Source organism: Leptodactylus fuscus, chromosome 4 (assembly GCF_031893055.1).
Source record: "Leptodactylus fuscus isolate aLepFus1 chromosome 4, aLepFus1.hap2, whole genome shotgun sequence".
NCBI classification, from domain to species: Eukaryota; Metazoa; Chordata; class Amphibia; order Anura; family Leptodactylidae; genus Leptodactylus; species Leptodactylus fuscus.
This window is the reverse complement of record NC_134268.1, coordinates 87,180,254-87,468,611: the sequence shown is the minus strand read 5'-3', so window position 1 is coordinate 87,468,611 and position 288,358 is coordinate 87,180,254. Positions and strand designations below refer to the sequence as shown.

The 288,358-nt window shown below is 41.7% G+C and overlaps 2 protein-coding genes across 2 annotated transcripts; one reads left to right on the top strand and one right to left on the bottom strand.

Moving 5' to 3' along the window:
* Nucleotides 1-48,707: 48,707 nt before the first annotated feature.
* Nucleotides 48,708-67,669, top strand: IRF4 (interferon regulatory factor 4). The gene is made up of 8 exons (XM_075272176.1): nt 48,708-48,925; nt 56,903-57,089; nt 57,775-57,869; nt 58,889-59,024; nt 62,946-63,053; nt 64,522-64,875; nt 65,853-65,965; nt 67,526-67,669. Exons 1-8 carry the CDS (start codon nt 48,725-48,727, stop codon nt 67,667-67,669), a joined length of 1,338 nt encoding a protein of 445 aa, XP_075128277.1. The 5' UTR covers nt 48,708-48,724.
* A 33,125-nt stretch (nt 67,670-100,794) lies between these two features.
* On the bottom strand, nt 100,795-259,650 carry EXOC2 (exocyst complex component 2). The gene is made up of 27 exons (XM_075270745.1): nt 259,433-259,650; nt 241,474-241,650; nt 235,056-235,182; nt 223,130-223,243; nt 211,341-211,465; nt 197,122-197,202; nt 193,923-194,068; nt 189,973-190,054; nt 188,713-188,815; nt 187,221-187,339; nt 171,478-171,603; nt 167,489-167,613; nt 164,654-164,722; nt 163,102-163,259; nt 162,716-162,837; nt 160,680-160,741; nt 158,145-158,225; nt 143,063-143,122; nt 142,619-142,680; nt 141,172-141,238; nt 139,113-139,229; nt 132,154-132,295; nt 115,768-115,823; nt 113,594-113,716; nt 106,777-106,838; nt 105,387-105,446; nt 100,795-101,057 (listed from the first exon to the last, which is right to left on the bottom strand). Exons 1-27 carry the CDS (start codon nt 259,548-259,550, stop codon nt 100,964-100,966), a joined length of 2,778 nt encoding a protein of 925 aa, XP_075126846.1. The 5' UTR covers nt 259,551-259,650; the 3' UTR covers nt 100,795-100,963.
* Nucleotides 259,651-288,358: the final 28,708 nt, after the last annotated feature.

Below are 288,358 nucleotides of genomic sequence, written 5' to 3'. Positions count from 1 at the left end.
GTCTCCCTCAGAAGTCCACTATGACACCTCAGCAAATGATGCCAACACCTCTGGAATGCAACTGGGAAAGAAAGGGAAGCATGCCTGGGGGCATCTAACAAGTCCAAGTCACAGTTTTACCCCAACATCAAAGCCTATCAACTACACACTTTCCACACTCAAAAACTCCTGGCCCTTAACGAGAGCCCTTCCAAATTAAGTTAGAGGCCGATAAGCTGAGTTACCAGCAGAGATTTAGGCCCTTTAGGTGACTTCAGCCTCTTACCAGCAGAGATTGAGGCTCTTTAGGTGACTTCAGCCTCTTACCAGCAGAGATTGAGGCCCTTTAGGTGACTTCAGCCTCTTACCAGCAGAGTTTCAGGCCCTTTAACTTAGTTGAGCCTTGCACCAGCAGTGTTTTTGGCCCTTGGAGTGAGTTGAGTCTCTAACCAGCAGAGTTTTGTGAAATCAGGGTGGATTCAGCCTCTAACCAGCAGAATTTGGAGAAATCAGGGTGGATTCAGCCTCTAACCAGCAGAATTTGGAGAAATCAGGGTGGATTCAGCCTCTAACCAGCAGAGTTTGGGGAAATCAGGGTGGATTCAGCCTATAACCAGCAGAGTTTGCGGAAAACAGGGTGGATTCAGCCTCTAACCAGCAGAGTTTGGGGAAATCAGGGTGGATTCAGCCTCTAACCAGCAGAGTTTGGGGAAATCAGGGTGGATTGAGCCTAGAAGGATCAGAATTGTGCAACGCAGATGGTGGAGGAATATGAGGAGGAGTTGTAGAGGTTGAGCGAAGACATGACAATTCATGTTGGGGTGCTTGACACTGGTGGGCACGAAAATGATGGGTCTATCCAGTGGCTGTTCATTTTGATAAAAGTCATCCGGTCGGCACTCTCAGCTGACAGCCGGCTGTGCTTATCCGTGATGATACCACCGGCTGCGCTGAAAACCCTTTCAGATAGCACGCTGGCGGCAGAATAACACCTCCAAGGCGTATAGGGCATGTTCAAGCTCAACCACTCTGCTCAACATATGATATGTTGAGTTCCAGCGTGTGGGGACATCACACAACAGCCGGTGGTCGGGCAGATGTAGGCATTGTTGGAGTTTTTTGAGGCTAGCAGCGGCTACTGTAGACTTGCGAAAGTGGGTGCACAAGTGTCGCACTTTCACCAGTAGCTCGTGCACATTTGGGTATGTCTTTAAAAAACGTTGCACCACTAGGTCAAAGACATGGGCCAGGCATGGAACATGTTGGAGGCTGGCAAGCTCCAGAGCTGCTACCAGGTTCCTGCTGTTATCAGACACGACCATGCCTGGGCCCAGGTGCAGCGGCTCAAACCATATTGCTGTCTCATTGAGGAGGGCATCCCTCACCTCGGAGGCAGTGTGCTGTTTGTCCCCCAAGCTGATAAGCTTCAGCACGGTCTGCTGACGTCTACCCACGCCAGTGCTGCAACGTTTCCAGCTCGTAGCTGGAGTCAATTTAACGGCGGCGGAGGAGGAGGAGGAGGGTGTTGTTTCAGACCCCCTGCCAGGAATGATAGGCGGGGAGACAAGGTACACTGGCTCAGTTTGTGACCCAGTCCCAGCCTCAACTACATTCACCCAGTGTGCCATCAGTGAAATGTAGTATCTCTGTCCGCATGCACTTGTCCACGCGTCGGTGGTCAAGTGGACCTTTGTGCACAGCGCAGAACTTAGGGCCCGCCTGATGTTGAGTGACACATGCTGGTGCAAGGCGGGGACGGCTCACTGGGAGAAGTAGTGACGGCTAGGGATGACATAGCAAGGTGCCGCACTTGCCATCAGGTCCCGGAAGGCCGGAGTTTCCACAAGCTGGAACGGCAACATCTCGTGGGCCAGGAGTTTGGAGATGTGCGCGTTCAAGGCTTGCACATGTGGGTGGTTAGCGTTGTATTTTTGCCTGCGCTCAAATGTCTGAGAGATGGTGGGTTGCTGGGAGGAGGTGCATGATGGTGCAGGAGAAGGAGCTGAGACAGGAACAGGGGAGGATGAGGGAGAAGTCCTCAAAGTGGCGGAGCCAGATGTTGTGGTGTCCTGGCTGGTGCTCTAGACTGCATCGCCAGCACTGGCAACAATGGGAGAGGCAGTGGCGGCAATGCCGGATGACAATTGTCCAGTGTTTGCTCTCTCCCACTGAGTCCAGTGCTTGGATTCCAAATGACGGCGCAAGGAAGTGGTCGAAACATTGCTTTTTTCAGAGCCCCTACTCAGTTTCGAGTGGCAAATTGTGTAAACCACACTATATTTGTCCAGACCAGAGAACAGCTCCTGGGAGCAGGGAAAGTTGGGATTACTCTGCTGGGATGATTGGGCATTTTGGGAGGAAGGCTGACCAGAATGTTGTGTAGGAGGAGGAGTTGAGGTAGAGGCTTACTGGCTGGTGGATAACGTGGTGGAAGCTTTATCCGCCAGCCATTGTAACACATGTTCCTGGTGCTCGGGCCTACTTCGGTTTGTGCCCTGCACCCTACTTAATGTGGCCAGCAAGCCGGGGACTATGGAGAAGCGCAATGCTTGCTGCCCCTGAGGAATAGGCACGGAATGTGCTGTGGCTTCACCGCGACCTTGCTCCCCAGCAGCATTCCTACACCCCCGGCCTCGCCCATGGCATCATCCACATCCCTTACCGGTAGCCTTGCGCATTTTTAGATGGTTTGGTGGTGAAGCGTATATAACCTGATAATTAGAATGTATATCCCACTGATTTTTTTGTGGGTACACATTATGACAACCTGGATGAAGTGTATATAGCCTGAAAATTAGAATGTATATCCCACTGCTTTTTTGTGGGTACACACCGTGACAACCTGGATGAAGCGTATATAGCCTGAAAATTAGAATGTATATCCCACTGCTTTTTTGTGGGTACACACCGTGACAACCTGGATGAAGGGTATATAGCCTTAGAATTAGAATGTATATCCCACTGATTTTTTGTGGGCACACACCGTGACAACCTGGATGAAGGGTATATAGCCTTAGAATTAGAATGTATATCCCACTGATTTTTTGTGGGTACACACCGTGACAACCTGGATGAAATGTATATAGTGTATATGGGCTGAGAATTTCAGTGTATACCCCTTAGTTTCAGGTGTGTGTGTGTGTGGGGGGAACACGCTGTTGAACCCTGGATTGAGTGTATATAGGGTATATGGGCATACAATTTCAGTGTATCCCACTTAGCTTAATCCCCACCGCAGAAAGCTGGGTTTCGCAGATACAGTCTGGCTTAATTGCTGTGAATCCCACTTTAGTGTTTGTGGGTAGACACTGTGCCAAGCTTGTTTGAGCTTCTCCCTTTAGTGTAGCTCTTAAAAGAGCTGTTGTGGTTCTTCTTCTTTGATATTCCTGCCTAGCAGAATCTAAAACTTAACTAGCCCTCAGCAGATGTCTCTCTCTAACTAAGTGCAAGCCGCAAATAAATCGGAGATGATGCCGACTGTTCATTTGAATCTGAGGTCACATGTCCTTGGCAGCCAATGGCTTTTTCCTAGTTTTTTCAATGCCTCCGTTGTCATAGTTCCTGTCCCACCTCCCCTCCGCTATTATTGGTGCAGAAAAAGCGCCAGGGAAGGTGGGAGGGGAATCGAACTGTAAGGGCATTTTCAACACGGTGTTCGTATGGAATCAAACAGTGCAAACAGCGTGATGTCCGATCGAACATGTACTCGATCGAACGCTGTTCGCTGATCTCTAAACATAGGGCTATAGCCTTAGGCTATGGTCACTTGTTGTGAACAGGGGTGAACCTAGGGTTTGTACTGCCTGAGGCGGAAGTCAGAAAGCCGCCCCCCCCCCGGGAGGAGGGGGCGGAGAGGAGGGGGTGGGGCTGAGCAGGGGGCAGGGCCGAGCAGAGCGAAGGGGGTGGTGTTAGCAGGCAGAGAGCAGGCAGGGAGAGGGCCGCCCCAATCCACCGCTTGCTTCCCATGCCGGGCTGCCGAGACGGTGATGCTAAGCCAGTCCAGGACAGCTTGTTCTGGACTGGCTTAGGTCAGCAAAAATGCCGCCCTCCCCCGGGGCCCCAGCATAGCGCTGCCTGAAGCAGTCGCTTCAGGTCGCCTCATGGCGCTGGTTGTGAAAGGACACTTTTTCCATAGACTTATGTAGAGCGGGGAAAGGTGCATTTTTCATAGTTTTTCTGCTGTGTTTCTGCTGATCTTTTTTCCTGCACCGTTTTTTTAGCTGCATTTCCATAACATGTGGCGTTAGACTTTACTTGTTCATTGCCGATATCACATTCTAATTTTATGTAAAGCAATTCAGTTGAATTGCATTTTTGTAAAGACAAAACCAGACAAAAAGCACCACAAGTTCCCCCTCGGTATTCAGCCAAGTTTGAATTTTTGTTACCAGAAAAAATAATTGAGAGATAAGTACTTAATGATTATTTTGGTAAATGCACATGCTACAATGAACTAAGAATAACCACTTGTGCAAGACGTAAGGCATATTTAAATACTAACATGTCATCTGTAGCCTAAAGCAGACTTTTTCCTCAATGTGTGGGTGGTCTCTCGTGATGCCTGACTGTAGAAGACAACTGAAAAGTGGGTCATGAGCACCAATAAAGAGTGGAGAAATTGCTTAAAGACGGATTAGTTCTTCTTTATACTGCCAGATGGAGGGGAAAATGTGTAGAAATTACCCAACCAACTTCTAGTGTGTAACTGAAAAAATTCACCCAAAAATCATCTGCTGGCATTGAAACAAGTGAAAAAATGACATTGAACAAGTCAGAGCTCCAGCCATCTTGTCAGTGTATAAATGTATGCCACATAGTGAGAAGGGCTTGATATGTGCCAAGAAAGTACTCAACCAATTCACCAACTCATGAAACCCCAGTATGTCTATGTGTACAGTGCAATAGATTTGCTGTTACTGTGTCAGCTTGTACCAGTTTAGAAATGTTCCTCTTATCTAAGTAACAACTAATTTTTAGCCATAAAACTGGTGCTCACTGGATCTAGTACTGATCCCCAAAACAGAGGTCCCCTATATAGAGATGACTCTCCATTTAATCTGTGGGACTGAAGGATACAGGTAAAAAGCTGACCAGGGTGCAGAAAATAAAACTTGATAAAAGGCTCTGTGCTAGAGCCTGAAACATTGCATTTTGATCCTATAAAATGCAAAAACACAAATACTTCTTCTAAACATTTGTATCAGATTGCTTCTTTGAGATATGTGCATCTTAGGCCCCATTCAAACGGGGCAAGAGGGGGCGGATTTTGGCGCAGAATCCACGTCATAATCCGGCCCCTCACAATGGTGTTCTATGTAGCATGTTGCCGCTAGCAGGAAAAAGAAACGAGCTGCCCTTTCTTCAGGCGGATTCCGCGGTTGAAACAGCCGTGGTGTCCGCCTCGCGACAGCACCCTCCATGCTAGGCCCATTCATTTGGGCCTAATCTGGAGCGGAAAGCCACGATGGAATATGCACATGCGTAATCACGTGTGAACTAAGCCTTAAGAGTCCTTTTCCTCAGATAAAATTGTTATATGTTTTGCTCTACTATTTCTGTATGGTTTTCTGTCATTCACCTGGTTATTTTCATCTGGCAGCAATATGTCCATATAATCTCCATGGAGCTGGCCTTTGTGTATTGGGCATTTTTAATGTCATTCTTGGGTCTATTTAGGACTTCATGTTCTATGGGTACGAGCCCCCAGAAGATGCCTAGCTACTATGCAGGCAAAATATATGCAGGGTTATCAGGAAAAAACATCCTAGTTTAGCTTAGAATTGTCACCATATGCTTTAATGTAAAGAGCCTCGGAGCTTCTGATTTACCATCAGTGCTCCTATTTAGGTCAACATGGATACTGCGTGTCGGGTTTATTTAGCTTTGACGGCATACTATGGGGTTTTTCACTCCGATGCAGGCTGCAGCCAGTGCTGACAATGTGCGTGGGCTTCATCCAGACATGCTGGTACACTCTGGTTGAGATCACAGCAGAGTATTGCCTTTGTGCAGTTTTTTTGTATTTCTGAGACCTGTAGCGCTAAGATATTTAGGATTTACACAGTTTTGTGTACTGTTACAATTAATAGTAGACACAGAGATAATCTCTATATATTCTTTGGCTGTGAATGTCTGCATACAACCATTAAGACAGTTGATTGTGTGTCTGGACAGGTAATGATTTATATGCAGACATACAGTGCCTACATAAAGTACATAACCCTTGAACTTTTTCACATTTTGTCACCTTACAACCACAAGCTTAAATGTATTTTATTGAGATTTTAAGTGATAGAAAAACACAACGTAACACATAATTATGAAGTGGAGTGAAAACGATACATGGTTTACAAAATTTTAATCAAATAGAAATCTGAAAATTGTGATGTACAAAAGTCTTCAGACCCCTGTACTCTGATACCCCTAAATAGAATCCAGTGAGCACAATTGCCTTCAGAAGTCACTTAATTAGTTAATAGAGTCCAGCTGAACAAACAGCATTATGAAGACCAAGGAACTCACCAGATAGGTTAGAGATAAAGTTGTGGAGAAGTTTAAAGCAGGGTTAGGTTATAAAAACATATCCCAAGCTTTGAGCATCCCAAGGAGCACTGTTCAATCCATAAATCAAAAATGGAAAAGGTATTCTACAACTGCAAATCTACTAAGACATGGTCACCCACCTAAACTGACAGATCAAGCAAGAAGAGCACTGGTCAGAGAATCTGCCAAGAGGCCCATGGTCACTCTGGAGGAGCTGTAGAAATCCACAGCTCAGATGAGAGAATCTGTCCAAAGGACCACTATAAGTCGTGCACTCCACAAATCTGACCTTTATGGAAAAGTGGCAAGAAGAAAACCATTGTTGAAAGATAAGAAGTGCAGTTTGCAGTTTGCCACAAGCCATATAGGGGACACAGCAAACACGTGGAAGAAGGTGCTCTGGTCAAATGAGACCAAAGTTGAACTTTTTGGTATAAATGCAAAGCCCTATGTGTGGAGGAAAAGGAACACTACTCATCACCCTGAACACACCATCAGCATGGACAGGGAGTCTGGTCACAGATGATGGGAAGATGGATGGAGCTAAATACAGGGCAATACTGGAAGAAAACCTGCTGGAGGCCGCAAAACACTTGAGACTTAGAAGGAGATTCACCTTCCAGCAAGACAATGACCCTAAACATACAGCCGGAGATACAGTGGAATGGTTTAGATCAAAGAATATTCATGTGTTAGAATGGCCCAGTCAAAGACCAGACCTAAATCACATTGAGCATCTGTGGCAAGACATGAGAATTGTTGTTCACAGACAGTTGCCATCCAATCTGCCTGAGCGTGAGCTATTTTACAAAGAAGAATGGGCAAACATCTCATTCTGTAGATTCACAAAGCTGCTACTTACTCCAAAAGATGTCAAACTCTTCAGATTTTTATTTGATGAAAGTTTTGAGAACCATGTATCATTTTCCTTCCATCATAATTATCTGCTACATTGTGTCGGTCTATCACTTACATACTCAATAAAATACATTTAAGTTTGTGGTTGTAAGGTGACAAAATGTGAAAAAGTTCAAGGCACTGTAGACATGTCAGTGTGCAGAGACCTATGGCTACCAGTTGCTGTGACAGGTATTTTTCTGATGACTTACGTGTTATGGCTTTTGACCATTTCACATATTAGTTTGGCTGGAATCTACATTTAGATATCTGCAATAGAATTACATACTGGGTATTACTTTAGCATTATAGCCTCCACTCATGTGGATATTTCAAGCTAAACACTATATTTGACATTTCCTTCAGCTGTTCCAGAGTAGGGGCGGCTCATTTTGGGGATTAGCTTCCATACACTTTTCTTCCCCTGATTTTTAGTTCCATTTTATTTGACCCATTTTTTCACTCAATAAAATAAAAGTTACTTTTTCATTTCTGATATACGATCGCTCTTTTCCGCTTTCCTATGTTTTTAATTTATGCTGCAGCATCTATTACCAGGGGATTGCATTATGGGGAATACCATATTCTATTAACTATGAGACTGAGACATGTTCATAACCTGAAATCGGAACTTTCATTAAGACACATATAATGACAAAGGTAACAAGAGTAATGCCTGCATTATAATGTTTTCTAAATGACTTCACATTAAATCTACTTTGTGAAAGTATCTCCTCATATGAAACAAACACAAGAAATCTATCACATTCTCAGTTTTTGTTTGGTTTTTGAAAAACTCTCATCAGGGCTATGTGTATAAGGCAAGTGAAGAGAAGCATGCGAGAGGAGATATCATTTTCATCAGTAGGGGCAGGACAAGGGATAGGCACAGTAGGCTCATACCTAGGGCACCATTTACTAGGGCTTTCTGTCTGAGGTCTGGTTCACATCTGCTTTGGTAACCCATTCGGAGAGCCCGCATGGGGACCCCCCGAACGGACTACCGAATGCATTGGCAAGCGATGTGCAGTGAAAGCACATGGACTCCATAGACTGTAATGGGGTCCGTGTGCTTTCCGCACAGTCTCCGCATGAGTCATGCGGACAGGAAAGTAAATCATGAACTACTTTTCTGTCTGCATGTTCCATGCGGAGACCATGTGGAAAGCACACGGACCCCATTATAGTCTATGGGGTCCATGTGCTTTCACCGCACACCACTTGTGCAGGAGGCGTGTGTAGTTTAGTTCCTTGCATAGAGTTTTTGGTTGCACTGTGTGAACACGGCTCTAGTTCTTTAATTGAATTTGCACCACACCTGTCTTCTGCCCTTGTCTGCCTTTGTCCATGAAGTAGTTAAATTTTGTCTTGCCTGTGATTGACAGCCTGCCTTCCTGTCAGGTCCAGGGTGGGTCCATCCTCCCCTATTTAGTCTAGGCTCACATTCACACTGGTGCCTGTTATTGCCTTGTGCTTGCTGGCGTTTTCTCTTGCTGTTTATTTATTTGTATTCTTAATCCTGACCATGGCTTTTCCTACTGAGTATTCTTTTGGACTTCGATTTGGCACTGCATTGCTCGAACCTGAGGCGGAGGCCCTCTCAGGTTCCGGTCTGAAAGCCGGGTAGTCGGTTTTGGAAATCGCAGAATGTCCACTGTGCGTATTTTTTTCGCACTGTGTGAATTTGCTAGAATCCATACCACGCAATTTACACCATGTGGGGTTTTAGCCTTAAAGAGGACCTTTCATGTCCTCAGGAACATGTGGTTTTATATACTGCTAGAAAGCCGACAGTGTACCGAATTCAGTTCATTGTCGGCTTTCCCATGATGTGCCCCGGGGGAAGAGCTATTGGTGCTGTTACCGATACCTCTTTACTGTCAGAAGGGCATTCCTGACAGTCTAACTGTGAGCGCCCCTCCCGACTGTACTGTATCTAGCGCTAGGGGTATAACTCTTCCCGTGGGGCACATAAGGGGAAAGCGACAGTGTGCTGAATTCGGCTTTCTAGCAGTATATAAAACTGCATGTGCCCAAGGACCTGAAAGGTCCTTTTTAAGGAGTTTTCCACCTCATTTATATTGATGATCTATCCCTCAGAATAGATCATCAATAATAGATAAGTGAATCCCCGCTGAGACGCCTAATTATATCTCATGCTGTCTGATTATAGTGACCGTGTAATGTAACTCCAGTCTTGTCACATAGATGTGTATAGGTTGTAGTTACATTAAGATATTCCTTTAAGATATTCCTTTAATAGTCCCACAATGGGGAAATTTCAGTGATACAGTTTCATAGATGGTACAGTAGTATATAACAAGAGAGAAACACATAGAAGCTCATGGCAGATAGAGAAATCCTATGAATCATAGCAACTAAAACGAAAGAAACACAGACACACTGCAGGATCATTGAGATCTCTGTGCGAAGTGATGTTAATAATACAGCCCGACCGTGGTTGGAGGACACGGGGAGGGGGTCACAGCATGTAGATATAACAGGCAGAAAAACATTTTTGCAGAGGTGGGGGACATATGCAGCTATCATGATAACATGTGGTAGTTCTTTGGTACGTAGTGAGATCTCCTGCTCACTGCTGATAGTTTGGTATCTTGCATCAGCACTATTGTCCATTAACCACAAAAAAAATGCCCCAAATGTCCTTCATCACAAGCCCTCCTCCTCCTTACCACTGTGTTCTACTTCCCCAAAGAAGTCTGAAGCCATCCAGGTATACATGGTGCTGTTCTCTTGCCAAGCTTCCATAACTCCTGGGGTAGGTGGGTGATGGTAGGTTTCCAGGCTGTAGCAGAGTCCCACGTGTACACAGTAATAGAAAGAAATACCAGTCAGCTGTAGCATCTTCACACATCAGCAATAGACGCCAAAAATCATCTCCTTGAAGAAGAAGAAGTCCACACTTCCATGTAGGTTTTCCTCCATGCCACATGGTGTCCTGGGGGGATGGTAATAGGCACATGTGTAGACACAGGAAACCAGCTAAACCAGGTCTTGAGTCCATGCTTTACAATAGAAACAAAAGGAACAAAAAACTCCACAGGGTCTTCCATTCGATTTATAGTTGCTAATTCATAGTGCTAGTTTTCTTGGTTACAGGATTTTTGAAGATACAGAGAAAAAGAGTGAGAAAGGAAAGATAAGGTTGCTCCCAGCTTGGAGCCCTGTATCGAGGCAGCCACTAAGGGCGCCATTACATGGCCACTATGAGATGAATGACACTATATAAACTGAGAATTGGTCACGGAGCTTACACAGATACCATGTTTCATTCAAACAGCTGATCCTGGGGGTCCCGGGTACTGGAACCCCACTATTTATTTTTTTTAACTTTTTAATAAGGAAATGCCTGGGGCAATAATAGTAAGGGGCATTATTGAAAGGGGATACACAGGGAAGTTATTAATCTAAAGTTACATTTGGGAGCATTATTCATTATGGTGGGTTATATTATATATTTTATAATTGGGGGTATCATTAGAATGGGTGTGCAGGTGAGGACAATGTGATCAAGTGCCTGGAAAAGATGTCTGTGATGCAAACTTTACAGAGACTGGAAAAAGTGGTCATGGCCGACCAGATGGAAGAGAAATGTAATTGGATTCACTTTTTGTTTCTCAAGGAAGCTATAGGAACGTATTCAGATATTTTTTCAAGGAATCCAGAGAGAGTTGTCAGTGATTTGCTCTGCTATAAAACATAACAGTTGATACGAAGATATACGAGGCCTTTAGTCACAAGAACAATGTTGTAATCTTCTCTTCAGTTGGATGAAAAGTTTCAAAATGTCTAAGAAGTTTCATGAGAAACTTAGCTATTGAAATGCTTCACCACTTTCATGGTTTATGCCAAAACGTGTTTTTTTTTTAAAAAACTTTAGGTACAAATGAGGTATATTGTTTAGTGTGAATAGCAAAGAGTAGAGTGCATTGATCTCCTGGCTGTAGGTGAACAATGATGACAATGGCATTTTACTTTTAATATCATCTTTTGTTAGAAATGAGACCGTAGCAAATAACTGAGCATTATAAGTAATGTCTAATAGACAGAAGAGAGTGGATGTACCTTTCTTCCCCTTATGCTTTTCTTTCTTTTTGACTCCACTCTTAGGTTTGGTTCAAGAAAGAAATACATGTATGAAGGCAGACTTAGGTTGCATGCACGCAACAGTGTGCATGTATTGGTCCATGAGGAAACAGAATGGGCAACACACAGATGGCATTTGCATTTCAAAGGAAAGAAAGAGGAACAGAATGTGCCGCGCACACAGCGTGCCATGGCAGATTTAGCTCCACTCACTTCTATGTTAACTCCACCCATTCCCATACATTTCTCTTTCTGACCCCTCACAGTATAATGCTCCTATAGTCACCCTAATATTATATGCCCTCACATTATAATGTTCTCCTCCAAAAATAAAGACCCTCTCCTATTGCACCCACAATTTAATGTCCCCCTCCAACTGCCCCCAGTTTAATATCACCCTCCAGGTTCTCCATAGTTTAATGTCCCCTTCCAGCTGCCTCAGTTTAAACTGGGGACAACTAGAGGGGGACATTAAACTGAGGCAGCTGGAGAGTTACATTAAACTGTGGGAGTAACTGGTGGGGGACATTAAACTGGGGCAGCCAGAGGGTGACATTAAAGGGATTCTACCATAAAAAAAATTTTTTCTGGTTGACACGTAAGAATAGCTTTAAGAAAGGCTATTCTTCTCCTACCTTTAGATGTCTTCTCCGCACCGCCATTCCATAGAAATCCCGGTTTTTGTTGGTATGCAAATGAGTTCTCTCACAGCACTGGGGGCGGGCCCCAGCACTCAAACAGCACTGGGGGCATCCTCAATGCTGCATAAGAACTCTCCAGCGATGCCTCCATCTTCTTCAAGAACGTCCTCTTCTTCCAGCACAGGCACTCAAATTTGTAGGCCTCGGGCAGAACCAACTGCGCATGCCTGTAGCCACAAGAAAAATCATGGGGGTAGCTGGAATAGAACCTTAAACTGGGGGCAACTAGAGGGGAAAATTAAGGTCCCCCTCCAGCTGCCCCCAGTTTTATATGTCACTCTATCTGCCCGCAAAGTTTAATGTCCCCCATCTGCTTCCCCAGTTTAATGCCCTCTACATCAGCCCCCAAGCTTAATGCCCCCATCTGCCCCCAGTTTAATGTCCCCCTTCTATCTGCCACCAAAGTTTACTGTCCCTATAACTGAACCAAATTGTAATGTTCCCCTGCATCATCCCCCCAGTTTAATACCCTACTCTATCTGCCCCCAAAGTTTAATGTCATCCTCCATCCACCCCCCAGTTTAATGTCACTCTTTTTCCCCCCATTTTATTTTCAAAGTTTAGCATAAAAAAACACTGATACTCACCTCTTCTTGCTCCCCTGTAGCTGTCTGAGGCCTCTGTTCGCAGAAGCTTCAGGGAGCTGCCGTTGCAATGTGAGTGATGTCATCACATCTCACCTACAGCTCCAAGGGCTGCAACATACAGACACAGATGAGTTGAAGCCACGAAATACTTCCTGCCGACTGGGACAGTGGGACAGGGCCCGGTTGAGAGGTACGCATTTGTAGGCCACCTGTGCTTTTCAAGTACCCATACATTTCAATGAATGAGTCTAAATCACTAAACAGATGGGAATAGAACTTGTCCTATTTTTTTCATCCAGGCCCACAACCCCCCACAAGGACCCATGAAAAAACGCAGTTGTGTGTATGGAACCATAGAAAAGATTAGGTCAGTGTGTTATTTGTGAGAAACCCCCCCCAGCATATTGACAAAAATAAGAGCGCTAGGAAGAGACTCAAGATGCTGCATGAGTTCAGTTATGCTTACTACATAAGTTCATGCTCTACCATTGTAAAGAGTGATATAATAAATCACTTACTATCCCGAAGAAGCATTATGTATGTGTACATGTGCGTGTGTGCCCCTTCCTCTCTCCCTACAGCAACCTCCTCCTCCTCTTCCCTCTACATAAACTATGTCAGCTGTAACTTGACCTGTGCAAGAGGTTGACAGTTCATCTCCTGTCTGGATGTGGGTTTTTATTAGTGATATCAGACAACTGAAGGGGGGAAGGGGAAGCAGCTTCATAAATGGAGATGGAGAACCATTTAATATTAAGATACATTACAAAGTTTATATTCACATACTATTCATTTATGAAAGTTGTGCACTCTTTGATGTGAAGAATCATGCCATATTGCAGTCCAATTGCAGTGGATATGGTTCTTAGAGTCGTGCGATTGTCCATCAATTCTAGTCCACAGTGAAAGGTCACAGGGCTCAGAATTTCCACCATAACATCTTCTCATATATAAGATAATCCTTTAATAGTCCCACCATGGGGAAATTCAGTGTGATACAGCATCATGTATAGTACAGTAGTATATAGCAATAGAGAACACATAAAAGCTCATGGCAGATAGAGAGATACTAGGAGTCATAGCAACTAAAAAGAAAGAAGAAAACCTCAAGATCATTTAGTTCTGTGTCCAAAGTGATGTTGATAATATATCCTGACTGCTGTTGGAGGACACGATGAGGGGGCACAGCATGTAGTCATAACAGGCAGAAACAGCTTTTTACAGAAGTGGGAACATATGCAGCTATCATGATAACATGTGGTAGTTCCTTTGGTAGGTAGTAGAATCTCATGCTCACATTTGTTCAATATCTTGCATCAGCGCTTTTGTTCCTTAACCACAAAAATGCCCCCCAAAAGGTACATCATCTTTCACCGCAAGCCCTCCTCCTATCTTGTTACCGCTGTCACGTGTTCTATCTGTCCAAAGAAGTCTGAAGCCATCCAGAGTGTTGATTATTCCTCCATACTATCTGCTCTTTCGCTTAACTCATGAGGGGGGGATGGTAACAAAGGCTTAACAAAGTTTCTACGTGTCCCCCGGAAAAAAAAAATTCAGTCAGCCGACTGCAGGCATCTTCCAAGCATAAACAATAGACGCCAAAACATTTCCTTGAAAGAAGTATGTAATTTCATGCAAGTTTCTCCTCCATGAATACATAGAAATTATTTATCCAGCTCACCACAATCTTGATGTACATTGTCGGTCCCAACGAGCACGGACACCTTTAGGATCTCCAGGTGAAAGATGTATTCCATATATAAGTAAAAGTCCAGCTTCTGATGAAATCCGACACTTTCAAACGTACGTGATGAAGTAAAATTTAACTTTTATTCAGGATACAGCATAAAACCGTCACATCAGTGACTAGGAGTCCATGTTACAAAGACTGGGCTACGCGTTTCGGGATGTCTCCCTTCCTCACGGCCGGAAAGATAAGATTGCTCTCAGCTTCGAGAGTCTGTATCAGGCTGCCACTCACACGGCGCCAGTAATACCAGTAATCGTGACTGCTGTATTTTCCCAAGTGCCTTTAATAGGACAAGAAATATTTGCCATGTGATATTGCAAGTAATGTTTGAGAATGTTATTTACATTACTGGATGCAATGTAATGGGACCAAGGCAAAAAAGTAAAAAAGAAATATGTCGGATTTTTGGTAGCAAATTGCAGCTACTTTTCCAGCATAGAGTCCAATATATGACTCAGACTCATTTGGGACAAATCAATGTTTGGGTATCTATTAACAGAAAAGCAAAATTTCATATGACTTGTGACAATATCACTCCATAACATAGTTGTGCATATTCAGACTAGCTACAATTTTGTGTTGAGCTACTCAAGTTGGTCTGTATCCATAGCCTTAAACAGGTTGAAAAACTATTAGAAACTGATGTCAAGTTTAAGTTTTTCAATACATTTATAATAACATGAAGCAAAAACCAGAACCTTAAAATTTGGCTTATCTCTTCAGTAGTAAATAGCATTTAGTAGTAGCATGTTATTATTACAGTCACTCAGACGTACTGTACTATAAGAGATATATTACTCATAGTGAGAATGACACAATGTCATACCATGTCTATCTTTAAAGTTTCTTATCACTTACCAACAGAATTTATGACCATTTGTCTCACATAAATCATATTTTTTTCTGCAATCATATTTTTGCAAAATCAAATATTAGACAATCTTTTCTCTGATGACTTGTTATGGATGTATAGCTAAAGAAGGTGTGTGTGTGTGTGTGTGTGTGTGTGTGTGTGTGTGTGTGTGTGTGTGTGTGTGTGTGTGTGTGGCTGTGTGTGTGTGTGTGTGTGGGGGGGGTGTATGATCCGTCAACTGACACCTACATCTTTTACCAAGAGCTGCGAATGGCTCTGTCATATACCATAGGTATCTATTGAAATCAACCAATCTTGTGTGACTTTAGTGCATGCTCTATACTGCTCTATACTACTCCACCTGCTGCATTGTGTTATGTAAAGGTACTGTCCAAATAAGGCTTAAAGGGGTATTCTGCTAATTGCTGGGGTCCCTCCGATCACATGAACTGTGATATTTTGCACTCCAGTTTGAATAGAATGGCAGTTTAGAGATTCCTGTCCATTTATTTCATTGGAGATTACTGGAGATAGCTGAGCGCTGTACTTGTGATCTGTGGAAGTTCCAGCAGTTGAAGCCTCATGACCTGGCTCCATGCAAACTGGAATGCAAAACACCCTAGTTCTTTTGATCAGTTACTGTTAATGCTGTGGATAGGGTGTAAACTTGATGTGACTGGAATACCCCTTAAGGGGAGTCTGTCAGCAAGCATATTAAATCAGCAAACAGATAGGTTAGGCTCACCTGCATGTAATACCTTTTTCCCCATTGAAATGTGTGCCCCCGTTGCTGAGATATTAACTTATTTAACAATATGCAAATGAGCAGTCCAGAACGCAGAAGCCAGGTCCATTGCTCCAAACTGCTATGCCCACAGTGCCTTAATGTGTCCTCTCTTCCTTCCTTGAGTGACAGGGCCAGGCTCTGTATTCTTGTGTTTGCATCAATGTATTAGAGCAGTATAGGACATAACAGTTTGGTGCAATGGACCCACCCTCAATGCTTCACACTGCACATTCACCTATTGGGCGATAAATTGATGACATGAATTTTCATGGGGAAAAAGGCATTACATTCAGGTGAGTCTGGCATACCTAACTGTGTTGCTGGTTTAATATCCTTCACTCTGGTGACACTCCCTTTAAAGTGCCATATTGATCTCTGACCACTCCACCCCAATAATATACACTCACCGGCCACTTTATTAGGTACACCTGTCCAACTGCTCGTTAACACTTAATTTCTAATCAGCCAATCACATGGCGGCAACTCAGTGCATTTAGGCATGTAGACATGGTCAAGACAATCTCCTGCAGTTCAAACCGAGCATCAGTATGGGGAAGAAAGGTGATTTGAGTGCCTTTGAACGTGGCATGGTTGTTGGTGCCAGAAGGGCTGGTCTGATCTACTGGGATTTTCACGCACAACCATCTCTAGGGTTTACAGAGAATGGTCCGAAAAAGAAAAAACATCCAGTGAGCAGCAGTTCTGTGGGCGGAAATGCGTTGTTGATGCCAGAGGTCAGAGGAGAATGGCCAGACTGGTTCGAGCTGATAGGAAGGCAACAGTGACTCAAATAGCCACCCGTTACAACCAAGGTAGCCAGAAGAGCATCTCTGAACGCACAGTACGTCCAACTTTGAGGCAGATGGGCTACAGCAGCAGAAGACCACACCGGGTGCCACTCCTTTCAGCTAAGAACAGGAAACTGAGGCTACAATTTGCACAAGCTCATCGAAATTGGACAATTGAAGATTGGAAAAACGTTGCCTGGTCTGATGAGTCTCGATTTCTGCTGCGACATTCGGATGGTAGGGTCAGAATTTGGCGTCAACAACATGAAAGCATGGATCCATCCTGCCTTGTATCAACGGTTCAGGCTGGTGGTGGTGGTGTCATGGTGTGGGGAATATTTTCTTGGCACTCTTTGGGCCCCTTGGTACCAATTGAGCATCGTGGCAACGCCAAAGCCTACCTGAGTATTGTTGCTGACCATGTCCATCCCTTTATGACCACAATGTACCCAACATCTGATGGCTACTTTCAGCAGGATAATGCGCCATGTCATAAAGCTGGAATCATCTCAGACTGGTTTCTTGAACATGACAATGAGTTCACTGTACTCCAATGGCCTCCACAGTCACCAGATCTCAATCCAATAGAGCATCTTTGGGATGTGGTGGAACGGGAGATTCGCATCATGGATGTGCAGCCGACAAATCTGCGGCAACTGTGTGATGCCATCATGTCAATATGGACCAAAATCTCTGAGGAATGCTTCCAGCACCTTGTTGAATCTATGCCACGAAGAATTGAGGCAGTTCTGAAGGCAAAAGGGGGTCCAACCCGTTACTAGCATGGTGTACCTAATAAAGTGGCCGGTGAGTGTATATGATTCATATTATACAGTAGGTCGAATCCAGAATCCCTCCTTTCCTGTGACACCTCCAGCTTCATATTGGGGAAAGATGACTGCTGTTTTTGAGTAGGGATGGATAGCAATATGGACATAACAAAATTAGGTAATGCAGAGAATACAATGTATGACTTTAACCAATTTCACGTAACTAGGGTCACCCTCCAACGTACAAACCTTCCTGTGTATATTGTGAGCGCTTCCTGTTCATCTCCTAAAATCACTATATGACTAATAAATCACTCACCTCATATGAGAAATATGATAGTCGCAACTATGAGCAATGCAGTACCAATGATTTATTCATCATAGACTACAATTATGGAACTAGCCACACAATTCTTTATATTATAATTTCATTATTAGTTGACCATAAAGTGGAGGCATTTATCGTCAGTGCTATGCGGCTGGGTACAGCGCTTTTTTTTTTTTTTTTTAATTAAGAACTGCAATCGCTTAAGGTGCAATGCATGACAAACTGTGCTGAGATTGGAAAAAAGTTATGCAGTGTACTTATGTAAAAGAAAATGTGTGTAAATCTAAGATTAAAGTATAAATTAGTATAATATAATGGATAGAGATGAGCGAACAGCGTTCTATCGAACACATGTTCGATCGGATATCAGGCTGTTCGATGTGTTCGATTCGAATCGAACATCACGTGGCAAACTCCAAAAAAATTTGATTCCCCTCCCACCTTCCCTGGCGCTTTTTTTGCACCAATAACAATGCAGGGGAGGTGGGACAGGAACTACGACACCGGAGGCATCGAAAAAAATCGGAAAAAGTCATTGGCTGCCGAAATCAGGTGACCTCCATTTTAGACGAATAGTGGATTTCAAATCCGGGTCATATGAGAATGTGAACTTTGTGACTATGAGACAGGGATAGCTGTACAGGCAGGGATAGCTAGGGATAACGAAGGATTATGTAGATAATCTTGTTTCCCTTAGTCCTAACAGCGGCACAATGTGGGGTATTTCGTGCCCCTGTGTGCTGGTAGGACAGGCGGAGTTTTAATTAGCCATGTATTAATTTCACATGGCTCGTTCCCTTTAAGAGGGCACAGATACCTCCCCCCTGTGTGTAAATAACAAGTAATAATACATACATTTCAAATAAACAACAATAGGGGGGGGAATCCTTGTGCCGCTGTTAGGACTAAGGGAAACAAGATTATCTACATAATCCTTCGTTCCCTGTCGTCCTTACCAGCGGCACAATGTGGGGAAATAGCAAGTAATCCCCATAAGGGTGGGACATTAAACACAAGCAGAATGTAATACAGTGCGCCCGAAGGCAGTAGCTTCTGAGCTATACCGATCAAGTCGGTAGTGCTTCACAAAAGTCGATTCTGAAGACCAGGATGCTGCTGCACAAATCTGATCCAAGGCAAGAGCCTTGATTTCCGCCCAAGAGGTCGACACTGCCCGTGTCGAGTGGGCCCTTAGGACAGTGGGCGGATGTAAGTTCTGTTTCACAAACGCCAACTTGATTGCTTCCTTCACCCAGCGGGAGATGGTTGCTTTAGAAGCCTTGCGGCCTTTATGGCCACCTACATAATTTATTAATAAGTTTTCAGATCTCCTGAAAGCGTGCATGCGCTGAAGATAAATCTGCAGGTTCCGGACTAAATCCAGGGTATGCCACCTCTCCTCCTCACGGGAAGTGGGTACTGGAAAAAAAGGTTGGCAGGCAAATGAGCTGACACACATTTGCCCTAGAAGAAACCTTAGGCCTGAACCCTGGCAGAAATCTTAACTGAACACGGTCTTCAATGAAGGCAATGTAAGGAGCTTCCGATGAGAGTGCTTGAAGCTCCCCTACTCTTTTTGCCGAGGTGACAGCGAGGAGAAAAGATACCTTATAGGTTAGCCACTTTAGATCCACCTCCTCCAGGGGTTCGAATGGAGCAACACAAAGTGCCTTTAGGACCATGTTGAGGTCCCATTGGTGGACAGGAGCAGATACTGCTGGTCTCAGCCTAGTTGCCCCTTTGATAAAGGTGCTCACTAAAGGATCTTGAGACAACCGCCTCCCCAGATAGGCGGACAGAGCGGCCACATGTACCTTCAGGGTAGAAGCTGCAAGCCCTCTGTCTAGGCCGTCCTGAAGGAAATCCAGGATCGCCCTCACAGGGGGATCGGAGGAGTCCACTTCGTGATCCGTGCACCAGGCCTGGAAAATATTACCGACCCTACGGTAATTCTTATTGGTAGAGTTGGTCCTGGCGCTGGCTAAAGTCCTTAGGACGCCTTGAGACAGTTCTCTATTCCTTAATAGGGACTGGTCAACCTCCAGGCTGTCAGATTGAATCTCCTCAGATCGTGGTGTCTCAGCTCTCCTTGTGTCACCAGATCTGGGATGGGGGAAGCCTCCAATACCTGCCTTGACTCATCCACATGAGCTGGGCAAACCAAGTCCTTTTCGGCCAGAATGGGATTATGGCAATTCCCGAGACTTGGTCCTGTCTGATTTTCATCAATACCTTGGGTATGATGGAAACTGGAGGGAAAATGTATATCAGCCTGAACCTCCATGGGATGGACAGGGCATCCACTGCCAAGGCATTGTCCTCCTGGTACAGAGAACAGAAGGTTTCCACCTTGGCGTTGAGTCGGGTTGCCATGAGGTCGACATCTGGAAGGCCCCATGCTTGGACAATCTGTTGGAATCTGTCTTGATTGAGAGACCATTTTCCTGATACAGGGATACCCCGACTCAACTGATCCGCTACTATGTTCAGGGAGCCCTTGATGTGAACAGCGGATAGGTGGGACAGATTCTTCTCTGCCCACGTGAAAATCAAGTTCGCCTCTCTCAGTAGGGCTGGAACCCTGGTGCCATCTTGCTTGTTCAAGTATACTACCGTCGTCATGTTGTCTGACCGGACCTTGACTGCCTTCCCTTCGAGAAAAGGGGCAAGGTACTTCAGCGCCAGATAGACTGCTTTTAGCTCCTTCAGGTTGGAGGTTCCTACCTCTGAATTCCTCCACAGACCCTGGACGGTCCCGCCGTCTAGGTGGGCTCCCCATCCCGTATGGGACGCATCTGTTGTCAACAGGGTCCAACGAGGTTGGACCGAGGACCTTCCGTCTTTCAGGTGTCTCCACCATCTGAGGGAAAGACGGGTACCGGGAGAAAGGCAGATCTTCCTGTGCAGTCCCCGTGGAGATCCGTTCCAGGCTCTCAACACCTCCATCTGAAGGGGACGCAAATGCCATGAAGCCCAAGGGACTGCCTTGGCTGAAGACGACATTAGGCCTAGGACCCGCATGGCGGTGCGGATGGTGACCCGCCGGGTCCTGAAAAGGCCCTGCACTGAAGCTTCTATTTTTGCTTGCCTTGGACGGGATAGGAAAATCTGCATGCTCTGGGAATCCAGAATAAACCCTAGGAATTTCTTCCGGGTGGATGGCACTATTTCTGACTTCTCCCAATTGATCAGCCAACCCAACTCCTGGAGGAAGGAGATGGCTATCCGGAGGTGGTGATGGAGAATTGAAGTAGACTGAGTTTTTATAAGCCAGTCGTCGAGGTAGGGAACCACGAAGAGGCCTTGCAGTCTGAGGGTGGCGGTAACTGGTGCAACCATCTTGGTGAATACGTACGGGGCTGACGATATGCCGAATGGCAGAGCAGTGAACTGTAGGTGCTCTCTGTGACTAGCCATAAGAACGGCTATGCATAGATACTTCTTGTGTGGCGGGAAGGTGGGGATATGGAAGTAGGCATCCTTCAGGTCCAGGGTGACCATGACCTCGTCGCGCAATAGAAAGTTGGTTACTGAGTCTATGGACTCCATCTAGAATGGCTTTCCCTTTATGAAAAGGTTGAGGAACCGAAGATCTATAATCATCCGCCACCCTCCTGTGGACTTTGGAACCAGGAATACGGGTGAATAAACTCCTTATCCCACTTCTGAGGGAGGGACCCTTTCCAGTTCCCCCTTTGCGAAATATTCTGCCACGGAAGCCTCCAGGCAGACCTGTTGTAGAGCTGGTAAAACCCGTGTAGTGATGAACCGGTCCACAGGAGGGTGTGAGAACTCTATTGCGTACCCCCGCTGAACGACTTGAAGGACCCATGGATCCAAAATGTGAAGATGCCACGCCACGGAAAAATTTGGAAAGGCGCCCTCCTACGGGAGAGCTGGACACAGAGAGAGCGAAGCCTCCTCAAAACCCCTTCTTCTTAGGGTCTTCCTTGGGGACCCCTCGCCCCGCCCCTTTGGGCGGTATCTGGGGCGTCTCTGGTTACCTTGCTGAGGCCTGTATTGGGATGTAGAGTCTCGACCCCTAGAAGGGGAAAGCCTTCTTCCTCTGGTCGCTTGTGGTAGCGACCTGCCTTTACCTTCAGCCAGCCCCTCCATCAGGTCGTCCAGCCCCTGGCCAAAAACCTTCCCTGGTTGAAAGGGGAGGGAGCATAAAGAAAATTTGGAGGTGACATCAGCCCGCCAAGGATTGAGCCACAAGGGCCTCCTGGCAGCGGTATTCAGAGCCATGGCCTTGGAAGCCAGTTTCACCTGCTGTCTTGCCGACTCTCTCAGGAAATCTGTAGCGAGACGGAATTCCCCCATGGACGCCAGGATGACGTCCCTGTTGGCCCCGGAGTCGATGTCCCGCTCCAGACGGTCCAATCAGGCTTGAAGCTTATCAGCTACTTCTGTGGAGGCGATGCCCACTGCCATCTGGGCTGAAGCAGACGAATATGCCTTCTTGAGTGTTGAATCCACTCTCCTATCGAGCAAATCTTGGAGGTTTGACCCGTCATCGATAGGCACGACAGTGCGACGGGAGAGCTTTGAGATGGCCAAATCCACCTTGGGCGGAGGACCCCAGCGATCCAGCTGGGAGGAATCAATTGGATATACTGCTTTGAAAGCCCTGGTGGTGACATAAGCTTCCTCCGGCTGCTTCCACTCTTGTTCCATTAAACTGGCCATGGAGGCGTCCACTTGAAAAACCCTCCGCTTTTCAGAGGTGGACGCAGAGGCTTCCCCCTCGCCAATCTGGTCCCACGACCAGATGGCCTTCAGCAGCTTGTTAGTCTTCTCACAATGAAAAAATGGGTCTGCTGGAACAGGAGGACTGGTCGTCCAATGATATGGACTCATCCTCCACCTGGAGGCACTCCAGGGAGGGCAGCGAAACAGAATGCCTCTCATGCACTGTTTCTTGGTGAGCTGAGCCAGTGATGTACGGATATCCTTTAAGGAATCATCCTGCAAAAACAAGGATACTTAGAAGCCAGAGGGGACCCTACCCCTTTTAGCGGCTAACGTACTCACCATGTACTCCTTGACCCATGCTACCATATCACTGGTAACGGGTTCCTCCCGCAGAGGTCCCCTGCATTGCTGGCAGCGTGACCAGTCATAGCCTAGAGGCAAAAAATGACATTCAGGATACTCCCACCATTGGGAGAATTAGCAGACGAAAGAGACTGCACTTACTATCAGGTAGTAGAACGTCACATTCAATACAAGCCAGATGTCTCCTTTTGAAGACTTCTTCCGTCTCACTTGATCCCCGGGAGGGGTGGAAGACGAAGACATGACAAAGAACTAGCTTTCAGTGATACCTAAGCATAGGATACGGAACATAAAGGAGTACATTCAAGGAACCATATAGGGAGACTCACCCAGCTTCAGTCAGACAACTTACCAAACTTCTGTCGAGTTTGCACTAGAACAAGTGTAGTTGAAGCAGTAACACGAGCCACAACACGGAACCGGCTAGCGGATTAAACTAGCAGGCAATGAGGGAAGCAGCCATGCCCCTGTTTACAGCCCTGTATCCAGAAAGGGGCGTGGCTTAACAAAAAAATATGTGAGCTCTGTTCCTTGCCCTCCTGAGAGCACTCTCAGGCCTTATGAGTTGCTCCCTCCCTAGCCAACAGACCCTTGGCACATACCTTGCCTCTATAGCCGCACTGCACCGCTGTCTGCGTGGTCCCGGAGCGGCGAATGCCGAAACCAGAAGTGCCGGTGTCACCTCTATGAGCGCCCGGCCGGGAACCTCCTAGACAGAGAAGGTTCCACGAAAACGGAAGTTCCCCTTCCTGGAGCCGTGCGTACACGCCAGCGGTGCGCGGCTCCACAAAGCCCAAACAAGACTGAACTGCCGGGGATACATGAGGCAAACATTGTGGGAGGGAGGCAGGGATATATGAAGAGATAAAGGAGCCTTTAAACTTACCCCTCTTCTCCCTGCAGGACTGACACAGAAGTCCAGCAGGCCAGAGTGCTTCACTGAAGATGATTTGAACAGGTGAGAACCTGCAACTTACAACTTCTTCCTTCTTTCTCTTTAGGAGGACACAGAGTCCTCTCCACCTGTCCGATCCTTTACACAGGACAGAAAAAAACACACAGGGGGGAGGTATCTGTGCCCTCTTAAAGGGAACGAGCCATGTGAAATTAATACATGGCTAATTAAAACTCCGCCTGTCCTACCAGCACACAGGGGCACGAAATACCCCACATTGTGCCGCTGGTAAGGACGACAGGGAACCTTTATTTAGGTAGGAATGTTATTAAAAATAACTTTTTGGGGCTCTATCGGGGGTGTAATTGTGATTTTTGTGACATAAACTTTTTCCTATAGGAAAGCATTGGACAGCGCTGATTGGCCAGAGTACGGAATTCGACCAATCAGCGCTGGCTCTGCTGGAGGAGGCGGAGCCTAAGATCGCTCCACACCAGTCTCCATTCAGGTCCGACCTTAGACTCCGCCTCCTCCGGCAGAGCCAGCGCTGATTGGCCGAAGGCTGGCCAATGCATTCCTATGGGTATGCAGAGACTTAGCAGTGCTGAGCCAGTTCTGCTCAACTACACCGTGTGCCGGTCAGCCCATCTGATATAGCAGAGCTGAGTGTGCACACTCGGCTCTGCTACATCAGATGTAGCAGAGTCGAGGGTGCACTAGAACCCTTATGCACACTCGGCTCTGCTACATCAGATGTAGCAGAGCCGAGGGTGCACTGGAACCCTTATGCACACTCGGCTCTGCTACATCAGATGTAGCAGAGCCGAGGGTGCACTAGAACCCTTATGCACACTCGGCTCTGCTACATCAGATGTAGCAGAGCCGAAGGTGCACTAGAACTCTTATGCACACTCGGCTCTGCTACATCTGATGGGCTGACCGGCACACGGTGTAGTTGAGCAGAACTGGCTCAACACTGCTAAGTCTCTGCATTCCCATAGGAATGCATTGGCCAGTGCTGATTGGCCAGAGTACGGAATTCGACCAATCAGCGCTGGCTCTGATGGAGGAGGCGGAGTCTAATATTGCTCCACACCAGTCTCCATTCAGGTCCGACCTTAGACTCCACCTCCTCCAGCAGAGCCAGCGCTGATTGGCCGAAGGCTGACCAATGCATTCCTATGGGAATGCAGAGACTTAGCAGTGCTGAGCCAGTTCTGCTCAACTACACCGTGTTCCGGTCAGCCCATCAGATGTAGCAGAGCCGAGGGTGCACTAGAACCCTTATGCACACTCGGCTCTGCTACATCAGATGTAGCAGAGCCGAGGGTGCACTAGAACCCTTATGCACTCTCGGCTCTGCTACATCTGATGGGCTGACCGGCACACGGTGTAGTTGAGCAGAACTGGCTCAACACTGCTAAGTCTCTGCATTCCCATAGGAATGCATTGGCCAGCCTTCGGCCAATCAGCGCTGGCTCTGCCGGAGGAGGCGGAGTCTAAGGTCGGACCTGAATGGAGACTGGTGTGGAGCGATCTTAGACTCCGCCTCCTCCAGCAGAGCCAGCGCTGATTGGTCGAATTCCGTACTCTGGCCAATCAGCGCTGTCCAATGCATTCCTATGGGGAAAAGTTAGCTTGCGAAAATCGCAAGCTAACAGGGATTTCCATGAAATAAAGTGACTTTTATGCCCCCAGACATGCTTCCCCTGCTGTCCCAGTGTCATTCCAGGGTGTTGGTATCATTTCCTGGGGTGTCATAGTGGACTTGGTGACCCTCCAGACACAGATTTGGGTTTCCCCCTTAACGAGTATATGTTCCCCATAGACTATAACTATAACTATAACTCGAACAGTGAGCGGCTGTTCGAATCGAATTTCGAACCTCGAACATTTTAGTGTTCGCTCATCTCTAATAATGGATGATAAATATTCTAACTAATATTTGTTGATAGATATTAATATGACCACATCAGCAGCAGAGAACTGTGCAAGGATCATGGGTACTACAATCACAATAATCTGCACAAGACACCCAAAGATTTAATCCCTTTAGGGACGCACGGATCCACATTCCAAAATTCATGACTTTAATATATTTTTTTCTTTTTTTAGTTTTTTGCTATGTTAGGGCTCTTTCTTTGCAAGATGAGTTGTAGTTTTGATTGGTACCAAATTTTGGTATGTATGAATTTTTGATCACTTTATATGGCTATTTTTGGGGGAGGCCAGGTGACCGGCCAAAATACTGTACATTAATATGTAAACTGCTGTATTTTTTTTTTTGTTATTGCGTGCACAGTATGTGATAAATAATGCTACTTTTGGATAGTGCGAGCTTACATGCACATGGGGATACCAAATATAATTGTTCATGTTTTTTTGTTATATTATGCGGTTTTTACCTGTTTAAATGCTTCAAATTTTTATTATTTATTTATTTTTTATGCTTTCTTTTACACTTTAGCTTTTTTTCTTGTTTGTTTGTTGATTCCCATGGCAATGTACTAGAATACATTGGGGGTTGCAGTTCAATGTACTCAAGATTGGCGTTAGGTTGGATAGTGCCCTATGTGCCCTATTTATTTAGACATCCATTTCTTGGGTCCACGAAAAAGAATGGAACAACATGTTATTAAAAAAGTTCACACAATGAAAGAGAGAAGAAGGATATCGCCAATGAGCACACATGAAAAACTACAAAAATAAGTCATTATTGTATAGAAACACAAAACAACAAAAACATAATAATATGTCCTTTTTGGTGTTTTGCGTTTCTGCACTTTTTGATATGCATCTGTTCGTAATCTCTAGAGATGAGCGAACAGTGTTCTATCGAACACATGTTCGATCGGATATCAGGGTGTTCGCCATGTTCGAATCGAATCGAACACCGCGTGGTAAAGTGCGCCAAAATTCGATTCCCCTCCCACCTTCCCTGGCGCCTTTTTTGCACCAATAACAGCGCAGGGGAGGTGGGACAGGAACTACGACACCGGGGGCATTGAAAAAAATTGGAAAAAGTCATTGGCTGCCGAAATCAGGTGACCTCCATTTTAGACGAATAGTGGATTTCAAATCCGGGTCATATGAGAATGTGAACTTTGTGACTATGAGACAGGGATAGCTGTACAGGCAGGGATAGCTAGGGATAACCTTTATTTAGGGGGGAATGTTATTAAAAATAACTTTTTGGGGCTCTATCGGGTGTGTAATTATGATTTTTGTGAGATAAACTTTTTCCCATAGGGATGCATTGGCCAGCGCTGATTGGCCGAATTCCGTACTCTGGCCAATCAGTGCTGGCCAATGCATTCTATTAGCTTGATGAAGCAGAGTGTGCACAAGGGTTCAAGCGCACCCTCGGCTCTGATGTAGCAGAGCCGAGGCTGCACAAGGGTTCAAGCGCACCCTCGGCTCTGATGTAGGAGAGCCGAGGGTGCACTTGAACCCTTGTGCACCCTCGGCTCTGCTACATCAGAGCCGAGGGTGCGCTTGAACCCTTGTGCACACTCTGCTTCATCAAGCTAATAGAATGCATTGGCCAGCGCTGATTGGCCAATGCATTCTATTAGCCTGATGAAGTACAGCTGAATGTGTGTGCTAAGCACACACATTCAGCTCTACTTCATCGGGCTAATAGAATGCATTGGCCAGCGCTGATTGGCCAGAGTACGGAATTCGGCCAATCAGCGCTGGCTCTGCTGGAGGAGGCGGAGTCTAAGATCGCTCCACACCAGTCTCCATTCAGGTCCGACCTTCGACTCCGACCGTCGACACATTCAGCTCTACTTCATCGGGCTAATAGAATGCATTGGCCAATCAGCGCTGGCCAATGCATTCTATTAGCGTGAACTGAGATTGCACAGGGGTTCTAGTGCACCCTCGGCTCTGCTACATCAGATTGCTACATCTGATGTAGCAGTGCCGAGTGTGCATCAGATGTGTAGTTGAGCAAAACTGACTCAGCACTGCTAAGTCTCTGCATTCGCATAGGAATGCATAGGCCAGCCTTCGGCCAATCAGCGCTGGCTCTGCGGGAGGAGGCGGAGTCTAAGGTCGGACCTGAATGGAGACTGGTGTGGAGCGATCTTAGACTCCGCCTCCTCCAGCAGAGCCAGCGCTGATTGGTCGAGTTCCGTACTCTGGCCAATCAGCACTGGCCAATGCATTTCTATGGGGAAAAGTTAGCTTGCGAAAATCGCAAACTGACAGGGATTTCCATGAAATAAAGTGACTTTTATGCCCCCAGACATGCTTCCCCTGCTGTCCCAGTGTCATTCCAGGGTGTTGGTATCATTTCCTGGGGTGTCATAGTGGACTTGGTGACCCTCCAGACACGAATTTGGGTTTCCCCCTTAACGAGTTTATGTTCCCCATAGACTATAATGGGGTTCGAAACCCATTCGAACACTCGAACAGTGAGCGGCTGTTCGAATCGAATTTCGAACCTCGAACATTTTAGTGTTCGCTCATCTCTAGTAATCTCCTTTTTCTTTCATTCTTTTTGTTCACTGTATTGGTTAGGCCTTCTGAGAAGGCACTCATTTTTTCTTAGTGGCTGCCCATAAAAAAAAATTGGTCTGTTTTTAATGGATATGAAAAACAGTGAACCACGGGCAGAACATGAATAGCAATTAAGCAGGGTGTAGTACTGAAAAAATTCCAAAAACTAGCCGCTACATCTGACTATGTATGTCCAACAATTGCAACGGACGACCCCAGACTGTGGGGGTCAACAGCAATAATTCAAAAAGGATTTTGTCCGGCAATCAGATTATTTAAAATGTAACTTTTACTTCATTAAATATAATGAAGTAAAATATTTAATGAAGTAAAAGTTACATTTTAAATAATCTGATTGCCGGACGAAATCCTTTTTGAATTATTAGGGTGTAGTACTCTCTATGATTATTACAGATATCACACATTAACAAAATGTGGAAGAGTAAATGTGACCTAAACACATACAGTACCAAAGAAAAACAACCTCTGCATATACATGCAGCACATTACCAAACACATGAAAGGGATTCTATCATTAGAATCCCATTTTCCAAAAACACCACGTCAGAATAGCCTTTAGAAAGGCTATTTTTCTCCTACCTTTAGAAGTCTTCACCACGCCACCGTTCGGTAGATGTCCCGGTTTTCGTCGTTATGCTAATGAGTTTTCAGACAACACTGCGGGCATTCCCCTGTGCTTAAATGAGTATGTAAGCGGACACAAGAAAATGGCCGCACAGACATGCGCAGTCGGCTCTGCCCGAAGCCCGATGTCAGAGCCAACTGCACATGTTTGGGATGTAGATCCCGAAGACACCAAGAAGAACACATTGCAGAGGACGCGGTGGAGAGGCATGCCAGTAGAAGATGGAGGCGGCGCTGGAGAGTTTTCAGGCAGCACAGGGGACGCCCCCAGTGCTGTCTGAAAACTCATTAGCATAACGATGAAGACCAGGACATCTACCGACTAGCAGTGCAGAGAAGGATTCTAAAGGTAGGAGAATAATAGCCTTTCTAAAGGCCCTTCCGACGTGGTGTTTGTGGAAAATGGGATTCTAATGATAGAATCCCTTTAAACAAATACAGTATTACATAAACCAAGCTCAACAAACAAATATGGTATTATGTACCCAAACTGTTTGCCCTGATTAAATAAATGCCCTTATTGTGTCTCTAGAGAAAATTGTCCCCATTTTATCCTTGATCTAACAATGCCCCAACTGTGTTTTCTCATTTGAGAATGTTAGCTCTGTGCTCCATGTGAAAAAGTGTATCTAAGTCTTCAAGGAACACTCCAGGCAAAGTTGATTCACTGTGTTATACTTGGTGTAGGCTCTGAAGGTGCAGTGTATGACTCAAAAAAACCTGTTTAGTTCTCTTTGAATCTCTCTGCCATATTCCTCCTTCTAAAGCCAGTTGCACATGACCGTGCGTGTGCTAACCAGCAGCCGTGAATGAACGGCACAGGCAGCGCAAAGGCTACACATGGATGTTATCCATGTACCGCCCGTGTACTGGCTGTGCTTTCATGGCCCCTTTCTTTCAATGAATACGAGCCACGGAAGCAAGGCTGCAAAACTGGACAGGAATAGGACCTGTTCCATATTTTGCAACCTGGACTGTCAGCCCGCACATGGGACTGTGTAATTCATGGTCATGTGTACGGGCCCTAGAAATGAATGGGTCAGTGTGCTATCCGGGAAAAAACCCAGATAGCACACTGACCATTCATATGGTCGTCTGCAAGGGGTTTTAGGCCATGCACCAGTTATAACAGTGAATTAGCTTTGCCTGGAGTATTCTTTAAAGAGAATTGCTGCTATCACGGGACCACATACAATTAGAAAGAACACCAGGGGGTATATAACAAGTATATATGTCAATATAATATACTTGGTGGATTATTTAAGAAACTACCCAGTTTATTTTATATACTGTAGACACGCTGGGCAGCTTAGACGACATCTAGATGCAGAGTCAGGCAAAACTAAAATGACCCTACTTTAACCCTTAAGTACTATCATGGTATTTATCATACACCACTGTCATACACATATCATTACGATAGACACCATGATAGTACTTAAGGGTTAAGTACCACAAACCACAGGCTACTGACAGGACAGCAGGATGCAAACAGCCAGGGGCAAGGGCTAGGCAGCAAGCTACTACTGGAAGATACATTTTTTGCTGGTAATATTTTTGGAATTCAGTAGTCTCAGGTCATATTTGCATGTAGCTGTATAGTGTGCTCCCAGAAGGAATTTTACTAGTGGGCCCTTGGTGTACCAGTCCGACAATGAACATACAGCAGTGCTTTTGCTTACTAGCAAAACAGTATCAGAGGTAATACTGACTAGTGTACCGTGTATACTCGAGTATAAGCCGACCCGAATATGAGCCAAGGCCCCTAATTTTACCACAAAAAACTGGGAAAACTTATTGACTCGACTCGAGTATAAGCCTGGGGGGGGGGGGGGCAGCAGCTACTGGAAAATTTCAAAAATGTAAATAGATATCAATAAAATTACATTAATTGAGACATAGTCATGTGCATAACGGCTTAGTAATTCCACGTGCTTCATAGTAATAGCAGTTAATCCCATCATGCCCCTCACATTAACCCTCTGTGTGTCTCACATAAGAGTTACTGATATGTGGGACATATGGAGGTAATAATTAGGTATCTTAATAATTAAGGTCCTTTATTAGTACTCCCATATGTCTCCCTTATATGGGGCACACAAGGGTTAATATGAGGGACACGATGGGGTTAACTGCTATTAATGTGAAGCACATGGAGTTACTGAAACTAAATTAATAACCCCAAATGCCTGACATTACTAGGAATAGTAACTCCAGCAGGTACCTGTGTGTTTTACTTTCACTTTATTCTAGCTTCCTCTCCTCAATGCAGGGCAGCAGCAGGGGGCTCCCGGGCTTTCATCTCTCTTGCTAGAGCAGGGGGAGTGTCCTACATAATTACTGTAGCACTAAAGGACCTCCCCCTTCATTTAATTTATACAGGTCCTTGCCAGTCCGACCCTGAGTTGGACCCTGACTCGCGTATAAGCCGAGGCGGGCTTTTTCAGCATAAAAACTGTGCTAAAAAAGTCACTTATACACAAGTATTTACGGTAGATGATAAAAAGGAGGAGTGTATAAGAGAATAAGAGACAAGTGGATCATTAAATGTATAATATTGAGAAGGGAAAAACATGATAAGCAGAGCATAGACCATGCTCACAATAATCCTTACATGTCTTGAACTTATTTGCTCCCAGTACTGGTCTACAGATTTGGATATAAGTCCATATGAGCACTTATTGCATCTTTGGTTTTTCCTTGAGCAACATTAACATGTGAGCAATGAAAGAGACGGATATCTTCTGGAAGATAATATATTGATCTACTGCTTGACTGGAAAACATTTTCAAAGACTGATAGTTATACCCGGCAGAACATACTTGCTTTCAATATGAATGAACTTATCGCAGAATCTCCAGCTGCAGACAAAATTAAATCTTCACAGATGTGATTTATAAAATGAAAACAAAAAAGACATCAGCTGCAAAAAATCTCCGACACAGACTTCCCCAATGTCCCACAGACAGCTGCAGGTCATGAGTTGTCTATATTATGATCATTGAACCTGAGTTTTCATTTCAAACCTTATAACAGTAAGATAGTCTCAGAATATTATTCAATGCACTGATGGGAAGCCTAAACGTATTGGCCTAGCCAGAAGAATAGGCAAATACATCAAACTCTTCCGGCTAAGAGTTGGTTCACACTAGCGTATGTATTCCGTCCGAGGAGAGTCCACATGGAGACCCCGTGGACGGAATACAATCGCAATTGCAAGCGCTGTGCTGTCAAAGTGCACGGAGCCCATAGACTATAATGGGGTCCATGTGCTTGCCGCGCATTGCCTGCACGAATCATGAAAGTAACTACTCAGATGCTGTGGTTGCATTCGACCATGGCATCTGAGTGGTTAAATGCCTGTGATCAGAGTCATATCTCTGATCATGGACGGTGCTGCCGGGTCCCTGCTGTATGGAGCATGACAGACCCAGCAGCTAGTGCAGCCGCTCTGTTTCAGAGCGGCCGCCATGTTTTTTCAGCGCACCAGGACGTCACTCTACGTCCTGGTGTGCCTAAGAGTTAAAGTCTAACATGGGAGAAGCAGAAAAATTGGTTTGAAATTAATTAATTAGTTTGGATCATGCAACAATGAATAACACATCTGACCTGTAGCTTGAGAGTCACAAAATAGCTCCTTCTTGCAAAGAGTGTAATACTCTATATGTGACATCTGCACTGTAAAATCTCTACCGATTGCTCAGTATTGGCTGAGAGGCTGTCAGGTGATGTCACTGTATTTTTTTAATAATATTTATTGAAAACTTTTCACAATAACAAAAAAGAGGTCAAATGAACAAAGCATTACACGGTAAATACAATTCACAGAGCAATCATCAGAGAATAACATATAGTGAGGAAACTAGTATTTAGTCAGCCACCAATTGTGCTCAAAAGTTCTCCCACTTAAAAAGATGAGGTCGGCCTGTAATTGACATCATAGGTAGACCTCAACTATGAGAGACAAAATGAGAAAACAAATCCAGAAAATCACATTGTCTGATTTGAAAAGAATTTATTTGCAAATTATGGAAGATTGACAGAGGTAAAACGTTTTCTGTAAGTCTTCACAAGGTTGGCACACACTGTTACTGGTATGTTGGCCCATTCCTCCATGCAGATCTCCTCTAGAGTAGTGATGTTTTGGGGCTGTCGCTGGTCGACTTTCAACTCCCTCCAAAGGTCTTCTACAGGGTTGAGATCTGGAGACTGGCTAGGCCACTCCAGGATGTTGAAATGCTTCTTACAAAGCCACTCCTTCGTTGCCTTAGTGGAGTGCTTGGGATCATTGTCATGCTTATACTCAAATACAAAAAACACCCAGCTAAGGTAATAAAACCATGATTTTATTAATATAATAAAATAAAAACAACAATAAACATACAAAGTACACAGAGTAAAAAAGGGGAAAAGAACAAACAATACCCAAACCCAATGGAAAGGGGAGTATAGGATGATAAGCATTTATATACCAAAGGTTCCAATAAATGTTTGTGTATAAGGGCAATATTGGTGTGTAAATACAACCACATAAATCAGTATCACTATGAAATCATGAAAAGTATAAACATATATATTTGCAAATAAATTCTTTCTAAATCAGACAGTGTAATTTGTCTTTCATAGTTGAGGTATACCTATGATGTCAATTACAGGCCTCTCTCATCTTTTTAAAGGGATCAGATCATTTAATCACTTTTTTTCTAAGACGTTGGAATAGCCTTAAGGAAGGCTATTCGTCTCCTACCTTTCATTGTCTTCTCCACGCCGTCGTTCACCTAAAATCCCGTTTTTTTTCAGTATGTAAATGAGTTCTCTCTCAGCACTGGGGGCGAGCATGCCCGCCGGCCACGAGAAAATTGCCGCTTCCAATACTATGTAAGCGGCCATTTTTCTTGTGGCTGCGAGCATGCGCAGTCGACTTGCCCTAGGCCTGAGTCCTAGAAGTTACAAGCCGCCACTGGAAGAAGACTTGGTTTTACAAGTGTAATTATTATTATTGTATCTTAGCTAATTTGAAAGTATGTATACCAAGTCAGATGGGATTTGTATTATATTACATATGTATTTAATGTTGTTTTATAAGGTTTAATACTGTTGTCCTTGAAAAAGGGGATTCCTGTCCCCGAAATGCCCTGTGTCTACATCCTAACAATAAAGAGGCTTGATTTCATCGCGAGTGACCTGGGAATCCATCATTCCTAAAAGCGCAGATCTTTCATTTTTTGGGTCTCTTTGCCCTGCTTTCCTGTATCTCATAAATGTCTTGGTTTTCACTGGCATTGGACACATCTGCTGCCACTCCCACCTATTACAAGCATATACAGTTATTGTGATCTTCCACAACATACCAAAGTGAGGGGCCATCTTGGTCACTACTGTTCTGTTTATTATAGTCACTATTCTTTGCCGCTTGGTGTCTCCCTGTTTTGTATTTGTGAGCATTCTTCCATGGTTCCTCCTTCATCTAGAGCTGGCCTATTCTGGTTAGCTGACACAGTTGACTTGTGGACGCTGGAGCTCAGACCCTTTGACTACCTCTAAGCAGAATTGAACATCTCCTGGACCATTACCGCCAAATTACACACTTTACATCCAAATTGTTTGGTTCCCTGAGGGTTTTGAGAGAATATGCAAGGTGACACCTCCACAAAGGGTTTAATCACCACTATTTACCAACTTATTTTCGGTCGAAGGGGTCATCCTCCCCAATAGACAGATATATGATTAGATGGGAAGAAGCACTGGGCTATCCAGTTTCCCTGTCCAATGGCAAATTATTTGGTCGCGTGCTGCAAAATCTAAGACTTGTGTGACATTCCAGGAGACACTTACCTGGCTTTTGCCATTATGGCCTCCTTAAGTGCAAAGTCAAGGACACAACATATGATGTCTCTAGAGTTAGCTTCAACTCCTTTAGGGTGAAGGGCTCTATGCATTCTATACAGCTTAATTTTGTGAGTTGGTTGTTTATTGAGTAGTAGATTACATATAGCTTCCTAACCTCTGAGATTTCTGCGCAGCAAGTCTCTGTGATTTCTACAACAAGTAACTGGATGTCAGTTCTCGTCGGGAGTTCAGCAAAAATGGCCATCCAGGGAGGAGGATTTCTGTGGGTGAGTATGCACAGGGATAAGGGTAGCAGGTCCCTCAGCAACAGAGTCATGGGCCACATCAGCAAGGAGCAAACTGGGGGGCAGGCAAGGGGATGCTCCATGGTCATCTTCAGCAACCCAATTGCCAGGAGGAGTTGCAGGAGTGGACTCCCTCCAGGAGGATCCCATGGCAGCAGACAGAGGAGCCATAGTGATATTGGATTGCAAAGCAGGGCTAAAGGATGCAGGAGAGGGCTCACCCCTGACTTGAGGGACTGCAGAGCATTCAGGAGAGGAGGCTAGAGCAGGAACTGGAGAAAAAGATGGCGGTGCATGGTCAGATGAGGCCGCATGGAGTTGAGCTGGTCAGATGGTTTTCTTGAGGGCTGATAGAGTCTCCAAGCTCAGGAGAGGAGGTTGAGGAGGTGGTGTGAACCAGGGTCGCATCTGTGAATGGAGGAGAGATGCAGTGTGCAGGCAGGGAAAGTGGCTGGGCTGACTCGGGATCAAGCTAAGACGGCTGCCACCATCTGTGACCCACTGAAGAAGATGCTGGCGGGTCCAGAAAGCAGTCCAGGGATGACTGTAGGACCCATGTCCATGGGACCAGGGTCCCTGGGGGATGGCGCCTGGGCAGGCTCTTGTTCATTTTAGCATGTAACAGCAGGTTGCAGTCGCTGTAGAGAAGTGCAGGGCCGTATCACCGAAAATACACATCCTAGCCCATGAATGTGCAGGCCACGCCCCAATGCCACTGTATTTTCACTATACAATTCATGTCATAGTGGCCATATTAGTTAAAAAAAAGTTAAATTCATATGAAATTGATTTGCCCACCGTTAGTCCCGATCTGCTCATTCCAGCATTCAAGAATATAGTTAACTATCCCATGCAGAGTGGGATAATCTAATGAATTCCTCCATGGACCCCCATGCCTTGAATAGTTACAGACCTGTCTCTAACCTAGACTTCCTAGAGAAAGTTATAGAAAAGGCTGTCTAGTTGGTATCTAGACAACTAGATACCAGACTATCTGTAGATGACATCTATGACCCTTTTCAGCACTGACATGTGTACTAAATGACCTGCTCATGGCTAGAGACAGAGGTGAATGCACCATCCTAATTCTCTTAGACCTCTCAGTAGAATTTGACACAGTTGACCATAACATTCAAATACAAACTCAAGGAGTTTTGTAAAATCGATGGAACAGTTCTTCAGTGGTTTAGATCCTTCCTGGCTGAGATACCAGAAGGAGTATCATTTGGTTAATCATCATTATCACCAGGCCTCTCAAAATATGGAGTTCCACAGGGCTCGGTTCTAAACTCAATGCTGTTTGTAGTTTATTTGCTCCTTATTAGGCAAATTAATGCAGAGTCATGGCCTGACCTATCACTGCTATGCCAATGCTACCAAACTATACATATCCTTCTAACCAATGACCCATCTCTAGCCATAAATTCATGCCTAGCTGAACTACGAGAATGGATGAATGCCAGCTGGCTAAAGCTGAACCCAGAAAAAACTCTATTTCTCATGGTTGAATCTCAGCGATTGATAGCAAAATGGTGAGTTGTACATTCACCCCCTTTATCCGTAGTTAGCAGTGTTGCCTTGTATCATTGGTGTCATGGGTTATAACCTGACCACGGACAACATCTGTATGTATTTTGTATGCTCTCCCCATCTTTGTGTGGTTTCCTCTGAGAACTAAGTTTGCATGGTTTCCTTCCACACTCCAAAAACATACAGTACTGACAGTTTAATTGGCTTCCTATGATATTAGCTAAAGCATACGTGGGATAGGAAAATAAGATGGTTAGCTCCTCTGGGGACAGAGAATGATGTACTGTAAGTGAAGAGAGAATAATCTTTGTACTGTGTTGTGGAATATGGCGTCATTTAAGAAATATTAATGTATACATAGTATAATGAATTTGAGGGTCCATTTTTAACAGTTGTGTACAGTACAGACCAAAAGTTTGGACACACCTTCTCATTCAAAGAGTTTTCTGTATTTTCATGACTATGAAAATTGCAGATTCACACTGAAGACATCAAAACTATGAATTAGCACATGTGGAATTATATACTTAACAAAAAAAAGTGTGAAACAACTGAGAATATGTCTTATCTTCTAGGTTCTTCAAAGTAGCTACCTTTTGCTTTGATTGCTGCTTTGCACACTCTTGATGAGCTTCAAGAGGTAGTCACCAGAAATGGTCTTCCAACAGTCTTGAAGGATTTCCCAGAGATGCTTAGCACTTGTTGGCCCTTTTGCCTTCACTCTGCGGTTCATCTCACCCCAAACCATCTCAATTAGGTTCAGGTCTGATGACTGTGGAGGCCAGGTCATCTGGCGTAGCACCCCACCACTCTCCTTCTTGGTCAAATAGCCCTTACACAGGCTGGAGGTTTGTTTGGGGTTATTGTCCTGTTGAAAAAGGTCCAACTAAACGCAAACCTGATGGAATAGCATGCCGCTGCAAGATGCTGTGGTAGCCATGCTGGTTCAGTATGCCTTCAATTTTGAATAAATCCCCAACAGAGTCACCAGCAGAGCACCCCCACCCCATCACACTTCCTCCTCCATGCTTCACAGTGGGAACCAGGCATGTAGAATCCATCCGTTCACCTTTTTTGCATCGCACAAAGACACAGTGGTTGGAACCAAAGATCTCAATTTTAGACTCATCAGACCAAAGCACAGATTTCCACAAAGTTAGACTAAACAGTCTTAAAATGTACCAGATTTGTCACAGTGTCTGATGCTGAATGATAAATCTGTTGTATTCTTAGATTATATAGTTTAACTTTACACCTCATATCAGGTAGATTAGATTATTTCCAAAAAAAAAGTTAAGCAAAATTTGAGTTATGTTTGGGACACGTAAGTCACACTGATTCTCGATATTCTTAATCATAAAGCCACCCCCTTTTAATATATAAGTTGCAAAAGTATCCAAAATACTTGGTAAATGTGGAAGAAGTCATGTTAGACAGTTTATTGGCACAAATTACACCAGAATTCTGGTACATTTTGCTTAGTAAAATTAGATTTACATCTAATTAACAAAGCTAACACTAAAGGGATTGTCCAGAGCTAAAACTTTCACGGCCTATCCTCAGGATTCCTGCGGATCAGGTATTTATGGCTTATCCTGAGGATAGACCATAAAAACCAAAACCACATAAACCCCTTTAAACAAGTATCTTGTTTTTATCTCTTTTCACAGTAATCCCTAGTGTTTCCCCCCTTTTCTTGGTATTGAACCTAAATTCCCCTGCTGGTGTACAATGACCACCTCATATATGCACTGTTATTTCAACATTTGCATAAATCATTAGTATGAGTGAAAAGAGAGTTAACAGAGAAAGACAGAACACAAAAAGAAACCATATCAGAGGCTTAGTCCTATGATGGAGTTGTATAATAACTTTCTATCAATTGTTAGTAACTTTCTATATCTGCCCTTCATGGACTATAAGACGCACCTACAACTGTATTGCCATCTATGGGACATTCTGTATATTACTATTACGGCTGGTCATAGACTAGCCGCAATGGTAATATAGCAATGACAGGCCTGGGAGCCTTCACTAGGCTCTCGGCTGTCACCTGAACAGGTCGGCTCCTGCGACATCGGCCTGCAACTTTACAGGTATGGGGACCGGCCCGGGGGGGGGGGGGGGGGGGAGAGAAGGGGCCGCCAATACAGACCCGGCATCCACTGTAATAGGCGGATGCTGGGGAGGGTTAGACCTCGCTATTGCGATGCTGCTATTGCGGGGAGGGACAGAGGAGCGGAATAGCAGCATCACTCCTGCCGCTGCTGGCTTCATGCAGGACAGGAGTGTAGCGATGTCTAAGGCCCTGGCACATGTGCCGGCGTCTAACCCTCCCCGGCATCCGCCTTCCTATTACAGCGGATGCCGGGTCTGTATTGCGGCCACATTCGGACTATAAGACTCACCCTTCTTTTCCCCCCAAATTTGGGGGAAAAAAGTGCGTCTTATAGTCTGAAAAATGCGGTAAGTTGTATAGTTAAACATGAATTTGTACATATAGTACTGAAAAGGCAAAAGCATTGTGAGTCTAGATAGAAATTGAGAGACATTTTGGCCATTCAGACACATGAAGGTATGTACTTCTAGGGCAGAGGCCCTCTTACATGTGAGCTCCATAGACCCTAATTCAGAACCTCAGACATAAACCTTAATGTTTCCATTATCATACAATACTTTACTATTGGAATCAAGTTCTGTTCATAAATACTTTAGGTTTAAGGCAAAGGTGTTTTGGTATTAAAAAAACTTTGTATCAGATGTCCTTGCTTTTTTGTATTCTTCTATTTCTGGATGTATAGAGAGACAGAAGCAGAACACTAAAGCGTACACTGAGTCATAGAGAAAGCAGACTGTTCCAGAATTTGTTAAGCTACAGCAGCATCACGTGGTGGAATTAGTGCATTACTTTCAGTGTGTGTCACATTGAAGATATGAACACTAAATATGATAGATAATAGATATGAAACTAAAATCTTCATTGTGTAGAACTAAAACATTAGCTTTAGCTATACTGAGCACAGATGTGCTTGAGCTGTGGAGTAATCCTTAGCATGCATACACGCATAGACTGATGGAGCTTGCAGTCTGATATTGTATAACAAAGCAATAGTACTTTAAGTTCCCAATGTTCTACATACACTCACCGGCCACTTTATTAGGTACACCATGCTAGTAACGGGTTGGACCCACTTTTGCCTTCAGAACTGCCTCAATTCTTCGTGGCATAGATTCAACAAGGTGCTGGAAGCATTCCTCAGAGATTTTGGTCCATATTGACATGATGGCATCACACAGTTGCCGCAGATTTGTCGGCTGCACATCCATGATGCGAATCTCCCGTTCCACCACATCCCAAAGATGCTCTATTGGATTGAGTTCTGGTGACTGTGGAGGCCATTGGAGTACAGTGAACTCATTGTCATGTTCAAGAAACCAGTCTGAGATGATTCCAGCTTTATGACATGGCGCATTATCCTGCTGAAAGTAGCCATCAGATGTTGGGTACATTGTGGTCATAAAGGGATGGACATGGTCAGCAACAATACTCAGGTAGGCTTTGGCATTGCAACGATGCTCAATTGGTACCAAGGGACCCAAAGAGTGCCAAGAAAATATTCCCCACACCATGACACCACCACCACCAGCCTGAACCGTTGATACAAGGCAGGATGGATCCATGCTTTCATGTTGTTGACGCCAAATTCTGACCCTACCATCCGAATGTCGCAGCAGAAATCGAGACTCATCAGACCAGGCAACGTTTTTCCAATCTTCAATTGTCCAATTTCGATGAGCTTGTGCAAATTGTAGCCTCAGTTTCCTGTTCTTAGCTGAAAGGAGTGGCACCCGGTGTGGTCTTCTGCTGCTGTAGCCCATCTGCCTCAAAGTTCGACGTACTGTGCGTTCAGAGATGCTCTTCTGGCTACCTTGGTTGTAACGGGTGGCTATTTGAGTCACTGTTGCCTTTCTATCAGCTCGAACCAGTCTGGCCATTCTTCTCTGACCTCTGGCATCAACAACGCATTTCCGCCCACAGAACTGCCGCTCACTGGATGTTTTTTCTTTTTCGGACCATTCTCTGTAAACCCTAGAGATGGTTGTGCGTGAAAATCCCAGTAGATCAGCAGTTTCTGAAATACTCAGACCAGCCCTTCTGGCACCAACAACCATGCCACGTTCAAAGGCACTCAAATCACCTTTCTTCCCCATACTGATGCTCAGTTTGAACTGCAGGAGATTGTCTTGACCATGTCTACATGCCTAAATGCACTGAGTTGCCGCCATGTGATTGGCTGATTAGAAATTAAGTGTTAACGAGCAGTTGGACAGGTGTACCTAATAAAGTGGCCGGTGAGTGTATAATGTTATTGAGTGACATTGAATATTGATTAAATATCTGAAACCCCTAAGTTATTTTATATTTTACATATTCAGTAATTTTGGTTTGTTGTTTCCTACTTGTATATGCACATCTCAGCAAATATATCATTTAGGACTATAATATTTTCTAGCAAATCTATCTGAGAGCTCCGTCTCCGACCCTTCTGTTTCCTTTCTCTAACAATCTGCCAAGTTGGTTTGTTGCCAAAGCAAAATTGTAATTTGACTTGATTGTAAATCGGTGGAGAAGATTGTTCGGGAGAGGAGAGAGGAGCAAGTCTGATAGATTTCATAGTGACTGACATTCGGCAGCTATGCACTGTAATACAAGCTGTGCAACACTTAGAAATAAAACCCAATTACTAAAATGATTTTAAGGCCCCTTGTACTTGACCATGTGCCGGCCGTGACAGGAATAGCTCCTATCCTGAGTTTTACGACCCAGACTATTGGCCCACACACTGATCCATGTAATACACAATCATGTGCATCGGTTGACAGACATGAATGGCTCAGTGTGCTATCCAGGAAAAACCTATATTGCACCACTAACCTAACACATGGTCATGTGCAATGGGCCTTAGGCTAATGCCCCACATTGCGGAAAAGCTGCTTTTTCTGTTGCAGATTTTGCTTTAGTTTTTTCCGCCAGAGCCAGGAATGGGTTGAGCAGAGGGGAGAACTTTAGGTGCTTCCTTTATATTTCCAATACTTTCTGTAGCCACTCTTGGCTCTGGCTCCAAAAAAAACACAGCAAAATCTGCAACAAATAAAGCTGCTTTTCCGCAACTTGGGGCCTCAGCCAAAGGTGAACATTCATGCATTTCCTTTAAAAAGCCCCCAAAGGTATCAATAGCTTTTAAAATGTGGTATATTTATTGAAGAGTCAAAAGGAACCATGGCAATACAAGGCTCGCCACCTTTTGGGGATGTGGAAGCTTCGAGAATCAATTCTATTTATGTGAATGCTACATTTTCATTGGCTATTTTAACAGCAATTTTACGTATACAGTTGTGTGAATATAGAATGTGAATGTATTTACTGTAATACCCCTCTAAAGTCTTGGCTCCGAGTTTTTACACAAATTATCACTTACGGTAAACCATCACATTGTGACATTTACTCACTGAATTATTTTGTGTATTTTTATTGTGGGTGTCGTACTAGACATTGTCCCTTTAAGTAGATTTTGATGATTGAGAAAACTTTCCTGAAACAACTTTTACAGTAAATAGTATCTTATAGTAGAGGGAGCCTGGGGTTTCCCACCTTTGTATTTCTTACATGTCTTTATACTATAGATGCACTGGAGGGCTCCAGACAGCACTATAGAAGAGCGTACATACGCGTCTGTTAAGCTGTTCTCCCTCCTACAGGTCACACCCATCTCTTAATTTATTCCCCACAAAAAGGAAGTTCCCTTTTTTACATAGTAGTAGTAATATCTTAGTTTTCTAAAGAAAGAGCTCTTACACTCGAATCTCTTGAAGGAGAGGTAAGATATGCACCCACACTGTCCTTAGTAACATCACGCTGCCTCTGTACGTAGCCTCTTCCTACTTGTACTTTTTTCTCGTCTTCATTCTTTTTTTCTGTATAGCACATTTATATCTACAAACACATATATATATATTTCATGTAAAATTGACTTTATAAAAGATTTCTATTATTTATAGATGTTTACTGGTGCTGGGTTGTTCTTGAATTTCTAGTGTTATTTTCTAGTAGACACGTGCATACACACTGTAGGAGGGTATGGTAAACATGTAAGTCAATATAATGTAATTTTTATTTTTTATTTCATCTATTTGAAACGTAGCCACTTATTTTGCTTATGAACTTGAATCCATAAGTACCACCATACCTCTTGCTTGACCTGAGGCAGGATCGTACATGCTGTCAGTCCGAAACAGAGTACAGTTTAGATAAGATGCCCCTTTTGCTACTTACAAAAAAAAAAAAAAAACAATAGATGGTTTGAGCCACACTAAGATTTGAGAGATACAGATTTTACTCTGGGCTTAACTATCTGTGATATAGTGTAGACCTTGGTACCAAGTTCTAGTAATGCAATGACATACCTGGTGGTACGAGTATCTTCAGCTGTTGGCTGCACAAGAGCCATGTGCACTTCCATGAATCCATAAAATATCTACCTAATGACCCAATATATAACACTGGAAGCAGATGCAATATCTAAGAAGCAGCAGAATATGGACAATATGTACAGTAAGAACAGAGTATAGAATCTGCTATCAGAAGATGCTGTGCCGGTAGCTGCACACTACAACTTTGCTCATTGCCTGCTGATGCTTGGTAATGTGTGACGGCTTATTTCAGGTTACTGTGAAGTGCTATAGGATACTTCAGTCAGGTAAATTTGTATTGTATAACATACCATATGTGTTTCAGTAAGGTTAAGAACTGGTCATTTTATTACCTTTTCTTTCTTAGTTATAGTTTTATGTTACTTGGTCTTATTTCAAAAGTCATTTGTCACAACTAAAGTAATGGTGGAAGGATTTCAATATAGGCTTGTTAGAGGTATTTAGGGGACATGCCTAGATTATTGCCAATTATAGTGCAGACGTGTAGTGTAGTATACTGTGCTCTACAACTAGTATACGGTGCTCTACAACTAATAAAAATGACACATTTTTAAAATTGGCATTAAAAGTAGGAAGTATTATATATTAAGTATATACAGTTTATCTTATTTGTTACAAAGCATTACCAAATTACGACAACATGGCGCGTAATGAAGATTATGGTTTGGATTTACAATCCTTTATACTATTATGAAATTACTAAATTGCATTTTATTGTGCAGGTAGTTTCTTTGTATATTCTGGATGGAAAGAGAAGCTTAATAACTTGAAATAATATGGCATCTAGTGCTACCAATAAAGTGGTTTTATGGGGCTAGATATGCCTTCCTTATCAATAGCAGGGCAAATGTATAAGGAATGCAACCTATACACCTATAGTCTATACGATCATCATATGGGGACCAGGCGCTGTACAAAGATCCTATGCTCTGTACAATAAGCCGTATTTACTGACTCCCAGGAGAGGTCTTTGAACTGGTTTTTTTTTTTATTTACCTCTACATACAAATCAAACCAATAATACTAAGACATCTGTTTAAAAGCCACCTTTAGCAGCATCTGGGGTGGATAGAAAGTCCTTTACATATCTCAGTCTGGAAAGGGGAGTGGACAAATTATGATATTTGCATAAGGCGGAGTCACTTGAGTGACAGATTTTATTCTGTTTTGCATTTTTCAGGGAGATTTTTTGACACGGGGCACACTAGGTGTGAATGGAAAATTATTATAAATATAAAAAAGTTTTTCCATTTTCTTTATGGAAATAAATTACAACCGTGTTATTAATAAATAATTTATTACCTTCCTTTATACTATCCAAACTTAATCCATTGTGTTGCCTTATCTGACTTCTATAGACTATACAAAGAACATCAGTACCTATTCGTCTGTTTTTTGGAATGTTTTGGCGTCTGTTTTTTGTTCTGTACCTAGTATATATTCTGTATGCATCATTAATCCCATTGCAGCACCAGTGATGTGTGAAGCATTTCTATACAGAAAAACAAAAGTCGTGTAAATCTCTAGAGAGAAGTCTAACGTCGCTTTCCATCAACCTTGTTATACATGTAATGCACTTGCTGTACTTAACATCTGTTTAGGATGATATTTAGCAAGAGTGCTGTATTTTTGCTGTTAGCCATATGTTTTGTTTTTTTAGACTTCTGTCTTAATAATGATCATTGTAGTAAGAAATAAATGTTATGTGATAAAACTGCAATGGAATGAATGAAAGTAAGAATTAGTCATGTCATCAATATTGTTACATAAAGTAGTATAATGTGAGACACTGTCAGAACACATTGCCATAAATGTCTGACTACTCAGTTGAATCCGAGCCACTGAGTTTTATGTGCCATTCATCTGTTTCTCCTGGAAGTGAAGGAACGCATTGGTATCTAGATGTCGCCTTTCTCCTTGTCAAGAGGCTATGTTCCAACACAATCTGACAGTGTCCCATCATGCTCACAATATTAGACTGTATAGGAACACATGAATGGTAACACTCAGGTTTTAACTAGGCCTAGGCTACATGTAGACTTTCTATAGCACTATCAAATAATATTAGCATTTGAGAAATAGGGTCAGTACTCAATGTATTGGTTTATACACTAATGCAAAAAGTCTGTGCACACAATGCCTTATTTATAAATTCTACGTAAGAATAACAGGCGTGAGGAGTACAAGGATTCACTGTAACAGACAAGGGGATGACAGGTGCCCTTTAAATCTGATTCAGACTGCCATGATGACTTTGATCAACCATTGCTGAACCATCTCAGACCCCTTGCTTCTGCAGCCTCTAACATAACACAAATAAAGACCCCAGACCAAATCTCTTATTTGTTTCAGACTCCTAAATAAAATGATTCAGTCCCTAGATCAGAATCTAAAATTAATTTAGACATTCTGACCAAGACCCTAAACTAATTCATACATAGACCCTGGTCTGTCACCAGAACAGGCCCTATTTAACTATATGCAGAGTCAGATAGTTAATGAGGTTCATGTGAATACAACTCTTTATTCTGCTTCTCAATCGGTGTCTCCATTGCTGACATATTAGCTTTTTACCTCATAAGTTAAAGAGCTGTTTGGCATAAGGGCATCGCTGTTGTTTGCATCAAACCAAAGATATGGAAGAATTGGGCCCTAAAAAGCATAGTTCTTTGGTGTCATGAAAGCAATGGTGACTTCCTTGTTGCCGTAAACAGTTCATTAGCTTATCAGGGAAAAAATAATATGTCAGAAACTGAGGCATCCATAAGCAGAAAAAACTATTTATTCACATGAACCTTGGCTATCTGACTTTCCTTATAGTACAATAGGCCCCTTGCCAATTGCCTAACTAAATTACACTGTGGTCCTTATTCCGAATTCTAGACTAAGCCCCTCTATGCACTCACAGTCTTTGCTTCACTATTACCTTTCAGTTCCAGGCACTGTTGTACATAAGGCGCTATCTATAAGAGGTGCAGAAGTAGCAATCTCCACCAGGCCCTGGAGCCTGAGGGGGTCCAAAGGTCTATCTACAACATAAGGGCCCCTTCACACGGCGTAAGTGCTCGGCTCATTTTGAGCCGTACACGCGAGCGCTTCTAAACACTTCCCATTCACTTCAATGGGAGCGCGCGTAAAGCCGGCTCGGAATGAGCCGAGCGCTTACGCCATGTGAAAGGGCCCTAGGAAGATACCAGTATTATAGATAGCACATGGTAATTTGGGATCCCATTAAAAATTTTGCACTGAGGCTGAACAGCAAATTACACCATTGGTTGCACACATTGTCCTAAGAATTGCACTGCCTGTACACTGTGTGTACTACTGCAAACATGGTGTAAATAATAGCAACTTCTAAACATTGTGTCCACTGCCACATGCTATGTTTTGTAGTCAATGCAATCTGGCACCATGGAAGGTAAGTATTACAGCATATCAGTTATGTATTGGATAAATCCACTGGCTATTGGATGATTACACAAGCATTCACCCCTGCATTACATACCTGGAGAGCTATATAGATTTTATTTTAAGAAACTTGAAGGAGCAATCCAGGATTCTGTTTCTTGTGTTGTGCCTAGTGAAAGCCATGTGTGCCTGTATTAACCATAAGAGTATAAATGCAATAGCTGCAGCCAGATTGCTCCATTAAATTGGTATTGCTATAGGAGACATTTAAGGAATATCCACAGTATATACATGGATCTCTACATTGTAGTTTATGGGAGTTTAGAAACTTGTGTTTAGAACTTACAGAAACTATGGCTGAAATAGCCACATGCATGTTCAGTTGCCTCATCTTCCCTTCTCTGGAGTGGGGGCCTCGGACTGTAATCCTTCCAATAGGTGGACGCCCAAAAGCATAGTTTCCAGCCATAAGTCACAGATGACATTTAGTATTGATATGCCATAGATATTTCAGATTACAATACCATTTTTAAGTTTTATTGAGGTCCCTGTGAGTGGGACAATATGACTATCATGGCCTTCATATAAGAGCCCATGCATCCCTGGTGTAGAGAACCAGTGAAGTCTTCACAACACAATAAAACTCTGTTCCTATTCATACATGCTACCAAGCCATCAGGTCTGGCTCTGTAGTTGGTTAGTAGTAGTTGCTATTTGTCAGACATATCTTGAGTTAGTTCCTAGCACCTGCAATAAATTCCCTGCCAGCTCATACAGTTTTTTTACACCCTCATTGTGACTTTGGTTCCAGTCACCAATAGAGTGACAAAAGAACAGGAGACCCTTAGTCATTTCTCTTGGGGGCTGGATGCCTTGAGGTCTTAATGTCTACCCATAACAGCATCTTCATATTTAAGTGACTTGACTGATTCTTAAAATGGCTTAAAATTGGTTAAATGCGGAAAAGAAAATAAGGAACCTGCCAGACAAAGCGTAATAAGCTTTGTAATACACATCAGGAATATAGTATTATATCAGGAATATAGTATTCAAATAAACAAAGCTTACTGAATTATTGGCCCATTGTAACTAATGTGAATTGGCCGGGTGAAATCACATTCCATGTGGTTAGATGTAGCTAAAGTGGCTTATTTCAGGAGATTTATTATGTATTAATAGTCTAAGAATTTAAAATATGTATAGTAACATATGTAAGTCTACAAAAGAAAATATTTTATCCAAAAATTCCCTTATATTCCTAACTCCAGTATATTGCACTGTGCTGTACATATTATCCAAAAAGTACTGTTCCTCCAGTTAGGGTTTCTGCAGATGGGCCTATTGTACCCATATTTTAACTTATTTCACAAAAAGGTTCTATTTGTATCTACTGTAAGTTCCATTCAATAGGACTGGGTGTTGCAGGTATAATATGGATCCTAATATGTGGTCATATAATGGTCAAATAGTAAATGCTACTAAATACTCTGACAGAATACAATCAGATTTGGTAAACTTTCAACTACATTATGGACGTGTATATTATATTTATTTTAGATATTTAGCTTACTTGTATAGCGCCAACATATTCCGCAGCACTTTTACAGACATTGCCAGGCACTGTCCCATATAGGGCTCACAATCTACATTTCTCTATCAGTATGTCTTCGGAGTGTGGGAAGAAACCCACACAAACATGGGGAGAACATGCAAACTACTTGCAGATTTTGTCCTTGGTCGGATTCGAACCCAGGACTCAAGCACTGCTAACCACTGAGATATTATGTCGCCCTTGAAAACGTTCATTGCTCAACGGATAACACAATTTGACTAACATGGTATTCTAACAACACAGTTAATAAGATGATAAATGGAATATTCATTGTAATATTTTTACTTATTAATAATATTCATTTGATCATTCTTTAATTTATCACAGCGCAAGAACAAGGCGGGTATATTTGGTATGAACCACAACGGAGAGAGTGTAATGACACCAATAAGTTGTGGCAATGGCAAGCTAAGACAGTGGCTGATCGACCAGATTGACAGCCACAAGTATCCTGGTTTAGTATGGGAAAATGAAGATCGGACCATCTTCCGCATTCCATGGAAACATGCAGGCAAACAGGATTATAATAGAGATGAAGATGCAGCCCTTTTTAAGGTACAATTTACCAAAATGAAAAATGTCTATGTGTGAGCCACAGGGAATGACTAAGTTGTGACAAATAATGTGTGATGATCATGACATGATCGCCACGTCTAGAGTTTTCCAGTGAAACCATTTGCATACAGGTAAATTCCCTTCTTAAAGTTGTTTTTCATTGCATTTCCTCACATATAATTTACAATATGGACTATAAGAGAATCTCTCTAATGTTAACCTACCAAACGGTGTGAAAAATGCTAAAACCATACAATGAGTCATATTGTATGTCTTTCTAAATAAAGGAGCGTTAGCTTTTATATTTCACAATTTCATATAGAGAGTAACCATTTTAATCATGTAAAATGCAAAATACAGTAAAAGGTTCACAAGGCGGTATATAAGATTCTCTGGTGCAAGCCTGAGGCTATACAGTAAATGAACCTAGCATCGGTTCTGTCCAAGGATTTCCTGCTATAGATGGTCCAGTCCAATGATGAGGGCAAATAGTGGTTTGGTGTTGCTACTAAAGTTGAGTTTTTTGGCCTATAACATAAGATGGAAACACCTGTCATGCAACTGGATATTCTGTTTGATTTGCAAATGTAGCTGGATATAAGGCCCTTATAGGTGTATATTCAATCATTTGAATGGGAGCCAAGCTATTGTATCCAGGAATGGGCACTGAACATTGAGTGCATGGACCTGTCTACGGCTGGCTCTGTACACTCTGCTAGTTCTAGAAGTGAATGTGCACTGTAGATCCAGAGCCTGAGTTAGCTTCTATGGGTCTCCTCACCATGCTACAGTACCATATTCTGCTTTTGGAAGTACCATATTCTGCTTTTGGAAGTAAAGCTGGATCTCACTTAAAATCGTTGACAATCTAAGCAAATCGCTGATCCTGAACAAAGGAGTCGGATATATTTTTTCAAACAAGTATGGCTATCTGGTTATGTGTATGCCCAGGATAGAAGCTTAAACTTTCCTTTGGACTTATCATATACATACATGTATCAGTTCCCTGCTTGATTTAGCAGAGGTGAAAGTCATGTGTTTAGAGGCTTACCTGTATGAAGTATATCAGTAGCAGACACACTTGGGTCCTTTAGCCAGAGGGGGTCCCATCATCCACATAATAGGACACAAGTATTACAAATGAGTCACTGAGTGAGCATTTTTTTAACGTTATAACATCAGTGGCACACAAGTCCAAAACTTGCCACAATTATTTTATTAGTGATCTTGGGACTATTCCATAACCAGAAGCATTTTCTCAAAGCTATGATGATGACTATTCTAGGACACTGAAAATCCCTTAAACCCTGACTATTTTAACCTTCAGAGTATGGATAACCTAATGGAAAAAGATGCATGCAGTATATAAACCATGCAGGCTTATATATTCCTGATGAGGTGTCCAGAACTGTAACTAATGTTGCCTTAAGCCTCATGCAAATGACAGAGTGTGCAGGCATCCAAGTGAAATTGGGTGCTCTCCATCCTCTATTCATTTCAAAGGGGAGTTTACATTCAAATGTCATAGAGCTGGATGGGACCTAGTCTATAATCATCAGAACAGAGCATTGGAGGCCCCTTGGTGTGCATGGGGCCTTACTGCTGCTTCATCGGATTTTGTCAGTTTATACAGTTTGGAGCTTAGTGGTTGATTATTATTATTATTGTGTTGCCAATGTATAATATTTTGCTAATCAATTAAAATCAATATTTTTCCAATACTTAGAACACCTTTTATAACTATGCTCACATATGGGCATTCAATTCAGAGTTCTGTTTACAGTTCCAACATTTTTGATAGAAAATAAATAGTGTAGCATGCAACTCTTTGCAAAACTCAATGGCATAGTTGTTAACTATACAGAATTTTCCAAAACAGTTCCAGCATTTTGGAAGTACAATGAAGGCTTCCATCAGTGGGACTCCTTGTGGGAGGACTGGGGCTTTATTACTCAAGGCTCTTCTCCCTGTTCCTTCTCTGATCTGAGCTCAGCTGTGTTGTATTCTGGTGTCTGTTGAACACATGACAGTACATGTCTGGAGTAAAATCAGCCACCCCCCCCAACACCCCCTCCTCCCATACTCTCCCCCTCGACTCCAACACCCCCCCCCCCCCACACACACACACACACACACTTTACTAGCTTTGGCAATGCCAAATATCCATTCGGCCGTGCCAATAAAGCCTATTTGATTTGATTTGATTTGATTTGATAAGAGTTTTCAGGGAGGCATTGTACTGTGAGGACACTAAGGGGGCATTATATGGCTTGTTTGCCAAAATGTTGCAAAGCCAGAATGCTTTCAAAAATAGAAACTTTAATAGGTTATTTTTGTCAGTTATTGAAGATTTTCTTGTTATCATCTTTAAAATGATACCAAAATCATCATGACAGTCTTTACAGATTCAAAATCTCAGTTTCCTACAGCATTTTTATCTGCAAATTGCTAAGAATCTGTAAGGACGATCATGATGATCTTGGTATCATTTTATAGAAGAGATTCTCATCTTTAAAATGAATCATTATACCCTTAGTGGATCCTGAGATATGGGGCTCCAAATTGTCCTCTTCCCTCCTGCCTCAGGTAGCATGGTAGAGCAGCGGAAGGAGGAGGAGCCTTGCAGACTACATACAGATGATAAATCATCATCTGCACATACCATGTATGTGACCCCAGGGGGAGTAGCATGGATTTGTGTCCATGTTATCCCCTCTGCTATCAATCAGAAAGCATACAATACTTTTGCACTCTGATTGTTATCTATCTATCTATCTATATGTATATATCTATATGTATATATATATATATATATATATATATATATATATATATATATATAGTAATATCCCACTGAGCCAGATGCAATACCCCTCCAAACATAACCAAAAAGTTTTTGGCATTGTGACCCAGATGTAAAACATTTCTGACAGGCGGAAAAGTTCCATAAGTCAGGTGTTACATTGTCACCCATTGAATGCCACCATATAAAATCCCAGTTTTTGGTAGGTTTCAGATGGATATAATAGCGAGTGGTATTGAAAAGGGGGGCCCACTCATGAAACCTTTGCACTGGGCCCACCAATGTGTTAAAACAGCCAGTAATGAGAAATATCTTGGAAGTAATCAGTGTGTCACTTACTTAGTGACAGCAGTTGTGGGAACTGTATACAGCTCCTTTTTCCCTGTAAACACTCCTGAGCTAATAAAAAAATCTCTAACGTGATTCCTCTCAAGGCGGTCACCATCTCAGGAAACAGACCTTTCTGTATGATTCAAACAACATGAATTGTACCACACAGGCTGTCCACGGAGATTCTAAATCTGATATCACTAGATACTGCTAATATAGGGCGGCTTGTGTCATACACCTATAATGGAGGAGATCATAGCGCAGTCTCCCTGACTGTATATTTTTGATCTCTTTTCAATTCACTCCACTCACTCAGTCTTGCACTCACCCTTCACTCAGGCCTCAAATAGAGGGTAAATCGCATCACGCCCCAACACAGTCTACACACCTCAAATCATGTTGCCACCACCACCGACTTGACAGGCTAAGCAGAAACCTCACTCACATATACATGCATCTCTCCAACAGTCAAACACAAACACACTTCAAAACAGGCCATGCGGTTATAAAGCAAATGTTCGAAGTATCAAATTTATGCTCGGCCACCATCAAACGTAACTGAACTTGTATTGTTTTGTAAAGAGGAATGGTCCAAAATCCCTTCATCCAGGATCCAGGAACTGATTAAAAGCTACAGGAAGCGACTAGAGGCTGTTATCTTTGCAAAAGGAGGATCTACTAAATATTAATGTCACTTTTCTGTTGAGGTGCCCATACTTTTGCACCGGTCAAATTGTGGTTTAATGCATATTGCACATTTTCTGTTAGTACAATAAACCTCATTTCAATCCTGAAATATTACTGTGTCCATCAGTTATTAGATATTTAAAACTGAAATGGCTGCTGCAAACACCAAAATATTTAGAACTAAAAATGATTAAGATTAATACGGGTGCCCAAACTTTTTCATAGGACTGTAATACCCAAAGGGTTCAGTGCTATATATGAAAGAGACAAAGGGAACTAAATGACAAAACAAGCACAAAAATAATGGGAAAAAAAACTGAATGAAACTAATACTCAGAGTCTCTTTGGTTTCATGGAGCTTGGAGGATCTCTTCTGATGGAAAATGGGCACACCATGCTTCCTTGCTGGCTCCAGCAGATGTGACAAAATTGTATGGTAAACACAGTCTCTTGTGGTTTGTGCTTAAGCATCCCCCAGCCAGAGTGACCCATCCTCCATGTCCTCTTGAGGGTCTGAAGAATAGCTGGTTTCATCTGGAAAGAATCTTGGAAAGAAGAATACTCCACAAATGGCCATGAGGTCACTAGCCAGTTATATTCTCTTATTTATGCCTGACTGAGTTGGTTAGCCATAAGTCGACTAGTCATAAAACAATAAAACTTGCCTTGTAGTATATGGTCTTTATGGCAGGAAGAAACATTTCACCTGATCCCTCCACCACCTATGCACTACTGACAGACTCCCTTCACATTTTAGTCATAGTTGATCATTCCTGTCCAGTTTGTATTATATATTTACTAATAAACTGATAGTTGCAACAAAAAGTCTATGAAGTGCATATATATATATATATATATATATATATATATATATATATATATGAGAAAACTCCAGAAGGAATGTTTGTTCTCAGCAGACAACTTTCGTCTGCTGAGCATTTTGGTAAATGCTCAGTATTGGGCTGGATTTTTAGGGATTCCACCCTCCTCCAGTCCACACTTTGGGGATGTTCCGGCAGCGACTCAGCTGCAGAGAGTCTGCTCATCAAAGGAGGCTTAAGAAGTCAGCTCCAGCAGCAGTCTTTGGGCAGAGTTTGGCTGGAGAGCCAAAGAAAGAGGTCATATTTTTGGAGCTGTGTCCTGAATGATTCTACTGGCTTCTGATTTCTGTTATTCTAGGTGAGGTAACTTATTCTATGTTTAGTTAGAGCCTAGCCGGGCAGGTATTTATTTTTGTATTGTTTCCTTTTGTTGCTGCACTGCCTTTTTCAGTGAAAATAAAACTCTACCTTTGTCTTGGACTAAAGAAACTGGACTTGTGTGTTGTGTGTCTATGCCACCCCACCTAGCAACCGCAGACCTGACTATATATATATATATATATATATATATATATATATATATTTGAACATACAGAACTGCAATTATTCCATGTACTTGTACAAGATTTCCAATATTCGTGTTATGCTATGGCATTTTACCAATGCTGTTAGTGATCTGTGCACCCTCTCATTGCAGTAATATATGAGCCATAAGGTCATTTTAAGGCTAAGGCTCCACGTAGCAGGCCACAGCAAAAATGCACTTGGCAGCAACGCAACACAGTTTTTCTCACAGCACATTTCACAGAAAGTCTGTTCCTATTATATCTATAGTGAGACCGCCAGGGTTTCCGTAGGTATAATAGATATACTGCGAGTTGTATGTTGCGTTTTTTTTACGCAATGTGTGATGGGGATTGGTGGCGTTTGTGCCACATGGGGCCCCAACATACAGTAGAAGTTAAGATTTGATGTCATTCATTTATAGATGATCATTATGACTCAGAGCTGTTTCTAGTACTCTGCCAGCTCTATACTAACTCCATTATCTCCTGATTCTGACCACACAAACCCTAATAAACCAAGTTCTAATAATTAATCTTTATTATAACAGAGCTGCTTTTCTTTCCACCTCCCACACTTCTGATCTGTCACTGTCATACTAAAGTAAATTCTGGTGACTCATTTACCAGCAGAGGGCTGTCTCATTTTCTAAGTACTAAAGACTTGAAGTTTTACCCTAGAATGTGTAACACACTTATCAGATGCAGGAGAGACTGCGGAGAGTGCGGTGTTTCTTCCTGTATGCTCTACATTTCTTCCAGTTTAAACCTATCTTTACTGACAAACTGTGACAGAATTATTAAGAAATATAATATTTAACAGGAAAATAGATTTCATTGTTATTTTTGGAACAGCTCAGAAGAGTGAATAAAGTGTCATTTGTAGGCAGGAAGAAAGGGGGGAGTATTTTTTTTTAATAATGTTGAAGAATAGAGCTCTGCACTTGACCATGAAAAAAAGTTCATTATTATGACCGAGGGTACACCGAAGGGTATTCTGATATCATGGACCCTCATAGACACAAGAGAACTTGGCCTGAGAAATGACAAAATAAATAACATATGTCAGCTCACCCACAGATCTTCTGATTTAAAAAGAAAAAAATGTCCATTACCTTATGGAGAAAGGAAGGTGCTCGGAAAATTCGGCCTCTCAGCCCAAGGTGTAAGTACAAGCGTCCATGAATTGAAAAAATCCAGCCTATGGTTAATCAGGCTATGATTAAGGGGCTACAATAACGCCCCGAAACGCGTCAGTCAGACGTCATTTCATCTCTGCCATCATGCATACTTGTATTTGATTTTATGGAGCGGCTTATGCTCCGGAAAACTTTTTCATAATAAAAGTTACGTTTTATATAAAGGAATAGATGCTGTATTTTTTCAATTCATGGACGCTTGAGAAATGACAGGTTCTATTTTTCCTCAGATCTTTATTATTTATTATGCTTACTTATATAGCGCCATCATATTCCGCAGCACTTTACAGATATTGCTAGTCACTGTACCATGTAGGGCTCACAATCTACATTGCCTATCAGTATGTCTTGGGAGTGTAGGAGGAAACCGGAGTACCCAGAGGAAACCCTCGCAAACAAACCCCTTGCAGATGTTGTCCTTGGCAGGATTTTAACCCAGGACTCCAGCACTGCAAGGCTGTAGTGCTAACTAGAGATGAGCGAATATACTCGTTCAAATACCTCCGCCGCATGGCTCCCGGTGCCTAAACACTTCTGGGGCATCGAATTTTTACTGCCCCTCCCACCTTCCCTGGCGCCGGGAGCTATGTGTCGGAGGTATTTGATCGAGTATATTCGCTCATCTCTAGTGCTAACCACTGAGCCTTGGACCGCTAAAAAAACCCAGTTGTGTAAATAGCTACATTAACGTCTATGGGGCTCTGTGTTTGCCATTAATACAATGCCTAGCACTCCGCCAATGAACCCTGCTGTGTGAATGAGCCCTTACTGTATCCCTTTATAGCAAAAATTGTATGCCTTCCAGGAGTCCCGGTGCTCTAGTATTAGCCATGCTCTATTGTTAGAATGCATAAAAGGAAGAAACAGAGTAACAGGTGAATGCAATTGTTAAGAACTTGACTGAAGAAATGATTCTGATACTTGTATCTATTAGTTTTTTTTATTTATTTAAGATTATTTTTAAAATGCCTGGTAAAAAAGATATTTTGAGATTATGTGGAGAAAGAATACTAACCTTCCTCTGCACGTCTGCTCCTTTAAGTATCGCTATCTACCTGTATTATAAGGCTAAGGCCCCATGTTACCGAACCGCAGCTTCTTTTGTTGCAGATTTGGCAGCGTTTTTTTGAGCCAAAGCCAGGAGTGGATTGATATAAGTGTTTCCTATATATTTTCCATTCCTTTTGTAGCCACTCTTGGCTTTAGCTAAAAAAAAAAAAAAAGCATCAAAATCTGCAACAAAAAAAGCTGCGTTTCCGCAATGTGGGGCCTTAGCCTAACTGGTCATTCAAGCATGTGCGTCATAAAGGGACTTTGAAGGTTGAGGTTTCTAGTACTTGATGTAATATCCTGCCAACAACTCGTTTTTATGATTTTTTTTTCACTAAAATGATGTATTTTTGGTCTTTCTGATAAGAATTGCATTTCAATGTACTAGAAACCATTATTAACTGGTGTGTCTAGTAGTACGTCTATCATTAAGCTCTTCTGCTATTATGTTCATACAGATGATGATGCCTTCTTGTTTCATCTTTTATTGTATTCTGATCAGCATTGTATTATCACATTTACAGGCATGGGCTCTTTTTAAAGGCAAATACAGAGAAGGCCTTGACAAACCAGATCCTCCTACATGGAAGACAAGGTTACGTTGTGCCTTAAACAAAAGCAATGACTTTGAAGAGTTAGTAGAGAGAAGTCAACTGGATATATCAGACCCATATAAGGTTTACAAAATTGTTCCAGAAGGATCAAAGAAAGGTAAGATATTCTCTCCTCCATATGTTCCCCTTTCATACATGGCTATGAGAAACCCTTCCAAACATGGTGGTTTCATTAGAAAAGGTCTCAACAAACCAAGGGAGAAGTAGGAACTGTTTTGAAGGCTAACCACTGAATATGTTCGGTCAATAAGACACGCCAAGCTCCTAGCACAGCAAATTCTCTTCACTGCCCCTAGGCTGTGTAATGTATACCATGTACAAACTCATTGATCCCATAAAACCTATGGTTTTCCTTTGAACTGTATTCATGTGAAGCTGTAGGAGTAAAGTGCTCTTCAGATGGTTTCTGAGCAGACGGAGAGACATGTAAGCATGTATGAATAACCAGTATATACTGGATGGGGATTACTGCACCTGTTCTACTGTATATACTATATTTCAACTCTGCGTAGGCATGAGCTTTCCTATATATCCACCTTGTGGCCCATGGAAACGCTGTTCCTGAAAATGAATGTAATGTATGGCAAGGATTGCCCACAGGGTTCACAAAAATAGATGTTACGTTGTAATCTCTAATTCCAACTCCAATCTCCAATATTACAGGCTTCCAGATTGAGGGTGGCTACAGTACATTTTCTTTAGGGATAAAGTTCTGGCATTAATGTAATATGTACAATATTTCCCTCTTTATTGAAAAACATCAACCATTTATATCACTACAGGAATAAAACAGCTTGGCACAGAAGAGAATCAGGTAATAGTGAACCATCCGTACGGTGTACCCCAAGCCTATACTTCTCTACAACCACATGCTCAGGTTAGTAGCAGTACGAGGCTCCAAAGGCTGTAGCTCCTTCCCCTGACCCAATGTTAAACATCAAAAAGCTATTTTAGGCCGGGCCCATGTTGTGAAAATGTAACTAATGGTGCTAAAGCTGCTATTTCAAAAACAGACATGTGTTTGAACATCGCAACATGTCACTTATACCTACGGAAATGCTGACGTTTTCCATATAGGTATAATAGGGGAAGATAGTCCGCAGAGGAAAACTCTGTGGACTTTCTCTGAAAAACGCTATGGAAAAAAATGTGTTTCCGCCGTGGTCTTTTCAGCAGAGTTTTTTTTGGCTGCGGCTCACTACAATCCTTTGCTTTAAAAGGGTTCAATCATTAAAATGCAATTTTTTTCTCCCTAAACATGTACAAATAGCCTTAAGAAAGGCTATTCTTCTCCTACCTTTAGATGTTTCGAGAGAACTCTCCAGCGCCGCTTCTATCTTCATCTGGAACGGCCTCTCCCTGCGTCCTCTTCTGGCGCTGGCTTCAAACTTCTAGGCATGTGCAGTCGGCAGAGTTGCCTGCGCATGCCCGTGGCAATTTTCCTGTGACTGCTTACACAGTAAGCTAGGGTAAGCGGCCACAAGAAAAAGGCCACGGGCATGCGCAATCGGCTCTGCCCAAGGCCCGACGGGAGAGTCGACTGCACATGCCTAGAAGTTTGAAGCCAGAAGAAGACGCAGGGAGATCCCATTCCAGGCGAAGATAGAGCCGGCGCTGGATGTGGAGGGAATACCAATGCAGAGGTGAACGAGGCCTTAGCCAATGACAGGTTTTTGGTTTCTGATTATAAACAAAAATAATTAGATTTACTGACAAAAAGCCAAAATCTTCAAAATGCAGAATGGGTTAAAGCATAAAGTATATCAGAAACGTGTTAAACTTTTCATTATAGAAACATTGTGGGTGAAACTTAATGCAGACATTGTGGCATATGCCTTGTAAATTATGAGAAAGCTTTTGATATGCAGTTAAAAAGATTAATCATATTTTTAATAGGTGCCACACTTCATGATGCCCCATGAACGTAGCTGGAGAGACTATGAACAACCCCATCCTGATCTCCCTTACCAGTGTGCAAGTGTCCCCTTCGCAGCACGTAGTCACCTGTGGCAAAACACATCCTGCGATAACAGTAAGAATAGTTCTATATAGCTGCTACTCAATATTTCATCATATTGATCAGAATATGGTGGGGGAATGAGATCTGTCTGTCAATCTGTTATGAACTTGAGCTTCTCAGTCCTATCAGTGCACTTGATAATACTGGAATCAATTGTAGCTGCGCTCTCAATATTTTGGTGTGTCAAATTCTAAACTTATCAGACAAATATAGTATTTGATATATAAACTTTGGTGAATATGTATATATATATATATATACATATATATATATAAATAAATATATATATATATATATATATATATATATATATATATATATATAATGAATTTCTGTTGTCCGTTCTTTATGCATGGCCAAACTACTGATCCACCTGCAGCATATTTGGCATATAGATAACTTAGGCACTTCCAAAGGCTTTCTGCTCTCTAGGACCTAAAATTCCCAACATATTAACAAAAGCAAATATAGCATATTACCAGTGGCGTAACTAAAGTCTTGTGGGCCCCGATGCAATCTTTTGTCCGAGGCCCCCTATCTCATCCCTACAGTGAATTCTTGATAGTGATGGCTACATGAGCTAAGGAGTTTAATTAACCTTAGGGCTCGTTCACACGTGAGCCCAGGGGAGGTTTTTGACAGCGAATTCCGCGTCAAAAACCTCCCCTTACAATGGTGGTCTATGCAGACCGCCAGGCTTCTTTTTTCCGCTAGCGGTGGGCTGCTGCTAGCGGAGAAAAGAAGCAACCTGCACTATCTTCAGGCGAAAGCTGCGCGGGTTGAGCCGTGCGGCTTCTGCCCCCGGCAGCACCCTCCTATGTCGGCTCATTCATTTGAGCTGACAGCGGAGGGGAAAGCCGCAACCGCGATGGTCGCGGCAGGCAGGCTTTGACCAGAGAGAGACGCGGCTCGCCGCGTCTCTCTCGGTGTCAAAACCCGTGCAGGCAGTTCACGTGTGAACTAGCCCTTAGTGTGGTTAGGTTAATCTGTGGGTCTCCTTGGCTTATGGGCCACATGGAAGCTGCAATCTCAATACTTAAGCCAACGCTTATAGACGTCCTAAGGCTTCTGTGCCCCGGTATGATTACACGCTCTGCACCCCTTCAAGTTACACCCCTGCATTTCACGAACCTTCCTACATATAACATTATATGACCCATATTAGCCAATAGAAACTCGCAGATCCTTCATTCTTAGGGTATGTTCACATAGTGGAAAATGAAGAACCACCACTTTAGATAGATCATCCCCATTTCATCCTATGCTTTATGAGCACATATTAAGGTCCTCTGTTAAAGCTTTTGAGCAGGGGCAACACTTGCCAGGTGATCTTCCTGACTTTGATGGGATCCTTTGCACCCATACTTTATACCTGGTCAACACTTGGTAATTATATATATATATATATATATATATATATATATATATATATATGTATATATATATATATATATATATATATATATATATATATATATATATGGGAAATGAATGACCTGTCTAGAGTTCATATTAGAATTATGTGGTTGAAAAGAGAAACTTTACCAGGAAATCTCTTCTTGTGGTTTCATGAAGATTTCTTGGCAGATACTTCTCTGTGACATGGACTGTCAAAATGATTACAATATTTTGGCTAAAAAAAAAAAAAAAAAAGTATTTACCAAATGTATTTGCCTGTCTTTGGGTTTAAGTCTATTTTAGACTTGCCCAGTGTTGGCCTTTGCTTGCTGGAACCTACAGGTATGTCATGTCCACACGCTGTGAAAACACCACAGCGTAAAACCACAACACATGTTAGTGCATATGACTTTGGTGCATTATTATGCATTTAATGGACATAACATATTTCTATATAGGCATTTTGAGTTAAGGGACATCTGCCAATCTGCCAATAAAACAAATATATAAAAATAATAATTAAACAAAAATAAAAATAACAGGTATCTCTGCATCTAAAAATGCCTGAACTGTAAAAATCTAAAAATATTTATTTAATATTTAAAGAAAATCAAAATAGCCAAGTCAACTTTTTTTTTCACCGTCTCGCCTCTCAAAAAAAATTAAATAAGACGCTATCAAACTTCATATTGAGCCTCAAAAAATATGCCTTACTCAGCTCCACACATGGAAACAAGAAAAGATATGGCGCTAGAGAATAGGGACTTTTTCAGAGTTTTAGATTTTTGTAACAAAAACTATGAAAAAAATGAAACCCATAAGAAAATTCCACAAATACAGTTTTCTTCCTAATTTCACCCAATTCGGAATTTTTTTTCCAACGTCCCAGCACATTTCACACACGTGAACCACATCCAACATGTTCCACAAAAAATAAGCCCTTATAAAGCTCTCTGGATAGAAAAATAAAAATATTAAGGCGGCTTTTGGAAGTGAAAGTGAAAAACAATGCAAAAATGAAAAATGGCTGCAAGGGGAAGGTTAAACCAGGGATCGGAATATATTAACAAATAGTAATAATAATAATAATAATTAAAATATTAATAATTATAATAATAATATAATTAAAATGTGCATACATACACAGACTGGGTCACCATTATTAGTGAGTTACTCCAGAGGTCAGTGACACTGACACACATATGGAAAGGGAAAATATACCTTACCAATACTTACTAAATAGTAAAACAATGGGTAAACTGTCTTAGTTAATAGTAGGGGTTATACAGCACCAAAAATGAAATATTTAGGGAAGGTCACTAATCATTTGCCCCTGTGATATAGCGTATGTTATCCCGCATCTTCTCAGATACTAACAACAATGGCGCTGACGTTATTGTTAATGACAATAGTCTTGTCGCAGACGAATAGGAAGAAGCCAGATCTATGATGTCTGCTTCCAGTTCTCCAGTCCTAATGCAGCTTCCTGGTTTCAATATAATATAGAAGCCCCTGTAGTGAAGCAATAGAAATAGCCTAGTTACAACTCATTTTACATTTTATTTTTTGTCACTTTTTAATACCAGACAATATAAACATATACAGAATAGATATTGTTCATATTCATTACATAGGGGGAATAGGTAATAGCTTGTATCTGCCTCCGTAAGATTGAGTCACCTTTGGGAGTCTTAGTATTGGTCAGTTTGCTTGTGATATTCTGTGTTTGTCTATAACTATTTTATAGTTCATAAATGTTTTTTGGACAAGCTCCACATTTATCCGATGGTTGTTCTGTTCTATACTTCCATTTATTGTATTCCAGCAAGAGTTCTGGGTTAAGGATGTTCCTCTTTGACATATATCAAAGTTAAATGGGTTAGCCATCTTTTCAAAATTGGTGTTGTATCCTTAAGATAGAGCCTCAAGTTTAGATCAGCAGGGATCCATCTGTCAGGACCCCTGCAGATCAGCTGTTTTCTGGGGCCAGCAGCTGCATGCGTTGCTTACATGCAAGGTGCTTAGCTTTTCACTGGCTGTATTCTCGATAGCAACAACTATGGGTACTGCAGTGTTGTTCCTTTCGAGTCTATGGGACACTGTTGGGGTTTCGGCAACTGACACTATTAAGAATACTGAAAGTGAGCGGTGCAGCACAAGCATGGAAATCAAGATGTGATACATTTAACATATTCGTATACGTACCATGTAATCCCAGCTCTCCTTTCCCTAGATTAGAATATAAACCTGGTAATCTGTCTGGTAAATGTAACTACTCTCTTTTCTGAAAGGCCAGACATGAATATGATTCATACACCATGAGTACATCCCAGGAATCAGTGCTAGAGAATTGTACATGTAATCTGGGTAAACCACAATACATCAGTTCTATAGAAACCAGTGTGAGAAACTTGTGCTCTTTAGGCAGAGTGCTATCTACAATCCTTTTTCTCCTTCCAGTGAGTAAACGTAAAGTTATTTAGAATCATACACACAGATGCAAGAAATAAGAAATGTCTTTGTCTTTTTTAATAGGTTATCAGGTAACTGGCTCTTTCTATGCTTGTCCACCATCGGAGTCGCAAACGGCTGGACTACCACTAGAACCAAGCTTACGATCTGGGGAAGCCATTGCTTTATCAGGTAATCTGCACAAATCGCCAAATGTAGACTGTAATGTATAATGTAAGGGCACTGGACTCAATGTATAATGTAAGGGCACTGGACTCAATGTATAATGTAAGGGCACTGGACTCAATGTATAATGTAAGGGCACTGGACTCAATGTATAATGTAAGGGCACTGGACTCAATGTATAATGTAAGGGCACTGGACTTTATGTATAATGTAAGGGCACTGGACTCAATGTATAATGTAAGGGCACTGGACTCAATGTATAATGTAAGGGCACTGGACTCAATGTATAATGTAAGGGCACTGGACTCAATGTATAATGTAAGGGCACTGGACTCAATGTATAATGTAAGGGCATTGGACTCAATGTATAATGTAAGGGCACTGGACTCAATGTATAATGTAAGGGCACTGGACTCAATGTATAATGTAAGGGCACTGGACTCAATGTATAATGTAAGGGCACTGGACTCAATGTATAATGTAAGGGCATTGGACTCAATGTATAATGTAAGGGCACTGGACTCAATGTATAATGTAAGGGCACTGGACTCAATGTATAATGTAAGGGCACTGGGCTCAATGTATAATGTAAGGGCACTGGACTCAATGTATAATGTAAGGGCACTGGACTCAATGTATAATGTAAGGGCACTGGACTCAATGTATAATGTAAGGGCACTGGACTCAATGTATAATGTAAGGGCACTGGGCTCAATGTATAATGTAAGGGCACTGGACTTAATGTATAATGTAAGGGCACTGGACTCAATGTATAATGTAAGGGCACTGGGCTCAATGTATAATGTAAGGGCACTGGACTTAATGTATAATGTAAGGGCACTGGACTCAATGTATAATGTAAGGGCACTGGACTCAATGTATAATGTAAGGGCACTGGGCTCAATGTATAATGTAAGGGCACTGGACTCAATGTATAATGTAAGGGCACTGGGCTCAATGTATAATGTAAGGGCACTGGACTCAATGTATAATGTAAGGGCACTGGGCTCAATGTATAATGTAAGGGCACTGGACTCAATGTATAATGTAAGGGCACTGGGCTCAATGTATAATGTAAGGGCACTGGACTCAATGTATAATGTAAGGGCACTGGACTCTATCACATAGGTCAATTCTTATCTAGTATTCATATGTTAAGTAGGTTCATTTTTCCATGTTTTTATGCCTTTTGGGATCAGCCATCACCTGATGTGTATGTTATCTGGAAGGCTTGTGTCTAACTTCCCTTATTCAAAGGCGACTTAATATAGCAGAAGGAAAAACTAATATAATGGTCTGTGGGCTATGAAGGTAGTACATGGCAAAGATTCAGTTGTGCCATCCAACTTCTCTACACATTGCACAAGACTCGCACATCTTCAACCTATTCTATTACTCATACCTAGATTACCTGACAGATATACCAGCTCTGATACAACTGATTTATTCTAAATGACTTTCCTTTACTTCATAGACTGCCGGCTTCATATCAGTTTATATTACCGAGATACTCTGGTTGGTGAGAGAACAACATCCAGTCCAGAAGGATGTAGGATTTCACATGGACAGTGCTTGGAAATCGGTCGCATCGACCAAATCTTGTTTCCTTACCCTGAGGATAACAGTCTGCGGAAAAATATTGAAAAGCTGCTGAGCCACTTGGAGCGAGGTGTAATTCTGTGGATGGCCCATGATGGAATATATGCCAAGAGACTGTGCCAGAGCAGAATTTACTGGGAAGGACCTTTATCAGTGTACAGCGATCGCCCCAATAAGCTAGAACGAGATGTGCCCTGCAAATTATTTGATACTCAACAATTTTTAACAGGTAAATTTCTTGTATTACATATTGAATGATTTACTCAGGGACAAAAAAATCATAAAGTAGATTAATATAACATGTTTCCATTTTGACCTTTCAACTTTCATGTCTCACATATTATACTTCCACACATGTGGTAAATAAACAAGAAGGAGGGTAACAACTGAGTAGATTCACATGGTAGATACAGAGAGTTTGTTTCCTGTTATAATAGAGAAAAATAGATGTGCCTAGTGGCCATAGACATTCAGATGTCTCTGCAGATATCCTTGCTTTTATATATTAGGTGCATTAGCATAATAAAAATGAAGTGAAGTTGAACATAGCCATTACAATATAGAGTAAGTCTCAGGCCCCACGTTGCAGAAACGCAGCTTTTTTTGTTGCAGATTTTGTTGCGTTTTTTGAGCCAAAGCCAAGAATGGCTACAGAAGGAATGGGGAATATATAAGAAGTTCTTATACTGTACTTCTCTCTTCTGCTCAACCCACTCTTGGCTTTGGATCAAAAAACCTCAGCAAAAACTGCAGTAAAAAAAGCTGCGTTTCCGCAACGTGGGGCTTTAGTCTAAGAAGGGTTTATGTACAGTGTGTTTGTGATATTTTTCCAGATCTTATAAAAAGTCAAGACTAAATGTTTTACTTCACTATACTTTACAATGTAGTGAATTGTATATTATGTTATATAGAATTCCTAATAGTAGTAGATAGGTATGACTCTAATAGCTATTGCATTATAATTGGAATTCTTCTATGACATACAAAACAGGAAAAGGTAGGGAAGGAGTACACACAAAATGAACGAGATATGAGGATTTTTCTCGAAGTTATCTTAAAGATCTTAAACATTTTTGGCTATTTATGACTGGTGAGACAGATGTTACAGATTAAGACATTTTTAATTGGAAACTGTAATCCTATATTAGTAGTGTATTTCATGCGTTGGTTCAATTTTGACATTTGACATATATTTCCATTCATCAGAATTGCAGGCCTTTGCTCACCATGGACGACCAATTCCAAGATTTCAGACTGTTTTGTGTTTTGGGGAAGAATTTCCAGACCCTCAGAGAGGAAGGAAACTAATCACAGCTCATGTAGGTGTTCTTTTCCTTCCAGTACTATGACTTTTTGGTAATAAATCATGTAAGGTGTAACGTCTCATTGCGGACTCCACACAGTATAGCGTTCACATGGTATAATGTCCCATAGTGGCCTCCATACAGGATAATGTCCCATAGTTCACCACTCATGAACTATTAATATACTTTGGTGTCTCTTCAAACCTTAGAGTATAATGATCGTAGACACCAAGAAGAAGTGATCAAACATAAAAACCAGTTTTACTCACCTCCCTGGGGCTTTAGTGCTGGTCTTCAGGTCTCTTCAATAATGTCACAGACCGCTGAGGCCTGTAGTTGGGGCTGGAGCCTTGGGGTGTGAGTAACACTGTTTTTTTTTATGTTTGATCCCCTCTCCTGGGCCTCCACTAATTATACTGTAGGGTCTCTTCAGACCCCAGAGTATAATAATAGCTGCTTCATTTTGAACGTGTTTGCTCAAACAAAACTGCTAAATGAACCTGCTTCACCCAACAAATACTCTTGCCATGGCCCTACTTAAAATCCTTGCTCCTGCCCACATCCCACTTCCCCTTTAGCCCTCCAGGGAGCCCCGTGCATCCCATATCATGTTGCTATTCAGTGTCAGCGACTTGATATGAGATGCACAGAGCACCCTGGTTGGTTGAAGGGGCTGTAGAGACGGTTGTGGGCAGGAGTGGGGATCAGTAAGTAAATAGGGGTTGTAAGTAAGGGGCCCATCAGGTCCCCCAAGGCCGATACAGCTTCTGTGGCAGTAGTTCCGCCACTGGGTCAACATTTTCTATCCTGAGATTTCATAGGCAATTTTTATTCTTCATAGAATTTGGGTTATTAGTCAACATAGTTAGGCTTCATGTAACATGCTGGTATTACATATCTGTGTTGTACAAACTCCTTTTAAATAGACCATTATTTCCCTCATGTGAAAACCATATAGGAGTGCCTATAATATAGATCTAAAGACACTATGTATTAATGTTGTTGTCAGGTACAAGTACAGGTCATCAAGATCACTGGGGTTAGATACCTGGGACCCCCATTGATCAGCTGTTCTGAATAGCTGAAATACTTTTTCAATTCTTTTCTCTACATACTGACCAATCCAGGTTACTACAGATCAGATTTTCTGGAATGGGAGCTAAGCTGGAGTAACCTGGTTTGGTCACTACACTGAACAGCCCTATCTGCTTCCTGCTCCATTCTCTGTGTATTAGCTGCTCAAAACAATTGATCGGTGGGGATGGCTGGTGTCAGACTTCCACTACTCTGAAGTTGATGACCTATGCTTAGATTATCAAAAAGTTTTCCCTGGAAACCCCCTTTAATATGTGCCATCCAAATGCAATGGGTCTCTGGTTAAACAAAAGGAAAAGGGGAAAGTTTTCCTTTTATTTATGTCCCAATTTGAAAGGTAAATGAAGCCAAACCAAGTAATATGTGACATTTTTCAGCATTATAATTTTTGAGACGTATTGACAGTAAATGTTGCATTAACCTCTTCTTGCTTCTCACTTTACCCCTGAACATGGTGTCATTGTGTGATTTGTCTTCCAGGTTGAGCCTGTATTTGCAAGACAGCTAATTGGCTTTGCAGAACAGAATAGCGGACATTTTATGAGAGGATATGAATATTCAGATCTCCTTAGCAGCTCAGAAGATTATCATCGACCGATTCGTCATGTTCCACTTCAGGAATAAATTTTTAAGCTAGAACACGAAGGTGACTTTCCATGTAACGCATCAGATGATAGAAGTGCTGGCACAGATGCCTACTGATACTAAACTATGTACAATCACTGAATCATGACAGTCCATGACTGACAAAGGACAGAAGGAAAGACCCTTTGTATGGTGTTTAATGGTCTTACGTTTCAATCTAAAATATATATCTTAGTCTTAATAACAAAATGTGTATATTTTGCGGTTTATATTTTATAGATTTGAATCTGTAATGTGGTTTGTGAAGTATACTGTATTTTAACAATGGTTTCTTATAGTGGTGTTCCTATTCTATATGAGTATTGTGGGATTTCAAGTTTTCAAAATTTATTATACGAAGTAAATGATATTTTTTATATTCTAACTCCTACAGGGGCATCTGAGGGGGGGGGGGGGGGGGATAGGTGTCATTTTAAAATGTAATGGGTTTAAGTAGATATAAAGATTCATTTCCAAGTACACTCAGTGGTCAAAAGTCATGGGAATGTACCCGAGGCTCCCTTAATAGCCGGTCTTCGAGCTCTGTGTTGCAGCATCAGCAGAGGGACATGGGTCGGGCGTTGACTCTTGAAGCCTATTCGGTGCAGTTCTCGGCATACAGTCCTGGTGGAAATGGGGTCCTGGCGCGCCACATTCAAATCAGTGGCGATTTCACCCACAGTAGACCATTGAGAGCCCCGTACAACTCTGTGCAGGTGACGTGATGTCCGTTCATCAAACACTCGTGGTCAACTGGTGCGCTGGTTTATGTGGCTGCCAATGTTGTCTGCGATATTGCAGGTCCACCCGACCTCAGAAACCCAAATTGCTATATTCCAAAATCCTATGCCCCATGCGTCTTGCACCGATTATCATCCCATGTTCAAAGTCACTTAACTCGCGATGTGCTGCAATGTTCATGAGACACCTGTCTGCATCAGACTGCTCAGATATCCTGGCAACCTTAGCGCCATATGCAACATTGCGTCACACTGTTTATGTGTCATATCCGACAAAACCGGTACCGGGGCATGCCTCCCCATGACTTTTGGCCACTGAGTGTAGTAGACTAAAGAACCAATAGAAATATTAATGAACTCCTTTGATCAGGTTTAGTTTTATACAGATGGAATACATGTGATCAATCTACAGAACATCATATTACAAGACATAAAAAACTAGTTCTTAAAGTTTTAGATCATCTTTTCTAATCTTGATTTGAAATATTTTAAGTTGTAAAAGACCTGAGAAAACTATGTATTTGTTGACAATGGAAGTCCAGGGTTCAGCTCTGCACATGTTGATGGGAATGTTAATACCTGTCTTAAAAAAGAGAAATTATTTTGCTAGATTTAGGATACACATCTCACAGATGTACAGTTTTGGGATATAATATCTCACACATATCATGCATTTTGTGCGCTTGTAATAACAATGATGTAAATGCTTTAGCACATTTTGTTCATATTTTCTACTAGGAAACATGTTGCCAATGCTTGCATTTTGCTTTAGTTTATATGAAGTCTATAGAGATATTAACAGTACTAGAACCTCTCAGCACTGCCCGTGTCTCTGATAAAATACTAGTCACTGACTGATTAACAATCATACTTATGGTAAATGATGTAGGTTATGGGCCATGACTCTTCTCAACCATGTCCAATATCGATGGCGTCCATTTAGCAAGGACCTACTCCTTAGATCACTGGAATGTAGGTGTAACTGCCTTTAGAGTAGCAGGAATATAGGATACAGAGCCTATAAGATAACAATGTTGTTCCTGCTGGTAAAGGAGCCTCACAGTTTGCTGTTGTTAGTGAAGATTGTGGGAAGAAAGAAATGTGCAGAAAAAGTAAAGCAGGAGGGAGAGTCTATTGGGCTGAGTAGGAACCAAAATAGCCATAATCCAAACCTATTTGCAGTTCAGTACACTCATGGTGGAGGTCTTCTTTTTAGTCTTGTTCTGGGGTACCATGGTTACTTGCAGTGGCGTAAGTGCTGCTGTAGTGGCTGCCATGGGGTCCACAACCTTAGGGGGTGAGCAGGCCCCTGTTTTGTTTTTTATTTAATAGGCCATCACATACTGGTGACTCAGCAGGTTACGGGCCCAATTTACTTACCAAACCCGCTTCTGCTCAGGGCCGTGAGTGGGGATCTGTAAGTAATGCCATGGGTCAGCGGCTAGAGTATTTGTGTAACGAACCCCAGAACTGCTATTATTACACTTTGGGATCTTTTCAGAGGTATAATGATTGGAGATCCAGGGGAGGTGAGCAAACATAAAAAACAGTGTTACTTACCACTCCTGGCTCCAGTGTGACTCACTGCTTTCAGGCCTCTGTAGTGATGTCACAAACGTCATTTGGATCAGGCCAGCATTACAACACATAATGACACAGGCATAACCCACAAATAATAAGTTTGTTGGTGGTGTAAACCCAAAATTTCGGGTTCTGCTGAACTCAAAATTTTTGCAACAAACACCATTGGGTCCATGAATCTCCATAAAACTGTATGGAAGTGACTATGGAACATATTATACTGTGTGCAGGGGCCACTATGGGACACTGTAATGTGTGGAAGAGCCACTATGGGACATTTTACTGTGTGGAGGGTCTGATATATAACATTATACTGTGTGGCAGGCAAGCATTTGACATTATACTATTATACTGTGTGCAGGGGCCACTATGGGACATTATGCTGTGTGCAGGGCCCCTAAGGGACATTATACTGTGTAGAGGGGCAGTTATGGGACATTATACTGTGTGGAGGGACAGTTATGGGGTATTATACTGTGTGGAGGGGCCACTATAGGACATTATACTGTGTGCAGGGATCACTATGGGACATTATACTGTGTGCAGTGGCCACTATGGGCCATTATACTGTGTAGAGGGGCAGTTATGGGACATTATACTTTGTGGAGGGACAGTTATGGGACATTATACTTTGTGCAGGGGCTACTATGGGACATTATACTGTGTAGAGGGGCAGTTATGGGATATTATACTGTGTAGAGGGGCAGTTATGGGATATTATACTGTGTGGAGGAGCCACTATCGGACATTATACTTTGTGCAGGTTACGCTATAGAACATAATACTGTGAAGAGGGGTCACTATGGCATGTTATAATGTCTGGAGGCCACTTAGGGACATTATTTTATGTGTAAATGGGGAGTTATACTGTGTGGGGGCCAGGAAAGGGGTGCTATGCCATGTGTGTGCGTGTAAGGGTACCAAAGTCAAAAGTGGGGTCCAGTCTTTGCTAGTTACAACTCTGATTACTTGTGAAATCTTTACATTGGAAACATGATACAGGAGATTTCAACATCTTTAAATGAAAAAAAAAGAACATTGTGTGTTTTCCAAATTAACTCTTATAGCTTAAAGATAGTCTTCATAAAGTCTCATCCCTTTAAATGGTCACTGTTGTTTCAACAAAACTTACAGAAATAAATAGTACAGGCAAATATAGGAAACTGCATATAGAGCCTATATTTAAAAATATTAACAATTAAAAATACTCTCTCTCTCTCTCTCTCTCTCTCTCTCTCTCTCTCTCTCTCTCTCTATATATATATATATATATATATATATCTTGTATGTTTCATTGTTAATGTTTTTAATAAAATTGCAGTTTTCCCCTTTATATATATAGTGAACAGAAATAGTATTAATCTTCATGTACCGAGATATAAACAAGTCTATTACTTATGATTCCCAACTGCACTTGACAGTTACAGAATAACATTGGTCATTCATTCATTGTAATGCATTTTGACTGATCACGGTGGTGCTGTGCAGGCAGCATGTGATAAATCAGGAGGAGCTGAGTAAATCAATGCTATGCTTTATGGGCAAAGGTTCAGTCATTTATATTTTTGCTCTTTCTATGGCTGATCCTTTGAGTGATTAACAGTCTTTATGCATGACATGCTTATAGAGATTGCTGTATAGGACTGATAGGACTGTCTTTATGACTAGATTACTGCTTCATGTATACAATGAGCAAACAAATGTGTAACAGACAAGTTCTACTGAATCTTTGCATAGAAAACTATATACACTGTATTGATCTGCTCATTCCCTGCTGGGTTCAGATGGTGTTTTTTTGGACCAGATTTTGATGCACAATCTGGCTCAAAAAAACGCCTCCGATTCACTTTAATGGGAGCCGGTCATTTCCTTTTTCCGTAAGTATTTTTTTCCACTCCTGGAAAAAAAAGTAGAATGCCCTTTCTTGAGGAAGATTCCACTGCTGATTCAACCACGGACATCCGCCTTCGCAATACTCCCTCCCGACTTTGGGCCTAATCTGGAGTGGAAGGTCGTGACTGGATGCCGGTGCAGTGTTTTTTCTGCAGCTAGCATATTAGCCCGGGTTCACACGGGAGTTGTTTGGACCGGATTCTGAGGCGGCCTCTGCCTCAAAATCTGGTCCAAACAACTCCCGTGTGAACCTGGGCTAATATGCTATCTGCAGAAAAATCTGTATTTTCTATGTGACAGGTTACGTTAAACAATTATTTAGTTTACTTATAGTGTGCAAAATGGCTGTCTATGCATTTATTATAATGTCATGTCAAAGTCCAAAATGTATGCAGTGGGAATATTAAAGGATTATTTTATTTTATCTTAATCCAGGGATGTATGTGATTAGAAAGCAGAGCAAAATAGACTTGACTGGCCTAATGTCAAGTTACAGTTGAATATGTTATGATATAGACAGTAACCAGGAATTTCCATTTCACAGTCCATTTAATAGATGTGTGTGGGGTGCGGACCAGGATATGTAGCCATAACATCTACAGTGTGACCATATTATGACAGTGTGAAACTGGTGCATTTACTACCCAGTCCTGGGCTTGCCAAAAACTTTGGTGTGTAGCATGAATTGAGTTCAATAATAAATGCAGAAATGAATGACATTCATATTTTGAGAGTAATACTATTTGTATTTTTGTTGAGTAAATACACAATGCTTAAAGAGAGGTTTTATTTTTAGGTTAAATACTATGTATACGAAAACTTTCTAGGATGTTTTCTGTTTTAATGTCTCACCATTCCAAGATATTTGTGAATACAACTGTATGTAGCCTAGGCAGTGGTCCTTCAGCTACAAAGCCTGGATTCCAGGCATTGAGATATGTGCTGCTGCTGTTTCATACTCACAGAGCGTTGCCTAGACTGGATACAATTGTATTTACTTCTTGGCGAAGAACAAGACAATGTATTTGTGAATGTAAACAAGAGTGTTCTCATTGACTGACAGCAAACATATAAATATGCTGACATTGAAAATGAAATGAATGAGTACATATGTAACCCTATCACTTCTTTGCTTATAAAAATGCTGCTATACTGGTGGTCAGATTATGCCCAATGATTTAAAACATTGCTGAAATGAAAAGAATTGTTCCAAGCCTCCAGCCTTCTTCTGTTACTGACCCCATGTGTTCTATATCTCTGGGAATCACAGTTTATATCTTAATGTTTTGTAGAATGTTTTTATGTTATACACTCAGGTATAGAGCTGACATCAAGTTTACACATAATGAATGTATATGATAACTCGCGCCTCACTCTACAGAACCTCTCAATTATCCTGAGAACAACCTTTTATTTTTATGTCAAACCAACGTGTTTTTGTAAAATTTGAAATGTGTATTTTAATGGGTATAAAAATGAATAAAACTGTAAACATATGATGTATTTGTTGTGTACCTACTGAATATAATAAAAGGCTGTACAGTGCCTCGCAGAGATGGTATATTGCAGTATACAGAATGCTGTCTGTAATAGAGGCCCACAGAGACAATGAGCCATACTAGACTCTGTGACTGTTTTGTGACTGTTGAGGTCCTAGCTGTTGGACCTATGGTGAGGCAATAAGTGTTTATAGGAAAGACCATGAAAGCGTAACTGAAATTTTTATTGTTAATAAATCCATAGTTCAGGTCAAGATATCAAATATTACAATATAATTCATATTAAAAAATGCCTGTTTCTTCACTTATTTGCCTCGGTCATTGATCAAATCTGTACAGTAGAATTTTAGAGAGAAAGGAGAGAAAGAATAGGAGCGCTCCTTCAACATAGACATAGAGACAGTTCTTTTACACAACACAGCTGGGTTATCAAGAATTAGTATCAAGCCTTCTCCCCCGCCCCTCTCCATAGAGCCCATTGTAAACCAAGACTCACTGTGTACCCAGAAGGGACAGAATGAATCAGATAAGAAGTAAAAACTGGAGAAATACTTAAAAGCACAGGCACTTTTCTTTAGTTAAGTATACTACTATAGCACTGCTGATTTATGAATAAATAAGTTTATATTGGGCTTTAAGGTACATGGTATAGTACAGCAAGCCATCATGTGAGAGTATGGTAATCTGATTCACTCCTGTGATTCATTCCACGAATTTGCCAAACCACAAGGCTGGCTGCAGGTACTTATTGTCTCACTTTGCCCCCATTATAGGTATTTAAATGAACATACATAGTAATCTTAAAACCTATATATGTACAAAGTGGTATAGGTAAATATAAGATCACCCTATGTCTTTCATTTTCACATTTTGCAACCAGGGCACTTGCTATGGGTAAAACTACTGATTTCAGTTACACTATATTCATACATATGAGATGAGTCCACATGTTATAATATTCATCCATTCTTAAGTGTGGTTAGCCACATGACCTATCAGAATGACTCCTGGAAGAACATCTAGTGTACATATAGTATGACAATGGTGCATGCAAGTCAATCAGTCCTGGACTGCCTGTTGACTTTATACATGCAAGTGGTTCACTCTGAATCCTGCAAGGATATATGGCAGCAAAACTGAGGAACCAGCTGTTACTACAACCCGAGCTTCCCTAGAGAAGGCAGGGAGGGTTTATTACTATATTGGAAGCCATTATGATGAGGCCCCTCCTCTGACCCCGTGGTTGTGTGATCCACCATGCAGACCAAGAACTGTAAGAGCTGCTGAGTCATAGAGGACCCAGATTAGCTCTACAGTTCATGTAGGAAGGCTGTATTCATCCAGCAATGAGGCTAATCGTATCAGCACCAGTTACAGGGGAAATCAGCCAAAAAAACAGACTGTTACGTTCACACAGAGTTTTTTGCAGGCTGATTTTAAGGCGGAATCTGCCTAAAAAAACTGCATCCATTCATTTCAATGGAAGTCATTAGTAGAGATGAGCGAACACTGTTCGGATCAGCCGATCCGAACAGCACGCACCCATAGAAACAAATGGAAGCACCTGTGACGCTGACTTTGCCGGCGGCCGGCCGGCATCACAGGTGCTTCCATTCATTTCTATGCGTGCGTGCTGTTCGGATCGGCTGATCTGAACAGTGTTCGCTCATCTCTAGTCATTAGCTGTCACTGGACAACTGAGTATGTTTTTTTATGATATACTACCTGCCCTGGCTCCTCAAGAGTTTTTCCAATTCCTGCACAACCTCTTTAAGAATAATGACCCATAGTGCACACAGTATAATGCCCCACAGTAGCCTCCATGCAGTATAATGTCCCATAGTGGCATTTCACACAGTATAATGTCCCAAAGTGAACGAAACCACTTAGCGAAAGTCATGCAACAAGTCTCACAAGGTTCATCCAACAAATCCTCTAAAGGTATAGAGAAACGGCCTCCAGGTTGCACTCTTCAACAATAATTAGGGTAAGGGATCTCAGGATAGGTAGCTTGCTGGTCCAGCAGACTATATTCCAGTTGGCCCACCAGGAATTTTCCCAGTGACATATTAATCACCCCCGCCCTGCGTACAAGCTGGAAAAATTCAGAATGGGCAGCCAAACCTGCTTTTGTGCAACATTCTAATAGGTTTTGTTTTTATGGCCTTTGTTATGTAGCCAAAATGACACGTCATCTGTATTGTACAAAGTATAAAGTTATCACCCTCATCCACAAGGCTCTCCATAATGCCACACCTCCCTACATTTCCTCCCTCATCTCTGTCTACCGCCCAACCCATGTTCTCCGTTCACTCAATGACCTAACACTTACATCCTCTATTATCAGAACCTCCCACGCTCGTATACAAGACTTCTCCCGAGCTGCACCACTTCTCTGGAATGCTCTACCCTGGACAATCAGATTAACTCCCAATTTCTACAGTTTCAAACGCAAACTAAAGACGCATTTTTTCAGACAGGCCTATCACAATTCCTAATGCAAACCCTTCTTGATGCCTTTTCAGCCTAACATATTTGTCCATGCTCTATCCACATGTTAAAGGACACTACTAGTGACGGCCCATAAAGCTTTGTTTGTGTAATGGCTGCAACCTCTATTACAAAATTGTCTGAACACTGTATAAGCAATGCCGCCCCTGCTACCTCTTGTGTCACCCCCTCTACCTCATAGATTGTAAGCTCTTGTGAGCAGGGCCCTCAGTCCCATTGTGTGAAATGACGTTCTTTGTTTTGTATCTGTCTGTATCTGAACCCTACAAATTGTACAGCGCTGTGGAATATGTTGGCGCTATATAAATAAAATTTATTATTATTATTATTATTATTGTACAGGTCTGTAGAATTACGGGGATACCAATTTTCTATAGATTGTTTTTTAGATTTTTACCCCTCATAAAATCCAAAACTTTGAAAAAAAGAAAAATTCTTGGAGTCACCATATTCTGACACCCGTAACTTATTTATATTTCCATGAATGAAACTGCATAAGGCAACAGTTATTTTGTAAGGCCAGATGTATGGGAAAATGTTTTTCTAATTTTTTAGTTTGTAGACTGGGTGTTTCCAGATTCAGCGATACCAAATGTGTATGTGTTTTACACTGTGTATTTATTTTGATATTTGATCTATGGAAAGTGGGGGTGATCTATAGTTTAATATATATTCTTTACAAAAATGTTTTACTTTTAAATCCGAGGGGGTCGGATCACTAATAAAATTCCTAGCCTTCTATTACAGCCTGTGTTTGGCAGCATGTAATAAAAATCTGTTCATGAGAAGCTTGGGAGCCTTCAGTAGGCTCTTACATTTCATGTTAATGGACTGCACCAAAATGGTGGCACCCAGACCCTTCCAGGTAAATGGTCAAAGCTGATCCAAGGCATAATTTTGGAAACTAATGTATTCAAAAAAAGAAAAAGACATGGACTGCACATTCCAATCTTATACATTGATCTAATTCTTCTCAGCAAATTCTACCATACTGAACATGAGGTTCTTAGTATACATATTGATCAAGGTGCATAAGCCCACTAGCCACTTCACAGCAACCTATTATTAGTGGGTCCCTACTCTACTGGATGCGGCGCTGCACAGCGACTGCTGCAATCACAACACGGTGCCCACAGGGGGAGTGACCCATTGGTCCGGCAACACCCCTGCCACCAGACCAAGCCCCCAGGCTCTCTGTCACACCATCCCATGGGCACAGCACCACAGGAGCAGCAGACACCATGCAGCACCGCACCATGTGAACAGATCTCAAATATTCACCTAAGGGTTGGTTCACATCTGCTTTTATATTCCATCCGGGGGAGTCCACATGGGGACCCCCCCAATGTAATACAGAGACAATTGCAAGCACTGTGCTGTAAAAGCATACAGACCCTATGGTCTATAATGGAGTCCGTGTGCTTGCTGTGCGCTGCCCGCATGAATCATGCAGACAGGAAAGTAGATGGTGAACTACTTTCCTTTCCACACAATCCCTGCGGAGATCTGGCGGTAAGCACATGGACCCCATTAGAGTCTATGGGGTCTGTGTGCTTTTACTGCACCAGCGCTTGCACTGGTCCCCATGCGGACTCCCCGGACGGCATCCAAACACTGATGTAAACGAGGGCTTACCATATTCACCTAGTTAGAGGACTGAGATCTAGTAGGTGGGTGCCGTTTTGCAGTCTCCTGCTAATTAAAAACACCTCGGTCAAATGGGGGGACTACTGGTACCAAGGAAAAAAAAAAAGCACCACGTATACGATCCACGCTCCCATTGAAATCAATGGGAGTGTATACGGCCCGCAAAAGCTCACACGGCGTTTACATGCCACATTACGTGCCAAAAGACATTGTGTGAACCGGCCTTAGACTTTAGGAGGGCAGAATCATTTTTCAGGAGCCTTGACACAATTGCCCCTAAGGTGCCAATGCAGTGGGGAGTACCAAGAAGAGACTTAATTCTGGAAACTGCACTCCTCAAAGGCTGACAGTTTCCATTATGAAAAAAGAAAAAAGGTTTTATGTGTCAGCTCACTCACGTGTCCAAAGCAAGATATATATGCTCGTCCTCTGTGTGATTAATCAAAGGAGGGTGGGAGATGCATGGATGTAGAAGCTTCCCGGCCTGAGGTAGAAATCCAATGAGTCCAAAAAATGTGTCCAGCAATCAATCCTGTCCATAAAACTTAGCTTTTATTGTAAAATTCTTGGAACATAGTACAGTCCATATGAAATTCAATTCAGATTGCTCATGGTGGCAGAAAAAGGAAAAAGTGTTCGGCTTTCTCCTTTTTTCTGCCACCATGAGCAATCTGAATTGAATTTTATATGGACTGTACTATGTTCCAAGAATTTTACAATAAAAGCTAAGTTTTATGGACGGGATTGATTGCTGGACACATTTTTTGGACTCATTAGTTTCCATTATGGGCAGAATCAACCAGGTATGCGGGACAGACTTTGAGTCACTGATCAGACTGCCGAACAGAAACACTGGTACCCCCAGAACACACCCCAGGGGAGCCAGTCATGATCAACTTTGAATTAAGGCATGAAGGCGTCTGGTTTCTGCTTGCAGAAAATATATAAGGCACACTTATACTTTGTTGTATTTTAAAATAACAACTCAAAACTAGATTTTTTTTCTCTCCAGTTTGTGAAAAAAGAGTGTTTTGGTGTTGCATAAGCTGCGTAAGTATGGATTCTGCATATTTGAAACTTTTAGGTATAGGAGGTGTTAAGTATCTAGTGCTATATTTTGACCCAACTTGTAGTTAAAAAAATTAATCTTTATGCACTTTCTACGTGTCAGAAGTGGTAAAATTACTGTAGCACTACTTGCAGAAGACACCAAAAACGGTCACAACAACAGTAGTTTAACTATGCAAATAACAATAACGCAACCAAGTATTGGAAATGGATAACTTTCTTTACTTTAGCAGCCTTAAGCCCCTTGCTTTCACTTTGTCAGTGTGCTGTGTACTTCACGGATAGGACACTGAACCATTTTTTTCTATGGGCCTGTACACACGTGAATTTCACGTTTCACGTTTCATGTTTCTTGTGTCTTGTGTGCGTGGCAGCAGTCCGGGTTGCAAAATATAGAACAGGTCCTATTCTTGTCCTATTTTACAGCCCTTGTTTCCTTGAATCCTATTCATTTAATGAAAGGCGCTGCAGAAGCATGGCCCATGCACAGGTGGAACAGGCCACTCTGAGTCCCTGATGTGCCGCCTGTGCTTCTAATTCAGGGCCGGCTGGTTGCAGTATGGTCATCTGCAACTGGCCATACTGTAGATTATAAAAGGGAAGAAAAGGCTTAAAGAGTTGGAGCAACAGCAAGCATATGTGGTGCAGAACATGTGGCAGAGCGAGACAGTACGACCCTTTATTATTTTGCATTGTAATAAATTCTGTATTTTTTTTTAATGAAAAGTGCTAATGAAAAATCACAGCTTACACTATATACACTATATAAATATTAATGTTGGGATCATAATACTGATAAGCTTAATATTTACTGCTTGAATGATGGTTCTGTACTGGCTGCAAACATACAGAAGAAAAACATTTTGCAATATTTAACAGGGATAACATCCTCTTCATACTATTCTGAGTTCACACTACAATCCAAAACCCCAAAAGGTAAAAAAAAATCTGCACCAGGGGCACATTAGGCCTTAGGGTACATTCACATAACTTCTTTGATGGCATCTGTTTAGCAGGTCTGTTTAATGGATGCCAATGGAAAAAAAAAATCCATGGCCACATTTTTACCTAAAAGGAAAGAGAGCAACGAATTTGGTATTTTAACTTGTAATGGACGCCCTCCGCTGGCTTCTGTTTTATCAGATCCATTGTACAAACTGACTATTTTGTGGCACAAGATGCCTATCCTGTATGTTTCTATATGTGGCCATCCAGTGATCAGAATGTGAAAAGCAACCCGTCAGGAGTTTTTCTAGCAAGCTACAATGTGTGTAAATGTGTGGCCCCGTTTTAAACAAAGAAGCCCCAATTACAAGAACAGCAAACTGTGTAGGGAATGTACAGTTGTGTGTTTGTAGTCAGTGTAATATCTCAGTGCTGATTTCCAGGAACCTTGTCACCATTTTCTATGTCCACCTGACTTGTATATTCTCCATGTGTCATTTCTTAGAAATTCTCATTGTCCTATTGCTCACTAAACCTCTGGTGTCTCCTTTACATTTCTGGTAACTTGTTTTGTTTTCTCATTTTAATTTCACACTTCCTACACATTTACTCTGAATTTAGGAAATCACCAAATTGTACAATCTAATCAAGTATCACCATAAGCGATCATTAATCAGACTTAATGGCTTATTACAGACAAACGATAAGAAGGGTAAGATGGAAAGATCTAATGGTTATATTTAGCATATTACAGCTAGATCTTACATGATGACATAACCGAGACAGTGTAAGAGATATTTGTCATGTTTGTAGCCCCAGAGGTCCATGTGGTCATGAAACTGATGAATTTCATAAGACTAAGATTATATTATTATTGAATGTCTATAAAGTATTTAGGCAATCAATACTGATTTATTTATAATCCTATCCTTATTTTTAGACCTTCTAGATTGCAATTTCTTTACAGAAGTGAAAGAACAGTCTGAGTCTGAATTGTTACATTACTTGTCTTTATGTTTCAATTTTCATAATATTTTTTAGTATACATGTGCCTGCTGCATTATTTGGTTGTTATATATTATAATATTCTATTCTATGTGTATATATACAGATTTATAATCTTCAATGCTACTTATTAGACCATCTACAGAGACCATGGCTGAGGGAAGGAGTAGCCTGAGACTGTTAAGGGTTTAAGTATGAGACTTCTCTCAGAACAATACAAAGGTGTCATTCAAGCCATCAGATCAGGGCTGGTTTTGTAGATACGACTAGAATCTTCTGTAGTGGAGATAGAGCTGAGCATGGATTGGCATGTTTCTATGGGTCTGTAATGTAGGAACTTTCTTTATATCAGAGGGAAAAGTAGTGGCAGGCTCCCTAACATTAGTTTGTGGTGTATTAGGTAAAGCACCATGTTTGTGCGTATGGGCCTCTTTAATCTTCGCATGAACTAAAGTTTTCATGGGGAACTGTCTTCTAGAATTTGTGGTGCCCAAGATCAGGGCATAACCTCTATGTTTTAACAATGTTTTCAGGATAATGTAAGAGTATCTCTCAGAAGACTAAAGCTCAGATGCAAGTGAAGCTGGCAACATGACAATGACTCTAAAAACAGCAGTAAATCTGCCAAGGAATGAGGGTTGAATTGCAAAGTCTAATAGTAAAGGGGTTGTCCAGGAAAAAATGGACATTTTTAATAGAGATGAGCGAGTACTGTTCGGATCAGCCGATCCGAACAGCACGCACGCATTGAAATGAATGGACGTAGCCGGCACGCGAGGGGTTAAGCGGCCGGCCGGCGTCAAAGCGGAAGTACCAGGTGCTTCCATTCATTTCAATGCGTGCGTGCTGTTCGGATCGGCTGATCCGAACAGTACTCGCTCATCTCTAATTTTTAACATTTAAATAAGCAGGTGGCAGTGAAAAAAAAAAAGTATACTCACCTGTCCCCATTGCTCCTATGTTTTCCTGTGCTCCCTCGGTTCATCTGCTCTCTGGGGCCTCTTCTGGAGATGTGCTGAAACCACTGATTGGCCTCTGCGGTCATGTGACCACTAAGGCCAATCAATTACCTCAGCAAGCCTCAGGAAGAGGACCCATGATGTCAGAGGTAGTGACATTCAAGCCCTTTGCTGAATGGCCTTAGCGGCCACGTGACCAATCAGCGGCTTCAGCACAACTCCAGAAGAGACCCACTGCAGAAGATGCACCAGGAAGTGCCGGAGAACATCAGAGCATGGATGGAGTTTGACCATAAAATAAATCAAATAAACAATGCCAAATTTAAACAGGATATATATTAGGAAGTGCTTTGTATTGATGCGTCCTGTAATTTGTCCCAAATTTTTTTAAACACTGGATAACCTGTAATGAATTGCTGAAAATAAATACTTCATGAAGAAGTTGTCAAATACTCCTTGTCAGAATGCTTGCAGGAGGTTTCTGCCATAATGGGCAATATCACATCTTCAATATAGGGAAGAAATAAATGAAATATCTGTGACTGTATAGTTTTATAAAAGATTTCAAAGTAAATTTGCTATTGTTTATGTCATTATATACTGTCTATATTTACATCAATAATGATAGTTCTGCAAAAGAAACAAAACCCTTCCATGTGATATTGTTACATTTTCAGAAGACTTAAGCCTGACAAAATCAAGATCAGTTTTTGACATAAAACAAATATATTTATGGAACAAGGACTATGAACTGCATTCAGTATAGTAAAAGCCGTTATACAGCAGAATACTCATCACAGAACTGCTCATACTGTTCTCGATGCTCCCTCTCTCTTACTGTAAATTGAAAAAAAGTTTCACACTTAGATATATTGCCACTGAAAATTGTGGAAAGGGCGCAAGTCATAAAAACACGAACATAAACCCTTTGTACCTGCAGGTAAAGTCATTGTTATTACACTGCCAATCTGACAAGTTTATTATCCATTTATTCCGCATTATTTGTTTTAATATGCAATTGTTGGTTTACCCAGAATTAATAGTAATTGATTGAAAATTTCAGGATATTGACAATTTTGCTAATAAACCGCGTCGGAAATTCATTGCGGTTTTTCCTGCAGTGTTTTTCACAAAAAGTCCACAGAGATTTCCTTTGCAGACTTTCTGCTTCAATTATACCTATATGGAAAACGCTAATGTTTCCGTAGATATGTTTGACATCCCACAATTTACAAAAAAAAAAATGCAACGATTTTGAAATCGCAGCATGCCCACTGCAAATACTTTTCTGCAATGTGTGAATGGGATTAGCCAGAATCCACCCACTTTACCAGGTACTGTAAAACGTCATGGTGTTTGTCACAGCATTTACACTACATTGGACCTCCGTCCTGAATGTTCAGATCTGGAACATTTTGTAATTCAACTAAAACAGCGGGACAGACTTATGAAGACTGAAGTTATTAAGGGGTATACATTTCCTTATCATTTATACCAGATTTCTTGTGTAAATGATGATAAATCTGGTGCAGCGAATCATACCGCCCCCTTGCGCATCTTCACCATACTACCTTTACATGAAATTGGCAAAGGCAGTGCAAAAATGAAAAGGTCTCTCTTTTTTATTTGCACAAAACCCTAATTTGCGCAAAAAAATTGTGATTTTTTTTTTTTTGGTCTTGTACCATAACAAACCTGTTCCACTAAGTCTAAAATGCAGCACATACACAAATGACAGCAAAATATCTGAATCACTAACTGATGGATAAAGGTTTCATGATAACATGCCTAAAATAGAGACCTTCTACTAGATGATCGGGTTTTCCTGTATGCAAAATATAACCCTGAAATATAGAGCGGAACTTATATTTCATATAGCAAACATCCTTCATTTCTTCAGTTTTACATGTACAAAGCGCAGGCTTGATTCATCATCTCGGGTGCCTTTCCTGCTTCATTTTTCCATATCTGAAAGAAGTTGAATCTCTTTTGCACAAAAACAACGACTCTGTTTCATACTTATCTTGCTTTATGTAAAAAGGAAAAAAAAAAAAAAAACGTGTAAGTGAATTAAACATCTTTCATAAAAACTATTCAACCAGAATAAAGCTCCAACGTCTTCCAACCGCAGCCATTTTTTAGTTTTTTACTCCGCACCTTTCAAAAACTTTTTTTTGTGTTCCAGAAAAACTGTGTAAGGCTGATGCCCAACGTTGCGGAAACACAGCTTTTTTTGTTGCAGATTTTGTTGCGTTTTTTTTGAGCCAAAGACAGGAGTGGATTGAACAGAAGGGAGAAATATCGGAACTTCCTATATATTTCCCATTCCTTTTTTAGCCACTCCTAGTTTTGGCTGAAAAAAAACGCTGCAAAATCTGCAACAAAAAAAGCTGTGATTCCGCAACGTGAGGCTTTAGCCTAAGGCTTTGGCGTTTTTTTTGAGCCAAAGCTAGGAGTGAATTGAACAGAAGGGAGAAGTATAAGAATTTCCTATATATCTCCCATTCCTTTTGTAGCCATTCTTGGCTTTGGCTCAAAAAAACCACAGAAAAATCTGCAATAAAAAAAGCTGTGTTTCCACAAAGTGGGGTCTTAGCCTTATTAGTCTGTGACAGTGTTGATGATATTTCTGTAAAGCGGTGCAGAATATGATGGTGCTATATAAGTAAACTAACTAAATAAATAATATTTTCCTGCAATGAGTGATTGGGATTCGGTAGAATCCCATCCATTTTGTCGGAACTATAAAACACCACGGTTTGCCCTAGGTGGGGCCCGGCCTTAGAATTCGTTATTCATGGAAAGCCGCAGACCTCATAGACTATAATGGGGTCCGCCAGGTTTCCGCAGATTTTATACTATCATTAGTAGAGAGAAAAATCCCCCTTGCAGGACTTTTCTCTCCACCGATTTAATCAGAATCTTGGAGGCCAGATGTACTTTTATTTATACCATTTTGGGGATTGTTTCATGTTTTGATCGCTTTTCATTCAAATTTTTATGGGAAGTCAAACAACGAACAGGTTTGGCTCTTTTGATGTCTTTTCAAGCTACAGTGTTCGCCATTTGGGACAAATATTTGTTATATATACCGTATTTTTCGGACTATAAGAAGCACTGGACTATAAGACGCACCTAGGTTTCAGAGGAGGAAAATAGGGGAAAAAAAATTGGAAGCAAAAAATGGTAAAATATTTAATATATGGGAGTTGTAGTTTTGCAACAGCTGCAAGGCCACATTGACAGGTGACCCTGTAGCTGTACGGGGACGCATATAGTGTTTTTTTTTGCGGGGCCAGAAGTACTTTTTAGTTATACCATTTTGGGGACTATATATTGCTTAGATCACCTTGTATTGAAAAAAAACCCGGTGGTTTATGATATATGATTTTCTACTTTTATATATATTCTAGGGACAGGAGGTGATTCAGAACTTTTATTTTTTTCATATTTTTATTATATATTTTTAAAGGTTTTTTTTTTTTTTTTTTACTATTTTATTCCCCCCCGGGGGCTTGAACCTGCGGTCACTTGATTGCAAGTCCCATAGACGGCAATACAACTGTATTGCCGTCTATGGGACATTCTGTCTATTAGTATTACAGCTGGTCATAGACCCAGCCGCAATACTAATATAGCAGTGACAGGCCTGGGAGCCTCTGTAGGCTCCCGGCTGTCACCCGAACAGGTCGGCTCTTGCGATATCGCCGCGCAGGAGCCGGCCTGCAACTTCACAGGTACGGGGCCGGTAGGGACCGGCCCCGGGGGAGAAGGGGCCGCTGATACTGACCCGGCATCCGCTGTACTAGAGAGGCGGACGCCGGCGAGGGATAGACGCTGGCACAGGTGCCGGGGCCTGAGACATCGCTGCGCTCCTCTGCCCTGCATGAAGCCAGCGGCAGGGGGGACGGAGGAGCGGAATAGCATCGCCGCTGCCGCTGCTGGCTTCATGCAGGGCAGAGGAGCGCAGCGATGTCTCAGGCCCCGGCGTCTATCCCTTGTCGACATCCGCCTCTCTATTACGGCGGGTGCCAGGTGCCACATTCAGACTATAAGACGCGCCCTTCTTTTCCCCCCAAATTTGGGGAAAAAAAGTGCGTCTTATAGTCCGAAAAATATGGTATATATATATATATATATATATATATATATATATACAGTCCTATGAAAAAGTTTGGGCACCCCTATTAATCTTAATCATTTTTAGTTCTAAATATTTTGGTGTTTGCAACAGCCATTTCAGTTTGATATATCTAATAACTGATGGACACAGTAATATTTCAGGATTGAAATGAGGTTTATTGTACTAACAGAAAATGCGCAATATGCATTAAACCAAAATTTGACCGGTGCAAAAGTATGGGCACCCTTATCATTTTATTGATTTGAATACTCCTAACTACTTTTTACTGACTTACTGAAGCACAAAATTGGTTTTGTAACCTCAGTGAGCTTTGAACTTCATAGCCAGGGGTATCCAATCATGAGAAAAGGTATTTAAGGTGGCCAATTGCAAGTTGTTCTACTATTTGAATCTCCTCTGAAGAGTGGCATCATGGGCTACTCAAAACAACTCTCAAATGATCTGAAAACAAAGATTGTTCAACATAGTTGTTCAGCGGAAGGATACAAAAAGCTGTCTCAGAGATTTAACCTGTCAGTTTCCACTGTGAGGAACATAGTAAGGAAATGGAAGACCACAGGGACAGTTCTTGTTAAGCCCAGAAGTGGCAGGCCAAGAAAAATATCAGAAAGGCAGAGAAGAAGAATGGTGAGAACAGTCAAGGACAATCCACAGACCACCTCCAAAGAGCTGCAGCATCATCTTGCTGCAGATGGTGTCACTGTGCATCGGTCAACTATACAGCGCACTTTGCACAAATAGAAGCTGTATGGGAGAGTGATGAGAAAGAAGCCGTTTCTGCACGTACGCCACAAATAGAGTTGCCTGAGGTATGAAAAAGCACATTTGGACAAGGCAGCTTCATTTTGGAAACAAAAATTGAGTTGTTTGGTTATAAAAAAAAGGCGTTATGCATGGCGTCCAAAAAGAAACAGCATTCCAAGAAAAACACATGCTACCCACTGTAAAATTTGGTGGAGGTTCCATCATGCTTTGGGGCTGTGTGGCCAATGCCGGCATCGGGAATCTTGTTAAAGTTGAGGGTCGCATGGATTCCACTCAGTATCAGCAGATTCTTGAGAATAATGTTCAAGAATCAGTGACGAAGTTGAAGTTACGCCGGGGATGGATATTTCAGCAAGACAATGATCCAAAACACCGCTCCAAATCCTCAGGCATTCATGCAGAGGAACAATTACAATGTTCTGGAATGGCCATCCCAGTCCCCAGACCTGAATATCATTGAACATCTGTGGGATGATTTGAAGCGGGCTGTCCATGCTCGGCGACCATCTAACTTAACTGAACTTGAATTGTTTGTCCAAAATACCTTTATCCAGGATCCAGGAACTGATTAAAAGCTACAGGAAGCGACTAGAGGCTGTTATCTTTGCAAAAGGAGGATGTACAATAGCTATAAATCTATGACAGTCCTATGTCATAGTAACAGGATGGCTTCTGTGATCTTGCCATGTGAGAGGCGGTTTTCATCGAAACCAGGTAAGGGGGTGGTTGAGACTCATACAGAGGGCCATAAAAAAAACAATGCCCGTGATCAGAGTGCATTCTGATCAAGGGCATTAGCGCCGGGCCTCTTCTGTGTAAAGACCCAGCATTCGCTTTACTATTATGGCAGATGTTGGTAAGGAGTAGAGATGAGCGAGTAGTATTCGATCGAGTAGCACTCGCTATTCGAATGTAAAAGTTCGATGCAGAACCAGCATTGATTGGCCGAATGCTATACAGTCAGCCAATCAACGCTGGTTCTTCTCCTACCTTTAGAAGTCTTCTCCGTGCAGCTTCCCCGCGGCGTCTTCCGGTTCTTCATTCACTCTGCCAGGCATTGGGCCTGGGCAGAGCCGACTGCGCATGTCCGCTTGTAGTGCGGACATGCGCAGAGTGAATGAAGAGTGAATGGCAGAGTGAATGAAGAGCAGGAAGATGCCGCGGGGACGCTGCATGGAGAAGATTGCTCGGAGGATCCAGCCCGACCCTCACTCATGGACTTGGTAAGTATAATTTGATCGAACGTTGCCTACCCCTGAAACGAGCATTTTCCCCCCATAGACTATAATAGGGTTCGATATTCGATTCGAGTAGTCGAATATTGAGCGGCTACTCGAAACGAATATCGAACCTTTAACATTTTACTGTTCAACCTTTCAACAAATTTTGTATAAATCAGTGTTTTCATGATTAACACTATTTCTAGTCATTATGTAAGTTAAAGGGATTCTACCACTAAAACACATTTTTTTCTAGTTAACACGTCGGAATAGCCTTTAGAAAGGAGCCTTTAGAAAACCGACCGCAGCGCCGCCTCTATGGCCCCCATCGCTGCGAGAGAACTAATTAGCATACCGGTACAAACCGGTATTTTGAACGAACGGAGCGGCGGAGAGCACTTCCAAAGGTAGGAGACGAATAGCCTTTTTAAAGGCTATTCCGACGTGTTAACTAGAAAAAAATGTGTTTTAGTGGTAGAATCCCTTTAAATTTAGCAATTTTGTAGCAGTTTTACCCTCTGCAAACTGTATCTGTAGTCTGCATTCATTTCTGAACTGGTGGGTGGAGACTAGCAGCCAGAGAAATGCTGACTTGTACTGATGTAAAGTACTTTGGTTGTGATATAAAGCTCCTATTTATCTCCAGCATCAGGCTAAGTATATTTCATTTATTGCCGGCACTGTTCACACCTCCCCACCACATCTCCATAGGCTTTTATAGATACCAGAAATCTGAGTGATGTGACATGCATCTCAAGACTGTAGCACAAATTTTCAGTGAATGTCATTTTTTCAGAGGATGGAAGAACAGATAAATACCCTTATAAGAGCAGAAAGAGGCCCTTTCCTCTGAATAGATATACAGAGAAACCTCTCCAGAACACCATTTCTTTTGAAAAGGGCTCCCATCTTCAAGGGGACTTTTCACTACCACCACCAACTCCAGTTCTTTGCATCTTCAAATAGGTGTCACTTCAAAGATTCTGACAAAGTTGGAATTTTTTTCTCTAGCGTCCATTCCTGAGCAATCGATGCTGTTCTGCATGCAATATGCTAATTGTGTACAGTACCATGGCTGGTTTAATAGGTCTAGTTCTGTGTAATATGTTGAAGCATAAAATACATTATTTTTCTCTCTTTCATCATTATTTGGTCATCTCTATGAAGTTTCATTGTATTTCTTATAACTGCTTGTGATATTTATTGATGTAAAGTTCATTGACAAGTTAGTGACCATTTCGGCAAAGAAAACATTCATTTTATATATATATATTATATATATAGTATATAGTATATTTCTGTATCAATCCTCAAGGTTGATAAATTATCTACATTAGTCATTCAAATGAAACCTTAATTGCTTAATTACAGTAGATACAAATCATATGTTTATACTCAACATCACAAACATACCATTAGTCAACATCACATATAGTCAGACAGACCAGATACCATTCATTGTGACAAATATGCAATAATGAAACAAATGGAAAGATGCCAATGTTGTTTTCCCTATCACTATAGTATCTGGTCTGTAGAGGCTGATAATTTAATTATTTAGAAGCTATCTAAATTTATAAATCATTTGTCAGAAGGGGTACTACCCCCCCCCCCTAAAAAAATAAATAAATACTGAAAAACCACCATTAACCCTTCCCCACTCTGCACTGCACTATTACATTGCACTGAGCATACAGTTAACACTCTTGTGAAACAGCTGAGAACTGGGACTAGCCGCCAGAGTCAGAAAATACTCAGACGCTAGGGGATTAACCCTCTGAGATGCCATTATCCATAAAGTTCCAGGGTGTTGGGGGTCAAAATTGACCCCCCCCCCCGCTATCGCTCAGATCCCCTGTGATAAGATTGTGGGGTCCAAAGGGTTGCCATGACAGCCAGGAGGCGCCGCTATCTTTTACCGATTCCTGGCCTATGGAACATCATTGGCGGTGGTGCTGCTGCACTTCAGATGCTACGGTTGCATTTAACAATGGCATCTAAAGTGTTAATAGCTGTAATCAGTGTCTGCACCGATTGTGGCTGTTAGTGGCAGGCGCTAACTATATGATATAGCCATCATCCCTCGTGTGTGAAGAAGGCTCAGCTTCTGAGCCCTTTCCATACAGAGCCTTGCGACCAATGACATACAGGAATGTGGTTAATTACAGGATCAAATGCCTTTAAAACTGTTTCATAAGGACCTATGGGCGGTTCAGTGTCCCAATTGACCTAATAGGTTCTCTGTAAGCGACTACTACTTTTAACCGCTTCCCGACCGGCCCCTGTAGATTAACGTCGGCGCGGCTTGGGCTCTGTGCCGCGCAGACGTTAATTAACGACCCCTTTTAAAATGGGGATCGGGTCTCCCCGAGGGTCGGGAGCTCCGTGGACCCAGCGCTAATGGCTGCTGGGGTCCACGGAGACATGATCAGGACCTGATAGATTCAGGTCCCGATCATGTAGCGGCCATGTCAGGGAAAGTTTGTTGCAGTAACAAACTTTCCCTGACATGCGATGCCGCCGCGGGTTAGATGATCCTGCGGGCGGGATCGGAAGCAAGTGTTAGCTATATCTTATAGCTAGCACTGTGCTCTATATACTCCGCTCGGAGCTGGTCTCCGAGCGGAGGTTTTAACCCCTTAGATGCCGGCGGTGAAACATCACCGCCGTATCCAAGGGGCTTAGCAAAGATAAAGTGCCCCCTGGGCACCCCCGCGGCGAGATCGGGGGGTGCCCATAAGTATCTTCTGCAGCCTGGGGTCTGACCAGTGAACCCAGGCTGCTAAGAGCCCCCAGTACCTGGTTGATCCTACCAGGTATAGAGGAAGCCAGCCGATGCGTCTGTATCAGCTGGCTTCCTCCATAGACTGCAATACACTGTATTGCAGTCTATAGCATAGAGCCAGCGATCCTCTCTGATCGCTGGTTCTAGTGTCCTTATAGAACAAATAAAAAATTAAATAAAAAGTTAAAAAATAAAGAAAGTGTGTAAATTTTTTTTATATAGTTATAAACCCCCCCAAATTCCCTTTTCTTATATAAAATTAATGATATAAAAAAACCCCAAAATATTAATAAAAACAATACATATTTGGTATCAACGCGTCCGTCACAATCTGTACAATAAAACAAACAATATTTAACCTACGCAGTGAATACCGGAAAAAAAAACGCAAAAAAACCCGGCAAAAGTAATGTTTTTTCGCCATCAAGTCACATGTACCCCAAAACAGTACCAATACAAATCACAGGTTGTCCCGCAAAAAATAAGCCATAAACCAATTCTGTCAACCGAAAAATAAAAATGTTATACCTCTCAGAAGTTGGTGATGTAAAAGTAATTGATTTACATCCCCAAATGGATTTTTTGTTCTGCAAAAGTAGTAACACATAAAAAACAATATAAATGAGGTATCGCCGTAATCGTACCGACCCGCAGAATAAAGGTCACATGTTTACTTATGCTATATGCCTTGCAGAAATTTTTTTTTAAAGGCAAAACACAATACCAGAATTGATAGGGATTTTTTTTTAATTCACCAAGAAAGAGTTAATAAAAGTAAGTCAATATGTTAAACACCCAAAAATGTTATAACAAAATACATCTCATACCGCAAACATCAAGCCCTCATGCGGCCACATCACCAGAAAAATAAAAAAAAATTATAGCCTGTACAGTGTGAAGACAAAAAAACAAACAAATCACCAAATCATAAGAACACAACTGGCTACGGCAGGAAGGGAATGTATAAGCTGTGCGAGCGAATACTGGGGTACAAACCAGATGTAGAGCTTACGACGGAAAATAAACCGGAACTGCCCCCCTTAGTGACCCCCCCAACATAGTAGCTACTGGAGATATAGTAGGAAATTTATAGTAGGTTCCTTATCCGGGGTACACCAGTGTCATACCTGTGGGCATAAACTGCTGCTTGGGTACACAGCAGGGCGCAGAAGGGAAGGAGCGATATGTGCTTTTGGACAGCTGATTTAGATTGTTGGTGTTTGGACACCATGTCACATTTGTAGAGACTCTAAAATCTCCCCTACAAAATGGGGTCACTTGTTGGGGAATTCCAAATTACTGTCACCTCCAGGGCTCTGCAAAAACAACATGGCGTCAGGAAACCCCTCCAAATCTGTACACCAAAAGCTGAAAAGCCCACTGCTCCTTCCCTTCTGAGCCCTGCTGTGTGCCCAAGCAGCAGTGTACACCCACATATATAATTTCTTTCTACCCGGGATGGCCCCTTAATAGTTTTAGGAGTGCACAAAGTGGGTGCAACTCATTGGGCACCGAAAAGGCATATTTCTTTCAAAATTTAAATTTTCATTTTGTGCATTAATTTTTGGGAAGCATTTTTAGGCTCAGAATGATAATACCCCTTGATACATTCCTTGATGGGTGTAGTTTTTAAAATGGGGTCACTTTTGAGGGGTTTCCATTGTATTGATACTTTAGGGGCTCAGCAGATGCAACATGGCACCTCAAAACTATTCCAGCAATATCTGCCCACCAAAAGCAAAATAGCGCTCTTTCCATTCTGAGCCCCGCCATGTTCCCATACAGCAGATTATGGCCACATATGGGGTATTGCCGTGTTCAAGAGAAATTGTGTAACAAACTGTGGGGGGGCTTTTTCTCCTTTAACCCCTTGTGAAAATGAAAACTTTGGAGATAAAGGGACATTTTAGTAATTTTTCACCTACACATCCCAAGGTTATTAAAATCTGTGAAATGGCTATAGGGTCAAAATGCTCACTATACCCCCCAATGAATACCTTAAGGGGTCTAGTTTATAAAATAGGGTCATTTATGGGGGTTTTCAATTGTTTTGGTAACTCAAATCTTGTTTGAATGCGCAATGGGTCTGAAACATTTAGAAGCAAATATTATGTCTTGAAACCCAGTTGGTGCTCCCTTCTTTTTGGGCCCTACTGTGCGTCCGTACATAGGATTAAGGCCACAAAGTGTACATTTTTGAACACAGGAGAAATGGGGCCATCTATTTTGGGGTGTTTTTATTTATTTTCATGTGTTATGGGGAAAAAAGCTGCCTTTAAAATGACACTTTTGTGTAAAAAATATGAAAAATTTTAGTTTGACACAAATTTTTTCAAAACTTATGGGGTCAAAATACTCACTATACCCCTCAATGAATAACTCACAGGGTCTAGTTTCCAAAATGGGGTCACAATTTGGAGGTTTCTACTGTTTGGACACCTTGAGGGCTCTGCAAATGGGACATGGTGCTTGATCATGATTCCAGCAAAATCTGGCCTCCAAAACCCAATTAGCGCTCTTTCCGTTCTGAGAGCTGCCATGTGTCCGTATATCAATATACCAGAACATATGGGGTATTGTTGCATTCAATAGAAAGTGTGTAGCAATATGTGGGTTGCAATTTCTCCTTTAACCCCTTTTGAAGATAAAAAATTGGGGGCTAAAGTGACATTATATTAGGGAAAAGTTTTTTTTAAAATTTTCATGTCTCAATGGTAAAAAAAATCTGTGAAACACCTGTAGGGTCAAAGTGCTCACTATACCCCTGGATACATTCCTTGAGGGGTCTAGTTTCCAAAATGGTGTTATTTTGAGGGGGTTTCCACTGTTATGGCACTTCAGGGGCTCTGCAAATGCGACATGGTGCCTGAAACAGATTCCAGCAAAATCTGCCCTCCAAAATCCCAATAGCGCTCCTTCTGTTCTGGACCCTACAGTGTGCCCATACATCTTTTAACATTCTCACATGGAATAGTTTCATGCTTGGGGGAAATTGCTTAATAGAATTTAGAATGTGTTTTCTCCTTTAACACGTTGTGAATGTGTAAGATCTAGGGCTAAATGAAAATATTAGTGAAAAAAAATTGAAATTGTAAATTTGACCTCTATTTTGTTTTAATTGCCATGAAATGCTGAAAGGGTTAAGAAACTTCCTAAATGCAGTTATGAATTCTTACAGGAGTGAAGTTTTTAGAATGGGGTGATTTATGGGGGGTTCTATTAGAGAGGCCTTTTAAGACCCCTTCAGAACTGAACTGGTCCCTTGAAAAATGTGTGTTGGAAATATTCTTAAAAATTTGGAAAATTACTGCTTGACTTGTAAGCCTTATAACATCTGAAAAAAATGAAAGGGTGATTAAAGTTTGATGCCAATATAAAGAAGAGATATGGTAAATTAAATGTATGAAGTAATTTGGGTAGTATGACATTCTACATGAAAGGCATGCAATTTCAAAGTTTGAAAATTGCATTTTTTTCAAAATTTTAACCAAATTTCCTATTTTTTCATAATTAAAGACAAAACATATTGGCCAAAATGTACCACTGACACGATGTACAATGTGTCATGAGAAAACAGTCTCAGAATCACCATGATAAGTTAATGCATCTCAAAGTTATTACCACTTAAAGTGACACATGTCAGATTTGAAAAATGAGGCCCGGTCATCTAGGTACTTTTAGGCTCGGTCTTGAAGAGGTTAATCATTAGCTCAGGTGATGTTCAAAATGGATGTGGCATATTTATTCAGGATTGCCAGTGTAAATTATATAAACTTGTCAGACATTGAAGCCTCCAATTTCTTTGAAATTTTAGGTGGTTGCACACTTTATTTTTAGCACTTTTAATACTTTGATGGCTGAATAATGCAGCAATATAATTAAAGAAAATTCTTTCACACATTGCATTTTTTGTTTTGCTGAAATACAAGAACACCAGAAAAAAACCCCACAACTTCTGAAAAACTATATGTGCACAAATCATAAAACATAAAAAAAGCATAAAAAAGGCCAAAAACTCCTGCAGGCAATATTGGTTAAAGAAAAAGTAAAAAACCTAAAAAAGTGGTAAAAAAAAAATAAAATGTAAAAGGGCAAAAATTTGCAAATTTTTGAGCAATAAGGGTATGTTCACAGAGTTTTTTGCCAGCGGAATTTGACACGCATTCCGCTTCAAAATCTGCAAACAAAAATAGCTCCCATTGACTTCAATGGGAGCAACTAGCTTTTTTTGCTGCTTGCTAGTAGCAGAAAAAAGAAGAGAGATGTCCTATCTTGCCGCAACACTTTGTTTTTATTTCTTTCCTCATCCAAGACAAATTCACCTAAAACTGTCAAAGAGACTGTTAATAAACATTTCTAGAATCCTGAAGGGCAATATAGTAGATTTGCAAAGCTGGTATTAGGATTGTGAATCCTGCTGTGGCTCCTTTAAAACTGGTGGGTCCGCAGGGAGAAATGCCCCTTTAAGATATTATACGTCAATCAATGTGCCTGGTCAGGGTCTTTACACTGTGTTCCAAATTATTATGCAAATAATATTTTCTCATGTTTTCAAAAATTACATATATGAATTGCAGTCATTGTAATTTTCCAGTCATCAACTATTAGAGTACAATTGAAAGGTTTTTAACCCCTTCCCAACATGCGCCGTAATAGTACGGCGCATGTCGGGTCTGTAACTATGGCGACCGCCCGGGAGCCGAGTGGCCGCCATAGCCGCCGGGTGTCTACTGCTTTAAGCAGTAGACAACTGGCTCTAATGCCTCCGATCGGTCCGGGGACGTTAACCCCTCCGGCGCCACGGTCAAAGGCGTCGGAGGCGCCGCCATTTTGCCGGTGATCGCCAGCTCCTGGAGCATGCTCCAGGGCCGACGTCACGTTGGCATGGTTGGCATGACAGCCGGGAGTCTTTACAAGGCTCCCAGCCTTGTCTGCAAATTCTCTCTTTTGCAGGCTGGTCTATGCAGCCTGCAAAAGAAAGGATGATTTTTTGCAATGCATTAGCATTGTAATGCATTGCATTAGTGATAAAAATAAAAAAAAATTCTGATAAAAATTTGAATAAAAAGTGATCAAAGCATTTCCTGAAAATGGTAGAACTAAAAAGTACACCCGGCCCCGCAAAAAAAGACGCCCTATGCATCCCCGTACACTGACGTATAAAAAAGTTACGGCTGTCAGAATATGGCGACTTTTAGAAAAAAAAAATAAAAATTTTAACACAGTGTTGGATTTTTTTTTAAGGGGTCAAAATGTAAATAAAACCATATAAATTTGGTATCCCTGGAACCGTACCGAAACACAGAATACAGGGGACATGTCATTTTGGCTGCACAGTGAACGCCGTAAAACCAAAGCCCGTAAGAAAGTCGCAGAAATGCATTTTTTCTTCAAATCCACCCCATTCTGAATTTTTTTCCTGCTTTCCAGTACATTATATAGAATAATTAATGATGGCATCATGAAGAAAAATTTGTCCCGCAAAAATTAAGACCTCATATGGCTCTGGAAGCGGAGAAATAAAAAAAGTTATGGGGTTTAGAAGGAGGGGAGTCAAAAACGAAAATCAAAAAATGCCATTGGCGGGAAAGGGTTAAACAAACTGCCTATGATAACAGTATATTTTAATAAAAAAAACAAAAAACACAAAATGCACTCAAAATGCATGTTCTAAATTATTATGCACAGCAGAATTTTCAACCTTTTTAATTTTTATAAAGAACAAAAAAATGGTCATTTGTGAAATTATAAGCATTAGCAGGTTATAACAAACTGAAGTCAGTTTTCAAGTCAAAACTTTATTCTAGGTGATGTTACATTTGCACATAGGACCCCTTGTTCGAAAGGAGCTTCTGAACTGTCTTGTCCATTGAATTTGTCAGGTTTTGGATGGTTTCTGCTTCAATTGTTTTGTATGAGGACTGAATACCCTCCCAGAGCTGTTGCTTAGATGTGAACTGCCTCCTGCCATCATAGACACTCTTTTTGATGATGCTCCAGAGGTTCTCAATGGGGTTGAGGTCAGGGGAGCATAGGTGCTCTTTCCCCATGATTCCAGCCCAAAACATTACTCCACCTCCTCCTTGTTGGCGCTGTAGCCGTATTTGCATGGGGTGTCCATCAACCAGCCATCCTCCACTCCATCCATCTGGACCATCGAGTGTTGCACGGTACTCATCGGTGAACAAAACCATTTTGAAGTCAGTCTTCATGTATTGTTTGGCCCACTGGAGCCGTTTCTGCTTGTGTGCAGTGGATAGAGGAGGTCGACAGGATGGCTTACACACAGCTAGAAACCTCTGAAGGACCCTGCAGCTTGTTGTTCGGGGGACATTGGAGGCACCAGCAGCTTCAAAAACGTGTCTGCATTTTTGCAGTTGCTCTTTTAACCTGATGTAATTGTCTGTTGGAAAGAGTCCTCAGTTTTCCCTTATCAGCACACACGTGTGTGCTGGGAATCAGCTACACACTTCTTAATTGAGCGATGATCACGATGAAGTGTATTGGCAATGTTGATTGTATTCATTCCTTGACCTAAATACTCCACAATTTGTTGCTTCTCAGCAGCTGACACATCCTTTTTCTTTCCCATTTTGGCAGAAAATGTAGGCTGCTTAATAATGTGGGACAGCCTTCTTAAGTAGTCTTGCCTTTAATTGGACACACCTACCAAACTAATTAGCACAGGCATCTGCAATTGTTTTCAGTGACATAAAGAGCCCTGACACACATCACCATCAATGAGTTTAACTGACACACAAAAAAAATTCTTACCTTATCACTTCTAAACACTTTTTGCATAATAATGTGGAACACAGTGTATAATCCTGTCCATTTCTTTACTCTCTGCCGGCTATTGGACTTTTCCTTAGTTTAGGCTCCTGTTCCTGCTTTATTATTGACTACTGACTTTAGACTTTTGGCTTGTTTCCTGGACCTCCTGCTTGGATTGTGATTCTGATACCACGCTCCCATTCGGCTTCTGACCTCTGGCTTTGTTCATTGGATTCGTCTCTGTCTCCTGTTATTGTACCTTGCTGCTGGCTCCGTTGCGGACCTGCTTGTCTACTATTCTCCCCGGTGAGTTGTGAATAGATCTGGTGTCTGACTTATGCTAGTGCTGTGCTAATTTGCAGTACATTTCTCTGTGGTGTTAATTCCAGTCAAAGGATTCTGCAAAATCCAACTCCACCACTAGGAGCTCTAGTGAAGGCATCTGGAGGCCGTTCAGACTGATCACATACTGATTGCAAATTGACGCTGGGTTCACACCAGCGTTTGGTCTCCGTACTCAGGTTACCGTCTTCTGCTGGCAGAAGACTGAGACCTGCCAGACCGGGTCTGGCCAGTTTCGGGCAGGAAACGGAAACCTGTATAAACGGAGACCAGGTGTGTCCGGCCATGAGCGCCAGTGAGCGTTTTGTGCTCTCCGTGGCGAAACCGTTTTTTTAACCGGACACAAAGTCGGACATGCAGGACTTTGTGTCTGGTTAAAAAAAAGGGTTTTGCCACGGAAAGCACAAAATGCTCACCGGCGCTCATGGCCGGACACGGTCTGACAGAAACCTGAAAATGGAGACCAAGGCGCAGGTGTGAACCCAGCGTCAGCATGTGTGAACCAAGCCTTACCTGCACTGCATCTGAATCAAAACAGCTAATGACAACCACTTTGGGAGCAGTAATAGGGGTCACACTGGTTGTCACCAGTAACTAAGAAATGGCAGAGGAGACTCTTCACTTGACTGAAATACTGTACTTTTATTGTAAGTAGAAATGCACAGCAAGTTTGATTCTTATAGCTCATGTGCAGAGACACATAGCTGATCTGGATTTTACATATCTCTACCGTTGTCTGCCAAATCTGGAGTTGCTACATCAATGTGACTCATAGACAGTGACACATTTGTTTCCAATAGCAATGAATAAGGCACTATGGGCATACTTCAAATACAGTCAGATCTTTCCAAATGATGACCTTTTTGGGGAAAACTACCACCTTCATCCTGAACTCCTGTGCCAGATTTTCAGTTCTGCAATATTGATGGTCTAAAAGTGGATTCCCTGAACCTATTTCCCTAAATTTTGTTGCCTCTACAAAATCCATTTCTCCATGGTCAGACAGCATGCTCCAATTTTCAATGAATGTGTGAAAGCATTTACCCATTTTGTTCACATCATGCCTTTACCTCTATAAGTTAAATAGTGGAGCAGGAAGAGACCCAACCAAAAGTTATCCTGTGCACACAGAGGAAGGAAATCGGCTGCAGAGGGAGGTTTACCACACCAATCAGTGGGGTGGGTTTCGAAAAATCAAAAGTGATAAAAGAATGAATCTATATCTCAGTGTAAAATTTACGTGACTACTTGTTCCTCTTAACTGCACTGACATTAATTAGAAAAAGAAAATAATTTGTATTATTTGTTGACTTCGTGAGAGTGAAAAACGATAACAAGGGAAAATACCTTGTGTAAAACTGAGCTAAAAATTACTGAGGACATGTGAGTAATAACTCTTTTGGGTTTTATGATTTCTGATGAAATGTGGTTTTATGTTACAAGTGAATTGTAAAGTTCTCAACCCTAACCTGCTAATAGACAGCACTAACCAAGTTCATGCTGTAAACTGATGAGCCAAGATGAAACGGTTGCATCTCACGTCTCATAGCAGGAGTCAAAGATCAGAGGAGCACATATCTACAGAAAAATTCTCACTGCTATTGTAAAATACAGATGATACCAAATGCAAAACTTCAGCAAACCTGCAGAAAACTGTTTCATGTATATAGCTCCCTTGGACACCCATGTGACTCCATGGTTACGAACAGGCCCGGTGACGAATCTATTGTGCTACTCTTTTTATTTTGCTGGATTTTCTATAGGTTATTATAAAAGAAGAAGCAGGTGAAATGCAGTAAAGCATATATGTAGCATCAGACATGACCTGTAACCATGCAGACACATAAGATTGGCCTCTATCACAGGGGTGGGCAATTAATTTTCCCTTGGGGCCACATGAGAAATAGTAACGGTTCTAGAGGGCCATGCGCATCGTGGCAAATTTAGCTCCACCCACTTCTCCGCTGACTCCGCCCATTCTCAATCATTTTTCCGTGTGCCCCACAAAGTAAAATCCTCCTACAGTCACCCTAACATTATACACCCCCATATTATAATGTTTCCCTCCAAATGTCCCACAGTATTAAGTCCTGGTGCCCCAGTATAAACCAGCAGAAACTAGAGAGGACATTAAACTGGGGCAGCTGGAGGGAGACATTAAACTGGGGGCAACTAGAGGAAGACATGTCCCCCTCCAGCTACCCCCCATGGTTTAATATCCTCCTCCAGCTGCCCCAGTTTAATGTCACCCTCCATCTGCCCCCTAGTTTAATGTCTTCCCTCCATGTGCATTCAGTTTATCTGCCCCCCTACATCTGCCCCTAGTTCCCCCCTCTTGCTCACACATGCTGTCTCTTCTCTCTTTATCATCCAGCAGCCTCCAATGCCGGCAGTTTGCAGCAAGCTCACAGTCCTGTGTGGCTCCACCTACTAACGAGTCACAGCCTATCCTGGTGATAGGCTGTGATGACATCATCACAGGTCCTTAAAAAAACCTTCCACTAGCTATGCGGGCTGGATAGAAGCAGTCAGAGGGCCGGATGTGGCCCGCGAGCCGTACATTGCCCAGGTCTGCTCTATCAGCTATACCCCTCTGTTCCCATAACTGTACTTCATGTCTAGTGAATTTGGAACCCTATAACAAGGCCAAAGCAAAACCACATAAATATATACATCCTCACTTTGTGTATTATTATTGTTTTGTAAGGTCATTAGAATAGGTTATCTGGTCGGTGAGGGGCTGGCACCCCCCCCACCACCACCATTAGCACTAATCAGCTGTTTGGGTTTGCTGCCAGGCATTGTACTATATATTGTACAGTGCCAGAAGCAGGTGGCTCCTTTACAAAATTAGGAGGGAAATGCTTTAAATAAAAAACTAACCACAAGAACAAGGGGGCGCAATCTGAAATCATTTGGGAGGGAGATCAGAGCCAATGTCAGAAAATATTATTCCACTGCAAGACTAGTTGAGGTTTGGGACAAGAGAAGATGTGGTTGTGTAAGCATACATGGGATAAACACCTATTGTAAAATAAAACTAATACGATAAAGGCAAACTAGTCAATCATCTATGCGCACCTTAATTCTATAGCGCCTGAGCCACGTTATTAAGCTCAGCTTACTTTCCATGTATAGCACTATGAATTGCTGTGGACTTTTGACATGTGTGAGTCTGGTTTAAACCAGATGCAAATTCTTTCTCATGAGCTCCACACACCCTGGAAGTTCCACTATAAATATGAGACTTATATGACAGAGACGACTTTTATTCAATGCTGCTAAATAACGTAGCATATTAGTAGTACATTGTAAGAAGTAGTGCATGTCTTCTGAACAACAGTTAGTAATAGCAAGTAAAGTAAAAGTGCACGGGGTATGAGAAGACACATGCTTTCTCCGGATATGCTGGTTTCTCAAGTCTTCTTTTCATAGTTGGAAGAAGACTGGAAGCACACAAGCTGTAAGTGCATACTGCTCTTAAATTCATTCAGCAGTTGCTCCAGTAACCTGCAGAGAAAGTCACAAATTCATCATCATACAATACATATAGCAAATCATAAATACACAAGGAGCACGACATGGGTTACTTAGTATCTATAGCCAGGGGACTTCTGCCACATGGTTTAAACAGACTGTTTCCCCTGGGGAAAAGACATGTGAAGGGAAAAGGAAAATCCCTTTAATTTAAATGTTGCTGATGCATATCTAACAGGAGATCTGTCCCCTTTAGTCAGTGGTTGTAATGTATGATTTACAATATACTGCAGCATCTCTATAATTCTAGGTGATAACCTTATCAGAATAGAGATTAATCTTTAGCATATATGAAATACATTATATATTGCTTTATGCAAAACTATGCTATACATACTTTAATATTTCTGCATACATACTTTAATATTTTTACATACTCCCTTGTTGTACAATGCATAAGTTGTCACTTGTAAGACTGAGCCCCTACGTTGTGGAAAAGCTGCTTTTTTGTTGCATATTTAGTTGCAAAACTAATGGGAAATATATAGGAAGCTACTATAGGATTCCCTTCTGCTCAATCTACTCCTCTCCAAAAAAAGCCTCCCAGTAGAACTCTATTGGGAGGCTTTTTTGGAGGCTGATTTTGAGGCAGATGCAGTGTCAAAATCCTCGCCAAAAAACTCAGTGTGTATTAACAGTGTGTATTAAGAACAGCTATGACTGAAGTGAGCTGATCACCTGCGGAAATGTGCACAGAGTTTACAAAGTGATGGCTTATTCTCTAAGGGTGCATGCACACTACGTAACGCCGGGCGTGTATGAGAGCCGTACACGCCGGCGTTACAGCAGGGCTGCCGAACACTTCCCATTCACTTCAATGGGAGCGCTCGTAAACGCCGCTGTTACGAGCGCTCCCATTGAAGTGAATGGGAAGTGTTCGGCAGTCTGCCGTAATGCCGGCGTGTACGGCTCTCATACACGCCCGGCGTTACGTAGTGTGCATGCACCCTAAATGTTACACATACTGCGGCAGATAAACTAACACTGTCTACATTTTGGGTAGTACTAGTCCACACTTAGTCTATACAGATTATATAAAGTGTCTGATGGCTTTTAGACTGTCGAGTCTTACTTTACACCACTTACTAGTTGGCGCAATTTCCGATAAAAATTGTGCCAAAATTTTGGCACACGTGTCTGATATTAACCCCTTCCCGACATGCGCCGTAATAGTACGGCACGTGTCGGGTCTGTAACTATGGTGACCGCCCGGGAGCCGGGCGGCCGTCATAGCCGCCAGGTGTCTACTGCTTTAAGCAGTAGACAACCGGCTCTGATGCCTCCGATCGGTCCCCGGACCGATCGGAGGCATTAACCCCTCGGGCGCTGCTGTCAAAGGCGCCATTTTCCCGGCGGCGCATGGGCGCCGCCATTTTGGCAGGGATCGCCGGCTCCTGGAGCATGCTCCAGGGCCGACCCCCCATTGCCATGACAGCCGGGAGCCTTGTTAAAGGCTCCCAGCCGGTCTGCAAATTCTCTCTTTTACAGGCTGGTGTATACAGCCTGCAAAAGAGATGATTTTTTGCAATGCATTGCAATACATTAGCATTGTAATGCATTGCATTAGTGATCAGACCTCCTGGGGTTCAACACCCCTAGGGGGTCTAATAAATGCAAAAAAAAAAATAAAAAAAAAAAGTTAAAAAAAATATTAAAAAATATAAAAAGAATTAAAAGTTAAAATCACCCCCCTTTCCCTAGAACACATATAAAAGTAGTTAAAAACTGTGAAACACATACATGTTAGGTATCCCCGCGTCCGAAATCGCCCGCTCTACAAATCTATAAAAATATTTTTCCTGTTCGGTAAACGCCGTAGCAGGAAAAATAGTCAAAAGTGCCAAACCGCCGTTTTTTCACTGTTTTAATTCTGATAAAAATTTGAATAAAAAGTGATCAAAGCAATAACATTTCCCGAAAATGGTAGAACTAAAAAGTACACCTGGCCCCGCAAAAAAAGACGCCCTATACATCCCTGTACACGCACGTATAAAAAAGTTACGGCTGTCGGAATATGGCGACTTTTAGAAAAATTTTTTTTTAACACCGTTTTGGAATTTTTTTTAGGGGTCAAAATGTAAATAAAACCATATAAATTTGGTATCCCTGGAACCGTACCGAAACACAGAATATAGGGGACATGTCATTTTGGCTGCACAGTGAACGCTGTGAAACCAAAGCCCGTAAGAAAGTCGCAGAAATGCATTTTTTCTTCAAATCCACCCCATTCTGAATTTTTTTCCTGCTTCCCAGTACATTATATAGAATAATTAATGGTGGCATCATGAAGAAAAAATTGTCCCGCAAAAATTAAGACCTCATATGACTCTGGGAGCGGAGAAATAAAAAAGTTATGGGGTTTAGAAGGAGGGGAGTCAAAAACGAAAAACGAAAATCAAAAAATGCCATCGGCGGGAAGGGGTTAAACCCTGCCCATTGCCCGAATAAGCTCTCCCACTTGCTGAACAAGGTGCAGAAGCTGTTAATATTAGTGTTGAGCGACTCGTATTCGATCGAATGCCTCGCCGCCATAGGAATGCGTGTAAGAGACCGAACACCAAGGAGTTAAGCGCATCGAATATTCGATGTGTTTAACCCCTTGGTGTTCGGCCGCTTACACGCATTCCTATGGTGGTGAGGTATTCGAATACTAGTCGCTCAACACTAGTCAATATGTGTCTACAGCAAGCATCTGGCACATTTTCATTGGATTATCTGCCACATTGTATTTGAGGTCATCCGTCATTATAGGGGTTGTTCGCTTTATTGTACTGTACAGCAACAAATCTAATGAGACCAATATGCCACTTATTAATACATTCTTATTTGTTATCTAAGCCATTCCCCCTCCCTCCACAGCCTGCCTTCTCATATTGATCATAAGTACAATCAATTCCCAATGTTGAGGACCTGCACAGCACATATGGATAGTGGATTCTGTATCAATAGCCGAAGCATATGTTTAGATACATAACTTTCCACCTGAAGCCATCTTGTAGACGAGAATATTTTCTGGGTAGATGGGAGGAAGCGTGCGAAACAAGGGTGACTTCACTAACTCAGGAAGCAGGATGCATAAGAAATCTCACATAAGCAGCATCCAAATGTATTGCCATACCATATCAATAAAGAATCCAACTCTTACAACCACCTAATCGATTATAATACGGCAAGTGGATACTGTTATTGAATATAAAATGTGCGTCTATTACACCATCCATCTGTCTATACACAAGAAGAAATACATTTAAAGAAGACCTTTCACCACCAGTGCCAAGTCCAGCTCTTTGCATTATTTAATAGGGGCTGTTCCACTGATTCTGGCACACCTTTCCTGAACAATAAGTGCAATTAGTTTTGGTGTCTGATATGCTGTAATGTCAGGAGGATGGAGTCAAGCAGGAGCAGACAAGGAATGTAATTCTGAGCTGTGACATGGACTGTCTCGGATTGTAACTCTGAATCATATACCTTTTCTACTCCTGCTTGACACCATCCTACTGACATTACAGCATATCAGACACCAAAACTAATTGCACTCATTTTTTATGTCAATGAGGTGACAACCAATAGAGCTGCAGCTTTTGTTGTCACTGAGCAAAAGTGACCATTGCAACTCAATGGTAAAAGAACGTAACTACCAAACATGCCACCTGTAGAAATTCTGCTTTACACATGTGTGACCATTTCTAAAAGTATGGGTGGAAATTTTTTTTAAGCATAATTTCAATATTTCCCACTGCATGTCATTTACAATCCCACTCCTTAGAAATGTCAGTTCTAATGTAATACATGATACATAGTAGTTTGTTATCTCTAACTATGGAGCAACTGACAGAATATTAAAGAGGCACTCCAGCAAAAAAAAGTTTTTTTTTGTAAATGAGCCTGTATGGATTATAATATTAGTGAATAACTTACTGACAGCTTTATTATCAAGACATGAGTCTAACCCTCTTGTTCATGCATGGAGCACTGCATGAAGGTTAAAGTTTCAGTGCCACTGAGGTGAGCACATAACTTCACAATTCATTCAGTACCATTACACTATCAGTACCAACTCTTTTTTTTTGCCAGTCTGCTTTATGTATCATGTTGTAAATCTTAGTGAGATTGTAAAAATGATTTATAAGAGAATTAATGCTTACGAACAGGAAGCATGCCTGTATAAAGACAGATGTACTTTTTCATGCAGCCTGCTATCAAAGACTACATCATAGATCTCTCAGCAATTGCTTGCTATAGTTAATATTTGATGACTGAAAGCATTCTGTCAAAACCAAAATGATGGCATTTACTTACTTTTTGTCACCTCCATTTGAAAGCTGGGGAATGGCTTCCAGTGCTTGGTCGAATGTACACCTGTGATATAAGCAGAATGGATTTAAATCTAGAAACAGAACTGTGGTATTAAAAGGGATTCTGGTGCCAGTAGCCTAGGGTGACTGCATTCTCTGTACCACCTATAGTCAATGCTGTTACATGACAACTACATATGATGTTAGCTGCCAGCAGGTATACACAAAAAAAGATACAAACGGGACAGTAATTTATACAGCATCTAAACAAGCTACAAGTGACCCATATACTTCCTAAGCACAATAAACCAGTATTTTTTAGTCACATTTCACATATACAGTACATGTTCTATTTGCTGTATATTAAAGCATACCTATTGTTAGGACTGTGGTGTTGTTTTTTTTTTACACAAAAACCATAGTCAGGTAAATATTTGAAACTTTTTTGTTCATATCTTATAAGGTAAATTGGAATTTTCCTCTCTTTTCGGAAGACCGTCCTTTTCTCTTCAAGTTCTATGTAAATGTTCACAAACATTCTTATTTAAAAATGCCAAGCACCGATCAACAGAATAACCAGTTTGTTTGCATATTTTGGGGGCCAATGTAAAGTGAATGGAGTAATACTGTATGATGCTTGGACTGGCTCACCAGTGAATTCCCTGGTGGACTTCTGAGCCAGGTAGGTCCCCAGCTCACCCTGGCATGGTACAGTATACTTCTTGTACTTTATACAGCATTTCAACCAGGCTCTGCATCAGTACAATATACTTGGTAGATTATTTAAGAAACTACCCAAATTATTTTTATTTACTGAAGACAGACTGGGCAGTTGATATGACACTTGCAGAGTCAGCCCAACTGCTATCCTTCCTCCCTGGGCCCCACCTTCACATTGCAGGGGACCAAGTCACCAATAATAATAAAAGGACCCTAGTTCAAGTCAAAAGCCAGGAAGCAGACTACTAACAGGACCCCAAGAAAGAAAGAATCGGGGGCAAGGGATAGGCAGCAAGCTACGAATGAAAAATAAAATTTAGGAAATCGCAAATGAGCGTCAGATAATATTTGCATGTAACTGTATATTTGGCTCCCACAATGAATTTTGCTTATCAGCCCTAGGCACCCTAGTCCGTCACTGTTGTTAGGCGATTACCAGCATATTTTTTTTCTGGCCTCGCAGTCATGTGGCACTTGTGAATAGGTCAGAGCTGAGTTCAGGGACTGGCTATAGTTGTCACCTGACCAGAAATGAAATACCATCAGAAGACATCATCGAGGATCGGTAACAGCAGGAAACAGGCTGTAACTGTGGGGCCATGTTTTGTGTACACTATTTCCACCGTGTAACTGAATTGTGCAACTCCTATAAATGTGAAGACTGTCAAACTCACCTGATCTCATCAGTTAAATAGATAGATACTGCATCTTTCAGTGCACAGATCTCAAGCCGCGCCTGCAAAAAGAAGACAAACGTTTGCATAGATTTCAAGACATGAATATTTTAGAATGCCAAAACATAACAAAAAAAATATTGCTGAAATACTATTAATATTGCATAAAAGACTCCCAGAGACCTAGTCAAAAAAACCTTAAATGGTTTTCTGGGAAAAAGCCAACAAAAAAAAGTAAAAAAAAAAAAAAAAGAAAATGCAAGGGTACCAGCCCTGATACTTACATGCATCCTCATAGTAAGATGCAGGAGCTCATATTCTAGGGTTATGATTGTGAAATAAAAGGCTGTCACTGCTCTCCTCTAAGTAAAAACCATCCTGAATGAGTTCATTGAAAACACCTCAATAATTTTGGCTTCCCGGATCCCTTCGACTGACCGCTGATTGGCTTCGGGGGTCATGTGACTGCTGAGGCTTATCAACGGCCTCAGGAAGAGACCCCGAGACATCACAGGTAGTGACATCATGACAAATTTTTCAAAATTTCCTATTCATTTATTTATTTTATAAACAAATGCAAAAAATATTGCTCAATGTTTACCACTAACATGTACGGTAGTTCAATATGTCATCAAAAAACAATCTCAAAAACACTAGGGTAAGTTAAAGCCTCCAAAAGTCATTGCCACATAAAGTGATAACTCCCTAATTCCTTTCCCTATGCCTGTTAGTTTTGAAAAATGGGACCAGGTCCTTAACCGGTTAAGGACCAGGCCCAAAAGTATGTTAAAGACCAGGCCTCTTTTTTCAAAACTGACATGTGTCACTTTAAATGGCAATAACTTTGAGACGCTTTAACTTACACAAATGAATTTGAGATTGTTTTCTTGTAACACATTATACTTCATGTTAGTGGTAAACACTAATCAATATTTTTGCATTTATTTATAAAAAAACTAGGAAATTTGATGGAAATTTGAAAAAAATTGCAATTTTCAAAATGTGAAATTATCTGCTTTTCAGGCAGATAGTCATACCATCCAAATACATGAATAAATATTATCTCCCATATCTCTGCTTTATATTGGCATCATATTTTGATTGTCTTTTAATTTATTTTGGACGTCACAAGGCTTACAAGTGTAACAGCAATTTTCCAGATTTACAAGAAAATTCTCCAAACCAATTTTTTAGGGACCACTTCAGTTCTGAAAGTAATTATAAAGGCCTGTATAATAGAAACCCCCATAAATTACCCCATTTTCAAAACTGCACCCCTCAAATTATTCAAAACAGCATTTGGGATGTTTGTTAACCCTTTAAGCATTTCATAAGAATAAAAATAATATGGCAGTGAAATTTAGACATTTCATTTTTTTTCACTAATACATTCATTTAGACCCAAAATTAACACATTCACAAAGGGTTGAAGGAGAAAATGCATCTGACAGTTTATTGTGCAATTTCTCCCGTGCACAGAAATACCCCACATGTGGGTGTAAACTGATTTTTGGGCACACGGCAGTGCATGGAAGGGAAGGAGCGACACTGGGTGTTTGAACAGCAGATTTTGCTGGAATAATTTTCAGCACCATGCCTTATTTGCAGAGACCCTAGAGTACCAAAACAATGGAAACCCCCCAAAAGTGACCCCATTTTAGAATCCACACCCCTCACAGAATTCATCAAGAGGTATAGTCAGCATTTAGACCCTACAGTTGTTTCACAGATTTTACTAATATTGGGATGTGTAAATGAAAAATTACTAAAATGTCACTTTATCTCCAAAGTTTTCATTTTCACAAGGGGATAAAGGAGTAAAAGCCCCCCACAGTTTGTTAAACAATTTCTCCTGAACACGGCAATACCCCATATGTGGCTATAATCTGCTGTATGGGAACATGGCGGGGCTCAGAATGGAAGGAGCGCTATTTGGCTTTTGGATGGCAGATTTTGCTGGAATAATTTTAGGTGCCATGTCGCATTAGCAGAGCCCCTAGAGTACCAATACAGTGGAAACCCCCTAAAAGTGACCCCATTTGGGAAACTATACCCCCCACAGAACATATTAAAGGGTAGAGTGAGCATTTTGACCCTACAGCTGTTTCACAGATTTTATTAACATTGGGCCATGAAAATGAAAAATTACCTTTTTTCCAACAAACTGTCAATTTAGCCCCAAATTTTTAATTTTCACAAGAGGATAAAGGAGAAAAAGCTCCCTAAAGTTCGTTACACAAATTCTGCTGAACACAGAAATGCCCCATATGTGGTCATAATCTGCTGTATGGGAACATGGCGGGGCTCAGAATGGAAAGAGGGCTATTTGGCTTTTGGAGGGCAGATTTTGCTGGAATATTTTTCAGGTCCCATGTCGCATTTGCAGAGCCCCTAAAGTACCAATACAGTGGAAACCCCCTATAAGTGACCCCATTTTGGAAACTACACCCCTCATAGAATTTGTCTAGGGGTAGAGTGAGTATTTTGGCCTCACAGGTGTTTCACAGATTTTATTAACATTGGGACGTGAAAATGAAAAATTACTTTTTTTCCCAATAAATCGTCCATTTAGCGCCATAGTTTTAATTTTGCAAATAGTTTAAGAATTAAAAGCCCCCCACAGTTTGTTACACAATTTCTTCTGAACACGGCAATACCCCATATGTGGCCAAAATCTGCTGTATGGGTACATGCTGGGGCTCAGAATGGAAAGAGCGCTATTTGGATTTTGGAGGGCATATATTGCTGGAATAGTTTTGAGGTGCCATGTCGCATTTGCAGAGCCCCTAAAGTATCAATACAATGGAAACCCCTCAAAAGTGACCCCATTTTAGAAACTACACCTGTCAAGGAATGTATCAAGGGGTATTATCATTTTGAGCCTAAAATGCTTCCCAAAAATTAATGTACAAAATGAAAATTGAAATTTTTAAAAATATGCCATTTCGGTGCCCAATACGTTGCACCCACTTTGTGTTGTCAGAGACCTGCACTCCTAAAACTATTAAGTGGGCCATCCCGGGGGTCAAAAAATTATATATGTGGGTGTAAACTGCTGCTTGGGCACACAGCAGGGCTCAGAAGGGAAGGACCACTGTGCGTTTTAGCTTTTGGGGTACAGATTTAGAGGGACCCTCTGGCGCCATGATGTTTTTGCAGAGCCCTGGAGGTTCCAGTAAACTGGAATTCACCAAGAAGTGACCCCATTTTGTAGGGGCAATTTTAGGGTCTCTGCAAATGTGACGTGGTGTCCAAAAACGAAGAATCTAAATCTTCACTCCAAAAGCACATATTGCTCCTTCACATCTGCACCCTGCTGGGTACCCAAATAGCAGTGTATGCCCACATGTATGACACTGGTGTACCCCGGATAACGTACTTAATGCCATATGTGGGTAGAAATGGCTGTTTGGGCACAGCCGGGGACAGAAGGAAAGGAGCGCTATATTGGTTTTTGGAGCACACCATGCCACTTTTGCAAAGCCCCTGAATTGCCAATAAAGTGGAATCCGCAGACATGTCACCCTATTTTGGACACTACCCCACTGATGGGATTTATCAAGTGGTGTAGCGAGAATTTTTAACCCTTGAGTGTTGCATTTATTTAGTTTCCAGAAATGAAATAGCAACTGATAGAGAAGTTAAAAATGAAAATTTTACAGATTTGCCATTTCAGTGTGCAACATGTTGTGCCCGACTTATGTCAGCAGAGACACTCCAAAAACTGTTAAACGGGTATCCCAGGCACAACAGCTTTTAGAGCGTTCATCTCTGATACAAGGTGGGCACAACATATTACGCACTGAAAGGACGTATTCCTGGAAAAATGGTCATTTTCACCTCTCACAATCCACTACAGTTATAGTTATATATATAAAGTTATAGCAACACTTGGGGGTTAAAAATGCTGTCTGTACCCCTGGATAAATCCTTCAGGGGTGTAGTTTCCAAAATAAGGTAATTTATCAGGGGATTCCAAATTACTGGCGTTTCAGCTCTACAAAAGTGTCATGGCATCCAAAAACCAAACCGTCTGTGCTCCAAAAACCAAATGACCCTTCTTCCCTTCTGTGTCCGGCTGTGCCCTAGTATCAGTTTATACCCACATATGACATTATGTCCGTTATCCGGGGGTACACCAGTGTCATACATGTGTCATACATGTGTCATAAACTGCAGTTTGGACGTACAGCAGGGTGCAGAAGGGAAGGAGCGCTATGCGGCTTTTGGAGTACAGATTCAGATGTTTGGTATCTGGACGCCATGTCATGTTTGTAGAGCCTGTAAGGTACCAGAAAAGTGGATTCCATGGGGTACCAGGAGTGACCCCATTTTGAAAACTGCACCCCTCAAAGAATTTATCAGGGGGTGTAGTGAGTATTAGTATCCCGGACGTGACTGCACAGCGGATGGCGAAGAGGGAATGTATAAGCTGTGCGGAGGACATTGCAAACACCAAATTCCCTACTATGTCCCAGTAGCTCCTATGATTGGGGGAGTCACTCTGGGGGTCACTTTAGGGGTCACTTCTGGTGTCTGTTCCCTCATAAGCTGTAAATCTGGGGTGTCCCCTGATATCCGCTCACACAGCTTATATATTCCCTACATGACGCACCCAGTTGTGTTCTAATAATTTGGCGATTTTTGAGGGTTTTTGTCTTCACATTGTGAGATGCTATATTTTCTTTATGTTTCTGGTGACATGGCCATATAAGGGCTTATTCTTTGCGGGATGAGATGCATTTCGTAATGACACCATTTTTGGGTGTCTACATCTTATTGAATACATTTTATTAACCCTTTTTTGCTGGATTTAAAAAAAAAAAATCAATCCTGGCATTGAGTTTTACTTTTTTAATTTTGCGCCATGCAGCGTACAGTATAAGTAACATGTTCCCTTTATTCTGCGGGTCGGTACGGTTACGGCGATACCTCATTTATAGTATTTTTTTATGTGTTACTAGTTCTGCAGAGGAAAAACACATTTGGGGACATAAATCAATGTTTTTTGCATCGCATCTTCTAAGAGGCGTAACATTTTTATTTTTCGGTTGACAGAGTTGGTTGAGGGCTTATTTTTTGCGGGACAACCTGCGCTTTTTATTGGTACTGTTGTCGGATGCATATGACTTTTTGATCACTTTTTATAGCATATTTTGTATGGTGAGATGGCGAAAAATCATTACTTCCGGCGAGTTTTTTCCGTTTTTTTTTTCCGGCGTTCGCCGTGTACATTAAATATTATTTCAGTTTTATTGTACAGATTGTTACGGACGCGACAATACCAAATATGCATTGTTTTTATTACTTTTGAGTTCTTTTTTTATATAATTCATTTTCTATTGAGAAAAAGGGATTTTTGGGCTTTATAACTTTATTAATTTTTTTCATACACTTCATTTTATTTTTTTTACATTTTTTTTACTTTTTCATGTGTCCATTTAGGACACTTCAATCAGCAATACTTTGCTGATATAGAATGCCATGTGAGACACAGCCTGCAGGTGTCCCACATGGCATTCCGTAGCAGGATGTCAGGCTGTGTAGACGCACAGCCTGACATCAGAAGGTCCTGGCAGGATCACCAGGTATGTGGGGGCTTCGGGCAGTCTGGGGTCACTGGCCAGACCCCAGACTACCTTTTACTGCTATCGGCACCCTCCGATCTCGCCGCGGGGGGTGCCGATCTGATTTAATTGTCGGCGGATGCCTTTCGATCGCGCCGTGATGTTTCACGGCGCGATCGAAAGGGTTAAAACTTCCAGTCGGACTCAGTTCCGACTGGACGTTATGGAGGAAGGGGTTAGGTGTTAGTAACACCTAACCCCTGTCCCCCCCGCACCCCTCCCCCCGCCAGAAAGGTACCTAAAGGCCGGACGTATTTCGGCAATAGTCCGGTCTTTAGGTACCAGCACATGAGGCCGTAAATTTACGTACGGCGGTCCTCATGTGGTTAAGGTGGTTTTTGGCTTTGTACTTAAAGGGGTTTTCCAGGCAAAATTTTAACTTTTTAAATAGGCCGGGGGAGGAGAAAGGAAATTGTAACCAAATCATACTCCCCTTTCCCTGGTGCCTCCCAGCACGGTCTGGTCCTGCCAGTCCATTGTTATCCTCTGGCAGAAGTCCCCGCCACACCGTGACTGCTGAGGCAAATCAGTGGCCTCAGTGAAGGCATTACATAGTAAACTACTTCCAGGCTTCCATTCTCGAAGACATCACATGCTTAGAGAAGAATTGAAATTGTGATTCTGGTAAAACAGAACAATTAACTTCCAGTGGCCATGCTACTCCTGTACAGTATCCTCAGCTAGACTCCGCAGGAACTTTGGGTTCCTCTGAAAACTCAGGTACACTTTAAGAAAAAACCTTAGTAACTGTACATACTCAATATACTTCATCACCTTTCAACAGCTTATATGGGCAGCACAGAAACCACAGCCTTTTTGAAATGCAGTATTTCTGAGGTTTTCTCATAACAATCCTTTTCTACCTATTCAAAGAAAAACATATTAAATGTATGGCTGATGAGTATCTGATGGCTGGGAGTCCTGGGGCAACCGATGGACATAGCCAAGTACAGTGCTTCATAAGTTCAACTAAAGTGGATGGAGAGATGGTCCCACATACAAACTACTCCTACATTCACAATGGCGACTCGCTGAGCTCCATGGTCCCAGTGGACAGACCCCCAGAAATAAAACATTTATTACTTATTTTGTAGATTGTTATGAGAGAACCCATTTATGTCTACTTCCAGAGCAAAAACATTTTTAGGGTGCATCTTCAAGAGGCAGAGGACATGATCTCAGAAACATACCTGTAAAGCACCATTCCTACTGAAGGATGACACACATTGCATGAGACGACAAAGCTCTTCTCCTACAGCTTCTACAATCCTTGACATTACTCGTGGGACCAGTTGTTTAGAAATTGAGAATACCTGAGGAACATTGATGAGAAAAAATGCTAAAAGCTTTCACTTACACTCATCATTGAGACACTTCATCCAATAATACCATATAAAGAAGAAATGGTTACTGTTAAAGGACATATCCCAGAGGAGGCACCAAAGATAAAGGACTATTAATACTACTATTAATATCTAGTTACTCTATTAATAACTCATGGTAATGAATCTTTTTATATCTCCCTTAGTCTTATACCAACATTTCTATCTGGAATCTTCAATAATATGACGTGTCTCCAGATATTCACAGCACTCAGTTTAGGATAATAGAATGTATTTATTACCTAACACTAAGACACTAAATGCTATGTCTTAGGTGATTAGACGTATCATAGTATAGAATCTATAATATCACAATACCCAGAATGTCCCTGCCCTCTTGTTTATCTCCGCACGTACATGTACAACAGCCCTCCTCCATCTAACTGTCCCTATTCCTTAGGGTCAAAAAGTATAAGAGTAAGGGTATGAGATTAGTGTGAGTAAGAGTGAGAGAGAAGGGTAGTTGCAGGAGATATATACTTCTCAGTTAAGTATGTTTAGTTCCAGATGGGATTTTCCTGTTGTATGGCTATACTGGTGATGGTGAGCTGAGCTGGCGTTGCGTGCTGATGCATGATTTTTATTGTGACTGCTCAGCTTAGCAGTCCAGAACTTGGCTACTCATAGGGATTTTCTGGCCCCAAATTGATTTTCCATATAGATGAACTACCGACAGGAGCGGTCATCAGTATGTGAACTGTGGGGTTCTCATACCTGGATCCTACACAGTTCAGCTGTTCCAGAGGTGTCTGGGTAGCAGAGGGTATAGCAATGGACAGGGAGCACATGCTCTCTTCATGTAATAAGAGTGCTACACTTCTCCAGAACCACAGCTATACAGTGGATGGTGCTGTTACCTGGTTCCTATAAACTGAATAGGATAGCCTGCATGCACTCCCTTTCTATTGCTATAGTTTCTGGTGCCCAGGTGCCTTCTGAGCAGCTGATCTGTGTGTGGTTTGGGTGTAATCCTGTGGATAGATCAGAATCTTAAAGCATGGTTCCCTACTCCTCGTTCCCATGGGTCAGTGTTGGGATTGAACATTACCAGACCGACCCATGGGGGTATATTCAGACAGGTGCCCAGTGATCAATAGATTGTGAAAACACAACACAGGGCAGTATTTCTTGCACCTTACTGAGGAAGACATGGATAATAAAACAGGTTTTCTGCACCTTCAGCTGGGAACACAGAATGATACAATTGTTTTATTGCCATTTTTGTATGTCATGCTACTGTATGACACAGTTTGTTTATACACATGACTGGGATCATTTACATTTCATCATATGGGCCAGGGATTGACAGGCCGTGAATAGTCCAGGGGCATACTAAGGGTGGGTTCACACTATCATTGGATATCCTAGCAGTCTGTGTCGCTTTGGCTCTGGCTGATCAATAGGGCTACAGTACAGCAATGAGAATACATATATATCTATACATTGCTGGATTCTTGCTCATTAATTCTAAATAATGGAAATGCAAGAGTCTGTGTGAGATAAAGGGTCCAGACCCTTACCAAAAAAGGGACCCCTGAACACACTGCATTATAGTAATACCAATCCTTGGAAGCCTAGAGTCTAATGATGAAATATGAAGGCTGGCCAGACATGACCAGGGTTGAACCTGGGCTTTCTGCCGCCTGAAGCAGTCGCAAGAAAGGGGCGGGCCGAGCGGAAAGGGGGCGGGGCCGCACGGAGCGAGCGGCGTTCGCAGGCAGAGAGAGGACCTGCTCTCTGCCTGAGTGTGAGGGGCGGCCGCTGGAGCAGCGCTGCGTCCAGCAGGGCCGCCCAATACACTGCTCACTTCCCGTGTCGGGCTGCAGACACGGTGATGCTAAGCCAGTCCAGGACAGCTTGTCCTGGACTGGCTTAGGTCAGCAAAAATGCCGCCCTCCCGAAGCCCTGGCATAGTGCCGCCTGAAGCGGTCGCTTCAGGTCGCCTCATGGGAGGTGCGGCGCTGGACATGACACAATCTTACCTCTGCGTGTACAGCAATCATGCTCACTAATGCTTCCTTCAGGTAATTTCTGACACCTAGGCACATAAAGAAAACAAGAAGTCACTTGAGTCACTATTACAAACTACTTTTTTATGGACATTCACTGTAAAGTACATTACTTTCTGGTTTATCTCCTGGATCTTGCAACTTAAAAATGAATATCCACACTGGACCAAAATTGATTCTCTTCTGTCTATGGGGGAAGGGGGAGTCATCGGGTTCTCCCCAGGTGGCAGATATTTGAGCAAAAATATTGATAGGCATGTTGGTTTGCACACACTCAGATTACATAGGAGATAAGTTGCTGTCAGTGGGCCCCTTTTCTCATTGCTTAGCCAGGAAGGCCACTCTTCCCATTGAGGAAGCTGGGAAGAACTGCTGTGGACATTAATAATAGCAGGGACTAAAGGGATTGGACTAGAAATATGGCTGCTCTCATCTTCTCAGGAAGTGACCTCATGCTCGTTGGTGACCTGGAAAAGCTACAGTTCAGGCCCTTTGAAATAACATGGCCATGTGACCTATAGACATGATGTCACTTCCTGAGAAGAAAGCGGCCATATTTTCTAGTCCTGCACAATCTCTTTAATAATATGCGGTATATTTGTCACTGCCTGCTTATTGTGCCCCCATTAGAAATTTCTAATCAGAATGATAGGGACATCTTAATGTCTTAACATAAAGCGATTTCATTTTCATTACTCTAAAACTAAGTAATTTCATTGGTTAGTAAAGGCAACACTTGTGCTTTTTATGCATTATAGGGAATTGTACATTATATATGACATATTCATTATATGCAATCACAAAGCAAGATTTAATGCAGCAAGTGGGTCATTTCCCTACAGTACCCAAACATGGGAAATAAAGCATTACACGTTTCTATTCATATCAATGGGCTGCATGGACATGCAAAGCCCCAAAATAAGAGACATTTTATGTAATTGCAATACAGTTTAAACCATTCAACCCCTTTTAGTGTTAAATAAAATACATATTTTTTAGTATAGTATTTCTTGTTCATAGTAGTCATGCAGTTCAGCAGTTAATAAGTAACACTGTAATGCACCTCTACTTCATGCTTGGGGTTACCTCTGAGACATTTCTGTAGTACAATGGGTTTCAAAGCAAGACTGTGTGAGTAGACTTGTGGGTAGGTTTTAAAGAAGTTCATTAACACAAACACTTTCACATTAACACATTACTTAACAGTGGATACATATTCGGTGAAACAGCATAAGGTCTAAAAACATCAAGTGAAATAAAACATTCAACATTCATGTATCTATTAAGAGCAATTTCATATGCAAACACATATCATGTACCGAGGCGTTCAACCTGCCTTCACCTGAAATAGTTAAAGGAGTTTTCCAAGCCTATTAGTCAATCACCTATCCTTAAACACCTGATACCCCTGCCGATCAGCTGTTTGATGAAAGCAGTATTCAGGAGGGCAACATGGCTTCTTCAGAGCAAAGCAAGCACAGCATACTTGTATATTCATATTTGTATAGTCACTTAAATGGGCCAAGCTGTGATCAGCCCAAGTGACTGATTAATGTGACATCACATGCCACTTTTAGCATTAGATCTCTGGGTGTATTGGATGCTGGACCATTACCTGCAAAGTGGATGGGATTCTGGCTAAGCCCATCCACACACCGCAGAAAAAAATCACAGTATGTCAATTATACGCATGGAAACGCTGGCAGTTTCCATACAGATATAAAAGGGGCAGGGGCTGCAGACTTTCTGTGAAAAATGCTGCAGAAATGTACCATGTTTTTTCGCTGCATAAGGCCTTAACCTTAGAGATTGAAACCAATTAGTTATCATTATCGCATCATGTAGTAAGACCAATTACAGGTTGCAACAGACAACATAGTGTGAGTAGCCACACATAAAATATAAAGATCTCATGATAAACATAATACCATGCTGTCTTGAAAAGCCAAGATTTATGTTACTACTTTTGCTGCGGGTCTACAAGCTGGACTTCTTGTCACACACACTACCTGGTTATGTCCAGTCAAGAGGAAAGGTTTCTTTTTAATTCTAGATCTATATAAAGTATATTAGCCTCTGCCCACGACTTCATCTGCATGTTGTTTGCGTTGATGATCCGTCTATATTCAGCAAATTGCTGCCGTCGATGGTTCACCTGCTCTGGCATTTCAGCAGCTCTCAAGCTGTCCTGCTGCTGAACTTGTTCCTCGTGCCATGCCTGTGAATGTTTCGGCATCTCAGCATCTGGCTGGGACGCCATATAATGAGCTTGTTGTTGGCGTCGATGATCCACCTGCTTCGGCGTTTCGGCAGCTGTCAAGCTGGCATGCTGCTGAACTTGTTCCTCGCACTGTGCCTGTGTTTGTTTCGGCATCTCAGCAGCTCACTAGGACGCAATCTATTGAGTGTGTTGTTGGCATCAATGATCCCCCTGAGCTCCGCTTGAGGAGAAGTCTGTTGACTTCTGGCTACCTTCATAGCTTTCATTGTTTTAGAATTTTGAGACAACTTAGATTTTTTTTTTTCCCGGCATGTTTAAAATTGGCAAACAATTTGAATTAAAGGGGGTTTCCATCTCAGTGCGTCAGCACACTGCCTGGAGCAGATCAGATAATACGCAGATGCTTGTACACAATGGACTCAGTATTATATATGTGTTTACATAGAAAGATAACAGACTTGGCTTTATCCGTACACTTCAATTAGCTAATAGTCCTGCTGGCAAGAGCAGTTTAATATAGTATCTGAACATAAAGTCGTAACAGTTGTGAAGCCATGTCATTTACCGGGATAATAAGTAGCCTATGTGTTAATTGAGGTTACAAACTATCTATGTACCAAATTTCATCCAAATCCGTTCTGCCATTTTTGCGTGATCAAGTAACAAACACACAAACATCCAAACATTCACATTTATAATATTAGTAGGATAATCTTCATACATACAGGAAAAATTAATAACTGGTAGTGCCAGAAGACTATTAGAGTTCACGATATAAAGAAGGGCTCCTTTAAGAGTGCATAGCATGTGGGACTCAACCCTCACTCTATTTCATATAGTCACCACTGTTCATATACTAGGTGCACTGCCACTATGTTTCAATCAGGCAACCCTAATAATGTCTCCTGACGTTCCAGATTCTGTGTTTCTACATAGCAATATAGAAGAAATATATGTGAGTTAAAGTTTAGCGAGTTAGGTCCTCTGCCAGTGGCTGTTACACCCCTGTCCCGTCAATCACCAAGGACTAGGCTGCCAAACAATGGACCCTCACTTAGTATTTCCCACTAGAATAGTTTGATAATCTTCTGCTTAAGATAAGATAAGGTAATCCTATAATAGTCTCACCATTGGGAAATTCAGTGTGATACAGCATCATGGATAGTACAGTAGTACATAGCAAGAGAGAACACATACAAGCTCATAGCAGATAGAGAGAAATCTCTATCTATATAATGCAATCCCAAATCATCAGAGATTCTGGCATTTGTTTGTACGGTAATTGTTTTTAAAGAAAAGTTTTGTGTGTAAAAAACAACAAGGTCGGGTAGGCCACGAATACAAAAACAAAACGGCTAACATGGCCAGTCGTCTCAAACATACATAAGATAGGATGTGGTACAGATAGAACACATGACACTATATACAGGACATATATACTGAACATTTGGAAATGAAGGGTATATTCACATTGGTAACTGAAAGTAGTGCTGAACAATAATCTTAGAAACTTGTGTCAGAGTGGGAATGTTCCAGGGGCTAGACACTCAGACTCGATTGAGAGAGAGAGAGAGAAAGAGAGAAAGAAGAGTAACCTATACATAAAGGGAAATTGCATGGGGGCAAAAGGAAGTTGGGAGGATCGGCAGAGTGAAGCACCAACTCAACTGAGGCTGCTGGAGTGAGAAATGCTTCCATGGTCCTCATATCTTCTCAAATTAATCTAATGAGTGACAGATGCCTGCCACCATATGGGACAAATGGGCGTTTGTTATAATCCATTAAATCTTTGTGATCCTCAATGCTACTGATAAAATATTTGGAATCAATTTGCAATTATGTTTTTGGACCAGACCTCCTATCAAGAAAGCATGGGTGGTTTAATACTTCCCCTGCCTTCCTGATCGTTGTGTACACAGGAAACCCCCATGATGCCGCTCCCCATCCAACCCAGTGGTCACATGACCAGCCGGTTCTAGAAACTATATGAGCTGCTAACCCAGATCAGAATTCAGGAAGCAGCACTGCCATGTCACAAGTTGTAGCCCTGCCCCCAGTGACACAATACGTTTCACCTATAAAAAAATTATTGTAAGGGAGAGAGAAAACTACTTTTAAATGTTTTGTAGTAGCACTTTGCTATAACATATGGAGACCACTATTGGAGTTTTTGTATGCCTTAACTGTTAGATAACCCCTATTATCCTCCCTAAAATACCAGTTAGTGACATTGTCCCCTCCCACAGGCTGACCACCAGGGAAAGCTAAATTAATATGAAATATTGTTTTACTAATCTTTCCTGTCCAAATCTGGGGGGCAGCTTATGGTCAGATGAAACTTGTCCAGAAAATATGGTATACACCCACTTTAATAACTTCGATTTCAACCAAATATTTTAATAAACTATTTAGCAATAAAAAAACAAAGCAGATCAGAAAAAAACACAGCTTACAGGTTCTAAGTAACCACATTTTTTTCTAGTTAGAGCAAGCTGGAAAATAAGAGAACATAAATGAAGCAAATGTGGAAAAACCGTGAGGCAGATGCATTGAAAGAAGCTAGACTGTACATGGTGAAAGTTTACATTAAAATCCAACTGAAAAAAATGAAAATTTTGATCACTCAGTCAAAACCCCCCCGAATTTTACCAACTATGACCAAGCACTATTTACACGATTTACCCTTAAAGAGATTGTATCATTAAAAAGCACATTTTAAACTAAAATCAAGTAAGAATAGCCCTTAGAAAATCTATTCATCTAGTATCTTTATTTCGAAGGTCCACGCCGCTGTTTTTGAATTTTCCCCGTGCTCAGAAAGGACAGGGGGCATTCCCCTTGTGCTTAGAGCACAGCGTTGTTATCCATTCCAGCGCCGCCTCTGTCTTCTGTGTCTCCTCCTCTTTTTAAATGAAACCACCGCAAAATGGCCGACGGAACAGTCGATGTCCTGTCTCCATTTTGTGGTAGTCTCATGTAAGAAGAAGAGTGAAGAGGAGGAGATGCAGAAGATAGAGGCGGCACTGGAATGGATAACAACACCGTACTTTGAGCATGGAGGCAATGTACCATATGCTTTCTGAGCACAGGGGGGGATGCCCCCTGTGCTTTCTGAACACAATTACCATAATGAAGAAAAAAATTAAAATTCAAAAACGGCGGTGTGGACTTTCAAAATAAAGGTAAGAGATGAATAGCCTATAATAAAAGCTATTCCTACGTCATTTTAGTTTAAAAGGGGTTGTTTAATGGTAGAATCCATTTAATTTAATATGACCTAAAATATGGCTTTTTGGAGACCTTACCCATATTTTTGGTCATTAAATTTAACGAGCATTTAATGACCTGCAAATTTGCTGAATGTTGCAATACAAATTCAAAAAAGTTGCACTTATCAAACTGTTTTGTATATTACATGCAATAAGAGTTCAGTAGGAAAAATATTCAAATTGCATGTAGAAGGGGGCTTCTGGTAGGTAAATGCAAGAAAGCAGAGGGGAACACATTTTGTTATTACATCTGTAAATTAAATTTCCGAGTGCATTTCATCAGAGTTATACACACTTGTACTATGGCGGGCTGTTTAGCAGGTAGACTGGACCACTGACTCCGATTTCAGCTCATTAACAAATGGTTGACTGTTTCTGATAAATTCTTGTTGATAGCAAAGCGAAAACCCTGACAGCTGAGCTTACACACAAATATAATTTCTGATCAATCAGAATGATTACAAATTAATGGCTTTACACATGGATCTTAGGGCCATATTAGACTTTAAGGTTTTTCTAATCTAACACAGATCAATGACAAACAAGCTGATTGGCCCTTAGGCTTTACTGTCTTTACTACACAGGCCGATCCAGAGCACATGCAGGAGGAATGATTGCTAAAGAGATTGCTCCCCCAGCAATTACTTTCATTATTTGCCTGCGACGCCGAAATCAAGCAATCACCTGATTGGTGGCGCTATTAGGCTGATTGTCAGAACTGAGCGTCACGATGAAGCTTTCTGTTCAATCACATCGATCTCAAGATAAATTGTTGTAAGGAAATGTAGAGTTAATCTGTTGTGCATAAAAAGGTTTATGCCAATCACAACAATTGTGCCATGAAAACACTACCTAAAAGTTATCTGAAAGCTCCATTGTAGAGAGTAGAAACGTTTTATTTTAGGACAATCATAAAATAAGAAATCTCTGGAAGAAATAATTGTGTAAGTTTCATACAGGGGCCTTAGATTGATAGAATCTAACTTATTTATATGATAACATTTCTATACTGTATGCAATTCCTATAGAGGTGAATAACATATATATTTAAATACTATATTAATAATTGCATGACATAATATTTCAAACTAGTATAATTTTATATTAACTTTTACGTGGCTTAAAGAGGACCTTTCATGTCCTCAGAAATGCGTGGTATTACATACCTGTAGAAAGCCAACAGTGTGCTGGATTTAGTGTCAGCTATGCTGGTATGCGCCCCTGTGCTGGAGACATCAGTGTTGTTATAGATATCGGCGCGGTTAGTACTGCCCCCCCTGACAGTACTCTTTCATACCCTTGTACTGTTGGGGCGGGTGTTCCTCACAGCAAAGCCTGACAGTAGAGAGATATCAGTGCCGAAACTAACGGCACAGATATCTCCAGCACTCAGGCACAAACTGGGAAAGCTGACAGTGTGCTGAATTCAGCACTGTCAGCTTTCTACAAGTATGTAATAACGTACATATCTGAAGACATAAAGGTCTTCTTTAAGTTAGGCCCACAGTAGTATGACCTCTCCGTCGTCCTGGTCTGTCAGAGGATCAGAATAATGGCGAAGCAGACAGCTAAAATAGCATTAACACACGAGAGTCCGACAAACCATTTTTTTCCTCTGATGGTTTTCAGACACAGATGTGAATTTAGCCTTACTTTGATCCAGAATTTTACAAGATAATTTTGATGCATATTTAAGCCATACTTTCTATTTTCTGAGAATCCACTTCAACGGGTCTATCAAGTTGAAATATTTTGACTTCATCTAGATCTGCCAAAATGCGCCAGCAACCACAATAGCAAATCTGGGCTGGTGTTTTTTTTTTTTTTTTTTTTTTTTTTTTACAACAGAAGTTAGGCTAAGTTCACATCTGAGTACGGGTTTCTGTTCGGGTGGTCTGTTTGGGTTCCCCCACAAACAGAATCCTAATCTGAATAAAAAAGCAGTTAGCTTATGAAACAGGCGGACCCCATAGACTATAAAGGGTTTCGTGTGGTTTCTGCCTGAAAAGGGCGAAAAAATGCAGAAGGAAAAGTGCTACTTGCACCACTTTTCTCTCTGCATATTTCAGGTGGAGAGAGGAACAGAACCCCAATACAGAGTACATGCGCATTTGTGAACCGAGCCTAAGTATGCAACAGTATAGCATACAGTTGCCTTCATTGTGGCCATATGTCTATTATATCAATGTATAAGGTGTACCATGCTCATATGTTGGCTTCGAATACACTCCGCAAAAGCAGTTTGAATAGGACCGTATGCAATTTTTTTTTCATGATTATAAAATTGTAAACAACAACATAAAAAGTCCACACTATGCTAATCCACATATAAATTTAAGACAAAAAGGGCACAATAAGTTACATAAACACCATGCACAGTTTTGTAGTCCCAATACCTGGTCACAGTATGCTTCTATGCAATAATTCCTATTACACAATTTCTCATCTCTTAAGATGAATATTTAGCCAAAAAAGCAAATAAAACAAAATGAGTTTAATGAAATGATTTTTTTTTTTAATTTCGCACATCTACATACGTAGTTATGATTTACAAGTCCGCACAGCATAGTAAAAACTGCAAGTAGAAAACTAGCGAGCATCCTCTGAGCCCTCATAAGCAGCTAGAATTCCCTAACCTTTAGAAGCAATGTATTCACCAGGTGGTCAGCGCCGCTACCTGTTTATCATGATGTCATGTCTGAGTGAAGTGTCCCCACCCACACATCCCAGTATCAGCACTTCGCCTACTTGTCTGTGTCAGTACTGGGATTTCCCCAGGTCTGAAATAATAAGAATAACAACTTTGTTACTTGCTCCATTTCTCTGTTCCAGTAAATTGTTACCAATAGTCAATCCAATAAGCAGAAAGGGAGGATGTATAATGGAGAGAAAATAGACCAAACACGGCGTGCGAGTCCTTCCTCTCTATAATAGCAAAGGAAACAACATCACTGTGGCTAGGAAGTGGCGTGTTTTAGCTGCAAAACATAGATTCACCGTATGCCATTCTCGACTAGAATACAAGACTGGTTTATAGTATTACGGGACATAATATCATAGCATGCTTTCAGTAAATCAATGTCGCATAGTAATAAGGTTAGGCTAGGAAAGCCAATGATTGTCATTTCTAAACATAATGTAAAAGCCCAGGCCTACAGAGTACTGTTCCTTAGACTGCTATTACTACTAGTAGAAGACAGTACTGAATTCAGACAGACCCTGAAGTTGAAGTCCCTTTTAAAAGTCATAAAACTCATGTCTATATAGCGCATAGATGAACTAAGTGTAGGAATAACCTGTAGCTGTAAACTGGAAGTAGTTCATCTTTGTCTTTATAAATTCTAGGGATCATTTCTAAAAGCATTATAATTAGAGATGAGCGAGTAGTACTCGAGCGAATACTACGGTATTCGAAATACTCGTACTCGATCGAGTACCACTCGCTGTTCGAATGTAAAAGTTCGATGCAGAACCAGCATTGATTGGCCGAATGCTATACAGTCGGCCAATCAACGCTGGTTCTTCTCCTACCTTTAGAAGTCTTCTCCGTGCAGCTTCCCCGCAGCGTCTTCCGGCTCTTCATCCACTCTGCCAGGCATCGGGCCTGGGCAAAGCCGACTGCGCATGACTGCTTGTAGTGCGGGCATGCGCAGTCGGCTCTGCCCAGGCCCGATGCCTGGCAGAGTGAATTCAGAGCTGGAAGATGCCGCGGGGATGCTGCGCAGGGAGAAGGCTTCTTGGAGGATCCAGCCCGACCCTCACTCGTGGACTTGGTAAGTATAATTTGATCGAACGTTGCCTACCCCTGAAACGAGCATTTTCCACCAATAGACTATAATAGGGTTCGATATTCAAATATTGAGGGGCTACTCGAAATGAGTATTGAACCTCGAACATTTTACTGTTCGTTCATCTCTAATTATAATGTTTAAGTAGTAAGGAGTAATCTGAGGGTCCCGTTACATACGGAGAGGGTGGGGGTGCTATACCAAGGCATGATTCTATAGTATTTGTTGGCTTATTTTAGCATAATCCTATGAACACACATTTATTCACAGCTTCCCATGTATGAGACTGAGTGGCCCCTGCATCTATCCTAGGCTGCTCTCAGAAAGGGCACGATATGTCAGCATTAACGGCCGGTCCGCAAGAGGGAAGCACATCAATTATTCCATATTTCTCATGGTGCCTACATAAATAATACTTATCAAAGCTTATGGCTATGTGCATGAAATTGCAGCTTTCAGCCTATGAAAATTTGACCTGTCATTCAAAGATATTGGACTTTTTTGCATTTCTACTTAAAGGAGTTTTATGGGCTTTGAAAAAAAAATTGAGATTATATATTTATTTATTTATTTAAGGAAAATGGGAAAACAAAAGTGATATCCAATGAATCCTGCCCAGCCTGTTTTATTTCTTACTGAGTCCCGTCTGGACTCTACTTCTTGTCGCATTCTTGACAGACCGAAATCGCCAAGAAATGTCTATCCTTCTGGTGACCAGCCAGTGACTGGATGACTAAACATTTCCTGTGTGAAGATTATTACTTTTCTTCCATTTTTTTTTTTTTTTTTTTTTTCTTTGCTAGCGTCCTGGGGAAAAAAACCTGGACCCTAGCAAAATGAAAAGCAATAAAATAATAATAAAAAAAACGCCATAAAGTCACCAATTTATAAATCTCCACCATTTTAATGCTGCTTCCGGTTTTTGTTGTTCATCGACAAGATTGCTGCAGCCACTCACCTCACCATCTCTTGTAGTTCATGCTGGTGATGGCTGCCGCAGTCACGTAGATGTATAGCATATCACCCTGCAGCAAAATACACCAAAACTGGTGAGGGAGCTGAAGCAGTGGAGGTTTTACCACTGTTGTTTTTTATTTTATTGCATTTCCAACTGTTAGGTTAGTTTCTTCAAATCTAAAACTATCCCTTTAGTCTTACTGGTTAATAACTAAGATCATGTCAGCAATTTCAGACAAAAATTTCCAATCAAATAGCAAATCTTACTTTTCTAAGCTGTGAGCTGAAGGATCATTACAAACGACACTTCCTTTTCTACATTCTAGGCTGCTAGGTATACAGTGGCTGTAAAATGGCTCAGAAATCCCTTTACAACACACTTCAGAAAGCACACGCACACTTTGAGAATCTGCAGAAGTTTCATTCACGTTTCATTCATATTTAATTCTCAATTTTGGAAACATTTTTGGAACGTGCCCACATATTTAACCACACTTCCTGTTTTTTAGCAGTAGCTTTACGAATTGCCTATTGGTGTTTGCACTAAAATTAGAATCAAAGGGTGATATAAATAAAGTAGGTACTTTTTGACGTGAAGAGCAAATAGGTAAAGTCACTTTCTTTCCAAAACATTATGATGTGCACCTTTTCATATTCCTCCATTTATTGTAAAAGCTATCATTTTTTAGAAAAAGAAGCAAACAACTGAATGTACAAGAATGACATTTACACATTTTGCTGCAGATGTGTCTAGTGGTAAATGCTGGTAAGTTATCAAAAATTCTCTTCTATGATGAAACGTTAAATCTCTTCTGTGCCATTACAATGTATTGTATAGTGTCTATTCTACCTACCTAAAGGGACTGTCCACCTTGGACAATTCTTCCATCATTAATGTTGCCATGATAACGCAAAGAAAATGAAGGATTAAGTAAGATCCATTAGGTATAAACAATACAAGTAAATAATCAAAATCCTTTTGTGACCCCATTTTAGAAACTACACCCCTCAAAGTATTCCTCAGAAGGCACACTGATCATTCTTAGCCCAGGAGTGCTTCCTAGAACTCAATGTGTTTGGGTACACTTTAATCATTTCCCAAAATCTGCCATACTATTATGGCCAATGTATGGCCTAAAAACATGGCAGCTGCTGAGGAGTTGGGCCACTAATTGTGGTCACTAAACCTGACTGAAGCACCATGTTACCAGCAGTGCATGGTGCCCATTTACCTGTAATCAATTTTCCCCCAGAATGAGATCCAGGAGCGGCAATCCATTACTGACATCCAAGGGCATATTGAAGGCACCCAGGCTTGTCTTCAATGAGCTTCTATAATAGGCTGTGCTAGACAGCCTGTACTAGAAATCTATGTATTTTACAATATATTGCAATGCATCAGCATTGTAGTGTATTTTGTAAGTGATTGATTCCCTGGGACCCAACATTCCCCCTTCCCTGGGATGGGGTCTAAAAATAAAAGTAAAAGTTTTCTGCTATCGTCTACCAAACTTAATACTATGATAAGATACTTTCCCGTGGAGTTTTTGGAGAGTTATGTATAACTTTTGATACTTCAGGATAAAGTATATCACCTTGTTTCTTTTTGTGGTCTCCCTTTTCTTATGTATCTCCAGCAACATCTGTGAAAAAGAACTATGTCCACACAGATGAGACTCCTCAACTAGATATGTGCTCCACGATTGGTAAAGCCCGGTTCACATCCGCATTTGGTATTCCGTTCGGGAAGTCCGCTTGGGAACTCCCCGAACAGAATACCGAATGCAATAAAAAGCGGTGAGCAGTGAAAGCACACAGATCCCATAGACTATAATGGGGTTCGTGGGTTTTCCGTTTGGTGTCCGCACGAGTCATCCGGACAGGAAAGTAGTTCTTGAAGTACTTTTCTCTCCACATGACTTGTGTGGACACCATGCGGGAAACCCACGAACCCCATTATAGTCTATGGGATCTGTGTGCTTTCACTGCTCACCGCTTTTTTAATGCGTTTGGTAGTCCGTTCAGAGGGTCCTCAAGCAGGCTCCCCAAACAGAATACCGAACGCAGATTGGAACCAGGCCTAACTGTTGTTATAGACACCACAAGTTGATAATTACTTCTATACCTGTATTTTAGATTGTTTTGTGTTTTCCTTTTTGTATGTTTATTACTTTAAAAAAACAATAAAAACTTATTGAAATGAAAATTTTTTTTTCCGCTTACAATGACTGAGGTAGCAGGAAAAAAAAAAAAAAAAATCTAAGCAGCCAAACCACTGTTTCTTTGTCATTTTGTCTCCCAAAAATATTTTAATAAAAACGGATCAAAACATCAGACATTCGCCAAAATGGTATAAATAAAAACTACATTTCGCCCTGCAAAAAATATTTGAATAACCGGAAAGAAAAAATATTAACCCCGAAAGAGTGTCCAGTCCTGATGTGATTAAAATTGTTCTCTCTGCCTGAACTATGTGCAAAGAATTTAGTTAATTTATTCTACTTTTTATTTGATTTGATTGATTTAATATGTAGGTTTCCATTCCAACACAATTAACACAAGGTTAAGTAATATTACACATTGCATTATTTATGATGTACTAATGCCCAGGTACAGCACATCCTGTACTGAAGCCCAGAGCTGTATACAGAATTCTGCAAGTCTCAGAGGTGCCATTGTTCTTTGAAGAGTCTTCAAAGAGCCTGTTTCAGGGGATCTTCATTTAGTGAAGTACAGTCTGTATAACAGGCTTTGTATAATGATCCTACATAAGAACATCTAACTGTCTTGTATAATGGTAGCTCAATTAAAGGGAGTCTGTCACCAAGTAAAAAATACTAACTGCCATGGGAGGATATATGTAAATTAGCACATATTCGCCAAGTGGGTGGTAACCTTTCATTTCTTCTTGAGGCTTGCAAAATTATGTATACAATTCTGGACTATAATAAAGGATGTGCTGTAACTGGTTATTAGTACATGATAAATAGCGCAATGTGTAATATTACTTTACTTCATTTGCAAAAAGTTGTAGGTTTACTGTGTAGATTCCAATATACATTCACATGTAACAGCTGCAGATTCGAGCACATTTGTACAATAAACAAGATCAGTACAATATATGACATTTTAACACAACTTTTACACAAATAAGAGCATTTAGCAACTATACACTAATTAAAAAAACACCCTATTTTTTTGGATAATAGGAAACAGGTCCATCACAATTCTTAGTTGAACAAAGTCACGTGCAAAGACACTTTTCACGTTGCACAGGAACTTGAGGTTAAGTTTAGCTAACCAGAGTATTCTTTATTTGTTCTACTCTAGAGAAGTGTAACTTTTGTGGGAGAGAACAGTCACACTCCATGCAAATAGGTTAGTGGTATTTCCAACAGTAACACTAAGTACAGAAATCTATGGGAATAAAGACTATTTTACTGTAAAAAATATTTTTCATAGGTGTATTGTAGCTCCAGATCTAACCTTTCACCACAAGTTATCTACATTGAGGTCTCTGAGGTATCTGCTATTTGCACAAATTATTGACATTTATCCACGCCTTAAAATCCTACTAATATTATAAATGTGAAAGTTTGTGTGTTTGGATGTTTGTGTATCAATCACACAAAAACGGCTGAATGGATTAGGATGAAATTGGGCACATAGATAGATTGTAACCTCGATTAAAACACAGGCTACTTTTTATCCCGGTAAATGACATGGCTTCACGACTGTTATGAATTTATGTTCACATACTATATTACACTGCTCTTATCTTAGCTTCTGAGAAAGCCAGGGCTGTTACCTCTCTGTGTGTACACATGCTAACCCTGGTTTGTGTTCACGCATTTGCATATTATCTGATCTACTTCAGCCACTGCTGAAACACTGACATGGCAAACACTTTTAATCCAAATTGGCAGTTTGCCAATTTTCAATATGCCTGGAAAAAGAAAATCTAATTTGTTGCAAACGAGAGCTATGAAGGTAGCCAGAAGTCACAGAGTTCTCCTCAAGCGGAGCTGACGGGGATCATGGTGTCCCAGCGAGCTGCTGAGATACCGGAACAATCACAGGCACAGCTCGAGGAATGAGTTCAGCGGCAGGCCAGCTTGACAGCTGCCGAAACGCCGGAACAGGCGGCTCATCAACGTCAACAACATGCTCATTATATAACATTCCAGCAAGGTGCTGAGATGCTGGAACAATCACAGGCACAGTGCAAGAAACAAGTTCAGTGGCAGGCCAGCTTGAGAGCTGCCAAAACACCGGAGCATGCGGATCATCAACACCAACAACACGCTCATTATATGGCATCGTAGCGAGCTGCTGAGATACTGGAACAATCACAGGCACAGCGCGAGGAATGAGTTCAGCAGCAGGACAGCTGTCAAAATGCCAGAGTAGGCGGATCATCAACACCAACAACACGCTCATTATATGGCGTTCCAGCAAGCTGCTGAGATCCCGGAACAATCACAGGCATGGTGTGAGGAACAAGGTCAGCAGCAGGACAGCTTGAGAGCTGCTGTAACGCCGGAGCAGGCAAACCATCGACAGCAGCAATTTGCTGAATATAGGCGGATTTTCAATGCAAACAACCCGCAGACGAAGTTGCGGGTAGAGGCTAGTGTATCTATAGTTTTGACTTTGTATGTTTGAAAGCTGCAAATCTCTCTATGTTATATCTAAAAAATTACTCTATTTTATATCTAAGAAATTACTCTATGCAGTGGCCAAATAATATGAAATACGATGTCCGCATTATACCAATACAATAAAGACCAGTCCAGATCAAACGGTCTAATTTGTACAAAAAAAAACCCTCCTCAAAGTGCAGCCTCAGTAAGGTGGTAAATCATCATATGGAAAATTCCTGGTAATATAAAATTCTGAGGTATATGACACTGGAAAAAAATATTATAACACTACTAACATATAAGTGAAACCATCCTAACTCACAAAGTAAGCTCTGAATCTATAAGGGTAAAGATATGTTCACATCGTGTTTAGGCTATTTGTTTACCAGATGCAGTAGAGTGCCACAATTTTGTGTCTAATAAAAAATAAAACAGTCGTCTATGTATTGGAACCCAAACACTGCCCATCCATGCACTATGAATTTTGAAAAAAGGTTCACAACCCCCCCCCACCCACCCCCACCGACACAATAGTAAAGAATAAATACATACTAAGCAGTGAGTGCAATAAGGCCTCTGACTTGTGAGTGTGTAAAGGGTTGCAAGACTTCTGGAACAATGTCCTTTGGACAGAAGAGACTGAATTGGAGATGTTTGGTCACATTGCAGACAGCAACACGTTTGGTGAACACCGCGCATTCCATATCAGAACAAACACTATATGCCAACTTTCTTTGATGGTGGCGGATGATGACTTGGGCTTGTTTTGCAGCCACACTGCCGTAACTGAGTTAACCATGAATTCCTCTAGAATCAAATGTAAGGTACCATATATACTTGAGTATAAGCCGCCTTTTTCAGCACATTTTTCTTGCTGAAAAAGCTCTCCTCGGCTTATACACGAGTCAGGGTCCACGGAGCACAGAAAACTGGAAGGACCTGGAAGGGGGAGGTCCTTTAGTGCTACTTTTCTGTGATTGGCTTGTCATGAGGTCACGTGACTGTGATGTCATCAAAGGTCCTGTAGCCACTGGTATGTAACATCTGCAGATAAGGTTGAGTCTAAATCCTAGTAGCTCCGCCCACACCAGAGTCCGATCACATGGTCATGACGTCATCAGAGGTCCTTTAGCACAGTAGGATTTAGCATCTACCCTGCAGATGAGTGGCCAGGATTCATTGTGTCTTATGGAAGATGTCTGTTGTATGGAGGAGAGGAAGCTGTAGGAAAGTGACACACACAGGGACCTTCCTTTAGTTACTCTGCCTATTAATGTCAGGCATTTGGGGTTATTAATTTAGTTTCAGTAACTCCATGTGCCTCACATTAATAAGAGTCAACCCCATCATGTCCCTCATATTAACCTCGGCGTATACGGCAAGCTCGGCATGAGCAGAGCTTGCCGTATACGCCGGCACTTCCCATTCACTTCAATGGGACTGCTCGCAGTGAAAGAAGTAAAAACAGATCAGTAGATTACCTGTGGGAGTAAGGCAGTCTTTCCAGTCGAAATACCCTGCATAAATTCCAGGCTCCAGTGATCCAACTATGGGGTCTGCTTTAATCTCAATAAACTTCTCAAATAAATTTTGGTCCAATTCTTTGAGAGACTCTGTGCTGGCCTTTAAAAGAAGAACAACAAACTATTATTGGTTGGGATCCCTGGTAATGCCAGTAGAAGCAGTAAGGCAATATATTTAGAAAGCACCTTACAAGACCCATAGATATACCGTATGAATATCAATTTTATTCTTATCACAGATCATAAGAATGCTGCCCTAAGGGTAAACGGGGCATCTGCAACGGTGGAGGCAAATACGTTTGAACTCAAAGATGGTCAATGAATGACTATAATCAAACCAGAATATAATAAAATAAGAAGTGTTTAATGAAAAGAGAACATACTTATCTGAACATTACAAATAATGAATAGTGGTTCCTATGATGAAATGGGGGGCCCAATGCATATTATACTCTAATACACACCCATCTCGTCCAATGAAATCGATAGGTTGTTGGGCATCCTTTTGATCCCATCACAAGCCAACTTGCAGAGTTGACTATAAGGGTCTTTATATCAACTTAAACTAGGAGGGGGGCTATATATAGATGGAGGGATAGAAAGATCAATAAAATGATAGCTAGATAAAGGATACGTATATACACATATAGCAGAAGTACATAAATAAGATATCCATAGATGTAAAGAAAGAAATACATACAGATTGATTAGTAAGACATTAATCCTGTCATATCTCATCAATATGCAGGGTCCAACGTCATCTTCAGCCACGCCTCCTCTTCCAGCGATGTCCTCGGATCTCGTCTAACTCGCGAACTGACATTGATAAAAAATGGTGCGGGCGCATGCACAGTAGTAGAAGCAGCATGCTACTGCGCATGCACCCATTTTTTCAATGTCAGTTCGCTAGTTAGACGAGACCCGAGGACATGGCTGGAAGAGGAGGCGTGGCTGAAGATGACGTCGGACCCTGCATGCCCACCCCCCGTGCACGTTTGGTAAGTTGAACATATTCTGTTTTAGGGTTTTATTTTAAAACGGGGGGGGGTAGTTTAATAAAACTTTACAGGTGCCTGAATAGTCTTTTTAAAGGCCATTCACGCATATGTGGGGCTCTATCAGCATAATTTTGCTGATAGAGCCCCTTTAAGTGACCGGGCCTTACTTAAGAAACCATATAAACACATTTGGGTGTACAAGGCATAAAAAGTTGCAATTTTTTACAACTGTATAAAATCTGCAGCACCGTTGCCCTTTTCCTGAAAAGAGGGCGTGGTGAAGGCTTTTAGTTGTTGAGGTCATCGGCCATGTCAAATTTATGATTGTTTACGCATTTATCTAAACTATGGGGACAAGGTATGAGCTGGTGTACATTTACCCCCCCAGGCACACAGGGAGAAGGCCGGAGAAGGTGAAACATGAAAAAAAAAAAAAAAAAAATCATACTCACCTGTCTCCAGTGCTCCGGTACAGAGTGTGTCATGTCTTTGCCAGCATAAGTGTTGCATGGCATGTGACTGCTGCGGCCAATCAGCAGCCACAGGAAAAGAACTGGTGACGTATGTGAGTGACATCACTGGTTCCTTTCCTGTGGCCGCTTACTGTCCTCAGTAGTCATGTGTGGTGCAGGACTTCCACCAGCAAAAGCAAAATGCATACTAGACGGGACAATGGCAGCGGACACCTTCCTGGCTTCCTCCCTGACTACTTGGTTGAATCAATAATGCTCACCATAAATTAATATAGCCCAATACTCCATAGGTTAATATCTCTTTCATAAATGCTGCCTCCCAATGCCCCCCTTATATTAATAATACCCCCTACTGGCATCTTTGTAAAAACCACTGCTTGCACCAATGTATGTCGTTATTAACCCCTCCCCCACAACAAATAATAAAATATTTACCTGCTTTCAAACCTCTAAGGTACCTGACTTGCCACCGTCACTTCTTCGCAGGGTGTAACTAGCAAAGACCCCCCCCCAACTTGGGGGCCCCCCTTTCCTAGCCTCCTCAAAGAATAGCGCCCCATTTACATACACTGTAAGTCCCAAATTGGCCTCCAGACACTATAATGTCCCATAGTGGCCCCTCCACACACTATAATGTCCCATAGTGGCCCCTCCACACAGTATAATGTCCCATAGCGGCCACTCCACACAGTATTATGTCCCACCTCAGCCCTTGCACACAGTATAATGTTTCACAGTGTCCCCTGCACACAGTATTATATCCCATAGCAGCCCCTCCACACAGTAGTATGCCCCATAGTGGCCCCTCCATACAGTATTATTCCCCATAATGGACCATTATACTCTAGGGTCTAAAAAGATGATGATCGGAGGCCATGGGGAGGTGACAAACATGAAAATCAGGGGTACTTACTGTACCTCTATTGGGCTCCGGCACACTCCCTGCTGCTTTTGGTTCTCTTCAATGTCGCCCCAGATGTCAATGTGGGCCAGCCTGGGACGTTACTAAAGAAGCTCAAAGATGGCATGGAATCGTACCAGATCCCAGAAGCGGTGAGTAACTCTGGTTTTTATGTTCGCTCACCTCCAATGGGTACCCGATCATTATACTCTTGGGCCTGATAAGATCCCAAAGTATAATAATAGCAGTATTTGTTGGGCTTCGTCCAACAAATACTATTGCTGTGGGCCCGAAACCTTACTTACCGATCCCTGCTCTTGTTCACACCCACATTCACTTTCCCTTTTGCTCTCCACAGGACGACATGATATGGGATGCAGAAGGGGAAGCGGAGACGGCTGTGAGAAGGAGCGGGGAGAAGTAAGTAAATAGTGCCGGCTACCTGCCAGGGTTACTCCAGCAGGTATCGACCTATTTAAAGAAGACAAAAAACAAGGTCCCCTAAGACTACGTCTCTGATAACAATATATGAAACAAAGTAAGCAAAATGTCATGCTTCCCTCATCACACCTCCTTTTCAGGGGTATTACAAAACAAAATTCTTCAATTTCATAGTAAATAACGATGTATAAAGAGGCATATGCAAGAACATGTACACAAAAATACACATCTACAGAAAAAAAAATAGCATTGATGAAAAGTCTTGATAGGTCATCAAAGATAACAGTATAAAAAATAAATAAATAAAATGTAATGTCGCCCACTCTGACATTTTCATTCTTTGAAAAAAAAAAAATCCCATCTGTAACTCATAAAGGACAACCAAAGTGACAGATTTCATTGATTCTTCTCTTTCTTTGATGATAGGAATCTAAAGGGTAAGATGCTGACACGGTATGTATGTGAGCCAAATACCTTAAGCAGAGATCTAATGGCAGGAAATGGATAAGCACTGAGCATAATCTGTTAAAGACCTCGTTACCTTTCATCCATTACCTGTACAATTAAAGGGGTTATGACGCAAAACATATTTATCATTTGACAAAGAAAATTATTTATTTTTAAGAAAACTATAAAATTCTATTCTTTAAAGACCATTTCACTTTTGAAGTGACTTTGAGGGGAATGCCCCTAAAAACCCAACTTAAACTGTAGCCTTGAAATTCAGAAAATCATTTGGAATCTTTACTAACCCTCTATGTGTTCCTAATAAATGTATACAAATTTAAGGTGAAATGTTAAACTTTCATACTTTTGTTTGGAGGCTTTCAAATTGAATCTAATTGCCTGTAACTAGCAAGGGATAAGAGCAAAACAAATCTCAATAGGGCATACTTACTAATTTGTCTAACATTATATGCGCACGACATGAATGAATGGCACAGAAGACACATCTGATTGCACCCGGGCCTCCATGGACCCATTTACTTTCTTCAGTGAGCTTGGGCTACAAAAAAGACAGGTATAGGACTTGTCCTGAGTTTGGCCCAGGACTCATGACCCCATACACATGATAATACATGAGTGTGTGTATGGAGCCATTACAAATGTAATGGGTCAGCATGCCAGCAATAAAAATCACGGCTAGCACATTGACAATGTACATGTGTGTATAGGGCTTAAAAGTTAGACAGTACAAGCTTAAAGGGATTCTACCATTAAAGCAAGTTTTTTTGTAGTTACCACTTCAGAATAGCATTAAGAAAGGCTAGTCGTCTCCTACCTTTATCAGTCGCCTCCGGTCCGCCATTCGGTAGAAATACTGTTTTCTACCGGTATGCAAATGCACAGTACGCTCCTGTAGTTCTCCGTAGAACTACAGGAGCGAGCGGCCTCCCAAAAATGGCCGCCGGTCAGCACACGCTCTCAGCTCTGCTTGTGTCTCACTGGCAGAGCCAACAGCGCAAGCTTTTGTTGGAGTTTGGACTGAGACGCAAGACGACAAAAGAAGAGGCGGATGCAGCTGAAGATGGAGGCGTCGCTGGAGAGAATTCTCTGGCAGCATTGGGGATGCCCCCACTGCTGTTTGAGCGCTGGCACCCGCCCCCAATGCTGCGAGAGAACTCATTTGCATACTGGTAAAAAACGGTATTTCTACTGAACGGCGGAACGGAGGCGACTGATAAAGGTAGCAGACGAATAGCTTTTCTTAAGGCTATTCCGATGTGGTAGCTCCAAAAAAACTTACTTTAATGGTAGATTCCCTTTAAGACTAGACAGCTTTAAACTATGACAAATTTATCAAAGTGTCTGATGCAATGATTAGTCTGTTTGAACAAGTATAAGGTTTTTGTACCATGTTAGCCAGTGGTTATGAAATATAAAAAACAAAAAACTTGAGTCTTCAGTAGTTGATACCTTTTTTAATGGCTAACTCATATGAGGAAGGGATCAGAGTTAACCCGAAAGCTTGTAGTCTGTCATTATTATTAGTTAGCCATTAAAAAAGGTATCAACTACTGAAGACTCAAGTTTTTTGTTTTTTATGTTTGCACAAGGCGTGTTAGACATGTATTAGCCACCATGGCAGGTTTGCAGAGTCCCTGGGGTGCCAAAAATTGGAAATACCTGTTAAAAAACCCCATTTTAGAAAATACACCTCTCAGGGAAGTCATCTAGCTTTGTGATAATTTTGACTTCACAGGTGTTTCAAAGAAGCTGTAAGATGTTGTCACCCCTGATATTTTTCCAGATAATGAAGTATTTCTCCCAGAATTTATTGCAATTACACGTCGTTATACACATGCTTATTTCCTTTGTGTCTACTGAAACAACACAAAAAAACAGAGAAAAAAAGCAAAAAATTATATAATCATGCAAAACTCCAAAAATGGGCTGGACAAAATTACTGGTACCCTCAATTTATTATTTAGTTGCATAATATTTCGAAAAAATTACTGAAATCAATCTGCTCCTATAACCATCAACAAGCTTCTTATACTTCTCAATTGGAATTTTGGGCCACTCTTGTTTGCAAACTGCTCCAAATCTCTCATATTTCAGGGGTGCCTTCTCCCAACAGCAATTTTAAGATCTCTCCACAATAGGTTTAGATCCAGACTCATTGCACCCACTTCAGAACTCTCCAACACTTTATTTCCATCTATTTCTGGGTGCTTTCTAGAGAATGTTTGGGGTCATTGTCCTGCTGGAAGATTCATGACCTACGACACAAAACCCAGCTTTCTGACACAAGACCCTTCATTGAGATCCAAAATCCTTTGATAATCTCCAGATTCCTTGATGCCATGCACATAGTCAAGGCACCCAGTGCCAGAGTCAGCAAAACAACCCCGAAATATCTTTGAACCTCCACCATATTTGACTATTGGTCCTGTGTTCCTTTCTTTGTAGGTCTCATTCCTTTTTCAGTATACAGTAGAATGATTTGCTTTACCAAAAAGCTCTGTCTTGGTCTCATCTATCCACAAGACGTTTTCCCAGAAGGATTCTGGCTTACAGACGTACATTTTGGCAAACCACAGTCTAGCTTTTTTTGATTTCTCTGTGTCAGCCCCGGAGTCCTCTTGGGTATCCTGTCATAGCATTTCATTTAATTCAGACAGTTTGTGTCGACACTGATGTACCCTGAGCCTGCAGGATAGCTTGAATTTCTTTGGATCTTGTTGGGGCTGTTTATTCACCATCTAGACCGATTATCCTGCATTGCAACCTTTAATCGATTTTTCTCTTCCATCCACGTTCACGGAGATTAACTACAGTAACATGAGTTATAAACTTTTTGATTATGTTGCGCAGGGTGGACAAAGAAACATCAAGACGTCTGGAGTTCTCTTCAGAAGAGCAGGCTCACCCAGATAAATAAAACAATAAATTTATTAAGCACGACGCGTTTCAGGCTCCTTGGGCCCTTTTGTCAAGTGCAAAAAATCACTATGTTGGCTGCTGATTCACTTTGCATGGTTGAAGAGAGTATAGCTGTAGTAGTGTTATTCAGGCTGGTAACTCAGCCCAATATTCCCTCTAACAGCTTACACAAGTGAATGATTTAATATAATAAAACCCTTTAATACTTTATTTTTTTTCATGAATCCTATTCCACGTAACAAAATTTTCCATACATTTAGAATTCTTCTAAATGAGACTGACGAGATTATTAATTTAATCTCCTGCCAATCTCTCATCACCAATAAGGCTTTAGTGAGGTCTCTAGCTGAGAAGGGGTCCTCCGCACTGAAATATCTGCAGTAGGTGACCAGACATGTTAACCCCTGCTCATTTACCTAAGTCATGACCCTTAGATGTCAGCCAAGAATGGAAGGGATCAGACGGAATTGTTCTGTGCCAGAGTTATACAAGTCTGTTTTAGGGACAAACAGAAGTTTTTGTAGTGTAAAACCACAGTAGGCACAACTTTTTCTTCCATTTTTCTGTTACCATTTCTGTTTATTGCATCTCTCAGTGTCCACAATTAACATCTACACTTAGATCACTGCAGAAGTACAAGGGGCGAAATGAGGCTTCAGTTAAAAAATTAGAAAATCAGTTTCTAGACAGATAAAGGGAACGTTAAAAAAATGATACCTTTGTTATGTTCTCTATTCCCTGAAAGCCATGTTTCTCAAAATGGTCAGCAATGTTTAGTAAGGTATGTCGTTCCAGATAGTTGCAGTTGCTTAGAACAATTAAGAGTTTCTTCTCCTGAAATAAGAATACATAAGAAAGGTGAAATCATTTAAAGAGGACCTTTAATCATCTCCAACAAGACCAGCTTTTGCGTCATTTAACTACTGATTCTGGCAAAGTTGGATTTTTTTCTCTAGCCCCCACTGTTCCTCACTAATAAATGCTGTTCATTTGGGTGCATGATATACTATTTACGCTCTGTACTAAAGGGCGGAGTGGTGGGAGCAGACAAGGGGTGTGATTCTCATCTATGAGATTAGCTGCCTCTGACTGGAGCTCTGATTTCCCTCCATTGGCCCAACACGGTCCTTCTGACATTAAAAAGCTTTAATAGCAAAGCTTCAAAAATAACTGCACTTGTTGCTTGAGAACAGTGGAAGCTAGAGAAAAAATTGATAGGGACCTGAGAATTGGTAACCACACTGATCCTGAGTTTTTGTAGTAATTTTACCCCATTGTGAATGCAGCCATGGGAAAAGTGTCCAAACCCCTGGTGGACAAAGATGCGCTCCCACTCCCATTCACTTCTTCAGAAGCTAAAAGTATAACCAAAGTACAGCACAGCTATCTTTTATATGAGAGCTCCCAAAAGACCTATAAAAAGCTCCTTTTAGTATGATCTATAAACAATTGTGAATTAGCTATTAACACTTTTACTTTCCTTTGTGTGAGGATATAATGTAAAGTATATTTAGGGCTAGTTCACACGTGGGCAAAGGGGAGGTTTTTGACAGCGGAATTCGCTTCAAAAACCTCTCCTTTAACATGGTGGTCTATGTAGACCACTAGCTTTTTTTTTCCTCCTAGCGTTTTCCGCCTGAAGAAGCGACATGACCTTTCTTCAGGCGGAAAACGCCTGAAGAATTGCATAGAAGTGAATGGGAGGCGAAAACCGCGCGGTAAAAAACCGCGCGGTTTTTTGCACACAAAACCGCGCGGTTTTTTGCAAAAAACCGCGCGGTTTTCGCCTGCAGTTTCTATAGCACATATAGGAAAAAAAAACCCTAGCGAAAACCGCTAGCGAAAACCGCGTCAAAAACCTCGTCAAAAACCGCGTGGAATGCAAAAAACAGCGTCAAAAAAACTCCTCGAGGTTTTTTACCTCGCACAAATAAGCTAGGCGGTTTTCACGTGTGAACTGACCCTTAGAGGTTACCTGGCTATGAAAAGTACTGACTAGAGATGAGCGAGTAGTATTCGATCGGGCCGTTTACACGCATCCCCATGGCGGGGAGGTATTCAATCGAATACTACTTGCTCATCTCTAGTACTGACCAAAAACAAATGTTTCAATGAGTGCACTCAGATTGGTCATAACAATTATTATGCAAATATAAATCAGGATTCACATTAATGGTTAGTCAGAATGGACATGGATATTCATGCAGATCATGATTTCCACTATACAATGAATAAGTATATGATTTCCATCTGAAGTTTAGTGGAATGATTGTTGTTCTTGCACACTGATGCTCCATTTATGGTCATCAGTTTTTGGATTCTGTATCTGGACTTTTGAGTGAGGTCCTCACATTGGCTTAGTTTACAGTGCTGCAGCCATCCGGTATTTGTTTGACTTGGTACAATGACTATGTCATCCCCCATGCATTGAGAGAATAGGAGACCAATGACAAAAATCCTAGGGGATAAAACACATTTCCTAATCCATAGTGAGAGCTTTGGTCATTGCTGGGACCTCTATGAATCACTAGAATGGTGTCTAAAGCCAAAGACTCAGGAGCCAAATTCTTTGGATGGAGGGGTCCCAGCATTGGGCCCCCCAAGCATGAGACATTTATCACCTATGCTTTGGATATCTTACTTGGAATAAATTTCAGCTTCTTGTACAACAGTTGATATAAATCTAAGTATTTCATGAACATGTGACATATTTCAAAGTTCGAGTTAAAAAGTATATCTAAATCTTTCATGCAATAAGAAAGCAACAAAAACATACAGAGGATATTGTGGGTTCTTCATTAAGACTTCCAAATAAGTCAGGAGACGAAATATCAGTTGAAACACTAAGAAATAAAGGAGAAATTGTGAGAAATGCACAAAAATCAACAAAATGGACTTTCCTTGGTGAACGCTAAGCATAAAAAAGAACAGAAATGTCATAAGTATCTCAAAATCATAATTCAGTCTTCTAAGAAGGTAAAATTTACGAACAAACAATTCAAAAGAATTGCGTTTTGCTACTTGTTTACTGGTTATTCTAACCCAGTAGGCTGCTGGAGATTGTTAATCACTAAAACATGCTGAATACATCAAGAACTGTCTATTTTACCTGCTACAATGGAAAATAAACTCTAACACTTATCAGTCTGTAGTCGTTTTAAATCATAAAGAAAAGCAAAATGAAAAAAAAAAAAACTTCAACCAATTTATATTCTGCTAGTTTTAGAAAAAGGTTTTCCTAAAAATGCCTTTGATTATTTTTTTTTTTACAATTTATTTGTATTGGTGTTTCTTTTATTTTTTTGGTTTGTGCTTACCTTAATACTTTAATTTTGGTGGATTGGTTTTATGGGTCTATCTTGGTTTCTGTATTTTTTTTGATAGTAAGAACAGAACTGTAGACTGTTCTTGGCAGCAAAAAGTAATAGAGTACTGACAAAACATGCTAATACTAATGTGATCCATGTATCCTTATCCTCCCCAAGTATATTCAACTTTCATGACTGTGTTACAGTGCCACTGCACTACAGAGCATCGCTATATAGTTCCCTGTAATGCAGAGACAATTTTATTAAAAAATATTTTGTAAGAAAACATAACCGTACAAAAGTGAAGTGCAAAGGGCAAAAATGTTCCCCACAACTCCTAATGAGGGGGTAACATAGCAGGTTCATAACTCACTAAATGTTTTGCCTCTAAAAATATTAGCAAATTGGTAATATTCCACTAAGAATTATATATAAATCATACTTTTTAATTTGGTCATTGAATATGTAGAGTCCAATATGGACCTGAAGGAGGTGTGATAAATATTTGGAGGTGTGACAAAACTGGCTATAGCCCACAATCAGACAAGCTGTCATAATACAGGTTGGGCCATAAGTATGGATACACCCAGATAAAATGGAAGTTGTAGCTAATATCACCTTACCGTTTGTGGCATACTAGTACATGGGAGGGGGAAAACATTTGAGGCCGGGTTACCCCCATGGCGGCCATCTGTTTTTCTTGTGCAATTCTCCATGTGTTTGAATTGTCACATGACCCCCTTCCCATTAAAAATAGTAAAGTTGAATCCAAAATGGAGGCTTGGCAGATTTTGAAGATTTATTTTTCAAATCAAGCTTTGGGAAAGTCTAAATATAAAAACGCTAAGCGTACACACGCAACTTGGGCAGAGATCATATACCAGAAAAAAAATGTATTAATGTTTGATTACATACTGCATTGTATCCACATCTCCTTCTGGCTTGTTACTCAGGTACTCCAGGGTAGATATAAAAGCCTAATTAAAAAAAAATACAAAATATTAAAAAAAATAAGGAAATAAAGAAACAATACAATATAAAAAGCAATATCAATATCGGGGAGGCAAATCTAAAAGTATACAGTTTGTTATAATATTATATGAACTTGCAATAAATAAGAACAATGGTCTGCAGAAGACACCCAATTCTGAAGAATACTAAAATCTATTTCCTTGAGGTTGTTAGATGGTTGGCCTTCATAACATTTTATCTGATGAGCTGATGACCTTAAAGCACTGGAAGGTATATTTAAATATATATTTTTTTGTAAAAAAAACTAGTATCTCTTAAAAGTGTATAGTGAAATGAGGTGGAAAACTAGTTTCCCAACAATCAGGTAATGAAATAATGTCTACTGACCTGGATTATGTTAATACAGAGAGCGCACAAATTGTCCTGTGTTTTCTGATGCTGAAAAATCTGTGCAAAAATATTTATCAAAGAAACAACAAAGTAAATTATAAACAGCAATGCCGAATATGGGCAATTAAATAAAAAGGTATAAAAGTCACATGCTCAAAACTGTTCTGCATCATTATTTCACTGAAAGATGTCCCAAATTTTAAAAGCAAATGTAGATGCTTATACTATAGTAACCACTATATATATATATATATATATATATATATATATATATATATATATATATATATATATATATATTTTTAAATAAAATAATTTTAAATTACAGATTACGTCTCACCATGCTGTTTTATCTATTGATTTTTAACAAAAATATATCTAAGTAATGCAACACATGTACAAAATTATTTAACCCTTAAAGGAGTTGTCGGGTACAAAAACTATTTTTCATACTGATGAACTGTCCACATGTTTTACAGTCAGGAATTGTTACAATTAGAGATGAGCGAACAGTGTTCTATCGAACTCATGTTCGATCGGATATTAGGCTGTTCGGCATGTACGAATCGAATCGAACACCGCGTGGTAAAGTGCGCCATTACTCGATTCCCCTCCCACCTTCCCTGGCGCCTTTTTTGCTCCAATAACAGCGCAGGGTGTGTAGGACAGGAACTACGACACCGGTGACGTTGAGAAAAGTAGGCAAAACCCATTGGCTGCCGAAAACATGTGACCTCTAATTTAAAAGAACAGCGCCGCCCAGGTTCGCGTCATTCTGAGCTTGCAATTCACCGAGGACGGAGGTTTCCGTCCAGCTAGCTAGGGCTTAGATTCTGGGTAGGCAGGGACAGGCTAGGATAGGAAGGAGAAGACAACCACAACAGCTCTTGTAAGAGCTAAATTCCAGGGAGAAGCTTGTCAGTGTAACGTGGCACTGACGGGCTCAATCGCCGCAACCCAGCTTTCCCAGGATCCTGAATGGAATACACTGTCAGTGTATTCCCGTATACCCGATATATACCCCCGATACCCGTTCCAACGGTGTGCCCCCCCACCTTCACCCCAGAAATACTCTGCAAGTCCCCTAGCAATAGAATTGGGGCTATATACACCCACTATTTTTGCTACTGCCATATAGTGCCATTGTCTCACTGGGAATTCAAAGAATATATTGGGCTTACATATAACTTCAATTCCAGGGAGAAGCTTGTCAGTGTAACGTGGCACTGACGGGCTCAATCGCCGCAACCCAGCTTTCCCAGGATCCTGAATGGAATACACTGTCAGTGTATTCCCGTATACCCGATATATACCCCCGATACCCGTTCCAACGGTGTGCCCCCCCACCTTCACCCCAGAAATACCCTGCAAGTCCCCTAGCAATAGAATTGGGGCTATATACACCCACAATTTTTACTACTGGTATACAGTGCCATTGTCTGACTGGGAATTCAAAGAATATATTGGGGTTATAAATACCCTCATTTCTTGCTACTGCCATATAGTGCCAGTTTCTGACTGGTAATTCAAAGAATATATTGGGGTTACGTGCACCCACAATTTTTACTACTGGTATACAGTGCCATTGTCTGACTGGGAATTCAAAGAATATATTGGGAATACAAATACCCTCATTTCTTGCTACTGCCATATAGTGCCAGTTTCTGACTGGTAATTCAAAGAATATATTGGGGTTACGTGCACCCACAATTTTTACTACTGGTATACAGTGCCATTGTCTGACTGGGAATTCAAAGAATATATTGGGGTTATAAATACCCTCATTTCTTGCTACTGCCATATAGTGCCAGTTTCTGACTGGTAATTCAAAGAATATATTGGGGTTACGTGCACCCACAATTTTTACTACTGGTATACAGTGCCATTGTCTGACTGGGAATTCAAAGAATATATTGGGAATACAAATACCCTCATTTCTTGCTACTGCCATATAGTGCCAGTTTCTGACTGGTAATTCAAAGAATATATTGGGGTTACGTGCACCCACAATTTTTACTACTGGTATACAGTGCCATTGTCTGACTGGGAATTCAAAGAATATATTGGGAATACAAATACCCTCATTTCTTGCTACTGCCATATAGTGCCAGTTTCTGACTGGTAATTCAAAGAATATATTGGGGTTACGTGCACCCACAATTTTTACTACTGGTATATAGTGCCATTGTCTGACTGGGAATTCAAAGAATATATTGGGGTTATAAATACCCTCATTTCTTGCTACTGCCATATAGTGCCAGTTTCTGACTGGTAATTCAAAGAATATATTGGGGTTACGTGCACCCACAATTTTTACTACTGGTATACAGTGCCATTGTCTGACTGGGAATTCAAAGAATATATTGGGAATACAAATACCCTCATTTCTTGCTACTGCCATATAGTGCCAGTTTCTGACTGGTAATTCAAAGAATATATTGGGGTTACGTGCACCCACAATTTTTACTACTGGTATACAGTGCCATTGTCTGACTGGGAATTCAAAGAATATATTGGGGTTATAAATACCCTCATTTCTTGCTACTGCCATATAGTGCCAGTTTCTGACTGGTAATTCAAAGAATATATTGGGGTTACGTGCACCCACAATTTTTACTACTGGTATACAGTGCCATTGTCTGACTGGGAATTCAAAGAATATATTGGGAATACAAATACCCTCATTTCTTGCTACTGCCATATAGTGCCAGTTTCTGACTGGTAATTCAAAGAATATATTGGGGTTACGTGCACCCACAATTTTTACTACTGGTATACAGTGCCATTGTCTGACTGGGAATTCAAAGAATATATTGGGAATACAAATACCCTCATTTCTTGCTACTGCCATATAGTGCCAGTTTCTGACTGGTAATTCAAAGAATATATTGGGGTTACGTGCACCCACAATTTTTACTACTGGTATACAGTGCCATTGTCTGACTGGGAATTCAAAGAATATATTGGGAATACAAATACCCTCATTTCTTGCTACTGCCATATAGTGCCAGTTTCTGACTGGTAATTCAAAGAATATATTGGGGTTACGTGCACCCACAATTTTTACTACTGGTATACAGTGCCAATTTCTAACTAGGAATTCAAAATGCGCAAGGCTCCCGGAAAGGGACGTGGACGAGGCCGTGGGCGAGGTCGGGGGAATGGTTCTGGGGAGCAAGGTAGCAGTGAAGCCACAGGGCGTCCCGTGCCTACTCCTGTGGGGCAGCAAGCATTGCGCCACTCCACAGTGCCAGGGTTGCTTGCCACATTAACTAAACTGCAGGGTACAAACCTTAGTAGGCCCGAGAACCAGGAACAGGTCTTGCAATGGCTGTCAGAGAACGCTTACAGCACATTGTCCAGCAGCCAGTCAGACTCTGCCTCCTCTCCTCCTATTACCCAACAGTCTTGTCTTCCTTCCTCCCAAAATTCCGAAGCTTTACAGAACAATAACCCAAACTGTCCCTGCTCCCCAGAGCTGTTCTCCGCTCCTTTCATTGTCCCTCAACCTGCCTCTCCACGTCACGATTCCACGAACCTAACAGAGGAGCATCTGTGTCCAGATGCTCAAACACTAGAGTCTCCTCCATCTCCGTTCGATTTGGTGGTGGATGACCAGCAACCCACCCTCATCGACGATGATGTGACGCAGTTGCCGTCAGGGCATCCAGTTGACCGGCGCATTGTGCGGGAGGAGGAGATGAGACAGGAGTTGGAAGAGGAAGTGGTGGATGATGAGGACACTGACCCGACCTGGACAGGGGGGATGTCAAGCGGGGAAAGTAGTGTGGATGTTGAGGCAGGTGCAGCACCAAAAAGGGTAGCTAGAGGCAGAGGCAGAGGTCAGTAGCTTAGGCGAAGCCAGGCTACACCCGGAATCTCCCAAGATGTTCCAGTTCGTACCCAGCCCTGAAAAACTCCCACCTCGAGGGCACGTTTCTCGAAGGTGTGGAGTTTTTTCAAGGAATGCGCCGAGGACAGATATAGTGTTGTCTGCACAATTTGCCTCTCGAAATTGATTAGGGGCTCTGAGAAGAGCAACCTGTCCACCACTTCAATGCGCCGTCATTTGGAATCCAAGCACTGGAATCAGTGGCAGGCAGCAACGGCAGGACAAAGGCCGCCTGCCGTTCACGCCACTGCCACTGCCTCTGCCTCTGCCACTGCTGACTGTGCTGGCGATGCACTCCAGAGGACGAGCCAGGACACCACTTCATCTGCCTCCGCCACTTTGTTGACTTCTCCCTCATCCTCCCCTGTTCCTGTCTTATCTCCTTCTCCTGCACCATCAAAGGCACCATCAGGCGCTTCTTTACAACAACCCACCATCTCTCAGACATTGGAGCGGCGGCAGAAATACACTGCTAACCACCCACACGCGCAAGCCTTGAACGCCAACATCGCTAAACTGCTGGCCCAGGAGATGTTGGCGTTCCGGCTTGTTGAAACTCCCGCCTTCCTGGACCTGATGGCAACTGCGGCACCTCGCTATGCCGTCCCTAGCCGTCACTACTTCTCCCGGTGTGCCGTCCCCGCCTTGCACCAGCACGTGTCACTCAACATCAGGCGGGCCCTTAGTTCCGCGCTTTGCACAAAGGTCCACTTGACCACCGACGCGTGGACAAGTGCATGCGGACAGGGACGCTACATTTCACTGACGGCACACTGGGTGAATGTAGTTGAGGCTGGGACTGCTTCCCAAACTGGCCCGGTGTACCTCGTCTCCCCGCCTAACATTCCTGGCAGGGACACGAGGAGAACACCCCCCTCCTCCTCCTCCTCTACCGCCTCCTCCTCCGCCACCGCCTCCTCCTCCGCCACCGCCTCCTCCTCCGCTGTTAGATTGACCCCAGCTACGAGTTGGAAACGTTGCAGCACTGGCGTTGGTAGACGTCAGCAGGCTGTGCTGAAGCTGATCAGCTTGGGGGACAGACAGCACACTGCCTCCGAGGTGAGGGATGCCCTCCTCGATGAGACGGCAATATGGTTTGAGCCGCTGCACCTGGGCCCAGGCATGGTCGTTTGTGATAACGGCCGGAACCTGGTAGCAGCTCTGGAGCTTGCCGGACTCCAACATGTTCCATGCCTGGCCCACGTCTTCAACCTAGTGGTGCAACGTTTCCTAAAGAGCTACCCCAATGTTCCAGAGCTACTGGTGAAAGTGCGGCGCATGTGCGCCCACTTTCGCAAGTCGACAGTAGCCGCTGCTAGCTTAAAATCTCTCCAGCAACGCCTGCATGTGCCACAACACCGGCTTTTGTGCGACGTCCCCACACGCTGGAACTCAACGTTTCAGATGTTGAATAGAGTGGTTGAGCAGCAGAGACCTTTGATGGAATACCAGCTACAAAACCCTAGGGTGCCACAAAGTCAGCTGCCTCAGTTTCACATCCATGAGTGGCCATGGATGAGAGACCTTTGTGACATCCTACGGGTCTTTGAGGAGTCCACAAGGAGGGTGAGCTCTGAGGATGCGATGGTGAGCCTTACAATCCCGCTCTTGTGTGTTCTGAGAGAATCCCTGATTGACATCAGGGATAACTCAGATCACACAGAGGAGTTAGGGATAGCATCCGATCCGTCACAGCTGGAGAGTAGGTCCACACATCTGTCCGCTTCACTGCGTTTAATGGAGGAGGAGGAAGAAGAGTTGTCCGATGATGTGATGGTGATACAGGAGGCTTCCGGGCAACTTCGAATCGTCCCATTGTTGCAGCGCGGATGGGTAGACATGGAGGATGAGGAGGAAATGGAGATTGAACTTTCCGGTGGGGCCAGAGGAGTCATGCCAACTAACACTGTGGCAGACATGGCTGAGTTCATGTTGGGGTGCTTTACAACCGACAAGCGTATTGTCAAAATCATGGAGGACAACCAGTACTGGATCTTTGCTATCCTTGACCCCCGGTATAAAAACAACATCTCGTCTTTTATTCCGGTAGAGGGGAGGGCCAATCGCATCAATGCTTGCCACAGGCAATTGGTGCAGAATATGATGGAGATGTTTCCAGCATGTGACGTTGGCGGCAGGGAGGGCAGTTCCTCCAGTAGGCAACCAAGTTCTCACCGGTCCACACAAACGAGGGGCACACTGTCTAAGGTCTGGGACACCTTGATGGCACCCCCTCGCCAAAGTGCCGCCACGGAGGGTCCTAGTGTCACCAGGCGTGAGAAGTATAGGCGCATGTTGCGGGAATACCTTTCCTACCACAGCCCTGTCCTCTCCGACCCCTCTGCGCCCTACACGTATTGGGTGTCGAAGTTGGACCTGTGGCTTGAACTTGCCCTATATGCCTTGGAGGTGCTGTCCTGTCCTGCCGCCAGCGTCCTATCTGAGAGGGTGTTCAGTGCAGCCGGTGGCATCATCACTGACAAGCGCACCCGTCTGTCAGCTGAGAGTGCCGACCGGCTCACTTTGATAAAAATGAACCACCACTGGGTAGAGCCGTCATTTTTGTGCCCACCTGTGTAAAGCACCCCAACATGAAACTCCATGTCTGTACTCAACCTCTCCAATTCCTCCGCATCCTCATACTCATCCACCATAAGCGTTGCACAATTCTGCTAATACTAGGCTCCCTCCACCCTGATTTCCCCCAACTCTGCTGGTTAGAGGCTCCCTCCACCCTGATTTCCACCAACTCTGCTGGTTAGAGGCTCCCTCCACCATGAATTGGTCCAAACTGGGCTGTTTAGCGGCTCCCTCCACCATTAATTGGTCCAAACTGGGCTGGTTAGAGGCTCCCTCCACCATGAATTGGTCCAAACTGGGTTTTTTAGAGGCTCCCTCCACCATGAATTGGTCCAAACTTGGCTGTTTAGAGGCTCCCTCCACCATTAATTGGTCCAAACTGGGCTGGTTAGAGGCTCCCTCCACCATGAATTGGTCCAAACTGGGTTTTTTAGAGGCTCCCTCCACCATGAATTTGCCCAAACTGGGCTGGTTAGAGGCTCCCTCCACCATGAATTGGTCCAAACTGGGTTTTTTAGAGGCTCCCTCCACCATGAATTTGCCCAAACTGGGCTGGTTAGAGGCTCCCTCCACCATGAATTGGTCCAAACTGGGCTGGTTAGAGGCTCCCTCCACCATTAATTGGTCCAAACTGGGCTGGTTAGAGGCTCCCTCCACCATGAATTTGCCCAAACTGGGCTGTTTAGAGGCTCCCTCCACCATGAATTGGTCCAAACTGGGGTTTTTAGGGGCTCCCTCCACCATGAATTTCCCAAAACTTGGCTGTTTAGAGGCTCCCTCCACCATTAATTGGTCCAAACTGGGCTGGTTAGAGGCTCCCTCCACCATGAATTTCCCAAAACTTGGCTGTTTAGAGGCTCCCTCCACCATTAATTGGTCCAAACTGGGCTGGTTAGAGGCTCCCTCCACCATGAATTTGCCCAAACTGGGCTGTTTAGAGGCTCCCTCCACCATGAATTTGCCCAAACTGGGCTGGTTAGAGGCTCCCTCCACCATGAATTGGTCCAAACTGGGGTTTTTAGAGGCTCCCTCCACCATGAATTGGTCCAAACTTGGCTGTTTAGAGGCTCCCTCCACCATGAATTTGCCCAAACTGGGCTGGTTAGAGGCTCCCTCCACCATGAATTGGTCCAAACTGGGGTTTTTAGAGGCTCCCTCCACCATGAATTGGTCCAAACTTGGCTGTTTAGAGGCTCCCTCCACCATTAATTGGTCCAAACTGGGTTTTTTAGAGGCTCCCTCCACCATGAATTTGCCCAAACTGGGCTGGTTAGAGGCTCCCTCCACCATGAATTGGTCCAAACTGGGTTTTTTAGAGGCTCCCTCCACCATGAATTTGCCCAAACTTGGCTGTTTAGAGGCTCCCTCCACCATGAATTGGTCCAAACTGGGTTTTTTAGAGGCTCCCTCCACCATGAATTGGTCCAAACTGGGCTGTTTAGCGGCTCCCTCCACCATTAATTGGTCCAAACTGGACTGGTTAGAGGCTCCCTCCACCATGAATTGGTCCAAACTGGGTTTTTTAGAGGCTCCCTCCACCATGAATTGGTCCAAACTTGGCTGTTTAGAGGCTCCCTCCACCATTAATTGGTCCAAACTGGGCTGGTTAGAGGCTCCCTCCACCATGAATTGGTCCAAACTGGGCTGGTTAGAGGCTCCCTCCACCATTAATTGGTCCAAACTGGGCTGTTTAGAGGCTCCCTCCACCATGAATTTGCCCAAACTGGGCTGGTTAGAGGCTCCCTCCACCATGAATTTGCCCAAACTGGGCTGTTTAGAGGCTCCCTCCACCATGAATTGGTCCAAACTGGGGTTTTTAGGGGCTCCCTCCACCATGAATTTCCCAAAACTTGGCTGTTTAGAGGCTCCCTCCACCATTAATTGGTCCAAACTGGGCTGGTTAGAGGCTCCCTCCACCATGAATTTCCCAAAACTTGGCTGTTTAGAGGCTCCCTCCACCATTAATTGGTCCAAACTGGGCTGGTTAGAGGCTCCCTCCACCATGAATTTGCCCAAACTGGGCTGTTTAGAGGCTCCCTCCACCATGAATTTGCCCAAACTGGGCTGGTTAGAGGCTCCCTCCACCATGAATTGGTCCAAACTGGGGTTTTTAGAGGCTCCCTCCACCATGAATTGGTCCAAACTTGGCTGTTTAGAGGCTCCCTCCACCATTAATTGGTCCAAACTGGGCTGGTTAGAGGCTCCCTCCACCATGAATTGGTCCAAACTGGGTTTTTTAGAGGCTCCCTCCACCATGAATTTGCCCAAACTGGGCTGTTTAGAGGCTCCCTCCACCATGAATTGGTCCAAACTGGGGTTTTTAGGGGCTCCCTCCACCATGAATTTCCCAAAACTTGGCTGTTTAGAGGCTCCCTCCACCATTAATTGGTCCAAACTGGGCTGGTTAGAGGCTCCCTCCACCATGAATTTGCCCAAACTGGGCTGTTTAGAGGCTCCCTCCACCATGAATTGGTCCAAACTGGGTTTTTTAGAGGCTCCCTCCACCATGAATTGGTCCAAACTGGGCTGTTTAGAGGTTCCCTCCACCATGAATTTGCCCAAACTGGGCTGGTTAGAGGCTCCCTCCACCATGAATTGGTCCAAGCTGGGTTTTTTAGAGGCTCCCTCCACCATGAATTTGCCCAAACTGGGCTGGTTAGAGGCTCCCTCCACCATGAATTGGTCCAAACTGGGCTGGTTAGAGGCTCCCTCCACCATGAATTTGCCCAAACTGGGCTGGTTAGAGGCTCCCTCCACCATGAATTTGCCCAAACTGGGCTGTTTAGAGGCTCCCTCCACCATGAATTGGTCCAAACTGGGGTTTTTAGGGGCTCCCTCCACCATGAATTTCCCAAAACTTGGCTGTTTAGAGGCTCCCTCCACCATTAATTGGTCCAAACTGGGCTGGTTAGAGGCTCCCTCCACCATGAATTTCCCAAAACTTGGCTGTTTAGAGGCTCCCTCCACCATGAATTGGTCCAAACTGGGCTGGTTAGAGGCTCCCTCCACCATGAATTTGCCCAAACTGGGCTGTTTAGAGGCTCCCTCCACCATGAATTTGCCCAAACTGGGCTGGTTAGAGGCTCCCTCCACCATGAATTGGTCCAAACTGGGGTTTTTAGAGGCTCCCTCCACCATGAATTGGTCCAAACTTGGCTGTTTAGAGGCTCCCTCCACCATTAATTGGTCCAAACTGGGCTGGTTAGAGGCTCCCTCCACCATGAATTTGCCCAAACTTGGCTGTTTAGAGGCTCCCTCCACCATGAATTGGTCCAAACTGGGGTTTTTAGGGGCTCCCTCCACCATGAATTTCCCAAAACTTGGCTGTTTAGAGGCTCCCTCCACCATTAATTGGTCCAAACTGGGCTGGTTAGAGGCTCCCTCCACCATGAATTGGTCCAAACTGGGCTGGTTAGAGGCTCCCTCCACCATTAATTGGTCCAAACTGGGCTGTTTAGAGGCTCCCTCCACCATGAATTTTCCCAAACTGGGCTGGTTAGAGGCTCCCTCCACCATGAATTTGCCCAAACTGGGCTGTTTAGAGGCTCCCTCCACCATGAATTGGTCCAAACTGGGGTTTTTAGGGGCTCCCTCCACCATGAATTTCCCAAAACTTGGCTGTTTAGAGGCTCCCTCCACCATTAATTGGTCCAAACTGGGCTGGTTAGAGGCTCCCTCCACCATGAATTTCCCAAAACTTGGCTGTTTAGAGGCTCCCTCCACCATTAATTGGTCCAAACTGGGCTGGTTAGAGGCTCCCTCCACCATGAATTTGCCCAAACTGGGCTGTTTAGAGGCTCCCTCCACCATGAATTTGCCCAAACTGGGCTGGTTAGAGGCTCCCTCCACCATGAATTGGTCCAAACTGGGGTTTTTAGAGGCTCCCTCCACCATGAATTGGTCCAAACTTGGCTGTTTAGAGGCTCCCTCCACCATTAATTGGTCCAAACTGGGCTGGTTAGAGGCTCCCTCCATCATGAATTGGTCCAAACTGGGTTTTTTAGAGGCTCCCTCCACCATGAATTTGCCCAAACTGGGCTGTTTAGAGGCTCCCTCCACCATGAATTGGTCCAAACTGGGGTTTTTAGGGGCTCCCTCCACCATGAATTTCCCAAAACTTGGCTGTTTAGTGGCTCCCTCCACCATTAATTGGTCCAAACTGGGCTGGTTAGAGGCTCCCTCCACCATGAATTTGCCCAAACTGGGCTGTTTAGAGGCTCCCTCCACCATGAATTGGTCCAAACTGGGTTTTTTAGAGGCTCCCTCCACCATGAATTGGTCCAAACTGGGCTGTTTAGAGGCTCCCTCCACCATGAATTTGCCCAAACTGGGCTGGTTAGAGGCTCCCTCCACCATGAATTGGTCCAAGCTGGGTTTTTTAGAGGCTCCCTCCACCATGAATTTGCCCAAACTGGGCTGTTTAGAGGCTCCCTCCACCATGAATTGGTCCAAACTGGGGTTTTTAGGGGCTCCCTCCACCATGAATTTCCCAAAACTTGGCTGTTTAGAGGCTCCCTCCACCATTAATTGGTCCAAACTGGGCTGGTTAGAGGCTCCCTCCACCATGAATTTCCCAAAACTTGGCTGTTTAGAGGCTCCCTCCACCATTAATTGGTCCAAACTGGGCTGGTTAGAGGCTCCCTCCACCATGAATTTGCCCAAACTGGGCTGTTTAGAGGCTCCCTCCACCATGAATTTGCCCAAACTGGGCTGTTTAGAGGCTCCCTCCACCATGAATTGGTCCAAACTGGGGTTTTTAGAGGCTCCCTCCACCATGAATTGGTCCAAACTTGGCTGTTTAGAGGCTCCCTCCACCATTAATTGGTCCAAACTGGGCTGGTTAGAGGCTCCCTCCACCATGAATTTGCCCAAACTGGGCTGTTTAGAGGCTCCCTCCACCATGAATTGGTCCAAACTGGGGTTTTTAGGGGCTCCCTCCACCATGAATTTCCCAAAACTTGGCTGTTTAGAGGCTCCCTCCACCATTAATTGGTCCAAACTGGGCTGGTTAGAGGCTCCCTCCACCATGAATTTCCCAAAACTTGGCTGTTTAGAGGCTCCCTCCACCATTAATTGGTCCAAACTGGGCTGGTTAGAGGCTCCCTCCACCATGAATTTGCCCAAACTGGGCTGTTTAGAGGCTCCCTCCACCATGAATTTGCCCAAACTGGGCTGGTTAGAGGCTCCCTCCACCATGAATTGGTCCAAACTGGGGTTTTTAGAGGCTCCCTCCACCATGAATTGGTCCAAACTTGGCTGTTTAGAGGCTCCCTCCACCATTAATTGGTCCAAACTGGGCTGGTTAGAGGCTCCCTCCACCATGAATTGGTCCAAACTGGGTTTTTTAGAGGCTCCCTCCACCATGAATTTGCCCAAACTGGGCTGTTTAGAGGCTCCCTCCACCATGAATTGGTCCAAACTGGGGTTTTTAGGGGCTCCCTCCACCATGAATTTCCCAAAACTTGGCTGTTTAGTGGCTCCCTCCACCATTAATTGGTCCAAACTGGGCTGGTTAGAGGCTCCCTCCACCATGAATTTGCCCAAACTGGGCTGTTTAGAGGCTCCCTCCACCATGAATTGGTCCAAACTGGGTTTTTTAGAGGCTCCCTCCACCATGAATTGGTCCAAACTGGGCTGTTTAGAGGCTCCCTCCACCATGAATTTGCCCAAACTGGGCTGGTTAGAGGCTCCCTCCACCATGAATTGGTCCAAGCTGGGTTTTTTAGAGGCTCCCTCCACCATGAATTTGCCCAAACTGGGCTGTTTAGAGGCTCCCTCCACCATGAATTGGTCCAAACTGGGGTTTTTAGGGGCTCCCTCCACCATGAATTTCCCAAAACTTGGCTGTTTAGAGGCTCCCTCCACCATTAATTGGTCCAAACTGGGCTGGTTAGAGGCTCCCTCCACCATGAATTTCCCAAAACTTGGCTGTTTAGAGGCTCCCTCCACCATTAATTGGTCCAAACTGGGCTGGTTAGAGGCTCCCTCCACCATGAATTTGCCCAAACTGGGCTGTTTAGAGGCTCCCTCCACCATGAATTTGCCCAAACTGGGCTGTTTAGAGGCTCCCTCCACCATGAATTGGTCCAAACTGGGGTTTTTAGAGGCTCCCTCCACCATGAATTGGTCCAAACTTGGCTGTTTAGAGGCTCCCTCCACCATTAATTGGTCCAAACTGGGCTGGTTAGAGGCTCCCTCCACCATGAATTGGTCCAAACTGGGTTTTTTAGAGGCTCCCTCCACCATGAATTTGCCCAAACTGGGCTGTTTAGAGGCTCCCTCCACCATGAATTGGTCCAAACTGGGGTTTTTAGGGGCTCCCTCCACCATGAATTTCCCAAAACTTGGCTGTTTAGTGGCTCCCTCCACCATTAATTGGTCCAAACTGGGCTGGTTAGAGGCTCCCTCCACCATGAATTTGCCCAAACTGGGCTGTTTAGAGGCTCCCTCCACCATGAATTGGTCCAAACTGGGTTTTTTAGAGGCTCCCTCCACCATGAATTGGTCCATACTGGGCTGTTTAGAGGCTCCCTCCACCATGAATTTGCCCAAACTGGGCTGGTTAGAGGCTCCCTCCACCATGAATTGGTCCAAGCTGGGTTTTTTAGAGGCTCCCTCCACCATGAATTTGCCCAAACTGGGCTGGTTAGAGGCTCCCTCCACCATGAATTGGTCCAAACTGGGCTGGTTAGAGGCTCCCTCCACCATGAATTGGTCCAAACTGGGCTGTTTAGAGGCTCCCTCCACCATGAATTTGCCCAAACTGGGCTGGTTAGAGGCTCCCTCCACCATGAATTGGTCCAAACTGGGTTTTTTAGAGGCTCCCTCCACCATGAATTTGCCCAAACTGGGCTGGTTAGAGGCTCCCTCCACCATGAATTGGTCCAAACTGGGTTTTTTAGAGGCTCCCTCCACCATGAATTGGTCCAAACTTGGCTGTTTAGAGGCTCCCTCCACCATTAATTGGTCCTAACTGGGCTGGTTAGAGGCTCCCTCCACCATGAATTGGTCCAAACTGGGTTTTTTAGAGGCTCCCTCCACCATGCATTTGCCCAAACTGGGCTGTTTAGAGGCTCCCTCCACCATGAATTGGTCCAAACTGGGGTTTTTAGGGGCTCCCTCCACCATGAATTTCCCAAAACTTGGCTGTTTAGAGGCTCCCTCCACCATTAATTGGTCCAAACTGGGCTGGTTAGAGGCTCCCTCCACCATGAATTTGCCCAAACTGGGTTTTTTAGAGGCTCCCTCCACCATGAATTGGTCCAAACTGGGCTGTTTAGAGGCTCCCTCCACCATGAATTTGCCCAAACTGGGCTGTTTAGAGGCTCCCTCCACCATGAATTTGCCCAAACTGGGCTGGTTAGAGGCTCCCTCCACCATGAATTGGTCCAAGCTGGGTTTTTTAGAGGCTCCCTCCACCATGAATTTGCCCAAACTGGGCTGGTTAGAGGCTCCCTCCACCATGAATTGGTCCAAACTGGGTTTTTTAGAGGCTCCCTCCACCATGAATTGGTCCAAACTTGGCTGTTTAGAGGCTCCCTCCACCATTAATTGGTCCAAACTGGGCTGGTTAGAGGCTCCCTCCACCATGAATTGGTCCAAACTGGGTTTTTTAGAGGCTCCCTCCACCATGAATTTGCCCAAACTGGGCTGGTTAGAGGCTCCCTCCACCATGAATTGGTCCAAACTGGGGTTTTTAGAGGCTCCCTCCACCATGAATTTGCCCAAACTGGGGTGTTTAGAGGCTCCCTCCACCATGAATTTGCCCAAACTCTGCTGGTTATAGGCTCAATCCACCCTGATTCTCAAAACAAATGTTGGTGCCAACCTCAACTTACTACAAGGGCCAAATTCACTGCTGGTGACAAGCTCTCCTCACTGCAAGTGCCAAATACACATGTTTCAAGGTGTTTTCCTACTGTCAGAGAGGTGGTATTGAGTGTGTAAAGTGTGTAGTTGTTAGGCTGTGATGTTGGGGTAATAGAGGGTCTTTGGTGTGTTAGATGCCCCCAGACATGCTTCCCCTGCTGTCCCAGTGTCATTCCAGAGGTGTTGGCATCATTTCCTGGGGTGTCATAGTGGACTTGGTGACCCTCCAGACACGGATTTGGGTTTCCCCCTTAACGAGTATCTGTTCCCCATAGACTATAATGGGGTTCGAAACCCATTCGAACACACGAACATTGAGCGGCTGTTCGAATCGAATTTCGAACCTTGAACATTTTAGTGTTCGCTCATCTCTAGTTACAATGCCACAACTGTTACAATGAAAATGAAAACCCATAAAACAATGTTTGAAGGTTAAGTAAATTGTTACATGGGTTCTCCCATTTTGGTTCTCCCTCTGACATGTCGTCAATCAGATAGCTGTTGGACAAATGTCAGTAGGTGTTTAGCCAACCACTATGTTAGGCCTATGTCCAACCTTGCTTACACCTAGGCACCTGCTGCAAAGTTTGCATCTACTATCGCATTAACTGAAGAAAGATGGCTGCTCCATAATCAAGAAAAGAAAAACAGATATTTGTGGTAGTCGGAAGACAGGAAGAAAAAAAAATTCATATTAAAACATAAGTATGAGTCACTGCCATGCATTGGTATACTTACACTTGCTTCAGCAGGCTTACACTCTATAACAGCTTTTAGGGACTGCAGTGCCTGAGTAACACTCTGCTCAAACTGGGATGGCTACAAAATGTTAAAGCAGAATAAAAATGGAATTACTATAAAGAAAATACATACACTTTGTATGACTAGTCTGATAAAGTCAGTACTGTGAACTGAGACACAGATGCAATGCCTTGTGATAGAATCATTATAGTGAGGAAATTACAAAGATGATGCATGTGTGAAAAATAAATTATGAAAAAAGTGAAATTTTCTGTATAACAAAGTCGTTGCAATTTGATAGCTATCCATCTTGCCCCTCCCCCTCCATTTCATAAATTTCTGACCTGGCAGAGTGTGCAAAACCTCATAACTGCTCTATCCACAATAGGAGACTAGATAATATACGGCTGAAATGACACATTCAGTTTTTGTGGCAGTTTTTAACCTCTTACCACCTGAAGAATTTTTTAATTTTCATTTTTTTTTTTTTTTTTTTTTTACTGTTGGCCTTTCAAACCCCATAACTTTATAATTTTTCCATTCACAGAGGCCATATTAGAGCTTACTGTTTGCAGGAAAAATTGTTCTTCATGATGGTGCTATTTATTATTCTGTACATTGTACTGAGAAGCTGGAAAAAAATTCAGAATGGTGCGGAATTGAAGAAAAAGTGCAGTTGTGCGACTTTCTTCCGGGCTTCATTCTTACAGAATTCACTCCGAGGCCAAAACGAAAAGTCACCTGTATTCTATGCATCGGTACGATTCCGAGGATACCACATTTTTATAGTTTTATTTACATTTAAAATTTTAACCAAAATCTAAAGCTTTGCCAGAATTTTTTTTTCTAATTTGTTTTTTTCCCCCTGCTATGGCGTTCACTGTACAGGAAAAATATATATTTTTTTATATATATCGTTTGTAGAACGGGCGTTATACATACTTAATGTGTATGTGTTTCGCAGTAATTTTACATGTATTCAAGGTGGTGATTTGAACTTTTAATTCTTTTTTGTTTGTTTTTAACTTTTTTTTTCTTTAATTTTTTTTTTTTTTTTTTTTTTAAATGTAGATTGTGAGCCCCACATAGAGCTCACAATGTACATTCTTTCCCTATCAGTACGTCTTTGGAATATGGGATGGAAATCCATGCAAACACGGGGAGAACATACAAACTCCTTGCAGATGGTTTTTGCCCTTGGTGGGATTTGAACACCAGGACTCCAGCGCTGCAAGGCTGCAGTGCTAACCACTGAGCCACCGTGTGGCCCCTGTTTTTAACTTTTTTTTTAATAAATGTTTTATTGCACTAACTAGACCCCCTAGGTGTCTTGAACCCCAGGGATCCGATCACTAATGCAATGCATTACAATGCTAATACACTGCAAAATACCTGTCATCTGTATGAGAGGCTGCATAAAACAGCCTGCCATACAAATGAATGAGAGAGAAGCCTGGGAGCCTTCAATAGGCTTCCGGCTATCATGAAAACAGGACGTCAACCCCTAGTCTTGCTCTGGGTGCCGGTAATCCCCGACAAAATGGCTGATGACTAATTGTGGGCATTAGCGCATGGTCTCTGCTGTATAACAGAGCAGAAACTCAGTAGCTATGGTGGCTGCCCAGGTCCTGAGCGACCACCATGTTTAAATACGCAACATCTGCCGTAAAAGCAAGGCGAAAGTCGGGAAGGAGTGGATCCAAAAGAGATACGACATGTTGATTTTTCTATATACTTCTTTTTATTTCAATTCTGTATTTTGGCTTATATAGTTGCTAAAAAACTACATGTGTGATTTGATCATCAAAAGTCACCTTTAGCAAAGCCCATGTATAGGCTGTGCCCCTTAAGAGAGTCTCCGAAAGAATATTAGACTATCACCACCGTGTTACAGAGCATATTACAGTAATAAACAATATACATTTGTTACATACTGTATGTCAGTCCTGTCAGAACAAGTCAACCACTGTCCGGATGTATATAGTATATGGGCGGTCCGGAAGTGGTTAAATAACAGAACGTAATTTTTTGGGCGTTTTCAAAGATCGATTAGTAGACTCAAGTCTATAAGTGATCAGAGAAAAAGAATTACCCTTGGATATACACTGCCCTGGTGTATGAATAAAAACTAAGGGGCAGTTTTGCCATGGAGCCCACCTCAGAAACCTGATGGATTAGAAACGGCTATTCAGTGTGTGGCCACCTGTGGATTCGGCACTGTTTCTAGAGCTGAATCGGTAGCAAAGGTAAAATGAAATAAGAAATGTCTATTACTGCCTTCCATTGAAATTAATGGCAGGCAGATTTGAGGAGTTTATCCATGTTGATGCCAAAAGACTTTACACACCAGAATCAGTGTAAAAAAAATCTCTGTGAACCCTGTAATAGAAACTGTCTTTAATGATGTTGTTACTGTAAGCATGATTTATGTCACTTTGTTAGATTTTATTTTAGGTCACGTGATGATGTAAGACATGTTGTGCTGTGCATAAACTACTTTTGGACATGTATAACATCTAGAGATAAACATACCAAGGATGTTAAACCCTCATTGTCGACCATCCAGTCTTCTTTGTCAGCCAATTTCTTCACTTCTGAAAACAGAACAATTGTCTAAAATATATATAATCGATCTATAAGGAGATCCCATCAAACCACGATTAAATTCAGTGCACAAACATAATTTAAGAGGTTATCCAGGAAAATCAGTACTTGGGCACGAGGCCAAGGAAGGAGAAAAATGGATGTTTTGTACTCACTGTAAAATCCTTTTCTTGTTGTATTCACAGGGAGGACACAGCATCGTGGGTTTAAAAAAAAAAAAAAAGAAATCGGGCTCGGGCAGGTACAGTGAAGACAAGAAAAAAATAATTTTACGGAGCATACAAAAAAATCCATTTTTCTCGTTTATTTCAGTGGAGGACACTGCACTATGGGATGTCCTAAAGCAGACCCAGAGGGTGGGAATTACATGGCCATGCAGACAACCTAGTGCACAGCCCTTGCAGAATCTTATGACCCAAACTGGCATCAGCAGAGACCACAGAATGGATCTCGCAAAACGTTGTGAAAGTGTGGATAGAGGTTCAGTTGGCAGCTTGGCAGACCTGTGCGGCAGAAGCCAGATGACGAACAGCCCAGGAAGCTCCAATATCTCTCATTGAGTGAGCTATCACTCGGCGGGGCAGCATCCTATCCTTAAGTCACGACGGAAGGGGTCAGTGTAAGCCAAATAGACCCGGAGTGTCAGGACAACAAGCAGGCAGAGAAGAGAATGCTTACGTGGATGCTTGTGGTCCATGCAGAAAGATGGTAAGACGATATCCTGGTTGATCTGGAAGGAAGAAACCACCTTAGGCAGAAAAAGCGGTGGCAGACAAAGGACAACCTTGTTCTTTTAGAGAACAAAAAAAGGTGGTTTCCAGGAGAGGTCAGTAAGTTCAGAAACCCTGTGGATAGAAGTAATGACCACCAGGAAGGCGACCTTCCAGGACAGAAGGTGAAGGGAGATATCCCACAAAGGCTCGAAGGGAGGAGCATGAAGAATCTCAAGGAGAAGATTAAGGTTCCACAAGTGGATGGTAGGGAGGGGCACAATATGCCAACCCCTGCAGGAAGGCCTTCACCTGAGTCCGGAAGGCCAGGGTCTTCTGAAAAAGAATGGAAAGGGAAGAAACCTGTCCTTTAAGAGAAGAAAGACCAAGACCTTGGTCCAGACTGGATTGGAGAAAAGCCAGGATCCTGGGAAGAGAAAAGGAGAGTGGATAAAAATAGTTACTCTCACACCAGTGTATGTACGCTTTCCATGTGCAGTGGTAGATCTTAGCTGACTGGGGTTTCTGGGCCTTGAGCATGGTCTGGATAATAAGGTCTGAAAACTCACAACGCCAAAGAACCTTCACGTCCACAGCAAAGCCGATAAACCTCAGCTGAGCTAAGGTGGGGTGGAGCAGCGTTCCTTGAAGCAGAAGGCAGATCTGCAGTGGAAAAGTCAAAGAAGTATCTATCAGCAGGAACAGGAGATCCGCATACCAGGACCAGCATCGGCCAATCCTGAGCCACTAGGATGGCCAGAAACCCCTTGGTTTTAAGTTTTTTGAGAACCGAGGAAAAAGAGAAAGAGGAAACAACTGGCAAGGTGGAGTTGTTGGTCTGCACTCTGACCGGATGCCCTTGGAGGAGAAAGGTCCAATGAGACAGGGCTAGGAAGATGGCCTGAAATTCAAACAGGTTGATCTAAAGTGAGGACTCGGCCTTAGACCACAGGCCCTGGACAGTCATGGTGCTTAAGACTGTTCAGACACTAGCACAGTGTCTGTGACAAATTATAGCCCAGAGATGGAGCCGAAATCTTTTGATTCTCCTAGTGTCAGCCTCCTAGTGGCCGGGTTTATACCCAGAAAAAAAATAATCAGCCCCCTGCCCAAGTACAGAGATTCCTGGAGATTCCCCTTTAAGGAAAAACAGATACAAATATCCCATCTAGTCATGCAGTACACATGAAAATGTATTACCCATAGAAATAAAAAGGAATATATGGAGGACACATATATGAACACATTTTTTACCTTCAGCAGTATTCTGCAAAGTAACCTTGACACAAGTCTCTCGCAAATCCAATATAAGGTCTTGTATAGATTGCAGGATATCATTAGGGATCTCAAGAGCAGTTAGAGATTCATAAGTATGCCTAAACAAACCAACACATAGGTGATAAAGAAAAGCAATTCAGTTAGTATTTTCCCAAATGGCTGTACTTTAAAGTGTTTTTTTTTTTTTTAATTAACAATTTGTTGGCCCCCAATAAGGGCCCTCTATCATTGAATGAGCATTGGACTGCTCCAGTTTTTAATACAGCATGCTCATTCATGTGATCAGTTGCAAACGGGCTTTAGCCATAGAAACATCTGTTATGGTTAAAAGACTAACATCATACATATCAGACCCAACTTACCTCACAGTTTGAACAACATGAGCTATCCAAGGTCCATATAAATCACCCTTCGCTCCCCAACCTCCATAAATTGTCACATCCTCTTGACCAAGAGTATTTGGAAGTAAAGCTCCACGGATCAGCTTCACCAAACACTGCATCACTTCTTGTATCATTTTCTTAAGCACAGAAAATATAAAATTTAAAAAAAAAAAAAAATCATTCAATTTACAGATAAAATGTTAAAGTAAAAGATTGTGGAGAATGTGATCAGCTGTCATGGGCATGAGTTTATAGCCCAATCATGATACCCTTCATGATAACCTGTCAATGAGTCCTAAAATACTACTTCAGTGGTATCTTGTACCCACCATGCAGAACCTACCTACAAAAGCCATTGTTATAGGGGATGCTCCCCCCACGCCAGTGGATATGCTTTGCATATGGTGGTTTGGGGACCAAAGTAAAGAGGCATTATATAAGGGTTTATCATCTCATTCAAACCATGGCTGTGATCAATGCACACAAAAGGAGGTCATTTTTTCAGTTACGTCAATTGATTTTGTTCTTCTTCCTAGCAACTAAACAAACAGTAGCCTCTGCTTGGAAGAGGGCCGCTTTGGATTTCACTGAAGTGAAGGTAAGTCTAAACTGTTATATGACTAATGAGAAATCCTCAGCCATCCTCTTAGACAGGAACTCAAAAATTTGTACAAAATTGGTCCCATGGGTGGGTTATAGTAATCTATCCACCTTGACCAGCTTCTGTTTTCCATTTAACAACTACCTACTGTACATGGTGAGGAAGCTTTTATCAAATTCACAGAGATGAAGACAGTTTCTAAATATGCCTATTAGTTTGGAGCCCCATTTTCATGTAAAGGGAAGAAGTGCATGGGGGATGTCTTAGTGGGTTTTGGTCTCAGTTTAAGAATAAAACAGTAATGTATATGAAGATATGACTCCAAAGCTGAATGACAGAGACAAATTTGGAAACTGTAGAATTACCTCTACACGGTGTTGTGATTAGGTTTATTACCAACTTACTGCTGACAGACTCCCTTTCAGGCCCGGGTCCTACAATGCGAAAATGCTGCATTTTACATTACTTGCAATGTGGATGGGATTCTGGCTAATCCCATCCACACATTGCAGGAAAAAAAAATCCTGCAACGGAAATGCTGCGACTTCAAAAATGCTTGCTTTTTGGTATATCGAAGAATATCAATTATGCCTACAAAACGCTGGCGTTTTCTCATGTAGGTGTAATAAAGGAAGAAAGTCCACAGAGGAAAACTCTTTGGACATATATGAACACATGACTCATGGAACTGGACTGAAATATTGCTTGGGTTACAGTAAAACCATTCTCTTTCACCAAATCTGGAATGTTGCCTCATTTTTCCTATATATCTTTCAGACCAAAGATATTTTTATATCTGCATTCCGGTACGAAGTCCTATCATCATTGGTACCATAATTTCTAGCCAGTACTGTAACACTGTGTATATAACTCCTTAGTGAAAAATCACTACATAGTTACAACTGCATATACTTGGAATTGGAATCTTACCTTAAAATCATTTGGTTTCTGTTTCACATTTTTTCTGTATTTTTCCATTTGGCCAGATTTTTCTGCAGTCTAATAGGAATATAAATAATATATATTTAAGATTTATTTTATTTGATAACATGTTTTTACATTGAAGGGTTTGTCAGCTTTGAACGATCCCTTTTTGTTAGATATGTTGTTCACAGAGTCCTGCAGAAGACAACCATCAATGGCTTAAATAATCTAAGAGAACATGGTAAATTCAGCTACGTGACAATACAGTGGTATGTGTAAGCGCTACAGAGAGAGTAGTCAGTCTGTGAGGGACCTAATGGCAGCTCGGACTGGTAAAATCTGACTACAGTTAAAGACTGTTTACAGGTGGGCTCAACCGGTTAGCCACAAAACTTGGTGTATCAGTAGTAAAGCTGTGAAAAAAGACTTTGGAGAGGGGGGACAGGGTACAGTCTGACCATGGACCATGATGGTGTTCTAAGTCTCCAGTTTCATCACACAAGAGCCAAAAAAAAAATCACTTCACAGAAGCTCCTGAGACTCTAGAAATGGTGAAGGTTGGGAGCGATAATGGAAATGAACTACCCTGCACCCTAAAAACAATTCAGCTTGGCACCACAGACAGCCCATAGCAAGGAACAGATTGACAGAGCCCTGATGCTGCTGGAATACTAAAAAAAATTACTGGTGCAACATTGGGATCAAGAGCGTCCTGAAACATGCTCCAGACATAGCTAATGAGATTTTAATGCTGATTTATTAGGTCAGGAAAGGGCCACTATTGTAGTAACTGATGAGTTTATAGACCTCTGCACCAAATGCAAGGGGACCCACCTCAGGATATTCTATGTGGTGTGCACTTATAGGTGGTACCATTGACATCCTGTATGTGGCTAAAGAAAATAAGAAACTCAAATATGGAAAAGCGACACACTCCTTTTATCAGGGCTCATGCAGGACACTACATCTGGCTCTATCCTTTCGGCTTCTCCATATTACATTATGGCTGCCACATTAGGATCCACAGGCCAGAGGACCTTGATAGTGTATGAAAAATCCTAAACATAATGGCAATCTCATAGTGGATGCCCGACTTGGAGCCCATACTGCCTATTCCTAAAGGCAACTATCGAAAACAACTACAGAGATTCAAGTCATCTAAGTTGAAACACTCTTTGCAGAAGGTGGACATAGTAACTGTGGGAGATATCTAATCCAGTCCTTTACTGGTGGCTGCGATATTCAGCTAGTCTGACTGATGAGTTAGCTGAGCAGTGGAGCTCAGTGTTTGTCTGCTTCCTTTAGGGTAAGTTCAGACGGAGACTTTTGGACCAGAATTGAGGCGGAGCCCACCTCGGTTCCTGATCCAAAAACTGGGTAGCCGCAACTGAAAGCCGCAATTGTTTATGGGTTTTGCTTTAGGATTCTTTGGTGACCCCAACCCTGCTTATATAACCCCTGAAGACCAAGTTTCTGGAAAGTTTTATTAGTTTACCTTATTGCCGCCTGTTCACAGCAGGCTTGTCTGCTATAAAGCTGCATGACAAAGACATTTACTACTATCTTCAGATTTCCATAGTGGGTCTACCTTCACTGGACCCCAATCAATCCTTTGCTTCACCTCTCCCTCTCAATTAATAACAAAATGTTATTAAAGGATATACTTCCTAAGGATAGGTCATCCAATATTGAGCTTGGAAACCCCCTTTAAATCAAAATAAGATCCCTGAAGCAACAGAAAAAGGTAATAATAAAATACTATCCTTTATGGCAGCATGCATACAGCGACACCTAGTGACAAACACAAACCTAATTTTAAGAAGACTTCTACTTGATGAAAACAGCAAATAAAAAAAAGCATAATTTGCATTACCTACATAATACAGGGGTTGTATGCACTAATATCACTATAACATACACCTAATAGCAAAACAACAAAAGCATGTCGTGCTTTTGGCCACATCTCTTGAATCTATATGTCATGTTTTAACTAAATGTGACTAAAGTAACTAAAGTACATTCAGCTATGTATGAATCTTGTCCTAAAAACGTGCAGATGTGGCCATGCTTTTGGTATGAAACGCTGTATACCTAGTGCTCTCCTACATAAGTATTTGCAAAATATAGGTTTAAAGAACCCTATAATAGGTAACCGCATTGTGCAGTCTTTTCACACTGTGATCCCAGTGGTGCATATGTTAGATGAGTCCATTGAGGGCTGTGCTTTTCAGCTATATCTGCAGTGGATTCTGCTTCTTCAACTGTATAAGATGGCACCATTGACAACCTTTAAAAATGTAATTCTAATATTGCTATTGAAAATAATGGTTTTAATAAATAACATGTCTCTATGATACACATATCTGTCAGATACAGAACACCTTTACCAGGACAGTCTAAAGTAAAGCAAAAAACAGATTAGATTGGAAAATGAATGTTAGAAAGTAAACAGTGTCTGAAACTTGTACAATTCTTCAATTAAGATTCTGATAGATTAGTAATGTAACCCTTTCCTGCACAGACATAACTAAACTATTCTGTGGTTAGCCCAACGGATTCACTTTTTGACTTCATGACTTAAAAAGGATGCGGCACAGAAACCAGTTAAACTGAAAACTGAATTATATCTGCATGTGATGCACTTTTTACAGGATTTTTCAAGCTTTTGATACTTTGCAAGATAGAATTGTTTTACAGTTGTCGTTAGCAACCAATAATAGGAAACATGAGAAACATTTCTGCAAAAGCTGGATTTAATAAAATAAAAAAGCAATAAGCGTGAATGCCATTGACAATCGACCTACATAAATATAATACAAAAATACGGGATTTCTGAAGTACCTCGCTGAAAAGACTTCCATTGACATATGATATCCAGAGTTTCCAGAAGTTTGGAAGTTGCGAAACCACCACTTTAGTTAATTTATCCACAAACTCTGCTTGAGGGGGTGTCTTATATTTCCAAGCTGCAAATCAAAGTTAGAAAAAGACACATTAGCAATTCTCAGCCATACTGCAATAGAGGAAGGAGTATAATATATGTAAATGGGAACTTGGAGTTATGTATGCGCTGGTACCCAAGACACAATAAGGAAGATTTATGAAACAGTCTAAGGATGTGATCACATATTAACGGCCTTGCAGCTACCCACTGGAGACGTCAGAAAGGTGATACTTGGTGTTCATCTGACCTTCCAGACATGGGCCCGAACCAATCAAAGAGCCGGACAGAATAAGGCTGCATGTAATGTTTTTGAATCTAGTTTCCGGAAAGGTACAGGTGAGCTGGATACTAGAAACAGAAAAGTACGGGATCTTTTCTGACATCTCCATTCTGTATCAATTACAATGCAGAACGAGTATACGTGAACATGTCCACAGCAACCAATCACAACATAACTTTCACTTTTTTTGTTCACACTGCTTTTTTTTGGAGACTTTTTTCTTTTCAGTATTTACCGGTATAGCCTCAAAAGCAGTTTCAAAACACCTGAAAATCTCCTATTGGTTTTAGTTACCTAGCATCTCATATGTGCATCATTTTTTTCCACTAGCTAAACAAGAAGCATCTTGCCCAATTTCGAGCCTAAAAATGCTGCAAATCTCACAGAAATTAGACACCTCAAAAACGCTCCAAAAAATATGTTGATTTTTAAAATGCTTAAAAAATGGAGCTGCTTTCTGAAGCTTTAGGCCGGGTTCACACGATGTATTTTGGCACATAATGTGGCACGTAGACGGTGCGGGATCTTTTGCGGGTCGTATACGCTCCCATTGTTTTCAATGGGAGCCGATACCGTATACGCGGCGCTATTTTGCGGCCACCGCAAAATCACGGCCGCTAAATACATCGTGTGAACCCGGCCTTCAGTTGACAAAAGAAGTGTTATTATAGTGCTCTTGACCAAACTGAAATCTGTGTTGTGATTGGTTGTTATGAGCAGCAAAGACTGTTCTTCATTTACAGTGGACCCCATTATAGTCTATGCGGGAGTCTGTGGGTTTCTGCGGGTAACCGCTTTTTAAGCGGTGTGAACCTAGTGTTAGTAGAAATGTACGTGTACTCACTCAGTACATAGAAACACATTTAGAAGAAGAGCAAATGACTCACAGCTATTTAAATGTCATTCTACTGAGCTGTGTGTGTATGGCCTGCTAGATATACAGTCATTTACTAGCACTGGTTAAAGAATATGCTTAAAGGGGTTGTCCAGGAATTACAGTTTTTTCCAGAAGTCTGGGGAAGGTGAAAAAAAAACAAACAAAAAAAAAAAACATGCCCACTTGTCTCTGGCACTCCAGTCTCCTAGGCCACTGTCCGATCCAGAAGCCTGGGGGCGTATTCCGGCAGGAGTCCGCCCTACTAGAGATGAGCGAACAGTAAAATGTTCGAGGTTCGATATTCGTTTTGAGAGCCCCTCAATATTCGACTACTCGAATATCGAACCCTATTATAGTCTATGGGGGGAAAATGCTCGTTTCAGGGGTAGGCAACGTTCGATCAAATTATACTTACCAAGTCCACGAGTGAGGGTCGGGCTGGATCCTCCGAGCAGTCTTCTCCTTGCAGCGTCCCCGCGCCGTCTTCCGGCTCTGAATTCACTCTGCCAGGCATCGGGCCTGGCCAGAGCTGACTGCGCACGCCCGCACTACAAGCGGACATGCGCAGTCAGCTCTGCCCAGGCCCGATGCCTGGCAGAGTGAATTCAGAGCCGGAAGACGCCGCGGGGAAGCTGCACGGAGAAGACTTCTAAAGGTAGGAGAAGAACCAGCGTTGATTGGCCAACTGTATAGCATTCGGCAAATCAATGCTGGTTCTGCATCGAACTTTTACATTCGAACAGCGAGTGGTACTCGATCAAGTACGAGTATTTCAAATACCGTAGTATTCGATCGAATACCTACTCGACTACAGTTGTCCGAGCTCTTATATAATGCAGGTGTAGGAGGGGTTACTATAGTTTTTTGGTGTCATATGTAAGAAGATATTCTCTCTGTATTATTTCCTGAGATATACACTGAAAATATGGTCGGGATTTGGAACAGCTGCAGCTACATATAAATAAGCCACTCGCGACTGTGTTGTCAACTGATGATATGTCTGGATAGAATAGAGGGACAACTGCACTGCTGTATGTTTTATAATGCCTGTGATAGAACTGCCTATAGTAGCCCCTCATCACAGCTTCCCCTTATTACATAAAAGCCCATACACCTGTACTCTAGTCAAAAGCAGTGATCGCAACAAGGGAAAGCACAAAAGGGACAGAAAGTAGATTTCAGCGTAAAATTTCACAGAAAGTAGCCAACATACATTAATAAAGTATATTACAACATTTATTAATATTGAAACACATGAAAAAGGGCTACATTCTTTCTTATCCATGTGTTACAATTACTGATAACTGCTAATGCAATGGCATAATGAACCACGATAGAGGTGGAATATGGTTAGTACCCCATTGTCATCAAATTAGCAGGTAAACTATGGTGACCCAAGAGGGTTTTAGTCAAGTGAGGAGCTTTAGGTTTTTGTGACGTCACAAGTGTGTTAAAGGAATCGACCGGATTTCACAAGTAAGTTTTAGGCAAGTAAAATGCCATGACATCAAAACTTAAATGTACTCAGGAGAGTAACCGTGATATCATAAGAGTGTTTCAATTAGGGAAACAGCTATTGCTTCTCAATTATATTTATGTCAGGGTAACTGCTGTGAGATTATGGGTGGGGTTCACTAAATAAAACAGTTGCGATATCAAATCTGGGCATTAACTGGGGCTTCATGCACCTCCTATGTCCCCTTTCTTCCAAGATCTGCACCCTCAACAATAGCTAACGTGGACAGTACTTACTAAGGAGCATGGGACTGTCTGCTAGTGAAAACTACATTGCCCAGGTGCACCCTGGTCATTCCTCCCAAAATAAATTATTGGAGTCAGGAAGGAATTTTTACCCCTGAAATGGGGCAATTGGCATACGCCTCATGTTTTTTTTTTTGCCTTCCTCTGGATCAACAGTGTAGGGGACTGTAGGGTTATAGGTTGGACTTGATGGACTGATGTCTTCATCCAACCTCATCTACTATGTAACTATTCATGTACTGCACATGCTCCATCTGTTAGGACAGCATATGGTTATGTAGCCCTGATCTAACAGCTAAAGGGAAACTGTGAACACTTGTCCTTTATGAAGATAAGACTACAGGACATTTCCAGGGGCAACAATACTTAAACAGTGGTAGAGAAAGGGGGATTTCTTGGAGGAAGGCTCATGGTTGGATATACTAGATTCACCAATAAAATGGAATGCCGCTACATCCATTCACAATCAGATCAAATTATTTACTTGTTCTTCAAAATCTACTATATACAGGGGAACCCTGAAATCTTTTCACCTGACATTGGCATTTACACTTGAAGACCATCAAGACAGAGAGGTACTTGTCACATGCAGCTATTGGGGACAGATAAAGTTACAACAACGTAGTAAAAGTGCCAGCTGCACTCGTAGAGTCAATGGAAATGAAGGTCCGCGGAGTAAAATTTAACTTTTATTTTATCGTCAATAAAAAGTACCATCATAGCTGGAGTCTGGCCTGAGAATAGAGCAACGCGTTTCGGGACAGTGCGCCCCGTCGTCTCGGCTCCTTGCATTTTCAACATAGGGTGAGCTGATACAACCTATTTTCTTTGTCTTTATAGACAGATAAAGTTAGTGTCTCTTCAAATGACTGGGTATAAAGATGCACACGACAAGTAGTGGGACTTCTAGCATTATATTACAACATCTTACAACTCCTTATGTATCTAGCTATTAGCCATGTGCTTACTGTCATTTCGTCCGGACTGAAAACTGCTGCCTCTCTTTAAAGATGCTGTCTGGCTAAGACGGGAAATTGGAGAAGGACGGCCATCACTATCCACATCAAGCATGGGACTCTGAAGAATCGTGTTACCTTTAAGAGAGAAAAATGAAAAGAATTGTGTTATTTTCTTGAAAGTCTTAAAATAACTTTTACATTTCACAAAAAAATGCCATATAAAATACTAAATACAGAACATACAATAGTAAGCGGACTTTTAATAAAATTATTTTATATTTTAATAATTATAACTTTCATTTGATGCCTGATAGAGGAGAACTCATTTTTATTATTCCTCTGATGACTAAACAGGTCTGTAGTAGCAATAAAAGGATGTGTATAAGTGCTAGTAATACTTTGAAGCGTCACTAGAGGGCGAAATAACACCAATAAAAGCAAAATGTAAATTCTAACAAACCTATGCATACATCTTTCTCTTTTCTACAGTAGGATACACTAAATTAAAACAAACATATTATTCTTTTACTTTTTATGTTGCATGACATATAATCTATTTCGGAATGGGAATCTTGTTGGCACAGAGAATTCTTACATAGCCCAAATCACAATCTTAATGCAAATAATACTGCTATAGTTTCTCAAGTATTACACTACCACTGAAATAGCAGTTATAGTAATAGCAGGGATTGGGAGAGGGATAAAGGGGATTCCCAGTCCCAAATGGAATTTTCATACTAATGATCTATTTCACAGGAAAGGCCATCAGTAGGTGACCTGTGGGGGTCTGACATCTAGACTTTACATACATCAGCTGTTCCGGTGGTCTATTGGCACTGCATGCTGGTGCAGTAGAAGGGGAGCATGCACAAGCTGCTCGTATCCAAGTAATATGAGCGGCACAGCGACCTTCTCCATTGTATAGCAGTGGTTCCAAGGAATTACTGCACCTCTTGTATTACTTGAATATACCAGTTTTTGGTGGCTAAAGGATAGTGTGGAACAGCTTATCTGTTCAATATCTGGGTGTCCCCCACAGATTACATCCAGATAACCTATACTGTGGATAACCCATCAGTATAAAAATTCCAGAAAACACTTTTAAGTTGGAAGTATGTTTTTAGATAAAAATGAATTTGCCACAAACTTTGTACAAATAAAAAAATAAATGCTAGGTGTCACATCGCTAAGGACAGTCCATAATAAACCTGTACATGTTGAATACGGCTAACTGTAACACATATAGGTAGGCTACTCAGCCCGCCTCTCCTCTCGCTGCTCTGTATACATCATTATAAAGGGGATTTTACATCCAATTAAAACTTTATTTCAGCTGTCACTGTCTAAGACTTGCTGACTGAGCTAATAACTATCGGTAAAGTCCCACTCACCTCTGTCTTCTTGTTGTGACCCTCTACGCGCTCACTACCTAGCCAATGGATATGTGCATGCAATAGAGAAGCTATTATCACTAACAGCCATTGATAGGCAGGGAAAGTACATGTAAATAGCCCTTTATACAGATGTATACAGGACACACGGATGAGAGGCAGGCTGAAGAGCTTACCTATGGATATTACAGTATGTTCGTAAGCAAACAATTTGCATACAGTTTCTGAATATATGAACACCCCATCATTTAACAAAGTATCTAAGTTTACAATACACTCCTCATTTATCATAAAGATGTTAAAATAACAGATACACTGTAAATATAAAACTAAATCTTCCAACAATATCTCACAAAATATTAAAGTTTTCAGTACATTATACGAATATGTGCTGTCCTTTGCTAATATTTCCTTTTCCAGGCAATCCATCAGTTCTTCTGTGATCCTATATTCTGTATATTCTGTATACTACAACAGGCAGTAAGTGGGTATTTCTGCTCCATTCATTTCAATCAGAACTGCCAGCAAAACACAACACTAACACTTCACATGAAATGAATGTCGCACTGCATGCATTTCAGATTAGCTGTTTATCTCATTCACACTGGGGTACAAAACAGCGTAGTTCTCATGATCGGTGGGGGTTCCAGTAGTTGGACCCCCAACAATCAGCAAGCTACCCCCATCATGTGGGTAGTAGGCAACTTTAAGATAAAATAAGTCATAATTTAATAAAAAGCAAAACACCCCAAAACCCTGTTACACTATGTAAGAATACACCCTAATGGAAAATAAATGGTACCACCCAGATGTCAATTCATTCATACATTTCCAGGAGTAATAACAGAGGACTGACAGACTGCATAGTTTTAAGAAAAAAAAAACTACAGACTTATGTTATTGTGAATGAGCTACTTATTTCATTGGGAATTATCTACTAAAACAGACATGTCAGGACCATTTCAAAAAAGGATCTGGAACTGGTTTCTATCCAAATACAATATTTATAGTGATCACAGCATATAGGCATTCAAGGCCCGAATGTGCCATAGAGACTAATTATACCTACAGGTCTTTCATATCAGGATAGGACTATTTACAATAGCGGCAGCAACAGCAGCTTTTTGATTCTTCCCATTTTTTCCCCATGGGTGAGGCGCAGTAATAGTTAAGTGACAAAGTTGCCAAAGGAGTTTTCCTGGGTCATTGGTCAACTTACGACAAAGATGTAAATGATCTAAAAATAGGTTGGGTATTTCTAGAGGCAAGATATGCATGTGTCCTTTCACAAAGTTCTAGCATGCATCGTACATAAGCAGAGGAAGGCGTACACTAGGATCCCACAGAAGTCCGACATACTGTTAAATAGTGGACGCTTCCTATAAGAAGGCAGCCTGTGTGTGGAGACAGATGTGAATGCAGGTGAAGATGTGCATCCTCTTCATGGAACTATCTCATACTGAGCTTTCTCACAGCCTACAATAGTGTGAGGGAATTTAGATCTGTAGCCTCGGGACTTTCTGAAGCCTGTCAGACTTCCTTACCACCCTTAACTACCTTTGAACATTTTTCCTGCGCACAGCGGGTCCTTGTCCTGTGCTGCAGCCTGACCACCCACTGTTGCTTGTTGACCAAACATGTAGTACTTGGGAGCTCGGCGGATACAACTAGGGTATAGGATTCCTTCCCTATGTAAGGAGAATAATTTGCACACACATATTTCACTCTTCTGAGATAAGAAAACAGGGGAGCATAACAAGACTGTCTAAAATTATACTTATGTCAACAATGAGAAATGTTATTTGATTTTCTCCTGGGCCTAGAAGCTCTGTCACTGTCAGACTGGACAGAAAATCCTCTGGGCTGGATGAAGAGAGAAAACATTGGTTTAATTGTATTAGTAAAAAGGAAGTATAATATAAAGTATCATAGATGGAAATGAATTATAGTGTTAAGTCAAGTAAGACACAAATGTATTATCATAGGTACGGTATGGATTCACAAATACCCTATCTCTGTTCTGATCTTTCATATAACACTAATGATGCAATTCTTCCTCTATGATTTCCAGAGATATCACTGGTTGAAAACACATCTGGGATTGGGAGCAGCTGTAACTGCATACAAATATCGCAAACCTGACTCTGTTTTCAATTGGTGATGTCTCTGGAAAAGGCCGAGATATTCCCTGCATTACACACAAGGCCATACACCGTACACAGCGAGAAGCATGGTACTGCTCTCAATAGAGTAGCAAAGGAAATAGTGAAGGAAATAGGATTTCACAGAATGGAGCCAAAATGTAATTAAGTATATTAGAATATTTATTAATACACAGATGCTGCCAGAGAATCAAAAGTTTAGTTATACTTAAAATAGCACTGTGGCAAACACCCGTTTGGTTGACAGCTTATCTCCCTTGTGAGAACAAGGGATTAGGCATACTGAAATCCAACATGCTTGATGCTTCTTTCCTCCAACATTGACCATCATTGTTTTTCTCAATGATATATACAGTTGGGGACATGAAACTATAGGAAACTTAAGAGGTGGGGGGACATGATATTGTGGGGGCAACTTGAGGGGGACATGACCATGTGTGAGCAACTGTGGGGGCTACCAGGTGGTGGGAGATATGAATCTGGGGGGCAACCTGGAGGGGGACATGAAAATGTGGGGGCAACCTGTGGGGGAACAGGATACTGAGGGAGCATTTTGATGGGCACAATAAACTGTGGGGGAAACCTAGTGGGCGTGACATTGTGGGGGAAACTGGGGGGGGAGGGGGACATGACACTATGGGGGCAACCTGAGGATGTTGAACGACATGACACTGTGGGAACAACCTGTGGGGCGGGGGGAAACATGACTCTGTGGGGGCAACTAGACATGACATAGACATGCATCTGAGGGGATAACCTAGAGGGGGACATTATGAGAGGCAATATATTGTGTGGGGCCACTAGGGAAGTAGTATACTATGTAGGTGGCATTGAGGCAGCATTATAATTTGTGCAGAATGCTTGAATGTAAAGGCCACCATAAACCTCATAGCTTCATAGATGTCGACCATATTTTTCTAGCATTTGCACCTGTTAAAGCTTTGCAAATGTGTTATTGTGATGTTATTTCATGCATATAATTCCTCTTAGTAATACACTTCATATGAAATATTGTTATTTCCAGATGATCTGATTTTATTTAAAATTAACAATGGTGAATCAATCAAAAATAATATAGAAGTCGCACACTGTATGTGCAGTGGTAAAACTGGAGCATCAATGGTCAGTCCAATGCATTATGGTGGCCTCAGATGAAGCAAGTGATATTGCCACAGAGCGGCAGAATACAATTTACTAAGTTTTTAAATACATCTTATATACATCTAGTGTTGGCTTTCCCGATCTGTGCCCCAGGTGAAGAGCTATCGGTGCCAAAACCGTAGCTCTTCACCGTCAGAAGGGCGTTCCTGACAGTCAGTTAGGGAAGCACTTCTTCACAGCAGCGCCTATAGCACTGTACTGTAAGAGTGGGGAGGAACGCCTCCTCCCCTTCTTATAGTGCTCGTCCATAGACAAGTACTGGGGAGGCGTTCCTCCCCGCTCTCACAGTACAGCGCTATAGGTGCTGTTGTGAAGAAGGGTGTTCCTGGCTGACTGTCAGGAACGCCCTTTTGACGGTGAAGAGTTACAGTACCGGCACCGATAGCTCTTCACCGGGAGCACAGATCGGGAAAGCCGACAGTGCGCTGAATTCAGCGCACTGTCAGCTTTCTAGCGGTATATAAAACCGCATGTGCCCCAAGCGATGAAAAGTCCTCTTTAAAGAGGTTTTCAGGGTTAGAAAACATGGCTGCTTTCAACATGGCTGCTTTCTTTTTCTCAGGAAGTGGCATCTGTTGATTACATGGCAATATTACTTCTCAATCTCATTAAAATGAATGGAACTGAGCTAAAGAATGGCGATAGGACTAATGGAAGTGATGTCACGTCCTGCGAAGTAGAAAGCAGTATGGTTTAAACACCTGCACATCCCCTTTAATGTTTGTATAGGACTACACAGTGCTGCTGTATTATTTGTCTTTAGTGGACTGTATATGTATAATTTGTGCTTGCATGTGGTTTAAATTTCTGCCAATATCCAATAATATATGGATTTCAGGTATTTAAATATGATGGCCACCATACAATATTTCCCAGCGGCAAATGGTCAATGCCATTTAGGTGTTCCCCCGGAACGAAATGCAGCGCTGGTGATACTTTACCATGACAGCCGGGAGCCTAGTGAAGGTTCCCAGTCTTACCTGATATAGGCTTATATTACAGGTTGCGCTAGTATTGTAATGCATTGTATTAGGGATCAAGACGCCCAGTCTACAAACTTATAAAAGTATTTTTCCCATATGTTTAATGCTGTTGTAGAAAAATAAATTAATAAAAAGAGCTGAACCGATTTTTTTTTTTTTGCAGTTTTTCCTCACATAAAAATTTGGATAAAAAGCAATCAAAGCAATAGACACCGCCGTACATGGAAACGTAAAAAGAACTTATAGGCATAAGAATATGACAACTATGAAGAAGAAGAATTTTTTTTTGTTAAGTTTTGCATATTTTTTTTAGAAGTTAAAACATAAAAAAATATTAATTTAAGAAAATAAAGAAAGTTGTGCAATAGCAGTTTTTCTTCAATTTCACCCCATTGTGATTTTTTTCCAGCTTCCCAGTACATGATACAGAATGTTAAATGGTACCATTACGAAGAAAAATTTGTCCCACAAAACTAATCCTACTAATATTATAAATGTAAAAGTTCGGATGTTTGTGTGTTTGTTACTTGACCACGCAAAAACGGCTGAACGGGTTTGGATGAAATTTGGCACATAGATAGTTTATAACCTCGATTAACACATAGGCTACTTTTTATCCCGGTAAATGACATGGCTTCATGACTGTTATGAATTTATGTTCATATACTACATTACACTGCTCTTGGCAGCAGCATTATCTCAGTTAATTGGTGGTGGCTGATAAAGCCAGGTCTGTTATCTCTCTATGTAAACACACAGATAACCCTGAGTCCATTGTGTACATGCATTTGCATATTTGATCTGCTCCAGGCAGTGTGCTGACACACTGGATAGGAAGGCACCTTTAATCCAAATTGGCAGTTTGCCAATTTTAAACATGCCAGGAAAAAGAAAATCTAATTTGCCGCAAAATTCTAAAACAAAGAGAGCTATGAAGGTAGCTAGAAGTCAACAGACTTCTCCTTAAGCGTAGCTGGGGGGGGGGGGATCATCGACAACAACAACACACTCATTATATGGTGTCTCAGTGAGCTGCTGAGATGCCAGAACAGTCACAGGCATGGTCGAGGAACAGGTTCAGTGTCAGATCAGCTTGAAAGCTGCCAAAAGGCCGGAGCGGGCAGATCATCAACGCCAACAACAAGCTCATTATATGGCATCCCAGCGAGTTACTGGAACAATCACAGGCACGGTGTGAGGAACAATTTCAGCAGCAGAACAGCTTGAGAGCTGCCAAAACGCTGAAGCAGGTGAACCTTCGACGCCAGCAATTTGCTGAATATGGGCAGATCATCGACGCCAACAACACGCAGATGAAGTCGTGGGCAGAGGCTAGTCCCTCATAAAATACGATAATTCCAATAAATTATTCCATAATAAGTAAATATATGAAAATATATCAGTAAATTGCCCAATTTGAATCACTTCTAGTATGAATATTCTAATAATACAACAGGGTAGCAAACTCTCAGAGGTTTCACATACCAGAATAGACAATACTGATGCAGCATGTTACGGGCAAACAAGAATAAACAGGTGAATGTTATCTAGTGCAAACAATGCAATTTTAAAGAAATCTGTCTTGTCAAGTAAGTAGACATTCTGAAAGCATTTCGATGGCCCCAAATCAGTCTGGAAGATATTAGAACCCCCGAAATCTGCTGTGACTACAACCATATGCTAATAATATCCATTCTGGATTTTATAATACATACCAGTACGAAGTCTATATTAAATTCTATAATGAAACATTTCATAAATGTCTAACAAGGCCAAAACAGTTAAAACATAAATTAAAACTTAAGACCAGTAACCTATTTCTCACTACCAATCATATATTAAAAATAAAAAAAATGTAGGAAAAATCTAATTTGAACGCATTGATAAGTGCATGAAAGTTTGGGCTTTCTGCCGCTTTCACAATTACATTTTAATTTGCATCCACCTATTAATACTAAGCATGGCTCACACTGTCAAGAGAATATTTTCACTAAGCTTGGGGGATGTGGTTTAGACATGAAATGGCTCCCAGATGGAAGAAGCCTTTTTCCAGATGTACAGTAAGTGAGGGCAAACCAAAGGGAGCCAGCTGCTTGGATAACAGGACTCCTTTGACATCAACTTAACAGCCTGTGTCTAATACATATAATCCTACTCAAGGCAATAACAATGCAGTTGTATACCGTGCCTGTGTACCTTTAAGGTATTAGTGCACACATTTGCAATATTTATAACAAAATTATTGAAATTGTCTTTCTTTTTAGTGTGAGCTATATGTTGTTGTTTTGCCAAATGGTCTAAAACTTAAAACTGATCCATTCATATACCTTCATATGCAACCTCATCCATTACTCTGCTGTCACTCATATAATTGTTTCTATCATCCTAACCCATCCTCTTTCTCCTGATTTAATCCTCTTTTCTCCCTGACCTTGGCACTTCTATTTTTACATATTTTTCCAATCTGAATTGAAATGTATGTTTGTGTGGTTTACTTGCATGGTGTAGATATAGGGAGTGCAGTGACAGCAGTTGCTACATAGGCCCAGTCCTTTAGTGGGCCACATAACACAAAAAATATACCACTATTCTAAATGGCACAAGGGAAGTAGACCCCTTTACAAATTTTGCATTGGGGCCCAGAAGCTTCTTAGCCTCTGTATACAAATCTTTAAAAACTTTTAGTGCTGATAACTCAATATTAGGTTATGATCACACTAGCATCATGGCTTGAAAATAAATGAAGCCAGAAGAGCAATGCTTGATCCATTTGCAAATTAATAAGTAACAGTTCTAGGGGCAACATGGTGGCTCAATGATTAGCACTGCAGCCTTGCAGCGCTGGAGTCCGGGGTTTGAATCCCGCCAGGAACAACATCTGCAAGGAGTTTATATGTTCTCCCTGTGTTTGTGTGGATTTCCTCCCAGTCTACAAAGACATACTTTAATAAAAAAAAAAAAAAAAAAATACATTGTGATTCCTATATTGGGCTCACAATCTAGATAAAATTGATATATATATATATATATATATATATATATATATATATATATATATATATATATATATATATATATATATATATATATATATATATATATATAGACTCAAAACCCTGACCAAAAACTCAGTGTGAACTTACCCTAAAGGAGTTTATCAAGGACTTTGATACTGATAAACTATCCTGTGGATAATTGGTCCAGCTCCCTGCACCCCTACCAATTAGCTGAACGAGCAGGCCCCATCCCCTTCAGTCCTTAGCAGGCACACCTCCATACATTTTCTAGTGGCTATACCTTGTATTATTGGTTATTGTTTCTTAGTCCCATTCCAGTCATTAAAAAATGTATGAAACATTACCTATTAAAAACAATGAGGGGAACACCAATTTTCTGGAATCACCCTTTAATATTTTGATTTCTATTGGGGCTCTAGTAACTGGTTAGCAACCCTGCAGATGCTTGCATTCTATAGCATTTCTATTCAAAAGGAATAGAAATACTAGTTTGGCAATAATCACCGCATCATGTTATTAGGCTTATTAACAAGTCATGCATGATGTTAAGGGGGCTGCCCCTAGAGGGCAGTAAACAGAGGCACTGCTCTCCTAATATCATCCTGGAGAACAGATTTGCATATTTTTTTTTTCCTATAAAACATCAGTGAAACAAAAAACCTTAATAAATTATTTCTTGCTTTTATGCTAATTAAAACCTGTAAAACCAAAGGAGAAAACAACCTTTCACTTTCTCGTTTCATGTGCTGCTGTGATGAAAAATGTCCTGCCTTTGTTATATAATTTGCAGTTACATCTTCCCCTGTGTATCCGTGCAGACGAGGAAGAAGAAATACGTAACTAGGACAGACACATTATGAGGAATCTTATCAGCTGGCTGATCAGCTTGGAAGGCTATGAGGTTACTAAAAATGCTGAACTGTTTTCAGGCTGCAGATTTCTTAGGAATCCTGCTGGCGGATGTCAGTAGGGGGTTAACATGGAGCCTTTTTCCTGGCAGGAAAGGAGCACAGACCTTGGGCTACTTTTAGATCTGGTTTAAAAGGTGAAGAAGGTGAATAGTGCACAGTGGGGGAAAAATACTATTCCTTCTCTGGGGAATACACTGTAATGTACATAAGTTTTAGGCAGGTGTGGAAAAATGCTACACAGTAAGAATGTTTTCAAAAATTGAAGTGTTAATTGTTTATTTTTTGTGAATTAACAAAATTAAACGAATGAACAAAAATCTAAATCAAATCAATATTTGGTGTGACCATCCTTTGGAGGAGGAGTCTTAGAAGTGATGATATGACCCTCATAGAGGACTAATCTCATTATCTCAGAAAATGTCTGGGATTACATGAACAGAAAGAATGGCTTGAGCAAGTCTACATTCACAGGAGATATGTGGTTAGTTCTTAGATGTTTGGAACAACCTCCTGCCAAGTTCATTCAAAAACTGTCTGCAAGTGTACCCAGAAGAATTCATGTGGTTTCAAGGCAAAGGGTGGCCACACCAAATATTGATTTGATTTTACTTTTGTTTATTCAGTTAATTTTGTTAATTAAAAAAAATACTATAATTTTTTTTTTTTTACAGCATTTTTACTCTGCAGAATTTTATCCACAGTACTGTACATAGACAGGTATTCTGCTATAGCACATATCAATGCCTTCATGCACAATGGAAAATCCTCAGTTTCCATTATATGTCAACAATGTGATAATGTTTTTGATCCAATTTTATAAATGGTTGATTTTCACTTTGTTTAGATCACAATGTATATGGTCGGCTATAATCTCCATTAACCTGTGGGTTACAGTTACAAGAAGGCTAAATTCACACGGCAGAAAATGTAGAGGAACCCTCTTGATATTCCATTGCCGTATTCGGCTGCGGCATTCCTTTGCAGTTTTCCGCTGTTGTTTAGGCCCAGATGAATAGACCAAGTCAGTAGTGAATCTTGAGAACAATGGGAGGCAGATTGGAGGCAGAAACTGCCATGGACTCGGGGGAGGAATTCGTCCCTAATGCGGCAAATTCCTATGTCTGAACGTACCATAATTAGCACAGCAGCCAAGAAGGCGTTCTGAACATAAAACAAGTCACTTAGATTCAAGTCCCTGGGATCTTTACTGATTTTGTGTAAGGTCTCAAGTACTTGACCGTTTCTGGAACACATTGATTTCAGCTGGATTACTGACAGGTCTGAGTTTCTTGATGGTTTTAATGGACTTTCAAAATATAGGACAGATCTGATCACAAACCCCTGAATAGACTCAGGTCTATAAGGAATAAGTGAAAATGGATGCGACACGAATGGAAAATGGCCATAAAAAAAACCCTTTATGCCCTACGAGATCAGTAATGTCCCTCCTTCCCCCTTCTCTGGTTGGAATAGTATCCCCCCCACCTGTCTGCAGGAGGACAAAAAGATTAAACCCCATCCCTTTGCATATCTCCAACCAAAGATGAAACAGGTTATTAGTAGATTTTCTGTTTTGTTCTCTGCCGAATTTCTATACAATATTTGCCTACAGAACATGTAGAAATGCTACAGAATGCCAAACGGTGGAAAATACCTTTGTATCATTCGTTTTTACATTTAGTTTTTAATATAGAGTAATTTCTCCCTAAAACATCCATTCATTTAAAAAGCATTTGTGCTTGGTAATTACATTAGGAAAAGAATATGCAAATAAGTCCTCCTTGGTAGAAACGGGGAACCTGCTTTAGTGCTACCTTTCAGAAGTTAGTTTCCTATAGATCAATGCTGGAAATAAAGTCAAACCAGAATATCTCCTCCAAAATCAAGTTAGACCCATCTGTAGACAGCGGTTTTAAAGTCATTGCTTGTCATCAATGCGAAGCAAGGTACTGACTGGCTGGTCAAGAGGTCATACAATTTTTTTTGCTAATGGTTGCTACAAACTTTTACCATATCATAATAAAATTTGCATATTGAACATTTAAATGGTCACATAATGGTTACATTATGACATTTTAATGGTCACTACATTTTCAACTAACTCAGCATAAATCTATAATATAAGTTAATATAAGAAACTTTGTATTATACCTTATGCTTGCAATACTGTGTAAGCGGCCATTTTCTTGTGGCTGGCAGGCATGCGCAGTCGGCTCTGCCCTAGGCCCGAGGCCTAGAAGTTTGAAGCCTGTGCCAGAAGAAGATGCGTGAAGAGGACATTCCTGAAGAAGATGCAGGCGGCACTGGAGAGTTCTCTCGCAGCATTGGGGACGTCCCCAGTGCTGAGAGAACTCATTTGCATACCAACGAAAACCGGTATTTATACCGAATGGTGGAGCAGAGAAGACATCTAAAGGTAGGAGAACAATAGCCTTTCTTAAGGCTATTCCGACGTGTTAGTGAGAAAAAATTTAGTTTTAATGATTGAATCCCTTTAAATAGGTTAATAAAGTCTATTGCAAAAATGTTCACCAAACAATCCCATACAGAATATAAAAAACAGAATTTTTTAAAAAGTGATATGGCACCTTATGAAAGATAAAATTCTTAAAATACAGGACAGTATAAATATAACGCTGTATACAAAATAGCATTTTTTTTTCAGCATGTACCATGTACTCGCTTCAAGTTTCAATTTCAAACATATTTCGATTCTGTTCAGTTTACAAGACGCAACAGGAAAACAAACACGTGAGTGAAACAGATTCCTCATTTTAATCGTCTCCCCTTTAAATAATTACACTTTAAGTGGTTTCTTTCCCCACTTCAGCCCAAGCTTGTGACTATCATCTTGATTGTACTTTTGTTTGTTTGAACAGACCAGTTTCTAAACTCTCCTACTCTTTGTTCTCCTTCCCAGACCACCATAGGTTTTTCTGTAATTTGGGGAGTCTCACCCAGCCCATGGACACACACAGACTGTAAAATGGTTCTTTTACTGCAGATTCTTGAGCCAATTTCAGCACTGTCTAGGATCAGTCCTCAGCTATAACCTCTGCTATTCATCACTGGCCTGTCCAATAAAAGGAGGAGGATAAAGATAAGAGATGTCTTTGTAAATGACATGCCCATGTCTATAACCAAAAGTCTAATGCAAGTTCTATAGCATGTATGCCAGGACAAGCTGACAGCATGAATTTACTGAATCTATTGCAGGTTAAGCTGTCCTACTCTCTGCGGTGACCTTTTGGAATTTACTATCCTGTAGGCGTATCATAAAAATAGAATAAGCGTCACACATAAGGAATTGAGGTTGAGGAATGATTCGCTGAGGTCTTTGAAAATTCAAGGAAAATTGCTCAGTTTTCCTCACTGGGTTTATTGTAATCTATTATTCATGTATCTATTATTCAGGCCTTGTCTGGTTTAGACAGACTGTTCCAAATGCCCTATAAGATTATACTGTCTTAAAGGGGTTGTCCCATGAAAAGCATCCTATCTATACTGCTAGTTTGTGTGGATTTAAGACATTTCCTAAATACATTGCTTTATCAAAACTGCTTTGTTTGGCCGCTATCTTAATTTATTCACTTAATTGTTGACACCGCGTTTCTATGGCCACTGGGCTTACCTGCTCAGTTCCCAAGTGTAGCTCCCTGCACTCAGGGGGGAGGTAGTGGCTGACAAGAAACTGAGCTCCTCAGATAGGGGAGGGGGGAGGTGAGAGCTCCGGGATTACTGTGCTCTCTAGCTTCAGCTTTTCCACTTAGCAGCCGGTTTAAATGAATTTGGTGGAGGCCAAAATCCGCCTCAAAATCCGCCTCCTTGCCCCCATGTGAACTAGCCCTTAAGCTTTTATGCCCCTCTATTTATCAGGTCTCAACCTCGTTGAAAAGACTTTCAGCTACTTTTGGGCTGTATGGAAACAGTGTAGTTCTGAACTACACTGTTTCCATAACTTTCATATAAATAAATGGGAGAACCAGTAACAGAATAGAAGAGTACACTATGTTGTTTCAGTAACTCCCCTTCACTTTTGAGAGCTAACTATTTCCATATAGCTCAATCATAGCCATAAATCAGCAAGATTGTGGCCAGTTAAGCAGCAGGGCAGAGAAGCTGGAAGGCTAATTTATTAGGATCCTCTGGATATCCTTTGGATATGCCATAAATGCCTTTTGTGGGAAAACCTCTTTAATGATGACCTGTCATCAGGAACATACTGCTAAATGACATACATCATTTCATTGCCGTGGTGCCTCTGATCAACTTGGCGTCTTTTTAAAAGCCATCCACACATTCAAAAGATACGGCCCCGGTAGGTTATATGTAAGTTAGTTCTAATTCTCCAAGTGGGTAGCAACCTTTTATTTCATTTATTTCTATAAATGCCAATTTGAAACATGAGACAGATTTCTGGCACATACAAAAGGGACAGAGATCTCTTGGCTCACTCTGAGCCAGTATTTTGGCGCATCAGAAAATGTACCAAATTTCTGAAGGTCCACACGACACAATAATAAATATGTCTAAAATTACTAACCGGATTTGTAGTTTTAGATGGTGCAAATACAGACACTATTGGTAAATATGCCCAAATTTGTCTGAATTTTGGCAGTTCCTTAAAGAGAAAATTTCTCCTCAGCAATGAAAGATTGATCTTCACTTATTGAAATAATTACTTCTAGTTACTGCAGCCTTAAAAAAACACAACCAGAAAGTGAGACCAAGATACCCCCTAGTGAAAAAAGTTCCAACCAAGTACCTGCAAAGTACGGTAGGTTATGATCAGCTAAAAGTGTTAAAATAAGGCCTTGTTCACAACATCAGAGTGATAGATGTTGTAATTCTAGAAGTCACCATAATATGGTTATGGGGTCTGTGCAAGAGTTTGGCATTAGAGGGCATGAGACTCGTCCCATTATGTCAATCATGTGACAGATGGGTCCTATCAATATAGAGGGTTCCCATAAATAAATGAATTAAATGATCATTTAAAAACTGTTGTTTATATATATATATATATATATATATATATATATATATAGATATAGATATGTATATCTATCTATATCACGCTTTAATATTATGTATATGTTTAATTTTGTTTCAGCTTATGACACATCATTTCCAGCTTTCAGTTTTAATATTTTTTTCAGTCAACATGTGGCTAACACAGTTCAGTGCCTGGAACAAATGGTGTCAAAACTATGGTAGTTTATGTCAGATTTCCAGTAACAGAACCTTTAGGCTGGGTCATGATAGTTTTAAAGGGATTCTATCATTGGTGTCAGTGGTTTTGAGATAAAGACATGCCTATATAGCCTTTAAAAAGACTATTTTCTATGACTACCTTATTTTTTTTTATTCTTCCCGCCGTTCTGTTGTAATCTTGGTTAATTACATTATGTACATGAGTCCACCAAGCATCCTGGGCATTCCCCAGGGTCTCCGAGCACCCTCCACGTCATACTTTTATTCATGCCCCTCCATTGCTTGTGCCCAGTCTACCCTCCTTCTCCCTGGATGTTCTCCCGGCCAGATCGCGCTGCTGCATTTGAATTCTCAGGGCTTACAGAGTTCTGCTCCGTTCAGAGCGTTACTGTGTACATGCCTGAGCGCCATTTTAAAAGTGCTTCTATAGCTGCATGATTTTGTGTAGCTGTTTATCTCTGCAAGGACATATATATATGTGTATGTTCTTGTAGGATTAATAGTGGACCGCCTAGATGGATAAAGTCTATGGGTGGTAGCAAAATATTGTAATGAGAGCACTTTTGCATTACCATCAGATTTTCGCACAGATAGAAAGACATCTCACATGCTTCCCTTAATGTGACATTTCTTTTATGTGTTAATGTTAAAAAAACAAACAAAACTAGTGTAGATTGCATTTCATTTCCTCAAACTGAAGAATGCTTTCCACTCCGTTCATAAAAGTAAACATGGGTAAGAACATGAACATTCTGCACAGCCTCCAGTTATATCATAACCATCAGGCTAAAAAAAGACATACAACACAATTAAATAGTGAAAGAACATTAAGAACATTTACGCCGATATCTGAAAGTGTTGCGCTGGGAAAAAAGCGATAAGTTAATGAGAATGTCACCATAGCCATGCTTGCCTTTTAGTTCTTTCACATAGCCTTCTTTACAGCTGTGCATGAGCTGTAGAATCCATTTGTGCTGTGCTCCAATACACTGCCAAGCCGGGTCACCCGGAGCGTGGAGTTCGGAAAGATATCTGCAAGAAAAGAATTAGGGATCAAAGATCAGCTGCTGACTAGAACAACAAAGCTCCACAGAAATCAGCACCGCATTGCAAGCTTTTATTTAGCTCTTATTCTGGTTGTGCTAAGCAGTGACGTAACTAAACCTTCAAAAAACTTATGATTTTCTGGCAGTATTTGTGTCATTAATACATTTTGTAATATACTTTCTTAACGCAATTTGGCTCCACTCCTTAAAATTTCTGCATTTCTTTATTCTTTCCTGTGCTTCCCTATTGAGTGGTCCCCTGCTTCTCAATGTGTATGGTGTACGGGCTTGCGTGTCTAATGGTCATGTCAAACGGTTACAGCTCAGACATTAGAAAAAGTAAAAACTTGCTTCTGGTGTTACAAGAAAGAGGAGATTCTCATCTGACACTACCTATATTATTTCCAGAAGTATCACGGGTTGAAAACATAGTCGGGATTGCGATATTTATATGCAGCTGCAATAATAAACAGTCTCTGATAGGACGACCCCCTTGACTTCTCAATACAGAAACAACACAGATTTCAATGAATAAATGACATGTTATACTAGGGATGGGCGATTAATCGAAAAATAACTAAAACCAAACATCAATTGGGATGACCAACGCGAGTTTCTTCACATCGGTTATTTTAGTTAGGTTATTCCAAGATTTGCAAAGTTACACTTGCAATTTCGTTCATACCAAACATGTCCGAACCAAAACTGCTATTATTATAATCTGGGGTCTCTTAAGACCCCAGAGTATAAATAGCCGAGGCCCAAGGGAGGTGATCAAACATAAACAGTGTTAATACCCTCTGGGCCCCAGTGCGACTCCCTGTTGTCTCCGGGTCTTCTGACTGATGACAGGGACTGCTGAGGCCTGTGACTTGACTTCAGCAGGTTACGTGGTGTCCACAATGCTACGTAATCCATGTAAAGAGTCTCCAAAGTATAATAATATTAGTATAATAGTATAATAATTTCTAGTTCGGGTCCACGTTTCATCTAAATGTAAACGCTGGGCAAACGTCAAAAGACCAACCTTGCGAGGTTCACCCAATACATACTTATACTGTAAAAGGGATGTGGTCTAACAGGGCTGTAACCTAAATAATCGGCACTAATAGCAATTGAGGTAATATGGCCGATTAATCCCATTTTGATACAGGTCATAATCGCCCAGCCCTACATTATACTGAATCTTTTCCCACAACCCTATATATTAATCTGCTCAGCATCTCTTGCCCTATAACATGCAGTCAGCAGATACGACAGCATTTTCATGGTGACAGGTTCCCTTTAAATGTGCTGAGAATACTTCTGTTTGTAATATTCAGTGACTACTTGAAAAAAGAGAGTTGATATGAGATTTACCTGATGTAGCGCTTCTGGTCATGCAGAGTGGAAGGAGTTTCCAAAAGTTTATCCAAAAGTAAATGCCTCAATGATTCTATCCTGGTTTCTACTTCAGCATAAACTAGAGAAAACATTAGATTGCATTAAACAGTAACAAAGAAAGGGAAAACTAACAAGTGTAACTTATCTCTATATTCCCATTGCTTCCAGCTAGAGGGAGAAATTCCACCAGAGAATCTGTATCCAAACCCACATATAAAATGTGCGCCATATTATAGTGTATCCGACATTAGCAGCCAAAGTTTTACAGTTATTTGTTCAGGTAAATGGATAATGCTTAAAGGGATATTGAAATCACAGAAAACAATGGTATATAACTTGGATATTTCATTATTTTCTAATTGGTGAAGACCGGTTTGACTGCTGGGATTTCCACCCATCCAGAGAATGAAGGAGTTACACTTCTCGTACATTGGTGCCCCTGACTGACATAGCGTTGAAGCAGCGATGTGACCCTCAGACCACTACCAAACAGAAAACAATGTGCTGTCACTTTATATGGACAGTTAAAATGCAGGAAATAAGTCTGAATTTTGGCCATTTTATTCCCAGACTAAATACTATCCAAAGACCCATACCCCCGTCTATGGTGCTAATAGTCCTGCGGGACTTCTGTCCTGTACTATATTCATGTTTGTAGTATGGGATAGGAGTCCCGTGGAGAGGCAGAGACTCATAGAATACTATGATGCTGAGACTCCTAACCTCTGAACAGGAGTCAGTCTAGGAAATACAATCAACATAGAGCTCTTATCTTCCAGGCTGTAACTGACCGTGTGCAGGGGCTTTATGGAAGAACCCAGCTTTCAAGTATACCTCCAGTTATAAAACAACATGTCATAATGTCCTATTCCTGTCCAGTTTTGCAGCCGTGCAGCTCGTATTCACTGAATGAATGGTGCCGGAGTACAGATGACATCAGTATGCCGGCCGTGCTGTTCAATCAATTAGCCTTACAGGACACATTTAAACACTATGGACATAGCTGTGAGTTTTGCAGAGGTAGCAGTGCGTACCTAGTCCTGGGACCTGGAGGAGCTCAAAGAATGCTGACAAATAAAATATACTATTATCTTAAATGGAAAAAGCCAGGTAGGAGCCCCATTACAGATTATGCACTGGGGCCCAGGAGCTTCATGATATGCCTTTTTTATTTTTTTTTTAATTCTTGACAGGCTTTTTACTATTAAAATTTTATAAAGAGGTTATATTTCTCACCTTTCTTAAACACCTCAACTTCAGTCTTCCCAAACAAAGATTTCGCTTTTTCATAGTCATTAATAACCACATCATAGTCACCCTAAAAAAAAGGAAAAGTAACAGTGTTAACTAAACATGACTATGATCATTTAATATAAAAAAAACAAAAAACTTGAAAGTCTTCAGTATTTGATACCTTTTTAATGGCTAACTAATAATGTTACGATAATAAAATCATTTAGTTATTTTTCACACATCCAAACCTATCTGCAGTGCCAAACCTTTAAAGGGGCTCTATCAGCAAAATCATGCTGATAGACCCCCACATATGCGTGAATAGCCTTTAAAAAGGCTATTCAGGCACCGTGAATGTTATATTATACCCCCCCCCCCGTTTTAAAATAATAACCTAAAAAAGAATGTGCTCTACTTACCGAACGTGCACCCTGGGCGGGCACTCAGGGTGTGTCTTCATCTTCATCCCCGCCTCTTCTTCCTCCGATGTCCTCCGGTCCCGTCTTCCTCCAGCACTCGTGAACGGACAGTGATAGCCTGGGCGCATGCGCAGTAGCCGTAGTAGAAGCCGCGTGCTACTGCGCATGCGCCCAGGCCGTTTTTTAATATCAGTGTCCGCGAGCTATTCATGCATATGTGGGGCTCTATCAGCATGATTTTGCTGATAGAGCCCCTTTAAGGGTGTGCAAGGTTAAATAGCGCTTGCAACAATATAGCGTCTACCAGTCTTGGCAAATCTTAGAGCGGATCTGCTAGCGTAATATGTTGCCCTAAGTTAGGGTGCATATTACAGCATACTCCTAATAGCTAAAACAGCACAAAACAAATTGTGCCATGTGGCTTCTAGTAGTGAAAGAATACAGAAAATTCCTAGCTATGAGTCTGCTATATTCATGAGGAGAGCCCAGTGCCTCACTCGCAGCCTGTGCTGTATACAGGAACACAAAGCAGTTGTCAGTCAGCCATGAGAGAAGTAGGGAAGTGCTCTCCCATTGAAGATAGCGGCCTTGTATCTATGACTCTACTGTATTCCATCAACAATCCTATTCGCCAAACAGCACGGTGTATAACTATATCTATACCCTCACCATGACTGGGTTTGGTGCAGAAACACTAAAATGAATACTGTCTAAGATGTAATAATTAAAATCCCTCTTAGCTAAACATGCACCTTATCAGGCACCTTTTGCAGTTCCAAAGCATGATTAGGATGTGTTCACACTTGCATTGAGGGATTCTATCGGCCTTTCTGATATTTTAACAGTAAGAATAGCAAAGTCTGTTGAGCTATTCATGGTTCAACAATACCAGTCCTGGCACCCCAAGAGGGCCTATTATTGAGAACTGAGAAGTGATTTGGCATACCTGGCATGTCTCAGGTATAAATGGAAGCCATGACTGTACTATTAACCAGGGAAAGCGGTTTGTGAGGACCCTTTGGTGACAAAGCCTCAGTGGGCCCCTTTGTGACACAAATCATGTGGTAGTAGAGTGTTAAAACCACCACAGTGAAAAGCACTTGAAATTGGGTGATTTTTTTCTACAACAATCCCTGCTGCAATCTCTTTTGCATTGCAAAAGTTGAAATCCATGGGCAAGATCTGCGGCTCTGGGGTTAAAAATACTGCAGTTTTAGTTGCCACACGTAAATCTGTAGACATCTCAATCACGGTGTTGCTATTGTATATGGCAGCAGGTTAGTCAATAGTGTATTTGCAACATAAGGGAGCCTTCACACAATGTAACGCTGCACTCATTCTGATCGTAAAAACACGTTCAGAATGTGGGCGTAAAAAGCAGCTCCCATTGACTTGAATGGGAGCCGGCATACGTATGCTCCCCATTGAAATCAATGGGAGGCTTTTTTCCCTATTACGCGGGTAATACATTGAAAGCATAAGGAAAAAAGCCTCCCATTGATTTCAATGGGGAGCGCACGTATGCCGGCTCCCATTCAAGTCAATGGGAGCTGCTTTTTACGCGCTCATTCTGAACATGTTTTTACGATCAGAATGAGCGCAGCGTTACATCGTGTGAAGGCTCCCTAACAGTATAATGCCTCTCCTAATGCCCAGCACACAGTATAACGGTCCCTTCTATCCCTATACATAAAATACTGGCTCTTTCTTTCCCCCACACATAAAATAATGGACCCCTTATGCCTCCACAAATAGTACAAAGGCCATCACACACACTAAAATAGCCCCTTTTGCCCCTCCCACAGTTTATTGGTTCTCAATTGCTCCCACATATATTAAAAAAAAAACCAAAAAACAAACTCATCCCCTTCCCCACAGTTCAGCCCCCTTTTGCCCCCACACAGTATATGGCTGCTGACCCCACATGCTGGACATCTTTGATGGCAGAGGCAGGGAAGCTGCTACAAATATCCTCATTCACTTCCCGACCCTTTTCTAAGCTCCAGCACATATTACCATGTGAGGTCTGGAGGATGGAGGGGAAGGAAGTTCAGGGAGCTGCAAGTAGTATGTAATAAGGATATCTCTAACAGCGTTTAAACCCAGGGTTTTATCAGGCAATGAGCACTTCCATCTGTCCTGATGGAAATGCTCATTGCCAACATCCAGTAGGCCCCTCCATGAGATCTGGGCCCAGACACCTGCCCAGGTTAGCTAGGTGCTGATACTGGCCCTGCTGCTAACAGAGCCTTAGCTGAACCATACAGACCTCACAAAAGAATAAGCAAATATATAACAATAAATATACACATTTAATGCTCATTAATGTATAAATGTTGCAATACATATTATCAGAAAAACAATTCTCCATTTATCTGGCTCTTCTCCTGACCTCTTCCCTCTTTCCTAAATAAATGTTTACAACGTTGTGAGCTGCAATATGGCAAAAGAAGTCCATGAAGAAGGGAGAGAGAGGGGTCAAGAGTATTTGAGAGCGAGATAGGAGAGATGAGACTGCAAGAAGAAGAAAACTTTCTTTAGCAAGTGATTTATTCACATCAGTACAAGTCAGTAATTCTCTATAATGTCCTGCATTATCCTGCTGCTGAGTGAGACTTATATGGCAGATTCTCCACTACTTTCCATGTATAGAGTATAGGAGACATTACAGCAGGTAGTCTCTAGCAACCACCTCAGGGACAACTGACAGAGTAAGAGCAAAAACATGTAGAATATAATTTATATAATGCCCACAAATAGTGTTACGCATCTTGTATACACCATGTACTATTGATTCACCGTATATACTCGAGTATAAGCCGAATTTTTCAGCACAGTTTTTGTGCTGAAAAAGCCCCCCTCAGCTTATACTCGAGTCAGCAAAAAAAAAAAAAAAAAAAAAACAACCTTTTTATTTTTTTATAGGGGGGGGGGGGGGGTGTCTATGACCAGCCACAATATCAATGTATAGAATCTCCCATAGAATAGTGGGGGGAAAAAAAGAAGCTTTAAAAAAAATAAAGAAAAAAAAGGTGTAAATCACTCCTTTCCCTAGAATGCATGCAAAAGTAGAAAATGACTATGAAACACAAACACATTAGGTATCCCTGTGTCTAAAAGTGCCCGGTCTACTGAATATAGGGTATCTGCAGTGATCCTCTTCCGTCGGAAAGGGGTTAATAGGAGCACTGCAGATCCCCTATATTCAGCCAGGCTGAATTACAAGTGGGGGAAAAAAAACCAGTCCTCAAGCTCAGGGAAGGGGCAGACAGACAACCAAAACACCCCCTCCCCTTCCTCAGCATCTACTGCACCCAAAAACTCCAACCATTTTAATTTTTGAAATTTTCCAGTAGCTCGGCTTATACTCGAGTCAATAAGTTTTCCCAATTTTTTGTGGTAAAATTAGGGGCCTCGGCTTATATTCGGGTCGGCTTATACTCGAGTATATACGCTATGTAAACTCTGTTGAAAGGATAGGTACCCTTTAATTGCATATAATAGTCTGCATTAAATGAAGTTAAAAGACCTCACCTTCTGAATGTTTCTTTCAATGTTTAGGGGAAGGTTAAATAAAAACTTAAACCGCTGAAGAACGTTGAGCGCATTTCGCGTGGAGTCTGCTTTGTCCTTCCTTCCCAGCACTTCTTGAAACAGAGTATCAGCAGTGGTACTTGCACCTGACAAGAAAAAGCAAGGTCTTTGATACAGCAGTCAAGTTCTTAAATTGAGTTCAAGGTCGGGGAGAATCAATATCTACATTCCTTCCAAAAACCTATTAAGACACAGTTGGCTTATAATAAATGAACCGCAGCCAGAGATATTTTTATTCTTTTCAGGTCTGATGATCCCTGGAGTGCATCACGATTGTTAACAATTCACTATTCAGATGTCTTGGTCTAGCACACAGTTTCTCCGACAGGTTACAAAGGTGCTATTGTGACCACCTTATACAGGAGGCCATTTATACGTAAAGATATATATATAGCTTGTAAATAGCACACATTTCTCTACCCGTGAATTATCCTAATTATTCCTTTACCCCAAAGAAAATAAGAGGAAAAACTGGAAACGTTTTGATCGCTGCCAGCAGAAAGTCTCTACATTATCTGGTCTAGTGACCATACTTTAAGCAAAGATGAAGAAATTACATCAGGCTCTCTGGGTGGCTTGCGTGCCATATACTCTCCTCAGCACTGTGGGTGGCCCCAGCATCTGAAGACGTAGCTAGCTAAAATAATTGTTTCATACAAACACAAAGTTAAAACTCCGCAGGAACTTTGTGCCTTGAAATAAAATTCTTCACCCTCACAATGCTAATGTTTCACAAGAAAAGATAGTGGTGTGAAGAAAAAAAAAAAAAAAAATAAAGGAAAATGTGTTGTTCCAGATAATAAAACTAAAATCTGGCTGCAAATAACGTATCCAGCTCGTGACAGCCATGAGACACCTTGGTGTAAAATTTTGCAATTAATAGTTTCATGTATTGTTCAATGTTCAAGAGTCAAGCCAAATTATACAATTTTGTCTGATATTATGGATTCTTTTTATGTAAAGAAATCCGTATTTCCGCATTACAGCCTAACTAAACTAAACAATTTTTTAAAAATAAATCCATAGGAATCCGAAGGAACGAGATATGTGTTGCTAATACATTTAGCTCATAGAATATTAGAAGTTTGTCTAGACTGGATATTATTCTACCAAACTCTTAGGGGGTTGTGCATACTACTGTTGGTGACCGTCAGTAGTGTCCATAGATATTGTCCATTACAAGATTTTAGCATTGGACACAAGCTGAACTGTCAAAATTCTGTTAAAATTTCCATTCATTTCAATGGGATTTTATATTGTGTCTGTTAGTGTCCGTTTACACAAAATCCATCAGAAGTCTGTTTTCTCCCAGCGGACAAAAAACATGAGTTAGTGTCCGTTAATGCCTGTTATGAAAGGTGTCCATTGTTTTTTGGGTTTTTTTAATGGACACCTTCATAACAGAATTCAACGGTAGTGTGAACCCTGCCTTATTTGTGAGTTGTGGGTTGAGAGCCTCTTGATGTAAATTAAATATTCCAATTCACTTACCATGAGTCGGGATCTTGATTCAAAAATAACCAAAACTGATTGTTAATCGGGATAACCAATGTGATTTTGTACACGTGGTTATTTGATTTGGTTAGTAAATTATTTGCAAGTCTTTGCACATCTGAAGTGAAACTGCTATTATTATAATGAATGGAGGTCCAGGTGAGCTGACTAAACTGAACAAACACTGTTGCTTACCTTTCCTGGGCTCCGGTACTGGTCTTTGGGCCCCTTCTGGTTTCAGAGATGTCATGGATGACATCACAGACCGTTGAGGCCTGTTACTGGGTCTCATCAGTCATCTGGGTTATGTTGGGGTGATTATGCATGATAAGCAAGCACATAAAACAGTGTTACTCAACTCCTCTGGGCTCTGGTTTTCGTTGTCTTCCGGATTCCTAAATAATGTCAGGGGCCATTGAGACCTGTTATTGGGCCTTATGCTAGGTTCACACTAGCGCCCGGAGTCCGTTCTGAGCTTTCCGTCTTCTGCATGCAGAAGATGGAAAGCTGTCAGACCGGGTCCGGCCGTGTGAGCCGGTGAGTGTTTTATGCTCTCCGCCACAAAACCGTTTTTTTTAAAAAACGGACAAAGAGTACTGCATGTCCGACTGTGTCTGATTTAAAAAAAAAACGGTTTCGAGGCAGAGAGCATAAAATGCTCACCGGCGCTCACGGCCGGACACCTTTCAAACCGATTCAAATGAATGGGTATGAAAGAGTCCTGCAGGTTTCCGTATCCAGCTCAGTTTAGTGCAGGAAACGGAAACCTGCATGAACGGAGATCGGGCACAGATGTGAACGAGCCCTTACAGGTCATGTGGCATTGTGACTCAAAGTGTGATATGGTCTCAGAGGTCCTGATATCTTTAGTAGGCCTGAAGAGGTCCAGAAGCAGAGCTGGAGCTGAGGGGAGGTGAGTAACACTATTTTTTTATGTTTGCTCACCTCGCATGGGCCTCCGTTAATTATATTCTGGGGTTTGAAGACACCCCAGAGTATAATAGACCCGTCTCGATGTGTTTGGTCTAAACGAATCCGCCATAGCAAACGTCATGAGACTAATCTCGCAAGGTTTGCCCAGCACATACTCATGCTTGAAAAAGGACTTGTTTCAAGGGGCATGGCCTAAATAAATGTAATAGAGGTAAAATACGGTACCCAATTAATTGCAATTCTAATTTGGTCATAATTACCAACCTTACATAATACTTCAGCTTTATTACTATGAAACTGGAAAACTGCTTTAATATACACAAGAAGCAGAATCAATAAATATAATTCAAGTTCCATATAAAATGCAGGTGCCATTCTACCACTTTTAATACCGGGGAAAGCAATTCATAGACTGAGCTGAAAGTCAGGGAAGCCAAACAAATTTAGGAAGTTATTATATCAATATCACAGTGGAAAAAGAGAACTATTTTTTCTACATATCTTGGCAAAAAAGTAACAAAAATAGTGCTTTCATTACATGCTAACTGTAAAGTCGGAGACACTCCATCATCAGATCTTGCATTTTTCGCATAATGAGTTTGAGTCACTGCTTTTTAAGTGAATTTGTGGAAATGGGCAAGATGTTTGCAGACGAGGAATGAAAGGAAGCAGTTTAGCTGTTAAGAGATGTTTGCTAGAACAGATCACTTACTTTTCAGAACTTTCTCCAATTTTTGCGTCATTGACCCTTCCACTTTTTCCGTGCCATCAGTCTCCAGTTTTTGATGGATTGCTGGAAAATAGATAATCATTAGAAGGTGTTAGATTCTTATTTTAACCAAGATAACTAGACGCCTTCAACAACCAAGTAAGTAACACACAACAAGTTATATCTACAAAAAGTCACAATTTTTAGTAGTGACAAAGCGACACTCTGGTGTTTTTTTTAAGCTATGCAAGTAAGTCATTGAAGTATGATCAGACTCTGTATTTGGTTATTCTGTCACCCATGTATAGTTCCTGTACCCATGTCTATTTTTAAAGACCTATGGGCAGTATATGAGAGGGAGGGGCTATAGGGAACACATTATGTGAGAGGCAGAGGAGAATCACAAAGGTATTTTCACAGATGAGCTAGGACAGAGGAATGGGGGAGGGGCTCTGATGAATCTGAGATCACATGGTAGCTCCAATTAATATCTGCAGGGAGCAGAGACCGCCTCGCTGTAAGTCAACCCATGCTGGAAAACAGATGTCACACTGTGACCATATTATTGATCAAGGTGAAAGATGGATAAGGAAAGACACTGTGAGGTGACAACTATTAGTACTGAAGGGGTAGTCTTTCAGGCAATATAAGCAAAAATAAATAAATAACCAGTGTGTCCCTTTAAGATGGCTTCGTACCTTCAAAAGATTTCCATTAACAGCTATCTCCTTAATGCTTTAACCCCAAACAGACATGTACACTTGGCTCAGCAGAGCGTGCATGTATTTATAATTGGGATATACATCGAGTAGCAGCTTACCTGCTATGGGATCTAAAGAATAGGGAGTGTAAAGTCAACACGCCTGATCCTTCTTCTGAAGGATGTGGTGCTTGGGCAGGCATTACATCCTCTTCTCACAGCAGTGACCTCACATTCATTGGTCATATGGATACGCTGCAGCACAGTGCCATGTAAAGAGGACATTTCACCACCTTCACCATTTCAGTTCTTAGCAACGGTTAATAGGTGTGGCTCCACTGATGGCAGCACAGTTGAAGTTTTTTCTCTAGCCCCCGCCATTCTTAGGCAATAACCGCAGTTAGTTTTAATGCCTGATATATTATGTAAACTCTGTAATGTCAGTAGAGCTGTGTCCGGCAGGGAGGCGAGATTCAGAGCTCCAATCAGAGGCAGCCAGTGTCAGAGTTCAGCCACACCCCTTGTCTGCATTGTGCCCTTCTGACAGACACTAAGTAGTTGTTACGTTCGTGTCAGAGTCCAGACCCAGATTCCGGATTGCAGGTTGCACCGCTAAGGAAACAGGGGAGGGAGACTATCCCTGGCACTACGGTGGCTAGCTAGGTCCTGCCTACGGGTGGTGGTCAGCTGTCCCCAAGCTAGTCTTGGCCCCGACAACTCCTGGCTCTCTAGCACGAAGACCTAGCAGACAGATAGGGCAAGAGCTATAGGAGAGCTAGGGACTGGGGTTTCTAAAGTGGTGACCCCTACAGAAATGCAGGTGCAGCTGCAGACAGACAAACGGGCTGGGAGGTGCTGGACAACGGACACGCAGCACAACACAAAACAAAACAAGAAAATAAGGAGAGGGACAGTGGAGAGGTGAGGAAAGGGTAAACACAGGACTGGGGAAAACACTGGAACCCAAAACCTCTCAAACCACAAGAAAGTGCCAGGCAAACAGAGCAGAAGGATAGGGTGGAGATGAAGTGTGAGGGAACAAACCAGATTCACACAACAGGCAACTTTCACACCACTTCCTATTCTGCTGGAACTTTCACCAAAACAATCCTCCTCCTAGAGCCAAGAATCCTAAGGTGTAAACCACGAAAAACTATTGGAGCTGCCCTCTTCCTTAAAAAGGCCCCAGAATCCTCCCATAGGATGATGGCAATATTAAACACCTGAGGTTCGATTCCTGGAACCTCAAGTATGCTAAGAGGACTGACCCCAATACCAAACCAGATGGTCCAGTGGCAAAGCAACCACCAGCAGAAAATAGGAGCCCGGATCAAATCCCCAACCGAAACAAAATACACAAACAACCAGGTCATGACAGTAGTATATCAGGCACCAAAACTAACACCATTGATTGCTTGGGAACAGTGGGGGGGGGATAGAAAAAAAAAAAACAACTATTCCAGAATCAGTGGAGCAGCAGTTATGAATTGATTTAAGAGCTGGACTTGTTGGAGGTGGGGAAAGGTCCTCTTAAAGAGGACCTTTCATCAGATCGGGCACATGCAGTTCTATATACTGCTGAAAAGCTGACAGTGCGCTGAATTCAGTGCACTATCGGCTTTCCTGATCTGTGCCCGGTGTAAAGCGCTATCGGTCCCGGTACCGTACCGCTTTAGTGTCAGAAGGGCGTTTCTGACACTTAGCCAGGGCCGCCCTTCTGCCCAGCAGCGCCTATCGTGCCGTAGAGTGTGAGTCTATGGACGAGCACTGTGAGCAGAGGGAGGGGGCGTTCCTCCCCACTCACACTGTACAGCGCGATAGGTGCTGCTGGGCAGAAGGGCGGCCCTGGCTAACTGTCAGAAACGTCCTTCTGACACTAAAGCGCTACGGTACCGGGACCGATAGCGCTTTACACCGGGCACAGATCGGGAAAGCGCACTGTCAGCTTTCCAGCAGTATATAAAACTGCCTGTGCCCGATCTGATGAAAGGTCCTCTTTAAATTGATTGAATGGAATTAATCTACAATACCAAACACAGCCGCTATACAATATATTATAATGTGCTTGGTATATTTAAAATAAAGAAAAACTCATTAATGTCACAGTCCTAAAAATGGCCATTATTTCTATTATTTTACCCTGTGGGACTGTACTCACAGTCCATTCATAGTTTTCTTAGGCTGCTTTCATAATGTGTTTTTGCATGCGTTTATCCCCTTCCCGACATGCGCCGTAATAGTACGGCGCATGTCGGGTCTGTAACTATGGCGACCGCCCGGGAGCCGGGCGGCCGCCATAGCCGCCGGTGTCTACTGCTTTAAGCAGTAGACAACCGGCTCTCATGCCTCCGATCGGTCCCCGGACCGATCGGAGGCATTAACCCCTCCGGCGCCGCGATCAAAGGCGCCGGAGGCGCCATTTTCCCGGCGGCGCATGGGCGCCGCCATTTTGTCCGGGATCGCCGGCTCCTGGAGCATGCTCCAGGGCTGACGTCCCGTTGCCATGACAGCCGGGAGCCTTGTACAGGCTCCCAGGCTTGTCTGCAAATCCTTTCTTTTGCAGGCTGGTCTATGCAGCCTGCAAAAGAAAGGATGCTTTTTTGCAATGCATTGCAATGCATTAGCATTGTAATGCATTGCATTAGTGATCAGACCCCCTGGGGTTCAACACCCCTAGGGGGTCTAATAAATGCAAAAAAAAAATAAAACAAAAAGTTAAAAAAAATATAAAAAAATATAAAAAGAATTAAAAGTTCAAATCACCCCCCTTTCCCTAGAACACATATAAAAGTAGTTAAAAACTGTGAAACATATACATGTTAGGTATCCCCGCGCCGAAATCGCCCGCTCTACAAATCTATAAAAATATTTTTCCTGTTCGGTAAACACCGTAGCGGGAAAAATAGTCGAAAGTGCCAAACTGCCGTTTTTTCACTCTTTTGATTCTGATAAAAATTTGAATAAAAAGTGATCAAAGCAATAACATTTCCCGAAAATGGTAGAACTAAAAAGTACACCCGGCCCCGCAAAAAAAGACGCCCTATGCATCCCCGTACACTTACGTATAAAAAAGTTACGGCCGTCGGAATATGGCGACTTTTAGAAAAAAAATTTTTTAACACAGTTTTGGAATTTTTTTTAGGGGTCAAAATGTAAATAAAACCATATAAATTTGGTACCCCTGGAACCGTACCGAAACACAGAATATAGGGGACATGTCATTTTGGCTGCACAGTGAACGCCGTAAAACCAAAGCCCGTAAGAAAGTCGCAGAAATGCATTTTTTCTTCAAATCCACCCCATTCTGAATTTTTTTCCTGCTTCCCAGTACATTATATAGAATAATTAATGGTAGCATCATGAAGAAAAATTTGTCCCGCAAAAATTAAGACCTCATATGGCTCTGGGAGCGGAGAAATAAAAAAGTTATGGGGTTTTGAAGGAGGGGAGGCAAAAACGAAAAACGAAAATCAAAAAATGCCATCGGCGGGAAGTTAAACGAATACCATTGAAAAATCGTTGACAACATATGCATTTGGAAGGTACGTGGATATCATTGCACAAACACATGAGTAAAAGTGCACACATTTTAAGAACTTTTGGTTCAATGTGTTTCATTTTGCTGGACTGTGTAGCACAATGCTCTGTGCTTTTCTACACAGCAAAAGGTTACTGTCATGGTCAACCAAAAAACAGAAGATGAATAAGATGAATAAGGACAGATGGTATATTTTTATATGCATTTTTCTTAGTTTTTTCATCATTTTCATTCATTCTTTAACACCGCTCTACCTACTTCTGTGCAGTGTGCACCGGACCAGCTCTTTTAGCAGCAGCACCACATGCACCTATGGAATGACTACATCTATCACTACCATCCATCCCATCTCAGGAGGTACAAAGCCACAAACCAGAAAAACTAAAACAATACAACAAACCGTGCTCTCAGAATCAGCATCTGTAGTCTCACTTTTCCCATCATCTTGACTCTTAAAACCAGCCAATCACAACTAAAATTCATCCAATAGCTTGTTTCTAGTTTTCATACTGAAGGAAATGGATCTGTTTTTGTTAGACCTGTCTTAATAATTTACAAACTTTTATCTATGTTTTCAAAATTGATGCAATTTTTAGTAAAAAAGGATTTAAAGCCTTAAAAAAATGAAGTATGAAAGCCCCTTTAGCTTGGGATAGGGATATCCAAAGCTGTATGGAAAACCAAAGACAGCACATTGTGATGGTGAGCTGTACAAAATAACTAACTCTACACTACTATATCTGATAAACTCAGCACTGCTGCAACCAAATGTAGATACAACTATAATGATTCCATATATCAATGTGACAATTAATGTTTGTTTTTGTATTGTTTATGGAACACTTATTTCGGTTTCTGAAATTATTGATGGAGATGTAGCACAAAGCAATATACTGTATATTGTAATATAACAAGTTATAGTAATATTGTAGCTAGCATATTAAAACGACAGCTCTAAAGAGATTTACCCACATGATATCTATTCCCACTTGATTTCACATGGTCAAAAGTATATGGACAAGAGAACATCACATCACCTCAATGTGTGCTCCATCAATCTACTGTAAAGTAGAATATTATTGTTACCTTACTTTTCACAGAATAAGTTTTTTATCACAATAATGTGCTCAGGTGAACATTAAGACGTCAGTATAAGTCAAAATAGTAGTTATACTAAAATTTAGTCCACCAAATACCACATAACTAAACCAGAAATTAAAATTCTGAATATAAAAGGGCTGTATGCATTTTACTTGTCTAACTTGTATAACAATTGTTTGACTTTGACATTTAGTTCCCATTCACATCTATATATTGGCTCCTGTTCAAAAATAAAATAATACTGACATTTCAATCCACTTGACCCCATTAATTTGGGACTTGCTGGGTCCGTCAAGGTGTCTGAGAGCTTGATGCCAATAAGGCCGGGTTCAGATGGAGTTTTTGGGTCTAGATTTTGAGGCAGAGGCCACCTCCTAATCCGGTTCATAGAACGGGTATCCGCGACTGGCTGCCGGTGCAGTGCATACAGTGCACCAGCATCCAGTCGCGGCATTCTGCTCCGGATTAGGCCCAAATGAATGAGCCTAGTCCGGAGGGAGTGTCATGAGGTGGACGTCCACAGCTGAATCAGCCGCAGAATCTGCCTCAAGAAAAGGCATGTTGCTTCTTTTTTCTGCGAGCAGGAAGAAACCGCTCACGGAAAAAAGAACCCATTAATTTCAATGGGAGGCAGGTTTTTGAGCGCCAGATTTTGACACAGATTCCGCGTCAAAATCCAGACCAAAAAACGCCATCTGAACCCAGCCTAAAGCATTGCATGTCTCTGATCCACATCTGTACAGACATAACCAGCCCATAAGAAGTGTACGGGGGGGAGGGGGTTCCAGACTCTCTCCAGACAGCAGATGTCAGAAAATATAGCTCTTTAAATGCCAGATATTTGATCACAAGGAGATAACTCACTGGAAGACAAGTTTGGCAGCGGCTTTCGCCATTCTCCTATTCAGTACATACGCACTACTCAACCAAACTGAGCGTGCATGTGCACACTGGGGTCGGGATAGATAGATAGATAGATAGATAGATAGATAGATAGATAGATAGATAGATAGATAGATAGATGAACAAGTAATGTCTATTTCCAAGCACAAGCAACAATTCTAAAATTAGTTATGTATATGAAAGTAAAAATAAAAGATGTCTAATCAGCAGCGACCAAGTAAATTATTTACAAATTTACAACTTTTCAAGCAAATTTTAACTGAAGACTAAAACAAGAAATGATATAGGCCACCTGTAAGATGTGTTTGGGTGGTAACTCTCTAAAACATATATCTCCGCTGAGTTACTTCAAACCAACTGGGTGCAAAAAAACAAGAAGTAAAAACATTTCCTAAAGCGATACATCTACCCCAAAACACACCGAGCCGTCTCATTTTCCTTTACACGCATCAATAAAACTCAATGAGGTATCTCATGTAAACATGACATTGCTGCATGCACAGGCGCTCGGCACAGATATGATTTATGGCTTATACTACATGTCATGTGAATGATCACATCAGTGGAAACGTACAAATAAGAATCACACACATCAGTCTCTAGTAAAGAACTCACAGAAGTCACAACCATTTCACATGACAAGGCGATTGGTGCTGATCATGGCACTAGATGTTCATTCTCCACATACATATTTCCTCACAATGTATTGCCCAAAAGACTCACTACCTGCTGGACCCTTGTAAAGTTAAAAAAAATCCCACCTTTTAACTCCTCAGGAGCCAAAAGGACACAGTGAAAAAAATTTAAAGACCGTCACAGCCTTTACTAAAAATGAACAAATAAATGGATTCTGAGGAAAAATCTAATTCTTCAAAAGTTCCTAAACGGTCCTTGTATTTGCTTTGTGTTGCGAATTGTACAATACATTGTATGTTAAGCCAAATTTTTTTGCACTTATGGGATTGTTCATGAAAACACTTGCTTTAGAGACGCAAGTATCATGACTTTATGGAACCTGCTGTGATATAGTGTGACGAAGAATGAAACATCAAGGTGTACATATAATGCTGTACAATACTCATTATTGGTTCCCTACATGGCCCAAACATTGATGAATTATAGCGAGATAGTGTTTTTGGTGAAGTTAAGAGAGCCAGCAGTTCTCAGATGTCTAAGGCAGAGTTCATATAGTGTTTTTTTGCTGAAGAAAGCTGGACAGTAAATGGGCTGTGTAGAGTTTGTGCAGATACATCCCAAACTGGTTACAGCCAGATGGCAGTCTATTCATACATTTTTAGGAAGGATAACAGAGGAACACACAACACATGGCTCCAAAGGCGGAGGGAAGAAGGAGTGTGCGACACGGCCTTTCCTCATCTACTTGTTTGCCTGGAAAATGCCTTTAAAACTGAATTCTAAATCTAAATATATTACACAGTTAATATTTATATAAGTGACCATGTTCGTTGATATTTACGGTACTATTTAGTTTGTCACACAACGTTAAGGGTATAGTAACACGGCAGAAAATGGATTCCGCTTGTGAACATATGCGCGACGAAATGCCGATGCAGTACACTGGCATCCCGTCGCAGCATTTTGCGAGGGAGTCTCGCGTTGTGGATTGCGTGGCTGAGTCAGCCACGGAATCCACAGCAATATAGGTCATCTCACTTCTTTTTTCTGCTACTAGCTAGCCGAAAAAAAGAAGCGAGTGGCTCCCACTGAAGTCAATGGGAGCCGTTCTTGGCAGCGGATTTTGAGGCGGATTCCGTTTCAAAATCCGCTGCCAAAGGCATTACAGTAGCTCAGTGGTTAGCACTGCAGCCTTACAGCGCTGGAGTCCTCGGTTTGAATCCTGCAAAGGACAAAACATCTGCAAGGAGTTTGTATGTTCTCCCTGTGTTTGCGTGGATTTCCTCCCATACTCCAAAGACATACTGATAGGGAAAAATGTACATTGTGATCCCCTGTATGGGGCTCACAATCTATATTAAGAAAAAAAAAAATCCACTGCCAAAAAACTCTGTGTGAATTAGCCCTAATAGGTTAGTTATTACACCATTACTTTTGCACTATTGTGCTCCCATAATGCACCGCTCTGTGGTAACAGGAAACCAGCACTGGGTTGAGTTCACATCTGCGCTGACATTTCCCGTTTTCTGTTCCATGATAGAAACAAAAAACTGAAAATGACTGAGTGCCAGAACCTTAACACAGCAGACATCAACAGCGTCTGACAGAACCACTGACTTATATTGAAGTCTGTTTGGCTCTGTTATTTTACCGGAAAAAAAAAAAGAATGGCGCTCACAAGCAGATGTGAGATCAGCCTAATTCTGAAATTAGCTTGAGACTGGAATGGAACAAAATATCCTATATGTGAAAATCAGTACAAAATTACTAAAGAAAACTATTTAGAAAATGACACAACATTAATGCAGATTTAAAGTGCAATTGTACACTACGTAGAGACAGAAGTCAATGAAAAATGAAATCCGTCTACAGGCCATTCAAAGAGAAAGAGAAAAGCCAGATACCTTTTAATAGGAAAATAATTAATATGTCAATTTCAGATTTTCCTGTCCAATCCCTTGAGAATCTCTTGCATCCAAAATTATAACTGTCAAACAGGCAATTATATAATCCTACTGAAGTCTGGAGTCTAATTCATTAGAAAGGAACTGATAGAAAAATAAATAGATCACCCACGTCATATGGCACTAATGTGGCAGCGAATTAAACCGTTCCTGTTCTGTAGTCGTGAGCAAAGATATTATATGTCCAAATGATTGTGTAAAAAAACTGCCCGCCACACAGTAAGCCTTTAGACTACCGCAGTAATACTACAAACAATATTATCCCATAAAAAGACAGCACATTACAGTATTAGCCATGAAATACATGAAAATCCAGTGTCCTTTATACCAATACAGAACAGCAGAACAGAACACCAATACAGAACAGCATTTTCAAAAATATCTAGACTCCTAAACTAAAAATGCTGGGAAAAGATTATACTGTTTGGCAACAAAAACAATGGTTCCCAGCATGGTTTGGGGGTTGGTATGCCAAACGAACAACTCAGACTCCTCTATTTTCTACAGCCCGACTCCTACTCCTTCATAAATGGCTGACAGCCATGGTCAGTAAAGATCCTCTAATTCATATCTACATAGTAATTAGGCTGAAGAAAGATGTGGGGGTGGGAAAGGGAATGGCACGCTATACATTTCTATAAGTAGCAATGCTATTTTTCTGTATAAAGGCATCTAGCGCTTTTTTGAAGCATTCAGCTGTGAATGAAAGTAAGTGCAACAAATTATGCATCTAATTCATTATACCGCCAACTACACCCAAAAGGAGCCCTGTTTCCAACTCCACAGACCTCTCAAGTGCCCCATCACACACAGTACTAATGGCAACCTGAATGGTGGAGCAAGAAGTCTTCCTCCTTTACCATTCAGTTTGAGTTGCTATCAAAAAATATTTATGAGTTTGCTATGTCTGTCTGCTTTTTTTCTTAAAGAAGCCTGGTGGCAAGGCCAGTTACAAATAATGGCTCGTTCACATCCACACCCTGGGTCTCTGTTATGCAGGTTTCCATTTCCTGCCCGAAACTGGGCAGAAAACGGAAACTTGCAGTCATTTTTCAAACCCATTCAAATGAATTCAAATGAATGGGTTTGAAAAGTGTCTGGCCGTGAGCGCTGGTAGGCGTTTTGTGCTCTCCATGGCGAAACCGTTTTTTTTTAACCTGACACAAAGTCGGACATGCAGGACTTTGTGTCCAGTTAAAAAAAAATGGTTTAGCCGCGGAGAGGACAAAACACTCACCGGTGCTCACGGCCAGACACGGCCTGACAGTCTTTAAACAAGCAGTACTTGCCATTTCCTCAGACGTAGTGGCATGGTGCTAGACCATACAACCAATGTCTGAATCAACCGCTATGACCCCACTAGAACAAAGTGGAGACACAAAGAAAATGCAAGTTAGCTTTCTCCAGACAGTTGGGGGTGGGTACAATTTAACAACCTATATGTTGATAAATATGTTATATAAGCCCTCTATGCAGCGTGCCATAGGGCAGTATCTGGACTACACCTTCTCTCTATAATGTAGCATGTAATGCCTTAGTCTACCTTGGTCTATCATGGTCTTCTTCTCAGGAAACAAGAAGGACAACATATAAGACAACCATATAAAGGGTCTTGTGTGGAATTTCAGAAACTGAGAAGTGTATGACCCAACATACAAGCTCAATTTCGTACTAAAATAAAGGTATATAAGTTGTCATCACATTTTATAAACTTTCATGTGAGTACTTTGTTTTCCTCTGACCTTCTAATAATCCAGAATATTTAACAGTCCTGCACCTATATTTAATGCCAGACTAAAAGGATTTCACAGTAACTCGCATTTCACCATTGTCGTACAGCACTCCTAATCTTGAATAGCTAGTGTTCATGTAGTGGAACTTTTAGAGTATTTCCCAGAAAGTCTAAATCAAGTCAGCAGATGATATTTGTAGAACACGTATAAGTGAAAAATGGAACCGGGACTTAAAGAGTAGCAAAATGACTTTATAATGGCAAGAAGAAAAAAAAATATTTATCTTCTGGGGTGCTGTTGCTTCTCAAGGTTTCTTTTGCTGGAAGAGTTCCAGCACACAACAGATCTAGGATTGTCACTATATGGCTGCTTATTCAAATGCATGTGAAATGAAGTATTAAATAAGGCTCCGTCCACACCATTTTGGCTTCCATTTGTAATCTCAGAAATTGGTTTAAAACAGACAGACCTCACTACTAATGAATGTGAATGGAGTTGAAGATAAATGGCCACCTATTTTCCCGTGGTGTGAACTACTTCCTACATCGAGTTACCATAGTAATGTCCACCAGGAGTGGTGAGATGGTGGACACACTTTGTCCACCTTACTGCTTTTCCTCATGTCACTTTCATGTTTCAATGCTCTCTGCTACTGAGCACACAACTTGGGGATTGGGAGTAAGCTTTAGGGCGGGTTCACATCTGCGCCCCGGTCTCCGTTATGCAGGTTTACGTCTCCTGCCGGAGAAACTGGGCAGGAAACGGAAACCGGCAGGCACTTTTCAAACCCATTAATTTGAATGGGTTTGAAAAGTGTCCGTCCGTGAGCGCCGGTGAGTGTTTTGTATCCTCAGCGGCGAAGGGCTCGTTCACATCTGCGCCTCGGGTCTCCGTTATGCAGGTTTCCGTTTCCTGCCTGAAACTGGACAGGAGACAGAAATCTGCAGTTATTTTTCAAACCCATTCAAATTAATGGGTTTGAAAAGTGTCCGGCCGTGAGCGCTGGTGAGCGTTTTGTGCTCTCCATGGCGAAACCGTTTATTTTTTTAACCGGACACAAAGTTGGACATGCAGGACTTTGTGTCCAGTTAAAAAAAAAAACGGTTTCCCCGCGAGAGCACAATACGCTCACCGGCGTTCATGGCCGGACACGGTCTGACAGGTTTCCGTCTTCTGTCGGCAGAAGACGGAAACCTGAAAACGTAGACCGGCGCTGGTGTGAACCCAGTGGAAACCGCTTTTTCTAACTGAGCACAAAGTCGGACATGCAGGACTTTGTGTCTGATTAAAAGAAAAAAAAAAAAAAAAAGTGTTGCCGCGGAGAGCACAAAACTTTCACGGTCGCTCACCGGCGGGCAGTCAATGCAGGTTTCCATCTTCTGTTGGCAGAAAACGGAAACCTGCATAACAGAGTTTGGGCGCAGGTGTGAACCCGCCCCAAGTAACATGGTGCAAATATGTCCCTACTCATAGGAAATAAAAGGAAAGCTGTTTAGGGATCAGAAAGGAGGCTAAAGACATTTATGATAGTATTATCAACAATCCAGGGAGGGTTATTTCATATTATGGAATAACCCCTCTAAGATTGCTGCTTTTTGCCTAATCACATTGTTCTATATTTCCTCACACTAAGATAACATTTCTTATCCTAAACTATCCTTCCTGCTCAGTTTCTCAGAACCTGAACTGTCTATCTAGAGTTTCCCCTGCACTCCATACACTTAGTAACTGTATATTCACAGATACTGGCTGGTGATGGGCTTATACAACTTTAGTTATATGACCTTATTTATTAACAAAAAATGGCTGGACAATTGTATATAACAAGCCCTCTTACCTCTTCTGCCTATCTCCTTATAGATTGTAAGCTCTCACGAGCAGGGCTCTCTCTCCTATTGTTTAATATGTTAATGTTTTGTCCCATTGTAATGTCAAATATTACCTTTTCAGGTATACTCTGATCTGTAAAGTGCTATGAAATATGTCGTCATTATATAAATAAAGTTAAACATATATATATATATATTATATATATATATATATATATATATATATATAATGAATTACAATATATATATACACAATATACATATATATATACAATGAATTGGTGATCTTACTAATATGCAACCCCACAACTATACCCATATCCACTAAGAATGCCAAACATTAGATACATGTCAACAGGATCATCAAAGTTGGCGGAATCTGCCGATCTATTGGCTACAGAGAATATCTATGCATATAAACCCATATATACTATGTCAGGCCACATTTTGAGCAGATTTCTGACCATATGCTAGTACTCTAAACAAAGTCACAGGGAGAATAAATGTAAACCATCTTGGACAAGCTACTTTACATAAAACACATAGTAAAGACCTACTTGGAAGATAATAAATAAGCAAAAATAGGTCGACCATCTAATGATAAAAAAGTCCATACTTTGCAACCAAGAAGAGATTAACAGCCACTTAATCTACCTGATCACCCAGCAGTCACTAAAACTTCTTTGGATTGTGATAATGGAGTTCCTGTGTTTACCATGGTCCCTGCCATTCATTGCGTTTTGCTGTCTGTCACGACTTGTGACTTCTGGACTGAAAATAAACCTTAGACGTATCTTGGTTGCAATCATCTGGGGTAACAACTCTTAGATTGTAATGAAAAAGTCACTTGTGCCCTGAAACTTAGACATGTTTACACAGAAAGTAAAAGGTCAAGTTGGTCAGTGATCCAGAGTGATGGCTTCATTTCCTGACAAACAACAAGTCTTTATCAGATTTACCTTGTGTTTTGTCCAGCAAGCTGCCTTGTCAATCTGATGTTACTGAGGATACTAAGAGGACTACAGATTGTGACTGTCCATTTTACATAACCCCCATTACCTCAGTGTCCTGGCAAAGACTACCTTAATACAATACCACCTCCATGTTTACTGACACACATAATATTATATGACCAAGCAATGTCTACTATGGCGGTTTTATTACATTTATCATAGAAAATGGTCAAGTTGGTTATGAATATTACTTAGCAAATGAAAGCATTCAATAATTTGTCCACAATTTTCAGTTTCAGCCCTTGAGCTTCACATTTATACTCATTAGACTGTCTGCTTTTTTGTGTGAATAGGCCTCAGCCCAGATGTAGGTCCCAGGCTCGTTACTGGGCCATAAAAGGCTGCAAAGCCTGTACTTCAGGGCAAATCCTGGGAGCGAGAGGAGGTGCCTGGGTCTGTCCTTGCACACTGAGAGTCTGGTGAGACTGTGTTGCGCTATTGTTGTTTACTCGTGTGGTTGGTAGGAAGCCACACATACAGTTAGTATCTTATTAATTAGTTAATGCTCAGACAAGCAGGGTTTTAGTTTGACATTCTTTTGCCTGAAGTTAAGGCTGTATTTTATTTTGCTCATTTTGTGTCTGAAGTAAAGGTTTATTTATTGTGCTGTTTTTTCTAAATAAACCTATTTGCTGCAGATTTTACATCCCTGTCTCCTGGTTGGGTCCACACCATTGCTGCTACCGAGCTACATCCCGCACAGTACCAAAGTACACATCATAACAACCACAACAATAGTAATAATAATAATAATACAGGAATAATTTAACATCTGAGAATTTCAGGGAGAAAGATAAGGTTTTACCTGCTAATGCATCCTGAGCCTCAAAAAATGTGCTAAGCCCTCCTTTCACATAAGCAACATTTCCCTCATTTTTCTTGCTTGCTTGTTTTTTCAAGTTGTTTGCTGCTATTTTCAGTTGTTCAAAACTAAATTCAAAAAAGGAAAAAAAAAATTTCAGAATGAGAGTAAACATTATCTATTGATACCAAGCAGTACAGCTATATATAAAGAACCACTATTTGTAACAGTCCCACGAAAAAAGTGGCACTATCGCTTAAAATCAAAACGTTGTATGTATATCTTGCAATTTAGACATCATGCTCATATATACGGTCAAATATAAATCTTCAAGGTGGTGCTCAACATCCCAAAAAAGACGGACAATGCCAAAATTGTAGAAGGAAGAAAACAGGGGGGCACTCACCCATCTGAAGATGTCTCTTAGAACTTTGTTTCCTTTATTAAGAACATAGTAATTAAAACAAACAGGGAGGAAGAAATGACATACAATGGCGTGAGAAACTAGGACTCATACTAGAGCACAACTTGAGATACTAGACTTGAGAAAGCGCCTGTGTCGGCGCGAAACGGCCATTGCCCATGCCATTGTATTTCATTTCTTCCTCCCTGAAGAGACATCTTCATATTCCTTCTACAATTTTGACATATAAAGAACCATGTTGGGTGGTGTAGCTCGGGGTAGGCAACTATTTTGTTTGACGTGCCAATTTAAATAAAAAACATCAAAGATAAGGTAATCAAAGGGCCACGTATAAATTGTAAGGCTGTTGACCACTATACTAAAGTCGTATACCACAAACCATAACACACAAGTGCTGCCACAAGATGCTTCTGGACGCATGCGTTCATTTCCCAGGAAGCACCTGTACTTTCCCATTAGAAGCAATGAAAGTCCAAGTGCAAGATAAAATAAGATAATAGGATAATACACAGTAATATATTATGGAAATAGACACACATATGCTGAGAGGAGAAGATATACTAGGAGTCCATAGCAGCTAAGGATCAGAAGAAGAAAGAAGGAAGACTTCATAATCATAATCATTAGTTTTCTGTGCAGAGTGATCTTCGCTTGGCCTGATGTAGATTATACAGCCTGGTCGCGGTTGGAAGGAATGACTTGCGATAGCGCTCCTTCTCACACTTGGGGTGGAGCAGACTGTCACTTACAGTGCTGTCAAGTCCCATCAGGGTCCCATACATGGGGTGGGATTTGTTCTCCCGCATGGAGGTCACCACGGACAGTATCCTTCTGTCACCCACCACCTGTAATGGGTCCAGGGGAATCCCCAGGACAGAGCTGGCCTTTCTGATCAGCCTGTCAAGTATGTTTCTGTCCCTGGTTGATATACTGCTCCCCCAGCAGGCCAAATCGAAAAAGATGGCTGAAGCAACCACAGAGTTGAAGAAGGCCCTAAGAAGTGGCCCCTGGACACCGAAGGCCCTCAGCCTCCAGAGCAGGTAGAGTCTGCTGTGACCCTTTCTGCGCAGCGCCTCCAGGTGATCAGCCCAGTCTAGTTTATTATTGAGGAGCACACCCAGATAGTTATAGGTCCTGACTATCTCAATGCATGTCCTTTGGATCTCCACCGGGGTCGGAGCACTTCTCCGTTTACTAAAGTCCACCACCATCTCCTTGGTCTTCCCAGCATTAATCCTGAGGTGGTTCTGCTGGCACCATTCAACAAAATCCCGGTTTAAGTCTCTGTATTCCCTATCGTCACCATCAGTGATAAGGCCTACTATAATGGTGCTGAATGGTGCCAGCAGAACCAGCTCAGGATTAATGCTGGGAAGACCAAGGAGATGGTGGTGGACTTTAGTAAACGGAGAGGTGCTCCGACCCCGGTGGAGATCCAAGGAACATGTATTGAGATAGTCAGGACCTATAAGTACCTGGGCGTGCTCCTCAACAATAAACTAGACTGGGCTGATCACCTGGAGGCGCTGCACAAAAAGGGCCACAGCAGACTCTACCTGCTCAGGAGGTTGAGGGCCTTCGGAGTCCGGGGGACACTTCTTAGGGCCTTCTTCAACTCTGTGGTTGCCTCAGCCATCTTTTTCGGTGTGGCCTGCTGGGGAAGCAGTATATCAACCAGGGACAGAAATAGACTTGACAGGCTGATCAGGAGGGCCAGTTCTGTCCTGGGGAGCCCCTTGGACCCAGTACAGGTGGTGGGTGACAGAAGGATACTGTCTGTGGTGAACTCCATGCGGGAGAACAAATCCCACCCCATGTATGGGACCCTGATGGGACTTGGCAGCACTGTAAGCGACCGTCTGTTTCACCCCAAGTGTGAGAAGGAGCGCTATCGCAGGTCCTTCCTTCCAACCGCGACCAGGCTGTATAATCTACATCAGACCAAACGAAGATCACTCCGCACAGAGAACTAAATGATTATGACGATGACCATGAGGTCTTCCTCTTTCTCTTCTGTTTTTCCTTAGCTGCCATGGACTCCTAGTATATCTTCTCTTCTCAGCTTATCTGTGTCTACGTCTGTAATATATTACTCTGCATTATCCTGTATCTGTATTACTATGCTGCTGTAACATGCTGAAATTTCCCCAATGTGGGACTATTAAAGGATTATCTTATCTTATCTTATAGCAGAGTCATTGGAGAACTTCTGTAAGTAACAGCTGGATGAGTTGTGCCTAAAGTCAGCAACCTTCAATTAGTGGTAAATGTATGCGCCAGGAGCACTGTGTGGAAGGGCCTTAGGGTGGTGATACACTATGTATCTGGATGCAGCTATAGCCACTGGTACTTTCACTGGGATGTAAAGCGGTGATCACATTGTGTTTTTTTGCACAAAAAATTCACACACTTTTATTGAAAAACTGTCTGTGTTTTTTGTACAAAATCACACAGAATAATGTCCCATAGTGGCCCCTCCACATGGTATAATGTCCCATAGGAGCCTCTACACAGTAAAATGATCCAGTGGCCCCTACACACAAGACACACAGGTGAGGTACACAACTCGCTACCAGGCAGATGTCTGATTACTGTGCTGTGATGAGCTGTGCACCTGTGCGTATATCACATGACCATGGACCGTATAGCGGAATATGATGGCGATATATAAGTAAGCATAATAAATAAATGATAGAGTCAGTAAAAAGGAGATTCTCTTAGATTGTAAACTCATCCTCTTACATTGTAAGCAGGTCCCTCACTACTATTATTTGATATGCTATTTATTTTCTTACACACTATAATGTCTAATATTGAATTGTCATGAACCATATGATTTGTAAAGTACTGTGAAGTATGCTGGCACCATGTACATTTATTATTAGATTTTTAGACAGCTTTTTCTACACGAACTAGTAACATACAGCAGTACGTGTGGTGTAGAAATAGAAAACCTTGGACTCTTGTATTTGAGGGACCAGAGTGTAAGACTGAATCAGCCTGGTATGTTAAATAGCCTTAGCAGTTTAATTTTGCTTATTCTAAACATATGTCCAGAGTTTCACTTTAATGCCTGGAATGCCCCTTAAAAGTAGACATTTTGCAAAATATATTTGGTTTGGAAAAGTGACAACAGTGCAACATAGCTACTAAGTAAAACCAATGTACATTATTATAAATAGTGGATAGTTACGCAGTTTAGCAAATTACGCATTTTGGTTCACCAAGGGATAGATACAAGGACTTGCCGAAAGGATCTAGAAATACTCTGTAAGCAGCACAAATATTACACAAGTACAGACACACTAAAGGCAATGTCAAGACTTAGAACCTAGAAGAGTTTAACAGTGGCTTTCACAATCTGCAACGTCTGCTAAACCAGGAAAGTACATTTCAGGTCTGAAGGAGGACATTTCCTTTAAGGAAAAAACATAGGCAAGCAAAAGAAAACAAAAGTGCCCAGAATACCTTCAACATCACGTTTTCATAGGTTAAGTACAGGCCAAAAGAGTGAAAAGGTGGCATAAAACAGATGTTCAAGTCAAACACAACTACTGTTTGAAAATATATATTCTATTTATACTGTTTGCAATGTGCCCTTAAAGAGGACCTTTCACCATATCTGGGCACAGGCAGTGTTATATACTGCCAGAAAGCTGACAGTGCGCTGAATTCAGCGCACTGACGGCTTTCCCGATCCGTGCCCGGTGTAAAGCGCTATCAGTCCCGGTACCGTAGCGCTTTACAGTCAGAAGGGCGTTTCTGACCATTAGCCAGGAACGTCCTTCTGCCTCGCGGTGCCAATCGCGCTGTACTGTGGAGCCGGGAGGAACTCCCCCTCCCTCTCCTGATAATGCTAGTCTACGGACAAGCTGTGTGAGCAGAGGGAGGGGGCGTTCCTCCCCGCTCCACAGCACAGCGCGATTGGCGCCGCGAGGCAGAAGGACGTTCCTGGCTAATGGTCAGAAACGCCCTTCTGACCATAGAAGAGCTACGGTACCGGGCCGTAAGCTCTTCACACCGGGCACAGATCGGGAAAGCCGACAGTGCGCTGAATTCAGCGCACTGTCAGCTTTCTGGCAGTATATAGAACTGCCTGTGCCCAAAAGTGGTGAAAGGTCCTCTTTAAATAGCTTTGGGAAAAAAAATTATGGTTTTTGTTATGTTATCCTGTTGAGAAATGTGTGTCACCCTGTTCTTAAGTGGGTTGTCAAGGGGGCTGGGGAAGACACTCCGTTGTCTTCCAACGCGGTCCAATCCTGCTGCTCCAGAAGACCTTGCCACATGTGGCTGCTGAAGCCAATCGGTGGCCTGAGGAAAGGACACCAGAACACCGGGGACAGGTGTCCATTTTGTGCATGGTGACAGGTCTTCTTTAACTTACCACTCAGTTACAGGTTATTTATCACTGCTGGCTGTGCGGTTTTATGGTTAACATGCCACCAGCTTATTATTAATTGTTGTTTCACTTGCTTATTAGAGAAAGCACCTGTATCTCTAGCACCAAATGCGGCTATGAACGCGTTAGGTTTAATTCGGTTTTCCTATCAGTATTATCTGCATCAATCTCTAGTAATTTGCTACAACGTACGAATCTGGAGACAGAGCTGCACATCTCAGGGCTCATTCACATCTGCGCCTGGTCTCCATTCTGCAGGTTTCCGTTTCCTGCACAAAACTGAGCAGGAGACGGAAACCTGCAGGACTCTTTCATACCCATTCATTTGAATGGGTTTGAAAGATGTCCGGCCGTGAGTGCCTGTGAGCGTTTTATGCTCTCCGTCGCAAAACTGTTTTTTTTTTTTTGTTTTTTTTTTTTTAAATCGGACACAGAGTCGGACATGCAGTACTCTGTCTACGGTTTAAAAAAAAACGGTTTTGCGGCGGAGAGCATAAAACGCTCACCGGCGCACACGGCCTGGTCTGACAGCTTACCGTCTTCTGCATGCAGAAGATGGAAAGCTCAGAACGGACTCCGGGCGCTAGTGTGAACCTAGCGTCATTCATACAATGGCTAAGTATTACTATTTGCTCTTGGGTCTTCCTAATACAACTTTAAGCTAATGCCCCATGTATATGAAATGCAGAGCTTTTTGGCTTCTGGTAAACGCAGTAGAAAAATAAAAATACACACTGCGTTTTACCAGCAAAGTGATTTCATTAATCTCATCCACACATTGTGGGGAAAAAAAGCAGCGGAAAATTGTAAATAGCAAGTGCTTTCCCTATATACTGAATAGGGGGAAAAAACAGAGTGAAATGCCGCAAAAAAAACTCAATAAAAATGCTGCAGAAAAACACAGTGTGTTTTTAGCTGCGATTTGCTTTGTGGGGTCTCAGCTTAAAGCATATTTTGATGGGCAAGTGCCATTTCACTTTTATTTCTTTTTTTATTTTTACGCTCTGTAGCATCTCTCTATGGCAACTTGCACTCGATCTACGGTAACATTACATTTGTGTGCCACCCGGTTTCCATCTGTGTGGCCAAATCTAGTGAGCCCAGTTCACAAAATGGATAGGTGTAAACACCTTTCCTAAGTTTTATCCAGGCTCTATGCAATGTATTTCTTACTCTGATTGCCAAAACAATTCATTACAAGAAAGATATTTCTAAGGGAGCGTTCACACTACAGTCTGTGTCCGACAGGTAGTGTCCGCTCCTAGTGTCCGTTCAAAATCTCGCACGGACATTAGGAGTGGACACTAGCTGTGTCCGTGACACCTGTCATTCATTTAAATGGCGATCGGGTGCGTTCTTTTGAACTCCGTGCTCTTCCTTCACTGTCCGCATGTAAAGATGTCCGACTTTTCAAGCGGACAGAAAAACCCGACATGTCGGGTTGTCCGCTCCTAATATCCGTGCCAGATTTTGAACGGACACTAGCAGCGGACACTACCTGACGGTAGTGTGAACGCCCCCTAAGAAATGTTCCTTAACCTGCTTCAATGGACAATGTACAGTTATGGGCATGTGTGAATCCGGCCTTATAGGTAATCCCTCATATGAACAATCCATGCTCTACATGAGGATTCCCTGGCGGTAATCTGATGGTTACCCCCACCCATCATCTGTAGTCATTGGGCAAACCTGCATCCTACCCAGGTCACATGTCACAGTTTATTGCTGTATTTCATTTAGTACATAGAGCAGTAGGTGATAAGTAGTACAGCAAAACAGGTCCTTTTAAATGTGTCATATGTCACAATATATCATGGTTTACATGTTGGGCTATGATACAGTTTTACATTGGTGAAGTCACTGTTATAAATCTGTAATGGTGATCATGTACATGCATGTGTATACTCTGCTACACTGTAGACTCCACATGACATCACAGGGCACATGACATCACAGATGTCACAATGGGTGTAGAATGTGTACAGCTCTTGTGTCACTTGACAGATAGAAGAGGACGATACAGATGAAGATGACTGCGGATCAAGATCACATACATCAGTGTGCCAGTCCGAGGCATGAAGAAGAGGGAGTATGAGGGAGATTTATGGAGACCGGTGTATATAACGCCAGCCTTCATATCCCCTGCAGGAGAGGTGCTGGCCTCTTCATAGATCAGGCGCACCCTCCAATAGGCCCCATGTCTGCACCCTGAGATCTTCCAGATTTCAGGGATCATTTAAGTCAGTAAAGTGACATAAATGATAATAAACCTATTGTGCCGTCTCAGCAGCGCAAAAAAGAAAAAGTTGCAAATCTTTGCGCAAAACCCTCTTTTGCTCAAAAAATTGGTGACTTTTTTATGCTTTGAATGTCAGAAAACTGACAAACAAGGTATAATAAACCTGCCCCTACCAAAATTGTGGTTTATTTATGATATGGAGGTTTTTTTTTTGTTGCTGTTTTTTCTTAGCAGTTCGCCTGTATTGATGACGCTGGATTCGGTGGAGGACATTGGATTCCCTGGACGACGCTGGAGTAGGCAGCAGGCCAAACATGATCCAGGGAGATATCCGATCGCCATTTCTGGGGTCAGGAAGGAATTTTTGTCCCCCCTGAGGTATAACTCTCTGGGGGGTTTGTTTCGCCTTCCTCTGGATCTTCGGGTCCAGTGGCTTTCATCTCAGGACAATGGTAGGACTGGTCAAAGCAAACAGAAAGTTCTTTGCCATCCATCATGCCTGACATCTCAGTCACTGTGACCATTATTTAATTTAAAAGTGCCAGTAATAATTTAATTACAATGTTGCCAATTCAATAAAAAAAAAAAAAAAAAAAAAGAATCTACATTGTACTGTTTGTCTTTTTTCCGGATTGCTCCTTACATAATAGCATTAGATGTGGCTGCTGATACTGCCTATAATAAAGTGTAGCTTTCCATCACTCTGGTCACTAGGATGTTACAATGTCAAATCCTGTTGTAGGTTACATTGCAAAAACCACGGGGTTCAGTGTTATAGGGTTTGGTACCCCTGATGGGGGAAAAAACTATGCATGCATCCTTCAGTCAGCAAAAGGAACTGAACACAAGAGAAACAGATGGTCTTACATAAAAATAGGGAATAGACTATGGGCCCTATAACAAAACCTAGAAAGGGGCCCATAAGCCATGCCTGCTTTACCAGAAAGTGACCCACTGCAACTAACTGGTATATACTAAGTCAGTCTATGTAAAGGAGATAATTGGAGTGATTTGCTCCAAATGTATGAAAAGGTGAAGCATCTAAACCATCAGAGAATCCCATGTATTCCTGCTATGAGCCAGTGCACACAGTACCTGCTTATCCCCTGTACTAGGTATATATAAAATGCAAGGTCTTGGTCGCTCTGGGTTCCTAGCAGTTAGGGGGAGCTTAGTGGTTGCGAGGAATACCAAGTCTTTAGCCCAGAGGATCTTCCTTGATAACTCAGTTGATGTTAGCCACTGGCTAGAGGACTGTTTAGCGTCTCATAGAGCACCTTCTGCTCTGTAGGTTAGGTAGTGGCCATTAGGATTAACAGGCAGTCCCACATCATATTTATATTTCCGTGTATGGGGATGCATTGGGCGTCTTTTTTTGCGGGACCAGGTGTAATTTTTATTTATATCATTTTGAGGAATGTATATTGCTTTGATCACTTTTTTATTCAAATTTTTATCAGAGGTGAATCAGCAAAAAAACGAAATATATATTGGAAATGTGGAATATATATTGATTTCACCAGACAAGCAACCTATTCATTCCATGTCTATGGTTTGATACAGTGTTGATTCCTCTGTAAGTTCGGGACACCACATGGCGTAAACACAGAGGAAAAACCGTAGCCTTTTAAAGCTAGTTGTACTAGCGAATCCCATTCAGACATTGCAGAAAAATATGCACAACGTAAATGCTGTAATTTCCAAAACCATTGCGTTTTTGGAAATTCCAGCATATCAATTATACCTACAGAAATGCCGGCGGTTTCCCTACAGGTATAATGGAAGCAGAAAGTCCACACTGAAAACCTTGGTGAACTTACTGTGAAGAGTGCTGCGGGAAAAAATGTGATGATGCCCGCTATGATGTAGGGCCCAAGACTAAACTACAGATACAGACTGTTCAATCCACATCTACAAAGCACAAAGAATTTACCATTGCCTAACTATGAGAAATAAGTATTAATTTCATTATAAACTAGACAGACCACCTGTTCATTCCATACCTAGGAAGCACAAGGATGTTACTACTGTGAAGGTAGACCATGTCCATTCTTATTTTTATACATGCTTTATACTGCTTAAGAAATTATATTTTTCTTTGTGCAACGTTTATACATTAAGATGGCGCCTGTATCCAGTACCGCACCCAGATGCTGACGCACATGATCGTCATGTGGTTTACAAGAAAGACAGTATCATTTCCTGGGAACTCGAAAGCTAAGAGATGTTGAAATTTAAGAGCCAATGACTGATCGCCAGTGTATTCGGATACAAGACGTATATGCTTACAGCCTGCCGTTATCTTATCTTTCTTGCATTCCTGTATAAAAACTGTAACTTCCTCAATAAACCTCAGTACTGTGTGAGCAGCCAGAGCGTCCAGCATGGCCTGAGATTGAAACTGAACCACCTTGTGTCAGAGTCTCTCTTAGCAAGCGCGCACATGCATGATTGATTTGGAGCAGGTGACTGACCACTGAAAGTGACCCGTATTCTGGCGGAGGTCACTACCTCAACACTACAAGCTTACATATGTGGAATATGTGTTCATTCCACTATAAACTATATAGATAACCAGTTCATTTTATGTCTCCAAAACTCTAGAATCTCATTGTACTTGTGTTAATATTTATAGCAATTAATAACATTGTATATTCTGTTTCATTATATGTCCAGAGTATAATAATAACAGTTACAAATACCAAGTAACGTGGCCCTACTCATCTATCCCCCAATCCTGCCACAGACGCCTCCGCTTCACCTCCAGCAGGACCGATGCGTTGCATATCACATCCCTATCAACGATGTTCTGACACTGTTTAGCGTCAGTGACATGATATGGGATTCACAGCACCCCCTAGAGGGTTGAAGGGGTAGTGGAGGCGGCAGTGGACAGGAGCAAGGCTCGATAAGTAAAGAGGGCCTGATACATGCTGGAGTTACACTGGCAAGTAACGGTCTATTTTTTTTTTTTTTTTTTTTTTTAAAGTAGCAGGGGCCCACCAGGTCGGCTAAGGTTGTGGGCCCTGGCTTTTTATGGCCACTGGGTGCAGCACTAACAGCTGGGCCTCAAAGCTCCATCTGCCACATAAAATATATCACTTCTAAATGGGGCCCCATTACAGATTTTGCTTTTGTTGCCCAAAACAAGGGTATTGCCAAGCCGTTCCCTATTAAATAATAACACGAGACCAGGATGGATTCAATCGGCTACAGCAGCCATTTTATTAAAGGAATCCTATCAGTCAGACACAATTTTTTGTAGGTACCACGTCAGAACAGCCTTAAGAAAGGCTATTCTTCTCCTACCTTTCGTCATCTTCTCCACGTCGCCGTTCGCCTACAATCCTGGTTTTTCTCGGTATGTAAATTAGCTCTCTCGCAGCACTGGGGGCGGGCCCCAGCATTCAGAGAGCACTGGGGGCGTCCCCAATGCTGCGAGAGAACTCTCTCCAGCGCCACCTCCTCTTTTTCAGCAGCATCATCTTCAGCCTCTTCTTCCGGCCGTGGCTTGTAATTTCTAAGACCTCGGGCCTTGGGCAGAGCAGACTGCGCATGCCCACAGGCCACGAGAAACTGGCAGCTTGCACAGTAGGGGCCCGGCGACAGCTGCTACCGCTGCGTTTTTTGTTTTTTTTCAGGCTGTTACCGGCTAGAGTTACTCCAGACAGTAACTGGCCCTATTTACTTACCGATCCTGGCAGTGGCCGGAATTAGTGAGTGACACCGTGGGCCCCACAAACACTATTATTATACTAGGGGGTCTTTTCAGACCCCGAGTATAATAATCAGAGGTCCGGGAAAGGTAAAGGAACATAAAAAACAGTGTTTGTTACCTTTCCGGGCTCCAGACAGGCTTCGGGCCTAGTTGTGTGACGTCATTGAAGATGGCAGACACCACCAAGGAGTGCAGTGGAGCCGGGGATAGGTAAGTAACAGTGTTTTTTATGTTGTTATCTCCCCTTGGGTCTGAAAAGAACCCAGAGTATAATAATTGTTCATGGGTGTCCACAGTGGGAAATAATACTGTGTGCAGGGGACACTATGGGGCATAATACTGTGTACAGGGGCCACTGTGGGATATAATATTGTGTGTAGGGACCACTATGGGTCATAATACTGTGTGTAGGGACCACTATGGGGCATAATACTGTGTACAGGGGCCACTATGGGATATCATATTTTGTGTAGGGGCCACAGTGAGATATAATATTTTGTGTAGGGGCCACTATGGGGCATAATATGCACAAAGGAATGTTAATTTTTTTTTGCTCAGCAATAAATGTGAATTCTTCTTCATTGAAAAAAATAAGACATCCCCTGAAAATAAGACGTAGTGCATGTTTGGGAGTAAAAATTAATATAAGGCACGTCCTTATTTTAGGGGAAACAGGGTACATAAATATATAGAAGTTGCCGAAGGGGGGATGGTCACTTCAAATATCTGCATCTCCGGTTATATAATACATAAAAAAAAGTGTTGTTCTGGTGTTGTGAGAAAGCTGAAGGTCTCGGCTGTCATATGCTACCAAGACTGAAAACAATAATGCCATAATAGTATGTGAGGATCTATCATAGTACGGGAATGTGTTAAGTGAATCACAGAAACATATTCAGCTTCAATAACTACTGATCACGATATTGTGAGAACTGAAAAAAGCATTTTATCCAATCCAACTTCACATTCGGTAAAAGCATACAAGAATTTTCATGAAAGGACCTCCGCTTACCTTGCAGTTGAGTGATTTTCTATCAGATACCATGTAGCAGAAAAATTCTCACTATTAAAATCCCCACTCTTTCCAGGAAACAACGACTCGATATCTGAGTGTGGAACCTTTCCCCTGCAGAAGTACAAACATGAAGATTAGAAAAGATTAGAAATACTGTGTCAATATGGAGCAAATGAATGAAAAATAAACACGAAATTGAAATTACAAGCACCACAGTCACATTTTACTTTAAAAGTCTTTTTTTTTTTCACACACATACCAAAGACAAAACTAGGATTTTCCCAATGTCAATTAAAATTCTGCTTAATCTTCTTAGTCTCCTTAATTGGGTTTATCCACAAATCATAGGAAACTCACCAGTGACTAGAATGGGTGTAAAAATGACATGCCTGTCCCCAGAACTCCATTGTACAGGATAGTTCCCATGCCAGGACTTGCTGGACAAGAAATGGAGTATCTGAAATAGTGGTAAGGAACCTATGACGCACCTATTCCTATGACGTTTGCAACGGGCAAAATCTTCTTGGAAAATCCACAATATAAATATACATAAATCACAGATTTGAAATTTACATGGCAGTTTCTGGAAGACTCACCTTGTCTGTTCATTACCCAAATAACCCACAAAATTCATTTAGCATTTGCCCCGTGGTGTCTCTAAGGACACCTGCTGTCAGGTTACCACAGTTTACAGCTGATCACAGAAGAAGGTGGGAGTGGGGGTGTCACAGTTGTGGCGCACCACGTGATCACCTTATCAGCCAAAGAAACTTTTAAGGATGCATCATAATGCAGCGCTGGACATCATAGTTAAAGGGAGTCTATCAGTGGTAAATTTGTCATGAAACTCACAGTACCTTGTAGAGGTGATTCTACATATACTTCTGTTATTCAGCTCTGGAGCCCCATTTTCACGTAAATCACTGTCCTATTCAGTATTGTGTCTTAGCTTACCTGTGCTTTGATCTCAATTCTAGATTCCCAGCACTTTTACCATCCATACCCCAGTTGAAAGGAAAATGGGGCACCAGAGCGTAATAACAGATAGAAAGATATATATATATACTAGAGGGAGGACCCGTCTTCGCACGGGTATATTACATTTTATGTTTGTGTACTGGCCCCATAAGAATTGTCCAATTTTGCACTGGTGTATTTTGTATGTGGTTTGTGTGTATGTCCATAAACGTCATGTGATTATGTGTATCTCATTTTGGATGTCAGTGAAAAACCTGTGATCAGTTGTTATGGATACCTGGAGTAAAGCTGTATCTAATCCTTCCCCGTGTAGTACTGTGTTTAGATGCAAGTATCTAATTCTTGTTGGTGTGGTACTTTGTGCAGATGCACATATCTAATCCTCCCCATGTGATATTGTGTGAAGAGGCGCGTATCTAATCCTCCAGTAAGTGAAACTGTGTGCAGACGCGCGTATCTCATGACTCTGGCGTGTGGTACTGTGTGCAGATGCGCGTATCTAATCCTCCCCCATGTGGAACTGTGTGCTGAGACGCGTATCTAATTCTCTGGCATGTGGTACTGTATGCAGAGGTCTGTATCTAATCCTCCCCTGTGTGGTATTGTGTGAAGAGGCGCGTATCTAATCCTCCCCCGTGTGATACTGTGTGCTGAGACGCGTATCTAATTCTCTGGCTTGTGGTACTGTGTGCAGAGGCATGTATCTAATCCTCCAAAGTGTGATACTGTGTGCACACACGTATCTAATCGTCCCCTGTGTGGTACTGTGTGAAGAGTCGCGTATCTAATCCTACTGCATGTGGTACTGTGTGCAGACGCGCATATCTAATCCTCTGGAGTGTGGAACTGTGTGTAGACGCGCGTATCTAATTCTACGGCATGTGGTGCTGTGTGCAGACGCGCGTATCTAATCCTCCCCATGTGGTACTGTGTGTAGACGCGCGTATCTAATCCTACGGCATGTGGTACTGTGTGCAGACGCGTGTATCTAATCCTATGGCGTGCACAACTGTGTGAAGACACGTGTATCTAATCCTCCCCTGTGTGGTATTATGTGAAGAGGTGCGAATCTAATCCTACAGTGTGTGGAACTGTGTGTAGAAGCATGTATCCAATCCCCCGGCATGTGGTACTGTGTGCAGACGTGCGTATATAATCCTATGGCATGTGCTACTGTGTGTAGATGAGCGTATCTAATCCTCCCCCGTGTGGTACTGTGTGCTGAGACGCGTATCTAATTCTCTGGCTTGTGGTACTGTGTGCAGAGGCATGTATCTCATCCTCCAAAGTGTGGTACTGTGTGCACACACACGTATCTAATCTTTCCCTGTGTGGTATTGTGTGAAGAGGCGCGTATCTAATCCTTCGGCGTGTGGAACTGTGTGTAGACGCACGTATCTAATCCTATTGCATGTGGTACTGTGTGAAGACGCGTGTATCTAATCCTTTGGCGTGTACAACTGTGTGCAGACGCGCGTATCTAATCCTCTGGAGTGTGGAACTGTGTGAAGACGCATGTATCTAATCCTATGGCATGTACAAATGTGTGCAGACGCGCGTATCTAATCCTCTGGAGTGTGGAACTGTGTGTAGACGCCTGTATCTAATCCTTCGGTATGTGGAACCGTGTGCAGACGCGTGTATCAAATCCTTCAGTGTGTGGAACTGTGTGCAGAAGTGCGTATTTAATTCTCTGGTTTGTGGGACTGTGTGCAGACCCGTGTATCTAATCCTCTGGTGTGTGATACTGTGTGCTGATCTGTGTATCTAATCCTCTGATGCGTGTATCTCAGTTTGGATATCAGTGTTGTATTGTGCATGTGGAATGACCGTGTGTATTGCAGTTGGAATATGAGTGAAAGTCTTGCAGGTTTGTATTGGCTAAGGGGGGGCACTGTGTTTGAAATGCTGTATCTCAGCAACGGTACGTCCGAGCGAGTTGGAGTCTCGTCTTAAACCTTCCCGGATATCTGAAGTATCTCTGTACCAAATTTGGTGAAGATTGGTCCAGTCGTTTGGTTCGCATTAGAGAACAGACAGACAGACAGACAGACAGACAGAAATTCATTTTTATAATATAGGGAGATAGAGAGAGAGAGCGAAAGAGAGAGAGGCAGAAAGAGAGAGAAACTGTAGAATGACCTCTACATGGTCCTGTGATTAGATTTATGCCAATTTACTGCTGACAGACTCCCTTTAACTTGTTACCAGAGTCACATTTTTGAAGGTTTATCTATGAAAAGTCAGGTGTGGATCGTAATGGGTGAGAACCTATAAAAGGACAGATTTTAATTTTTCATTCTTATTTGAATATTTTCTTGGTTTTGGCTTCAGAATCGGCATCATGAAACCTGAACACGTGACCCCTTAGCCTAAAGAAAACAGACTGTTTGCACAACCTCAACAGTACTGGACCAACTCTTTTGATAAAACAGATAACGTGCAGACATCATAGAAGCCTTTGGAAAACCTGACTAAGCCAATATGAAAAAAAGCAGTTTGTAATTGAGAAAGATGATATAGAATAAGGCTGTTGATGTCAGAAGACCACTTGTTGGATTTTTCCCCTATGCATCTACACTAGTAAATTAGATTAAAGAATTTGTGCATTACCCACAGACAAGCAAACTCGAGTTTCTCTACCTTGGGAATTGCAATGGGAGAAAAGTAACCTGGATTAGCGCATAGATCTGTCTGGCTGAGATCATACACTGGAGATCAGGCCTCCCACATATACATGTTTTCATAGCTCACTGCTGACATGTTCCTCACTGAGAACTTTAACACTCAGGAAAGAAAGGATATGCTACAAGGGGCTAATTCTAATGGGAGCTACGTGGCCAGATCGTGTAATGAGTAAAGACAAAACAGGAACCACATTAACTCCTAACACTGAGCCATAAGAAGTGGGGGTCAGTGTGGTGATTGACTTCTACTAGTCTATGGATGTTAGAGAAGTTCTTGTAATTTACATAGTAAATCATTCCCGAGTTATACCTACATGTTCAGTGATGGCAAGTATGAAAGCCAATGCATAAGCGAGACTAGCTATACACATCACCATCTCCTGTAAGAAAAATCACATTGAGGACTGCACATGAATTGTGTCGTCATAATGTAACAATCTTTTACAGTACTTGGACTAAACTGATAGAAAATGCATTATTTTATGGCATTGTGCGCTTTGTGTTTGCAGAACCAGTACTAAGATTTTGTACTGCTTAACAATACAAGTTACACTTATTTAAGACACTGCAGCTTTATTTGGACTCCAGTGTAGTCTGTGATTTACAGTCTTGGCAACCGGTAAGAAGTAAATCAGCAAGTCCTTAAATCACAGCACAAGGCCCTTAGCTTGTCAGAACATTGTAAATCATCTAGAGGCGGCACAGAAAAAAAAGTGATACAAAAGCTTGTCATTTTACACTCTTGAGTAAAGTAATGATGGTGAAGACTTAGTTAAAGACATTTAAGACTACAAGTAACTTAAAAGGCGTTCTCTGGTTTTCGTAAAGTACTTCCCACCTGAATGCTCTAGTGTTTGTTTACAGGGCGGCATCAATGACATCACCTAAATCTACGTTGCGACCCCCAACAGTGTTGCATCAGTGACATCACCTCAGTCTCCACTGCTCCCCACCAGTGCTTGTTGACGGGGCTGGGTCGATGATATCACTTTAACATATGAATACTGCAGCCTATTACTGGCCTAGGTAGTACAACACTAAGGCCATTTATTGGCTGCAGTACAGTAGTCACATGCCCCGCTACTGCTCCATCAAACACTGAGTTGTGCCAGGAGGCAAGTACCACTCTGTTTTATTCCCTCCCCTGCTCAGGTTGTTCATGGGAAGGCAGTGAGTCACAGTACCTGACCACTTCTTAATATAGACCAGTCGCAGTGCCAGTGTAACCAATAAGTCAATTGTTGACCACCAATAAACTTCTTTAAATCGGTGCACTATTAAAATTCATTCCATTTCTAATAAGATTTGTGTTTCTCAGTATTTTCAAGATCTTGGTTTACTGAATAGGAACATGCTTTAGGGAGAAGTCTATAGTCTTATGTTCTGTATTTACACTTCTGAATTATCCATATGTAAACACTATCACTCTTTCCATACAATCTATGGGAACCCACAAATGGAAACCCAAACGCAGGTGTGAACCTAGCGTAATAGCGGCCGTGTATTTGTGTCAAGGAGGGAGCGGAGAGATAACATCACTCTGTATTTAGCGGTAAAACAAACAAAACCCTAGATTTACCACTATTCAATTCACCTCTGATGAAATGCTGGAAATAGTCCTAGCAAAGAAACGCGTTAGTTGATTGTTTATGTATATTACCTTCGGATACTGCACATTCATCCTCAGCTCTCAGTAATCTAGTTTACTATCTAGGGGAAATGGGATCTTTTCCCAGTGGTAGATTGGCGCTGATATTTCTGTGACTTACTACAACCATCCATATGGCACCTTTAATTAGCAGTTGCACTATATCACAGTAGAAGAGAAATTCAGTAGATAAAAGAATATTGTTGCAGTCTAAACTAAATATATGTGATCACAAATCAGGTACTCTGATTCGGTCCATAATTTAGGACTGTTGTAGATCATAACTATATTTATACCCTAAGGTCCCTGCGATAGTTTTAAAGTTTTGGTGATTTCTGGGTTTCTCTGTGAGCTCCTGGCATATTATGCATTTCTTTACATGGGTATCTTTCTGTTCTATATTACTACAGCCATGATGCCTTGGACCACTCAGACCTGACTCACACCACCTCCCTCTCTCACTGCCCCTCCCTTTCTTACACCCTCGCTCTTTTCTTAGCTAGCCTGCTTACTACTAGCCCTTCCTAACTCACTCAATCCACCCCCTCCCCATCATACTTACCTGTCTTCAGGGCAGGATCTTCCGGGCATGGGATGTCGCTCCACCCCCTCTTCTTGACATATGCCAGCTACCCACACCTGCACAATACAGCCGGAGTGTTGGCTACTATTGAATTGAGTTAGTTAGGAAGGGCTAGTAGTGGGCGGGTTTAGTAGGGAAAAGGGAGGAGGAGGGAGTGAGAAAGGGAGGTGGAAGAAGTGAGAGAGGGAGGTGGAGCGAGTTTGGTTTTTTCCTTGAGAGCTTTCTTGTTTATTTATTTTTTGTTTGGCTTGATCTTTTGACATATCACCAATAAAGATTTATAAATTTTAATGACCCTCTATTAGGCAGCAACTCTCGTACTGTGTGATAATCAGTTTACCGTTCTAAACATTTCATACTTCATATTTATTCCTAGTTTTATCACAGATTTGACATACATTTGCAGTGAAATATGCAATAGTAAAACTCTGTCTGACGCTTAGGTATGAACCAACTCATGTTATGTAAGTGCTCCAGTAGATGGCAATGTGATACCAAGAAACAAGGATAACCGAGGCCGTGGGAAGTTCTACTTTTGAAAATAAGTGGGTGGCTGAAAAATGACTTGGAGCCTACTTTAGTTTTCAGGATTCATTTTTATTACTGGGTCTGATCTCTGGTACTGACCCGGCGCAACATACACAACAACAAACACTGCTTTGAGTTCTGACCACAGTGTATTGAGAATGTTACTTTGGATCTGAGTGTCTGCAGCTCCATAATTTGGCAGAAGAAAAAATAAAACATGTGCGGGGTCTGCAGTTGTACGGCACAGCTGTTTAAGTGCACACAGTACTATCCAATGGAGAAGAGGAAATCAAGGCAACAGTAAGAGGACAAAGGACACTAAATGTTCCCAAACATATAACATTGTAATGTAGAATAAAAGAACAATATATGATTCCTTGTATAATGCACTATAAAACATGGCCACCAAGTAGATGGAAGCCAAAGTAAATCTCTAAACACTTTTCACTCTACATGCTACAGTCATATGTAATATTTGAGAACCCTATTATGTGCATGTCACAATCTGCTCACATATACAGGTTCTATTAGGCAAGTATAGACATTTTTACTTTTTCTATCTTTGTTCAGAATATAGCAAATGTGTGGATATCTTATATGTAACTACTGTTACTATTTTACTACACCTATTACTAATGTATATATAGGTAAAAAATATGCAAATCTATTCTCCAGGATGTAATTATATATAAACATATTAACCCATAGGTATTAGGCTCCTTGTTTTATACTGCATTGACTGCCATAATAATGACCTAATCTGCATGTGAGAAAAAGTACTAGTGTCCTAAAGAATTGTAACCTGTGATTACACATACAAATACATATCACAAAAGAAAATACGACAAACAGTGTAAGACAAAGTGTATACAGTTAAGGAACTGCAAAATGATCGGATTGATGGTATAAATAAATAATGCAATCTCATAATAAAATAACTATAAATTTAAGTTATATTATTTCTTAACGTATAAAAATATATATTGATACTGTATGTAACATGAAGGGATTCAGAAACAACTGTACAGCTGAACCATAAAAAAAACCTAAAACAAAAAGAACTGCGCCTACTTTCACTGTCTCGCTGACTGTCAAAGAAGCAAAAGCTAAATGTGGACAAATTTAAACAATATAAGACTGCTGAGGACTGCACAGGGAAGAGTTAAGGCCGAGATCCCCAGACATGGGCCACCCAGCTAGTCTGCAAATGCACTGTCCTACATTCCCAATGGATTTCCTATCAGTCAATTTTGGGACATTTTACATAAACATTCTGCTTGAAATGACTAAAGGCTCCTTTACCTTCAAGCAGGGCGTTTCCTTGGCTTTCATTTTAAGACATTCATCAGAAGAATATTTGATTTCGCTTGCCCTCGTTGGGGAAAAACCGCACTGTTTCTGTTCATCAGATTCAAAGTGAAAGAGAAGGAAATAGATTTTCTGACTGCAATCCCATTCAGTTCAGCATAAGCAAAATCAAAAAGGGATTAAGAGTTTGCTTTATGTATACAAAGTAAGTTGTAAATACGACTAGGGTAATCCGAGTCACGTCTTGGAAGGAGTAGGTGATTTGAAGTTATTGGCGTGCCAAGTGTTCAATCAGTAATACTCACAATCGGAGATTGTAACTAATGCCCACCATACATCTATTTATATGTAACACTATTATGTAAACTGACAAGATCACAACGCAGGGAAATATTATAAGAGCAACATTTCTTTCCCCTGAATGTAAAAATAGATACAGGTAGAAGAATAACACGTCAACATCAAAATAACCTAGAAACTGCTAATTACTGTACACTATATAAACTAGTAGTCACCTGGAACCTGCAGAACAACTACACCACTCTAGTGACAATCTATAACGTACATGAGGACTTCAAGGGGAACGCCACTTTTCTTGTAAATACACATATTACAATGCAATTACATAGTTTGTAAATAACTTGCTTAAATGATTTCATTCTCATTTTTCCTCTCCTTTTTATCCAAAGTGAAAGCAAAGTTTAGCTGGTTACTCCTTTGGGACCATCTGATTATCTGCTACTTGGAATCTGACAGTCACATGACACAATAGTCTACAATACATGACATAATGCAATTTACAACTAGCACAAGGCAAGTACATATGATAAATGTATTAAAAATACTAAAAATAACTAATATTTAATAAGGATACTCAGAATTTATAAATAATGAAGAAAATGTGGAATGGTAGCTATACTGTAATAGCTTTCTATACGTTCCAGACTTCTTGTTAAACACATCCTGGCAGACATATATAAAAATCAAACGTTTATGCCTTTAATAATCCTGTCCTGTGGATAAGTATCCGATCGCTAGGGAGCCTGATAGCTGGGTTCCCCAGTGACCAGGAGGATGGGGGACTGATAGTGTGAATGGAGTGTCAGTGCATGTCTGGTGCTCCATTAAATGGAACATTGGTCATGCAAGCACAGAGGCACTCTATTCACTAGGAGGATTTACGGGGATTTCAGTTCCCCATCCTCTTGAGCACTAGAGAACCCTATAATCGGGCCGCCAGAAATTGGACACTTATCCCCTATCCACAGAACAAGGGATAAGCATCTATAACGGCACAACCCCTTTAAGCATCCTTTCATTCAATCATATGTAAGAATATCATAGCAACAAACTATTTGGGAATATCCAAATATTTTAACACTAAAATCCTCATACAAAATGTTTACGAATCACAAATAAAGTGAATTTACAAATTTCACCTACAAGGCGACACTCCAATATTTTTTTTTCCTTCATTCCATATATAAATAATTGAGCGAGGTTTACCTTATTTAATTACTTCTTTATATCTAAAAATTCACAAAATCCTTCTATTCATTTCAGTCATGTTATTTCATTCTGATCTGTAGAGAAATACAATCCTTTCTGATCTCTAAATGTGTCAATCGCACTTTCTAAATGCATGTATGATTCTGCACAGACTCTGCACAGACTGGACACAAACTCCTATCACAGTTAGGGCTCGTTCACATCTGCGCCCGGTCTCCGTTCTGCAGGTTTCCGTTTCCTGCACAAAACTGAGCAGGAGACGGAAATGAATGAATGGGTTTGAAAGATGTCCGGCTGTGAGCGCCGGTGAGCGTCTATGCTCTCCGCCGCAAAACCGTTTTTTTAAATTGGACACAGAGTCGGACATGCAATACTCTGTGTCCGATTTTTAAAAAATTGTTTCGCGGCGGAGAGCATAAAACGCTCAATGGTGCTCACGGCCGAACCCGGTCTGACAGGTTTCCGTCTTCTGGATGCAGAAGACGGAAACCACAGAACGGACTCCGGGTGCTAGTGTGAACCTAGCGTTATAACTGATGATTAGAGCACTCCAGTCACACAGTTATAATGAAAAAGCCTCCATGACTGTATAGTTATGGTTTTGTTTCATGAGAATATAGATAGAAGGATAATTAGAGATAGTTCTGTCTCTAGCTGCTCATGTGATGCTGTGCTGAGGAATTTTGGGACACGTATAAAGTGAAAACTAAAAACTAAGGCTCAGTTCACATCTGCATTCGGGGATTCCATTCCCTTCTCGACATGAGAAATAGAAACGAAGTGGAAACCACACGGACCCCATTATAATCTATGGGGTCCACAGGTTTCTTAAGTTAACCACTTTTTTTATATGGATTAGGTTTCCGTTCAGGGGGTCCTCAAGCTGATCCCCCGATCACAAACCCATGCACAGATATGAATCAAGCCTAAGATGATTTCTGATCAGAGAAAACAGAATGCTGCACTGAAAAAAATGAGTGCAATATACATAGAAGAAATCCAGCGTGTCACTGTCGCAGTGTTAAAGAGTCAAAGAGTCAAGTGGGAGTGAAAAAAATTAAAGGTCCTCTTTAACCCCCAGTTGTCAATTTTTTTTCATTTTCAGAAGGAATAAAAGAGGAACACCATAACACACGCGTTATAAAGAAATATGCCATAGAACCGTTGCTTCATAAGAAATGCTGAAATTTACTAAAACTGACATGTCAGAAGAGAGTTTCATAAGACCTTTAAAGGGGCTCTATCACTAGGAAAAGGCATTTTTAACTAATCACACCTTTGCATAGCCCTTAGAAAGTCTATTCCACACCTACCTTCAGTATGTAGATTGCCTCAGTGGTTTCTGAATAAGTCCGTTTTTATTCATATGCTAATTAGACTGTTGCATGATACATCGTGCACACCTCTCCTGTTGTTTCCTATGGGAGGCTGCTGCTGCTGATGACTCAGCTTCCTGTTTGCTTCACACACATAGAAGATAATAGGAGAGAGGAGGCTGCTGGGAACATCCTGAGCTGGCTGGAAGCTCATTAGCATATGAATAAAACCAGACTTATTCAGAAACCACTGAGGCAATTTACATACTAAAGGTAAGTATGGAATAGACTTTCTAAAGCCTATGCAAGTATGTGATTAGTTAAAAATGACTTTTCCCAGTGATAGAGCCCCTTTAAATGCTGGTCAATTTCACTTATTTTGTAGAATGTAGGAAACAAAAAACTTAACCTGCAACTAGTAACACCCTCATATTAAAAACAAGTGTGTTTGTAGCAGAGGTGTAGGGAAAGTGGTACCTTGACGTCAGCCTCTTGTCAAGCCTAAGCATGTACAGTAACTTGTGTCATCGCTCTGTACACTTTCTTAAGAGATACGATCAGGAGGACACAAAGAGCAGTGGCAAACAGCCAGGACACTACATGCTAGATTTCAACAAGTGATTCATTTCTTAAACATATGACACATCCAGCTGAAGATACAAAAGACCAAGTGGATATAGATTACTAGCCCTTAACACCCACAAAGGCTCTTCTTGCAATTTGGAAGATTACATTATACAAGTGCTTCACTCATTTCATAAGCTGGTTCTATTACTAATATGATACAGGATAAAACTGACAGGTCAATGCCAAATCCCTGTGCTAGTGAAATTTCTCGGAGTAATATATCAGCTCCCTACACAGGCAGCAATACCATATGCACCAATAAACAATTATGGGCTGGAATTGATGCCTGTTTTACCTGTGGATTTCTGCAGGTACAATCTGTAGCTGGTTTCAGTACTGGGCAAGCAGCACATCTCATCCACATACAGTGACATGAGCAAGCTGTAAGTTATCAGATCCACATCATGCTCATTCTGTTGTAGATTGGTTGCAGATTTATACCAGTTTTTAATGAAACAGAGATGAAATGTTCTGCACAATCCACAGAACTTTTCCACCTACAAATGTTTATAGCATATCTATATTTTATTTATCTATTATTTTTATCTAAATGTTCCTTTAGACTATAACAGTAAATCCCAAGATAAAGCATAGGTCACACAAGAGTTCTGCAGAGTAGCAATGTATAATGCTGGCGTCTTATTACATGGCGGCTACCTCTGCACCCTCTATAGGTATGCCGCTGAACACACAAATTCTAAGAGTAAATATGATGACGGCTATTTCCTACATTTCTTACCTTTCTATATCAATACCCAGAGGATTAGCAGGTCTTTGAGATAGAGGAGATATCCCTTTATTTCGGTCTGTCCTCATGTCATAATAATTCAGTTCTTCCACCCATACTGCTGACTGATCCAAAATACCTACAAAAAAAAAAAAAAAAGTGAAAAAACAGCAAAGGCACAATTTCTATACCACACAAACATTTAGAAAAGGCTATCCTGCTCTGACATTTTATTGTTTAAGACTTTGGGTACCCCTGCCAGAAGCCTAATCATGGTGGCTTATATTGGGTATATGTGGGAACAGAACGACAAGTTTGAACAATGTTGCACGAAGAAGCTGAATGCAGGAGAGAAACGCATGCTGACTGATGCCCATACCATCTATTATTTACACTGGGTGCACCCCCTGGTTTGTTGCTGCCCATAATCACACTTTTGTTTTGCTACAAGTAATTGTACACACATGTTCATATACATTATATATGCAATGCTGTAAATTACGATAAATACAATATAAACTTTTTTTTTCCTCTTCCCAGATATCATCAATGAGGTCTGCAGGGCATATGAAGCGGTTAACTCCTGCTCACTTCTGTGGGGTCCTAACAAAGATACACTGACCCTTTGCTGCAGGGAGATAAATATTTAGATTACCTCTGCAGGATACTCTTTCTGCTGCGTAAGGATCTGCTAGAAAAAGTACTTTCTTGTTACAACCAAAGGACATTGTCCTGGTACTTTGTAAGCGTGCAGTCACACAGCAGTGAATGTTGGGAGAATTTCACAGATGTCTATGCATACAGTAGAATACATTTTTTATGGGCTCCCATGTTAAATGCGCGCATATGGGTACAGGTATGCCAAATGGATTTCCGGTGCACACAAAAAAAAAAGGGTACTTTTATATACTTAGATGGCCCAGTGTTAAAAGGTACCTGAGCTTTCAATGGAACGTGCAGCAATGGAATGGGCAGCAATGCAGCAATGGAATGGGAAGCACGGTGGCTCAGTGGTTAGCACTGCAGCCTTGCAGCGCTGGAGTCCTGGGTTCAAATCCTACCAAGGACAACATCTGCAAGGAGTTTGTATGTTCTCCCCGTGTTTGCCGTGGGTTTCCTCCGGGTACTCCGGTTTCCTCCCACACTTCAAAGACATACTGATAGGGAATGTAGATTGTGAGCCCTATATGGGACAGTAACTGTCAATGTCTGTAAAGCGCTGCGGAATATGATGGCGCTATAAAAATAAGCATAATAATAACGTAAAAACCATGCAGAGTCTTCCTGGACACATCGCGCTGATCATTAAAAAGTCTTCCTTTATTGTTTTTTTTCTGGGGATAATCCCCCATTTTGATTGCAGAAAATAGGGGCTGGTACATAGTGTGGCCCTCAAGCAGTACTGAGCAACACTTCCCATGAAACTCAGGTCTGGTTCACATCCTCATTCGGGTCATTCTGTTTCCTTCCCCGCATAAGTAATGTGCAAGCAGGACTTTTCTTTCCACATTTTTCATTAGGAACAGAGTGGAAACTACATGGACCCCATTATAGTTAATATTTTAAGGTAACCGCTTTTTTACGTGGATTAGGTTTCCATTCGGAGGGGTTCCCAAGTGGACTCCCCAAACAGAAACCCATGCGCAGATGTGAACCAAGCCTCACAAGTATACAGAACACTTGTCTATGTATTACATATTATCATGCTTGTTATGGCACTATTTGGACAGGTTTTATATATGCAATGTATATACTATATAACGTGGTTCTACACAAGTATATAATCTTTGTAATCACTATTATATTATAGATATAGGACTTTAGGGACATATTGACACATTATCTAGCAAGCAGGCATATTCAGATATTCACTGTTATAGACCCCAAAACATTTCCCTACCCTAACAGTTCCTTTCTTTGTTTTAGGGTAAGTTCACACGTCTTTTTCCGCTGTGTGACTTTTCCATGTGGTTGGCCGCAACGGGACGCCAATACACCCCTCTCCAATAGGCCTAATCAGGAGTGAGTCTCGAGCTGCGGACGCCACGGCTGACTCAGGCGCAGAATCCGCTGGAAGATAGGACATGTCAATTCTTTTTCCCGCTAGCTGAAAAAAATCGCTAGTGGGAAAAACAAAGCGAGGGACTCCCAATGAAATGAATGGGAGACGTTTTTGCAACTGGGATACCTAACTGTGCAGGCTTCATGCAGCAGTCAGCAACAAGATATCTCCCAGCAGCCTGGGTTATCCACTTTTTTCGTGGGCCCATACCACCATGTCCTCCCGCAATAAGCCAACCCATACCCTCCTGGGGCCACCACGTTTTATACATGCACCTGATTTAATAAAAAGTTGCCATGCAGTCAGCTTGAGCCCATCTGTTCTCCACTCTACACCAGCAGGTCACCATTATCCCAGCTTCAGAGCAATTCCAGGGTTTTTACTCCAACCTTCACACTGGTCCCATGAAGGATGGCTCCCTTCGACTCATTCTGGGACTGAAAGGGCTCAACCAGTTCATCTGTGTCAGCAGGTTCCTCATGGAGTCTGGTCAGTGGTGGAATCCCTGGAGACCAGTGAATTCCTGTCATCCATCAACATTTGCGACGCCTACATCCAAATTCCCATCGCACTGTGCCATCAGCACTTTTTTGATTTTGCATGATTTTCAGTTTGTCTTGCATTCGGGCATTCAGGTACTTACCAAGATGATGGCATCTCTCATGGCTATCCTCTGCTCCAGAGGAGATGCAGTCATTCCATACTTGAACGATCTCCTGGTGAGAGCTCCCTCGAAGATGGACAACCTTGGACCACCAAAAATCATGTCTCATTTCTTCTTAGTGCACAGAATTTCTGGACATAATCCTCGCTATGCACTAGTGTAAGCTTACACGTGCGAACAAGCAGCCAGACTGAGATCTGAGGACGGGGTATGCTATTCATAAGCAATTTAAACCCCAAAACGTGTTATCTCCAATAAAGCCTTTTATACTTCGTATTATGGTGCACCCAGTGTGTTTGTGAGGACAGAGAGTCCCGTTTTTTGGGTTTTTTTTGAACTCTCAGTAGTTCCTATCATCTCCTGTATGAGATTTTAGCAACACTGGCAGGATGTACAGATCTATGAAAAAGTTTGGGCACCCCTATTAATCTTAATCATTTTTAGTTCTAAATATTTTGGTGTTTGCAACAGCCATTTCAGTTTGATATATTTAATAACTGATGGACACAGTAATATTTCAGGATTGAAATGAGGTTTATTGTACTAACAGAAAATGCGCAATATGCATTAAACCAAAATTTGACCGGTGCAAAAATATGGGCACCTCAACAGAAAAGTGACATTAATATTTAGTACATCCTCCTTTTGCAAAGATAACAGCCTCTAGTTGCTTCCTGTAGCTTTTAATCAGTTCCTGGATCCTGGATGAAGGTATTTTGGACTATTTCTTTCTACAAAACAATTCAAGTTCAGTTAAGTTTGATGGTCGCCGAACATGGACAGCCCGCTCTCAAATGATCTGAAAACAAAGATTGTTCAACATAGTTGTTCAGGGGAAGGATACAAAACGTTGTCTCAGAGATTTAACCTGTCAGTTTCCACTGTGAGGAACATAGTAAGGAAATGGAAGACCACAGGGACAGTTCTTGTTAAGCCCAGAAGTGGCAGGCCAAGAAAAATATCAGAAAGGCAGAGAAGAAGAATGGTGAGAACAGTCAAGGACAATCCACAGACCACCTCCAAAGAGCTGCAGCATCATCTTGCTGCAGATGGTGTCACTGTGCATCGGTCAACTATACAGCGCACTTTGCACAAATAGAAGCTGTATGGGAGAGTGATGAGAAAGAAGCCGTTTCTGCACGTACGCCACAAATAGAGTTGCCTGAGGTATGAAAAAGCACATTTGGACAAGGCAGCTTCATTTTGGAAACAAAAATTGAGTTGTTTGGTTATAAAAAAAAGGCGTTATGCATGGCGTCCAAAAAGAAACAGCATTCCAAGAAAAACACATGCTATCCACTGTAAAATTTGGTGGAGGTTCCATCATGCTTTGGGGCTGTGTGGCCAATGCCGACACCGGGAATCTTGTTAAAGTTGAGAGTCGCATGGATTCCACTCAGTATCAGCAGATTCTTGAGAATAATGTTCAAGAATCAGTGACGAAGTTGAAGTTACGCCGGGGATGGATATTTCAGCAAGACAATGATCCAAAACAACGCTCCAAATCCTCAGGCATTCATGCAGAGGAACAATTACAATGTTCTGGAATGGCCATCCCAGTCCCCAGACCTGAATATCATTGAACATCTGTGGGATGATTTGAAGCGGGCTGTCCATGCTCGGCGACCATCTAACTTAACTGAACTTGAATTGTTTGTCCAAAATACCTTTATCCAGGATCCAGGAACTGATTAAAAGCTACAGGAAGTGATTAGAGGCTGTTATCTTTGCAAAAGGAGGATCTACTAAATATTAATGTCACTTTTCTGTTGAGGTGCCCATACTTTTGCACCGGTCAAATTTTGGTTTAATGCATATTGCACATTTTCTGTTAGTACAATAAACCTCATTTCAATCCTGAAATATTACTGTGTCCATCAGTTATTAGATATATCAAACTGAAATGGCTGTTGCAAATACCAAAATATTTAGAACTAAAAATGATTAAGATTAATAGGGGTGCCCAAACTTTTTCATAGGACTGTATATGATGGATACCAAACCCCTTATACCAAATCCTAGACCCTATGAATGCTCCCTAAAGTTAAAACCATCCTTCCACTGATTTCAATGGAGCCTGATGCTGGTTTTAGCTCTAGCAGAAAAATAAGTGTCATTCTCGATCTTCAGGCAGATCCCATCTGAAGTGAATGGGAGGTGGAAAATACTGCATGTCAGGATTCCCGAAGCTGAATTTTCAGCAAGAAGAAAGTTTTTCGCAGTGTAAACAATCACTAAGGGTCAATGGGAGGCATAAACTGACTGAAGATCAAGCATGATGCTTATGTTTTTAGCCTGGAGGAAAAATCTGCATCTGACTCCCATTGAAAAAAATGGAGGCTGGTTTCAGGTGGAATTTGGAGCTCATTTTGAGGCGAAATCCATAAAAAAGAAAGCAGCACACTGTCGGCTTTCCAGCAGTATATAGAACGGTCTGTGCCCCAAACCATGAAAGGTCCTCTTTGAGTTGACACTTTTGCTGAGTCGTACAGATGAAGCTGGTATGGCATTACACAATTCCTGGTCAACCCCTTTATGAATCATGTCCCATAGTGCACACAGTATAATGTCCGACAGTGGCCTCCATTTAGTATAATGTCCCAGAGCAGCCCTCCACATAGCATAATATTCCATAATGGCCCCTTAACCCAGTATAATATCTCATATAACAATTAAAAGAGCTGTACTCCATGTGATAGGGTCTCTTTGGATCGTCTCAGAGAGCAGTGTGAGAGGGGTATGCACAGGAAATCTGTGAGTCTCCATGAGAAGAGCCAATCGGAATCAATGGGGGAGAACTCTCAAGTGAGCACATTCAGTTAAACAATTAGACTTTACACATAATGGAAATAATAATACTGCCCCTAACTGCTCCATCCCCCATTGCTTGAGTAACATTTTCCACTTTGTCTGCAGTTAGAGGACATTAACTAGCGTGGAAAATGAAGCCCTTGCAGGAGACACACCCATAGAGCCCTTTTTGGCTAATTTGCATAAGAATAAAACACTGATTTTCATGAAAATGGAGCTACAATGTACAATAAAAAAGAAATCTTTGGAAAGTGCATAAGCCACCCTACAAGGTACTGTCATTAGTTCAATAGCAATTTTCATTATGCAAGTGAAGTTCACAATCTAAATTTCCTATCAGAATGGCTTTGAAGTGTAGGAGGACCCATGCAAACCAGGGCTATGGAGTCAGAACCAATTTTAGGTGCAGTCGGAATCAGGAAAAAAAAAAAAAGACGCCAGGTTCAAAATAAAATAATGAATTATTTTTAACTATGTTATCCAAATTTTAATACTATATAATAAATTGATACATAGTTTTTTGTAATAGGAATTCACTCCGTTTACTGCTTCTGACTGATCATGGCTGTCAGCCTATTATGAAGAAGTAGGAGTCAGGCTATGGAAGAATAGAGGAGTTGGAGTAGGAGTTCGTAGTTTGGCCTACTGACTCCACAGCCCTGATGCAAATACATAGAAAGTCATCATTTACAAGAACAATAGTTTGTCCTTGTCAACTTAGCAAATGGACAAGTGACAAATGGACAATAATCAGCGATAGAAAAATTGTTTGTTTTTCCCATTCCTTCATTTGATGGTCTCCCAAACCTAAAGTTTAGTTTAATAATAATGTCCTTGGACACATGTAATTCATAGTTCCCCCTTCCTATGTAAATAGTGTATTTTGACATTACCTATTTTGTCAGGCTTGACCAATTTGAAAAATACTGTTGAAGTTCCCTTTCCTCCAGATTTTGTAGTAACAATGATGTCGCCTTTATCATTCTTGTCTTGACCAACCCGACACACTATTTTGCTGGCAGATATCCACTCTGCAGTCAGCAGACAATTGTGGCCACAGATAGTCAAGCCTGTAAAACAAAGAAATGGAAAGGTATTATATTGTATTATTTATCGGAGTATTATTTTACCATCACAGAACTGAATGTACTTTAAAAAAAAATTATCTTAAGTTATTCTAAAAATCCCTAAAATATATAAGAAAAGTCATAAACTTTACACATTTCCATTAGGGGTCTGCAACCTGTAACTTCAAACTCTTGAAATACAGAAATAAAAAGAAAACAAAAAAGACGGTTAATCTTATAAAACAGTGAATATTGAAGATGAGTAAATAACCTCTCACAGTGTGCAAGAGATGGCCAACAAGGAACGTGAGAAAGATGTGATACACACAATGCATTTGAGACACAATGTCATACTTTGTCTTCACACTGATGGATTTCTTTCTAATGATGTGATAATTCCACCAGGGATTTACAGTTTTCTAGCTATTGTGAGACTACGTCGCAGACCAAAGACATAGGCATATATAGTAAATCTATTATGAGCTATACATATAAGGGGGTTGTCCAGGATATACAATTTTCAGCAAAGAGGCCTAGGAAGGTGAAAAAGATAAAAAAAAAAAAACCCACCATACTCACCTGTCTCCAATGTTCTGGTAGATAGGTAGGTATGCAGAAGAGAAGAGGCAGAGAGAGCGCTGGTCCAAAATAAAATCCTTTATATCTTTGGATAAACACACAATGCATTTCGGGACTTAATCCCTTTCTCAAGTGTGTATGGGATTTAGTCTGGAAACGCGTCGTGTGTTTACCCAAAGAACTAAAAGGATTTTATTTTGGACCAGCGCTCTCCCTACCTCTTCTCTTCTGCATATCTACTGATCCTGACGTGGAAAGAAGTTTTCTGCGTTCTTCAGGCCAGCAGCCACTTACTGGGGTCCACATCCTCTAAAGCAGGGGTCTCAAACTCACGGCCCATGGGCCAACTGCGGCCCTCGGCACAATAGTTTGTGGCCCCCGGCGGACATCCCGACATCTGCCACAATTGTACGGCGCTTGCTGGGTGTGTAAATATGGCAACCGCCCGGGAGCCGGGCGGCCACCAGAGCCGCCGGGTGTCTACTGCTTTAAGCCATTTGCTGGTGATCGCCATTTTGCCGGTGATCGCCGGCGCCTGAATTCAGTGCACTGTCAGCTTTCCAGCGGTATATGGAACTGCCTGTGCCCAAATCGGTGAAAGGTCCTCTTTAAGTATATAATTGCACATGTGGAAATGTGTCATGTGTTAATTCATAGTTTTGATGCCTTCAGTGTGAATCTACAATTTTCATACAATTTTCATGACTACAATAGTCATGAAAATACAGAAAACTCTTTGAATGAGAAGGTGTGTCCAAACTTTTGGTCTGTACTGTATTTGTTTACAAATAATGTAAAATTCAAACAGTGTTCACAACATAATGCTATATAGGGTTCTCATAACAGTGAAAGGTAAAAAAACAAATTATACCACCATGCATTGCTACACATAGTAGTAGGAAAAATATCTTTGTACCATGTTAGCCAGTGGATATGAAATATAAAAAATTGAGTGTCTTCAGTAGTTGATACCTTTTTTAATGTTCATGGAACATGCCAGAACACTTTTGCAATCAAGATCATAAAATCATCAATGACATGAAAATTTTGGCTTTAAGGGGAAACTTCAAATCCAAAAACGACAAAAAAGTGTATGAATATAAGATGATGACTTTGTTTGACACCCTCCAGGGGAGCTTGAATCTTTCACATGGGTTTATGGCCTTCTACAGGAACAAGCCATCACATCACTAATCAAAGCAGCCATAAAAGGCCACTCATTGAACTGATAAGGGGCTTGGGAACTGATCATTTGTTTACTTGTGTGTACCAATTACCATCTACTCTCCCACCTAACATTCTATTCCTATGCGTCTCTTTTTGCATAAATATGCTTGCCTTCAGAAATTGTTTTTAAATTATGCCTGAAGAAGAGGCCTTGCAATCTGTCATAATTTTAGTTAGCCATTAAAAAAGGTATCAACTACTGAAGACTCTCAATTTTTTATACACATAGTAAGTGTTTTGAATCACTTATTTTAATCGGGGGTAGTAAACAGTCGTTGATTGTTTAGGGTAGTAAGTAGTTAAAGGCATAGTCTCATCCGAAATAACTTCCTTCAGCACTCCTGGCACTGTCCCACAAACAGCTAATGTTACCAAGGAAAGCCATGGCCAACCAGACATCTACCCTGTAGTGGTCACTGTGGGGATGATGCAGCATTACATGGTGGCCATTCAGATGATGTTATATGTGCCTATGTTATATATGAATAGTTTATGCCTGCCAGAGCAGGAGCTGCTTTATGACATTGACATGCTCTTATACGTCATATGGACAGTGGTTGTCCTGAGGAAACAAAACCCTTTAATGGATACACCCCTGTTCTTTTACTCCGTTGAAGGGGCAATTAGGTAGCCCCAGGATTACTACTGATCTCACAGGCGTTTTGCAGAATTTATTAATAATGGTTTATTAAAATTAAAATATACATATATATATATATATATATATATATATATATATATATATATACTAGCTGGTACCCGCGACTTCGTCTGCGGTGATTGTTGAAGTGTGTAAATGTAATCACAGGCAAGGTTGTAGTAGTGTGTAAAAGGTGTGGGATATGAAATCTAAGTTGATATGTTGTTTTTGTATTAAGTTATAGAATACATGAGACTTTTTACATGTGAAATATTTTTTATTTCAGCTGCTATACGGTGTTGGTATAAACTGTACATAGTGACTTTGGGACAGAGGTATTTCAGGTTAATATACTTCGATATACGACATTGTATGATTTGTTATTTTCCGCCAGTACATGTAAGTTTTGGGCACAGGATACTCTTGAGCAAGCCACATAAAGTTGTCCATGTGAGAAGCACAGTGTGGCCAAATGTATTCCTGCTACTTTCAGCGTTTGTCCTTGCGATTTATTAATAGTCATTGTAAAAGCCAACTTAAGGGGAAATTGTAGTCGTTTGAACTGGAAGGGGAAATTATTTGGTATAATTGGAATGCGTGGGATTAACACACTGTCACCTTTAGCTGCTCCTGTAAGAACTGTGGCTTGAATGATATTTGTTCCTAGTTGTGTGACACGTAGCCTCGTGCCATTACACAATCGGGGTGCATCGAGATTTCGCATGAGTAGAACAGGGACACCAATTTTTAGTTCCAGTTTATGTGAAGGGACGCCGGGTAATTCTAAGGTGTTGAGGAATTCCACAGGGTAACTTGTAGTCTCTTCAGAGGTTAAAACTGTGTCTATTGATTTATATATTGTAGATTCACCCAGTAACTGTTGTAATATCTTGCGGTTAATGTTATTGACTAAGTCATTTTTTGCCGCTAGCAGTGCTCTTTCGCATAACCATTCTGCGTTGCTGATATTTGTTTGCAACGATGGGAAAACATGTGTAATGAGTTCTTCTTCAGTGGTGACAGGATTGCAAAAATGGTGAGTGAATTGAATTTGGCCATCTATGTCAGTTTGTAGTCGTCCATCTCCGATTTCTAGCAACTTTGAGGCAAAGGCACCTGATTGTAAATCATTGTATAGGTGGACACGCATGTTACATGTTAGGTGTAATTTTTGCACTTGTGCCCATAGGGGTGAGGCTTTAATACATGCATTCATCTCATCTGCTGGTGTACCTCTTTCGATGACGGGCAGGGTTTGTCTGAAATCACCAGCAAGTAAGACGACCACACCTCCCATAATTTTTTTGTTGTTGCGAATATCTTGGAGAGTGCGGTTTAATGCTTCTACAGCATGCTTATGTGACATGGTGCACTCGTCCCAGACAATGAGTTTACACTGTTGCAAAAGAGTGGCACGGCTGCTATTTTTGGTGATGTTGCATGTAGGAGCTTCGTCACTGCAAAGATTTAGTGGTAATTTAAAAGTTGCATGTGCTGTTCGACCACCATTTAGCAAGGTAGCAGCAATACCTGAAGAGGCTACAGCTAGGGCTATGTTGTGGTCTTTGCGAAGGGAGGCGAGTAGTAGGTTGAGTAGAAATGTCTTTCCAGTTCCTCCTGGAGCATCAAGAAAGAAGAGTCCGCCATTGCTATTATGTACGCAGTGGAGGATTGAATTATAGACGTGATGTTGCTCGGGTAGTAAACGTGGCGCCATTTCATTCACTAAAGTGTGCAAGGCTTCTGTATCGTAATCAAGTTCTTTCAGCACTTCGCTTGTTAATTCGCCAGTTCTTTGTGGTGTTGGCAAACCAAATTCTGTGATGTTTTTCCCTGATAAGTCCATGATTTTGTCCTGCAGCAATTTTAGAGCTTCATTAATGATAATGTCTTCATGCGTGCATTGTAATCTATGTCTGATATCCTCGGAAAGTGCATCTTTGTATTTATTCCAGAGTTCTAGAGGGTTGGAGAGTCCGCAAGCGCATAGTAAAATAGCAAAGAGCTCTCTGAGTTTTGAGGCAGAGCGACAGAGGATGGCTTCCTCCATAGTTTTGTCCCAGTGATTGTCATTTTCTAATAGGCCACGTGCTTGACATGCTTCTGTGAAGGTGGCGCACTGTCGGCCATCAATGGTTTTTAGGGAGTCAAAGTTGGTGGGACCTCGCACTTCATTGAGTAACATTCGTAAGCAGTAGCATTCAAAGTTAGTTACGTGTATGGTATACATACGGCCTAGTGTGTCGCCACATTTAATACCTGTCCAGCCTTGTATAGCCGTGCCTTGGAGACGGCGCTTCCATTGTTTGTTTCCTGTATTCCAGGTGTAGTATTTGGGAACTTCAGCGTATAACAGGGTTTTTGCAAATGGGTCTTTTTGGCAAAGTGTGAAAAATGCAGTTAATGTTGTGGTAGGAGGTATGGCAATTTTGTCTCTGAAATTGCGCTCAGTGAAGTAGATGCGTGCACCATTGGGCAGGTGGACCGCTAAATGGGTGACAGCGGGGTGTCTTTCGTGTAGTGGTAATCCAAAGATGCGCCATACTGCCTCGTTGCTGCTGACGTAGCGTGCTGCCCTGAATGTCTGTATTTCATCTCTGGGGTTTATATTGGGATTGTTTGCGTGTGTCATATTGAACACTGCCTGATCGGTCCCCTTGTTGATGTACTTGCAGATATATTTTATTGCTTGTACTGAATTGCAAAATTCAACATTAATATGGGCGTTGAAGATTTTAGTGAGAAGGGGAGAATAGGGCACAACCCACTTGTTATCTACTGTGACATTTTGTGTGGTGCCACGAATTGTTAGTGTAGTTGTGTGTCCTCCATCATCAGGTGCTCTGCGGCGGTACAGCGGATATCCATTTTCATTTGTTTGTGTGTCTTTCAGTAAGGGGCGGGGGTATTTTTTTGTACACTTTCTATCTTTCATACACGGAGATGACATATTTAGTGCACCACATGGGCCATGGATCATATTTTTCACAACAGTGTCGTATAGTTGTCGGTCAATGTTAGCATTGGGTATTTCGGCACTAATGATGTCGTCAATTTGGTTGGGCCGTAATTTTTTCTTTAGCCACAGTAAAAGATGAACATGGGGCAAGCCTCGTTTCTGCCATTCAATGGAGTACATGAAGCACTGTGTTTCTCCAAATATTTGTCCTTTTGTTTAGAAGAGCTACTAACTTCTGTACTTTAATTTTAAAGACTCTGGCAATGAGGTCGTGTCTATCGGTGGCTTGTTGGCCAGGCATAAGTTCGCGTGTAATTTCAGGCCAGGTGGAATTGCATGTGAAAGTGATGAATAGATCTGGGCGGCCATAGTTGCGAACGTATGTGAAAGCATCCTGTGTGTACTCGTGAAGGTATCGTGGGCTGTTGACCACAGAGGAGGGTAGGATAACTATTTGTCCCACATCACTGGCAGCTATTTGGGCGTCTGTTTTGATGGCATCTTGCAAATGAATGTAGTTTTCTGCGCGTAATTTAGTTTGATTCAAAGCAATGTATCTTAAGCGTTCACTTTCCATTTTCACATACATGTCAACTAAAAACTGGTGCAGAAGCTGTCTGCAGCGCAGGAGTAGATTAAAGTTATTGTTGCAAATCATGAGATGGTAGGAGTAGAAGTCTTTGCAGGATACTGTTTTACTTAGGATAGGAGATTTAGTGTGTGGATTTGTTTGAGGTATTTGAAAATTATATCCTTCTTGGCCTTTCCAAAAAATCAGGGGGTATTGTAGAGCGTCATAGAAGCGATGGGTGTCAGCTATGCGGCAGAGCTGGCCATGTCGTGTATGCAAGACGATGTCTCATGTGCTGGTGTGTTCTGATATAGCTACCACAGCTGCTACTTCATTGGAAGTGGGAGCATTGTAGCGGCGCTGGTGCTGGCCGTGTGGTACACGGTCAGGGTGGATGACGACTTTGAAGGTTTCATTAGGCATGTGATCCAGAGCGGTTTTGAATTCTTTGACTAAAATATTGTGGTGGTTTAGAATGGTTTGTATTTTGTGAACTATTTCTGTTTTAACTCCTTGCACAATAGAGGTACGCCGATGTGTTTGTGCTGCGTCATCGCCTATAAAATAAATTTGTAAAAATTCTGGTTGTGCATTGGAGGGTGGAAGGAGTGAGCCAATCCTATGATACACTTGGCCTTGGACAGTAAATGTTGGACAGAAGCCTGGCATTGAAAGAACTGTATCAGCTCCAAAGGATGTCATGTGGAAGCAGGCATTGTACTTTCGTATATTTTGGAGGAAATGTCTGGATTCTTCTGTGTCTCCTGTAAATAATTGGTTCAAGGGTTCGGCCGGTTCTTCTAAAAGCGGGAGAACGACTTTCCCCCCTGAACAACACATGCCAGGCGCTTCTTCTTTCCATTTCTGTGCTTTGCAAAATTTACAGGTTGTGTTCATGTGGGCGATTGTTATGAGTTTGTGTGCGCTGTAGTTTAGAGTGGGATCGTACTCCAGTGCAGCGTGATAGAAAACGCTCCAAGTGTTTTGAGTAAACTTTGTGCGGCGTTGTGCAACTTTTTCCGCCACAGCGCGTCGGCGTATTTCTGCTTGTTCCATAGTCTCAGTAGCTCGTTGTGATGCCATATAAATAGCGGTTTGTTGTCGTTGATAATCAGCTTCCTCCGGTGTTCGCCTAGCACGTAACTTGGCTTGACGTTCAAGTTGTTGTTGTCGGCGTGTTTTGCAGCATGCGGTGGTTTCATAAAATCTTTGTGAGGCCATGTAGTGAGCGTTTGCTTGTCGTCGAGAAGTTGTCTGTTGTGGTGTTGCAGAAGCGCGCAAGGTAGCTTGACGTTGTTTTTGGTGTTGTAGGCGTACTTGTGACTGAAGGGGTGTTTCAGTAGCTCGCTTGTATGACATATAGCGAGTGTTGATTTGTCTGCATGTAGTTGCCTGCTGGACTGTTTGAGTAGCTCTTAATTGTGCCTTGCGCCTAAGTTGTTGTTTGCGTCGGGTGTCTGACTGCTGCGGCATTTCAGCAGCTCTGCGTAAAGTCATGGAATGTCGGTTTTTGTGTTGTCGGGCACATGTTTGCTGTTGTGTTTCGGCTGCGCGTAAATGTGCTTGGCGTTGAAGTTGTTTTTTGCGGCGTGCTTGTGCTTGTTCGGGCATTTCAGCTGCTCGTTTGGATGTTAGGTAATGTGCATGTTGTTGTTTGCGATGCAGCGTTTGCTGTTTAGTTTCAGCAGCTCTGAGGCGTCTTTGGCGTTGGACTTGCTGTGCGCGGCGGGTGGTAGTTGTTGGTTGCATCTCTGTAGCACGTTGAGATGCTCGAGAATGAATCTGCGCTTGTGGTCGTCTATTTTGTTGGTCCGGCGTTTGTGTGGCTCTTCTGGTGGCTTGGCGCTGAGCTTGTGCAATTTTGATTGTTCTGGCATTTTTGCAGCTCGCTGGGACGCCATATAATGAGCATGTTGTCGGCTATCCGCTTGCTCTGGTGTTTCAGCTTGGCGAAGAGCGGCCTGACGCGTAGCTTGCTGGAGTCTTCTTATTTCCGCTTGAGCTGTATTTTCCTGTTTGCGAGCTACTTTTGTAGCTCTTTGTTTTTTGTTGATTGCTGAAAGATTGCTTTTGCGTTTTTTGGCCATTTAGGTAATGGAGCAACTGAGAAGGTGTGGTAATGTGTTTGTCCCAAGTGAGTGGCTGGTTAGACAGTGTGAGTGTGTCTTGTTTCACTTGTGTGTAGCCAATATCCTGTGGGTGAATATAATAGTTATTTAGCTGAGATAAGAGGTAGATAGTTGGAGATAGAGGATGTAGTGATATGTGCAGGGTGTATGTTTGTGTTTGCGAGGGTAGTGCGTGATGAATGGGCAACGTTGGTATAGTAGTGGCAGTGGGTGCAGATGAGTTTGGTGTAACATGGGTGTGTTGCACAGTATTGATGAACTTTTAAATGTGCTAAGGGCATTGCAGACGGAGTAAAGGAGCATGTATTTAGGTGAAATAGACGTCTGAAAAGACCCGTGTAAAAAGAGTTGTATTGAGTTGAAGGACGTTTTTTGTAGAGGTGTTTAAAAACACAGGGCCAAATGTATGTGAAAATAGACATGAAAAAATACATTAGAAAATACACGTCTGAAATGTGATGGAAGTGAATGGGAGTGTTATTTGTCGAGGTGTGTTTTGACACGTGTATTTTGGGCCAAAGTAGACGTGGCAATACCGGGTGTGAAGGGGCGGTTACAATATGTTTTTGTGTTCATCTTTGTATTTTCTTTGGTGTTGTATGTATCCGACCACGTAGGGGTCTAGAAATCCGTGGGGTTTGAGCAGCAAATGCATGTGACAATGCTAATGAATGTACATGCTTTGCCGAAGAATGGTAATGAGTAGAGATGAGCGAAGACTGTTTTGATCAGCCGATCCGAACAGCACGCTCCTATAGAAATGAATGCAAGCACCTGTGAGGCGGGCTGAGAAGCATCATAGGTGCTTACATTCATTTGTATGGGAGCATGCTGTTTGGATGGGCTGATGCGAACAGTGTGCGCGCATCGGTAGTAATTATTTATGTAGGCTGTATCCCGCAGGTTGCAAAACAATGGGGTTGAAGAAGAGCAGGGGGTGTTGTGCCTAATGCAATGCATTGGAATAGTAAAGTATTGCAATGCATTTTGTAATTGTGTCAGTACGTGGAGGTGTAATATTGTTTTGTGTGTGTACAGTGGCGGTTTTTTGAGTCGGGGCTAGGGAAGATGTGTGTGTTTCACTTTTTTTTTATTTTATTTGTAACTGTTTATTTATTTTTTGATTGGGTGTTACATGTATGAGACCTCCTAGGGGTCTTGAAGCGCAGGGGGTCTCAGTAGCAATGTCATGTGTGACAATGCTAATACATTTACATGGTGTGTTAAAAGGGCTCTATCAGTGAAATCATGCAGATGGAGCCCCACATATGCGTGAATAGCCTTTAAAAAAGGCTATTCAGGCACCGCTAAAGTAATATAGAACTACCCCCCAGTTGTAAAATAATAGTCTAAAACAGAATGTGATGTACTTACGCATCGTGCACGATGAGCGGGCATTCAGGGTGCGCTGTTTTTTTCATCCACGCCTCCTCTTTCTCCGATGGCGTCGGGTCCCGTCCTCCTCCGGGGCTGGCAAACTGACCCTGATTAAAATAAATGGGCTGGGTGCATGTGCAGTAGCATGCGGCTTGTACTACGGCTACTTTGCATGCGGGCAGCCCTTTTTATTTTAGATCAATGTCAGTTTGTGAGCGCCGGAGGAGGACGGGACCGGAGGACATGGCAGGAAGAGGAGGCGGGGATGAAGAAGAAGACGGAGCACTCTGAATGCCCACCGTGCACGATGCGTAAGTAGATCGCATTCTGTTTTAGGGTATTATGTAAAATCTGGGGAGTTGTGTAATGTAACATTTATGGTGCCTGAATAGGCTTTTTAAAGGCTAGTCAGGCATCTGTGGGGCTCTATCAGCATGATTTTGCTGATAGAGCCCCTTTCAACACTGTGAATGAGTTTTGCAGGCTGCATGCAGCAGCCTGCAAAACAATAGGGTTGTAGAACAGCAGGGGGTGTGCTAAAGCATGCAATGCATTGCAATACTAATGTATTGCAATACGTTGTCTAATTGTGCCAGTGCTAGTGCAGGCTATGTAGTATAGCCTGCAGCAGCCTGGACAGAGCTAGCAGAGTGTGAGGCTTGGGAGACCCGGCGGTTGCTATAGTAACCTGCCGGCGGCAGAGGAGATCAGTGTAGATGGCGGAGATCAGGAGGAGGATGGCTACGCGCAGCGGGGGACAGACCGGAGAAGCTGGACAGGTAAGAGAGTGCGGCGGAGGAGGGAAGGTGGCCAATAATTGGGGACATCATGGGGGACTTGAGGGGGGTGTGAGCAGGCTATGCGGGTCGCCGCGGGCCAGCTCTAGAAGGCGGCGGAGGAGGAGGGAATGTAGCCAAGAGATGGGGACATGATGGGGGATATGACTTTGTTTTCAGCAGGCTATGTGCGGTGCAGCTCCTAGAAGGCAGCGGACATTAGGGGGTTAATCAGGCCATGTGTGTCGTGCGGATGACGGGGGTTTGAGCACGCTATGAGGGTCGCCGCGGGCCAGCTCCTAGACTGCGGTGGAGGAGGGAATGTAGCCAAGAGTGGGGGACATCATCAGAGATATGAGTGTGGTTTGAGCAGGCTCTGTGGGGCGTGCGGTTCGCCGCGGTCCAGCTCCTAAAAGGCGGCGGACATCACGGGGTTAAGCAGGCCTTGTGTGCCGTGCGGCCCTAGTGCACCTGCTACTGCGAAAGCGACAGCATGCGCCGTAATGGAACGGCGTGTGCCGGCAACGGAGCCCAGGCAGTGGAAATGAACTGAGGGGGGCGATGGCAATATGCGGCGGCTATGGCGGGCACGTTAGTGAGAGGTGTTTGGAGGAGGCTAAGTAGACAGGCTACGGAAGGAGATGGGGTAGATTATTATGGACTGTAAGGTGTCGGTCCTGCGCAGTATACAGGCCAGAGGTCCTGGCAATGCAAGAATAGTATGGCCACTTACCAGTGTCGGCCCGGGGTATAGATCATCAACAGCAGGAAGGTGAGAGTGGCGTCGGGGAGTGTTGCGGCCTGGAGGCAGTGGGTCGGGTGTTGCTGTGTAGGCCGGTGGATAGTTCATCAACAGCAGGGAGGTGAGAGTGCTGCGTCGGGGACTGTTGCGGCCTGGAGCCAGTGGGTCGGGTCTTGCTGTAGGCGCAAAATGGTGGCGTGCTTGGAACACGTTGTGTATGTGTGTAAGGTGCGCATGCTCATGGGAAGACAGTGGAGTAGTGTGGTGGGCGGAGCCGCGGATCCTGCTAGTGGTGGGGGTCCGTAAAGATGGCTTGCCCGGAGAGTGAAAGAGGTCGGCTCCTGCAGTATCGTTACGGTTAGTGTGAAAGTGCTGCAGTATATGTGAATGTGAGTGTTGGGGTTAGGGGCTAGGCTGTAGAGGGGAATGTGAAGTTTTGTGGCTTGCTATGGTCCAAAGTGTGTGAGATTGCAGAGCTGGTGATGTGAGTTGGCTTTTTGGATGGGTCCTGGGAAAAACGTATGTGCGCTATTGTGACGAAAAGTAGCCTATTATTTAATCGGGTGTAATAACTATGTTTGTGGAAAATTTGAGCCAAATCGGTGGAGCGGTTTTTCCGTGATTGAGGAACAAACATCCTGAATCAACACCTGATTCAGGTGTGTATATTAAGACTAGAGTCAGTATGTGAAGTTAGGCCGTGAAGAAGGGAGCGATCCCGAAACGCGTAGCTTTTTCTGATGTGTTGACCCCATAAGTCATGATGTGACGGTTTTTATACTTTTTTAAATAAAAGTTATATTTTAAACACGTACGATTGGAATTCGTTGGATTACGGCTGGAGCTGGATTTTATACAATATTCAAGGCTATAGCATAGTGTGAGCTGTATGTTACTGCTGACACTAGCTCATATTCAAAGAGCGCACCATGTTCACTCCATAATTGTCCAACATATCCACTTTGCCAGATGTCTCATACTATTAACTAATGGAATTGAAATCTAGAGTAATAAGTAAATGGTGCCAATACCAGGTTCCTTTAAATAGAGATACCCTGCTGTACTAGCATAGTGAATAGGGATTTCAATAGTCTATCACTAGAGTCATGGAATTAGCATTATCCTCATTAGTCTACGGTGGTAACAGGTTAATTGGGAGAACCCTGGTGGTCTAGGACAATGAAGAGGTTATTGCTTACACTACAGGTGCTTCAGTGAAGTGAAGGAGTTGATGGAAAATTCCCTGGTGGTCTAAAACAGTAACATGGGAAGTATAAAAAAGAAACCCACCAAGTTGAACCTTTTCTCCTGTAATGTTGAGGGATTAATGGTCCCTGGAAAACTCTCTTCTTAGAACAAGGGTAAGTAGTATCATATGAATGGCTGTGGGGTAAAGCCTTCTCCACATATTAGTAATGCTGACTGTACATCTCCAAAAACGACTCCTCTGTGTTCTATTCAATGACCTTCAAAGCTGAGCGATCATTCAATATGTCCAAATTTCTGACCACCTTTCGAAATGACAGATTAATGACCGAATGAGCTAAATGTATTTTAGGTGTGACAGGTTTAGGTTGCAAGTACGCAGGGCTTCCTGCAGAATGATTTCAACAAGCCTCCATAAGCAGGAACCTGACACTATATACTGTTAATAAATGAAGGCTTGTGTCAGTGCACTTGTTATTACCGTAATTGTCAAATTACTTCTCCTTCCTGCCGCTTGATGAGAGATCATTGCTTTAATTTTCTGTTAAGACAATGCACATGTGTACTGTAAAGTTCATGACTGGCAATGACTGCAGGGTATTACTGGAAGGACTATAGGAAAGAGTTGAGTAATCCGCACCAGCAAACAAGGAATTCTAGACTTGTTATGGGCAGTGACTGTGTTAGCGCTGCACATAGCAGAATAAAATAGGTATCATCCTGCCAGTGACCACTACTATAATGATGTTCGTGTTTCTGGTTACATTACAATGAAGAGTTAATCACTTACATATGTATTCCATTCCCTGTGCTCAAATCCCTGGCATTCTCATTATAACTATTCATAAGGGAGTCTTTTACTTAAGTCAATGGAGTAAAAACACTGTACAGACAACAGGGATTACAATTTCAAAAACCACTGTATATCCAAAAAATGATTGAATTGCAATGTGTTGCAAACCTCTGGGTTATTTAGGCAATACAAAATCCACTACCTTCAAGCAGCACTGGAGACACCCCCAGTGCTGTTTGAGCGCAGAGGAACGCCCCCAGTGCTGCAAGAGAACTTATTTGCATAAGTGTTTCAGCCATAATGTAACTATTAGCAGCAGAAAAACTGATAGGTATGAAGGCTTATACGGCCATAGAACAGACTGCCCATCAACACCCTGCACATATTTCAACTTTTTATGAAAACTCAGGCACCCTCTAACTGATATTTATCATTGATATCTCTGGGAAATCAGCACATATTGCTATAAAATCAGCACAGGTGTCAGTAGCAACTTGTCGGAGACCTAGCTGAGACCAACAGCTAGAGCGCCACCTACGGCCAGCACCACCGATTTTAAAGAATACTGGTGATTTTTTTTTTTTTTTTTTTTTACTTATTATATTGCCTGAAAGCCCTTTCCCTTAATAGTAACAGTGATCTACTCACAGTGCCTTTACTAATCCTTTGCCTTCTGTAATAAGTCACATGATCACAGTGTAAACTCTTTTTCCCTATTATAGGTTGTTGTACAAACACTAGGTCTCTTTTTGCTGCCTGCAGATACTTTTGAGATACCATGTGACCTCAGATTCCTCCAAATCCTTTCTCCTATTCTTTTGTCCTACCTCTTCTGTGAAAATGCATCTTGACTCTTCTTCTACCTCTCACATAATCCCTATAGCCTTCCCTTCTCACATACTGCCCATAGTTCCCCCACTCACAGTCAGGTCACCATGCTCCCAATACTTTAACAAATGTTATTGGTTGAGTCGTGGAACCAGTAGGTGGCGCTGCCTGAACTCTGGGCAGGTTAGCGGTGTGATATGGCAGGCAGCGCCACCTATCAGATCCACAGCATACCACGGCCTCAAAATCCTGACCAAAAAACCCCGTGAACTTACCCTAAATTCACACAGAGTTTTTTGGTCAGGATTTTGATGCCGTATCTGCCTCAAAATCCTGACCAAAAAGACAGCTCCCATTGAAATCAATGGGAGTCGCTCAGGAGTTTTTTCCGGGGGACGTTTTGTCCGGCTCCCGGAAAAAAGAAGCGAGATGCTCATTCTTCAGGCCGATTCACCTCTCGATTCGGCCTGAAGACACTCCCTCCTCTGGACTAGGCTCATTCATTGGGCCTAATCCGGAGCAGAGTGCGCAACTGGATGCCGGTACAGTGCACCAGCTTTCAGTCGTGGCTACCCAGCTTTTGGACCAGAACCTGATACGGCCTCCGCCTCAGGTTCCGGTCCAAAAAAACTCTGTATGAACTTACTCTCTCGCCTTACTCCTGAGCGGCTCCAACTTATTTCAATGGGAGTCGTCTTTTGGTCAGGATTTTGAGGCAGATACGCCCTCAAAATGCTGACCAAAAATCTCCGTGTGAACTTACCCTTAGGCTATGTTCACAAAGGTTGGGTTTGATGTTACAATAAGTAGCAAGTTATTTTCTCCTGCAGATCTTATGCGGTCAGGCCAGCAGATAAGTCCCATACTGATTAGTCCGTTCCCTATATCATTTTTAAAAAAAAAACAATTGTTCACACCATGGTTTTCTTATATTTACATTTTGCAGCGTCACCCTGCAGCAGTAACAAAATGTTACCTGTATTCTGTTGTTTCAGTACATTACTGTGAAACTAAACTTACGCTGGGTTCACACCAGCGCCCAATCTATGTTATCCAGGTTTCCGTTTTCTGCCGGCAGAAGATGGAAACCCGGCATTAAGTGTCCGGCCATGAGCACCGGTGAGCGTTTTGTGCTCTCTGCAGCGAAGCAGTTTTTTTTTAACCGGACACAAAGTCCTGCATGCTTTGTGTCAGGTTAAAAAAAAAAATGGTTTAGTCGCGGAGAGCACAAAACGCTCACGGGCAGTCACGGCTGTACACTTTTCAAACCCATTCAATTGAATGGGTTTGTAAAATGACTCCAGGTTTCCGTTTCCTGCCCAGTTTCGGACAAGAAACGAAAACCTGCATGTGCACCCGCCCTTATACATACTTCTGTTTTACTACTTTTACACAATAAAAACACTTTTAAAAACTATATGTCATGATATTCTGAGAGCTCTTTTAATGTATTGCATGTTCACTACCACCTCCTCTTCCATGATGTATACAGAGTGGGAAGCAGTTCAAGAATTTATACAATCTTAGGCTCCATTCTCACGGAGTAACGCGCCGCTCATTTAGACACATATACACAGAGCGCGTGTCAGAGCGCGGCGCTTCAAAACAGATCCCATTGATTTCAATGAGTGCCGGCTTACACGTGCTACACATTGAAATCAATGGGAGGCTTTGTAACCTATTGATTTTAATGAGTTACGAGCGTAAGCCGGCACCCATTGAAATCAATGGGATCTGTTTTGAAGCACCGCGCTCTGACACGTGTATACGTGTCTAAATGAGCGGTGTGTTACTCTGTGAGAACGGAGCCTTATAGACAGTTATATTGTTCCAATGCATCTAAAAATCAATATATGGAAAGGTTGTCCTTTTTTTAAACAAATATTGAGAGACAAATGTTATTGTTTGCAGAATGAAAAGTTCTACAATTTTACAACATACCGTACTTCAATTTCTTACATTTTGGTTGCTGTCATTCATTCTACTTGTTTCCTAAATTTGCTAAAAGTCAGTCCATAGTAGGGAAGGGCAATTAATTGGGCATTTTATCTCAATTCCGATTAATGGCAATTATTTAGGTCAAGCTCATTTTAAAGTTTTGGGCCAACCTTGCAAGATTTGCCTGGCGGTTTCATTTGGACGGAACATGATCAATGACGCATAGACGCAAGCGTCGCTTCGTAGGGCCCAATTACAAGTCTGACTGTGGTCACTGATTACAGGCAGAAGCGTCAAAGACAGCAGGGAATTGCACTGGAACTCAGGAAAGGTGTGTAATACTGTTTTATATGTATGATCACCTCTACTATACTCTGGGATCTGAAGAGATCCTAGAGTATAATATAGTAGTTTTTGTTCGGACATGATCTGTCCAAACCAAACTGCAGATATTACCGAAATAACCAACATGAACAAAATCACGACAGTCATCCTGATTAATATTCAATTTCATTTTATTTTTCGATTAATCGTACCGGCCTAGTCCATGGTCATGTGATATACAGTTCATGGTTATGTGACGGACATACAGGTACACAGTTCATTACCTGATAGATCTTTGATTACTGTGCTGTGACAAACTATTCACCTGTGTATTAATCACATGATTAATCATGGACTGTCCATCACATGACCACGGACTGATTTCTATCCACTGGAAGTAACAGAATGAATGACAGCAACTAGAAATCTAGAAAATCATGAGGAATTGATGTAGAAATTATGTTGCAAAAACTGTACAACTTTTCATTGTCTAAACAATAACATTTATCTCTCAATATTTGACTGAAATTGGACAGTATTGTAACATTTTTGAGATTTATTAAGAAAAATATGCCAGAACAGGGGCCACACGGTGGCTCAGTAGTTAGCATTGCAGTGCTTGAGTCCTGGTGTTCAAATCCTGCCAATGACAAAACATCTGCAAGGAGTTTGTATGTTCTCCCCGTGTTTGCATGGATTTCCATCCCATATTGCAAAGACATACTGATAAGGAAAAATGTACATTGTAAGCTCTATGTGGGGCTCACAATCTACATTAAAAAAAACTTTTAAAAAAATGCCAGAACTCTAGTGCACTATAAATTAGTTTCGACATTTTAAACACTTTTCCAGCTTGTTTGAAAGGGGGTGTGGCCTATACGAAAAGGGCACGGTATACGTTGCGACAACATGCACCAAATATTTTTAAGCCAATTAGTAAATGGTGTAATGTTAGCCAATCTGACAATATATCAGATTCATCAAACTGAATAAGACCCTTTGATAAATCTGGCACAGTTTAAGACAGTCTAATATAAAGTTGCACTAAAACTTAGTAACTCTGCGTCTCCGTTCCTCTATAGACAAATGTCTCCATAGTTACAGACTACAAACCAACCCCTGTGTAGTCTAAGCAGTCATGTGCTCCCATTGAGTACAGTACGATACAACTGAACTAGGTATAGTTATACACGCCAGCCTTATAAAGGCCAGAAGGACACTCCTTTAGCTTCTCTGTTGGTGAATGGGGCTTACATATTAGATCTATGCACCGTTTGCAGGGTCAGATAATACATAGCAGGTGTTTGCAGGCAGCACTCACAGCGCTCATAGCTCCTCATACATGCTGGACACAAAACATTACTTCTTTCAATCAAATCTGTTTTCAAGTGTTTCTACCATTGAAGATGCATCAATGAAACATGCACACACGCCCTAAAAGTGTGTATGGCTATAGATCTCCTTGTGATCACACCACTGGGGGATTCTACCATATTGTACTATTTGCCCATCAGCATTATCCATGTACAGACATCGCTCTATGACACAAATTAAGATTTCTGCTTGTAGTAACATGACAGGAGCATGAGAGAGGTGATGCCCAACGGACTGAAACACTCACACACCAAGATCATCATTCCGACTACTACACTGTAGTCAGCCAGGCAGACAGATGGCTACAGCAGGAGCATCTCACCTATGAGATCAGATGGTCCGGTACCCAGGTTCTCTCCTCGGATGGTAACCTTAGTCCAGGATGTGCCTTCCTTGGGAGAGATGCCAGTCACTAGAGGAGGCTGCCTCACCCGGGACATGACTGCAGCGCCGGCGGGGTCACTAAAAATATAAACAATAACTCCAATGTAAATAATAGGCAGTGGCTACTTCCTAGCCTCTAGCTTCAGGACCTTGATGGCGTCACGGTCACATGACCATAATGTCACTGCACCACGTGACAGCGTATTGGCGAAATATCAGCCAGTCACAACAGAGAGACCGCTATAGTTCCAGAAGGCTAGATTGAAGGACCTGGATGACATCATGATCACGTGACCAGACTGTCAGTGTACTGTATATGGGGATGAGGGGGGGAGTAGTGCTGTGTGATTGGTCTGAGCTATGTAATCTAGTGTATGCTAGTGGTGGTGCAGTGTACAATACAGCGTGCTGTGGAATATACATATATAATGTACATGATGTGTGATATGATGTGTAGTGTCATGTAATATACATGCGGTGTAAAGTGGAATACTGTGTGATAGAGTGTGCAGTGTCATATAAGGTACATGAGGTGTAAAGTGGAATCCTGTGTGATACATACAGTATATAATGTATATGATGTGTAGTGTCATATAATATACATGAGGTGTAAAGTGGAATCCTGTGTGATAGAGTGTGCAGTGTCATATAAGGTACATGAGGTGTAAAGTGGAATACTACTGAGAAGATGATGTCAAGCTAGATAGTTCCTTCACACACACAAGGACTCTGTGCTAAAGGCAGATTAAAAAATAAATTAAAAAAATTCCTGGCACCTAATAAGGCTGCTCAAAATAAAGTACTAACTGGTTCCCAGGCAGTAATACTGCCCGTTGTGATTTTGCATATGTTCCCAAAGTGGAATTTGAGGCAGTCTTTCTAGCCATCAGATATATGCTGAAATTTTGTTTCCAATGGAAGATAATGCCAAATGCTTCTTTTCTCGCATTGAAAAAGCAATGCCCTGCTGAATCTCCAACTGAATATGGAAACTGCAGTACGAAACTACACATTTGACTTGCATACTGTAGGAGGCTAATTGCGCGTGCAAAACTATGGCAAAAAAATTCCAAGGCTTCACTTAAAGTGGTTTTCTGAGCAAAAAAAAAGTTTAAAAAAAAAATAAAAAATTCTGTTAGTGCTATTAATGACTTAATAATTGTGTGTTTTGAGTGATTTCTAGGTATCTCTGGGAGCTCCTGGTGTCTCCTGCTTTTGTTTACCTGCTTCCTTCCACATAACTTCCTCATTAACCCCTCTCACCTTACTCCCCTCTCCTTCCTCACTACCCTCCCATACACCCCCTCCCTGTCTCTTTAACTATCCCACCCTTCCCTACCTACTCAGCCCAACTCCCGACCCATATTATACTTACCCCTCCATGCTTCTTCCAGCGAGACGGCCCCACCTCCTGTACTGCTCAAATGAATGGGTTTGAAAAATGACTGCAGGTTTCCTTTTCATTCCCAGTTTCGGGCAGGAAATGGAATCCTGTATAAGCAGAAACTGGGCGCAGATGTGAACAAGCCCTTAAAGGGGCTCTATCAGCAAAATTATGCTAATAGAGCCCCACATATGCGTGAATAGCCTTTAAAAAGGTTATTCAGGCACCGTAAATGTTATATTAAATCCCGGTCCCGTTTTTAAATAAATGCATTAAAACTTATATGCAAATCGTACCTGAACGTGCACCATGGGCGGGGATGCACGATGCTACGTCATCTTCGGGCACGCCTGCCTCCTCTGTCTTCTTGTAGTTACGCCCTCTGGTTCCGTGTCTTCTTCCGTCTTCTTGTCTTCAAATCCCGCGCCTGCGTAGTAGCGCTTCCCTCCGGAGCACTACTGGGCAGGCTCACTTGCCAGTCCCCGTAGAACTACACTCGCGTACTGCACACTCGCGAACTGCCATTAAGTAAAATGGCGAGTGAGCCTGCACAGTAGTGCTCCGGAGAGAAGTGCTACTACGCAGGCCCGAGATTTGAAGACTTGAAGCCGGAAGAAGACCAATAGGAAGCCGGCAGAAGAGATGGGACCAGAGGGCGTCGCTCCAAGAAGACAGAAGAGGCAGGCGTGCCCGAAGATGCGGCAGCATCGTGCATCACCGCCCCCGGTGCACGTTCGGTAAGATTTGCATATATGTTTTTATGCTTTTATTTAAAAGCGGGACCGGGGGTTAATATAACATTTACAGTGCCTGAATAGCCTTTTTAAAGGCTATTCACGCATATGTGGGGCTCTATTAGCATAATTTTGCTGATAGAGCCCCTTTAACTTTCCAGACTAAAAATCTATTCAGCCTTTGACTGGAGAAACCTCTGGAAAACTTGTCAAAAGTCAATACGCTTGTGTTTCTACAACTATCCTTCCATCACCAACATGGGACATCTGGATAGTCTAGAGAAGCAGTCTGTTTCCAGAACAAACAGGAAGTCATGAGGGGAACAATGAAGCCAGGCTCCAGGGGCCACTAGCAAACAGTCTTCTACTGTGGTGAAAGGATATTCTCTCAAGTTCAACAGAATTTCCACCAAACAGACTAAAGATATGATGAATTCGTTACAAGAATTTTCCAGCAGAAGTTCCTCACTTCCAAGTAGGCAGATCTGAACAAGTGTCTAATGCAGCCAGTTACAGCACTTATATAGCCAGATGGCTTCCATACTCTTACCTGACACATGCCTATATATGTCTGTACTGTCAGTTCTAATTCCTTGTGTCCTGCACTACTTCCATTCCGAGTGTCTACAATAAGTGCTGCAGTTCTCACAGCTGGACATCGCCTGCACTGACTCTTCCCACTTCTGAGGAGTTCATATGTCTTGATTCTGGAAGAAGTCTGAGCTATCTCAGGCTCATGGTATAAATTCCCATATGCAGAATCCATTCTGAATTTCCGCAAATGTCTGTAAAGTTATTCACAGAACACATGAATGAAATATTTCTTATAGTGCCTCAGTTCATCTCAAACTGCTCACCTACGATGATGATGGACAGCCATTGATGCCATCCCTTGCACCAAAACTCTTTTATTCCCATCAAGCCAACATCTTGCCCAGATGGAGCAGACGTCAAAACTTCCTAAATAGACAACAAAGCCGGACCCCACAAGAAATTATCTACCGGATCTAAGGAGCATCAAACTGATCCTTGCTCACTTTTGTTCCCTCCAGCACAATCTTTGTCCTTATTCGTGTGGACAATTTTAGCCTCATTTTACTACATGAACAAGTGGAAAGGTACCAGCATCTTTCAAGAGAATTAAGTCTTGTCCAGGTCTAAGAATAGAGTCTGAATCTTCTGGTCTTATCAGAAATTGTCAACATAATGGAGCCTCCTGCTCTCTAGGAAAATGAGCGAGGGAGTGAGCGCCATAGCCATAATTCTATTGTCCCTTATGGTCAATTTTACATCAAGGTGCAGATGTTGAGGACTTCCAGTTCAGTAGGATCTGCTCTTCCAGCAAGGATTGGTCATATTCAGCTATCTTCAGGTCACCAAACCATTCTGGTGCTCAGTGTCTTGGCACAGTTAATGACTAAGGGCAGGTTCACACCAGTGCCTGATCTCCGTTTTGCAGGTTTCCGTTTCCTGCCCTTGAGACAGGAGACGGAAACCTGCAGTCAGTTTTCAAACCCATTCATTTGAATGGGTTTGGAAAGTGTCCGGCCGTGAGCGCCTGTGAGTATTTTGTGCTCTCCAAGACGAAATCGTTTTTTTTTTTAACCGGTCACAAAGTTGGACATGCAGGACTTTGTGTCCGGTTAAAAAAAAAAAAAAAAAAAGGTTTAGCCGCGGTGCGCACAAAACGCTCACAGGCGCTCACAGTCGGACACTGTCTGCTGACACAAGACGGAAACCTGAAAGCGGAGGCCGGGGCGCAGATGTGAACCCGGCCTAAGAATTCCAGACTCCTCTCATAACCATGCATTATATAACCATCCTTGCCAGAATTTAAGTCTCTTAGGTTTACAGAGCAACGACCTGGTATCACCTTCAGTGCTTACAGTGTGTTAAAAGCTCAAATCCCACCCAAACTATCACTGCTTTTCAGTCCAATTTGTGTGTGCTTCTGACGGACAACCAGGAAAGCAAAAATTTACTTAAGGAAATTTTAATTTCCTATAGACTGGAGGCAGCACAACTTTCCCACCCTTAGATATATTTTTCATTGCTACATACAATACAAGTGTGGTGCGGTCTCTGCAGACTTATATAGGTGGTCCATGTTTATTTAATTAATTAATTAATAACTCCCATTTCTGTGTGCTGCCTCAGGACTATGAAAATTTCAGTAAGAAAATGTTCGCTATATTTTCCATTCCTATTATAACCACTCTTTGCTTTGACTCAAAAAAAAACCACAGCAAAATCTGCAACAAAAAGCAGCTTTTCCACATCAGTGGATAGTCTAAGGATAGTCGAAGGGTACAGTCAGACAACCGAGGTGCAAAACTGCCATGAAAAGTGGGTGTTTTTCACATTTGTTTTGTACCTCGGTCATCTGAATGTAGCCTTAGTTTTTGCACCTCAGAGACCTGTTTTCAAAGATCCCCCATATTTTGCAGTATATGACGGTATCTGTGAAAACATAAATAGGGCATGACATATATTTTGATGGTCTGTTACAAGGAGCTGTCAAGCTAACGGTCGTGTGAATATTTCCCATTCACAGACATTGGGGCACATTTATTGAGCTTCTCGTGCCTTTTTTTTGTGTACATTGCATCTTTTTCTGAGCTACACGTAATTTATGAAGTATTTGCACTTTTTTCACATTGTAATGCTGCACTTTTGCTTTTTGGCGAGAAAAGGGGTATGGCTTAAATGAGGATCCTTTCCACGCTGTTTTTATGGCTTGCACTTTTTCTAAAAGATGTGTATGCACTCCAGTCCATGGGCAGAATAGAAGAACGCGTCAGGTTAGAATGCATGAGAAAGGGAAATTGGACCTTTTTGACCATAGAGGGGCAAAGTGTACATGGCCAAAGGCGCATCTAAACTAACATCCGCACAACATTTAAAAAGGAGGTGCGCAACATCATAAATAAACTCCACATTAAAACTAGTCTAAAAAAAGTGCACCTGCAAAAGTATAGCCAAAAAAGGGACAGACAATAAATAACCCCGCATAAATTTAATGCTGCCATCTGATCAATGATCACTGTTGTGCGAACGTAGCTTAACACTTTGATAGATTAGGGCAAGTGTAACAGTAACCATAGACAACTGCAAGTTTTCACCCTCAGCCTATTGACAGAATGTTTTTTTTTTTTCAACATCTGTCGACAGCCAGTCAGATGGCGGCATCATATGTACATACACACTTAACTTGCTTGTTAACAATTAATATTACGGAAATTCTTTTTCCCTGTCTTAAATGGATTATTATTATTAAAATGAGCTTTTAGAAGTGTCAGAAAGTGATGACAAATCAAGTTCTACTTAAATATGTTTATTAGGATTTCAGTATTCTGAATATCTAGCACAGCAACATTGACAAAACTGTGACTCCATTGAGCTTTTCAGCACTACAATTATGGGACTTTCAGCACCTCAAGAATGGGTTTTGATGAAAATGAAATGAAAGACAAAGGTGACCACCAAAATGTATTTGGAAAACACAGTAGAAACTTCTACAATCTCTGTTTTACACAGATAGTACTGGTTTTAGTATTATGTGTCAATGTGACCCCTCGTTCACATCTGCATTGGTATTCCGTCTGGGGGAGTCCGCATGAGGACCCCCCGAACGGAATACCAAACACAATTGCAGTGCTGTGCAGTAAAAGCACACAGACCCCATAGACTATAATGGGGCCCATGTGCTTGCCGCCAGATCTCCGCAGGGATCATGTGGACAGGAAAGTAGTTCACAATCTACTTTCCAGTCTGCATGATTCGTGCGGGCAGCGCGTGGCAAGCACACGGACCCCATTATAGTCTAAGGGGTACGTATGCTTTTACTGCATATCACTTGCAATTGTGTTTGGTATTCTGTCTAGGGGGGTCCCCATGCGGACTCCCCGGAGGGAATACAAACACAAATGTGAACGAGGGGTAAGCAAAGAATTGTCCATTCCTGATAAATATTGTGCATATCAAGTATCTTCTGCCCAAGTGATTTATGCTGTTGAAGACTCTGTAGCAATATCCACCTGAAAATCAGCAGAGAAAAATATTCTGCATAGAGGACCTTTTCCCTACACCAGTTTCAATTCAGATCTGTCAAACTCCATGTGTTACTGCTATTTTAGCAGTCTGCCTCTCCATTGTTCTGAACCTCTGACAGTCCTCACTTTCATATCTAGTTCCGGTAATGAGACAGTCCCCCACAGCACGATCGCAAGAGCCCGTTACCATAGCCAGCCTGCCATACTGTTGTAGTTTATTGAAGTCTGCCTTCAGGGAATCTGCCAGAGATTGCATTACAGAAGTATTGCAGTCTATGGCACCAGCAAACTAAAGATTGTAGGTTGAAACCCGTTTAGGCTAAGGACCCAGGTCGCAGCAAAAGAACGCTGGGGAAAAAATGCGGGAGCAACGCATCACAGTTTTTCCCATAGCACTTTCACAGAAAGCACGTTCTGCTTTCATTGTACCTATAGGGAAACCGCTGACATTTCTGTTGGTATAATTGACATGCTACAATGTCCAAAACTGCAACGGTTTTGGAAATTGCACCATGTCTAACGTGCATATTTTTTCACAAGGTGTGGATGGAATTCGCTAGAAGAGACTATAAATGGTATGGGGCCCCAGCCTAAGGGTGATTAAAAAAGTTTTTTTAAAAAAAAATATTTAAAGAAATTAAAAAGGTGTTTACGATAGTTTCCAGACTATAAGATGTACAGACCATAAGACGCACCTAGGTTTTAGAGGAGGAGCTCAAAGCCACACTGACAGGTGACCCTGCAGCTGTACATAGATGCATAAGGCAACTTTTCTTTGCAGGGTCAGGTGTACTTTTCAGTTATACTATTTTGGGGGAATGTCTATTGCTTTGATCACTTTTTATTCAAATCAGAGGCGAAAAAAAAAACAGCAGTCGTCACTCTTATTTTTTTTTTTTCGCTACGACGTTCGCCCTACTGGAAAAATATTTTTATAAGTTTGTAGACCAGGCATTTTTATATATTATTTTATTAGCTTCCCCCCTAGCGGGCTTTAACCTGCAATAATTTGATTGCAAGTCCCATAGACTGCAATACATTAGAACCCAGGGATATGGGTAAATATACATTTTTGATTAATTATCTTATTTAGAAAGTAGGAGAGGGGAGGGTGTTTAGATTATTGTAGAGATTTCCAGTTATCCGGGACAACCCCTTTAAGAAAGACCAGGAAAATTAGGACAAATGGTAGCCAAATATAGTCTAATTTTTAAACCTCTCAATTGGTTCCCTGGGGTCTTGGAAAGTGGCTTATGGGAATTTTACAAGGTCTGTTTCACATTCTCTTACTCTGTGTGCTTATCTATATTGGCTTCAAGCTTGTTATGTGCCTTACATCTAGCTCAGACCTGGGCATTGTATGGCCCGCGGGCCACATCCAGCCCTCTAACTATCTCTCATACTATGTGTTATACGCTTGTATCACATTGAAAGCAATAGGTAAAAAAGCCTCCCATTGAGTTCAATGGGTAGAGCGCGTAAGACCGAACCCATTGAACTCAATGGGATTCTGTTTTACTGTGCTCACTCTGACACGTGTTTACGTGTCAGAATGAGCGGCGCATTTCCGCGTGAAAGCAGCCTAAGGCATCTGTATTATATCAGTATTATGAGACCTTAGGCTAGCTATCAAATAAGATTTTGATATATATATATATCTTGAGCTGCTTAATATACCATTTTTCTCCGAAAAAAAGACCTACCCTGAACATAAACCCTAGCATGTTTTTTTCAGAATTTTTGGGGTATGCTTGAAATATAAGCCCTACTCTGAAAATAAGCCCTAGCTACAGCTCATTAAAAACAAAAAGGGTCCAGACAACTATACATGTAAAAAGTAAAAAGAATACAGCAGAACAGATACAGTAGACCCTTCATCAAGGAATTGCACCCCAAGAGAATCACACATTGACTTTAAGAGAGCTATCTGCACAAGATGGCACTAGTGATAAAGTTCTGCACAACAATAAGGGTTAACTACCAATAGTGCTGGTTTCGGATCGGGTAGTCCTGCTGTCATGACTATGTTGTGGTCACCAGGGGCAGCCAACTTCTACACATGCCTGCAGTGGAACGCTGCTGCAATGGCAAGGGGCCTGAGACAGAGGTGGCACAGATCTGAGTGTGAGAGCCCATCCACCATTAGCACTTGCCAACTGTAAATTGTTTTGGCGGTAAGGTGGTCTGGTAAGTGGATGGTTGTAAAAAAAAAATTGCCAAAGATTATGATAAACAGCCATTTTCTGATTGTGTGTCACAAGGTAAAATTGTGCTGAGTTTGAAAAACTGCACTATGAGAGTGTGGTCTAAGGAAATCCTTGTATGAAAATGACCTGGCCACCCATACAAGTTAACCTTGACTCTGTTCATTGGTGTATGCATTTAAAAAATAATACCCAAAGTGTTAAAAGGGTTAATGCCCTCACATTCTTGACCATTTTTCATAATTCCCAAAGGAATTAAAATGTCCAAAGTCGTCTTCAACACATCTCATCAACAGTATCAAGCCTATTTCTACAACCTCTGCCAGAAAATACTGGGAAGAGAACAAGCTAAACAATGCTGAAATTCCAACTGATATTAGAGCTGGCGCTAGTTTATTTTAACAACAATAAAAGAGCGACTTGTCAGTACAGATGAGAAAAATGGTGTTAGAAAAATGAAAATTGTAATATCATGTAGACTCCTGTAGTACAACAAATCCAGAGAAAAGTTCTGTGTTTACCCCTGCACTTAAACAAGCTCATTGATAAACCATAAAAACAGGACATTCATTGCATTTTTATTGGTCGCCATTGTTTATATTCGACATATTCCTCATAACTGCCCTTTGTGAGTCTCAGTGGGAACCGGACTGGTGTCCTTACAATCTCAATCTGACTTCCATTCTCAGACCTGTAAACACCAGGGTAGCCCATAAGAGACAGTATACCGTGGACAGTATAACGTTTGCAATGAGGCTTTTCTGTATATCAGCTTATACTATCATAAGTCCTCCATTCGAGGTTAAGAAATCCCAAATTCATCTTCGGTCTCCTGACACTTCATCCTTTGTAGGAGAAAGGATTGGTTTCTCACCTAGTCTGCTATGATCAATGGAGGTCCAACTTCTGAGTACCCCACTGATTCTGAAAATAATGGGGATGGACTGCAGTTCACTGTCATATGAGGTAGAACAGCAAAGCAGCTGATTTTGGTTGATCTTGGGAAAATCCATTGCTGTATCCTTTGAGTAACTGCTTTCATCTTTTGCAGGTGAAAATCTGCAGCATAAATTGCCATAATGTGACTTGAAAATACTCTCCACTGGTTAATTTACTTTTTTGTGCAGATGAGATTTGTTTAAAGGGTTATTCCCATCTTGGAAAATCACTGCTAAGGTGGGAATAACTGATCCCAACTCCCAGTCCCTAGAGATAGACTTATGGGAACACCTGAGCAATTCTTCTCTATGCTGTTTCTGTAACATTCATAGGGGAAATGGGAGCTACAGAAACAGCATTGCACATCTAGGTAAATTTATCTTAACTCTGAAGCTACAGAATTAGTGATGCTGGATTGTTCTTGACTGTAGGGGTTGGGACGGGGAGCAGTCATTCCCATGTCAGTAGCAATCTGCTGACATAGGAATAACCCTTATATATAATTATATACATCTTCTCTACTTTGCTGCTAATATACAATACAGAAGATTAGCCACTGGCCAGTCTAAGGCAGTTACTCTCCTGCAAATACCTCCTATATTACCCTAGCCTAGAGAGTTATCAGAAAAAGACTCCCACTTAACAAGGAAAAAGTACTCCAGCATGCCAAAAAATAAAATCTAACTTTTACTTAAGAATGATTTAAAAAACATACATGAACGTGGATCCAGACATGTAAAAACAATAGGAGCTTACGCGTTTCGGGAGGTGACAAATGATCCCTTACTCATAGCTATTTCCTTTATATGCTCAAGCTAACCCCATGAAGCAGTCCGGGGCTTCTCTCCGTGCAGCCTTCTATCATGGTTCATGTCGATCATATTCACCCAGTTCGTTCCTTTGTGGTTTGAGCTTCACAACTATTTTTGTTTTCCCACTTGTAATGGCTGTTATTAAAGGAATTATGTTACTAAAGCAAATTCTGAACTGTTCATAGGATAGGGTGGGACAGATCCCAAAAATGGGGTCTTGTATCCTTTTGGTGATACAACCTCTTTAATAGTTACAAATGCGGGGAAGTTTTATTAAAGGGTTTTTCCAGGCATTGAATACATTTTTAAAAAAAAGTCTACTAGTGCTATTAATAAGTTTAATAACTTTCACCCTTGGCTGTAGTATTGTAATCACTTCCATAGATCCTCATTACCTTAGGACAGGACAACAACTCCTTCTTGATGCTTTTTTTGGCATTTGAAAAATCTTTACACACATACATACATATGAATATTTTGACAACTACATATCTATCTATATATCTCTTTATGATTGTTAGACATGCAATCTCTCTCTCTTTCTCATATATATACAGACTCAGATTGAGGGACCTAGGGCCGACCAGAGGAATTTGTTCTGGGGGCCACCAAACAGCTTTCTGCCTACAGTACAGCTCCTTCACTGAAATCTTATGCATGTGCCAACTATCCTGAGTATTTTCCCAGTATGGTTACCCCCTATAGTACTGTGCATGCCCCAATAACTCCATGGCTGGTTAATGCACAGTACTCTATAGGGAGTGATGCAACAAGGGAGCACTACACATATGTGCAAGGTTACAGTGAGGGAGCTGTGATACAGGCAGAGTACAAAGGGCTGCTAGCAGGAATTTTGAGCTGCCCCATCCACAGTATAATGCTCTACAATGTCCTCTACAGTATAATATGCTCCACCATGGCCCCCTCACATTATAATATGCTTCACAGTGGCTCCCACACAGTATAATATGCTCCACATTGGCTCTCGCACAGTATAATATGCTCCACAGTGACCTCTGCACCGTATAATATGCTCCACAGTAGTCCCACAAAGTATGATATGCTCCACAGTGGCCCTCACACAGTATAATATGCTCCCCAGTGGTCCCCGCACAGTATAATGCTCCACAGTGGCCTTCGCACAGTATAATATGCTCTACAGTGACCCCCTACACAGTTACTTATTATAAATATGTCAGGCCTAAGTATCCCCACCACAGCTCACCTCTTCCACTCACAATTGCACAATGTGGCGGGCGAAGCACTGATCGGGTTTTGTAGAGCACATTTAATGCAAGAAATGGCCTTGCGCAAAATGTGCGTCACAATATCGCCCCTCTGTGCTAGAAAACTGTAAATTAATGATTAATTCCCCCCACCATGTGTCTATGTGATAGTGAGAAAAGACAGATACAGTCACTTAGATTTCATCAGTTTTATTTCAGTTGTCAATAAGATTATTAGTTGTTTACCCAAAACAAAACCATGTGAAATGTGATATTTTGATTCACCAGTAATATCAGAATTTCTCTTGTGATGTCTGACAATGTTATCACTTAAATCAAAGTTGTATTGTTTTTGGCAATTCATTAGATGAATTCTTGCATTTTCCTGTTCCACTTGGCTGAAATGAAGAACAAAGAAAAAAAAACAGCAGAGTAAAAAGCTCAGCTTCCAAATGCATGTTAATATCCAGCATCCAACCCAAAAGAAAGATCTCTCGGTAGTCAGTGATGAACGTATAGCAGAATAAAGGGCAGCTTAAATGGCGACTATAACCACATAAAATCTAAAAAAGCAATGTGAATATTTACAGTTTAGAAATTATGATTTACAATAAGAATAAAGGATCTTTCTTTGTAACTAGCTTTCCGCAAAGAAGATTTGCTGTACGCTGCTGCTCTTGGGCTTGGAAAAATGTCCAATATTTTAAAAGCACCATGTATAAGCGTAAATAAATAGTGAATAATGGCGGTACTGCACAGGAAAAGTATGGCAGTCATGCTTTTAGAAGACATTAGGAAAGGGCAATGTAAACATTCAGCAATATGAAAGTGAAGTGCAGGCTTCAGAGTGTTCTGCAGCTGTGAGGGATTGGAACAGTGGATTGAAGCTCAGGAGAAACACTGGGCACAGTTCCGCCATCAGCAACGAATCAATGTAAACACTGTTGCTCTCTTTCTCCACTACTCTGTTAGCAGCCTTTCCAAAGGCTTTGGGACCACACACCCAGACCACACAGCACCAGCTGAACTCATTCGCACGCAAGGCTCAGGAGCTGTCACTAGAATGAAGGGCAGGATGGGGAGGGATGAGTGTATACAGGCTGTGCTGCCCTCCCATCCCCCTACTCTTCATCACTGCAGCTGGCTTGTGGTCAGTAGGATGGAAGGTAATGAAGAATGGATGGAGGAAATGAAGGTATACATATACTTTGCAGCAAAAACATATACTTCATGGCCCATACTTGTAATGACTTAGAAGTCTGTTTGTGTCCAAGATGGATTAATTGGTAATAATTACTTGAAGGACAGCCTTTTAAAATGCCAATTAACCTATCATTTTCATGGCAAATTGCCACAATAGTCCATTGAGATCCAATGTTTGCTGACCATTGCTTACTTTCAGCGGGTCCCAGCTGCCATCCTACACCTGAATGAGCTGACTATTGCAATTGTTTAGGATAATTCATTGAGAGAATTAATGTCTTGCCTTTGCAAAGTATTACGTTCCTTGTACTTTTTCTAGTTTTATTGTATAACTATATTGAAATACAGTGAATATGAATAGCACAGAACAGAAGAGAAAGATACTTTAATGTTAAAGTTAAAATAAATCTCTGCAAAGTGATATACTCATTACACTGATTAAACATGAAATAATTAAAGTAAGGGTACAATAGGTCATCATTATATGTCCTGTGGGGGTCCGAAACCCAGAACCTGCACACAGGGCCTGTTTTAGACAAACTGTGACCCTGGGCAAAATTAAAAACATGGGTTCCAAATGCTGATATATCAACAACTCTCTTCCTTCCTTATGCCCACATGGCATGTAAGAACAACCCCTACGTCTATGGCCATTGTCTTCTGCTCCTCACTACAAGTGTTGGTATCTCTCTCTGCGCCTGAACCCAAGTGTGTAACCACTGGGCACTTAAAAGAACAGCCTGAGGTTTTGAGGAATATCGCACCAGAAGCCTGTAATGGACAAAATGAAGTGCAGAGTCCAACATCTTTTGACCTCACCACTGACCCCGCAAGGAAGTATTGGTCCTCAGCACCAAGAAAACCTTCAGTCCTTGTCTGACCCAGCAAAGGTTCACATCATGAGCACCCACCAGACCCTAAATAAGGTAAGGTCCTAGTTCTAGTAATTCTAGACGTCAATGTGTTTTATGACATAAGCTCATAATAATAGCAGCTATAATGTCACAACCCAGAGACACCAAGTTATGTCCTTGAAGAGTTTAGGGTTGAGATTCTATAGGAAGACGAGCAGAGCAGTGCCCATTAGTGGAAAATACTCCAAACTCCTTGCTAAAACCTGAAAACTCCAACACCTAGAGAGATTTTAGATGAGATTATGATGCTGCTTGGATCCCAGAACCAATATTGCCCTAATTGATGGCTACAACAAATGTCGGTGCCTGTGTCAGGACCATGGACCAAGTCTAATGCAGGTAAGAGGAATATAATGAACGGTAGTGTCCAGGTGTCTGCGGCTCTTTTTTCAGTCCTGACTGCTTACATTTACTGGATCTGCAGATGACTATTCCAGAGTGGGGATGTAGCTGTGCCCCTACAATAAATATGGAATTCAGCTGATGGTCACAATTCTACTACAAGCCGATCTCATGGTAGACACCAAGTCAGGATCAGATGACCTGCACTTCAGAGTCAGATTTCAGGCTCAGTCTCTGTTCTTGCCATCGGACTTGACCTTCACCTGGACTATCTGCAGTCACATACTTTAACTGCATAAGTGAATTTCCTGCTGCATTGAAGCAGATTCCAGTCTTGGTCGTTGTTCTCTCTACCAGACTTGATATATACCAGACCTTTTCCAGACATACTTCATTTGGGATCATCAGTTCTACATCACCTGCTGCCATTTTCCTCCCCATCCCATCACCATCAGGGCTACATTAAGGTCTAGTGCCCTGACTTCTCATCACAACATCTTCATTTTACACCTTAGATAAAGAAGTCAGTGTATATTATACAGTCGTGTATCTGCTTTTTTATTGGTCTCCATTATATATATATATATATATATATATATATATATATATATATATATTTATTTATTTACAGGACCAACCAATAGTGTCCAGTAGGTGCAGGTTTTACCTTTGCGAACTGCAGTATGAAGGTCCCTAAACCTTTTCTCAAAGTTGCTATTGTAATACTTGCCAACATTTCTGTAGTGTTGTCTGGGCCATAGAGGATTGTGGCACCACCATGCCACCTTTTCACCTTTTTCTGTAGGCCATGTCCCAGTTATAGGGTCAAACCCCTTTACATCCTGTTATTCTACCCTCAGAATGTAAGTTTTGGTGCTAGAGCTGCATGTTATGATAACACACTTAAAATATAGGTGTGGTGATGCTCCTGCAAGACTTGCCAAGTCTGCATATACACACCATATAAACACATGTACATAGGTCTGTGTTACACATGGCATACCTTATTGTCTGTATTACACATATATAAGCCTGTCCTGATGTTGGTTTGACCACGTTTCTACCTATTCCCTCAGTGCTATGCATCGGCATCTCGTGACCTGTATTGGTCTGCTGTCACTGAATATTGACTAATCATAGAGATAGTTACTGGGTGGCCCATGCAGTGAAGTCCAAATCCCTAAATGGGCGGTTACGGCATTACTGTACATATTGTATATATACACTATATAGAGATATATGTTGGTTCTTAATTCTAGGATTCCGGAGTTTCATTTAGTTCCATTACCTAGATGTATACAATCTAGCCCCTTGCCCTGCTGTTGCCTTTACAGACATTGGTGACACAATGGCCGGTTTTCTACAGCTTTGTCTGTAATAGAAGTCTCCACTGCAACAAGCCACTTCCAAAAAATAGATTGAGCAGTCAGGAGGCATTATTTGGTGGCTACTTGAGGGAACCATAAATTATGTGTGGGGAACCCACTAGAGTGCAAAATATTCTCGGTCTTTGGAGCCCGCTACATCTCTCACTAACCCTTTTTCCTCATTGTCCTGCAACAACCCAGGTCTTTTTGCATTGTTTTCCAGCAAACAGAAGTGACATTACGTCTAGCTGACCATGTGATTCTGTGCTGTGGCATTATGGGATTGATAGCAAAGCGGAGAGACAGGGAATTCTAAGTCTAAAAAACAAGATGTTCCCCATCCTACTAATAATATAAATGTGAAAGTTTGTGTGTTTGGATGTTTGGATGTCTGGATGTTTGTTAGCCAATCACACAAAAAACGCTGAACGGATTTGAATGAAATTTGGCACATAGATAGATTATAACCTCGATTAAAACAGAGGCTACTTTTTATCCCGGTAAATGACATGGCTTCACGACTGTTATGAATTTATGTTCACATACTATATTACACTGCTCTTGGCTGCAGCTTATCTTAGAAAGATAACAGACCTGGCTTTATCAGAAGCTTTGTAAACACTCAGCTATCCCTCAGTGGATTGTGTACATGCATTTTCATATTATCTGATCAACTCCAGGCAATGCTGACACACTGAATGGGAAAACACCTTTAATCCAAATTGCCAGTTTGCTGCTTTTCAACATGCCTGGAAAAAGAAAATTTAATTTGTTGCAAAATTCTAAAACAAGGACAGCTATGAATGTAGCCAGAGGTCAGCAGAGTTCTCCTCAAGCAGAGCTGACGGGGATCATCGACACCAAAAACACGCTCATTATATGGTGTCCCAGTGAGCTGCTGAGATGCTGGAACAATCACGGGCACAGTGCGAGGAATGAGTTCAGCGGCAGGCCAGCTTAATAGCTTCCGAAACGCCAGTGCAAGTGGATCATCGACGCCAATAACACGCTCATTATATGGCTTCCCAGCGAACTGCTGAGATGCCGGAACAATCACGGGCACAGCGCAAAGAACGAGTTTAGCAACAGGCCAGCTCTACAGCTGCCAAAACGCCGGAGCAGGCGGATCATCAACGGGTCATCAACAACACAACATGCTCTTTATATGGCTTTCCAGAGAACTGCTGAGATGCTGGAACAATCACAGGCACAGCACAAGGAATGAGTTAAGCAGCAGGCCAACTTGACAGCTGCTGAAACAGCTGAGCAGGCAGATCACCAATGCCAACAACACGCTCATTATATGGCATACCAGCGAGCTACTGAGATGCCGGAACATTCATATTCACGGTGTGAGGAACAAGTTCAGCAGCATGACAGCTTCAGAGCTGCCGAAACACCGGAGCAGGCAAACCATCGACGGCAGCAATTTGCTGAATATAGGTGGATCATCGACGCCAACAACATGCAGACGAAGTGGCGGGCAGAGACACATACACAAATGACATACAAAATACATGAGGTCGGACATCACCACAATCAGCTGTTTGCAATGGCACTCAAGTGAGTTTGGCTAAGGGTAAGTTCACACAGGGTTTTTTGGTCAGGATTTTGAGGCCATGTCCGCCTCAAAATCCTGACCAAAAAGACAGCTCCCATTGAAATCAAATCACCTGAAGACACTCCCTCACAACTAGGCTCATTCATTTGGGCCTAATCCGGAGCGAAGTGCGCAACTAGATGCTGGTGCAATAATTCAGGTGTACCTTGGTAGGTCCCATTTGCCATGAAATAAAATCTTCTCCAGTTAGGATGTAGCACAGATTTTGTTGTGGGTTATTTTAAATTTGGTTGTCCAGGGTTTCCCAGGCTTGTCAATTCTTGGTTTTCAAGCAGAGTACAGAAAAGGAATGAATTTAAATTGAATTCTAAAGTGAATGGGCAACCAATACATTGAACTGAATAAGGCAGGGGCATCGGTACAGCAGTGGCTGGACAGAAAGATGAACCTGGTCGCTGTATTAATGACAATCTGAAAAGAAGAAAAGCAATCAGCTATAAATTACAGTAATCCAGAGAATGAATTAAAGCAACAATAACAGTTTTGGCTGTTTCCTCAGTAAGACAGTTGGACAATTTTGGTGATATTTTTGTGGTTCAGGTGATACAGTATTATAAAGAGAATACCTAACTCAAATATAAACCCAAGATAGTGGTTGTGCTACTTGTGAATTGCGGTAGTACTAGACACTGAAATGGCAATACCAAATTCAGGTAGGTAAGTAGAAGGTATTAATACAAAAAGTTCCATTTTTGAAAGATTTAGTTTCAGATAGAGAGACAACATGGCTCTTACTGGATATTACTAGAAGGGGTTTATAATTGGATGGCACCAACTTAGGTTTTGCTCATAACTCTATCCATTAGAAGCATCTGTTAAAAATTGCATGTAGTATTTTTCAGATTACTTATAGTGGAACAGAAACTTAGTGAACACCATTTTAGACAATGAGAGTCCTTTGGGCTCTGTTGGCATCTGTAATTTTAAGCATCCATCAGCTATTGCTTCTGTGACAGGAATCTTAGTGAAGGTAATAAAAGACCTAAGGACTATTACTAAGCACCAAAAGAACCCTAACAACAAGGAAAGGATGGGAATAAGAACACGTCCTCATATCACTTACATGTGCTATGTGCATTTTACGCAGACACCATATGTACCCATTCATGTCAATGTGTTTATTCAGACATCCATGACAGACAAAAGCACTTTGTTTTTTCACTGATACTGATGTATCTCTGATGAAATGAAATGGTATGGGCCAGTGAAAAAAAAACCTCAAAAATGTATGACATCTGCATGTCATAAACCCAGAAACATACAAAATAGAGAAGCAAAATTAAGCAAGAAGTGAAAAATGGATCAACAATGGACAGCGCATTACCTGCAGAAGAGCAGGGTGGGACATAGAACCTCTCACCACTTCCGAATTTGCAGTTGAATATGTCGTTTTTCCTTATAGTTTTGCAGGATAGACAGCGAGAATATTTTGTTCAGTTTCATTCTATGAAGCGGTGAACTTAGAAACCTAAGCATTTCACCTCACATGATGGCTTAATACTCCTTCAGTGGAATGGGCTTATGTATTAAATATAGCTGATTTTGGAAAGAATGTATTTCATATATGTTATCTGTAGAAGCTTGTGACCATTTGTTGAATTACATTCGTATATACAGTTTACATTTTTCACTAGCCACTTTAAATATAAGTTGAATGGTTGTGGGTTTTTCATCTGGTTCTCGGATTTGACACGGCTGCTTGCTAGTCTCGAATCCCAGCTTGGTTTTCATAGAATTCTACAGGTAATTACCAACATAGTTTGCATTCATGCTATGTGGATATAGTAGAAATAAGTTCTCTATTCTTCTCCAAGCATTACTCTGGGGTATTTCAATTAGCAAATATCAGGAGCAGACATACTATGTCCAACTGTGCAGTTTCATATGGGCCCAGTAGGCAAAGGAGTGCACTGTCACCTTAAAACACCTCCATACTGTTATTTGCTGAATATCTTACATGGGGTATTGATGCCTCATGAATACTAGTAATTGTTCATATGAGAATATATTAACAAATCCATTCATCTGAATTTCGCATTTGGATTACTAGGACAATTTCAGAAGTCTAAGGCCCAGCGTTGTGGAGACACAGTGTTTTTGGCTGCTGCATTTTACAGTACAAGCAAAGTGAATGAGATTCTGGCATTAGCATAACCATGTGGATGCATAACCATCCACATATTGCAAAAAAAGACAGAACATTTCAATTATACCTGCGAAACGCAATTCTTTTCTCGATATATTTAACAAGAGAAGAAAAAATGCAAAGAAAAGTGCAGAAAAGAAACCTAAGAAAATAATCCAGGAATAAAATGCAATGCTTTTCCGCAGTATTTTTTTCACTGTATTTTTATAGCTATGGTTCGCTATGCAGGGTCTTAGCCTAAATCTGTTGTAACTGAATATACACTAAGGGAGTGTTCTGTGCTAAACCCCGGCATAGTGGTCCCATTTCTGGGGAAAGAGGGGCATTTTGAATTTTCAGATTATTTGAGTGCCATAAGGGTTGGATCCATAGGTGCTCCCAAAATGTGTAATGTGGTACCAATCTGTTTACAACCTTTCCAACAATATGATATTAGATAGAATGTATGGAGTAAAGTACCATCTGTATAAAAAGACCTCTAAACTCTTCCTATATCTCTGAACTGCTGCTGGTCCTCCACTGGAAAAGTATACACCCTCCTACAGGCTCTGCCCTTGCCGCCCATATCAAGGATGTACGCAGCTTGCAGCATCTTACGGCCATGCTCAACAACACAACGGACGCCTTCCAGTTGATCTGGTCCCCATGGGATATGTAATGCATTCTCCATGGTCTCCGATCTCCCTTCTCACCTCTTGCTGTTTCCCAATCCTGTATATGTTGTGTTCTATGTTTCGGGTTCTGTTTGTCCTTGTTCAAACTGCTTTATATTGGTTGAATATTTTATCATACTTTTACCTAAGATTTTTCCTGCCCTCCTTTTTCCCTTCCCTAACTATCTTTGTAATTTTTATTTTGTATATCTCATCTCACTGTTTGTATTCTAAAACTTTTGTAACTACTTAATAAAAATTACATTTAAGAAAAAAAAGTATATTTTATAATATATTTTATAATAAAGTTTGAATTATGGATTGTATCCAAACAACTGACAGTAAACACTTTATTCGGAATATGATGACGTGTTTCGGGGTGTTGAAGTCATACAAATGGCTTCACCCCTTCATCAGATCATATTCTGCTGCTTCTGTGGACATGACAATGGTTTCAGCGTCCTCCTCTCCCTCCTTGTTTTTCTGGCTCTTCTCTGTTTGTCTTCCTGACCTCTGCTTGCAGTAAGTGAATATCAACCTTCACTATTCACTACTAGTGCGTAATACTCTGCCTCCCATACACCGTGACCGCCTCTTCTCTCTCGGGTACCCAGAAGCTACGCAGCTTCGTTTACTCACAAAACTCTCAGGTCGACGCTTCGCGAAGTGCTAAGGGCATGGCCAGAGAGGGCATTTCATGACACATGTATAATGAACTACCTCTTAAAGAGTTCTTGAAGAAATTGGGCTAAAAAAATAACTAAATACCATTGTATTGATACAGGCCTAAGTACCTTTAGTAAGGTGTGGAAGATGCTTTGCCGGTAATGGTATGATTGAAGTAAACAAAATGCTGTCCTTTGTTTGAAACCCATGTTGCTGATGACCAATGGAGGAAGAAGTCTTGAAAAGGTTGTCCAGAAATGTTTTTATTTTTTTTCTGAAGCCCGGGGAAGGTGAAAAATAAAAATCAATGCCTCAATAGCATACAACAACTGTGAATCCCAGTTCCTTTCTTTAGGTCGCTGATTGTCGGGGTACCATGGGATCAGAGAGCGTCCTGGAACTCTGGAACATCGGGGGCAGGTGAGTATTTTTTTTATTTTTATCTTTCCTCTTCTTCCACCTCCAGAGAAAAAATGTTTTTTTCTGGACAACCCCTTTAATATCATTCCTTTCTGTTCAGGCTGTGCATGAACCTGACAGGATTCCCAAGCCCTGAGGATGATTGTAGGACAGCTGAGAAAACGTGTTATGCTGTTTCACAATCAACTGCAAGTCTTCAGCGGCCAGAATGTACTTACATTCCAAGATGTATTTCACGCAGAAAACATATCCCTAATAACCATAGAACCAGAAAAACAAGCTCCTGAATCCTATTAAGGGTGTTCAGTCATCTATCAAGTACCCTGACAATTTATTTTTTTAGTTTTTATTTTATGCCCAATTACTGAAGAACCAGATCTAGGCATAACATAATATAGGACATTTATCAAAATGAAAACTAAGTACTTGAGAGCAAATGATACCTCTGCACTAGTGTTGAGCGAATAGTATTTGTCGAATACCTCGCCGGCATAGGAATGCACATAATCGGCCGAACACCAAGGGGTTAAACACTTTGAAGATTTGATGCGTTTAACCCCTTGGTGTTCGGCCGATTACACGCATTCCTATGCCAGCGAGGTATTCAACGAATACTATTCACTCAACACTACTCTGCACCGAGACTATAGACACACTCCTGACCTCTGACTACATGCTCTTATGCCACATGCAATGCTTGTTATGGGCAGCAGCACACATTTTATGTAGTTTTATTACCCCAAATATCATATAGATCTTCACCAGCTATTACATACACTTTGGCTAGGAAGAACTTCTTGGCTATACACGTTTGGGATCTTTTTCTCATTGATAAATTGAACGCTTAGAATAACTCTCAAAAAGTGTTCATACTGTGAGTGCTGATTTCTGAATCACTACAATTCCATCTAGAAGTCACTGCTGCAGCAGATACTCTGAGCACTACAAGCATGGCACACATACAAAATCAACATGGCATGGCAGATGCCTGTGGAGAAGGGCTATTTTCTTTAATAAGAAGCAGAACTGGCTGGCGGCTTGTATTCGGTTTTCTACATTGTCTACAGACAGCAAGGTCTACAGTGTTTATTTTCATATTTTTACATTTCTCTAAACCTGTCAGCTCTTACTGATTTTCATGAAGCCTGTGATTCAATGTTGGTCTCAGGAAAATAAGGAAAGCTTCATTATATATTCAGAAAGCCAGAAGTGTTCCTTATAGATAAGAATAAGAATTTATATTTATATTTTATGCTTTTGTGTGACATTACTATATGAATATTAGAGTTATATGTAATGCATAATGTTACGTTATGTTATATACCTTTAATACATCACTGTGGGATCTCCATATATTGGCAAAATGGTGGTCTCCTGGCCCCTTTGTGGCATTCTAGAATTGAGTAGATGAGATGTGAGAAGTACCTCATGCTCCATCACCTGATACCCAACATACAAGACCTGCTGTTTTGGAGATGATCTGACCTGGTTGTTTCACATTCCCAATTTGATCCAAGGAGTAAGGGTGCATGCACACTACGTAACGCCGGGCGTGTATGAGAGCCGTACACGCCGGCGTTACAGCAGGGCTGCCGAACACTTCCCATTCACTTCAATGGGAGCGCTCGTAAACGCCGCTGTTACGAGCGCTCCCATTGAAGTGAATGGGAAGTGTTCGGCAGTCTGCCGTAATGCCGGCGTGTACGGCTCTCATACACGCCCGGCATTACGTAGTGTGCATGCACCCTAAGATTGTAAAAAGTGTAGGGATTAACCTCAGATTGGTTTAGTTTGCCAATGTGGCCAGTGTGTTCAGAAAAAGATGCACATTGCTGCTTTAGATGATTCCACGCGACAAGCTCGGATCAGGTATTTTACATGTATCATGGCTGTTGGTTTGGCTGATTCATATTATACTATGGCATTAGTGTTTTTATTGTATTAATGACGTAGAATAACTAAGACTGCTATGAATATTCATCTGGACATGAGATGGCTATGGCTTTTGTTTTATTTGGAAACTCATGCTCACTTCTAGGGCATATAAACTGTGGAAGCAGTATACAATTGAGGTCAAGGAACTCAATGTTATTGGAGTCCCACTTGGATTTATGTATTCTGGGAACAACGTTGCTGTCTTTCTGCTTGTGCTGCTGGGAGTCATTGTAGGACCCCCCACTAAATTGCAGAATATGGCATATGGTGAATCCTGGCCATTGCAACATGCTTCTGAAGGCAGAGTTGTAAGTGATTGTGCTTGGAAGTCCTTGCAATCTACTATGATATCCACTAAATACTCAATAGTGATAAATTGATAGGTTTACAGATATTTCACAGAGATTCCCCTCAGATTCACACAATCTGTGTGGGCAGTATTTCTTAGACTGAATTCAGAATGAACTTTTGCATCAGTTTGTACTACAGTTTCTCTTCTTTGGGATCAGACAAGATGGGCTAGCCTTAGCTCCTCACCAGGATTTGTGAGTCTTGAAGTGCCATGATCCCGTTGCTTGCTCACCAGTCATCCCTCCTTGAATTAATTGCTAAACAAAACATAGTGTGAACATTCCTCAAGACCTGCAGTTTTGGAGAGGCTTTGACCTGGTTGTTTAACAATCACAATGCGGCCCAAGGACTAAGGTCATAGGTAGGGTAGAGAATAACCTTACCCAATGTAAAAAGGTCTCATAGAAAAGAGCTATTAATCCTTACTCGAGAGGGTGAGTTTCCCCACATGCATGATGTTCATTATGGAAAAACTACTATCCAAGTGGATTTCCCTTTAGCAGATAGGCAGGATTTTTCACTGAAAACATGTCACCATGAAAATGCTGTATAATCTGGAGGCAGCATGTTATATAGCAGATTTATATACAGTTGGGGAAAGGTTCAATATAATCTGTCATAGAAAAAGCATAGAAAGAACAGACTGACTCCTAATTACACCCTGGGAAACAGATTTGCATATTCCCCATAATCCCCTAACGGAGCGAAAATGGGTTTGTAAGTCTCCATCCACCTGCACAGGTGCCCACTCCTCAAGGAGTGTTATTATTCCCTGACCCTGGTCTAAAGTCTCTCACCCAGCTAAACCCATTTCTCTATGCTGTGCTGATTAGGTCCAACCAGATCGAAATAGCGCTGCCCAGAGCTGGGATTCTGTTCCTTTTGGAATGGATATACTTGTTTGGCAATAACCCGTAACATGTTATTAGGCTTATTGAAAAAGTCATGCATGATGCTAAGTGGGCTTTTCTAAGAGGCAGCGTACAGAAGCAATGTTTTCGTAATTACATCCTGGGAAACAGATTTGGATATTCCCCATAATCCCTTAGTGGAGTGAAAATGGCTTTGTAAGTCTCCATACACCTGCAAAGGTGCATACTCCTCAAGGAGCATTAGTGTCCCCTGACCCTAGAAAGAACAGAGAAATAAATGGGTAAATGACAGGTTATAAATGGGGCTGTGGTCGTCAGCCTGTGTGCCTAATAACAGAGAAGGAAAAAGTATGGGTGTTTCCTTTATACTTCCCATTGTCTTTCAAGCCAGTCTTGACTTTGAAAAAAGTTTGGAGCAGAAATGCATTGTGTTTTTTTCCGCAGTGTTTTCCTTAGAAAGTTTCTGCCCCTATTATACCTATTAGGAAAACCCAGTGTTTTGTAGGTACAGTGTTGCCCAAAAGTATTGGCACCCCTGCAATTCTTTCAGATAATACTCATTTTCTTCCAGAAAATGATTGCAATCACAAATTCTTTGGTATTATTATCTTCATTTAATTTGTCTTCAATGGAAAACCACAAAAAGAATTGTCAAAAAGCCAAATTAGATATAATTCCACAGCAAACATAAAAAAGGGGGTGGACAAAAGTATTGGCACTGTTTGAAAAATCATGTGTTGCTTCTCCAATTTGTGTAATTAACAGCACCTGTTACTTACCTGAGGCACCTAACAGGTGGTGGCAATAACTAAATCACACTTGCAGCCAGTTGAAATGGATTAAAGTTGATTCAACGTCTATCCTGTGCCCTTGTGTGTACCACATTGAGCATGGAGAAAAAAAAGAAGACCAAAGAACTGTCTGAGGACTTGAGAAGCAAAATTGTGAGGAAGCATGAGCAATCTAGGGTGGCTAACTTCCCTAGATGTTGACGGAAAAGAAAAATCGACGAGAGATTTCAACGCAAGATTGTGCGGATGGTGGATAAAGAACCTCGACTAACATCCAAACAAGTTCAAGCTGCCCTGCAGTCCGAGGGTACAACAGTGTCAACCCGTACTATCTGTTGGCGTCTGAATGAAAAGGGACTGTATGGTAGGATACCCAGGAAGACCCCACTTCTTAACCAGAGACATAAAAAAGCCAGGCTGGAGTTTGCCAAAACTTACCTAAGAAAGCCAAAAACGTTTTGGAAGAATGTTCTCTGGTCAGATGAGACAAAAGTAGAGCTTTTTGGGAAAAGGCATCAACATAGAGTTTAAAGGGGAAAAAAAAGAGGCCTTCAAAGAAAAGAACACGATCCCTACAGTCAAACATGGCGGAGGTTCCCTGATGTTTTGGAGTTGCTTTTCTGCCTCTGGCACTGGACTGCTTGAGCGTGTGCATGGCATTATGAAGTCTGAAGACTAACAACACATTTTGCAGCATAATGTAGGGCCAGTGTGAGAAAGCTGGGTCTCCCTCAGAGGTCATGGGTCTTCCAGCAGGACAATGACCCAAAACACACTTCAAAAGCACTGGAGACTTTGAATCAGACTCCCATTGACTTCAATGACATTTTTTACACGTGTAAAAAGCGCGACTTTTTTGCGCATCTTTTGGCGCGCTTTTTACACGTGTAAAAAAGTCATTGAAGTCAATGGAAGTCTGATTTTTACACGTGTATTATGCAAATGCATCCACAAATACTATCCTGACAGCATATCTACTAACCTGAACAAAAACTATCATAGTGTCTATGATGATGATGATTTTTTTTACACATGTATTCTTTAGATGAGCGCGTGTTGACTCTGTGTGCACGGGCCCTAATATAGGCAAAAAAAGGTACACCTATTATGCTCACCTGATATTCCTTTTTGCATTTATTGCATATTTTAATCAATTATTATAATATACACTCAGTTTAATAATAAAAGTGTAATTTATGATTATAGTATAATAAGCAGAAAAAAATAAAATAAATAAAATGCTATCGTAAAAAATGTTCTTATTATAAATAAAAATAATTCTTCATATTTCATTGGCCTAACAGCTCTAACACAGTGTACAGTCCTAATAAAAAATGTAGGTATAATATAAATATCTTGTAAAATATAAGATGAAAAGATATAGATATGTTAGCTGGGGAAATGTACACAGGAATTCTTTGTTCACAGTAAAATTTTCGGCTATCATAAGGATATAGACACGTTAGGAAATGAACTTCTCTGTAGACATAACACAAACGAACACAACTCCTTCTCTAGGTAATAGTCAATTAAATAAATAAATCCCAGCAGGGCGCTCAGGGATATTATTAAAGAGCAACTTAAGTAAATTGTAAAGAAATGAATAATGCAGCCAAACTCTCCTGACCCCCACTAAGGCTGCTTTTGGTAGACTTATCAAAAAATAGAATGGTGTTTTAGGACTGTATAAACAACATCCAATATTTGCTTACAGTCTACTCTATACATTGGTTGCTTTAGGGACAATAGATAATCTAGGTTGGATTGTATAATGGCATCACATGAACTCAAAAGCTAATAATATAGCCCTTAGTTGTTCAAAGTGGATTGTCAGACAAGTAATAAAAAATTGTCCGCAGTCCAGCTGGCAGGAATATCAGCAATAACTCCTTTTTTTTATTTTTCTGACAAGCTTAATGAGAGGTTCTAATATAAATTTATGGGAAACCTCTTTTTAGACTTATGAGTTTTAGTTTGTATTTTTGCATTTCATTTTTTGTATTTTGACTTTTAAGGAAGTACTGCTCAAACTACCACTTTATAAGGTCTTCTGATATGGCCTGTGATTTCTTCCAGGAATTATATTCAATATGTCAATATTTTTCCACATAGGCAGTACAAAACTCTGTAAGTACATCGCTGCCCTATTTACCTCGCTCTGCTGCTGTCTATTACATGGAACAGTATACAGTGCCTTGCGAAAGTATCCAGCCCCCTTGAACTTTCCAACCTTTTGCCACATTTCAGGCTTCAAACATAAAGATATTAAATTTTATTTTTTTGGAGAAGAATCAACAACAGGTGGGGCATAATTGTGATGTGGAACGAAATTTATTTTAAACTTTTTTAACAAATAAAAAAACTGAAAAGTGGGGCGTTCAAAATTATTTGGCCCCTTTACTTTCAGTGCAGCAAACTCACTCTGTTCAGTTCAGTGAGGATCTCTGAATGATCCAATGTTGTCCTAAATGACTGATGATGATAAGTAGAATCCACCTGTGTGTAATCAAGTCTCCGTATAAATGCACCTGCTCTGTGATAGGCTCAGGGTTCTGTTTAAAGCGCAGAGAGCATCATGAAGACCAAGGAACACACCAGGCAGGTCCGAGATACTGTTGTGGAGAAGTTTAAAGCCGGATTTGGATACAAAAAGATTTCCCAAGCTTTAAACATCCCAAGGAGCACTGTGCAAGCAATCATATTGAAATGGAAGGAGTATCAGACCCCTGCAAATCTACCAAGACCCGTCCATCCCTCTAAACTTTCATCTCAAACAAGGAGAAGACTGATCAGAGATGCAGCCAAAAGGCCCATGATCACTCTGGATAAACTGCAGAGATCTACAGCTGAGATGGGAGAGTCTGTCCATAGGACAACAATCAGTTGCACAAATCTGTCCTTTATGGAAGAGTGGTAAGAAGAAAGCCATTTCTCAAAGATATCCATAAAAAGTCTCATTTAAAGTTTACCATAAGCCACCTAGGAGACACACCAAACATGTGGAAGAAGGTGCTCTAGTCAGATGAAACCAATATTGATCTTTTTGGCCACAATGCAAAACGATATGTTTGGCGTAAAAGCAACACAGCTCATCACCCTGAACACACCATCCCCTCTGCCAAACATGGTGGTGGCAGCATCTTGGTTTGGGCCTGCTTTTCTTCAGCAGGAACAGGGAAGATGGTTAAAATTGATGGGAAGATGGATGGAGCCAAATACAGGACCATTCTGGATCTAGAAATCCTGTTGGAGTCTGCAAAATACCTAAGACTGGGGTGGAGATTTATCTTCCAACAAGACAATGATCCAAAACATAAAGCAAAATCTACAATGGAATGATTCACAAATAAACGTATCCCGGTGTTAGAATGGCCAAGTCAAAGTCCAGACCTGATTCCAATCGAGAATCTGTGGAAAGAGCTGAAAACTGCTGTTCACAAACGCTCTCCATCCAACCTCACTGAGCTCCAGCTGTTTTACAAGGAAGAAGGGGCAAGAATTTCAGTCTCTTGATGTGCAAAACTGATAGAGACATACCCCAAGCGACTTGCAGCTGTAATCGCAGCAAAAGGTGGCAGTACAAAGTATTAACGCAAGGGGGCCGTATAATTTTGCACACCCCACTTTTCAGTTTTTTATTTGTTAAAAAAGCTTAAAATATCCAATAAATTTCGTTCCACTTCACAATTGTGTCCCAATTGTTGATGATTCTTCCCCCAAAAATTTAAATGTGATATCTTTATATTTGAAGCCTGAAATGTGGCAAAAGGTTGAAAAGTTTAAGGGGGCTGAATACTTTCGCAAGGCACTGTATGTACATGCAGTGTATGATCATACATTAGTCATATTAGTAGGGCAGACAATTACCATCTAATGTTTAATGGTATATCTCATTCACAACCTATATAAATATTGGCATGCAAAATAACTTTGTAGACTCTATATGTAAAAACCTAATAAGATGCCAATATTTGCATAGAAGATGTTTTAAAACTAACACCACACAACAAAAAAAAAACTTTTCGTCTGCTACTGGGCAAAAACCACTTGACCTATACTAAATCCAGTGTGCGGATTCCAAATCCAAAGTCAGAATTGTTGTAACACGTCAGGAGATTTTGCTATGCATAATAAGTATGCCTAAATGAATGAACACTTGGAAGGCATTGAACAATTTTGAACAGAACGAGTTTTATTCCAAAAATTACCAGATCTACATCAAAGTTTTTGTA

Bases quoted from the DNA above. Each gene is read 5' to 3' on its own strand.
- IRF4 (XM_075272176.1), top strand. From the start codon at position 48,725: ATGAACCACAACGGAGAGAGTGTAATGACACCAATAAGTTGTGGCAAT. The intron at 63,054-64,521 runs GTAATCTGCACA...TTTACTTCATAG, and splicing joins GGAAGCCATTGCTTTATCAG to ACTGCCGGCTTCATATCAGT. The intron at 65,966-67,525 runs GTAGGTGTTCTT...TTTGTCTTCCAG, and splicing joins GGAAACTAATCACAGCTCAT to GTTGAGCCTGTATTTGCAAG.
- EXOC2 (XM_075270745.1), bottom strand. From the start codon at position 259,550: ATGTCCCGGGTGAGGCAGCCTCCTCTAGTGACTGGCATCTCTCCCAAG. The intron at 158,226-160,679 runs GTATGTTTATCT...AACATTTTGTAG, and splicing joins ATGAGGGTTTAACATCCTTG to CCATCCCAGTTTGAGCAGAG. The intron at 101,058-105,386 runs GTAAGTAAATGC...CTTTCTCTGCAG, and splicing joins TCAAATGGAGGTGACAAAAA to GTTACTGGAGCAACTGCTGA.